At 46.5% G+C, this 266,552-nt stretch overlaps 1 protein-coding gene, 1 long non-coding RNA gene, 1 other non-coding gene and 1 pseudogene across 4 annotated transcripts; 3 read left to right on the top strand and 1 right to left on the bottom strand.

The window, feature by feature from the left end:
• Positions 1–24,268: 24,268 nt before the first annotated feature.
• LOC135920858 (large ribosomal subunit protein eL31-like) lies at positions 24,269–24,717 on the top strand (annotated as a pseudogene).
• Positions 24,718–31,560: 6,843 nt separating this feature from the next.
• TRNAS-AGA (transfer RNA serine (anticodon AGA)) lies at positions 31,561–31,636 on the top strand. Its single transcript has one exon. It is a non-coding gene; the product is annotated as a tRNA-Ser (tRNA).
• Positions 31,637–133,505: 101,869 nt separating this feature from the next.
• Positions 133,506–219,384, top strand: LOC135921673 (uncharacterized). 2 transcript variants are annotated; one of them, XM_065455973.2, is made up of 3 exons: positions 133,506–133,704; positions 212,308–212,695; positions 217,359–219,384. In XM_065455973.2, the coding sequence occupies exons 2-3, from the start codon at positions 212,354–212,356 to the stop codon at positions 217,683–217,685; spliced, it is 669 nt and encodes a 222-aa protein (XP_065312045.1). In that variant the 5' UTR covers positions 133,506–133,704; positions 212,308–212,353; the 3' UTR covers positions 217,686–219,384. The 2 variants fall into 2 exon arrangements, with proteins under 2 accessions (XP_065312045.1, XP_065312051.1); XM_065455979.1 differs by lacking the exon at positions 133,506–133,704 and having other exon boundaries at positions 211,624–212,695.
• LOC135921686 (uncharacterized) lies at positions 212,612–264,041 on the bottom strand. The gene is made up of 3 exons (XR_010570581.1): positions 263,914–264,041; positions 241,760–241,984; positions 212,612–212,749 (listed from the first exon to the last, which is right to left on the bottom strand). It is a non-coding gene; the product is annotated as an uncharacterized lncRNA (long non-coding RNA).
• Positions 264,042–266,552: the final 2,511 nt, after the last annotated feature.

The following is a 266,552-nucleotide window of genomic DNA, read 5'->3' as shown; positions in this document are numbered from 1 at the left end:
ATCCATCCATCCATCCATCCATCCATCCATCCATCCATCCATCCATCCATCCATCCATCCATCCATCCATCCATCCATCCATCCATCCATCCATCCATCCATCCATCCATGAGGCCTATGCAAGAGCCCGCGTGTCGACCAGAAATCCCGCTTTCGTGCATACCATTCGCCGCGAGCGTCTCCCGGTAAACATTAGGTTTACATACGCTGCATTTGCCGGGAAGCGTGAGAAGCAGTCAGGGTTATTTGAATGATATCGCATTCCACTCTTAAAGGCGAAGCTTAAGCGTCCTCCACATTTTTTAGTGACAGTACTGAAGGAAATGTTGGCGCACTAAAATCTAGTCGGCTACTTCTCGTCAGTGATATGTGTTATACTTACTCATATAGTTTTGTAAGGTTATAGCTTGTGTCGAAGAATTAGTATAAGAACAGTTACTGCACACGCCATTGACATTACAACAGAACAGACAAATACACACTGCGACATTACGAAGAAACTGTCGAAGGAACTCCTCGGGCGGGATCGGCCGGAGGAGAAATATGACGGACTGGAAGAGTTGGGACCATGTGAAATATGAATCATCATAGAGCACGGTAGAAAAGAAAACGGAGTCGAAAAAACAGCAAAGGGCAGCTCTGCTTTCTTATTTTAGGTTCGGAAGATCAAAGGAAAATTGCGGGACATTTCTAGAAAGAACTCACGCTTTCACCAGTGGCCGTGTGCGATTAGATATTCAAACGTGTACGTTTAGCTTTAAACGCAAAATATATACAAAGTCGCTTAGCCTTTCTAGGTTTGAGTGCAAATGTGAAGCGACGGCGCCTAGGGATTCGTGGCCCAACACGGCGACGCGAGCGTCGTCACTGGCATTCCCCATGTGCGTGAAGTTGCGTGCAGCGTGTGGCCGTGTACGGCGACATGGCAGACACGCAGAACTTTTCTCACTCGCCGAGTCTTTATATTCATATGTTTTACACGCATCGTGCTGCTTTCGCATAACAAAGAGGCGACTGCGTGTCGTGGAACGCTTTGACGCCACGTCGTGTTGACTGTATGCTGAGAGCCGCGCCTGAAGTAGGAGCGCCTGGCGGCGCGAAAAGGCTTGACGAAAGGGAGGCGACGGAATTATTACAGCCCGAACGGTTTTCTAGGTAAGCTTTAGGAATGAAAGTCTTATGAAAACAAAGGCAGGTTTATGAAAAAAAGAAATATGGCTGGGTGAAACGTCTATATTTGCCTTATTCTACGCAATGGCATTGCCTCCCTTTTTTGTTCCTTGGGGAAACACGAAGCTGGGTAAACATAGTGCGAACGTAAGCAGAGGCGCAAAATGTAGCTGCATAGATTATCCTGTGCGCGGTCTTTCTTTGGCCGGGCAACGGCACTGAAACGAAGGAACAACACAGAAAACACGATGATTCTAACATTTTGAACTGTATTTTTCCATGGCCGCAGCTCTTCCTATTTTCTGTTCGTTTGGCGCCGTTGTCTGCAAACGACGATTCTTTGAATTGCCGTTTACACGCCCTGGCCATAAAGGTCACTTGAAGGGCATAGCAAAAGAGCGCCCGCGAGTGTGATAGCTTTGCCACCTCATGAGAAAGTTTTTGTTTAGCTGCTCGATGGGGCTTGCGAGGGAACATTTCTATCAATTTTAAGTGCCTCGTTCTAAATATTTCCGTGTCAATGAATGAATGAATGAATGAATGAATGAATGAATGAATGAATCAATCAATCATTTAATCAATCAATCAATCAATCAATCAATCAATCAATCAATCAATCAATCAATCAATCAATCAATCAATCAATCAATCAATCATATTCTTCATCTTTTCTCCATGGATTCAAATGAGGAAGGATAAAGGATTATCGTGAAGAAAAAAAAAAACTTCACGTAAGGTGGTTTCAAAACTACATTCCATCGCGAAGGACAACAGTCTGCGAGAACAACCGCAGGCAGTAATAAGGCTCTATCGCGAATATAAGCATTCGAAGCTGCATGCGATCAATCAACGAGTCTGATTCGAAGACTGCAGACGAATAGGGACAAAATAAAGATGTCGGGCCCGTGACGTTTGCTATGAAGACGTCACCGCTGTCATCTCCTAGACGCGCCTGCGGTCAGTGGACCAGGGGGAGGAGGGGCAGTGCGAACCCGTACGCGATCGTTCGTTCGAGACAAAAAACGAAGCCGAAATTCAAACCGGGGCCCACTGGCTCGTCTCTGCGGTGCATTGCTTTTGACGCCGCAGGGATGTGCTCCTGCAGCCGGAACGCTAAAGCGCGAAGAAGCGGCGCTGGGGAAAGAAACGCAATATGGCTGGCCGTGCCCCGAAGGAGGCAGCACCTCCTTTCCCTCCCGCAGTCGCGCACTCTTCGACCTTTTGCGTTCGGCCGCCGCACGTCGAGGCATTCATCGACCCGCGTCCTCGCCCCAACGTTCCTCGGCCCGAGGACGACGATGAAAAGAGGCGAAATGAGCCCGCATTCCGGCACCGAACGACTCGCGGCTGTGTCTTTACTCTCCTTCTTCTTTTGTTTTCTCGTTTCTGCTGCACTCCGTGTTTCATTCCCTCTTGATCGACGTTTGGGTCTCGGCGGTGCACGCCCGTTTGAGAGAGACGGCACATATATCGCCGAGTCGCAGATCCATTTCAGATACTTCAAGTTCGTCGAACGTTGATTAAAGAAATTCTGACGCCGGGAGTCTCTCTTTTTTTGTGTATAGAGAAAGATATAGAACAGTGAAGGAAAGATATGGAGGTCTGTACCATGCGGCCGTCCGTTTCGCTACTCGACGTATTGGAAAGGAGGTTAGGGGAGGAAAAAAAATAAGCTGCCTCAAGCTGTTTGATCAGCGTTTTGAATGATCTCGCGCTACATTGTTGCAAATAAATACAATTCAATTAAGTTCAATAGAAATAAAAGGGAGATAACCTATCCTGTCCTAACCTAACCTATCCTAACCTAACCTATCCTAGCCTAACCTAACCTAACCTAACCTAATGGAACCGAACCGAGCAGAACCAATAAGGTGTGTCGACTAGGAACTGCAGTTATACATGCACGTATCGTGCTGTGTTTCTGTCCTGTATTTAATGGTAATATTTGAGAGGTGTTGCTGCTGCACCATGGAGGTTGAAGAAAAACTGCCGGAGTGGAAGCTCTCGCAGCTTCGTGCCAGGAACGGTGAAGCCAATGCTTGCCCCTCAGTCACCTGAAATAGAGCCTTGTTGGGCGATGTCCACTTACAGGTTAAGTGATTTGGCTATGTTATTGTAATGCTAGGCTAATTAGAAAACAAAGCTGGTTGTTCCCAACGAAAGTAGTATCTTCTTCTGGATATTGATGACGTTCTCCCCAATACAATATTCCATGATATTGAGATTGCACAGTAAAACGAGTAACACAGAGATAAACCTATATAAGTATCTGTCTAGTAAAAAAAGCCATGATTAATCGAGGAGGTTGATTAACTCGTGGGAATTGTGCGAAAAGCGCTTCTTCACCATTTCTTAGTTATATCGTGCCCTTCTTGTATGGTTTCACATTCGGGACATCGTTTCCACTCCAGCAGTCTTTCCTTAACCTCCTTGTGCTACACTTGATTATTCTGGCAACTGTTGCGATGAGTCAGTGGCTACTCGGAGGCCTGCTGCCGAGAACCAGACCACTGGTTTGGTTCCCAGGCGCGGCTCTAACTCTCCAGTGGGGCCGGGACTGGAACATGTGTCATTTAGCACTGTTACTAGACTTGATGGGCTGTAAAGAATGCGGAATAGTGTAAAATAATATGAATCCTTCCATTAGGACGTCCCTCGTAGTGCGAATGAAGCTTTTGCGAGACCGAGAAATAAACTGCGTTCGGTTGCTGCTAGCGTACTTTCATCCTCGAACTATGTATGTTTCTGGCACAGTTGCGGTGTCCTCTCAGTCGCAGTGCGAGGGAGATAAGCAGCCGTAGTTAGATGCCGTGCTCAGAGATTCAAACGTGATAACCAGCCCGCATGGTGGCCAGCTGGCACTTCTTGCGGCACCAGTGAACACTGGGTGATCGCTGGAACGCCGTATGCAAAGGCGCTCACATTTATATGATACTACAACGCATCCAGCTTGGTGTTCTCGGCCGCATCCAGCTTGGTGTTCTCGGCATACACCGGTGATGCAAAAAAAAAAGAAGGCGCGCACCACCATGCAGCCTGGTTATCGCTTTTGAATCGCTGAGCACTGTGCAATGCAAGCATGCACAAAAATAACGGAAATGGCGTCGTCTTTGTGTAGCAGGCATTTTCCATTAAATCCTCCAAACCCTTACTCCACTAACGAGCTTTGGGATAGAGCCTTGGCCAGCTCAGACCTCGAGGATCAGCAACGGCTGATTGCGAAGGCCCAGGACGCGGCCCGAGCTAAAGGCATTCTGGAATGAGGACGCCTCTCCAAAGCTGCATTCACCGAATAAAAATGTTTATTCTCTCTCTCTCCACGAGTTACGTTTTGTTTACTAGTGAGAATTAGCTTGTTTTTCAAAGACCTGCTTTCTCAGTTCGTCATGTCAGGTTGCAAAACACGCAAGTATATTCTGTTATCGAGCACCTGTACGCCGACAAAAGGAAAGAAAAAAACTTGGGCATGCGTGGATAATGCGTGTATTTATTATTTGTTGTAATACCAGGGCATACAATGCACTGGAGAGGGGAGACGCTGTAATCGCACATAAAAGCAAAGAAGAAATATAACGCAGGGCAACACAATCAGAAGATTAGTAACAATGCCATTAAATAGGCTCTTCGCAACTGTAATAGGGCACTACACGTACAAACAAAGCAATAGAAAACGAACGAATACGCAAACTGAACAGATATGAAGTACAAAAATGATGACTATTCAGATTATCCTGGTCAGGGGTTTGCGAAAATGATCGGTTTCTGTAATGCTGACTACAAAGGCAGGAAGGTTGCCCCAGCCATGACGTGTTTTAGGAACGAAGGACTGGGAATAAGTGACAGTGTTGTGACGCGGGATGCTAACCTTGAGCACGTGGTCCAGACACGGTTAAATGAAAGGAGCGGGTCTGATCCAATGTGCGTTGAATATGTGATTATTGTGATACATTTTATGCGACAGATGCGCGACAGTCTTCGTCGAGTAGCGAGTAAGGAAATGTCTTAAGAGGCTTGATTTCATGATGGTTGCCCTGGCAGTGCCATTATAGTTAGAGATAATGAAATGAGCTGAGTGATTCTGCACAGCTTCAAGATTATTGATGAGTGTAACGCGACCAAAGTCTCATACTGATGAAGGGTATTCCAGGTTAGGCCGGACAGAAGTGATGGTAGTTGTTTGTTAGGCGCTGTGGAAGCAAGTGAGGAATTTCGTTTTAGAAAACTAAGCATACGATTGGCGTTATAGATGATTGAGTCAAAATGTAGTTTTGAAGAGTGATTATTAGTTATGTGTACTCTGAGGTACGCATAGGCGATTACAGAAGTTAGTGAAATATCGTTAAGGGAATAAGTAGGAAAACGGGATTGATCTTGAAAAACGGTCATTGATTTGTATTTTGCTGCCATTCACTTTCACGGTCTACATTTTAGACTAGGTAACGACTGTATGAAGGTGAGTTTGTAGATTAGTAGCATCGTAGTCGGAAGGAAGTTTTCGGTGAATCAAGCAGTTATCAGTAAAAAGACAAGGAGAAGGGGTGATTTCAATAGGTAATAATATAGATAGCGCAGTTTCAACCCAGGTAGCATTTAATTACCGTGTTCTTGCATTTCGCGAAAAGCACTCACAGACACAAAAAGGCAGCTAGCGTTTGTTTTGTTCTTATTGTAGCACTGATGAGCCTTAGCGCCTGTAGAACTTGTTCGGTAATTATGGTGTACTTATTTATTTTCATTCAGAGTTTTGCATAAAATTGCCTTGTTCGTCAATTGTGATGGCTCAATGTCCATGGCACGGTGCTGGTCAGTACGAGGTCGAGGGTACGAGTCCGGGTCACGGTGGCGACATTTCGATGACGGCGGAATGCAGAAACACTTTTTTGGCGTGATTTGGGTGCATGGTAAAGAACCAGAGGCAATCAAAATTTATTTGGAGCCCTCCACTATGGCGCCTCCCATGATCAACTGTGTAGTTTCGGGATGTTAAACTTCACAATTAAAAATAATAACTGCATTGTTAAGAGCGTAGAAACACCGTCAGATTTTTCGTATTTCACTGCTCTCTGCGTTTTTTGTCAGTATAAAAAATGTAAATAAACTGAAGCCGAAAGCAAAATTTGTTACCGTTTGCTGTGGGCTGTTAGACATCTCAAAATAAATAAAAACATTCGTGCGAAGAATAGACGGTCATCAGAGTCGCAGATACTTCGGTTGAAGTTAAGGCCTACAAAATGGGTAATCTCTAGCCATGGTCTTCAAAACGGCTCACCAGGGCTGAAAAGTGAGAATACCTTAACAGTAGCATCTTGTGAAATGATGTAGGCTTACCGTGCGTTGCCAGGCTTACTTTCAATTTCTACAGTACTCATCAGTTCGCCCCCCCCCCCCCCCCAATTCTCCCGAACCACTCTTTTGCAACCGCTGGATTCTTTACCATTCCCCCGTAGTAGGCATGCACTGTTATTTGAGGAGCAAGCAATCAAGCAAGATTGTGTTCTCCACTGTTGAAGAATGCTGCTGCCGCAGTAAATGAGTTCGGAGCCGGAGGAATCCGTGAAGTCTGCTGTCTTTTTTTAACGATTCAGCGTAGCCCTCTCTGGCACTGCTCAAATTCTCATAGAGATCATAGCATCGCTTACAGAAATGTTACGACAGTTACGAAAGAATTTGGCGACCAAGCGAAAGCAGCTGGATTCCAGCGTCAGAATTTTGTCGCGAGCCGCAGGGCGTATCCGTTATCAGCGTTCACCTTTTGCAGGAATCTTTTTCTTTTTAAGCAGAGCCCCAAAAATGAAAGAAAGTACCAGGAACGTATAACAGCCGTTAAGAACTTTGTTAGGTATTTCTCTTAAGGTCAAGTTTCGCCCCTTTTTGATGATCGCTATCCTAGTGTATCTCTTCTACCTTCATATGTGCATTCTCTGTGCAAGCGTTTCTTATAAGTTGATGTGACCAAATAGGGCGATGTTGGAGCAAGCAGATGACGCCAGATATTTGTTGATCCGGGAAACAAGTAGAAACATGCCAAGAATCACCGAACACAAAATGGTAAATATAAAACAAGACAAAAAAAAATAATGGGGCTCATAAACCGAACAGATGTTCAAACCAAGAAATGTGGCAATACAGGAAGCAACAAGTTTAAAACGGTGTTAAAGGACCCTACACCACGTCCCATCGTAAATTTCGGGCATGTGCTGCAAGATGTACCGGAATAAATGTTTTACCAGACGAATTTTCTTTATTATTGGAGGAGATAGAAGATATTGACTGTCATGTTGTCGTGCCGCCAAGAGGGCGGCTTCACTGCCAACGGGGTCACTCTACCCCATTGCCTCCGGTAGGCTTCACACGCGGTGTCCTTTCCCTGGCTTCTCCGATACCGGAGCCCGAGGGACCTACAATGACCTGCAACACCGGTGCCCGTGGTCGATGGGGCTCCAAGACTGTACGGCTGCGCAGACACAAGGTAAGTTCCAGACCTAAACACAGCTTCAATTGGTGGTATTTATTAAACCACTATTTCGCATGTACGAGACACTGCGTAGCCCTGGAGCCCCTTCCACCACGAAGAAGGGTGTTGCGAGTCATATTGCACGTGACTACGTACCGTGCTGTCGAGCCCCGCCTCCTTTCTTGCGGCATTGCGCCTTCCGCATTGGATGATTATCATGGTGAGTGACGAAAAATGTATTGTGAAGAAGCATCTGCGCGTAGAGTGAGACCATTACGCTTTGGCTGGGAGTCTGCATCCTCGAGAGGGAAGGAGGGCAACTTTGATTGGAAATTTCAGCTATATACAGGTGGGGTAGGGGGCAGAGGGAGCGCACAGTGCTTTAATAGTTTGCAGACACGATCGTCAGCGCGTCATGTATGCGCCACGCTTGTTTGTTAAGAACGGCCATACCTGGTGAGGGATACTTTAACACGACAAATAGTCACAGCTCAAAATGTCATAAGGAAGGAAAACAGATGGCACACGTCACTGCTGAAAGAAGGACCATCAAAAACAACATAAAATGGCATTCCCATGGGACATGAACGTTACATTCACTTCCTCATACTGGTAGATACAGGACTGGCGAGGAGAAACTCTTTCCCAACGACAACTGCTCGTGTGTGCAGGGTTTTATATTTTGATCACTTCTAACTTTTCCCCCCTCACAGTTGAGCCAACACCTCGCAGATAACGACAGGCTCGCGCGATCAAGCAAGATTGTAACAAGTCAGTTGTTAACCTTTAATGCTGCACGCACGCACGCACGCACGCACGCACGCACGCACGCACGCACGCACGCACGCACGCACACACACACACACACACACACACACACACACACACACACACACGCACACACAACAGTGCAATAAAATTTTCTTTGTATTTAAAACTAGTTGGTAAGTTAAGTCATGTTGTTAATTATTCTCTTCACTTTGTCCTCCTCTTTTTGTGCCTACTCGGGCACATCTTTTTCTTCCTATCGGTTTTCCTAGTTCCATCCTTAATTATACTGACCCAAAGCATCAAAGTAGTTTCGCGAGTCGCCTGCCCAGGAATTTGGAGACCTTGTAGCATCGAATAAAGTCAAGTATATTTTAAGTCATTTGTATAAACAAACAACCACCTTTCCGGACGACGAATACGGCGCCATAATGATCATGACTTAGGAAAGAAAGAATAGATTGACGGGCACGCGGAAATAGCAAACAATTTGAGCTTTTTGACTGTAGTTTACCAAAGCTATCAGCAGAATTTTTTTTACAGAAAGCTGTATATGGCTAGCTGATTCGTTCGTCCGTGCGTCAGTCCGTCTGCCGGTCGCCTGTACTTCGAAAACTCCTCCGGCGAACCCCATGTGCATGCGCGAAAAATAAAGAGACGCATGATTGGCTGCGCCAGTAGTGGCGTCGTTGCTCTGCGTCTCAACCGGGCGCGCGAGCTGCAATTTCTCTCCGGCTCCGAAATGGGTAGGCCACGCGTCATACGTACTCCCGAGGAGCAGGCAGCTTTCGATCAGCAACGCCGCGAGCAGAACCGGCAACGAACTCGTCTACGCCGTGCTGCAGCCCGGGCACGAGAAGAGGCTCGTGCAGCCGAGCTCAAGCAGCAACTGCGTGCCAAGGATCCGGCAGCTCACCAAGCAGTCCTGTAATGAGCCATCGGGATGGACTCAGTGGTAAACACCGGGGCCACACCAGATGGTTAACCACCGCCCGGGGCCACACCGCCGGGGTCACACCACACCAGATGGTTAACCAGCTTCCAATCTGTACGGAGTGGTTGGGTGGTTATTTTTTTAGATGTACGCGTATGGCCTAGAACTGAGATATACATGTAAAGCACGTGGCTCCACTTTGATCAAATGCTTTTGCGCTTCACAATGCTTATTTGTAAGCTGTACGAAGAAACGCAGTGTTTTTTTCGGTCCAGCCGCGGTTTGCTGAACTTTCTGTCACAGGTTTACGTGACTACCAGTGTGCTTGCAGTGCTTCAGTTTTGCAGGAAGTTATGGCTCATGGGTCTCGGGCTCTAATTTTGCACGCCAAACGAAACGAAAATACTAAACTGCTGCAGTCAATACTAATAATTTCGCTAGCAGAGAACTCACATAAACTGCAGTGTTTGTCTTGAAAGATAATGTATTCTTTACATTTTTACGGTGCCAACGAGAAAGAGGGAAATTTGAGGAATCCTTAGGCGGGAATCATTCAGACGGCTCGAATGGCATATAGAAATAATATGATAAGGATAATATGATAAAGCGACAGCAACAGGGCCACGAGAAAAATAACCAACACAACATCGAGTGCAAACTCACGATGTGCGGTGATGGATTTCTGTCTGTAAACAAGCAATAAAGAAAAAAGCAAAAAAAAAGAAGAGCGAGAAAATGAACGTCAATTCTGCCCGCCAGCCGGCGTTTCGTCTCCGCTGCCGTCTAGACGAATGGCATCACACCGTGAGAAGTATGGCTTCTTTTGTTCATGAACACAGACGCGTTTGTTCACTGCGCAGTCTGGAGGATTTGCTGCTTTAGTTAGGGCACGTCTGGGCCATCAGCCTGATCGTGACACGGTTGGCAGACAATGGACAGGAATTGCTCGCGAGTTGTGAGAGGGGCACGTCGGAAGCCATTGAAGAGGATGGCGCTTGACATAACGGCGCTGCGGAGAAACCCACCCATAGGTAGCGTCAAGGAGATTGAATTTGGGGAGAGTATAGAGACGGGAGCACGGAAGAGTAGTCACAGCTGGTAAAGTTGTTGCGTGTTTGAACTGTAAATTGTGAAGCGCTGAACAAAAGCCATGTAAACATTAAAAAAAAAAAGAGGACGGAACATGTGCTAACTCTCAACTCAAACTTTTTTTGATACTAGCTTCTTATGTAGTATAAAAAAAACATCAATATTACTTTGCAAGGCTAGAGTTAAAAAGAAAGCAAAACACAAAAGTTATGCAGGCCCCATGCTCTGTGAAAATCGATGTTATGCGAAAAATCTTGTCGGCAGTTGGCTATCCAGCCCCGTATGGGGTGGCTCAAAGAGTTAGCTGACGGACTAACGTGTTTGTGTGCGTTACGCGAGCCTCTCTATCGGCAGAAGTTAGGGGACAGCGACGTCAGTAAAAACACGGCGATGGCTTGAACCGTGGCGTTTTCTTTGGGCATGGGCATGACTCATGACAACAGTAATGTTTGTATCCCGGCTTAGAAACGCTTACCACCTGCTCCGTTACGACATGGGTCGGTCCCGAAAGTGGTACAATGTCGCACAGCGTCTATGTAGCTTTATCTGCAACGACGAGAAGACTGCCGAATGTGAAGCGACCCCAAGGGCGGTGCGTTCTGCGCGCTCCCACTCGTGACGCACTGGAAAGATGGCAGCTGGCGAGCGCGTATGCGCTCGTGCTATGTCACGTGACGCAAGTAGTCTCAAAGAGCTATATAGTTAGAGTGGACAATTGAGAGATATGCATACGATTTCAACCTAACCTACTGGCGAACCTAATGTACATGATGTCGTTCATTCAAGGTAATTCTTTGTGGTTCACTTCTGATGAGTGTTTGAAAGTGTAATATGCCGAAGACTTGCAATAAAGACAGAAAAAAAAAGAAGTCACGGCCGAGTGTTTACAGCATCGGTATGCTGTGCTGGGAGTCAGAGGTTCGATCTCACCATCGGACAGTTGAAGAGAGAGAGAAATAACTTTATTCAAAACGAAAAAAAAGAAGTCAACGCATGAGGCCGGGGCTCTTGCGCCAGGGAGGGTCCCCCAGTCCAGGGATCCTGCAACCTTGGCCGTCTTCTGGATCCGCCACAGCAGCCCTTGCAAGTCGCGTAGGTCTGAGATGGACAGCAAGGCTTCCCACTTCAAGAAGGAGGGGTCGAGGGGAATGTGAGGTTTGTTGAGGCAGGCCCACGTCGTGTGCAGTAACGACGCATGCTCCCCTCAAGTGAGGGCAGTGACGGAAGTAAAGCACGGGATAGATTAGGTATGGTTTACTGAGGTGCTAATACGTGTTCGTGTGGAGCTGGCGCCAGACCACGGCGTCAGTTCCAGGCGAACACTTACCCACAGAGGCCCGAAACAAAGCGAGACAGGAACCTTCCTCCCTACTTACCGTAAAAGTGCCTGGGATGACCCGAAGAATGGTTCGCATGAATAGTTTCAGCTGAAGACCTGCCCGCTGACAAGATCTTATGAGCTTATTACCTGCTATCAGACAAAAGCACCTCATAAATGTTGGGCTCCGTCCGTCTGCTACCCGTCCTCCTCAAAGTGAGGACACTAGACTGCCTACCATCTCTAGACGTGAGTCGCACCCCGCCGACAGCGGTGAAAGCAAGCTCCCCTTGGAGGCCGCGCAATCCATATCAACTGAAACCCCGAAGAGTGAGCCCTCTCGCAGACGAAATTTACGTTCTGTACTTGAACGCTACGCTTCTCTATTCGCCGAGAGCACAACGTAGCTTCCCTGAAGCCACTTGCTCGTCCACCATATTCGCCCTGACAACCATGCACCAGTGTGTGTTTCATTGCTGCGCTATGCTTAAAGAGAGCTTACTGCTATTGGCAAGCAAGTGCAAGAAATGCTAGCCGCCCGAGTCATCCAACCATCTTCTAGCCCGTGGTCCGCACCTGTAGCCCTCGTTTGCAAAAAGGAATGACAGCACTCGGAATTGCATTGACTAAAGAAAGCTGATTAAGCATACTATACCCGACTCGTACTCACTGCCCCGCACCGATGATGTCGTCGTCATAGTGCAAAATTCAAATATATTTTCCATTTACGTGCGGGGTATTGGTTAACCAAGGTTGCCAAACAAGGCAAGCATAAAACAGCGTTCCGTACTCCTTCGGGATTGTACAAGTTCGGACAAGTATGGGTTGTACAGCGCTGTCCTGTGTCTTTCCTGCTATCTGTTTTTGTCCTCTTGCGCTGCCCATTAAAGATGCTCAACCGCATGCCTTTCGGATTACGTGCGCTGTTGCATGCTGTGGGATTCAGGTGGAACTGAGAGAAGTGTCAGTTCACGCTGTATTCGATCTTTTGCCTCGGTTATACCGTCTCCGAGCGTGCTGTCCAGCCACTTCGCAAGATGATATCAGTGGTAGCCAACTACCTCACGGCAATTTCTTTTAAGCAGGTGCATTCATTTTTAGGCATCGCTTCATAATTGAGAAAGTTGGTAGGAAAGTTTGCAATAACTGCGGCTACTCTTACGGACTGCCTCAAAAAGGGAGCGAAGTTTGAATAGAGCCAATCACAGGAAAACGTTTTTCATGTCCTCAAACGTCACCTGAGTCGTCCAGTGCACAGCCACTTCTATGTAAGATGGGCCAATTAGATTCATACTGACGCCAGCCACCTAGGCTTGGAAGCTGTATTGGTGCATCGCGCCCCTGATAGAGACGAACATACTGTCGCTCATGCTAGCCGCAAACTGTCGGATGCAGAGCAGCATTACCACTCAGACCAGATGATGCACTTGGCTGTGTACTATTGTTCGGAGTATCGAGAACAATTTTAGATACTACATGTCTGAGTGACATATTAAGGTTTTAAAATTTTTTAAACAGGGTTGAAGTACCTCAGACAGGCTGGCCAACGTTTCGATAGGTGGACCGAAGATAGGTCCACCTATCGAAACGTTGGCCAGCCTGTCTGAGGTACTTCAACCCTGTTTAAAAAATTTTATACCACAGTGTGCCATTCCATCTGCCAGCCCCTTTCATATTAAGGTTTTGACAGACGACCCAGCTGTCCCTTGGATGTTTACGAAGCAACACCTAAAACACAAGTTCGCCCGGTGGATCATAAGGCTACGATAATTTAACTTCAACGTGCGACACTGCCATTGGACTCTGAATGAAGTTGCTGCGGCTCTGTAACGAAATTGTACAGGTGATAACACGCCTAGAAAAGGGCTGGATACTGTTTTCTCAGCAGTACGTATCCGAGGCACAACAGGAGGACAACGATTACACAACTATTATTGCTTTGCTTGCAGAGGTAGGTAACAATTCGGAATTCTGCGTGCTAGAAGGCACGTTATACTGCCGTAAATGGAAGTAAAACCATCAAGAACATCAAAGATTAATAGTCATTCCCCTCTCAATGCGGTCGTAAATTTTGCATGCTGTACACGACACGCCAGAGGGAGGACACATTGGGCAGCAAGTCATGTTACAAAAGCTCGAATGATTCGTTTGGTGACCGACAATGTAGGATAGTGTCCGATCGTATGTTGGATCTGCGAAATCAGCCAACAGCACGAGAGGCTTCCAGGGAGCAAACCTGGACTGCTTATTTCTATACCGCTTACTGGGACTACATTCCTTACAGTAGGAATAGATCACATCGGTCTTTTACCAACTACAGCAGCTGGCAACCACTACATCTTGGTCCCCTTTGACTACTTGTCAAAATACGTAGACGTAGCTGCTGTACCGAGTGTTGCAGCCAGACATATGTGTACACCCATGCATAACAGGTTTGAATGGTTCCACGGTGTTCCAAAAAGACTTATATCTCTTTGGTTCAAAAGCAGCGCTGCAAAGCTTAACCACAGAGACGAGAACAACACATACGAAGCGTATTTATCAACCGTTTATTAAAACAAATAGGGGATGTGCATTGAGGCACAAGTGTGATATTCCAACTAGCCCCAACGCAAGCATCAGAGCTCCCATCAGACAGCAGCTTTCTGTATCCGGTCCAAACACACCTCAATCGCCTAGGGCAGAGCATCACCATGCACCCACTTACCACCCGCACAATTTGAGAGGCACGTGCACAAGAACTGAAATACGCTCTTGTACGTTAGAAATACCCACCAAAAGTAGTCGGAAATGCAAATGAGCACGCCCGCAGCATAGATAGAGCACATATAATGGGACAAATGGTGAACAAAACCGATACCCCCTCTGATACGAACTTGGTCCCCACATAAACTACCGGTGCACCATGGGTCAGTGCCATTCTCGACCGCCATTTTAACGTCATCAAGCAAAGCAGTCGGCGTTCCAGCGGCCACCTCATGTAGTAGGTTTAAGAAACAAAAATTTGATAAATTTATTGGCCAGGCTGAGGACCCGGAACCCCAACGTGCCCAGGGGCTGTCAACCGAGCGGAAAGCCTCGCTGCAAGGTTTGCACTCAGGTAACAACAAAAGACACAGCCGAGGCATCGAATGCGGGCTTTTTTATTTAATTAACGAAAATCTTGATTGTTATTCCAGTAACGTCCTGTGAAAAATTCCTTGCGCGCTGTGTAAGCAGGAATATGTTTATTTATTTATTTATTTATTTATTTATTTTTCCCTCAGGGCCGAAGCATTACAGAGGGGAGTGGGTAGAGAATAAACACAGTGCATAGTAACATAAAAATAACAAAATAATAATGAACATAATAAACATAATATCACAAAGCATGCTAAGGTATGGTAAATCCTAATTATACAATGTTAGCTAAGGCATGTTTAAATCGGGTATTATTATTATTGGACACAATGTCGGAAGAAAGGCGATTCCAATCTTGTGAAGTTCGAGGTAAAAAAGAGTAAAGAAAGGTTTTAGTATGACATGGCTCGATACCAACCTTAAAGCGATGGTCAACAGGGTTAGATATATAATGTGGCTGAAGAATGAATTCGTCACGGAGGGTAGGGTGATAGTAAAGCCGATGGAAAAAGTTCAAGCGAAAATTTTTTCGGCGGGATGCTAGGGATGGAAGAGATATATCAGATTTCATAGAAGTTATACTAGCAGTGTGGTTATAACAGGAACAGATGAAGCGAGTAGAGCGATTCTGCACCATTTCTAGTGAGTCAACCAAATTGTTAATGCTGTACAAACAGAGACTGATTTTCGCCTGCGGTTCAACAACCACGGCGCGCACATGAAAAGTCTCCCGAATTTACCGTTCTCCGGGCGCGTTCGACTGCCTGGTCACTAATTTTAAAGCGTCAGTGTCGTGCCTTTGCCATACAGACTCCAACTCACCTAAGTACGCGAACAGGGAAAAATTATCTTTCATTCATAAATTTGGAAACTATGCTCGGGGCGGCCGGCGTTCCTCCGGGATTCCCAGTGAGAGAGGGGGCCGCGGGTACATGCTCTCTATTGCCATTTGTTGGGCGCATTGGTAAACTTATACTGAAAGCATATTTAGCGCCAGCGAACAAGGACAGAAGGGAGACGACACCGCAATGTGCTACGCTGTGGTGTCGTCTCCCTTCTGTCCTTGTTAGCTGGCGCTAAACATGCCCTCTACTTCAAAATTTGCGTCCCTGGCCGCCGCTCGCTGTTTTTTCAGCGTGCACCTCAGGAGGCCAGCACAAAAAGTAATTAATTCAGTTTCCTCCACCCTGCCACTCAAGTAGTCATTCCGAGTTAGGTTTACCTTGTAGCATCGCTCAAGTTTTATATGATATAAAGGTAGCCCGAATAATTTCTCTTTACTTATATATATATATATATATATATATATATATATATATATATATATATATATATATATATATATATATATATATATATATATATATATATATATATATATATATATACATGGTGTCCCACGCAACTTTAGCCAAACTTTAAAAATATGCAAATACCACGTAGCTGGACAGAACCGAGGCAATTTTGTTTGCCCCTGTCAGACATCCGCCCGCGCCTACGTGGTGTCAGCTGTCAAATAAACGCTCGAAAACAGCACTTACATTGAGGCTCCCAAACTCGGCTTCCTAAAACTGTAAGCCCAAGGACGTAGTTGCCTTACAAGCCCCATATATTCTTTTCTTTCGCATCTCAGTTAGGCCACAAAGATTGCCGGAACGGGCCGTGCCTTGGATATGTGTGTTGTGGCACTGTGCTCCTTTCCACAAATTGCTACCTTTCTGCCTCCCTTCCGGGCTCCTTCTCCGTTGTGCTCCCCACCGCTCTATCTCTACGTGGTGCTGGCCCTGTTCGACTTGTCCTGTTTCCCGCTAGAATGGCGACACGCGCATTCGTGCTGCGCAGCAACCGTCTTCTCCTTCCCTGCCTTGTTGCAACCGGCAACTAGCTACCCCAACTCACCGCCCTTCTCCCTCTTCTCCCAATTACGTTTTTCCTCTCCCACTGTCCTCCTTGCCCTGCAAACATGCGACACCACCTTCTTCTTGTACTTTATAGTTGCCGATAGGGCTACCATAAGTATGTCAAAGCGCATAGAAAGAGGCGGCCGCTGTCGCCGCTGTTTATTTTCGGTTTGGCGTATCTCTTGCACGCCTTTCTTTTTTTTCCCTAGGAAGGGCCAAGCACGCCGTCTGCTTTCTTCACTATCAGTGCCGAAATGCCACTTTTTTGCAAACCCTGATGAAGGCCGGTGCACCAGTCGAAACTGCTTAAATTAAACAGTTGCTTGGTTTACCTTGTAGCATCGCTCAAGCTCTAACTGTGTTAAAGGTATGGCATGGTATGGCAATGCAAAACTTTAACGAAGTCCTGCAGATCGTGAGTCTTCACGAAGCGGGCCGCTCCCACGTGAGAACCCGAAGGCCGAGCCTCTCGGCCGCATCGTGGTCCAGCTGGACAGCCCAGAGTTGGTCAGCCAGAAGAGGGCTGCGGAGAACCGCCTCTCATCTGGCCGAGCTGTTATCTATGATAGAGCATGACCGGGTACACCACCAGAGCATGTGGTCTAACGTGGCTATATCTCCACAATCGTGGCAGGTAGCGTTGGTGTAAGTATCCGGATAGATTTTATTTAAGAGCGACGGATTGGGATACGTGTTCGTTTGTAGTAGACGGAGCGTTAATGCTTGAGCTCTATTGAGCTGCGGATGAGGAACAAAGTAGGTTCTACGACTGAGATAGTATTGTTTAGTAATCTCGTTGTAGGCGGAGGGCATGTCCCTGTTCTCTGGGGAGTCGGTTTCCGATTGGTCGAAGGTAGCACGGTGGGCAAGTTCACGCGCCGCCCCGTGTGCCGACTCGTTGAGGTTGGGAGGAGCACCCTTTATCTGACCCTGATGTGCGGGAAACCAATAAATCAAGTGGTGCGTGATTTCCTTGGCCCAAAGAAGTCTGAGGGCCTGTTTGGAAATGGTGCCTTTTTCAAATGCTCTGGCTGCAGATCTTGAATCACTATAGATGACATTCCTTGAGTTATCCAGCAAGGCTAGTGCAATAGCCAATTGTTCAGCTATTTCGGAGTCCCTCGTCCGAACCGAGGCAGCATTAGTGATTCCTTGCCGACCATCGACAGAGACGATGGTGAACGCCCGACGTCCCTTACAAGAAGTGGCATCCACAAAGCTGACCTGTCGCTGATCACTCGCTGATCACGGTCGATCATGGCTATATTGAATAAACAGGGGGAAATGACTGACCCCTGTGGTGTGCCCCTCTCGCCAAGTTCCAGCAGTTGTGATTCGAAATCGGCCACCCGGAGGGTAGCCTTCCTATCCGAGAGGAACGATGTAACATAGTTGTAAAATCACTCAGCCAGATTGAGCGGAGATATCGAGGCTAGGATATGCGTATGTAGAACGTTGTCGAAGGCCTTCTCAAGATCAAGTCCCAAAACGGCCCGAGTGTCGCTAGAGTCATTGTCTATGATTTGATGCTTAATCAGTTTCATGGTATCCTGTGTGGATAGGCCTAGTCGGAATCCTATCATACTATGGGGGTAAATGTCGTTATTCTCCAGGAACCGGGAGAATCGATTCAGGATCGCGTGCTCCGCTACCTTACCCACGCAGGATGAAAGCGAGATGGGCCTCAAGTTGTCAACGCTCGGTGTTTTGCCAGGTTTGGGGATGAGTACTGCGAGAGCAGTCTTCCAAGGTAATGGGGCGGTTCCGTAGCCCGAAGAATTTCTCCTCACTTATATATATGTAAGGTTTTCTAATTAACTTGAGCCAAACTTTAAAAAATATGCAAATGCCACGTAGCTGGTTAGAACCAAGATAATTTTGTTTGCCATCGCTTGGAAATACTCACATTACTTTTGCTTCCCCCTAGGGAAACCGGCTGCTGCATGGCGCGCTTCTCAGCGTTCACTCGCCCCAACGCGCCGCGTATTTCCGAATCCATGCGCAGGCATCGCAGTGAAGCCGCTAGATGGCACCGAGTGTTCTGAAGAAAGTGATAAAGAGGGGCCCCGCTGCAGTACAGGCCTCATAGATACCAGTTTCGACGGTGGCAATACGTTGTGTCGCTATATTGATTCAATGCTAAACGCCCTACCGTCGACAGTCATCGTGAGATGGGTTCTGCCGAATTTCAATGCGAAAGCACCTAACGGCCTATTGAGCGAAAAAGAGGGCGAAAGGGAGCAGCTGCTGGCCTTGCTGGCGCGCCAGGTGTTGCGTGAGGGCAGAGGGCATCGCCGCGAGACTACGTCAGCCTCGTTCTCAGCAGCCTGTGTTATCCGCGCGTTCCTTGACCACGCAAGCCTTCGCCTGCATTCTAAGTTCTCTTAGGTAATCACTACAAAGAAATTAATGTATAAAAACAATCCATTCGAAAAGGAGAACGTTGGCGGTAGGGATATTCGAACCTTCGAGTCCGCGCTCAGATCGACTGTCTTACCCAATGGTCTGAACGAGCGCCTCCAAGATCGCAGGCCTGTGACCTATACCCTATGGCGTGGTGCTACTTGGACTGAAATTTCTATTTCCAAGCCCGGAGGGGCGAAAGCGGGGACGTCAAAATCACCGCGGCTTACTCGAGAGCGTCCTCTTTACATTCTATGGCAGTCGAGCAAGATAGCAAGACGTTACGGGTCGCAGTACACGGGCCTCGCGCTATCTGTGAGGCGTGGGCCAAGCGTCACAACGCGCTCGCTTGCCCGCGAGAAGTTCCTAGCTAGAAATAGCTGTCAGGTGCGTTCATTTGGGCATTAATGCTTTCGCACTCACAGCTCATAAGTACGTAGGTGTCCTCAAATTTTTCTTCCCTTTGCTTCAGTTTCTTTCTTATGGGTTCTGCACCAACTAGCCTAGCAAAGATAATGTTAGGAATAAGGAATGTTCTGCTTGTAATATTAAAAATCTCATAACGCTTGAGTGTTATGCGTTAGAGGCGATTTTACAGTGGCGGTCGAGGTCGGCCCTGAATCGCTTCGCCTGATAGCCGTTTTCGATACCATTAAAGCACTTTATCAGACGAACTACAGAGAGAGCAGAGAGAACTAAGCAGAGAGAGAGAGAGAGAGAGGACATAAGGGAAAGGCAGGGATGCTAACCAGGCTGAGCCCGGTAGGCTGCCCTGCACTGGAGAAGGGTGAAAGGTGACTGAAAGTGGAAGGAAGAGAGAGGTTCACACTTTGCACAGTGACACAGACAAGCGCTTCTCACTGAGTTATTCACAGGTGGCCGTACAGGCTGGTGCATTTCAAAAAACCCAGCAGCGCTTAATGTGCACCAACAGACAAAAAGCAGTGTCACTAAACACCACGAGGATGGTGCACGAAACTCTCGCGAATCATGGCGGATCCTGATGGAAACACCAGTTTTTGCAAACGCGAGTTTTCCTAAGACATTTCTTCTGAATGCTCTCAAGAAACTAGTTTTCTTTAACATACCCCAGTGATGCTTTAATATCATCAATGGAACACGCAAAATAAGCATCGGGTGTACTCACAACTTAATAAGCAGGACAATTGTTACTTCGAAAGAGATTCGTTTGCGCAATCAGTTCATTCGGAGCGCCAGATAACTAGACTTGCCGATTATTCAGCAAGAGCCTTTCTTGAAAGCTTCGTCGGCGAGACCGGGTCTTTCGCGCTAGGTGCAGAAGGAGAATTTGGACGGAAACTGAAAGCGCCTATTGTTTAGCCGCGCGAGAATGTCTGGGCGCTTCTTCAAAGGAATATGCAATTAGCCAGTCTGCAAGCTGGTTATGTGAATCCTGAGCGAATCTTAACTATCGAGCGCTTTGAATTACGATAATGGAAAACTAGGCGAGTTGGTGAACGTTCGTTGTATGGCGACAGCGCTGCTGGAACAAGAACTGAAGATAGTAGGATTAGGGCATGGCGCTTGTCCTGTTCCTACATTATTCGTTCAACGTTCAACTATCAGCGAAATTTATAGCGAACAGCATCACTCGAGCCTATAAAAGGCCTGACGGCAAAATGAATCTTGGCGATAAAAGTGCCGGAAAATGGAGAGGGAGCGAGATCGGGAAAGGTTTCTGAGCCATGAATGTGAAGTGGTTTCTGAGCCATGAGTGGTATCACGGTGAGGAATAAAACTTGAACCATGCGAGTTCAGAGAGAAATGAAGGTATGAGGCATTGCTCAAAACACCAATTTCACTTTTTATGCAGTCTACACCGAGTGAGAAGCGTCCACAAAAATTCCTAGGCAGAGACGATAGCCGTTGTTCAGAACACCGGGTTTGGCTTTTTATGTGACCATCTATTGAGCGATAAGTGCCAACAATAATGATTTGGCAGAGCTAATATACCTTGTTTGTAACACCCCATTTGGCTTACGTGACATCCGCCGAACGAGAAGCGCCAAGAATGCCTGTGCAGAGATAATAATCATTCCTTCATATAATAGGTTTGGCTTATATGCCACATTCACCGAACAAGAAGTCCCAACCATAATGATTTGGCAGGTATGTTGAAGTTTGTTTGAAACACCAGGTTTTGCTTGCATGTGACATCCATTACAAAATAAGTGCCAAAAATAATGATTTGGCAAAGATGTTTAACGTTATTTGAAACATCGGGTTTATGTCATATGGGACATTTGGATGAACGAAAAGTGTGAGCAAGAACGCCTTTGCAGTGATTGATAACCCTTGATTGAAACACCGGGTTAGAATCGCATCTGATATTTCCCGAATGAGACGCGCCAACGAGAATGCCTGTACAGAGAGATTAACTGGTGTTTGATACACGGGGTTTGGTTATATGGGACATCCATAGAAGAAGTGCGAACAATAATGATTTGGCAGAGGTACGAGTAATGGCTCGTAATAGTCGTTGTTTGAAACACTGAGTTTGGTTTATATGCGGCATCCACCGAAAGAGAAGTACCAACAATAATGAATTGGCGGAGATAGTAACCGTTGTATGAAACACCCGGTTCGGGCTTACATATCAGATTCTTCGAACGAGAAGTGCCAACAAGAATGCCTGTGCCGGGATTTAAGAATTGTTTGAAACACTGGGTTTTGCTTATATGTGACATCCATCGAACAAAATGCGCCAATAATAATGGTTTGGCGCATTTGCTAGGCAGGGTGTCGAACCGAAAATTTTGGTGTTCGGTTCGGGCTCGGGTTCAGGCGCCTGAATACTTTCTGGTTTGGTTCAGGTTCCTCTCCGGATCAAAAATATAATGGTTCGAACGGGTTTGGACCAGTTCATGCGGGTTCAAACACTTCGGCATTAGGGAGATTTCTATATTCTAGAACACAACGCCTTACAGCCTTACTCGCGAATTTATTTAAACGTTTATAGTTTATTTCTATCCATATATGATGTGGAACCACGTACGAGGCCTGTCTCAAAAGTTGATGCAGTGAGTCAGCAAAAAAGTGGGAGACTCCAACTTCGGCGCAAACAAGGAAAGAAATAAGCTTGATGATAACAGCCGCAACGAAAGCAAGAAATGTAGGAAACTAAGGAAAGAAGCAACAAGCAGACAAGCAAGCAAGCAAGCAAGCAAGCAAGCAAGCAAGCAAGCAAGCAAGCAAGCAAGCAAGCAAGCAAGCAAGCAAGCAAGCAAGCAAGCAAGCAAGCAAGCAAGCAAGCAAGCAAGCAAGAAATTTTGAGTCTGGCTGTGGCAAGTGATACAGGTCATAGTTTTGACTCCAAATGCAAACTTTTCAAAAAAATCTAATGCGCGTTCCACTGGTTTAGATAAAATACTTACTCTTCAGACCAAATTCTTTCCATACGCTTTCTTTATTGCCAAAGCGGCATGCATGCTGAATGATAAATTGAAAAATATCTGAGAGAAAAGCAGCCTAAGAATGTGTTTTGCTTGAGACAACATGCAGGCATCGAATATGGGAGTTCGGTTCCAATTACAGTAGACGCTGGGTCTGACACTTCGTCTGCACATATATAAATTATGTGTGCTTATAAATACGCAGTGGTTATGCCACAGTATGAGAGTGTTTGTTTCTGAAACATATGTTGTGTTTTTTCGGCTTTCTGTACTAGGTAAGCCTAAATGAACCTTCCTTTTATGCGAAGCATACTAGCCGCACAACCACGCTGTTCCTTGCTGCGCTGCCCGCGGCCGCGTAGCTACCATATGACGCCATAACAGCTGCAAAGCGGACGCTTAAGCTTCGCCTTCAAGAGTGGAACGCGACAGCGTTCCCGTCGACCCGCCAAGGGGTGTAAGACAATGGGCTACGGCGCAGCGACTACGCGCCCCGCATCGGACGCGGTGAGCGTCGAGCAACGCAGCGTTCGGCGCGACAACGAAATGTGCGCCTGAGCAAGCGACGCACGCCTGAGCCTTACAGCTCGTTTCTAAGGCAACACCGCGTTCACTAGAGGCGCTTCTGTACCGCTTTGAAGCATCGAACTCGTGGCTCAGTGGTAACGTCTCCGGTAACACCGGAGACTTTACCGGATACGGTAACGTCTCCGGTAACGCAGAACGTAACGTCTCCGGTGTCCGCAGAAGTAACGTCTCCGGTGTCCGCAGAAGTAACGTCTCCGGTGTCGCAGAAAAGCCTGTAACACCGGCTTTTCTGCGACACGAGCTCCTTAACGCTGTCGCGTTAAAATAAAGGCTAGTATGCTTCGCATCCTGGGCGTAACCTTAGCTAAGCCACAGCCATTTTTAGTGCGACATTCCAGGCGGATTTCTGTCGTCGCCGTGAGGTTCCGTATGAGTGAAAGCATGTGAGGGTGAGCCGGCGAACGTGGTTCAATCTCACGTGCGCGATAGAGCAACGGGGCCCGGATGCATGCCCTCTCCTGTGACGCGCGAGGCAGGGGGGGAGGGGGGAGGAGAAAGAGGATGGGCGGTCTCCGGCGGCTGCTAGGGTTTCTCGATGTCTTCCTCGCCCGCCGCTCCGTACAGAGTGGACGCAACCGCCGCCTCTACTACGGCATTGGCCACGCGAACCGCGGAAGCCGTAGTAGACGCCTTGTAGGGACGCATTGCCGGCGCTCGTGTGTCTTGAAAGCGGTCTGCGACGTGGCTAAAGTGTACGCCCACGCGGGCCTCATCTTCAAAGCGATCTGTGATGTTTGCAGAGTGCGCGTAGCGCCGGTCATAGAGTTTCCTACAAAAATTACCAGAGGGAACTCTGGCGCTGCAGTCGTTGTCCTACCATGGGAATGATGGGAAGTACGTGGATTTGTCTGATCTTCGTGCTTGTGGATTCAGACGTTCTTGTGGCTTTGTATATTACGCTATATAAATCTTATTGTCGTATATTTCAGCGCAATCTATATTCTTCGTAGTGCACAAGACGCAGGGATCGCTTACAATTGCTATTAATTGCAACGGTTGAGCTTGTCCAGGTGGCCAAATCGAAACGCGCCAAGCGTCTCAAGGCACTGGCATGCCCGCTGTAAATTCATAAGGGCGTTTCATTCGCTTGTCGATACATGCGTCCGGCTGACACTTGGAGCCGCAGGAACGATGGCGAAGATTAAGGGCGAAGGGAAGCGCGAGAAGCGCGGGAAGTCCACGCTCAACGAAGTTGTCACGAGAGAGTACACCATCCACCTTCACAAGCGGTTGCACGGTATTGGTTTCAAGAAGCGCGCTCCCCGTGCCATCAAGGAGATTAGAAAGTTCGCAGAGAAGCAGATGGGAAGCTCAGACGTCCGAGTTAATTGACACCAGGTTGAACAAGTTCATCTGGTCCAAGGGAATCAGGAGCGTTCCGTTCCGAGTCCGCGTGAGGCTGGCTCACAGGGCAACGAGGACGAGGACTCCCCCAACCAGCTGTACACACTGGTCACATACGTGCCTGTGGAGACCTTCAAGAAGCTCCAGACAGTCAATGTGGAGTCCAGCGACAACTGATGTGCATTGGGTAAAATAAAAAGGTGTACAGAAAAAAAGCGTCCGTGGCTCAATGGTTTCAATATCAGGCTTCTGTGCTAGAGTCCCTGTGCTCGAATCCTGTCGTCGGGCAATTCATTGATGTTTATTTAATTATTTATTACGCTATACACTGTTGCAATTGACGAGTTTACAAAGCCGCTTGATGCCAAAAGGACGAAGTTTAGGCAAATCCATGTACTTCCCATAATTCCCATGGTGGGACAACCACTCCCATTGCAGCTCCCGTAGACACTTGCGCCAGAGTTCCCTCTAGTAATTTTTGTAGGAAACTCTATGGTGATGGTAGCTTCGTATGCGCTGTGCTTTCGACCTTTCGTACGCTCATTATTCGAAAGACTAGCGCAATAAGCAGGGACAAAGACAGAGAAGACGACAGGACGGCTAGTGCTTATTGCGCAATAAGCAGGGACAAAGACAGAGAAGACGACAGGACGGCCCTGCTTATTGCGCTAGTCTTTCGAATAATGATGATACACCAACTAGCCCAGCTATCTGCTTTGATCGCTTTCGTACGCGTTGAAGCAACCTATATACGGAGGTCAATTCGGTCGTGACTGCTGCCGCGATTCCTAATTCTAGCGTTTTTACAGACAGTCTCCACTGTCATCGAGCGATGAGTGTTCATGTTTACCTGTGCGCGCGTCACACCGTGCTGGTTCGTTTAGTTAAAACACGTTGACGGACTAGTTGGTTTGAATCCATTATATAATGTGTAAGTGCGACTGAGTAGAAAGAAGCAGACACACAAAGACAGCGCTGTTTCCGTGTGTCTGTTTTCTTCTACGTCCTCGTTGAGTCACGCTCGCGCATTCTAGCATTGTTAATTTCATTTCATTTCATTTATTTTTTCCCTTAAAGGCCCGAAGGCATTACATAAGGGGGGAGCAAAATCAAGGTCAAAGAGAAAGAATAAATTGACAAAAGAGAACAATAACAAAAAAAAATAGTATGTAACAGTGACAGTTTTTTAGTAAATTACGAAGTCTGTCCTAGAAGTTTATGCTGTGATTGGGCAAGGAAGTAGGAGAGATTGGAGCGGCGCGGCATTTTGCGTTCAAAAGAACCCCGTTGACGTCTAGTACGGGCTGGCGTGCTTGCTGAAGGCAGAATTGCATGTGTGTACTTTTTGTGCAACACGGCTTTGTATAAAAGGGAGTTCGGTGAACAGGTGGAACGAAAGATCAACAGTTCTTGTCACGCGTATACAATGCAAAGTAAAATTTACGGGATTGAAACACGGGAAAAAAAGTTAGTAAGCGAATGTTTGCAAGTTTATACGGTCGATGAAACTACTATCCTTACATCATACAGCTATTTACTAATTTGCTATCGCAATCGGTGCTTCGAGTTTCCGGGGGAACTGCAAATACTTTTTATAGTCCTGTTGCAAGGACTGGGAATATTTTCTACATATAGGCCTTCACATACCATTTAGTAAATTACGAAGTCTGTCCTAGAAGTTTATGCGGTGATTGGGCAAGGAAGTGGGAGAGATTGGAGCGGCGCGGCATTTTGCGTTCAAAAGAACCCCGTTGACGTCTAGTACGGGCTGGCGTGCTTGCTGAAGGCAGAATTGCATGTGTGTACTTTTTGTGCAACATGGCTTTGTATAGAAAGGAGTTTGGTGAACAGGTGGAACGAAAGATCAACATCAAATTTCGTGTGAAACTGTACAATAATGGTGTAGAAAGTTATCAAACGCAGCCAAATTTCATTGGAAAGGATGTGGAAAGAACTGCGTTCAAGGGCATCCTGCGTGTCTGGGAAAACCGTAGAGACCCCAAGCGCGATGGGAGATCCCGATGCCCATTTACCTCGTGCGAACGTGAGAACAGCGATCGTGTGCGTTTTGTTATGTTCAGTGACCACCAGACGGCCGCTAGAATGACATCAAAAGCTCTCGGTTTGGGAAAGTCGTCTGATGACCGCATTTTTACAGATAATTGGGAAAGGAAAAGTTTTCGTGAAGACGGGGGCCGAGAGAGTTAACTCCTGAACAAATGTTGCGACCAAAAGAATCTTGCACTGATTGAAAAACTTCAGACGACAGCGACAAATTATTGAAAAGTGTCGTTACTGGGTACGAAACCTATTTTATGAATACGACATCTAGCGGAAATCGCAGATCAAAGAGTAGAAAAGTATAGATGAGGCATGGCAAAAAAAAAAAGAATGCGCAGAAGAACGAAGCAAAAATACAAGTGATGTTGATCGTGTTTTCACGTTACATGACATTTTGCCCTAAAAATCCGTGCCTCAATATCAAATTGTCGAGGCAACGTTCTAGGTGGAGGTCCTGAAGCGTGTAGAGATCATATGCACCGCGTGGGACCAAAATTGTCGAGAGAGGGACGCTGGATGCCTTAGCGCACTCTGAATACATACTACGATTGTAGCGCATATAGATGTGGACGCAAGAAGGCACGCGAGAGACACAGAAATCATGTGCCTTCTTGCGTCGTGTTCATCTATGGGCGATGCAATCCTACTCTAAGATGTCATACCAACAAGCCCGCATTGTAGCACTGTATTTATAGCGCGTGAGTTCTCGGCATACAGCTCCATCATTGTGCTCTAACACGCCCCATACTTACCGGATTTAGCCCCCGGCGACATTTTTTTTTCGAAATATAAACTGCTGCTCCGGAAGGGGCATTTCGGAGTTCTAACGACAGTTCAAAAGAAAAGGACACCACTGAAGCACTAAACATGAGAGCAATTCCAAAGGTGTTTCGATCAATGCAGGAAGAGCTGTAACCAGTGCATTTTATCTAATGGGGAGTATTTGAAGGTGGCAACACTGGTGTGCCTAAAACTTCTGCAATGCTTTTTTAAACGCACGTGCACGAACATTTGGAACAGACTCTGTGTTCAATTTCTTGCGTAAGATTAAAGCCACCATAGATACGAGTCTGTAAACCAAGGCGTTGGTAAGTACTGCGATTTGTCTGCGAAAGCCGCAGTACCCTGTACGTTGAAAGCATTTAGTTCAATTGGGTTTAACCTGTGAGCTGCACATGTGCGCACATTGTCCGCTGAGGTTGAGGTACCCGTGAGAGGCTCATATATTAAAATGTGGCAGCGGTACCAGCTTGTGTTAGAAGTGTTGTCCTTACAAGGATGTTATGTTCTGTATAACCTGCAACCGAGTTCTAACGACGCTCCCATGCAAGTTCCATTATTTCAAAGGGCTGCAACTTAGAAGCTGTAACATGTTCATTGCGTAATTTTCTGGATTAACTTGCTTCTTACGCGCTTTGTTGAAACTCTTAAGCGTGCTGTATAGTCGACGTCAGTTAATTACTCCATGGCTGTGCTGTAATGTACCGCTGCCATCAATAACAGCTACCGAGGTTGTGTTTCTCCCCGTTTACATGCCTTATTTCGAATGTATATGAACCTGAGCCAATCACCTGGTATAAATGCAAGTACCTGTACCATGGAGTGAAAAGTTGCAGCACACTGAAAATCGATTAGAAGTTCTAAGTGAAAACATTTATTTCTTTTTGCGGTCGTACATGGTCTGTACATTCAGCGGTCTTTACATTCTCTGTTTCTTTCACCGTCATTGTCATATGAAACACTGTCACGTCACATGTGGCGTCAAGCAGGACCGTAGAGAACATCAGGAGGTTTAACGCATAGCTCCCTCGTGAGTAGTTGGACGGCAGTAGAACCGAACAGAAAGTTGAACAGAATTGTTCCGGTAGCTTCGCTAGAGCAAGATGCTCGATCACATGTAAAGCGCACACAATTATCATCGTGTAATGGGCATCTTTCGTTGCACAAAAATTAAAAACGTAACGAGTGTCACGACTAGCTCGAGGTTACTTGAAGTTATTCCAATATTACTTGTAGTGGGCGGAATCCACTGAAGACAACGGGAAGCCTTGGGCCCTTTTTCCTATGTTTCTCTTTCTTACTTCTCCTGGAAGAGCTTTCACAGTGCCTCTTGAAACGTTTGTGAAACCGATTCGAATGTTTCTTCCAAAACGTTACGGTTCGGGCTCGGCCCGAAGATGGCGGAAAAATAACAGCGTGGTTGAGTTATGGTTCAGCTGAATATAATGGTTTAGCTCCGGTTTCGGTTCAGTTCCGGTTCGGTTCGACACACTGATAATAAGCGTTGTTATAAACACCAGCACGCCGAACTATAAAAACGAACCAGAATGACCGAGCAGGCCGAGAGAGAGGTTACGGTTGATATGTTTTATCTATGGGGTATAGGCTGGACTGGGTTTAGGGGCCCCAGAGTCATTGGACTGTCATTGGAATGTATTCTTGAGGCCACATGAGACTTATGTTTAAGAAGCTGATCTTTTGTTCTTGCTTCTTCATTGCCTGTTTTCTACGTTCGACTCTAAATATTAACATGTACGCCGACCTGGAGGCGCTTTGTTTGAATTAAATACGCATTTTGATGAGCTTGGCATCTCGAATGACATAATTCATCATGATATACATTTAATTTCGACATAATCGCAGAGCTTTTCAACACACTCTGTCCGTCTGTCAACAACTGCTACAAGACGACAAAATCCCAACGAATCCCGTGCAAGCACCGAAGCCATCCAAATAATACTTGTAAGTATCCCTATCACAGTGCCTTAATTATTTACATAATAGTTTTTTATGTGAATCAGGCTTAGTTTCGCTGCCCAGGGAATGTTTGGATCATTACACCATGGCGCAGAAAGTGGTCACGTGGGAGCAGGACATCGTTACGTCCTGGCACTGGCTCCATCTCGCTAGGTCGTCTTCTATGCCATTCATTGTAGCAGCATACGAGACGACTGAGGGAGCCGGAGCAGGTGCTAAAATGTCAAAATGACACACACTGACATCACATTGACATCTGACGTGACCTCCTTCCATGTCGTGACGCCATCATTCATAGATCCCTAGGAAACGAAATCCAAGCAGGTTCACAGAAAAGCTATTAAGTATTTTGGGGGGCTACGAAGCTTGCCGGTATTTTTCTAACGTTTCGAAATCGAGTATCTTCGATTAACGCCAGAAAAAAAATGATAATTCAAAAGTTACCACCCTAGTGTACTTTTTAATGAAACCTAGGTGGCGAAAATTAATTCGGAATCCTCCCCTACATGGCTTTCTTGCAGTTCGTATGTTGTTTTTCGTCGTTAAATCAAAACAGTTAAACGAATAGAGTGAGTGATCCAAAACGGCAAACTTTCACCGCAACCGCTGACCCTCTTCCGAAATCTTTGGTATTCCCAGCGCCTCGCCCGCATTTGGAGAATAAAGTTTGCTGTCCCTTTCTTTTTCTTTTCACCTCTTCCAAGAGCCCTGGGGCTTTGCTGCCATCTATTGTCCGACCGCTTTCGACTCGGAGAAACGGCTCGGAAGCGGTGTTTACTTTTCCCGCTGGCAAGGGCGGGGAAGCTGAAGGGCTTTTCGGCCGGCCCTTTTTTTTATTTTTTCGTTTCCCCTCGAGGCCGCGAGTCGATGCTGCAATATCGCGTCCGTCGCCGAAGGCATCGTTCGCGCTTTTCATAACACGGCTAAGATAAGAAGCGAAGAGGCTCGCAGAGGAAGCCGGGAAGAGACCCGCCGAATTTTTGCTCTGAATGCTAGCACTGCGTCGAACAGGAGCTTGTGAGTTTGTCTTTTTCTTGGCTGGCGTTTGGGCGCGAACAGGTGGTGTTCTATCGCCGATTTAAGGAGGTATGGTAGGGTAAATGGTACATGTTAGTTTTAACGCAATATTTTAGAAACGGCTGCAGATATTCGCATCTAATTTCACGCGCTTACAAAAGGTGCTCATGTTTACAACATGAGAGACTTTGTTTGTGTCTAGATGGTTTGCCTTTCCTGTGGCCCACTCCCAAAATTTTAGGTGTGTTTCATTAATTGATGTACCTTTTCTCTGCAACCACGCAGATCAATGTGATGATATTACAAAGTGTTATTATAAATACCCATTGTTTATATCTGAAATCAATAGATATCGTATCCACTTTGTTGTGCACACCCCAAAAAATAATATCTCTGCACAAAGGCACAAGGGTGGTTTCTTGCAGTGTAAATATTTTCAGTGTTATCATGCATATAGTCAGAAATTCTTTTTTAGTTCAGAATATTTAATACTAGTTGTAGTGTATATGTACAAAGTTTCACTGGAATGGGACGAATACTTTCTGAGAAAAGGTACATTCAATTTTAAAAATTCATAAACACTGCAATTTGAGAAAAATGAAGTTTTATGTTCGAATACTGCTTGTGGATGCTCGAAATACCCCAGGAGAATACATTTCATTGCCGAATTTTTTGCAGGTGTCTCCAGAACCCTTCTTAGCGTTCAATTTTATCCGTCGTCCTTTCTTGCTCTCGGCAGACTCATAGAATTCTGCCCTGTCAACACGCTCTTTGTCCATCCTTGCGAGGGCAATATTACAAAACAGACCTGGAACGGACCAAGTGCTCTTAGAACAGCTTTCCGTGCAGAATTACCGTCATTGTAGTAGGCTACAGCATTGTTAGTTGCTGTCTTCAATGTGTAAGCACTGACAAAGTTTTTTTAGGGCAGCGGTATCATGTGAGTTGGTTGAGTGACTCGTTGGTGTTCTGCGTACGTCCATGAATACATTTGCTCAGAAGACCGATTACCTTTGAAAGTTCTCATTTTGCTCCATTTGCTGGGCAATCGTGCCATGTTCCGGGCAAGTAACAGGCCTGAAACTCGAAACAGAGGCGACCACGACTACGTAAAGAAAAGCGAGAGTTTGACGTAATAGTTCTTTTCTACAAAGGGCTATTACGTCAAACTCTTGCTTACGTTAACGCTAACAAATTCGACTTCGCCCTCCCAGCTTCTAGCTGCCTGGTTAGCTCAGATGGTAGAGCACCTGCCCCAGAAAGGCGGTGCTCCCGGGTTCGATTCCCGGACCAGGGGCAATTTTTCATTAACTGCCATGCTTTTCTTTCGAGGAACCCATATGGGATTCCTTTGTGGCAATTGCTACGATTGGGTGAATATCTCATTTTCTTTTAAATAATAGATACTTTTTATTACAAATCATTTACTTACCACACACGCACCCCCCCCCCCCCCCCCACACACACACAAGAAAAAAAAACCACGCTATAACGAAGCAAACCGCTAATAACAACGATAAACAAAACATAGAGAGTTTCCTACAAAATTACTAGAGGGAACTCTGGCGCTAGTTTCTACGTGAGCTACAATGGGAGCGATTGTCCCAGCATGGGAATTATGGGAAGTACATGGATTTGCCTAAACTTCGGCCTTTTTGGCTTCAAACGGCTTTGTGACTGTGTAAACTCGTCATTTTCAACTGTTTATTGCGTATTAAATAATTAATTAAACATCATTAAAATTGCCCGACGGCAGGATTCGAACACAGGGACTCTAGTTAAGAAGCCTGATATTGAAACCATTAAGCCACGGATGCATGTATCGACAAGCGAATGAAACGCACTTATGAATTTATCGCGGGCATACCAGTGCTTTGAGACGCTTGGTGCGTTTCGTTTTGGGCACATAGACAAGCTCAATCGTTGCAATTAATAGCAATTGTACGCGTTCCCGGCGCCTTCTGCACTTCGAAGAATATAGATTGCGCTGACATATACGACAATAAGATTTATATAGCGTAATATGCACAGCCACAAGAACGCCTGAATCTATAAGCACGAAGATCAGACAAATCCATGTACTTCCCATCATTCCCATGGTAGGACAACGACTGCAGCGCCAGAGTTCCCTCTAGTATTTTTGTACGAAACTCTATGAAACAAACAGCCCTCCGCCCGCCATTTTTAAACTCCAGGGCACGCGGCACACTAAGGCGCGACATTTGAACCGCTTTGAGCGGGCGCTCGAGGTCACGCTTCCACAGGTTTGTTCCTCATATTGCAGTCAATTTTTTTGTGCCAAAATTGCAAATTCGATTTTTTGAGGGTTTACCCTACCTACCCCCTTAACGGAAGTATAGATTTTGTCGCCCATCTGAAATGTGAAATATTATTTACGTAGCTTAGAGAAGCGAGTCCCTTGGAATAAAATATTATTACTCGTACAACAGTATCACAAGTGGAATTTACATGGGCATATTGCACAGGCGTATTTCGCTAGTACAACCAAAGTTATTTTTTTCTGTAATGTCCATTTAAAACCTGCGCTCCATACTGCTATGCCTTGTTGCGTAGTATGACAGCATTTGTGACAATCGAAGTGGAACGCAAACAGACGGCGTCCGCAGCTGGGTTTTATTCCTCGTGCTGCTTCTAGCGAGCCCGCCATTGGTTCGTTTCTTCTTGATCCGACTAGTGCGCCTGTTGCCCTCTTCGTCCGTTACAATGTAAACAATCACAAATAACAAACTAGGGCAAGCAGCCGGGCTCTTGTGTGCCGCGCTATCGTTGCTCTCATCACGTTTCGTACACAGGCTGTTGCCCCACACCGACTACGACGACAATTATCGCGCTGGCAGGAAGCGGGCGCTTGTCGGTATTCCTTCTGGGAAGCGAATTTGCGGCTTCAGATGTGGCCTTGCGCAAGCATTTGGCTGTGCCCCCGCTAGTCGGTACGTTGCATTCAAGACAACGTCCATCGTTGTAAGGTGTCTTCCAGGCTGACTTCTATTCCACGAGAAATGAACCTGATCGGGATTACGTGACCAAACACGCTGTTGGTTACAACGAAGAATGAAGCAGGGGAAAAAAAAAGGTGGGTATGACCTCGGAGTATTTAAACGGACAATAAAGAGTCTAGTTAAGCCCATTTATCAACAGATGGTTGCCACGCAATAACAGAAATGGATTTCGAAGCCTTTGCTTTTGCAGACTGCCTACGCCGGAAATGAATGCGGAGTCGGAAAGACGTCATGGCTGCTATGTTTCGGCCATGACCAATAACGCGAAAGAACGGAGCACAAGCGGAAGAACGGAGAGACAAACGAGTTATGCGGTTCTCCGTTCATCTGTCGCTCCATCTTTCTGGACTACAAGTAATTATGGTCAGCCTTTGCTACTTGCCTGATTTTCTGTTTTAATGCAAAGCATTCTTCACCTCACGGTACTGGCACTTTGGTAGGTTCCTGTCCCGACTCGCTTAATAAAGAGAAAATGATGTGGGACCGATGTTTGAATCGAACCTTTGACACGGAGCATGCAACCCGGTGCACCAGCCACCAGGGTAATTGCACGCATACTGTTCTCGTTCCATAGTTCCAAAGGCAGCCAGGGCTTAGAAGCAGTCACCATGTGCGCCAAGTGCCGCTTTCTATTATTCTTTCCACATGACAGCTCGTGCTTCGAGGCAGCGTGCTTGACTGCACACTCTCTGAGACCACCCCACTTTCTCCAGAACTGTCCTCGTAGCAGTGTACGATACCTTGAAACTGTGCAACGTTGTACCAACTTCATGATCGTCCAAGTTAACCACGTTTTAACATTTCTTCGCTGGCGTACAAATTGCGTCGTCGTTTTTAGGATACACCACATGACAAGCCATATGTACATAAAATTGTGTAACATGTAGTTGTTGGTGGTAGGCGCTGAGCGTAGTGTCACAAGATGGCGGCGCATCACTCCCCCTCCTTCTCGCTCCTCTGAATTGGATTGGCGCAGCTCACTACGTTTTTGAACTCGCATTTACGAGTACGAGAGTACGAGAGTGGCAGCGATGGCGTAGAGGTAGAGCATCCGCCCCGCGTGAAAAAGGACCGTGGTTCAAAGCCCCGTGCCGCGCAATTTTCCACCGGATTAAAAAAAAAAAATCCGCGTGTTGACAAATTTGTATAAACAGACCTGGAGTGCGGCCTGACCCCGGTGACCAGAACCAGTAACGCACTCCTTCACCAGAGCAGGATTGGCCACCCTGGTGCAGTACTTGGCCACAACCTCCTATATGAATACAACAATCAAACCCCGGCCCTCAGTCTCCAGCAGCTGCGAAGCAACTGACCATTGCGGCGGTCAGGCCTGTGACGCAGCAGAGGGTGCTCAGAATCTCAGGATCCGGACAGGCCGCCATTGGAATCTGAACCTAGCAACGTCTAACGTTATCTAGTGAGGCGAGTATAACAGTGCTGTTGGATGAATTAGCGGGCATTAAATGGGATATAACAGGGCTCAGTGAGGTTAGGAGGACAAACGAAGCATATACACTGCTAAAAAGCGGACACGTCCTGTGCTACCGGGGTTTAGCGGAGAGACGAGAACTAGGACTCGGACTATTTATTAATAAGGATATAGCTGGTAACATACAGGGATTATATAGCATTAACGAGGGGGTGGCAGGTATTGTTGTGAAACTTAAGAGGTACAAATTGAAGGACATACAGGTCTATGCGCCTATATCCAGTCATGGTGACCAGGAAGTCGAAAGCTTCTATGAAGACGTGGAATCGACGATCGGTAAAGTCAAAACAAAATACACTACACTGATAGGCGACTTCAGTGCCAGGGTAGGCAAGAAGCAGGCTGGAGACAAGGGAGTGGGGGAATATGGCATAGGTTGTAGGAATAGTAGGGGATAGTTATCAGTAGAGTTTGCAGAACGGAATAATATGCGGATAATGAATACTTTCTTCCGCAAGCGGGATAACCGAAAGTGGACGTCGAGGAGCCCGAATGGCGAGACTAGAAATGAAGTAGACTTCATACTCTGCGCTAACCCTGGCGTCATACAAGATGTAGACGTGCTCGGCAAGGTGCGCTGCAGTGACCATAGGATAGTAAGAACTCGGATTAGCCTAGACTTGAGGAGGGAACGGAAGAAACTGGTACATAAGAAGCCGATCAATGAGTTAGCGGTAAGAGGGAAAATAGAGGAATTCCGGATCAAGTTATAAAACAGGTATACGGCTTTAACTCAGGAAGAGGATCTTAGTGTTGAAGATAGGAACGACAGTCTTGTGGGCATCATTAAGGAGTGTGCAATAGATGTCGAGTGTAACTCCGTTAGATAGCATGCCAGTAAGCTATCACAGGCGACGAACGATCGGATCAAGAAATGCCAATGTATAAAAGCCTCTAAACCTACAGCTAGAATTGAACTGGCAGAACTTTCCAAGTTAATCAAAAAGCGTAAGATAGCAGACATAAGGAAGTATAATATGGATAGAATTGAGCAGGCTCTCAGGCACGGAGGAAGCCTAAAAGCAGTGAAGAAGAAACTAGGAATAGGCAAGAATCATATGTACGCGTTAAGAGATAAGGCCGGCAATATCATTACTAATATGGATAAGACAGTTCAAGGGGCTGAGGAGTTCTATAGAGATTTACACAGTACCAGTGGCACCCACGACGATAATGGAAGAGGGAATAGTCTAGAGGAATTTGACATCCCACGAGTAACGCTGGAGGAAGTAAAGAAAGCCTTGGGAGCTATGCTAAGGGGAAAGGCAGCTGGGGAGGACCAGGTAACAGCAGATTTGTTGAAAGATGGTGGGCAGATTGTTCTAGAGAAACTGGCCACCCTGTATACGCAATGCCTCATGACCTCAAGGGTACCGGAATCTTGGAAGAACGCCAACATAATCTTAATCCATAAAAAAGTGGACGCCAAAGACTTGCAAAATTATCTACCGATCAGCTTACTGTCCGTTGCCTAAAAAGTATTTACTAAGATAATCGAAAATAGAATCAGGAACACCTTAGACTTCTGTCAACCAAAGGACCAGGCAGCATTTCGTAAAAGCTACTCAACAATCGACCATGTTCACACTATCAATCAGGTGATAAAGAAATGTGCGGAATATAACCAACCCTTATGTATAGCTTCCATTGATTACGAGAGAGCGTTTGATTCAGTAGAAACCTCAGCAGTCATGCAGACATTGCGGAATCAGGGTGTAGACGAGCCCTATGTAAAAATACTGAAAAATGGCCATAGCGGCTCCACAGCCACCGTAGCGCTCCATAAAGTAAGCAAAAAATCCCAATGAAGAAAGGCGTGAGGCACGGAGACATGATCTCTCCAATGCTATTCACAGCGTGTTTACAAGAAGTATTCAGAGACCTAGATTGGGTAGTATTGGGGATAAGAGTTAAAGGAGAATACTTTAGTAACTTGCGATTCGCCTTGCTTAGTAACTCAGGGGACCAATTGCAATGCATGCTCATGGACCTGGACAGGCAAAGCAGAAGGGTGGGTCTAAAATTAATCTGCAGAAAACTAAAGTAATGCTTAACAGTTTCGGAAGAGAAAAACAGTTTACGATAGGTAGCGAGGCACTGGAAGTGGTAAGGGAATACATCTACTTAGGGCAGATAGTTACCGCGGATCCGGATCATGAGACTGAAATAATCAGAAGAATAAGAATGGGCTGGGGTGCGCTTGGTAGGCATTCACAGATCATGAACAGCAGGCTGCCATTATCCCTCAAGGTGAAAGTGTATAGCAGCTGTGCCTTACCAGTACTAACCTACGGGGCAGAAGTCTGCAGGCTTACGAAAAGGGTTCTACTTAAATTGAGGACCACACAACGACCTATGGAAAGAAGAATGATGTGTGTAACGTTAAGAGGCGGGGTGGGGGGGTTGAGAAGGGAGCGGATTGGGTGAGGGAACAAACACGAGTTAATGACATCTTAGTTGAAATCAAGAAAAAGAAATGGGCACGACATGTAATGAGGAGGGAAGATAACCAATGGTCATTAATGGTTACGGACTGGATTCCAAGAGAACGGAAGCGTAGCAGGGGGTGGCAGAATGTTAGGTGGGCGGATGAGATTAAGAAGTTTGCAGGGACAACATGGTCACAATTAGCACATGACCAGGGTAGTTGGAAAAGTATGGGAGAGACGTTTGCTCTGCAGTGGGCGTAGCCAGGCTGCTGCTGCTGCTGATGATGATGATTCCGAGTATGGATTGCTATGTGCTTCCTTTTCACACTGGGCTTTCAACAGATCGCACTCTGCTCACGGTAAAGTAAGGCTGCGAGAGGAAGTGAGCGTCGGCTAACGCAGAAGTGGTTTGTGGTGCGCTTACCGTGTAAGCACGCCGGAATGCCGGAAAGCGCTCATACATGCAGAGGGTCAGAAAACTACGCTTTATTTTCTTTTACTTTGCGATGTCCCTTCACAGTGAGTAGCGGCGAGCCATGGCTTCTAACCACCTCAGGAAAGAGTATTTGTAGCGCACGTTGCCGTTAACTGACTGCCACCACATCCACCTCAGGTGGGGCTCGAGCAGTGGTGCAATTACCCTGTACCCGCCGCTGACGAGGTGGCACCTCACATTTTGCCAACAAGTGTCTATTTTGCGGGTGAGCGCCCTTGATGGGGTCCACAAAGTTCACGCTGTGGTTGAGTTGGAGGGAGCATGACGTCAGGCAGCTAGCCTCGGCAAGCGAACCTGTTCTGACTGCAGTTCTCTCCTTCGGTGCCACAGGCGCTTTAGCTCTTGGGAAATAGACCAACTTTTGTACCCGATCCTTTTAACGCTCTGTTTGATTCTTGGTAGCCTTTAGTGACGCCCCCGTCTCGATCGGCTCTTGCCACGCGCTCTATCCTCCCCCATATTCTCTCTCAGCGCACGTCGGCTAGAAATTTGCGCTTTCCTACTCAGGATGAGGGCTTCTTGCCACGAGTTTTTCAAGTATAATTTTTTTTTCAAACTAGACTTCAAAATGTCCACGCGACGCTCGTTGGTACTCGTTTTTCTCTCTTCCATGCTCACTATAACATAGGCCTGCATTCCTTAGGATCTTCAGTACCGCAGACTTAGCGTTTGGCGTGGAGTTCGTATCGTAGCTTGAAACTTTCTGTTCTGATTGGGGACGAATGTCAAGCCTCTTCAAGCACAGCCCACACAATTTGTCTCGCGGCACGTATAGCGTGGGCAGACACAAAGGAGGCGTGCGAATGTCTCGTCACATCTGGACGTGTCACGCGCGGGGCTAACGGCCGTTATAGCGAGGAAGGCATGGGAGTTGGCAAAAGCGACGCCGAGCAATGAACAAAATACACCATGATCTGTTGGCGTCATGCTAATTCAGCCTATGGACGTAGTTGTAGGTCCGGGGACAGGGTCTTACTGCGGCGCGTCGGCATGCTACCGCTTATAGGACCGCGCTCGCCGGGCACGTTTCTGCATGCGACGTCGCAACAGAGCGTCACTCATTGCACGTTCACGCGTGTCGCACTGAGGCAGCAAAGCAGCGCGGTATAGGCTAACAAAAGCTGTTAATGTATTGCGACTTACCGTGTATATGGGGCTTATTGTAGTTGGGCGAGGTCTTTTCAAGTTTCTTTTTTGCTGCAGCACAAAAGAACACGGTCGGCGTTTAATGACAGGGTGGAGCTCAAAGCGTGGATAGTTCGCTAGAAGGTCGCGAGAAGCGTGCATTTCCGTTTCTCTTCGTTGTATAACTTCTTTATTTTTATTATTACAATTGTTGTTTTTGGCATATGACGTCTTTCCCCTTTTGAGCTCTAATTTGTTGTGGTTGTTCTTATTGCCGTAACACATGCTCCCCAACGCCGCAAAACGTTTTTGTAACGGGCATTTGCTTTCCTGCATCTGTCACCACGCTTTTGTTTCACTAGCCCTCGACTTAGAAGGGCAGTATCATGTAATTGTTTCGTGAGTTTCCGTGCTACACAACGCCGGGTAGCCTGTCATTTTAATCAAGCGTGACTCGCTCTCCACCACACGCGAATGCATGCAGGACAGTGCTTGTACAGGGTACCGCTACAGAAAGACACGCGTGGGTTTGTGCTTGACGCGGCACATAGCTGTGCGCCATTGACATTGACTAAGAACGCACTCCTTTTTTCTGCTGCATTTGCCCCAACAAATGTGGCCGCCATTTCGGCTTCTCTTGAACGAGAGCTCTGGATGTGACCTATTCCACGCGTGGCATGTGGCGTAACTTTTTTTGACGACGTTTCGGTTTCCTACAGACGCAAAGCTAGCACGTCGATTCAGTGCGTACGTGCGTTCACCGAGACTGCCGCGCGGAGAAAGCAGGAGAAAGCTTCCGCTCCTCAGAAAAACGAAAACAAAAACAAATAGATACAGACAAATCCGCTTTGACGACCAGCACTTCCCCGGTACAGGAGAAGTGCGTCGCGCAAACGTGATCCACAGCTTCCACGCATTGCTGCGGCCAGCACGGCTTCCGGCAGGCGGAGGACACTACTCGACGCGCTGTCCTCTCCGTGTCGGATCGATGCTGCGTGCGTTTGTTGCCGTCTTCAGCGTGCTTCGACAGGCTGCGGGCAAGTTGGGTGCAATCACGGGGGCGAACGCAAAACACACCCTCTCGGCGCGACGTCATAAAATTACTACCGGCAAGCGATCCGTGAGCCTTTGTTGGATACTTATTTGCGGGGCTGAAACCCCACTGATTGTTGCTGTTGTTGTGGTTTCGAATGTGGAATACAAAGAAATTAATCACAGTCGTTGTAGTGTTCAAGATACAAACTTTATCGTCAGGCCTCTTTACGCTCACTTCAGGACGAAGGTTTATTAATCTCCAATGAACACTACCTTGTGTTAGCTGACTTTATCCTACGCCTGAAAATGTTATAATCTCGTGACAACACCAATAGTCACTTAAAAACTTGCCGTTTTTAGTGCGTTTCAGTTGCCTTTGCAATGGTTCTGTTGCATTAGCATACCAGCAGATGCTTTTGATTTTGGAAGAAGTCAAGAGGAAGTAATGCGCAAATGTGATAACTAGCATTGGGATATCATGTTTAGTTCGAGAAGGTTATCGACCCACCGACACCATGTATTGTCTCTGTCACTTTTATGCAATTCATGCCGACACTTACATAGCCCAACGTCCACTTACACCCCCCCGCATTTGCACTTATGCTCTCGAATACTGGGAGTATTTGTGTTAGAGTTATTACTTGTGAAAATATGAAAAGAAATCTAAAATAACACGCGAGAAACGATGTCCTGCTCTGCCGCCTCTTCCAGCTCTTCAGTTAACTTCGATTTCTGTCTTGATGTTTGAAATGAGTTCGTGAATTTCAATAAACTGTATTCTCCAAACGCCCGGTGGGGTGGCGTAGTGGCTTCAGCGTTGCGCTGCTAAGCCCGAGGTCTCGGGTTCCAATACAGGCCGCGGCAGCCGCATTTCGATGGGCGAGAAATACAAACACGCCCGTGTACTATGCATTGGGTGCACGCTAAAGAAACCCAAGTGGTCAAAATTATTCAGCAGTCCCCCACTACGGCGTGCCTCATAATATAGAGTTTTAGATCAGGGAACGCAAGCAATTTGCGCACGTAGGAACTGGGGGCCGCGGTACTGCGCGTCCGCAGACGCCTACGTCTCGGCCTGCGCATGCGCAGTACCGTCGCCCCTAGTTCTAGCGTATGCAAGTCGCTTGCGTCGTCTAATCGTAACCTCTCTAATATTACTCGGCTTTGGCACGTAAAACACCCGAATGTAATTTTTAACTTTTACTCTCTAAACATTTTCTATTGATTCTAACTATGCTAAATTGATGCTGCAACTATTTCAGATTTATAGATAATATACTTTCTTGTATTTTTCTCATCCGATTCTTGGCCAGCACCCGAGTGCATACGAGCCCTTCACATATGAAGTTACTGCTGCTTGAAAACTGTCTGTTTCCGTGCGTAATTTCCAATCCCCATAAAGTTGATCATGTGCTGAGCTATAGTTTATTCACCACTGTTCTAAACATCTTGTTTATTGAGGGAATGAAAATGAGAAAGTAATTCTCTTCGGGGACGGCTACCCCAGAATATCAAACATTACTCAAGAAATAAAAAAAAAAAGAAGTCGGAAGTAACATGGAAGTAACATGTCAGATACGCTACAATTTAAATAATTGCTAAAGTCACTGGCTCATATGTGAGATGACCCGTTTTGCCTCCACTACATTGTGATATGTTTAACGTATTCATATAGCGGCTGGGTTGTCCTTTTATATTTATTTCATATTTATTTATACATACTGTCAATACCAATAGGGATTATAACTGGAGGGCGAAAAGGGACAGGGATTAAGTGGTGGGCAAAAAATGAAACATTATATAACCAAAGGTCGCCCAACTTACTTATGCCTGTGAGGCATACACCAGACTGAACCGTTACGCCAATTGCACAGACAAAATGACATTGGCACGTGAGTTATATGAGAACAAATGCAAAAGCAGAACATTGTTTTAAAATTGCGAGGCTAGCAAAGCACTTTGAATTAGTGTAGAGAAACGGGCTAAAGATGTACTACTGGTGATGGAGGTGGCCAGGCTATTCCATTGTCTGATCGCCAAGCGAAAAAGAAACGAGAGTTTGAGGGCATCTGTGTGGAATTTGTAAGAAGCACGGGTATGGCAGTGTTTCTGTCGTGTAGTTCTGGCTAGGGATTGCTTAATATAACGGGACTTGTCTATATTTAGGTGTTTGTGTAATGCTTGGTACATTGTTTTTAAGCGTGGGAATTTCACGCGGTTTTAAATTTTTAGCAATCCAGCCTTCTGAAGCAGTTCTGTGGGCGAATCTGTCCAGTTAAATTTGTTAAAGATGTTCCTGAGCGCTTTTCTTTGAACTCCTTCGAGATTCTTGGTTAGTTTGCTTGTGCGTACGGAATTCAAGCAATGTCTGCGTATTCCAGGATGCGTATGATAATTATATTATGGACCAGTAACCTTGTATCTGGTGGTGCTTGCTGTAATCGTCCTTTTTAGAAAAAGCAGTTTTTTTTAGTGCAGATGGTGTGATATGAAATCCCAGAATATGAAAATCCTATCATACCTCTTGTGACACTATGTCACCTAGGTATTCATGCTCCTTAACTTAAGAGAGGGTAGCTGCGTTAATGATATAATCAAATTTCAATGAATGTTTTTTTCTTGCTTATGGATAACAGAGAGGACTTTTTTCGTTGATTGCATTTGCCAATCATTGCACCGCACTGAAACTGCGTCTAATGCGCTATTTAAGGTTATGTGGTCCTCATCAGAATTGATTTTTTTGTACAAAATGCAGTCGTCTGCAAACAACCTGGATCTGGCATTAACGGATAAACGCAGGTCGTTCATCAAAGTAAGAAAAATACCGGCGGCAAAACACTACTCTCCGGTAGATCAGAGGTCACCGGTACGACTAAGAATTTCACATGATTGAGTTCTACGGATAGGAATCTGTCTGTGAGGGAGTTATTGATCCGGTCAAGAATTTGTCCCTTGCTCAAGGTAAATTGAAGTTTCAGAATAAGTTTGCTTTGCGACATCTGATCAAAAGCTTTCGAAAAATCCAGCAGAATGAGATCAATTTGTTTTTGATGATCGATGCGTGAGGAGACGTCACAGACTAGTTCGATAAGTTGGGTTGCCGTAGGCATGCCCTGGCGGAAGCTGTGTTGAAAAGCAGACAAAATTTTCTATTCTTCAAGGTGATTCGTTATGTGGTTTAGGATTATGTGTTCGAGCAGTCTACCAACTGTGCAAGTTAATGAGATTGGCCTATGATTAGAAGGTTCGCTCTTATTTCCGGGCTTATATATAGAAATTACATTTGCTATTTTCAAATCTTTTGGGATGGTGCGCAACGACAGTGATTAGTTAAAGAGCAAGGACAGGTATTTTGATATCCACTCTGTACATTTCTTTAAAAACGCATTAGGTATGTATTCCGATCCGGAGCTTTCTCTCTTCATCCAAGTTCAAAAGTAGATTAAGGACTCCCGTTTCTGAAAAAAGTAATGGTTTTATGCAGTTTTCCTTTCTAATTTCTACTTTAGGCTGCTGTCCGCCATCAATGATGAAAATAGATTGCGAGTAGCCATTTAATGTGTTCGAGGAATTATCACTATTTTCACGCGTTTCTTTGGCTGTTTTTCGGACCTCGAGTTTCATATATTGCCAAAAGTTTGTAGGGAGCTTTTTATGAATTGCGGTACGGTTTTGGTGAAATAAATAGACTTGGCTGCCTTTATTTTAAATCTGATATCAGTTATGCCTGCTGCTCAGGCTCTGTCGGCTACAAATATGTTTTCTTTAGAGATTTCCTCAATGGCTTCACCTTTCGTTTGGCATGTATAATGCCACGTGTGATCAATGGATTCGTCTTTCTGGTCTTCTTTCTTTTTTTTTGGACGGAATGTGGTTTTGCAAGCAATGAAGGACAATTTCTTTAAACCTATGCCGCAACATTTCAATGTTAACACTGGAGTCGGAGGCTATCTCTGGAAATGACAGGAATTCGTGACAGCAACTCGTGAATTGTGTCATCATCAGCTTCATCAAAACCTGGAAATGTTCCTTCTGCATGAGTTGGCGTTATACTGCAATTTATCAGTACTATACTGTAAGCTACATTATGATCTGATATGCCAACCACTATATCTATAATTTGCATAACGTATTGGGAAGTTATCAATGAAAAATATTAAATTAAGCATCTTCGATCTGTGTCTGTGTGTACGTGTAGGCTGCGTCACTATTTGTGTAAGTTAAAGGAAGCCATTAGGTTGAAAATAATTTCTGAGCTGGCGCTGTGGTACTACAGCGATTCCCAGTTAAAATTAGGAAGATTAAAATTCTCTACTAGAATAACTCTGGAACCTGATGCGTGACGCCGTATATGCGTCTACAGTGCATTCACACATTCAGGGGTCGACGGAGGGGCGCGATACGCACACCCAAAAACGATAACGCGAGTTGTGAACTGTAACTTGCAGAATACCGCCTCTACACCGTGTGCGTCAGGTAGTAAAGTGAAAGGGGTTTTAATTTTTTATAAAGATAGCCACACCGCCGCCGCGTATTTGTCTACCCTTGCGTATATCGTACAATTCAGGGGTATTAGCTCAGCATCTTCAATATCGCTTGTTAGCCAAGTTTCGGTAACGGCCAAAAATCCGGTTTAAGGCTGATGAGTAGCGATTTTAAAGCATCTAATTTGTTCATATACTGCGCGAATTCGCGTTTGCAAAAGTTATTTTGTGCGAAGGTTTGGTCGACTATACCTTAACTCCCGAGGTTCGGATTGATAGTTTTCGTGGGATACTTCTGGTGTTAGCGTGAAGAAAAGAAAAAGCATGTTCGTGGTCGTGTACATCAGCTGATAATGCGTCTGATTAAGATGGCTGATATGAAAAAAAAAATACAGGAGGGTGAACGTTTGAGTTGCGTGAAGAGGTGTTGCGCCGTAAAAGTTGCATAGCGCTGTTTGATTCTGTGTCCCACTTGTAAACGTCGGTGTTAATAAACAACTTATTGAAAACGAGTTGAATACGGCCGCCGTCCTCTCTCAACCTCTTAGAAGGTTGCACCTGCTTACGCTTTTTGTCACGTACGGCTTCACATTAGTCCCGTGCGAGGCTTAATACTATGTTCTTCAATTTCTAGGCCGTGTTCAGTGTAGATTCGACTTCTTTTTCGTTAAAAAAATTTAGCAATGATTCGGCGATTCTTATTCGAACAAAAACGGCCCAGACGGTGAGCCCCAGCAACAGAGGAAATAGATCTGCCAATATGGTTGCAACAAAGTTCTTTTACAATTCACTTAGCAACCTCCCCTACTCAGAAGCATTGGTATCGGTAACACTGTAAAACAGTAAGTTGGACCTGTGCGAGCTGTTTTTCGAGTCACGTAATTTGTCCTGAATTTTGGCAAGATCCTTCTCATGCATGAGGACGGCCTCGGAATCGCTCTTTGACACTTTAGACTGTAAGTCATCAATTAACATTCGCCACCTGGAAATGTTCACCGGATTCGCTGAAAAATGCTGTGTAAAAATTGATCCGAGTTTTTGTTCAAACTCGCCCACTCTTTTTCTCAGAGATTCAAGATCTTCGAGGTGGCATGGATGAATAAGACCTGGTTGACGAATTCCAGAAGGCTCACGCTATTAAGTTCAATGCGTTGCACGCTGTCAAAAACTGAATTATGCTTCTCCTCCTGCGCTTTAGTGATAGGACCAGAATTGGGTTCAATGTCACCTCCAAGAAGCAGAAGGCGCCGCAGGTGTTGTAAAGTACACTTGCGAACTGCTTCGGGGCACGGAAGCACAACAAGAAAAGGATCGTCTGATCGGAAGCCGCAGGTTATTTGGAAAGGTAACTAACCTGCAGGACGAAAAGAAAGGAAAAAAAAACAGGTGCATAAGCCTTTGGTTGTTTCATCCATCGTACTTCCGTGCCTACTGAAGCGATACTGCTGAGTGCTTGGTCTTATATTTTCCAAAGTTGATGACGTTGATTCGTAGATGTATACATGAAGTGACTTGCATAGACTCTTGCACTTTTGTGTGATGGGTGACCGTCTTATATGCTCTGCACTATTCTTTTGGTGCCGATGCCGTAGAGAAGCTTTTTGTGGGCTTGTGACGTGTACGTGCGTGTTTAGTGCTTGTTGATGTTTACTTCCTGCTTTTCTTTTTCAAGTGGAGCTTGTATTGGCTCACAAGTATCGGTGGCATTGTCGTGGTCACGCAAAAAACCCTGTTGCTCCCAGAGTAGAGAAGGTGCCGGAAAGGGCGGTTTGATGAGCTGACAGCTGCGCCGGCGCCGGAACGTGAGTTATTAGCAAGGAATTCAGCTGCATGCATAGAATCACGCCACGTGCGCAACCCATCACAGCCATTTCGCTTCCACCGTGCAGGGAAAGGGCATGAAAGGGTGTCGCGCGCGCTGCGCCGGCCTGGTTTCCGTTCAGTCACAACGGCCACGTGTTGTGCGCTCCCTCGAGGAACAGGCAGCCTTCGACGAGCGATGGCGAGAACTTGCCCGTGAAAGGGCTTGCCATCGGCGCGCCGATCCAGCCGTTAGAGCCGTTTCGCGCGCGCTGCGCCGGTTTTGTTTCCGTTCAGTTCAGTCTCGGAAAACGGATGGGACCGCCACGCGTTGTGCGCTCCCCCAAAGAACAGGGAGCCTTCGACGAGCGACAGTGAGAACTCGCCCGTGAAAGGGCTTGCCGTCGGCGCGCCGATCCAGCCGTTAGAGCCGCCCCAGCCCAGGCAACCCAATAGCTATTAGAAGAAAATCCCAAGCTGAGGGAGCGGGAGGCCGAAGCAATCCAGCACCTTCACCTGTTGCTTACTTACCCGTAACGAAGGACAGGTACACGCAGGACAATCTTCGCTTGCCCCCTTTTTATTGTTGCTTGAGCAACAAATGAAGGATTTTAGAATAGCCGGCTGTAACGTAGCCTATCCTTGCATTTTCTACATACATATATGAATTGTATGACCGGAGGAAGAAGAAGAAGTGTATCTGTTCGGTCGCTGTTTTTGTGCGGTGCTCTGAGTTTTCTGGTTTTTGGACATTTACGGCTACCATTGACGGCGATTGACCAACAAGACGTCGGGCGAAGGTTCAACGAGCCAGGCGCCTTACAGGTACATTTCTTTTTTGGGAACCTGGATATTACCCTGCCGCTACGGTGGTTGGAAGCCGAGAACATCGTCACGAGCCTTATGCTCGTCCAAACGTAACAAGCCATATGAATGATGCTACGGGCCGTAATGAAAAGCCTGGGGCCTTGCAAGCGTCACAAAGCTTCATAAAGCCGGCACGTTTGGTTCTCCACAACTTGGAATCAACTTCAGGGAATTCAGGAATAATGGCTGACGGTGAATTCGAGAGCAAGAAGCCTCGCCTAGAAGACAAGTACGATGACACAACATCGAATTATGAGTTAAGTGATGAAGAAGAAATGGGTGAAGACGCACCATTTACTTTGGTCACGTACAAGAAAAAGCGAGCCGAAGGCATTCCGGTTGTCTTTCGCCCAAGTGAAGGTACTACCTTTTGGCAAGTAAATCCAAACCGAGTGTCTGCCGAAACAGTTTCCGCTGCCAAAGAAAAAGTGCAGTCTTTCAGGACGAACAGAGATGGAAGTTTCAGCGTCAGCGTTGCTTCCTTACCGTCGGCGAAACGCCTTTTGATGCTCTCAAGTGTAGGCGGCCTGGAAGTCAAGCCCTTCATCCCAGAGTCATACACGCGAAACGTTGGCAAAGTAAAGCATGTGCCTCTGCAGTATACAGACGAACAACTCCTAGACTTCTTCAAAGACGCAGGAGTTATATCGGCACGCAGACAGATAAGGTATTCCCGCCAAGAAGATGGAGCAGTACAGTCACATTCGCTTCACACGGTAATTCTGACTTTCAGAGACGATCGCCCTATTCCAGGAAGAATTTACTTGGGTTTCACCAGTCACCCTGTCGAGGAATACCTGGGACCAGCACTTCGCTGCTATAATTGCCAGAGATTTGGGCACATGGCGAAAACCTGCCGTAGCACACGTCGATGCAAAATCTGCTCAGAGGATCATGACCACAAGGAGTGCAAGTCAGTTCTTCAACCTAAATGTGCAAACTGTGCGGGGAACCATGCCGCCTCCTTCTCAGGCTGTCCTCAGAAAAAAGCAGCGGCACAAATGCGTCGACATGAGCTCATCCATGGAAGACAACCGCGACGCAATGAACCCGCCCCAAACCTTGAGATTGTTCATCCAGTGCAAGATCACCCACCTCAGCGGGCACCGGAACCACCACAGCCAAGAGCACCAACAAGCTATTCCTCCTCTAGAGAACAACCAACAGGGCAATCAAGAGACCAATCAAGAGGATCACAGTCAATTTCCCAGTCTTATGCATCAGTGCTACGGAAACCCAGACGACAACAGGCAGAAAGTACTACACAAGAAAGCTCCAGTACTCGCACACATTCCTCTCAGCGACCTTACTCATCTACTGCAGAAGTAACACCAGCTAATAGCGAGCATACTACAGCATCGGTGACACAACTGATTTTGCCAATGCTTTTCGCAGCTCTTAAGGCAATCCTATCTGCTCTGCCGGAAGCAAACAACCTACCAGAAGTGAAAGCCTTGTTACCTCTAGAAGCACTATTGTGTCAACAATCCGGGCCCAAACTGCGGCAGGCACTACATGAATAACCACTACAAAAATGTCTCCATATTTCAGTGGAATGCCAACAGTCTTCGAAGGAAGTGTGCTGACTTTCGTAAACTACTTGTGCAATACAACTTCCCAGTACTTTGTATTCAAGAGGCGGGAATCAATGACGACTTTCGGCTCTCAAATTATGTGATATACAAGACTTCTCGTCAAGGTGCTGTGAGCAGAGTGCTCCTGTGCGTCAGAAAGGACCTACCATCTTATCAAATTCAGTCCAGTGATTCAGACTTCCCGGAATTCATCGCATGTAAAGTATCCTTTGGCAAGCTCTGTATAACAGTGATTAATCTATATCTACAACCTTCAAACCGCATTTCAGTAGAAGCGCTAGTGGATATCTTCAAGATAGCTCATTCTAATGTATTTATACGTGGCGACTTCAATGCACACAACATCATCTGGGGCAGTGATCATTGTGATGCACGGGGTAACGTTATAGAGTGCGCCATAGATAAATGCAACTTGACTGTTTTAAACGATGGGTCGCCAACATTCCTTCGTGGATATAATTACTCAAGCTGCATAGATGTTACCCTGTGTTCACATGATCTAGTGAATGGTGTGGGATGGACAACAGATATGGAAACGCGCGGAAGTGATCATTTTCCCATCCTTGTTAACCACCCTAGCATGTACTGTGATATCAGGCGTTACAGCAGACTAACCAACTGGCAAGCTTTTCGGTACCGCCTAACGGATCAAATTAATCAACATGCAACAGTGGAAAAATTTACAGAATTTTTGCAGGACAATATGAACATATGCACAAGGAAGGTCCCAATTCCAAAAGATTATGCTGCAGTTGACGGAGAATATGAACACCTAAGAGCCATCCGACGCCGATCCGAAAGAGCTTACCGACGGAGCGGAAGTTTAGAAGCATACAGAAATGCTCAGAAAATACACAATGTAATGCGCAGACGAATGGAAAATCTAGGCAAACGGCGCTGGCGCGACTTCTGCGGCACGCTGTCTCCTCACACGGCTGTCCCACGAATTTTTCTAGTAATTCGTTCTTTAAGCGGACCTGTAACACAGAGCTTCCCATTTCGTGCTCTCGCTGTAGCACGGGACACGTGTGAAATAATAGTTGCAGATGAATTTTGTGAGCTTATTTCCAGACCTGCTTTCTCATCGCAATGTGCAGAGTTTGATATTTCAGTAGTGTTGGCTAAGCGCAAAATTACTGCTTGCTACTGGGCCCAACATCCTCAATTAGATCATACTTTCACATTAAGCGAGCTTCAATGTGCAATTGCATCATGTCGCCAAAAGTCCGCTGCTGGGCCGGACGGCATTACGTACAATATGCTAAGAAACCTCGGACCGACAGGTACAAATGCTCTCTTAGACATCTATAATAACTTATGGATAGAGGAAACTGTACCTGACTCTTGGAAAGTCGCTCGAATCATACCAATTTTAAAACCTGGTAAGACGCCCTTGTGCCTTGAATCCTTCCGCCCTGTTAGTTTGACAAGTTGTTTATGCAAAGTAATGGAGAAAATGATTGACGCGCGATTTCAATGGTGGTGTAATGAAACGAATGTGCTGTCCAACTACTTAGTAGGTTTTAGAAAACATAGATGCACAATGGATGCAATATTAGATATAGTAACCTGTGTGGAGCACGAGCGTGCACGTGGGGACATGACTATAGCAGTATTCCTAGACATCAAGAGGGCATTTGACACTGTTAGTCACGTTCATGTTTTGCGAAGCATGTTGGAACTTGGACTGTCTGGCAGGTCCTTGCGATGGATTTCTGAATTTCTATCAGGTCGCAAAATCTTTGTTCAGACGGGTGAAGGAAACAGTGCTGAACATGTTGTCAAACAGGGAGTACCACAGGGAAGCGTACTCAGCCCCTTCCTTTTTAACTGCGTCATGGCTGATTTACCAAGAAGGCTGCCATCACAATTAAAATTTTCACTGTATGCAGATGATGTGTGTATTTGGACATCTGGGTCTAATGCTCAACTACTTCAAATGGCATTGCAAGACGGCATAAATATAATCAACAAATTTTTGAGAGAAAGAGGAATGGTACTATCACACGCAAAGACAGCTGTATTGCCCTTCACTCGAAGGCAGTTAAAAAATTTCACTCTTAATCTGGAAGGACACCCTCTAATGATAGTCACACAGCATCGATTTCTAGGCATAATACTTGATAGGCAGCTATCCTGGGCACCCCACATAAAGAAACTCGAAAACGAGGTCAATGCCGTAGTGACTGTACTTCGCAGACTTGCAGGCACATCATGGGGCGGATCAGTATCGTCCATGCTGAGAGTTTACAATGCATTAATACGACAAAAAGTTGCGTATTCCGCGCCCATCTTACACGGACTTTCCCACACGTCAGAAGAGCGACTTCAAAGACTTTTAGCTAGAGGACTACGCCTATGTCTAGGAGTTCCACGAGCGACTTCTAGTTCTCTTGTAATAGCTGAGGCTCGCCAATCACCATTTCCAGTTATGCGAACTACAGAAACATGCCGGCATTATTTCCGTCTTCAAACCCAGCATAAAAACCACCCATTGGCTCTAGACATAATGAAACGAGATAGAAGTTATGTTCATATAGAAATTCAAGAAAATCTTCACATATTGCCAAGAAATGAATTTTGGAACTCAGACATTGAATATCCTCCATGGCTGCTTACAGTTCCAAAAATCGAATTGTCAGTAGATGGGATATTCAGCAAAAGAGACATGTTCATTCGAGCTGCTCAACAACTAGCGCTGTACCAGATATATATGCAGTATTCAGGATACACACACGTCTATACAGATGGCTCCAGTACAGCAACCTCTTCAACTTCATCATTCATTATACCACACCTCAACAAACAAGAATCATTTAAGTTAACTCGTGCGACTTCGTCTACAACGGCTGAACTGTTCGCAATCCTAGGTGCGATAAAATTTATATTGTCAGTAAGAGATGCGCAAAAATGGGTAATTTTCAGTGATTCACAGGCGGCTCTAACATCACTCTGCAACACAAAGGGGAAAACATTCAGTGACAGTATAATATATGAAACACTTAAAAACCTCACAAAGGCAAACGAAGCGAAACATGCAATAGCATTCCAGTGGATACCAGGGCATTGTGACATTCCTGGCAACACAGCAGCCGATGAAGCAGCACGACAAGCACACCTCAAAGATGATACATCTCCGCTCCCAATATCAAAGGATGAATTGCGCTGCATTATAAGGACAACGTCTCTCAAAATGTCTAGAAACACTTGGTTTGACCAGTATTCTAAGAGCTCGGACTTATACCATATTGATCCATTTATTGAATTCAAATTTTCATTGTCATTAGATAGAACTATGGAAACCCTTATTCATCGATTAAGGCTAGGCACTGCCTACACAAAGCATTTCTTACACAGAATTGGCCGTGCGGAAACCCCCGAATGTGATTGTGGATTTGTAGACGAAGATATATATCACCTCCTTCTAGATTGCCCACATCACGACACACCAAGAAGCCGACTTAAATCAGCGCTAATTAAATTAGACCGCAGACCTTTCAGTTTAAGGAAAATTTTGGGCCCTTGGCCAACAACGGCCTTGCAGAAGAGTGCTTTAAAAGCACTAAAGAGTTTTCTTGAAGACAGCGGCATTGCTGGAAATTATTAGCGCTTTCATTGTTCTCTTCATTTCATTGTCACTGTGTATATCCATCTGTTTGTGAATTATGTTATGTTGACTGTTCTGTTGTGACTGTATGTGATAATGAATTTACATGATGTATGTACCACCCGCTGACTAGACAATGTGTTATTAGGCGGAAATATCTTTTGTACTTTTGAGACTTTCATCTACATAAGTGTGGAGACATATACATTGTATTTTGTATGTACCATGTGTTCCTTACGTCATAGTGTTCCTGTGGAAACGCTGCGTGATAAGTCATGGTGCTTGTGTGAAAAGACTATTTGATATGTAACCTTGAACCTTGTACGATGTGTGACGGAACCACTCAAGAGATGAGGAGTAGCCGGCGCCTCAAATTGTGCGCCAACATCTCCTTATATCATATCAATTAAAAAAAAATTGTATGACCAATGTCCCTAGAGATGATCAGCCTCGGAATCACTGTTTAATTGTTCGGTACACTCACCAAATAGCTAGGCCGCACAAATGATATCTAATGTAAGTGACTTCCAAACTTTCACGTAAACCTAACGGGTGGAAAGCGTAACGCAGAAGATATGAGCCAGGATTTTCATAAATACTTGTTGTTTTTCTCTATCGCTCTACCGCTCTACTCGCATTATCTTTATCTTCTTTTCTATTCCACTACCTTCTACATATCTGTGGTTGAGATGTCTATCACCGAATTAGGCAGTTGCAGGGACTTTCCTGTTTCGATTGCCTCCGGGATTTAATCCTTCTTACCCTTTGTCTAGGCCCGCGATACTTTTTACATAAGAAATAAACAATGACAACAACACTTTCTTTTCCTTCATGTTGTTGCTTGATAAAAATGGCACGCACAAACGAATGAAGATTGGCCAGTGTTCACCGCGGAAACATCGGGGAAGAACCTCACCTTCCGGCTAACCAACGCATGCGTTACCACATATCCAGGGACTCCACAAATGCTGATGCTTTAGTATTCAGATGCTTTAGGTAGAGAGGCGTGGCTAAAATCGTTTCAACGACATGGTAGACCAACTAGTTCGATCACCTACCCGATCTGATACACCTGTGTCCCTTCCGTCAGGTACCCGCGCTCTCCACCAACTGAAACCTAACATCGTGCGGAACACACGCACCTAGATTTATTTCCGTGTGTTTGGTTTCTTTCCCGTAACCTTAGCCGGGCACCGAAAGTATCCCTTCGGAGGCTTTGGGCTGGAGTGGCCCTTGCACCATCCGTCACCTGTGCGTGGGGATTGACAAACGACGACCAAGTCCCAAGTGATTGGCTCATGTGATAATGGCGGACGCTCCACACTTTCTCTGTGTGTGTCCTGGAACACGGACGACCAAAATTGAGAATTTAAGAAAGACTGGACTGAAGCTTCACCAGACCTGCCTGAAGACTACGACCGTTGAGTGATATACAAAAAGTTTGCAAAGCCACTGTTGCAGTTCTTGCACGATGCGAAGTTGGAAGCTTTTATTTAACTTTCTTTATTATTTATGCCTGGTCGCAAATCCTCCTAAATAAAAAAAGAAATTACTAAGATATATAAAGAAAAAGAAGGGGAGCCGATGTGCCCGATTTTTGGTAGTCCCAACCACATGAAGTCAAGAGATTCGGAGGCCAAGGAAAGCATAAAGGAAGTTATTCGCAGCTTTAATTGGAGTGTGGAATTGACAAGATAAAAGAAAATGAAAGTGGGGAAAAAAAACAACGTGCCGGCCGGTGAGAGCCGAACTCACAACTTTCGCATTAGGCGTTCGTTGCCCTACCAGTTTTGCTACGGTGGGTGGCTCTTGGCCCGTCCACATTACTCGGTATTTATGTGTGTGTACAAGATCTAACCTGGGAACTATCATCACCGCTCATGGCCATGGCGGTGGACAGGGAACATCTTTTTGACCGATGGTGTCACGTAGTACGTGAGCTTTCCCAAGCTTTTGTAACGTTAGTGAAATTTAATACGGAAACTTTCACAAATAATTTCCCCTCTGCTTTCCTTGGCTTCATTATCTGTTGGCATCGTATGATCAATATATATAAAGCAAAAGAAAGCACTTGAAAAAAACAACACCTAATTTGCGAGGGCGCCGCAAGTGAAGAAATACAGGAACGCAGTGTTCTAGCGGGTCAGCTTCAATGTAGCAAGTATGTATTAGTTTAGTGCAGAATCACAGGCGCACTTTATTCTGGGCACGACCCAGGCTGCTTGCGCGAAAAGATAACAAAACCAGGAAGAAGGGAGCCAAAGACTCAACATCCCCGCCCGTGAAGACTTCTCGTCACAACTTCTCTTTGTGAGGCCTTTTCACGGCCTAGAAGTATCCGCTCACATGTCCCGATGAAAACGCCATCGATTTCTTTTCTTGTGTGTAAGCAGACACTTGGTTCGAAAAATCGCTCGCTTTGATGAGGTGCTCCTAGGAGTTTCGTTGTGTGACAAATACTTATGTTATCAGTTACGAACGTTGCTTCGGTGGCTTACCCTTGTGGCAGACCCGTCGGTCGACACAGATGGGACCCAGGACTTAGCCCTCAGGCAGTGTGTGGTTTCTGCCTCTTCGTCGTGCGACTGATATCGGTTACATTTGACGCAGTACATTTTTGATTAAGATACTTAGGATGGGCTAGTTGGCCAGCTAGTTGGCGTGTCTCCTCTCTGCATTCCTTTTGTGTCCCGTCCTCAAAACTTCCCGTTACAACCATGTTCTATCAATACGTTTTTGAGTCGGGAAGCTTATAGTCAGGAAAGACAACCGGAGCTACAGCTGCAAAATAAAAATAAAATGAAGAGAGACAGAGAGAGATGCTAACAAATGCTCTTAAAAAAATCATGCCAGAATTTTTCATGATTCACTTGCGGCAGATAGCCCAGTTGTATCCAGTCAGCTGGATTATCCAATGAACCAGAGATTACTTATCCAAGAAATCAAAGTGTATACTTGAATAATCACCAAAATTTGACCAGCAAACTTTGTATAGCGGGTGTGAGGATATTCAAAATGTTGAATATAAATGTAACAGATCTTTACATTCGATTCATATTTAATTCGATAATTTAGTATGGCATATTTCCGAGTGCTCATCTGTGCTCCAATAGAAGGTATAACTGCACTTATGGAAGTTGGCAGGGTCAAAGACTTAATGCATGTGGTGATGGCACTGAATGGTTCTGCTGCAGGAAAGCCCTTGTTGCTGCTCACTGCTCCCAGTTCGTGATCCAACGCATGGAGCAGGCAACTATCGCTCAACAATTTCCAAATAATTTCCGTCTTTTGTCTTTGCGCCCTTTCTGGCTTACCAAACCTCTTCTCGCGGTAAGAGTGATTTTTTTTCTTTATTTTTAGGGGAGAGAGAGCAAATGATAAATAAAAGGTAGGGAGGTTAACCAGGCTTGATCCCGGTTGGCTACCGTACGCTGGGGAAAAGGAAAGAAGGCGGACAGATTAAAATAAGAGATTAGATGGGCATATTACTAATAAAGCTCACGCTATGGTAGAAAATGTAGTTTCACGAGTTAACATTTCCGTATCGGGTATGTCCGTTTCTAACGTCTTTCTTGACTCTTTTGTGGACCGATCCCGGAGATAGCTCAGGCAAAAATATCACACAGCTGATGATGAACCACATAATTTATTCTGAGCCCCAGTGATGATGACTATGATGATGATGATGATAACTGATGCCACAATTTGGAAGGCAATTCAACCTCTAGTAGACGTCGATCAAAAGTTGTCTCTCCACCACCGCTCTCACAAAACATTACATGGTTAACACACTCCGTTCGCATCCCCAACTTGCCAAGCAAGGCGTCGCCCTTCATCGACTTCAACTATAGGTTGAGTCGCCTTCCGACTTTTTAATTTGTTCTCTCTTTAGTGTCCCTTCGGCGTCCACCCAAGTCTAAATCTAACTACATGAGCGTTTTAGCACGTGATACCTCTTCGAATGCTATCGCCATTGTAGGCCATGTAACCCGCAGGCATGTGCTCAACAGCAGAATTCCCTAGCGTCTGAACCACCACGGGGGCTTTAAAAAAAAGGCAAGAAAGACGCAATCAATCTAATGAGCGTGCAATGATAAAGAAAATGACAGGAATAATGATTAGAGAGGGATGCACATAAGTGTGGTTTACTAGTCAGGATCTCGTTGATTATATTATAGTAGAGGTTAGAAAGTATAGGTGCGGTTGGGCAGGTCATTTAATGCTTTATCAAACAGCCCTCGTCCTAGGGCAGCGATGGCCAGAGAGCCGATCGAAGAGAAGCGCTGTCAAGCTCTGGAACAAATTAGATGGTATGAGTTCTGAAAACTTGCGCGTGGATTTGGGCTTGGCCGTCCTGACGCTGAGTTAGTCGGTGACTCATTATTATGTCGACAATACGCGCAAACAGGCACACGCACGAAAAAAAAAAACGCGATGAGGCAAGTCATTGCCTAGACTGTTCTCCTGCATATGTGTTTGTCCACAACTATTGTTCGTCTCCTTTATTCCGCAATGAGACATCTGTATCCCGAGCTCCTTCGCACTCCGTTCCAATCAAGATGCAGCAGTCACGGTCGCGAACAGCTTCCTCTTAATACAACGGCAGAGAGAGAGCGAGAGAGAGAGAGAGAGAGAGAGAGACATCTCTTTATTGCTTCGCCGACCTATTAGGATCGATTTCTGCCCACTGCCGTGGTTGTTTGCTGAGCCAGACGTCGGTGTCGTTGCCTTGGCGCAAGAAAGGAATTGGCACTTGAGCAAACATTATGGAGATCTATCGACAAATGGCACGCGCGCACGAACGCTCTTTGAGGCATTACCAGAAACGGAAAAGAACGTGAGGTGGCGTCGAGGAACGTTTACGCGCTGGCATCACGCTCCACAATTTCCGTGCTTTTCGTGTGGCCCAGTTCTTATATCTTGTACCCTACGAAAAGTGCACCTCATCCATTCCGGGAAGTCAAGTAGCACCCAAAGAGGCCAGTACTTTGGCCCTCGGACCGTTTGTCACGGAAATACGACCAAAGAATCGCTACCACCGCAAGTCAGCCAGTGCCTTGCCTCTTTCACTAGACGCCTGCCACATAAGTGAAAAACGAGGTTCCACGCCATTTTCCTTTCCTGCTCTCAAACAGTCAGTCGCGAGCGCCGCATGTGATTGACGAACCACTGGGCGTAACCTCGCGTGGCTTCCGAAATATCCGTCACGCGTGCACGCCGATCTTAAAGGCCATTAACCTTGACCATAGATTAGCGCATGTTTGCCGGCATTACAGGTGACATCTATTCTAAAGCCAGGCAAGCAACCTTTAAAAAGCGCACCCAGAAAGTTATGCCAACCGTGGTTTCACCGCGGTAACGACCACGTAAGCACCGTGCGCTGTGTCACTAGCTGTCGGTACCAGCCGCCGTCCGTGATGATGATGATGATGATTTATTCTCATGCTCTTTAAAACGGGGCGGTGACAAATAGTCACAGTCCCCTAGCCTGCCCGAATGGCTCAGGTATGCTATACATGCTTTCCATTCTAGTATTTAGTATGCATCTGTCTAATCTTTTTTCAGTTCCTCAAAAGTTCTCTATTTACCTTGTGCCGCTGCCTATGCCTGTAACGGATCCGTTCGTATCAATCTCTTCCATGCTTTTTTTTCCACCATTGCCCTAAATGTCACTTGCTTATGTCAACTGCTGTCCGGCTCATGCTTCCGTCCACTTTAAATCGAAGCGCTTCTGGAAGGTGTGCGTTACCTACGGGTCTCGCTGGGTGAATCTCTTCGGATTTCATTAGGATGGGCTGAGTGGTTTCTGAACTTTTGCTGCAGTATACACATGCCTCATCTAGTTGTGAATATTTGCTCCGTTATCTTTTTGTCCTTAGCCAACCGGCTCTAGCCACAAACAGCAAGGCACTGCTCTTTGTGTCATCGCACAGATGTTTCCTTCTAATTTCTTTTTTCAGATTTTTGTAAGTCTCCGTGGTCTCTGTTTCTGTCGCTTTCTTTCTTATGACCCCTGGCTGTCTATTTACAGTTTCAATTATGCTGTACTTGGTTTCCAAATTTCTTGACCTCATCCTCCAATTTGTGTTCACGCTTTTCACGTACAGATAGTTGTGCACCTTAGCCGCCCATTTAGTTTGATCCGTGTTCCTGAGTTTTTTTCCAAACTAATTTTGCTCCGCGCTTTTCTGACTTCGAACGAGGCCCAACCCATGTCACACTGCGCTGCTCATTTGTTGTTTTGCCGTGGGCTCCCAAAGCCAACCGGCCTACCGATCTTTGGTTAAATTCCAGCCCCGTCAGGATATCCTATCTTAAGCACAATGTGGTGGTGATAGCGTCGCTCGCGAACTCCACCTTGCGGCACTTGTTCACAGCTGAGAGCGAACCCATTACGCTGGGAGGGCGAGGCATTCTACAGGCATCTGGCAAAAGGAGACAATGGCCAGCGTAAGTCTACCGACGAGTAGCGAGCGGCGGCTGCCGCGAGGCCGGCTGCTACTCCGCCACTGCCACGACACCAACGCAGGTGACTTCCTACGCTTGGTGGGAAAAACGGCTCAGTGGGGAGAGCCTTGGATAGCCATTATTCCAGCACCACAGAGCGCAAGGACTGCACGGAAATCCGACCACCGCAGACTACGACTACCAAAGCAGAGATAAGTATACCGCCGTCCACCATCTACAACGGCGAGACTACGGCCGACAAATACATTCAGGACGCCCAAGAGCGATGAACCACGGCTGTGTTCGCGAGGGAAAGAAAAAGACAACGGAGAGAACGTGCGCAGGAGCACCGGAAGAACGGCTGTCCGAAGAGCGCAGACAAGCCAAGATTTCGACCAAGACGCAACGGGAAGAAACTACCACCCTTACCAAAGGACGATTTTAAAGTCATTGTGAGACCGCATGAAGGGCTCTCGCTTCGAGTAATGGCAACTCCTGTGATGGCTCGGGCTATTATCGAGGCTTGCGAAGGAAAGATCCAAAGTGAGCAGTTTCTGCTACGTACTGAGCCTTGGTCGAACATTGTAATTGTCTCAACACTAGAAAAGGAAGTCGCAAACGCATTGCGCCGGATCACATCACCCAACATAAATGAAAAACCCCATGCGGTAAAAGCGCATGCTGCTTTGGCCGAAGGAGCAGTTCAGCGGTTAATCCCCTGACTCACCCCACATACGCCCTCAGACGCCCTTTTATCAAAAATGAGTGTGCGCACGCAGAATGTGGAAATCGCTCACGCAGGAATGCTGCAGGAAACTAAGAGTGCCGTCATTGCATTCTTCATACCATTTATAAATAAAAAGAAACGCCTTTACTCTAAAGCTAAGTTGTCCCACTCGGATGGTGATTGGCAGCGATACCGAGACCAATCAAATAAATGTAAAGCTGAAATTGAAGAATCTAAAGACAAGTTTTTTAACGGTGACATCGCCAGCATGATAATGAACAATCCGAAAAAGTTTTGGAAAGTAATTAACCCTAAGCACTCTTCCCAATCCACTATACCAATCGCTAATAACGGTGTGCTACTCTCACCATCTGAAGCTGCGACTGAATTAAACTCGTTTTTCAGCTCTGTCTTCACAAACGAAAATCCAATTCCACCTGACCTTACGTTTCCTTCAATTAACTCATCTATGAATGATCTCATAATTACACCAGAGGGAATAGAATCGGCCATCGATCGACTTTCGAATAACTCAGCGCCAGGTCCAGACGGCATCTGCACAAAGATGCTTAAAATGACTAAACCTATAATATCTCCCGTATTAGCCGCTCTTTTCCAGCAATCAATAGATACAGGAATTGTACCAGATGACTGGAAGGTCGGTCGTATCACTGCCATTTACAAATCAGGTGACCGATCAGTGCCCTCAAACTATAGACCTATATCCTTGACTAGTATTCCATGTAAATTACTTGAGCATATCATATCTTCAGCAGTTATGAAATATTTATCTGAACATAACTTTTTTTCTAACAAGCAACATGGTTTTCAGAAAGGACGCTCATGTGAAACACAGCTTTTTGAACTTATAACTGATCTTCATCAAGCTGTTCACGATTCCATAAAAATCGATGCCATATTTATTGACTTCAAGAAAGCATTCGACAAAGTTCCCCATTCTCGCTTAGTAATGAAACTTAGCCGGCTTAACATACATGGTAAAATTGTTAATTGGATCTCAAGTTTTTTAACCAATCGCTACCAATTTGTTTCCGTAAATGATCACTTTTCCGCTTTAGCACAAGTTAAATCTGGCGTTCCTCAGGGATCCGTACTTCGCCCAATCTTATTCTTAATTTACATTAATGACATCAGTAACAACCTGACCTCAACAGTTCGATTGTTTGCAGATGACTGCGTTCTTTACAGACAAATTATCACCTCTGAAGACACTAATATTTTACAGGCCGACCTAAACAAAATTTCACTTTGGTGCGAGCAATGGCAAATGGAAATTAATGTTTCTAAAACAAAAACAATGACATTTACCAGAGCCAGTAACGTTCACTTAAGTTCATATTTTATGAACAGCATATGCATAGAGAATGTGTCTACATTAAAATATTTGGGAGTCCATTTAACTTCTAACCTTACATGGAATGATCACATTGATGAAATAATTTCGAAAGCAAATAAAACACTTGGATTCATTAGGCGAAATTTGTATTTAGCAAATCAGTCAACTAAATTATTAGCTTACCCAGCTCTAGTTCGCTCAAAGATTGAATACGCTTCCATAATATGGAATCCAAATCAGACTTACCTAATAAACAAGCTGGAATCTTTACAAAATAAAGCAGCACGCTTCATCACTAAAACATACTCTAGAACATCCAGCATCACGGCTATCAAAGAGTCCCTCCAATTACCGTCTCTAGAAACACGACGACTGTTAGCACTACTTTCCCACTTCCACACATTGTATCATACCCCGTCATCCTTTACAGCATCCCATATCAAACCCCCACAAAAGATTTTCGCCCGCCTCGACCATCCCTTCAAAGTGCCTCCCATGTTTGCGCGCACGAATCTCCTACGACAATCACCGCTCTTTCTAGCTATTCATCACTGGAATAAGCTGCCAAAAGAAATTGTTTCTATACGTGATCATGACTCATTTGTAAGTAATTTGAAGCGCAGTTTTACGCATGTTGCGCAAAAGCAAAAATTTATGCCTTTGACGCATTGTTAGTGTATCTACATGCTTTGTACGGAGTGTTGTTGTTGTTGTTGGTTTTTTTTTCATCAATGTATGCAATTCTCTCCTTTTTTTCTTTTTATATTTTCTTGTTTGCATTCGGTGATCTCTCCTACGATGTTCTATATTGCCTTGCCCCCCTAATTGTGTTTGAAATATCCTGTTGTTAACCCCCCCCTATGTAATGCCCACAAGGGCCTTTAGGGTATCTGAATAAAAAAAAAATATATGCGTACTACGAGGGGGGCGAAATGGCCTGCTATCCGTATTGAAGCACAGTGCAAGTCCGCAAAACGTGTCAGAGGGTGGGTCCTACAACTGATTTGTGGCTACATTTGGAACTGTACGTGTGGAGGATTTGCGGCACGGAAGATCCTGCTGACGGACACGAATGTAATCCGAAGTGGGCTTTGTGTGGTGAAGCGCACCTAACGGGGCACCGAAGCTACAAAAAGCACCTAAAGAGGTTCGCCGACCAGAACCGCCGTCGAGACACCAAGCACGGAAGCGAAGGGAACGTTTTCTTCAGAACAAGCCCAGATAGTTCTAGTCGGAGGAAGAAGAGCAACGGCATACCACGAAAGGATATAATCCCTTCAACACAAACTATTTCGCGTAAATACACCCTCAGGAAATATTGTTCAGGCCAGAGATGCCCACGCCGAGGAAACCAACACCCCAACACCCTCAGTCCATGCAAACCATAGGCCAACCTCCGATGAGGCTCTAAAGGTAAACTGGACGCTATTTGCAGCTACAACATACACAACATCATGACAGTCACATATCGGTAGCGGATCAGCAACTCGTACAAGGAAATCGATCTCTAAATACAAGTACGGCAGAATGGAAGAAAGAGTTGGCGGCTCTTAAACAAACAGTACACGACCTCACAAGCAAAACAGGAGAAGCGTCACCAGCACAGGTTAGTAAACCCACACCAACGCCAGCAGAGCCCATGGGCAAGCAGCTGGAAACAACCATAGATCAAATACAGATAATGTTCGCAGAATTTCCTGCTCTTAAGAGACACGTAGATGACTCCGGAAATCCCATGAAAGTAATCGCACGAAAACGGATTACGTAACAGCATGCAATGACACCTTACGTAACAAACATGCAATGGTGCCCTTGCACAATATACAGACTATACAGACTATACTTGCCTGTACTATTGTAGGATACAACTTAAAGAAAAGAGCAGTTGGCAACCGAGGCACACGGACCGCGAGGAGTTGTTACTCTGCCAGCCAATCACAGAAGCAAACAATATCACCGTCATGCGACCATTTCAAAATAGCGTCGTACTTGATACCTCCGGGGCGTCTGCTGTTCTTGAAGAGTCTTTTCATCGGCGGAAGCGATGAGGTGTGCAACAGACATGGACAAAGCGTATGTAGTCCGAGCATTTCACTCTTAAAAAGTACGCCGTAGAGTTCGTTTCACTGCTGACCCCGTTTTACTCACGAATCTTCACTGCAAACTGAACTGAAACTTGACAATGAATAGTTGCAGTGAAGCAAGCATTTTATTTCAGTTCAACCAAGAAATAGGCTTTCACCGTTCCCCTATATTAGACGAACGAAAAGGTACAACATCACGCGCTTATAATTTTATTTTTGCGGTTACCACCTTTATTGGGTAACAGGGAAAGCTTGAAGTACGAACTATTTGCAGCCTCGCCGAGGAACAGTGGCTGGTGGTTATGAAGGCGTGGGCGGGGCTTCACTGAAGACTTGAATTGTATCCGACTATACCTGACATTATATGCGTACAAGAAATCGGGCAAATAATAATAAAAAAAACTAAAATGATATGCGACATATTTCAATCCCGGTTATCCTAGGGTCACCACCTTCGCGAGAGAGGACTTGGCGCTCCGCGTCACGTATGTGCCACAACACAACACGCCACATCAAATACTAGTGGTGTGGCCATGCAAAAAAATTAAAACAAAGGCTGAAATCGCAAATGTGTACAGTCCTCCTCGAGGGCGAGCACCAGACTTCGGTACGCTACCAATTTACGCAGTACCAGACATGCAGCTAGAAGGCAAGCTGCTAGTGCTTGGTGACTTCACTGCGCCACATTCGGACTGGGGTAAACGCAAACATTTCGTGAAGGGCAAATTACTAGCAGAGAAAACCGATCGATACGGCTTAGAACTCATCACAATACCCGGATGTTACACACGCTTAGGCAATAGTGTAGCGGCAAATACAACTCCAGATATAGCTTTTACGAGCCATCCAAGGGAGACCCGGTGAACAAATTTGGAGGGAAATCTGGACAATGACCACAACACTGTCCCGATAGCTCTAAATTCCCACAAAATCCGTCGCTGCCCAGCAAGGGCTAGCATTATAGGCTGGACTGCATAGCGAGATAACCAAAAGCAGCTAATTTTTACAGAAGATATAGAAACTTGGGTGGAACAAATACGCCAGATACGCGAAACGCTCTAAAGAACAACTAGAGAGATCGGTGCGACATCGGAAACAATAGCAGTAGACAGCCAAGTCATACATTTATGGGAAGCACGCAGAAGCCTGACGACACGATGCAAAAAGGCAAATATTAAAGAGAAAGCTCAAAATACGCATAGCACAACTCACACAGGAGGCTGATGTTTACGCGCAACCACTAAAACAATTATCATTAATTCTGTGAGTCACTCCAAAAAACCGTACACACAAGAAAGATATGGGCCATTCTGAAAAGCATTATACATCCTGCAAATACAAAAACAGCGACGAGTGGAGCTCTCCGATTGCTTGATTTCCGACAGCGAATATTGAGACGCTGACACACATACTGTATAAAAAAATCCCCGCCAGCCTGGCCGTACGTTTGCCCGCAGTGTTCTGCAAATAAAAAAAAAATGTCCTACACACTCTAAATGACTTGAATGTAGGGGCAAATTCCACGCAAAATAATACTCCCTGATATTCAGGGGGAACAACGAGGAGATAGCTGCCACTATATCGGTGGCAGAGGTTTTCGCGGCAACGCAATTTTTCATGAAAAGGACGGCGCCGAGACCGGACAAAATAACCAACGTCATGATTCGCAACCTGAGCCTCAGTGTTTTTCCAGGGCTAACATATATCTCCAACAAACATGTATGGAACGAAGAAAGTCAGATCCCACAGGCATGGAGGCATATGCACAGATAACACTAATATCGAAACCAGGAAAACCGAGGGACATAAATAACCTCCGACCCACATCACTTACATCGTGTCTGGGTAAGCCCTTTGAATAGGTTATACAGGTTATACTCACTAGGTACGTGGAAAACTGCAACTTTTTCCCCGAATCTATGTTCGCTTGTCGACAGCATGTGTCGATGCAGGACGTATTTCTCCTACTGAAAGAAGAATTGCTAATTCCAGAGAGAGGAAATGCAGATATATTCACAAGGGCATTAGATATAAAAAAGCTTTCCAGACCACCTCGCATGAAAGCATTTCAACAGAACTATCAAACATGCACTACGGCCAGCGGGCTTATGAATACATTAATGACCTTTCTAGGCGACCGCACAGTCATGGTAGATCTAGTACCCACCCACTCAGGCTTTCTACAGACCCACAAAAGAGGAACACCACAAGGTTCATTTCTTTCACCACTTCTCTTCCATATAGGAATAAAAAACTTAGCAGTAAAACTACAATGAATACCATACCTAGGACATGCGATTTACGCAGACGACCGTAACTCAGATGACGTGTCCCCATTCCACAAAAAAAAACTTGAGTGAAAAATATAACAGACAACGGCACCTTGCACGGACATTCGAATGCGGTTTTGACAGAAATCCGGAGGTTTATTACACGGACGCGTGCAAAGGGCCTTACAAATCTTTCACTCTGGCAGCCACAAACGCCCAAACTATTATTTCCGCAACAGTCAGAACGCAGTCGATGGGTACAGTAGGGGCTACGGCAGTGGCTCTGGCTATAACCGACGCTGAAAACAGAGGACATTCTGCTTTAATACTAACCGACTCGCAGTTGGCATGAAGCCTTTTTGTGACAGGCTCCCTGCTCAATCTCACAATAAAAATCTATGGAAGAATTCTCACGGGACGCGCTAATACATGGTGTCCGGCACACGTTGGAGTGACGGGGAACGAGACGGCGGACTGCCTCATCGGAGAATGTAGGATCCGAACGACGGAACGCACTCTGGTAGGATTACTGATCACACCAAAATACATATTGGAAGCACAGAGACGAGAAAGGTAAAAGTATACTTCTCCAGACCCATCCATATACGAGGCCCAAATGCCTAAATGGCGCAGACTACAATCTCCTGCATGCCCACATTTACTCCTACTGCACCACGTACACCCTGTTACTGCTGGCGTCTAGCACCTCGGGCAGAAAGGACTCTCACCCACCATGCCTCGTCGAAATGAACCGTGACTTCTCCTTTTACGGTTGGCACCTCGAGCAGAAAGGACTTTCTTCCACCATGCCTCGTTGAAATGAAGCGTGACTTCCTAATTCGCCATGGTCATCTCGAGTGTCTGCCGGTCTGGCGGAAGCCCAGACCGGCAGACACAGGCTCCACCCAGTTTGTAGGCCTATTTTGTGTGTGTGTGCAACTTTAGAGGGACCTTTTCCTCGAACTGTCAAGCTCTACAGGGGAACTTCCACGAACCAGCAACGCCCAAAAGAGAAGGACAAGCGTCTGCAATTTCCGGACCTGAGGCTGGTATAACCGGAGGCGGGACGCCCTCCTCCTTGCAGCAGGCTCGGTATAACCAGAGGTTCGGTATAACCGGAGGAGGAAGTGCCCTCTTTCCCGCCAATCAGACTCTGAGCCAGTCACGTGACGTCGACGGAAGCAAGTTCACTCCCGCGATTGTAGAAAGCCTATTTAAGGGGCTCCGAAATGAACTGCTTTAGATCACTTCATTCTCTTCTCATAATCTTTCACGAAATTTTGAATCAACCGTGCAAGTTTCGCACTAGAAATCGTCTCGTCCTCGCTTGGTCGCCATGGTCTACCGGATGCCTGCAGCCTGCCGACAACGCCACGCTACCCAATAGTAACGTCGGTTGAGCTTCGATAGGCAGGTGTCGCTACAACTCGGCAGCAGTATGATACGCTACCCTGGAGTACGCACAACCCCACCCAGTACCCCAACATTAGTCCGTGGTATGGGAGGCGGTCATCTCTTGACCATATCACATGGTCGTGTCAGAGTCGGCCACAAGCAATCCAATCACCCCTTTCGGGGCAAGATTACAACAGTGGGCAGTGGGAGGTGTGGTTCGCCAGAATGGTGTGGGGAAACCAATTGGCCCTTCTCGACCAAGCCCGGTATGCAGCGATCGCCAGTGGGACGCTGGACTGAGGGACCCAACCACTGGAGCTGGATAAAATCTTGAATAAACATTTTCTACTGTTACTACTGCCGGAAACGGAAAGAGAAGCTGCTTTGCTCGTGAGGCACATGTGACGAAGTGTAGGCTGAACTGAGAAATACAAAGGTGGTGTATTAGATCGGTTACACAGAAGGATTTCGATTTATATTTTTGTTATACCGCCCGGTTGCTAGCCTATGTCTCGCATTATTTTTGTACTGTTGTTGAAGCAATAATATTTATAATTATAATCATTTAGCTTTGCATAGCCATGCCGGCAACTGCTCCTCCCAAGCATCTCCCTTGAACAAGTGTGGGCTTAACCGTGATAATACAGTACGTGTTGCGTGATCAAGTCACTTATCACTAACCCTGCCAAGAGGGATAAACAGGCTGACTCGGCGAAGCAAAAGTAGGACGCCTGCATTCTGCCCCCGGGTCCCTTACACCCCCTGTCAGCATTGTTGTAGTACCACATTAAGCGACTGGTGGCGCTTTGTTGATGGCGAACACAGCTCACCATCGCCATTCGCTGAACTCCGTGTTTTCGAGTAACGTTGGCAGGATGCGTAATACCTCCTTCCTGAAAGTCCAGTGTCTCAGCGGGAAAACTTTCGACATCTCCGGCATGTCCGTTCTGTGATGATCACGGTGACTTAAAACAGTATCTGTTACACTGCCCAGAGTCTGCCTCAAAGAAAATGGCTCTCATTGATGGGCTGAAATGCCGAGCGTCTTTATGCGCGTTTGGCTGTGTCGGTTTTGTCATGATCCTACTTGTTTTCTTACCGAAACCGTCTCTGTGTGCGTAAACATATCTGCGAGTGTGACGCTGTGGTTAGGTTGAAGGGCTCGCTTCGTTAATTATCGCGACGGTTGGTCACACTTTCCATTACGGAGCTACGGCTGTCACTCCATGGGTCGCAGACTGCATTGAGTGGCATCGCAGTGAGAGAACTATTTTGATGATACTCTATAGATTTTGTTATAGTGCTCGCAGTGTCTGGCCGTAAGGGAGCCATCGCGTTATAGCACATACTCGTCTATTACTCCGCTTGCATGGTATGTCACTTGACTAGTAGGCGTAGTATAACGTTCACCGAAAACTCGTCAGGCGAGGGTGCTGCATAATCAAAATAAAACGAGCGCTCGTTTAAGGATGAAAGAAACAAACATATTGCTACGGGGTCGTATTCCCACTGACGAAGAGCCGCGCAGGAAGAAGACGAAGACGACGATTGGAAGCTAGCGCGGGCTGTTGCCTCTTGGTCAACTGCGGCGTATTGCCTTGTAAATATACTTGTAAATAGCTTTTCGTCGGTGTCTTCCTACGTAACATATTTGGTGGAGGTGGACGTTCCCTGACCTCGTCACGGAGCTTCGCAGTGGACGGTCCGTCGAGCCTATCTTCATGGCTCCCGGCGACGCAAACCCGACTCCACCGGCTCCGACACCTGCTGCCACTTCGACGACCTACATCACCCTCTCCGCTCCCCGTGATCCTGGCGTATTCTCGGCAAAAGATGGGGAAGACGTCGAGGACTGGATCAGTCTTTACGAACACGTCAGCCGCAATAACCGGTGGGACCCAACTATCATGCTCGCCAACGTCGTCTTTTACCTCGGTGGCACCCCTCGAGTTTGGTATCGGACGCACGAAGATGAGCTGACCAGTTGGGATTCGCTTAAGCAAAAGCTTCGAGACTTGTTCGGCAACCCCTACGGTCACCAACTTGCCGCGCAGAAGGCGCTTTCCGGTCGTGTACAGACGTCAACGGAGCCCTACGTCACGTACATTCAGGACGTCTTGGCTCTATGCCGCAAAGTTGACGCACACATGACTGAGTCCGACAAGGTCTCCCACATCCTCAAAGGCATTGGCGATGACGCCTTCAACTTGCTCGTGTTTAACAACGTCGCGACGGTGGATGCAGTTATAAAAGAGTGCCGCCGCCTGGAATTCGCTAAAAGCCGCCGTATCGACCAACAGTTTGCCCGTCTGCCCAACACCCCAGCGACATCTTCCTCTGCCGACGCTCCTCGTCCCAACAACACTGGCGATGTTACCAGGATTGTCCGGTGTGAGATCGAGGCCGCCTATCTGGCTGCGTTCGACGCCAGCCCCTCCAATGCACCTGCAGTCACTGTTTCCCTGATCCAGGCAGTTGTCCGCCAGGAGTTCGCCAACATGGGTATTCACACCATCTGCTCAGCCCATCGCCCTGATCCCCACCCGGCATCTTCGATTACACCCCGTCCCGCACCTTCTTACCCACCACGTTTCCGCAACCCCTCTGAATGGCGCACTGCAGACGACAAGCCAATTTGTTTTCACTGCCATCGAATCGGGCACATTTCTCGGCACTGCCGCAGTCGCTGGAGTTCCCTGAACCAGTCTACATATACTGCCTACTCTCGCCCCCCAGATGGCCTTTCTCGTCCCTATGCTGCCCGCCCAGATAATGCCGCCACCGATTCTCCTGCGCCGAACCGCCCCTATTCTCGTTCGCCTTCGCCCCAACGACGACAATCTCGCTCTCCCCAGCCCCGTCGTTCCTATTCGCCGACTCCCTTCGGACGCCGCTCCCAGCCGGAAAACTAGACGATGCAGCGCCTCGAGGTGACGCTGCATTGCTCCCTACGCCGCCAAATCCTCTCCTGACGTTGCCCGCTCATCTGAACCTTCTTGACGTGCAAGTCGACGGTGTTCCTGTATCTGCTCTCATAGACACTGGGGCGCATTTGTCGGTAATGAGCGCTGACCTTCGTAACCGGCTGAGGAAAATCATCACGCCCGCCACGACGCTTGTTGTCCGTGTCGCCGATGGCGGAACAGCCCCCGTTATTGGTATGTGTGCCGCCCGCGTCTCCTTCGCCGATCGCTCCACTACCGTGCTATTCACAGTCATCTCCCACTGTCCCCACGACATCATCCTCGGCTTAGACTTCCTCTCCGCACATTCTGCTCTCATCGATTGCTCCGCCAGTACTCTCCGCCTCGACCTGCCTGTTCTGGATCCCGCTGAAGAACACCTTTCTCGCCTCAGTTCCGTCGACTTCGTTCGCTTGCCACCTTCGGCACTGACTTACGTTGACTTCGTGTCATCCCCTCCAGTGCCCGACGGTCACTACATCGCGGCTCCTATGCAAGACGTCCTCCTTACACACGGGATCACACTACCTCATACTATTTTATCTATTACGGCGAATTGCGTCTGCCTGCCAGTGGTCAATTTTGCCTTGACGACACAAGTGCTGCCACGCGGGATGTCTCTGGCCCAACTTTGCTCATTCGCGGATCACTCTGTAGCATCGATTTCAATAGACGACAATTCAACCGATCCTCCTCTACTATCGCAGTCGGCGACTTGTACCATCGCCAACTTACAGAAAATGATTGCACCCGACATGCCGTCCGAGCACGCTCGTGCGCTCTACCGCGTTCTGATTTCCTACCAAGATATTTTTGACTTTAACGATCGTCCTTTGGCCCAAACAACAGCTGTTAAACATCGCATTAATACCGGAGATGCCCCTCCTATTCATCGCCGCCCGTATCGAGTATCACCGGCTGAGCGTCAAGTGATTCACACCGAAGTTCGCAAAATGCTTGCCAAGAACATTATTGAACCGTCATGTAGTCCATGGGCGTCACCGGTTGTGCTGGTAAAAAAGAAGGATGGCTCATGGCGCTTTTGCGTGGATTATCGGCACCTTAACAGGGTTACCAAAAAGGACGTTTATCCCCTACCTCGGATTGATGACGCCCTTGACTGCCTCCACGGTGCTCGCTATTTCTCCTCTATTGACCTTCGCTCCGGCTATTGGCAGATTGCCATGGACGATCTCGACCGCCAGAAGACTGCCTTTGTAACACCCGACGGTCTTTATCAATTCAAGGTGATGCCGTTCGGCCTATGTAACGCTCCTGGCACTTTTGAACGCATGATGGACTCCCTTCTTCACGGTTTCAAATGGTCCACGTGCCTGTGCTACTTAGACGACGTTATAGTATTCTCCCCAACATTCGCTACGCACCTCGAGCGCCTCTCAGCAGTCCTGGACGTTTTTCGGCGAGCCGGTCTGCAACTCAACGCATCGAAGTGCCAATTCGGCCGTCGCCAGATTACCGTCCTTGGACATCTCGTTGACGCGAACGGAGTGCAGCCGGACCCAGGCAAGATCCATGCTGTTACGCACTTCCCTGTTCCGAAGTGTGTCAAGGATGTGCGCAGATTCATCGGCCTTTGCTCGTACTTCCGCCGTTTCGTCCAAAATTTCGCGGCCATAGCACGACCGCTAACCGAGCTTTTGAAAAAAGACGCCCCTTTCCAGTGGGGCGATAACGAGGCCTCTGCGTTCTCGCTTCTCATCGATCTTCTCACAACGCCCCCCGTTCTGGCCCACTTCGATCCTTCTGCGCCTACCGAAGTCCGTACTGATGCCAGCGGTCACGGAATTGGCGCAGTACTGGCACAACGCCAGCGTGGCCACGACCGTGTTATCGCTTACGCCAGCAGGCTCCTCTCGCCCGCGGAGCGCAACTATTCCATCACTGAGCGTGAGTGTCTGGCCCTAGTTTGGGCGGTTGCGAAGTTCCGCCCATACTTATATGGCCGACCCTTTTCCGTTATCACAGACCATCACGCGCTTTGTTGGTTATGCTCATTGAAAGACCCTTCAGGAAGACTTGGTCGCTGGGCCTTACGCCTCCAAGAATATTCGTTCTCTGTCACCTACAAATCTGGCCGACTACACAAGGACGCTGACTGCCTGTCTCGCTACCCGGTAGACGAGCCTGACGACGCCGACAGTAGTACCGCCGACGGCATTTTCTCTGTGTCTGCCTTCGCTAACATCGCCGATGAGCAGTACCGAGACCTATCGCTGCGAGTACTCATCGAGCGCCTGCGCTCTGCACCTACCGACGCATCCGTTCGCCGATATGTCCTCCAGGGCGGCATTCTGTACCGAAGGAGCTTCCTCCCTGACGGCCCTGATCTTCTTGTCGTGCCACAACATCTACGACAGACTGTGCTCTTTCAGATGCATGACGCACCCACTGCAGGACATCTTGGCGTCACCCGCACGTACGACCGCGTCCGCCGCCGCTTCTATTGGCCTGGTCTTGCTCGCTCCGTCCGACGCTATGTTGCTGCCTGTGATCCCTGCCAGCGTCGGAAAACGCCTCAGGTGCTACCTTCCGGTCATCTCCAGCCGATCGCCGTCCCTGTGGAACCGTTTTTTCGTGTTGGATTAGACCTCCTCGGTCCCTTTCCCACGTCATCCTCTGAGAACAAATGGGTAGCCGTCGCAACTGATTACGCCACCCGATACGCTATCACGCGGGCTCTACCTACCAGTTGCGCCACTGACGTAGCGGACTTTCTCTTGCGTGACATTATCTTAGTGCATGGCGCCCCGCGACAGCTGCTTACTGACCGTGGTCGTAACTTCCTCTCGAAAGTTATCGCCGACATTGTGCGTTCCTGCTCTATTCAACACAAGCTGACTACCTCATACCATCCTCAAACCAATGGCCTGACTGAGCGCTTAAACCGTACCCTTACCGACATGCTGTCCAAGTACGTTTCGAAGGACCACCACGACTGGGACGTTGCCCTTCCTTACGTCACCTTTGCTTACAATTCTTCCCGGCACGACACCGCCGGATTTTCTCCATTTTATCTACTCTACGGTCGCGAACCGACTTTGCCCCTTGACACGGTACTTCCTCCTGCTGCGACCTCAACAACCGAGTATGCGCGCGACGCCATCGCCCTCGCCGATCATGCACGCCAGCTTGCCCGTGCTCGACTGACGGACTCGCAAACCACGCAGCAGCGTCAGTACAACGCCCGCCACCGTGACGTACAGTTTTCGCCTGGTGCACTGGTGCTCCTGTGGTCGCCCTGTCGTCACGTTGGACTTTCCGAAAAGCTCCTTTCGCGATACACAGGGCCCTACCGCGTGCTTCGCCAGGTGACGCCTGTGACTTATGAAATTGCTCCTGTGAGCTCAACCTCGTCATCTACTCTGGCGTCCAGTGATGTCGTGCACGTCAGTAGGCTCAAGAGCTACTACACTGCTTCAGAGTCCAGCCTTTAGTCGCTCCGGGACGGCGCTTTTGCCGCCAGGGGTAATGCTACGGGGTCGTATTCCCACTGACGAAGAGCCGCGCAGGAACAAGACGAAGACGACGATTGGAAGCTAGCGCGGGCTGTTGCCTCTTGGTCAACTGCGGCGTATTGCCTTGTAAATATACTTGTAAATAGCTTTTCGTCGGTGTCTTCCTACGTAACAATATATTCGACATTTTGTTGCCGTTACAGTTACCGCATTCACAATAAAGAGCAACGCGTGGGGGTCCACCGTTTCGTATTGTTCTTCAATGTGAACAAGAGACCCGCAGCGGTCGCGAAACGCCTAATGCATGTTTCTTCCTTTCAAACTTATGTGAACGCTCGTTTTATTTTATTCATTATTACGCCTAGTTTGGCTCCGCCGACAGTTGGCACGGACAGCGGAACTCGATTTCGCTTACCAAGCGGGGCCCACCTAGAGTGGTCAATGTCTTTCCACACAGCGAGGCTAATCGCGTACAAGCTTACAATCTGCGAGCATTAATTAGACATGCGCGCCAGCACTCATGGCTGTTGCAGTGACTCTATAGTATTCTCTGGTTATCTTGCTTCTGCTGAAGCACTCGGACGGGCTTTGGTAGCCGCTGCAGTCTCCAGCACGGAGGGATTTCGAGATCAACGTTTCTCTTCCGTGGTGACACTGAGAGCAATCCGAGCTCTGACCCGGTGCTACGCCAGGCGGCCCTAATCCGTGCCCTGAAACTGAAACTAAGATTAGAGTCTCTTTTGCGATGGCAGCGCGCAGCTGTTATCTCGCGGAATGCGCATCGTTGCACACAAGTAAATGCTAAAGTGGGGTGCTGCCCGAGTCCTACGCCAGTGTATTAACTGCCTTTCTCCATGATGGAGTGCCTTACCGCCCTGGGTTCCATTCGGTGTGGTGAAATAATTTTAGGCCATGTATCTGAAGGTGCGGAACATCAAATGACCAACATTTCCGCGTGCTCAAAGTGCTTGCGCTGGCTTTCGTTGACGCTTTCATCGCGTCTGTAAAACCGTTGTGTGTGACTGTCTGAAACAATGCCCCCTGATTAACTTTGAAATTTTTGAGATCCCGATATGCAAGTTTTACAACAGACAGTTGGCACGGCACCGAGACCGGACAGAATAACCAGCGTCATGATTCGCAACCTAAGTGCAAGAACGGCGCCTCGAGTCAAAGCTTTTTCTGGGCTCCACCCAATGTAAGGTTGCATTACCCTTTAACTGAGCTAGTTAGCTGCGCTTAAAGAATTACTCAAGACAAATGGTTCTTGGAGGAATTGACTGGTTGAGAAAATTTTCAAAATTTTAATGCCTTTGAGTCTCATGTAGCTTCTTGATTCCCACGTAAAGGTGAACATGGAGCAACTGTATATGCGAGTTTTTCATTACGAGCATTCTAAACAGAACGGCAATGACAGGTGTGGAATGTTCGTTTAATGTGGCAGCCACATGGATGAGTTGTAGGGAGCGTCTTATGTTGTCTATTGTAGGGCACGGCGTTGTTGTTTTAGTGGTAGTAGTAGTAGTACCAGTCGTAGTAGCAGATATATATATATATATATATATATATATATATATATACACACAACCGGGGCCAGCGTGATTTCCTCAGCCATAACTATATGTATATATATATATATATATATATATATATATATATATATATATATATATATATATATATATATATATATATATATATATATATATATATATATATATATATATATATATATATATATATATATATGTGTGTGTGTGTGTGTGTGTGTGTGTGTGTGTGTGTAGTTATGGCTGAGGAAATCACGCTGGCACCGGTAGTAAACTGAAGAAAAAGAGTACGACGTACGTTGAATAAGCACAGTATATTTGACTGACGTTTCGGCTGGTGGACCAGCCTTTGTCAAAGTAACATGTAAATGGATTTGGGCTTTCTTATAAGCCCGCGATACAACAGATAAAGTTGTGCGCAATAATAACAAGAAAAAACATAAATATAGCGATACCACCGGTGATAGCGATACCACACACGTGGCGCACAGTGCAGAAATGAATCGTTCGTTTACTCAAAATTACAATGTAAACCACTTGAAATGAGCAATAAAACATAATACAATAAAAAGAAACATGGAGATAATAAGGCACCGCGCGACAGTACATTCAGATTGCAGGTGAAGCGCACTGCTTAGTAGTCGTCATAGCGAGCAGGATGAATGACCAGGGCTTTTATTGGCATGCATACGGTGGAATATAGTGTCCTGTGCAGACTATGGACATTATGTGACACAGAATTAACACAATAGCGAAAAAAAGACAATAATAATAGAGGGTTCATGAAAGAAAGCTGCGTCTCATAGCATACAAAAGGCGTCACGGCTAATGTCAAGGATGCTTATTTGGCACGCTGGTTAGTGCGCCTGTGCTTTCGTTAATGCCAGATGACACGGTGTTAAACTTATAGATTAGCTAAGACTCGCAGACTTCGCGATGGTGATGATAATGAAAGCTTGATTCAAGTATAGTGGCCCTGAGTTTTTCGAAAGAATTCCCTGGTAAGCGAATATGCCTTGATAATGGAAGGTTAGGGAGAGTATTGGCATGCGATCTGTGGTTATTAAAGCGTATTGGAAACGAGGTTTCTGTTTGGCCAATATACTGTTTTCTGCAAACTGTGCACTCCAGCATGTATACAACATTCGAGGTATCGCAATTAAAAGAATCGCAAAGTTTTAGGGTAAAGTCTGAGGACACCTTGCAATGCACTTTGTTGCATATGGCGCAGCCAGACGTCTTGTTATGCTAATTTTGAGGATGTTAACATATCGTGGAGGTTCTTACACCGTCGGTAAACGACGCGAGGTGGTTCGGGAAAAATATCGAGAAGATGTTCACCATAGGAAATGATATTGTGAGGGCGCTTCAATATAGAAAAGACTTTTGGCGCTGATGCCGAGAATGTTTGTACGAGATTGGTGCTGTTACCTTTTTCGGGTAACTGGTTTTCGCTAAGAATATCGGCTTTGTTTAATTGATGTGCTCGGCATATGGCGTCGTCAATTAACTTTGACGAATACTGCCGTTTAACGAGAGCACTTTTGAGTGGTTCGCAATTAGGAACGAAATCTTTGCGATCCGAACACAATAGCTTGAAGCGGTGAGCCTGACTGTAGGGGATACCGGTTTTGCAATGTCGCACATGGCTGCTCCGGAAATGTAGAAGCTGGTTTCTATCAGTAGCTTTGCGATAAAGTTTTGTCAATAGTTTACCTTGCGAAAGCGTAACTGTGACGTCCAGAAAGTTGACCGAAGTTGACGAGTAATTGTGCGAAAATTTGATTGAAGGGTGAAAGTGATTGAACCCTTTTATGAACTTTAACAGGCTAGCCTCCCCGTGAGCCCGAATTAAGAAGATATCGTCAATAAACCGCTTATAAAGGAAAGGCTGCAGGTAAGCACTCGATAAAAAATCATTTTCCGGAACGCCCATGAAGATACAACGATCCCAGTGTTTCTTCATCAACAGGTTTCTCGAAATAAGATTCTTCATAAGTCATAAGAAGAAGACGACGGTGCGAGCGGTCGCATGTTGCCTCTGCTCCTGCATTTTTTCTTTTTGTGCCTACCCAATCGCTTCAAGAGCCTGATTTCCTGCCTGGACCTATGTGAGTGTTATCGGCACTTCTTGACAGTTCCTTTAGCAACTCCGACGTCCCTTACGCGAGCCGCAGCCCTTTTTAGGGCTCTCGGCTGACCGTCTCGCTGCTGGGCCTAGCTCCGCCTAGCATGGGCGCAGGAACGGAGCGCGATGGCGCGCGCACCTGGCGCGAGATCCACGACAACCTCTCGAAACAGCGTCAGCATCCTTCGCCACCAGCATACCCCGCAGTGGCTCATAGGACTCAATCAAGAGCAGAACCGAAGCCCCCGCCGCTGCCGCGCAGCGATTATAAAATCATCCTAAGAGTTCGTGGGGGCCTCAACTGCGCTGGAATCCATGCATGCATCCTCAGAAAAGTCATCCTCAAGGCTGCGGGGCTCCCCATCACCGACCGCACCAGTTCTGACCAAATTCGTGTCAACACCATCAACAATACCGTTCTAATCAGCACACCAGACATGGAACGTGCAGATCTCTACCACAACATCCAGAGTCTGCAATTCAATGGTAACCCTTACGAAGTCGCCACACATGTGGCTGATCCCATCGATACCTGCAGAGGATGCATTCACTTGCCCCCAGATTACTCAGAAGATGACATCGCCTCAACCCTCCGCAGATGCAACCCAACATTGATTATTGGGGGTGCACGACGCCTGGGCAATACTGAAACCATCATGGTCATATTCCAAGGCAAAATCATCCCTTTCTACGTCAACTACGACGGCTGTTCACTTCGATGCCGCCCCTTCAGGCAGAAGGTAGAAGCCTGCACCCGATGCCGCGGGATTGGTCATCGCCAGGACGTCTGCACTAGTGCCACCGACACACTCTGCCCCAAGTGTGGAATGAAAGACGCACCCATGGACCATGAATGTGACCCGATATGTGTTGTGTGCAACGGAAACCATCAAACCGGCTCCTCACTGTGCAAACAAAGGTTCAAACCACGCCCTACACGTCCAAGGCATAAACAAGAAACTTCACCCACCAACCGAACTCCCAGTCTCGACCGCACTCGTGACTCAAGCCGGCGAAGAAGTCGCAGCAAAAGCAAGGACCGCGGGCCTGGCTACGCAACCCAAGACGTCGCCTGGCCAGCTCTATCATCAAGCCCTACTCTCGCCAACTCCTCACGCAACCCACCCCAGGTAAGCTGGGCTAAGGTAGCCTCTTCCAGCTGCTCCTCAAACCAGACTGCTAATAATGAATCCCTCCTTGAAGAAAATACAATTCTAAAAGCCGAAATTCAAAGACTTAAATTAGAACTCCAATCTCGTCACCCCTCTACTTCAACCTCTGAAGCCCCTCTCTCTAACACGACCCTTTCGACTGATCATCCATCAGCCCTACCTGAAACCTCTTCCCACCGCCCCATGGACACTAGCCCTTCCACTGAACGGGAACCGCTTCACCCTCCCCCGAGCAAACGTAAAACTCCGAGCACTCCGCGATCAGAGGACACCCTGGACGAGACAATCTTAAATTATAACGACAGGCTAACCGCTTTGGAGACTAAATTTCATAACATACTCACTGCAATTGAAAAAATCAATACAGATTACACATCCAGGAATGAAAAGCTCGACAAATTTATTGAATTCGTACAAGCACACATCCAACAAACTACAAGTTGGATAGCTGGAGTCACCGCGAATCACCCTAACATAGTTGCACCTGCTCGATCCGCCTCCCCACTGGCTCCGCTTAACAATGGCCAATAACCCGACCCGCTCCGAGTTTGAAGTGTGGCAGTGGAACTGTAGGGGGTTTCGAAAAAAGAAAGCACACCTCCAGCAGTTTCTGGCCTCCTCTTCTAATCTCCCAGCTGTCATTGCGCTTCAGGAAACTCACGGACTAATCAGCTTTCCAGGTTATTATGCTTATCAGAACAATAAGGTCTCCCGGCCCGATACGGCAATTCTTATGCAAAAGCACCTCACTGCCAATCACTCCCAATTCGACAGCGTCGATATAGAGCACGATTTTCTAGAAATTATTCCTCGCAAAAATAATGCACCTGGCCTTTACATTCTCAATATCTATAGTCGTCCACAAGACAAACATCACCGCTTTGACTCCCTTTTCGCTCAAGCTATTGCCGCTGCCACCCACCACCCCCTCCTAATCCTTGGAGATTTCAACGCACCCAACCATTTGTGGGGTCACTCCGTTTCTACTCCTAAGGGCAGAGCCCTATGGATCCACATACAAGACCACAGACTCACATTACATAACGACATCGATGCGCCAACCAGGCTAGGCAATAGCGTAGCTAAGGACACCTCCCCCGATCTTACGCTTACACACAGAATACAACACGTCACATGGCACAACTCACAAGTTAACCTCGGTAGCGACCATTACATCATTACCATCACACTACAATTCAAACACAAACCCTTTGCACCCAAACGCCTCAGCCTTACCAATTGGGACAATTTTCGAGAGGCCCGCCAGATATCAGCTCCCACAAACATTCAAGACATTTCAGAATGGGTTCAGCAACTACACTCAGACGCCCAGATGCACACTACCACTCTGCCCCCCGAAACCGCTCTCACTACGGTTGATTCCAAGCTTCTACACATGTGGGAAGCCAAAGAGTCTCTTCTCAAACGGTGGAAGAGGCAACGGTTCAACCGAAAACTAAGACTCAGAATTGCCAAATTAGACCTTCAGATCCAGGAGTACGCCACACAACTGGCCTGCCAGCAGTGGGGCCAGGTATGTGAAAGCATGCATGACAACCTCGATAACAAGCGCACATGGCAACTCTTGCGACACTTATTAGACCCTACCACATCGCGCACACGCCACAACCATAGCATAAACAAACTGCTACATGCACACAAAAACAATCTCAACGGATTCTTCGACGACCTCCGCCATAAACATCTGCCTCCCGCTCAGAAGTATGACATGCCAAAATATACTGGCGAACCCAACGAGCTACTTAGCGCCGCTATCACGGAAGCAGAGGTTCGCCATGCCCTCGCCACCCTGCGCACAATGTCAGCACCAGGCCCCGACCTTATTAACAATAAAATACTCCGCAATTTAGACGACAACTCTGTCACAGCCATCACGGCGTACTTCAATCACTGCTTTGACACAGGCACCCTCCCTAGTTCGTGGAAAGATGCCAGGGTAATCTTTATCCCAAAGCCAAACAAACCACTCAACATTTCTAATCTCAGGCCTATATCACTAACCTCTTGTCTAGGTAAAACACTCGAACACGTCATCCTGAACCGACTTAGTAAATACATGGAGGACAACAATCTTTATCCATCAGAAATGGTAGGTTTTCGAAAATCTCTGTCATGCCAAGATATCATGCTTCGAATGAAGCATGACATCATTACACCTAATAGCAGTCTAGATACGCAAGCAATTCTCAGTCTGGACCTCCACGGAGCTTTCAATAACGTTTCACATTCCGCCATCCTCCGAGAGCTTAATCTCATTGGGGTTGGCGGAAAGACATATGACTACATATCTACCTTCCTATCCAACCGTACCGCAACGATACACATAGGCACAGAGCAATCCCTTTCATACGCTTTAGGTAGCTACGGCACGCCCCAAGGCTCAGTGCTGTCCCCTTTTCTTTTTAATCTTTCTATGATGCCGATGGCGCAAGCATTGCGGTCTATTCCCGATCTCAAGTTTTCACTCTACGCCGATGACATCACTCTTTGGATGACTGGCGGTTCCGATGGAGATATTCAAGACACTCTACAGGGCGCAGCAGACGCCGTCGTGGCTCATGCCGGGGCTATGAATCTCACATGCTCCCCTCAAAAATCCGAGCTGCTACTTCTGCCATCCCACCGGGGGTCCGGAAAACACATGTCTAGTATAGAGGTGATCCTAAACCACATCCCCGTTACTAGAGTGGACAGGCTCCGGGTGCTCGGCTTACACATTCAAAGCAACCGGCTCAACACATATACCCTACATACACTCCACACTACAGTCGATCACACCCTGCGCCTTCTAGGGCGAGTCTCCAATAAACATGGCGGACTAAAGGAGGCCGAACTTCTCCGCTTGATTCAGGCCTTCGTTATCAGTAAGATTACATTCGCAACACCATATCTACATTTCCTTAAATCAGAATCAGATAAGATCGACACTCTTTTACGCAAAATATATAAATTCGCTCTGGGAGTCCCCATACGTACCTCCACTGATAGGCTAATGCTTACTGGAACTTTCAACACACTTACTGAACTCACAGAAGCCCACCTCACATCCCAATATAGCAGACTTTCTAACACCGCAACAGGTCGACACATTCTACAAACCCTTTCTATCACTCCGGCACCCATCATCAAGACTAAATACACCATTCCACATCACATACACGAGAACCTCTGCATCCCCCCACTTCCTAAAAACATGCACCCTGTGCATCACAAACAGCGCAGGAGGCAGCGAGCAAAGGCTCTCCAAAAACAATTCTCCACCTCTAAAGACGTGCTCTATGTCGATGCCGCCGAATATGGGAGCAGAAATCATTACGCAATATCAGTCATTAACTCTCACGGCCAGGTCGCTGCGGCCGCTTCCATTCCTGGCTCTTCCTCGGAGGAGGCGGAGGAAGCGGCCATAGCCCTGGCCCTCACAATTCCAAATTCATCAGTTATCGTTAGCGACTCCAAAGCAGCCATACATAACTTCGGAGCGGGTAGGGTCTCTAAGCCAGCCCTTTCTCTCCTCTTGGTCCATCCTTTCCACCAAACTGTGGCATTAATCTGGACTCCCGCGCATGCGGGCCTTGCCGGAAACGAGGCGGCTCATGCCAGTGCCCGAGGATTTACTGTCCGGGCTCAGGCATCACATGTGTCGGACCTCGCCACGGAGGAGGCGTCGTTTACAGCGCGGGATCGACTTATTACTTATCACGACATCTGCGCACACTACCGATTAGACCGCTTAACCTTTCCGCCACTCATGGGCAAATCCCCGCGTAGGTGTGAAATTCTGTGGCGACAGCTGCAGACTCGCACCTTTCCGTCCCCTTACCTCCTCCACCGCATTCATCCCGCCATTTACCTTTCTCCCTCTTGTAAATTCTGTGTCTCTCCCAAAGCAGACTTAAACCACATCATGTGGGGGTGCCCTAAGCACCCCCTTCCCCCTTTCCTCAAACAATTAATATCTAGTGAGGAGCAGTGGGAGGCTGCCTTGCGCAGCTCCAGGCCCGATCTTCAGGAGGCCATCCTGGAGTGGGCTGAGAGGATAAAGGAGGCCTACTTCAAGTAGTTCCTCCCCCCATCCTCTATTCCATTGCCCCCTTCCCTTTAAAGAGGGATAAATAAAGTTTTTCATCATCATAAGTCTTAAGGTCTGCTGCCATTCCATAGGCGTGCGGTATGTTAGTATAAAGAGAGCTGACGTCGAGTGTTACAAGGATTGCGTTATGTGGAATGGCAAGATTTATTGCATCTTGAAGAAAGTGATTGGTATCTTTTACAAATGACGGAAATGTTTCGGGAATCTGGTTAATAAGAGAGTCTACGTAGAGCGATAGGTTCTCAGTTGTAGTGTTTACGCCGGAAATAATCGGGTGGCCCGGGTTACCTTGTTTGTGAATCTTCGGGAGCAAGCAAAATCTACCAGCCACAGGACTGAGCGGTACAAGAGACCGAGCGGTTTTTTCATCTATCTTTTTCTCTTTTAGTAGTGCCATAAGTGTATCCCTTCAAAATGCCCTTAAAGTTATCGGTTGGGTCGTCCGGAAGTGCTTCGTAGAAGGTGGAATCCGAGAGTTGTCTGGTAGCTCCCGCTATATAATCTTACTTATTAAGGATAGCTATTGCTGCTCCCTTATCTGCAGGTTTAATAACAATGTCATGGTTATTGCGTAATTGTTCTAGCGCTCTTTTTTCTTCCTTCGTCAGATTCGGTCGGTAAGGAACTCGGGTCTTGTAGGCCTCGAGGATATCAAGTTGTACGGCATTGATGTACATATCTAGACATTTATCGCGTTGCGGCGGTGGTGTTTAGTGTTTGCGTGCGGGCACAAGTAGTCTAGTCTCGCAAGCACTTTCACGGTTATGAAAGTACTCTTTGAGGCGCATGTTTCGAGCGAAGTTGTCTTGGTCTTCTAGAAGCTGAAATTCACTAAATCCACCTTAAGATGGGCAAAAAGTAAGACCTTTCGATAAGGTAGTTATATGAGCATCGGAAAGAGTAACCGTGGAAAGGTTTACAACATCGTTGCTCGGTTCAGTGGGCTTACTTAAACGTGATGGTTTAACGAGGACATTTTTTTTGTATTGGCAATACATTCAGAAGGGGCTACACCGTCGCTAAAAAACTTATTGCGTTTGAGCGCGGATAAGTTGTTCTTCTTAGTATGTTTAAAGGCTGCCAAGTATTCAGATTCACGCGTCCCCAACTGCGTAGCGAGGCGCTTTTCTTCGCTATCAAGATGTAACATACACGATTTGTAGTGATCAACAACTACACGCGGTAACTCCAACGAGGCATTGTTTAATATCTGTTGCCACTTTGTTTTGTTAAAAGGCGGAAGTTCGGAGGTGGCCGAACAACAACAACACCAACGAGGACGACGACGACGACGATGACGACGACGACAAAAAACAGTGCAAACTGCCTGTACCGATTCTTATGTCGGGTTTCCATGCATTAGTGGGAAAGAATGTGTCCCTAGTAGGCATGCTTGCGATGTAAATAGGCTTTTTTTTCTTTGAAATGTCTTACACGCGCTGTGGTATGCTATTATAAGGAGGCAACGAGCCCAGCGACGCACGTTTAGACGCATCGTTTCATCTTGCTCATTATGGTGCCTCTCTGTTAGATGCTAAGCTCGCGGCATCTGATTAATGCATCCGATGAAGGGGTAGCATTAGCTCTCAGACAAAGGCCGAGCCAGAACGCGTCATGCGCTTTCTAGGCGCTGTACTGAGACCCTGTGGGAGGCGCTAATTAAGCGCGAGCTGCAACAGCTGCTGCTGGCAGCAGCTGTTGCATCGCTTGGTCGGCGCCCCGTTTGTAGGGACGCTGCCACTGTCAACCGGCTTGCTCATGCAACCTCTGTTTAACCATCTACATCCTTTTTAAGCTCTTCCTTTCCCGCGCCATGCTTACAAGAATGCAGGCAAGGAACAAATGGTGTTTTTTGAAGCATAGACCACAACAGTTTAGGCGATGAAACCACAACGAAGGAATTGAAGCCGGACGCGCAAACAATTTGTTTGTGGGAGATTTCTTCTCTAATCAGCCTCTTTGGAATTACCTCCCGTGGCATCCGCGACTGCATAGCCTTGGTTGTTCTGAACCACGTCTCTGCACGAGTAAGTTTGCACGATCCGAGACTTAAACCCGAATTTTTAAAGCATAGTTTGGGTAAGAACTAGTCATTATTAACAGGAAGTGATCGGTACTATTATGTGAACCAGTGCAAGGGGTTAGTTAGTGCACGTTCATGATTACGCTGCTCCTGAGTTTTACAGTGGCAAAAACTACAAACTTGATAACAAGGACGTAGACGGACGAAGCGCAAACTATGAACTCGTTTTTTCCGGTTAGAGAACACGGTAATATACGCAGTGCTAAGTGGTAAGGGAAGGGGGTAATTGAACTGTGTTGTTCTGGCTATAGCATTGTCACATGACATGTCACTGCCCCGCCTGCCCCTTCCTCCCCTTATCACTTTGTATAGTAACGTATCCCCTAGCCGAAATGAAGAGTCTATAGTCTATGAGACATCCATCCAATCCTAGGCTTTTCTTTAGAGGAACCCGTATGGGTTTTCTTTGTAGCAATTGATACGATTGGGCGGATGGCTCATTTTCCCTTAATTAATAACTTCTCTTCACCCTGCGGGTTTCCGCAAGGTGGAGAGAACTTACGTCATACTCTTGCATTTGCTTCGAGTCGTTGACAAATTAGAGCTCGCCCCGCCATCTGCTAGCCGCCTGATTAGCTCAGATGGTAGAGCGGCTGCCCAGGAAAGGCGGTGGTCCCGCGTTCGAGTCCCGGACCAGGACGAATTTTTCTTCAACTGTGAGGCTTTTCTTTCGAGGAACCCGTGTAGATTTCCTTTGTAGCAATTGCTAAGATTGGGTGGATGTCTCATTTTCCATTAATTGACTCACACGACTACTTCAGGTTACCATCGTCAGACCAACGGCCTGACTGAGCGGTTTCCATCTTACGCTCTCTGATATGATAGCCGCCTATGTTAACCAGATCTCAGAAATTGGGAAGCAATTTTGCCATTCGTCACTTTTGCATGTAACACCGCCGTTCTACGCTCAACCGGTTACTTGCCATTCTACCTTGTTTATGTTCGTTCGCCTAGCTTTTTCTCGACGTTTCTTTCTTCTCTGCCCCTGTCAGTCCATCTCCATCTTCCTGCGAAAAGCATGTTTTTCGCCTTGACCATTGTCGCCAGCGTGCCCACTTCAACACCGAAGCCAGACAACAGGACCGTAAGGATCATTATGACGCATCTCATCGCGTAATTTTCTGCCAGACCAGCGATGAAGTGCTGTTCCGGACACCAGTTCACACTCCTGGGTTGAGTGAGAAGTATCAGTCTCGCCTTATTGGCCCACACACTGTCTTGTAAATGATTTTCTCGTTAATTATCGTGTGACTCCTGTTGTTCCCTCAACTGACAGCCGTTGCAGCTCTAGCGAAGTGGTCCACGTTTCTTGTGTGAAGCCTTTCGCGCGCCGTTCCCCGTACCTTTAGGCTGCGGCCAGGATAGCCGCTCTCGCGCGGGTGAAATTAATGCGGACATTTATTGAGCACTTCATCATCTGTACATTATCATTATCATGTGTGTGCCCTTCTTCATCGTGCGGGTAGTCGCATCATCATAGCGGACTGTGCCGAAGGTCCTACGCCGCGTCTCTCAGGCTCAATAAAAGTCGGCCCTTACTGTGACGTCACACGTGCATTGACTACTACAGTTTCTTCTGCTGTTATTCTGCACTTCTCAGGACGATCTAAGCGACCTAATTAGGACAACAACTTGTCTTCACTTGCCGTGTCGCTGTCGCCCTTGTTCTCTTTCCATCAGAGATGGGACGCCATCCATACACGCTTGTACTTGGGAAATAACGAGACCTCTTGTACAGATATATACACGCTGATATTTGTATTGGAGATGACGCATTAAAATCGGCAGAGCCGAAAGTCTAGCACCGCTTCTGCGCCCAGGACACTCGTGAGTGGTTGGGAGCTCGATTTTAACACATTCATTGCTCCTCCCAAACAACCCTACGACGAATCACAACATACCAGCGACCTGATTGGGTCTACGGTGATGTTACATACACGTGACCGCTTGTCTCATTCCCTCTCCACATTTTCCTGAACCCTAACAGAAAGAAACAAAACTCCCCGTCTCCTCGACCCTGTTAAACCGTCACTGTGAAGAAGCACAGCCCCCCTCGTCGCGCGAGAGCAGGGCCGTTCTCACCGCACACACGGATCATATTACACCGGGGCCGGGGAGTTAGGGAGTGGCCTCCCTGAACCTGAAGTGTATGCATTGACACAGTAACAGCGAAATTCTTCGTGGTTCCTTTCCAGTGAGACGCGAGGCGACGATTTCTCTCGCTTCAGGGCATAAGGTGTTTTCGATCCCGCTTCCTCGCTTCACCGTTCTTTACGCACTGGGCATATCATCTCATCTTTAATCATACCCATCTGGAGTGGTACGCTAGGTCTGTCGTCTGGCAAACCTCCACAAGATAAATTAAAAAGCCTCCATCTCGCTCTCTCCTCCCATTTGCTACATTTTTCTTCCTATTTCCTACGTACAAAAATTGCGAGGGTGCACCACCGATGCGGCATCGTCCGTACGTTGCCCCATGTTGCCGTTGAAAACGGCCAGTTTGCAAAACCTGCCTGGAGATCTAAATGCCAGGTAGCGATTAGGGGCTTCATTTAATGCGACGATCACTAAAATGTGTTTAACGTTTGATCTAATCATGCGGCAGCGACATCGAGCTTTTCACAGCGTGTTGTATATACTTTATTCGCTTGCTATTCAACATCTAATAAAGTTTTAATTAAGGGTATGTTTTGATCGCTTCGGTAGCGCTGCAGTAATCTTTATCAGATATTACGAGTTCCCGGATAATATGTGTCCTTTTCCATGGTCTCCTGGAAAAAGTATCAACAGAGTTTTACAATTAGTATTCACACAAATATATTGGAACACATCATCCGCTTCATGGGAAAAAAATGCTTGATCTGATGCGTTAGGTAAAATATTGGTAAATAATTATTGCTGACACCTCTGTCTCAAGAATGCATCATAATCAGTCCCCAAATGCTAATTTAGTGCTCCCTTTAAAAGAGGACCCTACTGCGCATGTTTCAATGACTGCGGAGTAAATAAGCACTTCCCTGACGCTTGTTAACGCTACGATGCGTGCTCTCCAGGCGACACTAAACTGTATATTCTGCACGGGACGAGAAATCTGCGCGAATGACAAATGACAGCGAATGACACCGCATTGTGTCGTTTTCTATGTGTCCTCAGCTTTGTTCGTCATCCTAGCGCTGTTCCCGCCTGTATACCGTATATACGCGCGTAAAGGCCGCGAATTTTTACCCGACATTTGGGGTGAAAATTCGGGGTGCGGCCGTTACACAGCGCTGGTGGTGTCGTCTTCTCGCCTCATGCCCCCGTCTACGTTTTGCGCTGTTAACGCCAGGATGGAAAACGAACAAACCCAAGCTGCTGTTCTAACGAAAAAAAAAAAGACACAGCATTTTTTCTCGTAAATATTTTCGGTGGTTTTTCCTTTATTGAACAACAGTACTCGCTTGTAATGACCCTGGCTATTTTTGGCTGCTCCCGTAGCGTGTCACCTACCGGCTGGAATAAATGGTGACGCTCACAGACCAGCGCCGGAAACGTCTCGGAGGCAGCCGCTGAATCTCAGAGGCTGTTCTTTTGCTACCCGGAGGCGCCGAAAACTCGGCACGGCTGCCTTGTTTTGCCAGCGATGATAAAAGAAACAAAAAGCTTCGGAATTCTCTCACCACACAACCGATAACAAAGCGAACCTTTTAAAAAAATCAAGGGTGCGGCGTAAACCTGGGCAATTACTAAATATGTATTTTGGGAATTTTTATTACAATGTTTTGGGTGAGACTTGTACACGGATGCGGCCATTACACGCCTATTTACGCTATGAATAACCAACTAGCCGATACTTTCTTATTAATAGACAAAATGAATACGTGCATGAATGCCAACTGGCATGGCCTTCGTATAGTAGACAAAAGCCTTCCAAATGGCTTGCTTGGAATCTGGTATTAGCGCGAGGAATGGCTATTGAAACGAAACTCAAACTTTTCGTGAATTGAAGTGCGAGAATTCTCTTTTTTTTCTTTCCCCGATAGAAGTTGGGAGGTGCGAAAATTCAGACCACCCTGTGACTTCTCCCACCTAATTTTCTACGCAGGCACCGTGAGCATGAACATGGTTGCATCATTCACGCCGTTGTGGTCAAGATGAAGGATCGAGAAACTATCGCCAACCGGCAGCAATACCGGCACTCCATGCTCAATTAGAACCACTTGGAGACGTGGCGCGGTTGTGCCCCCCCCCCCCTCCTCCTCTGTCCCTCCCCAAGGTGGCTCGCTTCCACGTAGCCTAAGTCACGTAGGCTGTCGGCTCCGAGTAGCAGCTCCTCTACTCAGTAGACTTGAGTGACCCGGCCGGCTTTGGCTGCGCTCACTGCGGTGGCAGCAGACCCACAGAGCGAGCGCTGCTATCTTGCTCTTCTTCCCCCGAGCGCTGACATCATAAAATATTCAGCATTCAGCTTCACAAGCGGGAGTAGAACTGCCAACTTCTCGGATGGCCGTTGTTGAGGGAAACCCCTTCCTGAAGGTCAACGTCTTGGCTGTCTCGGCTTGGTTACGGAGCCTGCATACCAAGTGCTTTAGAATGTCTTACTTGCTTTCATCGGATGCTTGCGCCGACTGGCACGACATCGGAAAGCAACAGGTAGCAGATATCAGGAGACACGAACACGCCTACACGCAAGATACGAGTGAATGTTTGTATAAGAAAGGCCTGCGATCGCATTTCCACCGCTGCAATGGCAGAACTGCGAGCGAACAACATTTCATTTGTTCGCTCGTTTACCACTTGACGAAAAAAAAAAATGTTCTCGACAGGGTGTGAACATTTGGACGCATATATATGAAACCTTTGCTCTTCGTTGAAAAGTACGGTTGACTTAGGCGACCTCGAAGAATGTGAAGCTACTTATTGCACTTTCGTTGCCGAACCACCGTTCAAGGGAGCGACAATAAACTGCACGATTGTAGTGTCGCGGACGATGTCGCGCGCATGCTTTTTTGAACGCTGTCATCAATTTCGGCGTGATATCGCAACGGCTTCTCCGACCGTGTTGGATTTACAGGGTTCTATATTTTCGCCATGCCAATGATGCAAGCGAGTGACGGCATTTCGGTGCCTCGCATCGCTGGCGCCTTGCTGCAGCGGCAGACTTGTAAACCTATCCTCTTGCAAAAAATGCAACGAAAATAACGTCCCCAAACCCTGAACGAAAGTTTGAAAGCCCGCTTAACGCACAGAGGTCCGAAGCTATGGTTGTGCAACTTTTTACCTCAAAGTGTGTACGTGTTCTCCTATAGAGACTTTCCAAGATTATCTCGTCATACTTTGTGGGACGTCATGACTCGCAAACCCTGGCTGGAGAGGCTAAGCTTGGATCAGAGCATTCCTTCTTTATATTTCAGCTTCGACGTCACTCAGTATGAGCTGCAAGGCGAAAGCACGTGGCAAAATGGTCGCCTGTTGTAGCTCATACCGAGTGCCATACTACCGTACATCAGGGCTCAATGCTCGACCTCGCTCTTAGAATTGCTTGTAGCATGTAGCTGGTAGGTAGAGCCCACCTACTAACTTTCATGCCACTGCAGTGGTGAGCAACTGCAGGTCGTCGATGGCAGATGCGGTGTGCGCTGACGACTGCAGGTGGGTCAGAAGGAGTCGGGATGCAGGCGTTACCAAATGCGAAAGAGCCCTCGGCGTCTAGTCGGTAGACGAATATGGCGACGAAGATTATCCCAGGAACGGTGTCGACAACGACACCACATTTGATGTGGAAAGCAGAGGCGCTTGCTGCCTTTCGCTGAGGCTCCACCCTCGGCTGAAATCTTTGACAGCAGCATTCACTCGGAAACATAGCTGCTATCGACGGCTTGGTGCTCTGTCGACTCTGTCGCTCCCGATACTCCGTGCTCCTAATCCTGGTTGTGGGCAGCACGAACGACGAGGACAAATCAAGAAACCACGCAGGACGGGCCGTGGTGGCACACATCTCCGTGTTGTATTCCCGCCACAACTGCCGCGCCGTTCTAGTGAGGGCAGACGACAGCAGACGCAGGTGGCAGCAACGGTGGCCATCGTTCGTAATCTTTTTTTCTTTGCGTTACGGATGTTACCCAGCCCAGATATCCCCCGATGGATGGACGTATGGATGGATGGATGGATGCTATGAGCGTCCCCTTTGGAACGGGGGGGAGGGGGTTGCGCCATCAAGCTCTCGTTATTATATTGCCTAATGTCCTACTTACGTTAAAAAAACCACGATGAATTCCCATAACCAAACTTTCGGAACCCCTATTGTATACTTTGTTTTTGCACGCCTCCGTTGTTTGTCGTTTCCCTACTTTTCTGTCACCAATCTTCCAATCACCGCTTACTGACCTCTACTGCGGACGTGTTCACTTTCCTCCTGATCTCGATAAACCGACGGGCTTCAAGGAAGCCAGACATGCCCACTACGAGGCCATGCAGCGCCGGCATCTTGTTTCTTCACTTTACGAACGTTAGCCAGCCCAGGTACACCCTCCGAAATGTGAACTACCAGCGTAGCTGGTAGCTCACATTTACAAAGTGGCATGGCTGCGATTTTTTTTGCGCTGCCATGTCACGCGTTCAAGAATGCACGCATTACCCAAAGCGAATGTTGTTCGAACTCCGAGTGTCCTTGCAGCCGATCATTATGGCAGGGCCACGACGTACCACTTTGTAAAAACTACATATTTTCTCAAGGTATCTACGTAGATTATTATGCAATATATCTCTAAATCGCAACATTATGCAAAAAGGCTTATGTGGTTCTCTGAAGTTGCTCACCTAGCATAAACACTTTATCTAATTTACACGTGAAAAATATGTACCGTCTCGCTAAATACAAAATAAAAATAAAATTCCTAGCCATTCAAATCTGCGAATGCGGGCTACCAGAGGAGCTGTGAAAAAAATCTGGAGGACGCTTAAGTTTCGTCTTTAAAAGTGGAACGCGATAGCATTCATAGACCCCTGATTGCTTCTTACGCTTCGTGGTAACTGCAGCTTATGTAACCGTAGCGGAGAGCCAAGTTTCTATCAGAAAGCTTGCCGTCGTGCACAGCCTTCGCCGGCAGCGTTTTCCGGCAAACATTACGGTTACATAAGCTCCATTGGCCGGGAATCGTGAGAAGCAATCAGGGATCTCTGAATGCTATCGTGTTCCGCTCTTAAAGGTGAAACTTAAGCGTGCTCCATTTTTTTTTTCGTCCGAGTGGTATTGCGCGTCTCTTGCGTGTGGGGAGACCGATACCCGCGACCCGCGAATGTGCCGTCGATACCGTGACAACACGACGTCGGTGGTGAGTACCTGAGGTGTACCTGTGTATACCTGAGGTGTGCGTATTGGTTGCCAAAGCAAAACGTTATTCAGTTTTGCCCGAAGGAGAAGACATTGATTAGGAAAGCTACAGTAAGGTTTAACGTTACGCTGTTTGTAGCTCCTATGGCGGTGCTTTAACAATACGTGGAGGCGAAATGTTGGTACTACTAAGCACACGAGACAATTGCTACTGCGCAGCAGAAACAGTGACCTTGCGGGCAAACAGGAATCTCCATAGGTCGGAAAAATAAACGGAACTCGCTAAGACTCGCTCACAAAGCATACTTGTTAGTTAGGACCTCACTCGGAGTCAGACTCTCCAGAATTTTACTCCGCCGGGCTTACTCAGACGCGAACTGCCTGAAATTACACTCATTTGGGCTCACTCAAACACAGATTGAGCTCAGAGACCCAGCCCGGCTACCTCTAATGCATCGAAGGTGCGGTATGCTGCCCGACGACAACGCCAAAGACCGGCTGCGTAGTCTCATCCTCGATCTTTTTTTTTTACGCACTCGTGTGATGTGCGCGGCGCGTCGAATAGCACTGCCGATGTCGTCGTGATATCACTGATGTTTTTTCACGTCGGCATAACAAACAGGACCCACTCACACTCCCTCACAAAAATCTATTTTTTAAAAATCTTTGGGCTCCCTCACTCATGCATAGATTCACCAGAATTCTACTCAGCCGTGCTCACTCGGACTCAGACTCACCAAAACCCTTCATAGCAGAGCCAGGCTTACTCAGACTCAGACTGGCGCGTCAGTGCCAGCAACGTTGTGCGCCCATGCAAACTTTGCGTTCCCGATGTGATCGTGAAAGTTAGACGCACGTAGAAATTGTTGAGGGGCCGCACACGCTCCTCTCACCGGTCTTATTGAGTTCGCTGCCCATACATATCGTGTTCACCCCGCATGAAAATCATGTGAACGCAAACTTTATTCTCCGCAGCGCGACGAGAGGAATAGCTTGGCATGCGCCTCCTCTTGCAGCACGATCGCGTAGTTGAATTTCATCTCTTGCGTACAGCACGGAGTAACAAATTCAAGGCCACTCCACCCTGCGAACGTGGAGGACCAGTGGAGCTGTAAATGTCGTGGTAAGAAAACTTGTGGCAAAGACTTTATTGCATCACTCATTGCCACTTAGTAACGATGGTCTCAGTGGCTTTGTGGTCGCTACAATATATACAGTGACCGGCATACTCGCAACTGCAGACGCATTCTCTGCGAACAAACGCAAGTGCAGCGGTTCAGCTTGTCGAAGTGGGCAAACCGAAACGCGCAAAGCATCTTGACTTGCTGAGTTGCCCGAAAGAAATTCACAAGGGCGTTCTGTGCCACTTGTCGATGTCGTCAGTGGCGTAATGGTTTCAATGTCGGGCTTCCGCGCTAGATGTCCTGTGCCCAGAATCCTGCCGGTGGATGTCTTAATAATGTATATTTAATTATTTATTACACCGTATACTTTGTTTAGAAGGATGAATTTACAAATTAGAAGGTAGTAGTAGCCGTAGAAGGTAGAAGGTAGAAGTAGTAGCCAGAAGGACGAAGTTTAGGCAAATCCACGCCATTCCCATAATTCTCACGCTGGCTGAAACGGCCCCGATTTCAGCTCTCGTAGACACTATAGCCCCAGATTTAGCTCTAGTATTACTGTATGAACCAATATGGGGTTGGGTGGTTTCTTAGCGTTCGTCCTGCTACGCCAGGTGCCAGCACATGGCTTACTGGTTTGCTTTGTTTCCCCTTAGAAGTCGTGGGATCCCTGAGACACGAACATTGAAAAATCTATGGGAGGGTAGACATATTCAGCTCCGCAGTAAAACATGTGAGTGATGCATTTGGATCCCTAGTTCGAGCCTAGTTGGAATCCATAGCAATATTTTTAGAGGAAGCAAAATAAAGGTAATACAGGTTCACCTACTTACACTAACAATAAGCACCTTTAGACTAGAGAAGGTATAGAACGCAATAAAAATAATCGTCTGATTGCATGCCTTACAAGTAAAGGGAATGAGCCGGAAAGAGCACGTGCTGAATTTAACATTAAACAGAGTGAAGGAGGCCATGCAAACAAATCTTTAATTCTTGTGTTAATGGTTACGGCCAAGAGTTCTTGCCTCTCGGCGGCTTCCTTGGCCCGCTGGGCTGCCTAGAGTTGGTCTTCCAGGTTCGAGCTGAGCAGCGCGGCCTGCCATCGCGCGTGGAGGCTGTCGATGGAGGCTGCGCTCGCATTGTCCTGTGTTAGTTCCTGGCATCCCCATAGCATGTTGTAGCGTGGCTCTGGTGCCACACACTTTGCATCTATTTGTCGTGTATATTTCCGGATAAATTCTTTGTAATTTGCTAGGACGAGCAATCAAAGCCAGGTTAAAGAGCATAGGCGATGGCCCCCAACAATAATTTTGCACGTGTTCGGAGCGATAATATTGGTTGACGAAACACTTGAGCAGTTCGTGGGGAAGACTGGTCGCACTTTTGTCGACGAAACCGACTGCGTGAACTAATCCTCAAGCGATATGCTCAGCGTTTTCGAAAGGCCTCGTCACTTTCGCCATTTATTTTTGAAATGTGGAAAGTAATGAGTGCATCGCACAACTCCCGATTTGGTGCGATATCACATCGAAAGTGTACATTTATTACGTGTTATTTTGTCTTAACAGGCAGAAAAGCAGGAGTGTACAATCATTCGTTCCTCAGAAAAGGACACTACTCAAGAAATAAACAGGCCGAATGGTTTTCGTCAAATGCACGTCCAGTTGAATGTTGATGTTACTGCAAGGTCAATGGATCTCGGAAAGTTATGCTGTTGAAGCTGCAGATTCCAGAGATAATCTTTGCCTTCATAAGCATATTTTTTTGCCGTGGTCGAAGCGTGTGCTTCTGTAAAAAAAATAGATGGGTACATAAAACACAAGAAAACCAATCTTTCCGGCAGAGATAGAGAAGCTTTTTATTAGAAAACAGATGTTTTCAAGCGTGTGTAAAACCGCTGACATGCTACTTTGTACAGGGAAGGGTAAGAGAATTGAAAGGTTTCAGACGAGAGTGGAAAAAGGAATGAGAATAAAAATAAATACAAAATGCGCGAGTACACCCGGTAAGGGTATTTACAGATGAGATGATTGGTGGATTCATGCTTTTTTATGTCATATAGTGAATATTGAAAGCTTTCCCAGAAGTCCAATTTCTGATAGGTATGGGAACAATACATCTAAGAGCCACCGTTGTGTTGAAGGGCTGGGCATAGGACCTGAGATATTAGGTAACGTTAGCGGATCGTGACAAATCATGCCCATTTGGTGCTCAGAAGAATGTCTATCGTCGCTATACGTGGGGCATTGAGTAATATGTATTCTGCACTAAGAATACTTATTAGAGAAGGGAAGCGCAGTCGAGGACGGCAGAGGACTAGCTGGGGTGAGGAAATGAAAAAATTAGCAGGTGCTAGATGGAAGCGGTTGGCGCAGTACAGGGGTAATCGGAAATCACAGGGAGAGGTCTTCGTCCTGCAGTGGACATAAAATAGGCTGATGATGATGATGAGTCTCCACTGCCTCCAAGCCGCCTCATTTATCATTGTAGGGATCGGTGGTACGCCGTCTGTGATAGCGATAATTGTTCGTACGTGCCACCTTCAGTCAAACCCGATGGTACAACGTCTCTAAACCGCGGACAAATGGTCTTGGAACTCTTGATGTTACTGCAAGGTCAATGGATCTCGGAAAGTTATGCTGTTGAAGCTGCAGATTCCAGAGATAATCTTTGCCTTCATAAGCATATTTTTTTGCCGTGGTCGAAGCGTGTGCTTCTGTAAAAAATATTTTTCTAAAATTTCGGTATTCAAGTATATTTTATGCAGCATCATCCGCTTTTTCGTTTCCCGAAATACCAGCGTGGCCAGGTGTCCACTGGAGAGTGATGCAATGCCCAGCAATGTTCATATTGGGGTGAAGAAATAGGCAATGTCACAATGTAGCCACCAGTGTGGTGGCTACATCGCCTGTGCCTGTTGCACAGACCTTGTAGGGCTGCTTTGAAATGCGTGACTGTCCCTCGGCTCCTTGGTGTCGGCTGTCGAAGCACAGACATAAGGTCCTTCTTATCACTTACAGCTCAGCTGACATAGGTCATGCTGCTCACTCAAGAGGAAGTGAGAATCACGGTTTTGGCACAAAAAGAACGCATGATGAGCCATGTTGAGTTGACGAGCCATCCATGAAAACGTGTGTTGTCAGCTGCGTAATATTTGGGCATATATTCAAGAGCAGTCTGGCAGGTCACTGCTTGTGGCATTGTCTTGTTGTTTCAAGATTATATGGCATGGTTTGCAGTGGGGGCAGTGTTCAGGGTGGTATGTTTTGTGGCATAATCGGGGACACCTGAGGAGATACTGAGATATGCTTACGACGGCCTGACCAAAGCTTGACGTAGCAGCGTTTCAAGAAATATCCTTGCACATATTGTCTCCCACAAGCAAGACAAAACTCGCCGCAGCTCGAAACAACTGCCGTACAGTATGTCGTGTCCTTCCCAAGAGCTCGTCTCGCGTAGTGAAGCAGTAGCAAAGTTGGATGCCTGTTTCTTAAACTGCTGTGTTCGCATGAGACACTTCGAATTCAGCTCAGACACACGATACTTTGAGCTTAAGAATCACCTGTAGCGATATGTGTATCCATGTGTATGTACAGTGCATGTGCAGCGTATGCACAATGTACGTACACCGTATGCAAAGCCACGTGGAGTGCACATTGAATACCTAGCCGCGTAAGGATGCACCGCTACGCTGCACCGCGTAGCCGCGGTGCAGCAGTGTCGTAGAGGTAGAACACTCGCCTCACGTGCAAGAGGTCCGTGGTTCGAATCCCGGTGCCGGCAATTTTCCACCGGATTAAAAAATAATCCGCGTGTTGATAAAACTGCATAAACAGGCACGGAGTGTGGCCTGATCCCGGTGCGCTGCAGTGACCACAGGATGGTAAGAACTCGAATTAGCCTAGACCTGAGAAGGGAACGGAAGAAACTGGTACATAAGAAGCCGAATAATGAGTTAGCGCTAAGAGCGAAAATAGAGGAATTCCAGATCAAGCTACAGAACAGGTATTCGGCTTTAACTCAGGAAGATGACCTTAGTGTTGAAGAAATGAACGACAATCTTGTGGGCATCATTAAGGAGTGCGCAATGGAAGTCGGTGGTAACTCCGTTAGGCAGGTTACCAGTAAATTATAGCAGGAGACGAAAGATCTCATCAAGAAATGCCAGTGTATGAAAGCCTCTAACCCTACAGCTAGAATAGAACTGGCAGAACTTTCGAAGTTAATCAACAAGCGTAAGACAGCTGACACAAGGAAGTATAATATGGATAGAATTGAACATGCCCTCAGGAACGGAGGAAGCCTAAAAACAGTGAAGAAGAAACTAGGAATTGGCAAGAATCAGATGTATGCGTTAAGAGACAAAGCCGGCAATATCATTACTAATATGGATGAGACAGTTCAAGTGGCTGAGGAGTTCTATAGAGATTTATACAGTACCAGTGGCACCCACGACGATAATGGAAGAGAAAACAGTCTCGCGCAATTCGAAATCCCACAGGTAACCCCGGAAGAAGTAAAGAAAGCCTTGGGAGATATGCAAAGGGGGAAGGCAGCTGGGGAGGATCAGATAACAGCAGATTTGTTGAAGGATGGTGGGCAGATTGTTCTAGAGAAACTGGCCATCCTGTATACGCAATGCCTCATGACCTCGAGCATACCGGAATCTTGGAAGACCGCTAACATAATCCTAATCCATAAGAAAGGGGACGCCAAAGACTTGAAAAATTATAGACCGATCAGCTTACTGTCCGTTGCCTACAAACTATTTACTAAGGTAATCGCAAATAGAATCAGGAACACCTTAGACTTCTGTCAAGCAAAGGACCAGGCAGGATTCCGTAAAGGTTACTCAACCATAGACCATATGCACACTATCAATCAGGTGATAGAGAAATGTGCGGAATATAACCAACCCTTATATATAGCTTTCATTGATTACGAGAAAGCGTTTGATTCTGTGGAAACCTCAGCAGTCATGGAGGCATTGCGGAACCAGGGTGTAGATGAGCCGTATGTAAAAATACTGAAAGATATCTATAGCGGCTCCGCAGCCACCGTAGTCTTCCATAAAGAAAGCAACAAAATCCCAATAAAGAAAGGCTTCAGGTAGGGAGATACAATCTCTCCAATGCTATTCACAGCCTGTTTACAGGAGGTATTCAGAGACCTGGATTGGGAAGAATTGGGGATAAAAGTTAATGGAGAATACCTTAGTAACTTGCGATTCGCTGATGATGTTGCCTTGCTTAGTAACTCAGGAGACCAATTGCAATGCATGCTCACTGGCCTGGAGAGGCAAAGCAGAAGAGTGGGTCTAAAAATTAATCTGCAGAAAACTAAAGTAATGTTTAACAGTCTCTGAAGGGAACAGCAATTTACAATAGGTAGCGAGGCACTGGAAGTGGTAAGGGAATACATCTACTTAGGGCAGGTAGTGACGGCGGATACGGATCATGAGACGGAAATAATCAGAAGGATAAGAATGGGCTGGGGTGCGTTTGGCAGGCATTCTCAGTTCATGAACAGCAGGTTGCCATTATCCCTCAAGAGAAAAGTGTATAATAGCTGTGTCTTACCAGTACTCACCTACGGGGCAGAAACCTGGAGGCTTACGAAAAGGGTTCTACTCAAATTGAGGACGACGCAACGAGCTATGGAAAGAAGAATGTTAGGTGTAACGTTAAGGGATAAGAAAAGAGCAGATTGGGTGAGGGAACAAACGCGAGTTAATGACATCTTAGTTGAAATCAAGAAAAAGAAATGGGCATGGGCAGGACATGTAATGAGGAGGCAAGATAACCGATGGTCATTAAGGGTTACGGACTAGATTCCAAGGGAAAGGAAGCGTAGCAAGGGGTGGCAGAAAGTTAGGTGGGCGGATGAGATTAAGAAGTTTGCAGGGACGGCATGGCCACAATTACTACATGACCGGGGTTGTTGGAGAAGTATGGGAGAGGCCTTTGCCCTGCAGTGGGCGTAACCAGGCAGATGATGATGATGATGTTGATGTACAGTTGCACCATGGATCGTATTGGCACTCCTCAGGTCTTTCCTGCAAGGAACTTGAACATATGGCAAATTCCTGTCAGGCGTTTTCTCACATAATTCACATGAGGGGTCCAGGAGAGATTTTTGTCAATGACCACCCCCAAAAATTTGTGACTCGTGCTGTAGGACATCAGTTGTCTGTTGACGAATATCACGTATGGAGACATTAATTCCCTGGTAAACTCCACCACTGCCCACTTTTCGTATGATATATGAAGTCCTTGTTCTCGAAGGTAGGATGATGCTAAAGTGGCTGCCTTCTGAAGCCGCTCGCGAAGTTGTAGTCGCGTCACACCCGACGTCCAAATGCAAATGTCGTCGATATAGATGGAGAGTTTAACAGTGCATGGCAGGATGTCGGCAAGGCCAATGAGTGTTAGACTGAAGAGCGTTGTGCTCAGTACTCCACCCTGAGGCACCCCATGGTTACTGTTATGCGGGGAGGTCGGGCCACCCTCGGTAAGTATGAAAAAGAATCCCTTATTTAGATAGCTACTTATCCAAAAAGAGACTTTGCCGCCAAGTCCTACTGCCTATAAGGCGTTGGAAATCGCTTCGTGCGTTACGTTGTCGTACGCTCCTTTAAAATTCAGAAACAGAGCAGCAGATAATCTTTTGCAGGACTTCTGGTGCTCGACGTACGTCACCAAGTCGATAACGTTGTCTATGGAAAAACGGCCACGCCAGTAACCGGCCACTGAATCTAGATATACCTGATAATGTTCGAGTTACCGTTCTAGCCGTGCTAGAATTATGCTCTCCATTAGTTTTCCGATGCAACTGGAAAGCGGAATTGGTCGGTATGACGCAATGTCTACAGGTGACTTGCCAGGCTTGAGCAGTGTAATTAGGCGACTGGTCTTCCATTTCTGGGGAACCATACATGTCTGCCAAGAGCTGTTGAACAAGAGCAGGAGCACTTTCCGAGCCTCTTCGCCAAGATTACATAGGGCACGGTAGGTTATACCGTCGGGTCCTGGTGAAGATGAACGCTTGCACAAGGCCAGTGCAGCTTCGAGTTCCTCCATGGAGAAAGGACTATCCATGCGGGGGTTGCGTGAAATCGGTGAGTGGTGGAGCATCGATGTTCCAGCGGAACTAGTTTCGCCAGCAATCCTCCTGCAGAAAGCTTCCGCTACATCAATCTCGCTGCATTGTCGGTGAAGGGCCAAAGATTTAAAAGGGTGGCGCTGCTGAAGGGTTCCACGGAGACCACGTACAGTCCTCCATGTGTGAGACAAAGGTTTTCGTGGATCCAAAGACTCGCAGAATGACTTCCATCTTTGCGATGGGAGTTTGTACATGCGACGCTGAATTTTCTTTTGAGTTCTTCTGGCCAACCTCGAGTCATGTGCAGACTTCGTGCGCCTGTACCTCCGCTCTGCACGGCGACGAATTGCACGAAGCTTCTCTAGCTCAATGTCGTAATCGGTGCGTGTATACGTTCTCGGAAGCGAATGATTGGCAGCCCCCAGGGCACTCTTTATGACGACCTCTAGGCTGGAGGAGAAGTCATTGCGACAGCCGTCTTCGACAATTGATTTGAACGTCGGCCAGTGTATACATTGTGTGGCGCCAGCCAACTTGGAGTCCGGCAACCCTTCAATCCTAAGATAAGTGGTTAGGTGGTCACTTCCCCGGTGTTTAAATATCCGGAAACCACCTGACCTTTCTAGTGAAGGAGCGTGAAACAAAGGTGAGGTCCAGGCAGCTACAGTAGGTAGTTCCACGCAGAAAGGTGGGGCTTCCATCATTTAACAAGCACAGTTCTTGTTCAGAGGCAAATGACACTGATCTTCTACCTCTCGAAGGGGTGGGAGCGTGCGGGTGTTGTCAGTCTAATCTAGTCGAAGTAGCGGTGGCTGAAGGGGTCGTTTAATCAAGAAACGGTCCATTCATTCAAGCAACTGCAGGAATCGGGGACCTTGTGTAATCCGTGAGAATGCACTTCGATCTATATCACCATGTTCTGCATCCATGTATAGACCACGATCTTTGGCGGTTCATCAGGCCCTCTGAGTGATAAGCCAAACGGGTTCCATTTCTTTATATTTCCATTTAGTGATTCTAACTGGCTAGTAAAAAGCCTATTTACACGTATAAAAGTGTTTCGGTTGCCTCTATTCTTTTTGTGCTGCTTTGAATTACCTTCTGTGGAAAGGCTGCTCAGCATTCGATAACCAAGAACTGCGTTGAGCCGCTGATACTATGGTAGTGTTATACCTTCTTGGACAGCTCGAAGGTCACAAGTCGTATTGACATCTGCTTCGTATCAAGCTACAGTCTCCGAAAAAAAATGTTCGTGCCTGTTACTAACTAAAAGCTAGAAATTGTTTATCATAATGGTAACGGAGATTCTAGTAAGGGTCATTACTAACGACGACGCTAGTTGCATTTGCTACCCAAAGGAGGTGATGTATACGACTAGCACAGGTAGTCAGTTAAGAACCATAGATTGTAATGGGCACTGTTATATAGTGGCAATCTTACCCAAATAAATTGGTGCGGCCTGTTTTGTTTACAAGTGGCATTTCCATTGCCAATAAATAATCAAGTCGCTCCTTTTCTAAAAGCGTAACGAAGTTCACATGGACATACGGTATAGTGATAATTACAACACCATCGACTAATGGCACGTAATGGTCATGACAGGGACAACAGCTGTCGTGTAGCAAGCTGCACTTGCACAGAAAGGAACAAACGACAAAGCAGAACAACGCATCACAGAATACAATTACGACACTATACGCGACATGTTTCTATGGACGGCCTCATAGGTAAATAAGTAAAGCCGTACCCTCAAGGAGCACAAGTTGTAGCGATGGACGCCTATGTATTTTGATAAGCAAACCAATGCTAGAAAACTTTATTACCATAAAGTACAGCGTGCACGTGCGTGCTCCACTACCCAGAATGTGGCTATTATAATTAAACAGAATGATAAAAAGCTATAGCTTGTTTGCGCTTTGCATTAAGACCGCCGCTACCTAGCATAACAGGGCACGGGTGAGACGAGGTATTACCTTTTACTAACTGATCTGTGCAACATAGTGACAGCTAACTAAAGACAGTGCTTACTAAGTTTGAATTATCGAGGGTGGTAAACAGATAGCAATCACGTAATTATGGGTGGTAAGTTTGCTAATTGCACCCGTTACTACCATTTTACCAACTTTTTTTTTTTCTAAGAGAGTGAGTGCACTTCCAAGTGATTTAGTTAGCGCACTGATGTGTAAACAGGGTCAAATTGCCCCTGTCCAATTGTATCAGTTTGTATTACTCAGGTGCGGCAAAAAAAAAAAGAAACAGTACAGATAAGCTCCATTGACTAGGAAGCGTGTACGGAAGCAGTGAATAGAAGAATTACAGCCGCAACCGAGAACGCCAAGCGCTAGCCTATGATAACTTGCCGATTAAAAAAAAAAATTAATCACACCACAAGCAAGCACGAGCATATATTTTCTCATCCTTTCTTCCTCTTTTCTCGCAGTTCTCCTCCTATAGACCTTTTTTGTCCCCAATTTCAGTCCCCACGCAGAGTATAGAATGCAGGCGGCTATGTACACACCAGCAGAAGTTTCTGCATTTCAATAATGAGCGTTCTTTATATATGAACAGCATTGAATGCAATGTCTTCATCGCCATGCCTTCTACGCCCCCCCCCCCGCCCGCCCCCCGCCCCCCCCCGCCCCCCCTTCCCGCCTTCACTTTTCGCTCTCACTCCCCTTGCTCAGCTTAGCAATTGCAATACTGCCCCGCACAACCAAGAACGCCTCCGAAAAGCTTGCCATCCTTCTGTGCCTTCGCTATGCTAGTAGATATCTCCTGATTTACTCAGTGTAATGCGTACCTAACAGCATATGTGACAAACGCTCAATAATCTATTCTCCTTAATCATTGCGCATCAGGATATTTGTATTCAATATCGCGGAGCAGCTAGGTGAGATCATCTTCTTATCCGACACCGGTAGAACATAGGCGCAAGTGCGCAGTTCGAAATGAACTAATTGGAATATGCAAGCTAGCCCCGAAACTGCACGAATAACTCTGGCATATCAAACTGCGTAACAGAATAATTAGACTTCAATCGCGTTATTCTACTGTGTTTTATCAATGACGAAGGTGTCGCCTCAGGCCGTCCCAACTAACTAGGTTTAGAGCGCTGATGAATACGAACTGCTTCTCCTGAGCGAAACAGACTCGTATCACGAAAGAAGCTTGGGGTGTAACCACAATTTTCGTATAGGAACGCATGAAGATTGAATATTGAATGATCCATCGGTCTTCGCCACTTATCGATGTCTTGAACACGCTTGCTGTGTATAAAAATAACTTTAACTTCTTCCATGATACAAAACTGGTATCTCGTTTTTCCTTCTTTGTTTCATTTTTGTTTTTGTTTTTTGTGGTGAGCTCATCCGAGTCAACGAATTGATCGAAACACGGGCCGAAATTGCCTGGCTCCTTTCTTTTTCACTGTAGATGTGTACATTTCGCTGGGAGATGAGATTTAGAGACGGGAAGCATGTGCTGCATGCTACTCAATACCGCTTCTTCAATGGAATACGTGTTCTTGACAAGTCGCCCTATTCAGCGATTCTTCGATATGATTGCTTGCAGTCCAAAACGAAGTGGGTTGTTCGGTTGAGAGATCTGGCTCGTGCGGTTTGAAGAATTGTCGCAGCTTTTTTTTAGCGTCTTTGTAGGCAAGAAAGGAGATGATATGGCGTCTTAGACTGGCGCGTGAGTCGTGTATATTCTATGAATAGTAGACATAGAATAAAATAAATAAATAAATTATAGCATCGCGGCTATAACAGGGCAGTATTTTTTGAGACCATCGCGAGTTGCACAGACGGCCGGTGCTTGTGTCGGCGCCAATGCGCAATATTAATGGTCGCGGAATTTTGAAACATGGACGTCACAGGCACATTTTGGGTTTTAGGGAGCCTACGAAAAGGCACACCGGGTAAGCATTGATGGATAGGTACGAAACTAAAGAACTGACCCGGCACCAAAAAAGAAAAAGGAAAAGTAAACGAAAAGGAACCAAACAAAAGAGAAAACCAACCAGTACGAATTGACATGCGCGAGAACACACTTTTCTGGGTAGTAAATGAACTTTTCTAGAAGAGCAAATGCGCGCAGAAAAACTCGGAGCGGATTAGTTAAGTTGTTGCCGAGGTGCGTTGGGTGTTAAATACCGTTCCATCAACGCGAGTGCAGCCAGCCGTAGCGCATACGAATCTGAACGTGCGCGTGGCGTAGAGCCACGTTCCCCTTCTCGTCAGGGACGCTTAGGCTGAGCGCCGAGGTCGTTCTCGAGCCCGTTCTCGAGCCCGTTCTCGTGTTGCACAGTCAGGCGAGCAATCTGGAGGGTCAAGGCGTGGCTCTTAGTTTTCTTCTTGTGAACGTCTGACCCTGCGATTGGTTAGATCCTAGTCTGGACGAAGTAATCACCGGAGTACAATAATCTTCGCTCAGACGAACCCGAAGGAAAAATAATAAAGAAATAAATAAAATAAAAGCGGCTCTCGTTTCAAAAACTTCTCTCAAGAAAAGTTATTACATAAAAGAAAAACCTTATTTGAGGGTGACCCAAGTATGAGAATCCCCCCTAAAAACACGTAAAATAAAGGTTTATTGTACTTGCGCCGTCGAAAGCATTGGTTTATGCGCGTTTTACCCAGCTCGCTCGAAAGTTCTCGAGTCAGAGTTTTCAAGCAAGCGGCCCAAACATTGTGCCGGCATTATCAACTGCATAACGCTGGGCGCCACTTGGTCTAGCGGCTCCGTGACAATGTCCTCGCCTTTGTTATCAGCCGGCAGGGACGCTTCGGATTCCTCGGTTGATATTTCTACTCTGTAAAAACAATTTACTCTCTTATTCACCTTTAAGTGTGCAGATTATTTTACAGTGTACGGTGTCTGCCTTGCATGTTCTCACATGCACGGCAAACACCGGGAACAGCTTCACGTCATACAGCCATCTTCAAGCCGTCGCCGTCACGTCTTCGTGGTCACGCGGTGGTCATGGTACATTCATCGCTATGCACTCAACATGTTCCATTGTTCTAATGCCGTCGTCGTCTTACCATCTTTGTCACTCTATCGACGTCATCAAATCGTGACTATGACGTCATTGTCATGCCATCGACGTCATACAGCCGTCCCGCAGTAATTCATCGTGAGCATGCCGTTTTCATCACGACATTGTCGTCCCGTCATTGTACTCACACGGTCGTTGTCGTACAGTCGTCTTTATGTTATCGTCATCGTACGCTCAGCGTCGTCCCACTGTCATCATGCCATCAGCCGTCATCGTTGAGCTGTCATCGTTGCAATATTTTAATCATTTCGGACTCGTCATTCCATTGTCGTTGTGGCCTCGTCCTGACAGCACCTTCGGGCACGCCGGGGTGTGGTTAGAAGTAGGGCGAGCGCTCGGGCATCAGAGAGGAGTGCAAGGCCGAAACGAGAACGCTATACAAAACGTCCCTTGAATTTGAATTGACGAAGCGGCCCCTTCACAGCCGCAAGCAGTGCGGTGAGCTCTATGTCGCGAGCGAAAATGCCCAGCCGCACGCCACAACTGACGCTCAAACATTCGCGTTACGCACTCGGAACCATACTGGGATATTTCATCTCCGAACGCGCGGGGTACGTATCTCTCGTTTTCACGTCATGAGTAAATATTGCGTAAAGTTGACCAATAGGACGTGTTGACTGTTGCGTTAAACCGTGTTGGTCTTTGTTACACCGAAACGCTTCGAGTTTCTGGATCAAAAGAGTACCCTGTCAGTAATGTTGCTGGAAAGTAGTACAATGAAAAGTTTGGTGAGCTGGTGACTTGGTTTGTACTTCAGAACGGCGCGAGAGAATTGTGCGTACAGAGAGGCGACAGAGGACACAACTGTGGAAGGGACACATGCTGCTCAGATTTGGCGCCGCAATGACGCAATCTTTTTGATGTACAGGCGGTAAGCAGGGCATCTAACGTTCCAGTGAAGCAAGCAAGAAAAAAAAAAAACAAATCACGCCGAACCACAACTCGTCGTCAAAACAAGCACGAAATTGGTGGAAGTCTGAAAAAAATTGAAATAAAATATTGTTGCGCGCCATACAGTTCCTTCTGCAAGTGTGGTGAAACGTGCTTACCTTGGGCTCAGCCAATAAGAGCGCGAGTGAGTCACATACCTTTACCGTCCGTTCATACCAAATGAAACAATTGGTGGAGCACAAACATTGCGGCTCTGACAGAACGGAATAATTCGACGAGAAAGGGTTCCTTTATTTTGTCAAGTGCACACATCACTGCGAATTCTTCATGTATGGGCCATACCATATATGAAATACAGGAGAGGCGCATTTTAACGTACAAATGTATGAGATTTACTGAGTTACTTAGTCGGATGGTTTTTTTCGCCTTCGTGTTCTTGCCACAGGCATTTATCCCACATTATGCGAACGATATGACATATATAGCCCACTTATACGCCACCGGCTGCTCCTTTTTGTCGTTAAAATGAGAGAATCATGTTCACTACATCGAGGTAGATCACAAATGCTGCCGTTACAACTAAAAATGTGCACCTTTATGAAGATTACCGCGATAACCGCGTATACTTTGTCCTGCTATTCCTGCTACTTGTTAATACAGAAATAAAATTGGCAGATGCGCCGCTGAGGGCATGTTGTTAGGCGACTGAAAGGTAAAAGGAAAAAAAAAGATACCGATGATCATGAGACTCTCTAATGCGAAATTTGAGTGCAGCTCTACACGTGTTTTGATTTCGGGATATATTGAGTCAAATATGCAATCAGATTAAAAATACTATGGCGCCGCTCGTAGCCTCGTGCGGCACCCTGCTTTCCACCTCACCCTTTCGCCAAACTCTGCTCCTCCACTTTCCGCCTCATGCTTTCACTGTAGCCTCCTCCTCCACTTTCCTCCTTTCCTCCACTTTCCTCCACTTTCCTCCTCCTCCCCGCTGCGCTCCGCGTTCGCTTCCACATTTCGCTGTGCCTGTTCGCTCGGTTACGCCGAGGGACGACGCCGAGGGACGACGCCGAGGCACGCCGACGCTCAACGCAGGAACTGGCGCCTAATACCCCTGTCACACGGGAAGATGTAATGTCATTGGAATCGAATGGCATTCGATGCATCGAATGCCATTCGGTCTCTTGCGGTGCTACACAGTAAAATATAACGGAATTCGCAAATGATAGCAATGACGACCTGAAACGAAAATTTTGAAATTCAACGAAATTTTGTGCCCATTAAAGCTGTTTAAGACCTTTTGCGAGTACTTTTAAAACGGACGAAAACATTTTGACGCCAATTATTCACAACTAAAAGCACTTCGATCAACACATCCAATGTGGCCGACCGCCGCGACAGACTCCTGATGCAAAGAACAATAACGGTTGAGCCCAGCCCGCAGGGAAAATATCATCGCGGCAAAAATAATTATGCCTTTTTATAAGTCTAAAAAATATATTCTGACCTTCCTGATGAACGCATTATTTTTTCGCGTTGCGTGTCGCTGTTGTCTATCTGGGATCAAGAGTATTTCGGTTCGAAATCGAATGCGAATGAGTTTCCCTAACTCATTCGATGGCAAATGTCATTCCATTCGAATGACATTAAGTTTTCCCGCGTAAATCCCGATTAGTGGGATTACATGCGAATGCCATTCGATTCGAATGACATTAAATCTTCCCGTGTGACAGGGGTATAAGAACTGCGCTCTAAAAGTATGAGGAACCAAATTCAGTTGCTGTCGAAGTATGCGTTTAGCGTGTGTTTGGAAGTGGTTGTTCGTAGCACCACGTTGCACTATGTGTTACGTGCGGGGCTTCCTTTGCCACCGTTCCTTATGCGTACGCTGGCGCCAATAGGTTCTTCGGGCACCATATCCTCGAGGACTAGTTCAGAATCATCGATGTGTTTGTGACTCCCTCTGGCCGACCACTGCAGAGGTGCAGCGTCTCCAACGACATCGTCTGTGTGTTCGGCGAAACGCACGCCATCTCAGCAACGGCGTCTCAAACACTAGCTGTCCCGGAGAAAGAGCGCGAGAGTCCCCCTCTAACCACTCTACCACTGTGCTGTTTCTTACTACTTTGTTATACTGCACTATCTTCGAGATTGGCCCGCGAAAGCGGTTAGACCCTAGAAAATAGCGGTTAGTTCCCGAACAAAGCTAAACGCTTTAAAACGCAACGACTGAGGAAGAAAAAGGAACGTACAAATTAACGCAGCGCGCCGTGTTTGTTTACGCACTCCTCGCTGTTTTTCCTCACAGTGTTCACGTGTTCGTGTTCGAAGAACCGTTTAGAAGTTCGGAGGAGATCAATGCTGGTCCCGCGCGGCCCACGTGACTTGCCCCTTCTCCTGCCTGTCCCCTCTGTCCCTGCCTAGTTGCTTTTTGTCGCCAGATTATCGTGTTAGGCAACATCCAGCGGCGGGTTTACAAGGCCGTACTTCCATCGACCCTCCCGCTTCCCCTCCTCCCTCTCCACGTCTCTACTGCTGTTTTCTCGCAGCGGGCGATAGACTTTGCCGAAGCGCTAATGGGTCCCGTACTAATTAGGTTAGCTGTGAACGGACTGGGCGCGGAGTCGAGTAATCTGGAAGACGCGCTGTACGTACTGCATGCGTGGAGCAGTGCTGAGTGGGGTCGCGAAGAAAAAAAAAAGAAAAGAAAATGCAGTTTTTTTGTCTACAGGCGACGCGTCATGATGAACAAGGTCCTATCGTTATTTTGTATTTCTTTTCTTCTTTGTCGGAGGTAAACGCACATGCGCATGCCCAAAGTGCTGGCACTGCGTGGCAGGTGGGAAGGACTCCAGGCAGGACGCACTTCTTTTGATTTGGCAAGGTGGTGTTTTCATCCTTTCTTGAAAGTCAAGCTGAGGAGCCTAACTTAATATAGACGGGGCGGTGGCGTAACGTTCTGCGGCGTCAATAAAGAGAAAAAACATCGAAATGACATCAGAAACTCCGCGGGCGTGAATTTCCCTGCAAGGCAAAGCAAACAGACGTAGGCAAGTTGTAAAAAAAAACAAAAACATTGTTGGAGGCGAGAACAGCGTAAAATAAAATTTAAGCGCGCAGTATTATTTGCACAGCGTCCACGCCATTTTCCGTTTGATCGACGTTGCAAAAAAAAAAGGCTATTTTGCACGACAGGGGCAATGTATTGAAAGCAATAGCAAGGTTTAGTTTTTGAGCCGAAGCTCCTCAGGCGGTCTTCTAAGCGTACGCTAGGGCGACGTGTTGGTGGCGAGAGAGCAACTGCTGCTACAGGCCGCCGAAGTAGCGCACCGGCAGCTGTTGGACACCTCACAACGCTGTCGTGACAAGGAGCGCCGCCAACGAAGTTTGCAGCTTGAACGGTACCGTCCGTTCCGCCGCACAAAGAACTTCAGGTAACACGGTGTGCTATACAAGCACGCAGCTGCGACGCACCAACGCTAGTACGTGTTGCACACAGCGCCCACGCCAGCCGTGGGAACGAGAACGTTACTGTGGCTCCGTTGCGGAGTCGATTGAGCGGAGGCGTGAGGATGCGTTCATTTCGCTTCCTCGTTTTATTTTTATACGAAGCATATTAACGTAGGTTTCGGGCCTTCGCGCGACGCCCGGCGGTGGCCACCATTGACCCTGAAGTCGGGTCACGTGACATGACGTCACGTGATGACGTCACACAGGCTGCAGATGGGGCCTCATATCGCGCCGTTGGTCGCCTCCCGGCGGTGGCCACCATTGACCCTGAAGTGAGATCACATGATGTGACGTCACGTGATGACGTCACACCGGCTGCAGATGGGGCCTCATATCGCGCCGTCGGACGTTGCCCGGCGGAGGCCTCCACGCTTCGGTTCGCGCCGTCGCGCGCGACGCGGCGGCGGCGTCACCATCGCTGCATCACGTGATATATGACGTCACGCGAGGGATGAAGCGGCGCGCGCCCGCCGTCGCGTCAGTCTCTGTGCCCGCAACCGCGCCAGCGTCTTTGCGCCGGGCGTGTATGCGGTGTATGCGGCTTAACCTTGATTAGCCTCCCATTTTTTTTTTCAGTCAAAAACGAACGGCGCCTATCTGGCGTCTCTGGAGACCTGCTAACCCATCACGCGCGGGCCGCGCATGCGCGTCGATATCGCGACAGCACGACGGCGACGGCGCGAGTGTGCCTCGAGGTTGTCCAAGTTTCAATGAGGATCGTGCGCCGCGCTGACTCGGTGGCCACTGCGGTTTGGCAGCTGAGCACAAGGCCGCGGTTTGGATTCCCGAAAGTGGCAGAGAGAGAAAACTTTATTAAATGTCCTTGCTGGTGCCAAGCGGGGGCGGGGGCCGGGAGACTAGCCCCACCAAAGTGGCAGGAGCATAAATACGGGAGCAAACCGCAAAAGAGGTTTTGTAAGTGGAGGGCTTCATATGCACGTTGGAGAAGCCCACGGGATCAAAATTAATCTGCACGCCTCTGCTGCGGCGTGCACCTCACAGCCCTAGTGTTCCTTCGGGAGGTTAATCTTCGGGATTCGAATAAAAAATAAGGAATAATAAAATAGTTTCTCGAGCAGCCTTTCCGGAATGCACATGGTAATCCACCGTGGTTTGCATAAATTAAAATGGCTGATGGTAGTTTACGTTCCGAATGGTCAACGATAATATTACTTAAACACAAGGCCGGCCTTTCGAAAAAAAAAATTTGTCAATATACATATCTTTAACGTGCATTATCGTTTTCGCACCCATGCCTTTTGCCGTATTAAGAACTTAATTTCGGGTGGTGTTTCGCTACCCGCTCTTATAACCAGATTCGGTTTTTAGTGTGCCCGGTTAAAGATTAATAAAATTTCTGGAGACCCGATATTTCCTCCCTTGAATGCGCGTTGACGCCCGACAAGAGCTAAATGAAGTCGACTGGCTCGGTCTTGCGCCCGATCGATGCTTACGGCAGCAAGCGAAGTTCGTGTTTGTGGACTGAGCTGCTGGAAACGGGGCTACGCAGGCAAATTTCCTGCCGCCAAAGCATCGTGCTTACTCAAGACGTTATCAGGTCCCATTTACGCCGTACTATGTACACAATGCGCTACACTAGTTTAAGGGAGCCGCTGCGGTCCTCCAACCTTTTATTTTCTTCATAATTGGCTTTTCACCGTGTAATTTTGCGCTTGGTTTATGGTTTTCGCTGGCATGACAATTTTTTACCTTCTAAAATTGCTTTCAAACCTGTGGAAATTTCGCATGCTGTGGGCTTCTCCTAAAATTTAGTTTTATATAATGTTTTCTTCAGTCACACACTCACTGTAAAAATGAATAGAAGCCCTAATGCGGTTGCTGTCCAAATTACGAGAAGGCTGGCAGATTCGCAACTGCAATGTGCGCTTTAAGTACCTTGTGCCTCGTTGCATTCGCTTTATCATGTCAATACTGCTCTTCGAATTCCTGCGGCACACACTCTGCAAACACGTGTGGTTCGTTCCACTGGCAGCCTCGTCACTGTTGCACAGAGTAGGCCCCATTCCGTGCTGTCCTCAACCAACCAAAAAGTCGAGCGTACGTTCGTTACGAGTTTCCGTCATCTGCGCTTGGACGTAGCTCACACGTTTCAGTTTTTGTGTCGCATTAAAGGATAGAAGTCCCCGAACTTTACTTTCTGCCACAGCCCCGATGCTTCAGGGGAGCATATTCTTACTCGCCGTAGTGGCTATGGCATTGCGCTGCTAAGCACAAGGTCGCGGGTTCGAGTCCCCGCCATGGCGGCCGCATTTCGATGGGGGCGAAATGCAAACGAGCCCGCGTACCGGGCATTGGCTGGACGTTGAAGAAACCGAGGTGGTCAAAATTTTTCCGGACCCTCTCACTGCGGCGCGCCTGGTCATGGTTTCGGCCTCTAAAACTTTACAATTTAATTTGCAATTTACACATACCTATAAAATACTCTCGATGAGACTAAAAGCGGCTCTGCATATGGAACCACTGCTTCAACCTTATTGGCGGACGCCTTTTATAAGTCAGCTGAGTGCCTTGAACCGTGCTTGTGCCGCGATAAGCAGAGGAGCACCAGCAGTGCCAACATCTTAGTCGATAGCGATGCCATCGAATGCCTCTGAGTGCCAGTTTCGGGCAGTTCTAGTTCCATTTCAGTGTTAAGCATTTCAATTATCATTGCGATTAGCATTTCTTGCCTACTTCAGCCATTTCGAACCCGTGCGTCCGTTCGTCCGTACGTTCGTCCTCTTACTCAAAGCTAGGGGCCCCATTGTCTGCTATGTTGGGCCACTAGGTGGAGATCTGTGATGCAGTAGTGGTCGTTCCATCTTCATCACTACAGCGCCGTGATGACTCTCGTCAGGGCACGCCGACTCAGTCTCGCGAGTTGTCGACTGCATTAGGCCAATAGGAATGTGCTTGTGATGCCGTCGTCTTCGTTGTATCATCGCCATACTAGCTGTGTCATCCGACTCTCGTCCTGTCGTTGCTATCACGACGTCCTCGTCGTACAGTCATCATGCATTCGCTGTCACACCACCATCCTGATGCCGTCGCGGTCGTTCCCCCATCGTCACTCCAGCTTCGTCAGCAGACTCTCGTCACGATGTCATCGTTACGCATTTACAGTCATACAAACTTCGTGATGCAGTCACCGTCACGTCATTGTCATCATATACTCATCGTCATCTCATTAGGCTCATGCCGTTTCCAAATAATCGTCATCATTGTGTCATCTTCATACAGTCATCGTCACGCATTCCTTGTCATATCATTGTCGCGATGCCGTCATGCCCTAGCCGTCATGCCATCGTAATCACTTCAGTGACGTTATCCCATTGTCCTCATGTCGTCTATACCACAGCGCCTTTGTCGTTACATGGACGTCAATCCTTCTTCGTCATTCTATCGCAACTTTTCTGTCGTCATTCAGCAGTGAGTATTCCGCCCTTGCTATGTCATCGTCGTCATTGCGTCGTCGTCAGGCCGTCGTGCATTCGTTGTGATACAGACGTCATCATGACGTCGTGGGCATACCATCTTCGTTACTCCAGCTCCCACATCCGACTCTCGTCGCGCCGTCTTCATCCCACCATCGTCGTCACACAGGCTTCGTGATGCAGTTGTCGTCACGACATACATTTGTCGCCATAGGGTTGTTTTTATGTCCGCCGTTGCCGGCCCATTGACAACATTACTTCTTGGTCATTCTATTGTCGCCATTCCGTCGGCGGCATACAGTCATCGTCGTGCGGACGTGCTCGCGGCCCTCCTAGGCAAGCGAGTGCCGTAGCAAAGTGGGATGATACTGGAGTACTAGTGGCATACAGCCGAAGCAATGGAAGTCTCGAAATGACTATGCAGATGTGAAATAAACGGGATATCGGGAATACGGTGCATCGATGCATTGCTCGAATGCTAATCGCAGAACCATCGACAGTCATCGTGAGATGACTCCCGGCGTAATTTTTTAAAGTGTTGGGGCACATTTTTACCTAAAGTTCTCTCAATGTAGTCTGGAGGCTGCTCCAAATAACTAGGCCAAGCTTCCTGCGCTAATCTTCGCGACGTGCTACTTGTGTGTTTCTGACTTGTTTCTGATGTTATTGCGTGTGCAGTGTTAATTTCTGTGTTTGTCTCGGTTTCTGCTTTTTTAAACAAATGAATAGCAGTGTTCGAGACTTGGGTATGGCCCGTTCCAAAGAAAAAAAAAGCCTACCTTCAAAATTCCTGCACATAATATTACTGTAATAATAGCAGCAGCAGCAACAACAACGAACACAATAAAAATGAATACCTTGCTCATTTACGTGGTGTCACTTCTCAGTTATGTACTACTATCTTATTCGTAAAACGTGAACAAGGGGAATGCAGGAGCCAACGTTTCGACAAGTGGACTTGCCTTCTTCAAGGCGACATATGCTTTCCTCGCCACAGTATATATAGGGGGGGTTCTTCTAAAGGGGAGGGGGTGTGAGGCGGGAGGACGCGGAAACGAGGGAAAAAGTGTCAGCGTGTCAAATTGAGAGTAAAGGAACGCTGCGTACAACGTCAAGGCCAGACCCCCCTCCCTGGTCTGTCAACACATGCGCGTTAGCCGGCGTGTCCAGGGCGTCTGACACGCCGGCTGACAAAGAAAAAAAAGAAAAGGAAAAGAAAGGTTAGAAAAAAACCGCCTCACACCCTCTCCCCTTTAGAAGAACCCCACTAATACATACTGTGGCGAGGAAAGCATATGTCGCCTTGAAGAAAACAAGTCCACTCGTGGAAACGTTGGCTCCTGCACTCACCTTGTTCACGTTTTGCTCATCGTCTTGAATTTCCATCTCCCGCATTCCCCGTATTTTCTCTATATTATTCGTAGTGTTACCATTTGAATTTCATTTTTCCGACGACGTTAACTGTGCGTGCACCCGCCCGATTCTTTTTAGGCGGGCTCCTTCACACGAAGAGTGGGAGATGAAAACGAAAACTTCCAGCCGGCAAGACCAGATACGGTTGGCGGAATGGGCTGATAGCGTCGCGGCAAAGCAGACGCCACGCTAGCCCACAGCGCTGGGAAAGAAAATTTCTTTCAACCTCGACAATAAAAGTTTCTTCTCTCTCTCTCTCTCTTGGTCTATCTCCCAAAGTGGGTGTGAGCCATGCTTTCAAGGCGCATCATCATCGTCATCATCATCATCATCGTCGTCGTCATCGTCATCAAATCGTCAGCGTAATCATCATCATCATCATCACCGTCATGATCATCGTCGTCGTCGTTTGATGCTCTTTCCTAAAAATAAAGAATGGAGGTAGAGTAGCCCTCAATAACATCGCCATGACCATAAATAAAGCGTCGGAAGTGCGAAATCGGCAGCAGAATCCGTCGCCAAAATGCAGCGAACAACAATGCAGCGTTAGGAGAGAGAAAATAAAGCTGCGTTAAAAAGGAAAAGAACAAAACAAGAATCACAGACACGTGGCAGCTTAATTTCTCTGGTTACGCATTTCCCATGTCAAATCAGTCCAGAACGTACGTCAGCTTGACGTCCTTTCGCGTGCGCTTGCCTAGTCACTCGTTTATTTTTGGACACATTCAGTACGTTTATCTGAAAGACAGTAATAAAAAAAAAACAGCAAACGGAGAATGCGATTTGCCCAGTTCCGGCAGCGTTTCGAAAAGGATGGCGGCCGTCGTCCCAAATTTCAACGGCAGTCGTGAGGCGCTCAGCGAGTGGTCAAAATCGCGGAGCCAATTTTTCGTTTTCGAAGCGACAACCGGCTCGCCCGGCAATCGCATTCCTCGGCGAGCCACAGATGGAGAGAGCGCCATTGACAATTCTTGGCTGTCACGTGCTGTGCAGATTCCTTGTGGTTTAATCTGTTGAGCGCTTACGGCAATGCGGCGCTTTCCTTCACGGCATGCGAAAAGAAAGCAGAAGAAAGGCGAATCATTGCGCAGCGTTGAAATAACAACTGAGGCGTTATTCCGATGCGCTCCTTGTGAAAACAGATAGAGCGATAACGAAATAAAGAGTACGAAAACGAGGCAGTAAGCGAGCGATAAAGACAGAAACAAAGAACTGAACGTAAGACATAGAAGCATACTTATCAAAACACAATAGAGATGAAAAGAGGGGACGGGGTGAAAAACATTGTTTGCTTTGTCACCTTATCAGAAAGTAGTAGGGGGGTAGGCGGGGGGGGGGGGGGGACGAGAGCACTGGCATTTTTTAGAACGTAAAGGAAAAAAAGGGAAAAAGCAGCTTCAGTATGACCGAGGTTTACTTATTCGAAACGTTGCCTTAAGGCGTAACACGGTGTTACCGTCAGAAGTACACCAACATTTGCGGAGCTGGCTCATCATTTGCTAGGCATCCTGCTTCTGATCACGCGGCCGCAGTTTCGATACCCTGCCACGGCTGCCACGTGTAAATGAGGGCAAAGTGACAAAAAAAAGAAAGAACAAGTAGTTAGTTTATGCTTCTGTCTGTGTCCTGTGGTGCTAATGCAGGATGTGCCCAGTTTCCGTTGGCACGAGCTTTACCCGAGTTTGCTCGACGGCAGTCAATGAACGGAGATAGCATGGTACGCGGAAAAAGCAGCAGGCAAAAAAAAAACAATGTTGAGAAAAAGCCGTGTATGACAACACGACCGCACCCTGCGCTGCACACGGCTTCCGCGTTTCAAGCATTGAAGGCTGCGGAACGAAACGCGCCAGAGCCGCGTATTGTTGTCAACGTGCTATCGCAGTTTTGCAATACCGTGACTGTCCAGCTGCCTATCTGCAAGGTTGCCATGAGCCGCTTGCCCTGCCTTTCTCGGCTGCATCGAAAGCGTGCCTCCTCTTTCGGGCATTGTCGTCCTATCCTACGCCGAATGCGCATAGGGAACATGCGGCGAAACTCGAACGAAACTCGAATACGCATCCGCCATCTGGGATCCGCATCAAGCATATATCGCCAATGCCCTCGAGGCAGTGCTAAATCGCGCCACCAGGTATATTCATTCCACATACTCTTACAACGTCAGCATATCATATTTAAAAAAAAAAAACAATCTTCCTTATCGCTTCTATCCCTTCGTCGCCGCAATGCCACCCTTTCCCTCTTCCACAGGTTCTACTATTCGACGCTTAATCGACCGCCATACATTGTTCCCCCAACGCGCAGGTCACGACGCATTGGCCATCCCCAGCAGGTAGCACAAGCACATTCATGCACAAATACATTTTCAGCCTCATTTTTCTACCGAGCATCTAAAGACTGGAATGGCCTTCCACATCAAATCGCTGCCATCACCTGCTCCTCACAATTTGTTCAAGATGTAACAACTTTTTATCTACAGAATTGAATGCATTATAACACTTGTTTGTATATGTTGTATTCCCACCCCTTATGTAATACCCCTACTACGTGGTCTTTAAGGAAATAAAATGAAATGCGGCGCATTTTTGCACCTACACTTTCCCCCAATCGAACCCTTCAATATACGACAAATGAAATAGCAAACATTTTCTTTCCTAACGTATCTGCTTTTAGCTTTGAATGCTATAAATTTCTGATGACACGCAGATATCGAGCGAATAATTGAAATTTGCACTCTTTGCCGCGAGTGGTGAGAGTGAGGCGGAAGCTTACGAGGGGATACATTCTGGAGGGCCGCACGCACGAGGGAGTTCATTCGGTGAACAGTCGTCAGGGGTGCTGCAGTGCTATCCTCGATAAATGGTCTGACCATTCTGAGGAGGTTTAAGAAAAACTGTTAGAGTGAAAGCTATGCCCCGAAGGTGAAGCCGCACTGGAGGGGCACGGTAAAACTATAAATAAACGTTAAACATGATGAAGAAGCTCTTTTAGCACACTTCCCACGAGTTAGTCAACCTCTTCGATTATTCACGGCTTACTTTACCAGGCAAATACTTATCTGCGTGTTTCTCTGTATTACTGGTTTTAGAGGGAAATCTGAATATCCTGGCATATTGCATTGGGGTGAACGTACGTCATCAATGTTCCGAAGAAATTACTCTTCTCGTTGGGAAGAACCAGCTTTTATTTCCTGATTAGCCTATAGCATTACAATTACAGAGCCAAACCACTTAATATGTAAGCGGACAGCACCCGACAAGGCTCTATTTCGGGGGAAGGAGGGGCAAGCATTGGCTTCACATTTCCTTTTAAGAAGCTGCGTAACCTTCCCCTCCAGCGGTTTTTCTTTGGCCTCCTTGGACCAACCGAGACGTTCGTTTGACGGATCGCCAGTCGTTTGTGCGCAGGCGCGAGTAAGAGCGGGCGCGAGAGAGGAAATCTCGGGGCTTTTGCTCCTCGAATATATGACTCTGCCTAGGCACTACGGAGAAGGTTTCTGAGCGCGTGTTGTACGTGTTTGTCCATATAGACATGCCGGCATTGCGGAGTGGGGTCGAGTTTGTTTACGTTCCCATGCTGGCTGCCCGCGCGGTGATGCACGTGGGCACAGACGCCCCATTTATATATCATTGTGTTCGAAGGTACTTCATGGATATTTTCTCGCGCCTTCGGCGCTGGTGCTAAGTCAGTGATGCCGAATAAACCTATCTGCCCCTTTACGGTGCTCTACCTAAAACAAAATCACTGATTTTTACGGGGGAGCAGTAGGGGCTGTAGTTGAGGCCCGGCCTGCTCTCCTGGTGCAGTATCTTCGCTCGTGGCAGGATTTTCGTATACTGCTGTCCGCGACTATTCAGGAGCATTATTGAGTGGTCCCCTTTGAGTGAAATTAACGCACAGCACCTTAGCTACCACGGTTCAACGCCACTTCCTGATGCCTCACCGTGAGGAATATTGGTTTTTTGTCTCGCCCACGTTAAGTTAGGTTGGCTTAGGCTTTAGTTAGGTTTAGTTTACCTTAGGTTAGGTTACGTTAGCTTAAAAGGCGTTAAGGTGGCGCGGCGTATTAAGGCGGAAGCCTTTGATGGCTCATTGTCAAGGTCATCTGCCGTTAGCAGATACTGTCACAGCTTTCCGGCCTACTGATTGGTCTCCTCTGTGTCATGACGTCCTGTGTTAGGGTGGTGCGGCGTATTCTTACAGCGCTGAGGCCTACAGGATTATTATTTTTCGTCTCGGCCACGTTTAATTAGGTTAACGTTAGGTTACGTTAGCGTAAAAGGCGTTAGGGTGGCGCGGCGCATTCTCACTGCGGTTACGCCGAGAGGATTATTGTCCTTTCGTCTCGGCCACGTTTGATTAGGTTAACGTTAGGTTAGGTTAACGTTAGGTTAGCGTAAGAGGAGGTATGGGGTAGGGCGACGTATTCTCAGGGCAGTTGCAGGGGCGTCGAGCGTCACAGGCAGCCTATCAGCCACTTGCGTTCAAACGTGGTTGCTAAGGCGGTCTGACTTCTAGAGTTTCAATATATGTGGCATGGCCTCTACTACGGTCCCTAGTGCTTTCACGGACATCAAAAAGGCCTTCGACAGCATCCACCACCACACTATTCTGGAGCGACTGGAAGCGGTGAACTGCGGAACGCGAATTTATAACTACGTGCGCTCCTTCCTCAGCGACCGCACGGCCACAATCGGATTAGGCTCCGCGAGGTCCGACATCTTCAGTTGTCCCGACAGAGGTACCCCTCAGGGAGCTATACTCTCTCCACTGCTATTTAATGTAGGGATGAGAAAACCCGAATCTCGGTTCTGCGATATATAGCGATGACATCACGTTCTGGGCTCACCAGGGGTCCTACGCGGACAAGCAAGAAACCCTTCAAAAGGCCATTGACGCAGTCGTGGAATACGCGAGGGTGGCGGGCATGGCATGCGCACCCGAAAAATCGAAATTCATTCGGGTGCGTGCGAAATACGCAAGAAAGAAAGACTAGGTGCCGCTCACTCTGACTCTCGACGGGGCGCCAATTCGTGAAGTAGTTGACACTCAGAATATTGGGGATGTGGATACAGCAGAACGCTGGAACATCTCACACCCTACAAAAACTAAAGGCGGTCACAGGAAGCGTGGCCAGAATGATACGGAGAGTGGCAAGAAGCAGAGACGGCCTAACTGAGGGAGAGACCATCAGCCTGGTTCACGCATTCGTAATTAGCCGAATCACATACGCAGGCTTACAAACCAAGAGATTAAACAGGCAAACGCAATAATAAGAAAAGCCTTCAAAGCCACCCTTGGTCTTCCCGAATGCGCTAGCACAGAGAGATCCGAGGGACCGGGCCTGCACAATACTTTTGACGAGTGCGCAGTCGCGACGTTGTATGCTCAGAAAGAACGACTTTGTTCTTCAGCTCAGGGCAGGGAAGTATTGGCGAGGTTAGGCTTTCCCCTGAGACCCCAGTATTGCGGAGAGGAAACGGCACAGATAGACCGCAATGTTCGATCGCACATCGCGGTGGCCCCAATTCCCAAAAACATGCACCCCACGTACCATCCCGGACGACGCAGAGCAAGGGCAAAGACCTTTCACAAGCGCTTTGGCATGGGACCAGGGGTGTGTTATACGGATGCCAGTCGAGCCAGCTCAGACACTTTCACCATAGTCTCTACATGCAACAACATAACAACGGCATCCTTCAAAACCACCTCGGCAAGCGTGGCAGAGGCTGCAGCCGTCGCCTTGGCCATTCAGGACGCCGAGCGCCAAACCAATTCGACTGTCATATTATCCGACTCACAGGCGGCTTGCCGCCTGTTTTTACAAGGAACGGCACCCAAATCAATAATCAAAATTTTAGGCACTCAGCTAGAGGGGCACCGCACTATCGTATGGTGTCCAGCACACGAACGACTGGCAGGAAACGCTAGGGCAGACCGTATTGCTCGAGGTTTGAACGTCCGAGCAACGGCATGGCCTAGCGACGACCTTCCACCGAATTCTCGTGACATCCTCCTACAGCAAAGGCAGGAGCGGAGACGTTTTCGGCATTCTCACTCCGATTTAAACAGCCAACAGGAGACGGACTGGCGTCGTATTCAGACGAATACGTACCCCAACCTGCGCCACCTACACAGAATACACCCCACGAGGTTCACTGACGGCCGTGGTGCACAGACACACCCACAGTAAAACACTTCACATGGGAGTGCCCCAGGAGGCCTCCGCACATAGACAGTCCCATATTACACAACATCCACTAATGAGGAATAGGCAGTGGGAGGCATGGCTTGCGGACGAGGGTCGGGAGAGCCAGTTCGCTCTTCTGGACCAAGCCCAGCGAGCCGCTCGTGCCAGTGGGGCCCTGGAATAGGGGCTGCAACAATCGTGCCTTATTTTATTTCCATTGAATAAAGCTTTACTCTCTCTTTCTCTCAGCCGGCTGTTTCGGTAATCGCTTGTTGTGCTCTCGATTGTTCATTTATACACTTGCTGTTTCATATTTATCTTGTATAACCATAGCTATCAGAGATATATTTATTTTAAGGTCTGGTTTTTTTGCGTACTATTTTGATGCATTCAAGCGTTCATATAGCATTCAAAATTTCTGTATATTGTGATATTATATGTGCAAGTTCATGGAATGTGTATATTACACTTTTATATTATTGTACATGTATTACCTGTAGGGTGTGCCAGCTAAAGTTAGACAAGCTGTTCAAGGAAACAAAATAATTAAACAACACGGTGCAACGTACGTTTTTAAGACTCGGTCGACAAAGCTTTGACGACAGAACAGTCAGCAGCATAAGTGTTTCTTGCACTGTGGTTTCTTAATAACTTTTTTACTAGTTGAATAGCTTGGCTATCTTTAGCTGCGACATGCGGTACATTGTAGGCTCTCGACCCAAGCTGCGCACAAAGCCTAAGGTGACGCCCTACCCCTCCCCCCTTTACCCCGTGACTTGCACGGGGCTCTGTGAGGTATTGAATATAAACAACCAAATATGATGATTATCGCATCACGCCATCGGGCAGTTATCTTCGTGAGAATAGTCGTGAGACTGATAGGCATACCACTAGACAAAGGCATCTGTAGGCGAGTTCTAATTGCACGCGTGAGCCGAAACAACTTAATGGTGCAAAACTCTGCAATCCCTTAAGTCCATCTAGTTTTACTCTAATCTAGAGCGTGTTTCCCTTCTTGTCGGACGTATTTTGTTGTCGTACTAGACATATTCTCTGTTGGCTGCATTTGTCACCTGGCCTCGCTCCAGCACCAAATCCTAAGTATAGTATCTCATCTGCTCGCGTTTCTTCTCTGAACGAAAGTGCTATATTTCTACGTGCGTCCGCCGTTTTCCTTCCCGTCGTTAATTCGTGCGGTGCGAGCTTGCTTTCAAGCTTCGTTCTCAGCCAAAACATTCCGGCTTCGCCTGTTGACGCTGGCTATACTGAAAACTTCCAGTTCATTGGAGCGACAGATTGGATATAAAGGAAGCCAAGCCGAAGGCTGGTCGAGAATCAGGAGCAGTAATGAGATTACGCTCATCACGGACACATGTAAGGCAAGGTATAGCGAATAGAAGGCTGAGTGGGGAGCTTCGGCGGATGCTTTTATCTTGTAGTGGATATAATTGGGATCTTTGTTGATCGTAATGAAATTTTAGTGGCAGGTGTACATGCAGCTGGCGTGCTCTCGTACGACACTGTCAAGACCATCTAGCATCAACTTTGACAGCCGTGGCGGGCGTATGCGTCGCCTAGCCTTCACTTCTAGATGGAAGCTTTTGGTTTTACCATGATCGTCGATGCGCACGGCTTCTTGTAGAACACTTCATTCACAGCGTAAATATATAATCCGTTGAATGAGCTCGTGGAAAAATGATTCTCAAAGGGACACTACAGAGTAACAGCAAATTAGTTGAGATGTTGTGAGCGCTGAGTCAACGCTCCGGAAAGTTTAAGATGTCCCGAGCATCGAGTGACACTCTTGTTTCTTGCGGAGCACTTCGGGTTTAACTCCTTAGACGACCGGGGACGAAAATCTAAATAAATGTGAATATTAAACCAAAAATAGTGCAGTAGCAAATTCATGAGTTTCATTATAGATATGATATCAGGGCATCACTTTACTTAAAAGTTGAGTTACTCATGTGTCTGGAATAATTAGAAATAATTAAATGTCGCTGAGACATTACGCCGCCGCCACGACATTAAAATCGTCGTGGCGGCGGCGTAATGATGCTGCTGAAGGAAAAGACAAAATATGAACCGCTTTCTCGTTTCTGTGTTTCTTGCTGTGATTACGACGTTCTGACTGCGAAAGTGAAAACTTTTGTTTTCTGTGTATGTTATCACCCGCCCGATGGAAATGTTGAAAACTTTTTTGCGTTCTACGAAGAGTGCTTGTCGTTTATTTCTGAGCCTGGTTACGTTGTTCTATCTGCTGGCGACATTATTATTGATTTCTTAGGAGATTCGGCTGCGGAAACCACTATGAATATGCTCATTACTTCAAACGGATGCTCAAACCAAATCAGTTTGCCTATTAGGATCACAGAACATAGCGAAACTTTGTTAGACCTAATTATTACTGACTCGGTGAGTGAAATTAATATTGCGGGTGTGATGACCTGCGACTTGAGGGACCACCTTCCTATCTTTGTTATATTAGATAGACACAATCATCATAGCAAAAAACAATTTATAAACGTTCAAATAATAAATCCTACTCGCCTGATGCCTTCAGGAATGACGTGCTAAATTCTGACTTCGAATATCTTCTTGCGATTAATTGCGTTGACAAGGCGTATAACATGTTGGTTGATCACATCGCTGAAATATATAAGCGGCACTTTGCGCTTAAGCGATTCAAACATGGTAGGAAAATACGTGAGCCTTGAATCACGCCAGAGTTCATTAAAAGGATCAACGAGAAGAATACTATGTACCACCAATTCATAAAAACTAAAATTCCCCCACAACTCAAGGAGTTTAAGATGCAGCGAAATCAGCTAAATAAACAAATAAAGCTAAGCAGCCAGAACTATTTTCATGCTGACATTGACGTCTGCTTTCGTAAGCCTGATCTTTTGTGGAAAAGACTGAACACTGTTTTAAGTCGCAGTAACTCGTCCCCAAAAACAGATAAACTTAAGATCGGTGAAGTCGAGATATCTGGTAGTGTCCTTGCGAATATATTTCATAACTATTTTGTGGAGTGTGGCGTTTATTTTCCTGTGTCTGAATTTTCAAGATTCCTGCCCCCTAGTAACCAATCTACCTTCTTTCTTGAGGCCGTTAGCGAAGAACGAGTTCGGTCTGTTTTTATGTCTCTTCAAAACAGCTCTAGTTGTGACGCTGAAGGTATGCAAATTCGACCTCTTAAATATATTATGGAGCTCATCTCACCTATTCTTACCCATATATTTAACCTTTGTTTATCAAGTGCCGTTTTTCCACAAAGAATGCAGGTGGCTAAGGTTACAGTATTGCTCAAGAAAGGTGATCCAAATGACATCAAGAATTATCGCCCCATCTCAGTGTTGCCAATATTTTGAAAGAATTTAGAAAAGATTATTCATGATCGGCTCTCAATTTTTATTTCCCGAAATATGACCTAATCCCACCTCAATTTGGGTTTAGAAAGCATAGGTCTATGAAACTAGCCTTGATGGAACAAAAATAGTTTATTTTATCACTTTTCAAGTAAGGTGGTTGTACTGGGCCTGTACATTGACTTCACGAAAGCATTTGACTGCATTACTCATTCCATTGTAGTAAAAAAACTTGAATTGTATGGAGTGCGTGGCCATTGCTGGAATCTCATAAAATCTTACCTTGGCTATCGGCGGCAGTATGTTCAAACAGGTGAGCACTGCTCCGACCTAAAACCGATTGCAAGAGGTGTGCCTCAAGGTAGCGTTCTTGGACCTTTTCTTTTAAATACCTGTAGAAATGATCTCGTAAATACATGCGCTGGAGCCAAATATCATTGTATGCCGACGATGCCAGCATATTTTTTTTTTCCGCTACAGACTTTGAGCAAATCAGCTACATAGCTACCAGAGTCCGCGCTTGTAAAACTTCGGGAATGGTCTGTAGCAAATCAGTTAGGGATTAACACCAACAAAACTAAGGCTGTGCTATTTGCACAGCCTTAGTTAACACCAACAAACTAAGGTTGTTTGCGTTGTCTTTTGTTAGATTCCTGTATGCTTCATGTATGCCCCTGTATTGCCTTGACGAGGGCACCGTGGGTCTAGTCAAGCTGTTCAGCAGCTTTTACCCACGGCCCTCCATTACCTTGATGAAAATAAAGATTATTATTATTATTATTATTATTATTATTATTATTATTATTATTATTATTATTATTATTATTATTATTATTATTATCACACACCAAACCAGATAATCGTAGACTTTAGAGATAAAACACGTGAGCACGACTTTTGCGAAATTCCTGGAAAACCAGAAGTAGAAAGCGGAAGCACTGGCGTCCCTAGCGACGTCACAAGTAAAAAGGTGGCATGATATTTAACCGGCTAATTAATGGAAAACAGTTGCCTGGCACATACTGAACATCTGCCTAACAGAGCGGACGTGACGTCGCTCCCTTCTCTCTGGCTTCTCCGCTCCTGGTGCGCATCTGCTCGCTCGCTCGCCACAGCTGCACGCGTACCCTTGTTACATGCTATGACGTCAGCACTGGAGAGGGCGCATAAGGTGCGCTTCGTGCGCCGCTCGCCAGGAGGTTGTGCCCCGCCAGCTGGCGCGCGCTGCTCTTCCTCCTTGCCCTCCCTTGGTCCTCGTCCGCAAATCGTGCCAGGGAAAAGCTGTTTGCTCGCTTAACCTAATGGACGCAAACGCCGAGGTGCGAGTGCCACTAAGAGACACCTATGTCAAAGACTAGGGTCGCCTACCACTTTTTTTCGCTCACTTTGAATAAAATAAAATACCAGGTGTTCTTGAGTTGTAAAATTTAATGCTAAAACCTCACAGCCGCTACGTGATTGTAACCTCACTGTTTTCAGTACATCTTGGTTTCGGTCCCTTTAGCATGGGAGACGCTAACGGAACTTTTCACATTGTGCGCGTTATTTGTTTAGAAGGATGAATTGCGTAGTCGCCGTATTTTGATGGCGGGAATGAAAAGAGAAACGCTTGTGTACCGTGCTTTGAAACGGAGAGAGAGAAAGGAGAAAAAGGAGAGAGGTTACAGGGGAAGGTTAAGCGAATGCACCTCCGGTTGGCTAACCTGCCCTATATAGGAAGGATATACAGCCAGAAAAAGAAAGAAGGAAAGGGAGGGGGGGGAAGAGCATTAGTTGCGCGTGCACCTGAAGGTGCGCGCCGGGTTTACAAACGGCCAGAGACACCTATTGACTCGGTGTACAGGAGTAACGCAATCGTCGCTTTCCGCACCATCGATGCACACGGTCATTGTACAAGAACCTTTGTTCTCGAAAATGGTCTAGAGTCCAGCCTGTTTATTGCCATCCGGAGAGGTTCAAACATCAACTGCTACAAAGGCACACTTTATATTGAATAGTTTCTGCGCTTCCGCGACAGTCACACATGGGTGTATATACCCGTTTTGGCGACGAACGAGAAAGTGTTTGTAAAAGGTACTGAATAATACCGCGATTTAGGTACCGATTAGAGAACTTGGAGGGTAAACAACAAGGCAGTAGTACCAATAGGATGTCATTATAATAATATTAATTATACGAGGTCTCTGAGAGCTCGAGATTTACATTGAAAGACTAATATTTGAAACTTGCTCAATTTTATTTGAGCTTGACCCTGCGTGGAGCTCGCCCTGGTGAAATAACCTACCGATGAATGCGAAGCACCTGCAATCGTACTCGTTTCTCGTTGCAACTAAGTTGGCACCAAAGTGATAAAATAGCGCTGTACGATCAACGATGATGATCGGGTGATATAATTGTTTTTTTTTTCGCTTGCGAAATGCGTACGTTACTTGCAAATCTAATTGATTGGTTAGTGTGGGTCAATAAAATCAGTTGATTTCTCTTCAACACGTTTCGCAGTAGCTCGCTTCGAATGAAGCGTGCTAACATGACGCCAATGAAACCCATGGAAATGTGTGTCAAAGAAATTCGTAAAGTCGAAGTAAAGAGTGTGCGGACTGAACGCACGTGTTGGGACATACGCGAAGCGAAGCCTCAGTAAAGTGGGTAAGATTAGACAAGCAACGGCGATGCGTAAGATTGCGTTTATATCCACCAATACGGAACGTTTAATCTCAAGTAACGTTTATGTTTGTGCACCGCAATGATAACAAGCTTATTTTATGGAAATTTTATATTTCTGCACTACGCCACACACAAGTTGTGCCAACGGCAAAAGGCACATCAAGCGGATGCACCATGTTACAAGTCTACACAGCGATGTCAGGGGGACAAAGGCGACGTGTGACGCTTGTCGAGGAAAGCATGGTGATGGCAAATGTGTTTGCACAGAGCAGCCGAGGTTAGGATTAGCGGGTTGACGTGTTGTTGCTGCGGAGGTAAGGGAGGTGGTTAGCCAAGTATGCTTCACTTTAAAATGAAGAGGGTTTTGCTTAAAGGGCTTCTTGAAATAGCGTTAGCTTACGCGTGACACGTTGATAACCATAACAAAGACAGCGGAAAGGACGAAGAAACGAGTTTACAACGGAAGCATTGCGTGCTTTGCCAGAATGCGCGGTTCGCTGTTTGCTTGGACATTTTGCGCATATTTTATGAATTAAGCAACGTGGTCTCCTTGCCGACGTGACAGGTCTAGCTTTTTAAACAATCTTTTCAGGGATGCCGGAAGAACCGTAAAAGCCCGCGATTCTTGCGGCTGCAAAAGCAGAGGGACATTCCAAAAGCCGGGAGACGTCACGTCACACAGCGAGTGAATGCTGTCGCCGAAAGCCCTGTGAAAGTCACGCCAGGCCAGTCTTTATGCTTGGGTGACTTCAGCATATATAGAGTTTTCTGAAATCGCTAGGCGAACAATGTTGCGCTGCAGTCTTTCAGACACCGTGGAAATGATTCGCAGTACATTATACTATCTATGATATTGAAGCACTTCCTGCGGAAAAAAAACCGAGAAGGAAGCGGATTTATTTAGCAGTTTATTTTGATGTTCCTTGAGTTGCATTTGTGTTGCGGGTCTAGCAGAACATCTCTTCAGGACAGTGGAGTGCTTTACGTTCACTGTAAGTTAGCATTATTATGCAGTTTCGATGTCAGAAGTCTCGGCATTTCAAGTCATCCACTCTTAAACAAAGGTACACCCTTTAGGGCGTATATCTGCCACACAAAAATAATCGTCATCTGCCTTGCTTGCGTTTTCTTTCTTGAAAACTCTGCGCTCGATACTTTCCTGTCGAGAATGACCGTCATGCTCATAACGCGCGTGCCGTTCTTGACTTGGAAGTACCGGGCTCGCAGCGTTAAAGAAAGGAAATGCAGACAAGACGGATGACGATTATCGTTGTGTGGCAAGATACGACCTTAGGGGATGTTATTTTGCTTAAGAGTATACAGGGTATTTCCCGTAACTTCTACCAAGGATTAAAAAAAAGTGATTACCCACAGGTGAATAAAACCAACGACATATGGTTCTTTGCCGTCATGTGGCACTCTTAGGATATTCTTTATATTGCGCTTAATTAGTAAATTAACTAAGATTAATTATGCAAAATATTTAATCTTCTTTTTAGGGCCTAGTGCGTTTTGTTACGTTGTGGAGGGCATTTAAAAACGACCGATCCAATTTCTTATGGCAACGTAAATGCTGCATGGTGATTTTTCCTGGTGTTTAAAGAGAGCCCGCGAAATATGACATAAGACTACGTGACTGCGCTCATGCGCTATCGTATTGCTGCGCGCTCAACCGTGCGTCCAGTCTATCGCTTATCAGGGACGATGGTGCTTCCTTTCCGTATGCCACCGTCAAAGATTCTGACGCACTGCGAAGCTGATGCCTAGAGCCGCGGCAGCTCACGTCGCCATGGTCCGTGCGCGCGGTTCCTTCGCCCGAAGCGCGGTTGAGAGCGCAGCAGTATATGGTAGCGCATAATCGCAGTCACGTGCTTTTATTTCATATTTTGCGGGGCTTTCTTTAAACTCCAGGAAAAATCGCCACGCAGGACGTACGTTGCCACAAAAAATTGAATCGGTCATAATCGAATGGCCTCTACAACATAACGAAGCTCACTTAACCCTGAAGTGAATATTAAAAAAAATTGCATAATCGATCCTAATTAATTAACTAATTAAGCGAAATATAAAAAAAATACCACAAGGAGCACCACACGACGGCTAACTATATGTCGTTGGTTTCATTCAGTTGCACTTAACCAATTCTTTGAAATGGTTGGTTCAAGTTACGTGAAACACCCAGTATATACGTTGTAGGAAATCGAGCCTCCCGATGCATTCAAAAAGGGGTTTATTAAGTGTAAACCATAGCCCCACTCAGTGGGTAGCTGCTGCTGCATGTAGTTCGAAGCGCGAGAGTGCTTTGTCTCCTTCTCCGTTGTTCTTGTTCCAATCAAGTGCCCCGCGCGGAGAAGTTCACAAAAAGTTTCCCACGCTGCAAGAAGCGCTGCGCTGGCGGCGCGCGTGGACGCAAGCTTTTCGGAAGTCTAGTTTAAAAAAAAAAATAATTTTGCCATAATGTGCGTACAAAGCGTGGCAACAAGACATCAGCACTGCGGATTTAACTATGTAGTTATACAGTCATATTCATGACTATCATCATGTTCATCATCATCATCATCACCATCGACATCTTCTTTTTCTTCTTCCACTTCATGTCCACTTCAGGACGAAATAATCTCCCAGATATACCTAATTACCATTCTTTTGTGCCAGCTGACATCATCTTACGAAGGCAAATGTGCTAATTTAACCTCCGCAACTAATTTTCTGCTGTCGTCAACTGAGCTTTCCTCCTCTTGGCAGGCATTTAGTAACTATAATAATCCGCCCGGGACCTGTACTACGCATTATATGAACTGCCAAACTTCATTTTTTTTTCTTCTTATTATCAACTAGAACATCGGCTACCCCCGATTCCCCTTAATCTGCACGGCTTTATTTTCCTTTCTCTTAAGGTTACGCCTAACGCCCTTCGTTCCATCCCTCATTGCGTGGTCCTTAACCTCTTCTCAAGCTTCTCTGTTACGCTAAAATTATCTGCCCCTTATGTCAGTACCAGTAGAATGCAACATATGTGCTGTTTTCTTCTCAAGGGTAGCGGTAAGCTGCAAGTCATGACTTCGTAGTGCCTGTCGTATGCGCCCCAAGTAATGTTTATCCTTCTGCAAGTTTTCTTCCGACGATCAGTGTCCCGTGCGAGTAATTAGGCTAAGTACACTCACTCTCCAGAGACTCACAGCAACTTAGAATTTATCCTTTTTTCGTCAGGCTGTTGAAGATTACCTAGTGCACCATTATTCTTCAACGCTACTCTTCCAATTTCTCGGCTTTGCTCGTCAGTCATTTGTTGAAAGCCATGTCCATCATTGCCGACGAGGAGAATGTCATTTCCAAACCTCAGGTATCTTAGATATCCGCCATTGATCTTCACTAATGATCCTTCTCCCTTTAATAGCTTGCACACTTCTTATAGGCATTAGAAACATAGCTGTGAAGAAGCTATTTATTTGTTACGATATTCATGCAAGCTTCCTGTGCTCCATGACTACGCAGTGCCTCCATGACTACTGTTATGTCTGCTGAATCGAACACCATTTCTTAGTCTGCGAATACCACATATATAGGAAGGCTGATATAGAACATATATATTAAATTAAATTATTTAAATTATGGGGTTTTACGCGCCAAAACCACTTTCTGATTATGAGGCACGCCATAGTGGAGGACTCCGGAAATTTCGACCACCTGGAGTCCTTTAACGTGCACCTAAATCTAAGCACACGGGTGATTTCGCATTTCGCCCCCATCGAAATGCGGCCGCCGTGGCCGGGATGCGATCCCGCGACCTCGTGCTCAGCAGCCCAACACGATAGCCACTGAGCAACCACGATGGGTATATATATATATATATATATATATATATATATATATGTATATATATATATATATATATATATATATATATATATATATATATATATATATATATATATATATATATATATATATATATATATATATATATATATATATATATATATATATAGTCATATAATGAGAAGCCAACAAACACTGACACCAAGTACAACATAGGGGAAATTGCATGTGCTTAATAAATGAAATAAAGTAATGATAAATTACTGGAAATTAAAGTGGATGAAAAAACAACTTGCCGCAGGTGGGAACCGAACCCACAACCTTCGCATGTCGCGTGCGATGCTCTACCAATTGAGCTACCGCGGCGCCGTTTCCCCATCCACTTTCTTGGGTATTTATGTGTACTAGTAGAACCCTGGGAATGTGACTAATAAATATCGGGTCCCTCGGTTAACCCCCTTTCTTCTCGTTTATATATATATATATATATATATATATATATATATATATATATATATATATATATGTTGCATGCAGCGAACAAAGACCCTCTAAAAGACAATGCTCGTCAAGCTGACGCATCGGTAGAAATGAACAGCAGCTATTTTGACTGGCGATCTAATGACATACGGGGTAATTAAACGCGACGAGAGTTTCATTGCACGCGTATGAAGTCTTCGCGGTCGCTTCGAGCCGGACCCTCGGTGAAATTACCCCGAATGAGACATCTGTAGACCGGAGGGAAACATGTGCGTGTGAGGGCTGATGTCCAGATCGTGCCCGCTTCCAGCAAAACTGAAGAATAAGAATCAAAGTTATGAGATGCATGCCTCGATAGGAAGAGAAAAGAAGTTGACACTCACTTTAGCATCCGCTAAAGAGAATGAAGTGGAAAGCCTGCGCTCACGAGGCATCCATTAAATTGCTTCTCATTCTCATTCGAATGCGTTGTTACTTCCTATTACTTCTTTTCTCCCACCAAAAATAGTTGGTTGAAGTGCCTTAATTCACCTGCATTAACACTAAAGGTAGTGGCTTTGACTTCCACCAATGGACGTGGATTCGACTCGCATCAGTTTTGGCGACATTGAATTTTTCGTGCCATCACACCGGACGGTCAATTTTTCAATTACACCGGACAACGATTTTTTTGAACAATAAGCGACACTAAGCTTTCGCCTTAAAAGTGTAGAAAGGGTAAAGAGGTCAACTGGGCAGGTACGCCTGGTTTGTTAACCTTACAAAGGAGGGAGGAGGGGGAATGGCGAAAGTAGAGAAAGATAGAAGAGACATACAGATCGCGAGAGAGAGAGAGAGAAAGAGAGAGAGATACCACTGGCTGTACGCACATGTCGTCTTGAAAATGTCGTGGAGCTCTTCCAACAGCCATTTAAAAAATGAGCGTGGAAAGAAATGGCCCCAAATTAGACCTGATATGTCAGAATATTAAAAAAGAAGCCTACGCCCGGGCTTGGCACCACGAATTCTCTAAGTGTGCGGTAAGGTACCTATGTTTCGACAGCTGCACGCGGGTGCGTCCCGGACGGCCTTGCAAACTACTATTTATTCAAAGCGATGTTTACACCTACAGAGTCAGCACACTCTCTCACGTGTCCATTGACTGATACTCGGTCAAGGCTCAAGTCACAGCAGTGAGATTTGTGCACGCGAGTATGTATGCGAATGAGTGTCGGTGAGTGGGGGTGCGCATGCGTGTGAGTACGTGGCGCACAATGATATTAGTAAGTGTCAGCACATTCTGCCGTCGTTGGCGCTTTGATTCCCGGCATATTTGTTTGCGTTTTAGCGCGCAGTGACACGTTCGCGTATGCTCAACGCAGCTCAAGTTTCCTGTTACACACACACACACACACACACACACACACACACACGCACACGCACACGCACACACACACGCACACACACACACACACACACACACACGCGCGCGCGCGCGCGCGCGAACACAAACACACACACACACACACACACACACGCGCGCGCGCAAACACAAACACAAACACACACACACGCGCGCAAACGCAAACACAAACACAAACACACACGCAAACACAAACACAAACACACACACACACGCGCAAACACAAACACACACACACACACACACACACACACACACACACACACACACACACACACACACACACACACACACACACACACACACACACACACATGCACGCACCTTCCGGCCCATCTATAAGCGTCAAACCGCTCGATAGAACGCAGCATGGCAGTGGAAAGAAGAGACGGCGGCACGAGAACCCTCGCCTACCAGGCTCATTTCGCGCAGCGGCCCTTTTCCAGCACCTGATCTGTCGCTGTTGCGCTTCCCGCAGAAAAGACGGCCGGCCGCAGGATCTCCATCAATCTCCCATGGGACATGAAAGGCGGGTATCAGCATTGGCTAAACGGGCAGCGGAAGCGGTTAGCTGCGCCATGCGGTCCGCGCTGTTGGGCACAAAAGAGCGGGAAACCGGATCGCTGTTCAGCAATATTACGGGCCATACCTTGTCGCAAAGCGCGGCCGTCTGCTGTTACAGATTCATTTCGGGGAGTCGTAGTGACGCACGTGCCTCCCAAGCGGAAACGGAATTTCGTAATCGACGTCAATAAACGTGTGGTTAGCAGTTCGAGCTTTGCTTTTCCATCAGCGGTGATATTATTACCTCGATTGAATTAATGCGTCGGGTACCTGAAACCCGGTGTCTGCGCATTTGTGTCTTCGACCGATACGGTTCGAAGGCGCGCTCGCCTACCACCTGCGGCGTGATGCATTTTCGCCCACTGTCGATAATTTTTCATTTCTTCATTATTTATACACCGCTCCGTTAAATAATAGTTATTTTCCCCTATGCTTTCCTTAGCCTCATCGTGTGCTGGCTTCAAAAGAATATTGGCGCAATCGTCTTACGGTGGAGTTTGTGCTCACAAGGTTCACTCCCCTAAAAATTGGGTGGAAACTATGGGCATAACAAAGGCAACATTTAGAAAAGGAAAACGAAACCCAGCGACATCACCTCTAAAGTTCACGTACACGAAATATAAGCTTCAACCAAATAAAAAGGTACTCGGGCAGTGACCAATGAAGTCCCTCTCGGGTTCCAAGCACAGCATTCGCCAACGCGGACACGACAGCAACATAAACAGGGAGACACAAAGAGAGACAGAGATAGGTGAAAGCAAAGGAAATACAGAGAGGGTTAACCACAGAATGTATGCGGATGGCTGCTGTGTTCTGTGGAAGAGGAAATGGGTCGCGGAAGGCTGGAGAAAAAAGAAAGAATGGACACTACAAATCCGTCAATGTGTGCGCCATCATAGTCAGTTATGACTCCACATAGTCACCCACAGTGTCAATATCCCACATTCCTGGTGAAGGCGAGGATGCTTCATTTTTTTTTATGGGTTTACGTGTAGAAAAATAAAGACAAGAAGAAAGAAAGAGCCCCTCGGTTTCCCATGTTCTAACGGCTTTCAAGTGTAGGAGGTGCGCGTGCACTAGTGGTTGCAGAATGAGCCAGGCGGTGGCGCCGCGGTCGCTATCCCGGCAGGCCACGGGGCGGGTCGATAGATCGCGCGGGCTCCTCCGCACGGGAGAAGTGCGCGCCCGCGCGGATGCGAGCAGCGCAGCTTCGGGAGACGACGACGACAGCCAGCATGGCGGCCGCCGTCGCTGCATCTTCCCTCAGGCACCGACGGTGAAGGGTGCAGGAGGCGGAGGGGGCCGCAGCGCCACGCTCGACGCAGCAAGGCAAGTGTGCTACTGTGCCCGCCGCGGTCTCCGGATGTATTCCGTAAGAGCACCGCCACACGGATACCCGAACTCCACGAGGCACTTGCTTTCTCGACAGACGTCTTGTCACTCGCGCGCTATTGGTGTGTGCACCTGCATCGGCCATGTAGGCGCGCGAAAACGAACCAGTCGCACCGGATGCACATCATTGGCCGTCGGCTTCGCCGTAACCTGTCACGGTGGGTGGGTAGAAGGAGCGCGACCTTTTCTGCTTAACCAGCCTTGTCCAGAGGTGACTGGCCGTTATGTGGCTGTGCCCGGTGATCTGTGTGTGAACCATACTAGTTTAGTTTGTTAGAGATGAGGTTGGCCGTATGGACATATAAGGTCTTTGATGGTGGGAGAAGTAGACAGCACGGACGCATTACGTCAACTGGGATGCTGTTGCGGGTCACAAAGGCGGGAGAAATTCCGCAGCATCGGCGTCATTGCCAACAGGAGGCGTTTTTGGCTTTGAGGTAGCTGCGAACGATCGCTTTACGTTTCCGTGCCCCCATGACTTACGACGTCGTTCGATTGACCTACGGTGGAATTGCCCATTCGAGCGCCAGATGGAAGCGGAAGCCTGCCGTAAATTTCGCGCAATATGCGTGCTTCTGGCGCAATAAACGCTTTTTTTTCGCCGTTGTTGCGCGTATCCTATGGCAAGGCCCCACGCTTTGTTTACAAGAAGTATCGTTAGAGGGGCGTCAGCTGTCGCCGTTCGATCCGAGTGGGCTGAGATGCATGGCGCGCACGGAGCTTGGCAGGTTTCCCGTGTTGTTCACGAAAGCTTTCGTTGCATTGGCGGCATCCAATAAGTGACGAGCGCGTCACGTGAGCTGACGCGATGGCGACGATGCAGTTTCTGCTGAAACGTCAGCTACCACGCAGAAGTAGAGGAAGCTGGAGAGCTTCAAGCTTTTGCTTGTTGGCACAAGACGTAACCAAGAATTAGTATTTAAAGCTTGCCGTTTCCTTATGCTACTGCTTGGAGGTGTTTATTATATTTTATGACATTATCAGGCGAACATTTGGGCGAATCGCTGCGAAACATGTCAAAGTGTAAGTGGATTATGCGAGATCGTGAAAGCCCTAACATGGAAATCGGAAAACGTACAGAGATCTACTAACTTTGTAGGGTGAAGGGTGGAGGCTATAGCTCGATATCTTCGCAATCACGCATAGAATGAGCTGAGTTGACGCTGGAAAGCCGAAATTGATGATCTCCGGTGAAGGCTTTTGTCGTGCAACAACAATAATAAGGCAGATCATGGTTACAATGCTTATCTCAATGCTTTTGCTGGCAGGCGTTGCCGCGGCATAGTGGGAAGGTTCAAAGTTGAGCGGCGGTGGTGGTCGAGGATCTGAATTATATGTCGACACTGAATGTTCAGCGCCTGTTGTTACCCCATTGACGTAGGCGGCACACGTTGGCATCTCCTTATAGAATCCGCGTGCGTACATCGCGCGGTGCACAGAGGCCATTAGCGTGAATAAATTACACTGGCACGTCCTGTCTCGTGCAATAGCCGCGACAGAATGCTCGCGATTATGCGCCCAGCACCCTGACTGGCGACGTGGCGAGCTCCCAGTATGGACTAGTTTTTGTATGGACTTATTGTTGGGAAAAGTTCATTTTGCCTCGTTTCTTTCTCTCTGACGGTTGAAGTTGCGAAGGAGGATGTTTATATACAATCGCGGAAACTATTTATCTAGAATTACCAAAATAACTTAATTACTTAATTATTCGCTCAATTAATCACTTAACTAAATTACCAAATTAACTAAGTTGTTAAAGCTAACCTAAAGGATTGAAAAAGAAATTTCTTCGAGAAGGAGATAAACAACGCGCATTGAGCGATGGAGCGAAACGTAATAGGCGTACCGTTAAAAGTCAGAAAGATGTAGGTATGAATGAACAATCAAGCGGGAGTATAGTTGAGATAGAGAGAGAGTCGAAACAAAAGCAAAAATAAGAGTGGGTTTAACAAAACAAATAATACGGCTTGCTACATTACACAAGGGGGAGGAGGGGGGAATTGTACTTCAGGCTATTACGAATAATTGAAGCGGCCCAGCTCATGCAATGCTTAGTGAAAGTAATCACTCGTCTATTAGAGTAATAAATTTGATTCCAAGGTAAGAGAAACGTTTTGCATGACGGCAGAGAATTGGGAGGAGTGACATGAAATTTGCAAGCACAGGATTGACGCAGGAAATGGACAATTGGAGATCACAGGGAGCGGCTTTCGCTCTGCCATTGGGCATGAAAAGGCTGACTGAAAAGGATCAATGTCAATGAGAGGCTGGAGACATGGAAGCGCCCTTGCGGACATCGTGACTTACTCCTTGGAGACGCATAAACTTCCGATATAGAAGGATAGCCCTGTGTAAACGGCGTTTCCGGTTGGTCTCACTGCCAAGAACTGAAGGAGCTCCATGCCGCGTAGCTTTGACTATCCTGACGAGCATCGACGCATTCAGCTTAACATGGCCGATGCCCATGGTATTCATCAAGCCCTCGATGCAGTGGGAAGATGAAGGGGGACTTTTCAAATTGGCTACGCAATGATACCTCCGACATTCGTCTCCCTTCGACTATGGGCTTGCACACTCTTATCCGCGACATCATCCGTGAAGAGCTTCATGGGCGGTGCCCTCCCTGCACTCGGCAAAGTACCGTCCCTTGTCCACCGACAGGCTTCCACTACATCATTCGGTCACGTCCGCATCGCATTTACCGTGCTCCGACTGCCCCTGCACTCACCAGGTACCAACGTATGCCGACGTTGCGGCGCTCTCTCCAGCCATTACCGCCCCTCTGCCTACATTAGGAGCTTACACCCCAGTGGGTTCGTTGTCACCGCCAGTGCGTGTACAGCGTCACTACTCGGCTCCGCTTCCTGCCAGACCCATTTGCTACTACTGTGGCTATCGAGGGCACATCTCCCGATTTTGTCGATGGCGTCAACGGTATGAGCAGGGTAATAGTGTTGTTGCTGTTGAGTTTGATGGTACAGAAGCTACTAAGGCTATCATGCGCCAAACAGAAGGTATAAATTATATAGAAGATAACATCACGGAAACGAAGGCATTAGATATTTTTGAGCCCGTTTTGCAACTTTTTATTTTTGACTTATGCCACCTAGAATGAATAGAAGTATATAGTTTGATAAGTATTCGGTCATTAAATAGTAGTTTAAGTAGCTGAATACGGCTACAAACAACTTACTGTTGCTATCATTCGTTAAAACTGTACCGCTCTATCTTTAAGGCTTGGTTCTAGCTACTTAAAACACATGGTAGAAATGAAAGAGAAAGCGAGAGCAAGGAGCAGGCTGGCAAGTGTCACCGGAAGGGCAATTTCAACGCCTTCCTACCCTTCTGGAAGGAGGAGTCGAGAACATAGAAATGGAAGATGGGAAGGAAAGGTGAATAAAAGAACCGCATGATGCAGCAACGACTGAACTAAAACGCACAAGCACAACAAAAGACAAGCACGCCAAACACCTTGACCAGCGTGGTTGGAAGCGGTGTACCACGAACGGACGGACAATCACTCTTCGAGCCGTGGTATGACAGGACTTGTCTTCCCGCACGATTTATGTCTCGGTTCAGGTATTAATCAGAAGAGAACCGATTTGATGTTGGTTTAGACTTCACAATAATGCCGCAAGACGTGTATGTGCGCAGCACATTTCGTGCGACAATTGTCTTGCAGGCATACTGCATATGTTTACAGTCAAACGCCGTTATAACGAAGTAAGAAAGAAAGATGCTTATTTTTTTCCAGATTATTATGCACAAGTAACAACCACTTGTGGGACCTGTAGCCGAAGGCTAGTTGAAGGTCCGATAAATATATATAATGAAATCCTAGCACAGCAGGAATAAAATAAGAGCAACAGTAATTGAATATACAAAGTTGTTGATTGTCAATTAACGAGTCAACTAAACGTAAGCGAATACACCAGAGCACCAAAGAACAGTCTAAGGGGCACAGTTCAACTACAGGAGAATCCATATCCCAATGTAACGGTGTGTACTATGACGTCGATTTCTTTTACGTATCCCACAAAAAGTGCAAACAATATCGATTAGTACTGAACTGGCTGATAAAGCGTATAATTTTTGAAATTCAATACGTACATAATGAGCAAAAAGGAGAGCAATATGAGATTTAAATGCATAACAAAAGAACACAGTCGCGTGATACTAATTACATAGAATAAGCAGAAGTTAGTCTAAAAATATAATTATTCTCGCTTTGTACAGATCTATCATGAAATTGATGATTTACTCTGCCTTTACCAAGGAAAGAAAATATTGTTTCAGGGCACTAGGGAAGTTCGAGGAATTAATGACTCCCGCTGGGAGTCCGCTGGGAGTGCTTGGTTCATGCAGAATTATTCGTTGTGCAGGCCACTTCGTTATAAAGATCGCGCACCGTACCGCTCCTAATAGAACAGGCTAAGCATTCTCAATAGTAGAAGACATTTGCTTAGCATGAATCCAAGAGCGACTTAGTAAAATGAGTGGCAATATACTTTTTTCGATTCACAATTCGTCTGACGGAACGTGCAGGTAGAGCCGACCTTACTGCACCGAAGTTTACGGCACGCTCCGCGGCAGACCACGGGAGCGACGCAGTATGAAGCTTACAGATCGTCGAATGCCGCTATCGCCTCCCTTGCCGTTAAAATTCATGATTCGTTTAGAAGCTCTTTATCCCTGTTGCTTTCATTTAGATTCGGGCCCGTTCCGCTTTTTTTTTTCGTTTGCACATGCGTCCGTTTCGTTCGTTCCGGTCGTCAATTACGATTACACGTAACACGTCGTAATCAGCTGCGACGCGTTCGTCAGCCGTCGCTTCTACTGCGCTTCTACTTCTACAAAATCCATCCATCCTTCTTTGTACAGGCTATTTCATTGCAGAAGCGTTCATTGTAGGGGCATTCGACTGACTGCATTCAACTTCGTGTTTTTTCATTCTCCTCGTTATCTGTTTCCTGGCATCTCCCTGCCCAGCATACTGTGTGCACCCTAGAGCCATAACCTTGAACCTCTTCGCTAGCCTAAATCTAAGGGCACCGGTTGCTATAAGGTCTGTGGAAGGAGGCACGATGGAATACAAGTGTCTGTCTACGCCTAGGGGCACGCTTTCGAAATAATTACCGTGAGGGCTGTGGCGATTGTTCTTGGCCGTAATTGCGAGCCGACTGCAGGTAATTACGTCACCATGGCGACAGTTGTTTCCCAAACGCTCCTTTATGAGCGTCATTGCTGCGCATCGATTAACTCTTCATCACGCAGGAATGCGGAGAGGAGCCGAGGCGCGTCTCATGGCTAAGGGCATCGCCCTCGCTCGAAGATTGCACCATCGCCGCAGGCGGAATCCGGTGACACATTGCTTCTTGGGCCGAGATGGAGATCCTTATGAGCGAGGCTCGGCAATCTAATCTGCCGCGTAGGCATTAGCAGCAGGAAAGGACGCGGGTAATCTCTAGCCAACGTGGGACATGCGAGGCTCTGAACAACGGCCCTTTGTCGCCGAAGTTTCTTATAAGGCACACTGCCGGCAGTGGATTCTCATGCGAATTGTTCTAAGTGTATGGTTATTTGATCTTACGCCATGGTAGAAAACACGTCTCTCGTTGAACCCTTCGGCAACTACACTGCATAATAAGTTACACCCTTAAAAGTGAAAAAAGGGTGTAAATGTGCCTATAACATACACCCTTAGGGTGTCAGTTATATAAATCACACCATAAGGGTATGAAAGCAGGAGCCTGCTTTCGCCTTGTTCTAGTTTTGCTCATCATAAGGGTGCGAGTTATAGACACATTTGCACCCTTTTTCACTTTTAAGGGTGTGTAAATTATTTTACCGTGTACTTGATAAAGATGCATAAACAAACTGAGTCCGAAAAAAAAAAGCCGTCAAAGTTGCCTCCACTGAGCTGCTGAGATGATAGGTGACACGGCCGTCCGCCAAGTTCAGTGGTTGCATTTCTGAGATTCTGGGCAGCTTACACTTTCCTTGAACACTCGCTTTGTATATGGCACTAAATGGGCCGTGTAAACCTGCCTTCGGCCCGCTTTTTTTCTTTTTTTTTTCTTTTGGTATGTGCACACAGTGAATGCTTGAACGATTCTTCGAGACACCTGCCGATGACATATTCTGGAATGCCGTCTTTGAGCCCAGCATTTTCCTGCGTCATGTCCTCGATAACGGCTTTCATTCCTCTTGAAATGCGTCGTGCTAAGCTGGCTATTAAGCAACTTGCATGGTAGCGGCAGCGAGTGGTTCACACACTTTCGTTTGCTCTTCAATTAACCGGGATTTCATGCCGGAGTGAGGATGCATGACACCTCGCAGGTGAGAGAACGCACCTCTGACGTCACACGGAGAGGACGACGAGAAGCCATAAATGCTGGCGACGCGTGGGGTGACGTTTTTTTTTCGATGTGCTTACGGTATTTGTATTATTTTCAGGTTTTTTCTTGTTTAATAGGTTGCAAGAATTGCCGTTTCGCATTGCCATAATGGTATCTGGCGCTGCAGAAAGGTGTCTCTTCATATATTTTTTTCATTCTCTAACTCTGTGCACCTACTGGCAGTGGCGTTTCTTCAAATTCGGAAATAAAATAAAAGGCACTCGGGGCCAGGTCGGGACTCTAGGGTGGGTGGTACAGTTGTGCGAAACCACTCTCAAATGGCAGCAGCCTGGGCAACACGAGACATGTGAACCTGGGCGTAGTCGTGCAGGGGGAGGAAGTTTCTTGTCATTAATCTTCGGCGTTTTTCCACGACGGCTTTACGCACTTCTTGAAGAACGTTGGCGTAGTATTTGCTTCTAACTGCCCTAGTATTTTCAAGATACTCATAGGGCAGGATACCCTTTGCACCCCGAAAAGTGTCGCACTCACTTTCCTCCCTGAGCGTTGGGTATTGAATTTTTTCGAGGGAGGGGACCCCCAATGCCTCCACCGCATATACTGTTGTTTTGTTTCTGGGTCCCACTGATACAGCCACATCTCATCACCAGTCGCAAGGCGGGGGCGAAAATCTTCTGGGTGACTTGGATGGAAGTGCAAAAGTTCCCTAGATGAATGCAAGCGGTCTTGTCGATCTTGCGCTGAGAGGTTCGGTGGCACCCTTCGTACCGAGACCTTCGACATACCCAAAACATCGTGGATGATAGTGAAAGAAGTTTCATAAGAAATGTTCAATTCTTCGGCAACTTCGTATGCATTGATTCGGCGATTATTCATGATAAGGCTCTGTGCTGAAGCTGAATGGTCGAAACCGCTTGAAGGGGTCGGCTGCACTGACCTTGGGTAATCTTCCACTTGCACACGGCCAGATTTGAACTCATTGAACAATCGAGTCACTGTGGCATATGAAAGACATTCACTGCCACACACGTTCACCATACTACTGTGGATTTCCTTGGCGGAACTTCCTTCTTTGCACAAAAAGTTGATAACGCTCCGGTACTCCAGCTTGGAATCGTCGGAGGGCGCCATATTTGACTGACTGATGCAGACCAAGTAATGAACTGGAAGGTTTCATATTAAGAGCTTGCTAGGCTGCAGGGATGACCTAAACGAAAGGTAGAGAAATATCTCTGTTAGATGTTTGGCTATAGCGAAGTTGCAAGACTTTTTGATCTCCTCTCGTATACTTGCCGTAAAGAGATGAGCAATTACATAGATTACACATAGATAGGCATTCAAGTATGTTACCACGCATACGCATGCTGCAGTGTATGTAGTAGCGCTCTTAGTGAAGCGATGCGTCTTTATATTGGAGGTAGTAGTAGCCAGAGTGGCGGTGGCAACTTTTCCTTCAATGACAAAGAAACAACGTTCAGCGCGAGTCCAACAAAAAAGAAGTATCTTACCAGCCTTCTGCCATTTGTCTTTTGTAGGCGACAGTCTGTACATGCGAACCTATGAAGCAAGCGGTAAGCGTTCGCTATCCAACTGAGATGTCGCTTGTCACTTCCGAACAGCAGCCTCTTCCTAAAATGACTTTAATTTAATAAAATTGAAAATTTTAGGGGACACTTCTGCACGTTTGCAACGGACTGTACTTGGATGTAAGTAGCTTCACGGGCCCTTAGTTATAGTCTTGCCAGGCACACACAACATTATAGTTTGAAAAATCAGTGAAAAAGCGCACGAGGAATTTTACGAATTTAAAAGCAGAAAATAAACTTCAATCCGACGTAGCTGGGTCACCAGACGAAAAGGTATCGTTGTCACCACGCGGTACACTCGCCTATCCGCGGACAAGCGGGCCGTCCAGTCGCGCGAATATCCCTCGAAGGATGGGGCAAGATCTTGCAGCAGGAGACGTGCTACGCAGACGCGCTTATAGCCGCCGCAACGTATGTTAGGAAAACGACGGGTGTGGTCGCTCTTGCAGCACATTGCATCATGACTGGAGTTCTGGTGACGCAAGATTCACGAAGTAAACGTTAGTCAGAAGATTAGTGGAAAAAAAAACGCACAACTTCAGTGAGGTTTACGCAGTCGCCTGCAATCTACTAGGATTTCAAATTGAACAAGTTGGTGATGGTCGATGCTTAACAGCTCGGTTTACGACAGGAGCGCAATGAAGAATAGCCCATGGTCGTTTGTTCTTTTGCGTGCTGCTGTCTTAAGTGTAGCTGTTGAAGATAGGCTGACCATTGGGCCTATAGCCCGGGAAAAAGCCCAAGAGCTTTCTTTTTCTTTTAATGGCGATAACATTGTACAAAGCAATCACCGGCTCTTGTTTGTGTTCTGATAATGTAACTTTCGGCGGGCTGGCAGCTGAAACCGTAATTATAGGCGTGGTCTACTGATTCCGATGGGAATGAGTTGTGCCTACTCGAAGTGGCTAAAGGTGATCAAATAAGGGTGGTGTTTATTCAAGCGTTTCGCATGTCATACTGAAGTAGTTGTGCTCTACTGCTATTGATACACCCGACAAAGGCGTCGTAATCGCCACTGGAGCAGAGAAGGTATGCATCATAAGTAGACACAATAAGTAAGTCCTACATTCGTCAGGGATAGGCGGGCAGTGTCCCTAGATCTAGGGCGCAATGTGCTGGTAAGTAGCGCGAACCGACCATCAAGTTGCAATAGTTACAGGTTGACCGTGGGAGAAAAAAAAAAAGGTTGGTGTGAAGGCCAACAAATAACTGCCGAAATGATATGGCGCGATAACGCTATTGCGTTAGAGTCGCTCACCATGAGGACCGGTGGCATGCAATTCTTACCTACGGGGAGGTGAAAATGCACGAGTGGTGGACGAAAACGCACTGACCTTCCTAACAGCGGCAGGTGTATTCAAGGAGACATAGCTATTAGGTTGCAGCAATCAATTCGCACTGCAACAGAGACGGCTCTGTCAGACGCTTTAAGTGGGAGGGAAACTGGGCTTATTAGGGTGAAAAAAAAAATGTATTACCTACTAACTCCTCAGGTCTCATTCTTCTCTCAAAATTGCATTTTTTTTCTTCTGGTGCTTATAGGTAATCTTAAATTGACAGCCTTTGAAGATGCTTGAAGGAACGTGTTTTGGGTCCCTTTTTAGAGCTTATGGTTCTTGTAGTATACTGCAATAAAAAGGCTAAGCTTTGCTTAGCCCAGGCTGCTGTACCAGTGAACTACAGTGGTTCATTTTTCATCGCTCTTAGTGATATTTACGTTGAAATAGAGTGTACGTATAGAGTAGCTGTCGCAGTATAATAAAGGCAAGGACATTCCGTGGCCGCAAAAAGCAAGATAATACGAGCAACATTACTTGATGCGGTAGCTCCCACGCCTGCTTGAATAGCTAGAGAAATAGTGATTACATTTTCGGTTTTCTATTACAGCACCCTGTGCAAGTGTGTGGCTGACTCCTGCGCAAAATGTACGGATACGGCATAAATATTTCGGTGGCACTCAAGTCGAAGTGCTTTTAAGGTTGTACCACCGCTTTTCATCATGTCGTCGATCATTTCGTGACGTTCGCTCCAACTTTGCGGCAAAAATGGAGTAAGCGTTATCATGTTCGACGAAGACACTGAAGTTTTATCCCCCCCCCCTCGCGACCCCTCCCCTCCTCCACACACACACACAAAAAAAAAAAGCCTTGGTGGATTCGAACAGCTCAAAATGACCCAATGGATATTTACTGTGATGCAACGGATACGCTTTGAAAATTTAAGAGGGAAGTGATGACACGAAATAACAGCTACAAAATTTACAAGCAGTATACATTTTCTGTGGAAAATTTGTCCGCCGTTCTGAAGATATGCAGTAAAGCATGCATGAAACGTGTTTGAAACATACGGCTAGCTTTGCACACAAATTACTCTGAATGTAAATTTAACCAAGTTAGCGGAATCAGGAATAATATATTATGGGTGAAAAAATTATGACGAGAGTTCTTTTTATGAATAGTGCCCGCTGTATATGCATACATATTAAGAGTAAATGGAACGTTGAGGAGTCGTGCATAATTAAATGCAAAAGTTTAATGCATGGTGGTCGCTGAACTGACGAAACTCTCGGGCACGAGCGAGTTCCATCGACGGAGGCAAAAGAGAAAATCTGGCCGGAGAAACCCAAAATTCCATCATCAAAATTGACTTCATTTCGTCCTCAAGCAAAAAGAAAACCAAGAAAAGAAAGCTTGCTTGAAGAAAAATAGAAGTCCAGCTAATAGGCAATGAAATTATATGCCGGGCTTGGAAGCGTGGCCGCTGATCAATAATTCCGGCATGTCTTTTGCTTTGCGATTGGCACTGCGAACGTTTCGCAGGCAATATTGCATGCGTGTTATTTTATGGGCATTCTACGTGTGCTGGTATGTGCATAGAGCTTGTTATTTTCTTCTTACTTTTCCTTTTCCACTTTCTCTATTCTGAGTGTCGTGTTCGGAACATTGAAATATCAGGCCCTAAAAGGTGTGCCTTCCCGTATTTCTTTATTAAAAAAAACGGAAACTACTTTTATACGTGCTTGTGCCTGGCTTTGACCCCTGTGCCCAAAAGACCCCCTAATCTCTCGTTCCCTACTGCAAATGCGTCACTACGGTGAAAAATCTTTTGTTTTTTTTTCTTCTTGCCATGTATTTCGTGGTCAGTATAGCATGAGAAAGCGACAGCAGCGCCATAATTTGGGGTGCAACAGCAGCTTTATAAGTAGTGCACCTATGCCGTGCATATATATATATATATATATATATATATATATATATATATATATATATATATATATATATATATATATATATATATATATATATATATATATATATATATATACACGTATAGATTACGCCGACATTGCAAGAAGGAAATGGGGTGTAATGACGTAATGACGGAATCTGGAGCTTGGCAATAATGTTCAGTCCGTCAATTTGTCTAAACTCTTCGCACCTAGTGCTTCGAACATATCAAAAGATTTTCGTACGAACTTTCCTGAAATTAATTTATAATCGCGAACGATTCGCATCAAGTGGTCCCCCGTTTATCCGCGAACTACTACACTGCTTTCAGGACATTACACAGAAAAATAAAAGGTATGTGAAAGAACATACACATTGTGGGTGTCCTTTACAGACATCGTATAGATATAGAGACACATGTACCGGAAGTGTAAGGGCATTTTTTAGTCGCTAAAAGTTAAGTGATAACGCGTCGCTCTCGTTACGAAGAGTGCAGCAAAATTTCATTCCATGTTTTACGATTTGCATTCATATAATACTACTTCTAGGTCTTGTTATGCAGGAAAGCGGTATTTGTAAATTAACAAACAACAAATTGCTAAACTTCTAACGGTAAACACATAAAGGGCGCAAAAATACTTATTTCGTGGCAATACACAACAAAGCTAAGCTATAACGAATAATAAAGCACGGAATGTAACTTCGTAGCGTAGATTCGCCGCATCAGAATAACCAACGTGCTGTCCGTGGCGTGTGCAGGGATAGGACGATGTCAGCGCCAGTTCTCTTCCGCAGTGACCTTTATATGAAAGTCAATGATGGCTTTGCTGCATCTCAATATGTAGTGAAGCGCATAAAAAACAACAATAAATGCAAGCAGCCAGTCGCGTTTTGCGCTACATTTGAATCCGAAAGCGATGCACACCATGGAAGACGGAGGATCGGCGGACTTCGGAACAACCGAGAGCACTTTACCGCGCTCCCTACAAACATCGTACACGAGCATTCGCGCATTCAGCGTTCCGCTGTGTTTAGTCCACCGAGGCTTGAAATCGAACTCACTTACTTTGCGTGTGGGGCAGGAGAAAGCCAGCCGCTGACGCACGCGGTGGTTGAACGGTACTTCAATGCGGTCCGTTGATTAGGTCCAACATTTTATATTGTTCTGCATGACGCTACACCTTGCGGATTTCGGGCCCCGTATTCACGAAAAGCTCGTACTCTAGAATTATTCGCAAGATCGAGTGAATTCCAGCCAATCGTGATGCTGAGCACATAATTAACAAATGCTGCCGTCCAATAGCAAAACAGCTCCTGTGAGTGAAAAACGTTGAGGGAATTCGGCCCCCGACGTTTAACCTGCTCGCCGCGCGCATGGGTGACTGGCACGGACGCGAGCAATTAGTGACTTCCCGAACGTTGCCATGACGACGCTTTATTTCCACCAGCTCGTACGCGAACGCTGTGGCATAGTTGTAGTAAATGAAGTTCGGGCTCGCGTAGAGTTGCGTCACATTTTGTATTTCGTTTCGCAGGCCGCCAACGAGGAAATATTTCCGTTCCGGAAGCACGACTGGTTCCGTCTCATTTAGGATGACACATTGTTGTGGGTGGCTGCAGAAGGCTCTGAAATACACGCGATAACCACCGGTCCACCGGAACAAAAGAAAAGAAAAGCGAACGGCGTTCTATGGATGAGAACCGGATTTGCGCCCCATTGCCGTTCGCCACTGCTCTTTCCACAGTAGCCGTGGCAATCGCTGCTGCGTGAGAAGTTTGCTTGTTTTTCTTTTTCTTTTCGACCGACAGAATGGGCTCGTCAGTTGCAACATTGAAACGGGAACGTTAGGAAGCGGCAGTGACGGTGGAGTTTGCTTGAATTTTTTGCGGAGCACGAACATACGATTTCTGTCGCAAAACACTGTTTGTGGTGCATCCTCACTACATAGAACGCAAGTCAAATGAACTTCTTCTTGTAGTATAGTTCAATCGCTCACGCTGGTGGATAATCCTCCGCTCTTGCGTTTGTTTAAAGTTCATATGTATATTAAAAAAAATATTACACCTACACAGCTAATCCTAGCAATGTATGAAATAAAAATACAAAGAAAATGAAGTATTGATTTTGACAAGAATGCCAAGCAACGAAACAGTACGTGTCGAAAAAATTATGCGCTGTAAGCCTTGCATTGTTTAGTCCAGCACCGTATGGATTGAACCATTTACACACGTACTCGGAGACTCAGCTTACCAATAGAACAAAATATTCTTTTACAGATTTATAGAATAAGGCCACAAACGTTTAACAGCCACAAAGAAATAGCGTGGTCACCATTGCGCATGCATCATACGCGAAAGGCGCTTGGCGTTTGAAAGGCAATTTGGGCTGTTGAAATGACTGATTACCTTTTGCCTCTGTCCCACAAACCGGGCCCCACTCTCCAATGACAAGCGTCGGCAAAACGTGTCTGTTTGACGCTTCCACAGGCGACGCACGAGACGCTGGAGTGGGCCTAACAAATTTGTTTAGTTCAACGGTAAAAGGATCCGCGCGGGGTGTCACGTGGTAATGTTGTGGACGAACGAAACTCAAAGGAGACAGGCATTCACCTAGGCTTCAACAACAACAACAACAACAACAACAACAACAACAACAACAACAACAACAACAACAACAACAACAACAACAACAACAACAACAACAACAACAACAACAACGACGACGACGACGACGACGACGACGACGACGACGACGACGACGACGACGACGACGACGACGACGACGACGACGAAAACGACGACAACGACAACGACGAAAACGACGACAACGACAACGACAACAACAACAAAGAAACAAACCAATGGCTGAGAGGTAAAACCTCCGACTGCTACTGTGTTAGACCGTAGTTTGAATCGCTCGGGGCAGTGCGCCTTTTGTTCCTGATTTATTTTTATTCTTTATTTCGAAGCACTTTGGCACTTCGTCGACGATGTGCGCCGTACATCACAACGACTGCAGGGCAGTCAGCCCATAACAACCATTGTTGTAAAATGACCACAGTCACTAGATGTTCCCTTGACTCTATTGCGCTACCTGCTCAGCTACATTGCGTACCATCTATCACGTCATGACGTAATCTACGCAGCGACGACGTCATGCGCCTCCCGTCGTTACATGTACGTAGTATTCTATTATTCAGAACGACGGAGCCAGTACTGCATTTGACGACATCCTATGAAGGAGCCGGCGAGATGACGCGATCGAAGGTTTGAGGGTGGAGAAAAAAAGAAAAGAAAGTAACCACCTCGCAGGGTGAGGTCAAGAGGCGATTTTAGAGCTACTCGGCCCTCCATTTTCTCGCAGGATCGTGTGTAAGCGTGCGATGTAGCGGAGAATCTCACGGTTCCTTGTAAACCTCGACCCCACCACCCTTCGTTTTTTTTCGGAGGCAACGGCAAATTTATGGAGGGTACGACCGCGACCATTTATAGCACTTCCGGACCCCTTCCTTTAAAGGGACGCTGGCCCGACCTCACGCAATCGATTTTTTGTTTCCCCGAATTTTTTATTAGTTCTCTCCTCCGCTCTTCGGAGACGGCGACCGCGCGTACCCGTTGGGGTCAACACGTACCAGGCATTGGTGGTTAAGCTCTTCGGCCCAACCGCGGGAAAACTGCGAAACGGTGACTTCATTCGGCTGGCCCTCTCCCCGAAGCGCCACGATAAACGATGGCACAAGCGTAGGCGCAGCTAGAAACGAAGGCGACACACACGCGACGTAAGATTGTTCGAGCGCCCCTGCGACCCGTTTCGAAATCTCTCGGTGTCGGTTTGGGACGGTGAGGGGCTACCGGCTTTATTGAGCGCTCCTTGCGTTATGCGAACACCGTGCATGATGAAAGAAAGAAACACGTTTCTTCTTAGTTGGGGAAGGGCTGCTTTGAAGAAAAAGAGCTTCTCGAGAAATGGAGGAGAAAATCCCGCCGCCTGCGGTTTTATGCGGTTTCACTGAAGCAGAAACAAAAGTAAAAGGGTGGTATTACGGACGTCGCTCTGCCGGAATGACCCTTCCTCGAGCGGAATCTGAGATGACGTATTGAGTTCTTTAAGGCCGCAGTTTTAAGGGGAAGTTTTGCGCGTTTGTCTTTTGGCAAAGAGAAGAGTGTCGAGACGTTCGAACTCCGCCAAGAGAAATAGCTCTAAATGAAATTTTTTTCGAGGCCATTTCTGAAGTGCTTGGAAAAGCGTCGCTCGCAGCAAGACCGGAATCGCAGACAAAAGAAAAGCCCTTCCTTCGGGACCGTATAATTTGCAAAGATTTCTCTTTCTGTCTCGTGGGCGTCTTGATAGAGGCTCTTATCCATCGTGGCACATGATCTTTGAGACGTGGTAGCACGAACCGATTCTTGAGAGAGAGTCGACGTGTATGTCCTATGGTTATAGAGTTCTTAGTTCGCCCCCTATAGTCTCTCCCACCGAAATGTTTGTGGTATGGAATGTGACGCTCGGAAGGCTTTCTGTCGTGGTGGTCCGTTCACAGGTAAATGCGGTCGCGTGATCGAAATATTAAGCCGCGTTTGACCCGTCGTTGACTTCATGTCGTAGACCATGCTTAGAGCTTTTCCTCAACCAACGTGCCCTGCAGGTTGAGAGCACTCACTCACTCACTCACTCACTCACTCACTCACTCACTCACTCACTCACTCACTCACTCACTCACTCACTCACTCACTCACTCACTCACTCACTCACTCACTCGCTCGCTCGCTCGCTCGCTCGCTCGCTCGCTCACTCACTCACTCACTCACTCACTCACTCACTCACTCACTCACTCACTCACTCACTCACTCACTCACTCACTCACTCACTCACTCACTCACTCACTCACTCACTCACTCACTCACTCACTCACTCACTCACTCACTCACTCACTCACTCACTCACTCACTCACTCACTCACTCACTCACTCACTCACTCACTCACTCACTCACTCACTCACTCACTCACTCACTCACTCACTCACTCACTCACTCACTCACTCACTCACTCACTCACTCACTCACTCACTCACTCATCTATCTGATTGGATATAATGCTTTTTGCTCTTCGTGATATAAAACACACATTAGAGAAATGATAAGCAGAGAAATTGCAGTGATATGTATCTGTATATCCACCTTGGAGTTATTTGCATCACAATGTCGAAGTTTTCCGTGGCAATCCACGTCTTCGGAGACGCTATCCTAGAAAGATCCATTTACAGGGTACCTAATTGTGCCTGAAGAGTACACCAAAGTTCGAACAACAAAATAAGCAATAGTGGCACAGGCGTAGTTTGATTTTATCAGATGTCAAACGCGGGTGTTGTGGGAGGAAGGCAAGCATGAAAATACGTGGCACTATAGCCATCAGGGCCGCTATTTTGTAACGATGCCTTATGCCTTATTCTATGCTATTCTTATCATCCAACACACACGGCCGCCAGATCCCGTTGATAATGTGAGCAGACCGTGGCTCTGACCACTGGCCAAGCGCGAAAAGCCTGAAAAAGCATAGAATCGGAAATGGCATCGCTACAAAATACCGGCCCTGAACTTCAGTCGGGGAGTAGCTTTAAAGAGTGCATAAAACAACCGCGGCACCGCTTTCAACCTGAACTAACCTGATTATGTGAGTACGCAGGCACCCACGCCGCCTAATGGAGGAGTTCTGGGATAGTTGCATAGGTTCATAACTTCTGAAGATGTAAAAATAGACGAATAAAAACGGTATACTTAAACTTCTCGACTCGCATTTCTCCGATGTCAACAGCAGTAATAATGTTAGCTATACACTGCTGTAATGAAGAGGAATAGGGAGTCTAAGGAATTTGTTTCGGAATGAGGAGTACGCAACCGTCGGCGACGTCCAGTACATATATATATATATATATATATATATATATATATATATATATATATATATATATATATATATATATATATATATGGCATGTTAGTGAGATAATCGCTTTGGTAACAACCGATCGCGAATAAAACTTCCGTAACACAGACTCTGTAACTGCAGGTTGTAGCAAGTTTTGTAGAATGTAGCCCGGTCAGCAAGAGCAGGCAACCGTCCATTGGGATAGCATACATATCAACAACGAAAGCAATGTGACACTGATAAGTAAGTCTCGCTATGCGTTCCCATGTGTATTCGATGCCTGGCTGATGGCGAACAGTGAGCTCAGATTTGTATGCCGAGCGAAGGACTCTATCCAGCTTAAGTAAAAAAATACTGGCTTCACAGAAAACCATCAGCAAACTAAAAAATCGAGAGCATAGAAACGAGATTCCAATAGGCGAGTAGGCCTCGTACGTGCAGACACACGCACGAGGAAACCAATCCCAGAGGATACCTCGGTAAAGAACTACGTTCGAAAAGGATGGTGATGTTCTTATACGCGATGAGATTGGCATAAAGAGAAATATGCGGAAAGGCAGGGAAGTTAGCCTGGCTGTGCCCCTTAGACTGGCCTGCACTGCGACAGGGGCAAATGTGACTGAAACAAAAGTAAAAGTTACGTGATGAAGTTTGCGAAGAAAGCAGTGCAGCTCATGAAATATTTAATGTTTAGTCTGGCGATACGTAGTAAGTCGGTGAACAGGGGAAATGAAAGCGAATCGTTAGTTCGCCGTTCTTGCAAAAAATAAAATGAAAAAATAATAAAGGGACGAACGTGCTGCACTTCGAGAGTAGACTTAAGCTGCACTAAACCAAGTTTCGCTGATGATGCTTGAATGGCCAGGATAGTAATCGGGGTTTTAATGCTAATTGGACGTATCTTAAGCGGTAATGCTCATCCGGGCTACGGGGAACGTGGATTAAAGAGGGATTGAAGCTAATCCGCACTCACTGAGCGCCGGCAATGCCTGCGTGATCCATCCGACGAATTTTAATCCTCGGCTCCACTGTAAACGAGAATTTATTCCGTTGTACGGTAGAGTCAGTGGCGAAATTAAAAACAAAAAATACTTATAAAGAAGAAACACGTTTTCAGTACTCCGGCCACAGTAGATCTATAGAAGACATTTTGTGAGAAACGCATCGCAAAAAATTTTACATCGACGGGACATACTTAAACCATCGCGCAAAGGAAGAAGCTCGTCCATGCATATCTAATTATTTCCGGTCCTGCATCAAGAGAATTTTTCCCTGCACCTTTCGCGTATTAACATGTCTGCACCAAACTGCAAGAGACCGAAGGAAGACGTGATTACACGACGTTGAAACCTTTGTTGAACGTCGCCTTAACAATATCAAATTTGGCCGTGGTGTAGATGTCGCAAAAAACACGACATGTTTTTGCCAGTTCTGTTCATTTCTGGCCTAGAAGAAACCACGTACATTAAATTCCAGGTTTATTTAGCACTCTGGATACCCACTATGACCCCTTGTCACTCTATTGTGCCACATGCGACTGCTTCACCGAAAACACTCCCGTGTTGGATAGGATGACCGACATGCCACGCTGCGTCACTGATAGTGAAATTATATCTTTTTTTAAATTCACGTAACTCTTGCAGCCAATTATTAAGGTGTACATGTTTTTTGAGCAAGTGATTCAATATTTTATGAAAATAAAAAGACTTGGCGTGTCTCCATGCTTTCTAAACTGGTCTCTAATTTCTCTATTCATGAGAAATACAACCAAAAGTTCAAGAGAGACTTAAGTCTCCTTAGGTGCATTGAATGAGAAAGCATTCTGACTCTTCCTCGCGATACTGTTCACTAGGTCATGCGCTCGAATTGGGCAAAGTAATTTTTAGGGTGGGCCACCTGAATTTTGGGGGTGGGCCGACTCGATCTTTGGAGTGGGCCAGGTGGGTCTTGAACATGGGTTAACTAAATTTTAGAATTGGGCGGAGTGAATTTTTGGGTGTGGGCTACCCAAAGTTCAGTGGGTGGGCCAAGTCAATTTTGGTAGTGGGCCCGGTCGGTTTTGAACGTGGTTGAACTCCCTTTTCGTAGCGGGCAAAGTAAATTTTTTGTGTGTGGGCCACGGATCCGTTCGAAGCCGTGGCTGTTGACCGTGGGACTTCGCCGTGCGAGCAGCAGCAGGTACAACACCGAGAACGTGACGTCGTCACTTGGTCACGTGGGTTTTTGGTATCATCGGATGTTAACGTCGGACGATAGCCGAATTTTTCGGTTCACGGGGCACATAATGCTTTCGCAATAAAACTTCATCCTACCACCTGGACTTTCTGTCACTGAAGTCTGCAGTGCCTTGCGATAACAGCGTGTAACCTTGTCACATTTATCGGCTGTCGATCATAGTTTGCAACTGAGTGGTATACCCTTGAAGCGCGTAGTGTGATCAAGGTATACTACTAGTATCGAATAAGAGGGTAGGAAACTGGAGGACAACAAAGCTGCTACCAAATTAGAAATGGCGCAGCAAACGATGGGATATTTGCAGGCACCGGACGGTCTGGGCTGACGCAAAAAAAAAAGAATGCTGGCAGACTCCTCGGGGAAGCCGTTGTCTTGCAGCCGCAATTAGCCTTTTCGTTGCTGATGATAATGAAATGAAGGAACTATCAATTCCGGGTTGTCTGGGAACCTTCTCGCAAACATTTGCAACAGAACTAAAGGCGCCGGTGGCACACAGTCGAATCAATAAGTGGGATGAAAAGAAGTATACTCTTTGTAATTTGTCATCTCCTAGATTGGCCCTTGTTGCGGAATCACCACTTCTCGCGTGCCGCAGTGTGGCACAATAAATCTCTAAGAATTTCTGTTGTACGTTACTTAAGCCTGTTATTTTTATGTAATGCTCGATTCCTTTGGTTACATACATCCTCATACGCCTAGTCTCCACGGAGCATCTTCACGTAAAAAAAAATCAAAATTACTTCTTATCTTGTATGGCGAGTGCCCACGTCCTGGCGTGGTCTTGAGAGGCAAAAAAATTAAGCCTAAAAAGCTGTTTTCCTTAGTAAAGCCGACATTTTTTATTTTTTTTTTTGGCTTGCAAAAGTTCATGCAACTGTAGTGCTTTGCATGAAAAGTTGAGCCGCTCGTCAGCGTATAGGAATAATTAAAGGATATACTTTAGAAGAGTTAACTGCTGGGCGAGTTGGTGATCTTGCATCTTTTCAGTATCAAAATAAAGGATACTTTGTGCCTGTGTAAGCTTGCCAGAGACGGGAAATATGTTCGTGGACGTACCTTTTTTGGAGCAGGCATGAACAAATAAGCTTTCGGAGGCAAGTTTAACTCGTACAAGTTCAGTAGAAGGCTGATGTCTGATGCTATACTCTGTCTTCTTTTCTAATGCAGAAGCAGTTTATGGCTACTTGAGCGCATATTTGGTTACTGTCTCTTTCGAACGTAGGAAAATAAATATGAAATGAAAAAAAAAGAGCTGGTCCGTTGTTACAGCCACGGAATTGCGCAAGACACTGCCTCCGGTTTTGGTGCATGGCTTACAAGTACTTTGTATTTGCTGTTCAAGTTATCTCGGTGGCATGACACTTACAGTGGTTAGGGTATGTAGACCGCGAACGGTGGCGTCCATCGTCCTGGTGCAGTTTAAATCGGGAAATGCCTATAAGAGCTGTTACCGCGAAGAAGTACTACTGTATTCAGGACGGGCACCAATGGTTCTGTCTCTCTGTGGGGCTCTGTGTAGCTGATGAAAGTTTTGCTCAATGGCGTCGTCTTGGCTTTCTCGCCTTGTCTTTTGCTTTCTGACACTTTCTCGGGCACCGCTTGGATTCCCCATTTTTACTGGCGATTATTGCCGGATCTCGCGCGTCGTTCTTGACTTTAGGAGAGCAGTATTTCGTGTTAGGTCGTCCACCAACACACTGTCAAATTGTTGGAAAGGAAGTCACGTTCGAAGTTGAACGCGAATGCATTTTTGTCTTCACACTATACTATTTCTTCGAAAAGTAGATTTCTTTATTTCTAACTTCTCTCAACGTAATGGGCTATCACAACTGTGATGGTGACAGCGGAAGAGGGAGGGAAATATGGCATCATTTTGCGCTATTTTACACGCTGTCTTTCATTTTTTTCTCGTTTCGTTTAAAAATGTTTGGTTTTGCTATTTCATTTGAACGAGGTGACTGCAACATCACTGGCTTCTGCTCAGGACGCCTGGAGGGGCTTTTAGTGTGCCAAGGTAAAGGGCATGGCGAACCCTGTGCATAAAGTACTGTGATACCAGTCCAGTCCCATAATTTTAACAGGAAGTTGCTAAAGATCTAAGCGTAATACGGTTCAGCGTTAAGTGAGTTAGTGAGTAAAAACTTTTGAGTCTTTCAACAGCTTCGCGGTTACGAGGTCTCTGTCGTCTTCATCTTCTTGGCGCTGGCGACTTGAGACTTCTCTTCAGCAAGGGTGGGCCCCTATTCCAAGGCTGTACTGAGTAGCGCTGCATCGCTCGCGTGCTGCACTAGGGCACTTTGGGCCGTGAGCTCGCTGCTGGTGAGCCGACTCTCGCATTGCTCCGCACTCGGGTGTTCGTGTTTGTGGAATGCTTTGTTGCGTTCGCACTCCCAGGTGATGTGGTAGAATGTAGGTTTGACACCGCACCAAGGGCAGGTAGCTCTGCATTGTGTTGGAAACATCTTATTGAGCACGTGTAAGTTGGGGAAGGAGTTTGTTTGTAGTGTGCGCCAGCTGGTCGCTTCCTCCTTTGAGAGGTCTTTGTGTGGTTGCGCATATCTAATTCTAGTTCCTCTGTGTAAGTTCAGGGTCTCTGCGTATCTCCCCTCGCAAGCCTGTAGGTGGGTCTCCGGGGCATTCGACCGCCAAGCTCGGAACGCTTCGCCTCGAGCTAGGCTGTCTGCCCTTTCGTTAAAAATAAATGGAACATAGCATACGTCCATAAAAGGAAGTTCCACTGCGTCGGAGAGTCTAAGGTCATGCCTGCATGGCGTACATGCACTATCCTCGGTTATGGCTAGCTCCGCGTGGGTCGCTAAAGCGGGCCAAATTACGGCACCGTCATTAGCAGCTCTCGGCGGACCGTGTTGGGACCGTTCTGCTGCTTTGCGCCACTAAGTGCAAGCAGAAGTAGACGCGAAAGGCCGACGTTCGGGTGTGGCCTACGATGTCGTTACGAGGCTCTTACTTGGTACAGGAAGCGTCGACACACACTCCGCCTCGGTAATTGCGTGCAGTGCTGCGGGATTAGGATTAGATGTTCATGCAACCACCAGAGAGGGAAAAGCAAATACAAGCTGCAGAGTCTTGTGAATACTTAGTGACCTTTCCTTCGAATTAAGTGCTGTTTTTTTGCTCCTTCTTAGAGCGGTGACGCTGGCCTGAATTCATTACTAAAGTTCGAAAAAAGCATGAACGCAACCGCTTATCGTACCTTGCGTGGGGGTAGTCTTCGCCTGACAGTAACAACGTACAGGGTGAAGCAAGCTCTACCGGGCGTAACGCAAGCACGTACGAAAGCCCATGGGTTGAAGGGGGACACTCGAGTGTGCCCATTATAGTCCGTTTGCTACAGATTAACGATCTATGCTTGAAGTGACCTGAATGTATCTGATGCTATCAAGCATATGCAATATGTTATTTAGGCTTTGCTGATTATACATTTTGTACCACATGCGCTTTTCTTTATCTATGCCTTCGTGAATGTCGGTTATGAATATCAACCTGAAGGTAAAATGCGAGAAAAGCGGCCGGATCGATGGAGTACACGACACATACATTAACTTCAACAAATTGTTTTATTTGACACAGGGCGCGACTGTATATATATGTAACAAACAACGCTAAAAAACTTAGATGCCATGGACACACTAATGTACAATAAAGAAAAAAAAGAACTATAAACATTTTTTTTACAGTGATAGGCAAAGGATGCTTACACACTGATGGCCGAGACTGTCAATTTTTGCTGTTTCGACCATCATCGTAGTAAGGGCTCCTTCATATTTTGTCAATACGGGGTAACTCAGAAAGGGCAGCCGACGCCCACACATGCCGAAGTCCAATGCTAGCCACCCTTCACTGTCATTTATTACACCGTTATCATGCTCTGTGAACCTGTCCCACAGGCAGCGACCTGTCTGCCCTTCATAGTGATTACCACAAGTGAAGTGGATTTGATATAATACGCGTTATCTACAGGCTACAGGCCACATTGTTATAGTGGACCTAATCTCGGTCCCTATGAGGTGGTGACCCGGACGTGATTCGAGCGCACAATCTTCTTATGATATCTGGTAGTGTTTTGCGTCAGAAAAATAGTTATCATTTTTGAGTGTTAATTAGTGTGAGCATGTAATCTAAATTACTTGAGTGTTATTAGTATGTGTATACTCGTGCCTCGTTTCAAATAAATTCATTTGCCGAGGTTAGCGTACGAATCGTGTACTCCCTCTGCTCAGGTGCTTTTTCTGATTTAAATTCGGCATGTCGTGCAAACAAGACCAAATTTCTAGCCTTCTTGGATATCAAGATTACTTACGCAACATCTTTCCGAAGTGGTGGAATTAGAATGAACAGTGCCACGCTGAGCAGCACTTTTAATGTGAGTATAGAAACAAAACAGCTTAGGCTACGCATTACATTTTAGAATGTATGGGCTGGATTGGCCTCTGGTGTATTTGGGTTACGACACAGGACCAAAATAAGTTGTAGAGCCCACAGTATCATCTGACAAGTGTGAAGTTCTTTTTTTTCTTCTGAGAACGTGTTTGTACTTTAATAGAATAAATAATCGGAGCTGCTAACTTACATTCACTTCCTGCAAGAACAAAACACCCCAAACAACAGTTCACCATTGCCCGTCCATTCAGGTTAGCGGATTTCTTTTCCTTGTTTATCTTGGAATAACTGTAATGATAATCAACGGCACCGTACGTCTAACAGGTCTACTTGGGCTATCAATAAAAACATAGAGCAAGGCTAAGGCGCAAACAATGAAATGTTCCTTTCGTTCGACCGCTTCCTAACCTTACGTGAGGCCTCCTTACAGCAAAGGACCGATGGAGGGAGCAAGCGTACTCTGAAAGCTCCCTTCACCCGTCCTTACGTAAGGAATGGTTGCCGCATGTCTGGGTTCGAGATTATCTCTTAAGAGCTTTACGCGAACACCATTATTCAATAAAAAGATGTTTTATCGTCGCATAATTTTTAAATTGAAGTGATGATGTAGAGACGCGTGCACGCTTTCTTCTACTTTTCTTTAATAAACGTAAAAAAGTACCACATTATAGCGCAGAACTTGATAGGCTCCAGCAACGCTGGTACCGCCGGCGTCGTGCAACACCTAGCAACGCTCTAGCAACGCCTACGAACGCTACTCATGCTGAACGTGCGACTGAAACGAACAGGCCTGGCAAGACGTACCGTGCTCGCGCTTCTCCGCAGGCGGGCGACAGTGCACATGTGCAAGCAAACATCACGTGGCTAAGCAGTGAGGTGAAGCCCTCGTTCAGGGCCAGGAGCTGCGTAAGGATGCATGAAGGTAGCTTCGCAGCCACTTTACGCTGAGGAAGCACCAAGGAAGCCTTCGCTAAGGGTGCCTCAGTAAGGAAGCTTTCAAAGTGACATAAGGTGGCCTCACCGCAATGATGGCTTCCTTACTGAGGTAAGGAGGGTTTCATTGTTTGGCCCTAAGCATCGATCGCAACTACTTGAGGCTATAACACGCAGTACTCAATAAACCAGCTGTTCTTTTTTAATCGAAACACAAATAGAAATAGCGACATTATGATTTACAGGAAAGTGAAATACATAATGTGAGCCATCATGCCGAGCGCCTTGTTGTATCGTGACTAGTTCATGAAAACGCAAATGGCGCGTACATCCAAGGGCCGCGCAAAATAGACTAAAGCTATCCAAAATATCTCATTGGCACATGCAGCTTTCAGGAACGCTATGACGACATCAGCCATGCGCGAAGTGTTGGCGACGCTTATGCAAAGCTAGACAGAGAGACCATTTCTCACTCCACACCTGGAGCAGCAAGACAGTATTTCAGAAAACATTACCACCTTTTTATTGAAGTAATAGCCACGACCATCACTGTATCTCTCCTGGTTAGCTATTTGTGCCCCTTGCTATTTTTTGAAGAATGCTTCTCTTTGATTAAAATCTTATTGCAAGGACGATGCCATGTTTTGAGAAGGCTTAATTAAAATGAACGCAAGTCCGGACGGCTTGTCTACCAACCTAAAACCATATCTAACGTTCGAATTGTTCTACTACAGCGTCTGCAGCGGATGCGCAGAACCTTCTTTAGCCATGCCCTGAGACAAATAATGTCCACAAAAAGGTTATGAGCAAAACTATGACAAGGTGAAAGCAGGCGCCTGCTTTCACCATATTCTCGTTTTGCTCATCGTCTTCAATTTCCATCTCCCCCCTTCCCCTTGTTTTCCCAACAACAAGGTTGTACGGTACGAACTAGCTAATCTCGCAACTATGAGCAACGGCTAATGAACAGCACATCTCATAAGTAACTCCTGCAGTATCTCTATGAAGCACGCCTACATGCTTTTCTTTAACTTCGTTCTCACATTAGGCCACGTAGAAAGCCCCAGGATGTAAAAAAAATGAAGTCGGAATGAAAACAAAAAAAACTTCTAATAAATTACGCCTCAAGGGAACAACTCTGAAGACGTTTCTGATGTTCGCTCTCTCTTCATTCTAACAGACACCAAGAACTCCTTAAATTAAGGTAATGAAAAAAGAAAGAATTGCCTCGCTTAATTCGTATTCCAAAACGCAGTGCCTTTAGACTCGACTACGGTGGGCTACTGCACTAGGCCTCTAAGGAATTCCGCTTTGCTTTGCTAACCTTCGGCATTGCGGCTTCCTGCACATCAGCTTTCTGTTTCGGCAGGCGCGGATCTAACATAAGGTATTCCCGCTTTCACTAAAGACACTGGAGTGGCTTCAGTTGCAGGCGGCGGAGAACTTGTGCAAAGTAAAACTAAGTCTTCAAAAAAGACCCGGAGCCTCTCTCGAGACTGCTCAGGAAGGACCCGGAAAACGCCTTTCCCACACCATCCGTTCGTGTTGAACGTTTCTCTGCTTAGTACACCCGCTTCGTGCGCTAAACCCGCGAAAAAAGAAGAGAAAAAGAAATAAGAAATCATAGAAAAGAATAGGTGAACGCGGTAAGCAATCTAGCGTGAACAAGTAGGTGCAGATTGCGAGGAGAAGTGGAGAACAAAGGCCACCGGCACCGGCTGCCCCCTTTGAAGAATGAAGTGCTCACTGCTGAAGAATTGCTCGAACTCCTTTTGCTTCTGTAATAACACTTCTAGCTGCGGCGTTGGATGGGACAACTGTTGGTCAACTTAAGGTTCCTGTCTGTGAAACTTGGAACATTGGGTAATTCTTTATGTCGCTGTCGCGAGAAGAAGTTCTAAAACATCTGCGATTGTTTCATTAATTCTGTATAGACTTCATACGAGACGAAGTTTTCTACGCAACTTTGCCTATGAGGCAAGGACTCATAATAAGTATAAGGATTTCTTTCTACTTGATGCTTCATGTATTCAACTGTAATGTCTTGTGAAGCGATTTTATGCCTGAAGAAGTTACCACAACTGTGGATATCGTATCAACTTCAACACTATATCAGTGCGCGAGCACACTAGGATTTGTACTTTTTTTTTTGAGGAGGTTTCATTATGGTGAGATGTTACGGACACCTTGCTGGTCGGTAAAAATCAATCAATCAATCAATCAATCAATCAACCAATCAATCAATCAATCAATCAATCAATCAATCAATCAATCAATCAATCAATCAATCAATCAATCAATCAATCAATCAATCAATCAATCGAATAAAAAATTGTAGTACCCAGTACTCAAAGACGGCGTCAAAGAGTTTCTTCGAACAGCCGTACCTGCCCGGTCCCGCATCCACAGTGACACATGTCGACGTGAAGGAGGCTCGTTGAAGAGTGGGCACGTATGCACACATCGCCACATGCCCAGCGACTAAAGTTGATCCCATGGTTCATTTAAAACGCTATTACCTCAGCACAGCAGCCCGATGTGCTACACATTCTGCAACTGACTACTCAGCGGCCCTGGTAGGCGGAAAAATGGTTGGATACAAACGTATATAGATACCTAGACACGAACATGCATTAACATATACAAACATACATATATGGAGAGCTGTGACAGCCACCACCCAGAAGCAGTTGGCGAGCATGTTTACGCTGATAGCACGCTTGTATGCTCGCTGGAAAACAAAAGACAGCGAGCAAACTAACCTTAAGACCAGTGCCGCTGGGGCCAGAACCCTCACTGGCTGCCGCCTTTGCCACATGCGAGCACTGGGAGAAGAGCTCTGTATGGATGTCCCGTGTCCGAAGGGTGTCCCTTACCCGTCCTCGCAGCCTCTCTGAGCTTTGCGATCGGCTATCGATGCCTTCTTTGGCGAGTCGCTCATCGGCCCGCGTCCTCATTCCAAGCGTAGCAGCGCTTCTGCTCTGCTCCCCCACGAGAGGAGAGGAGGCGAAATAGGTGCGCATTCCATGCTTGTGCTTTGGACGCGCTTTTTTCGTCTTCGCCTGTCCTTTCTAGGCAATTGTTGCTCGGCCTTCTTTTAGGGATGGCACTTTCGCATGTCTTGGAACGTACGGAATACGACGGGACGTCGTAATGGCGGGTTCGCAGCAAGTTCGGCCACCTGCGCATTATTGACGTCGAGCGTCGAAATGTCAGGGTGCGGGTGTTTACGGCCTTGCCCAACTGCACAACTGCGGTTGATGCCCCGGCGGGTTGTCGCGTTGGTCTTCGTGCGATGTTCATAGTTTCGATCTCAGTGTATCCGAACTGCCTCAGTATCCTAACACACACACACACACACACACACACACACACACACACACACACACACACACAAACACACACACACACACACACACAAACATATATATATATATATATATATATATATATATATATATATATATATATACTTGTTTAGTGTCTGGCTCAGACATACTTTCCACATAACTCTCTCAATACACCAGATTGATGTGCTGCGTAAACTTCAAGCATGAACTACGACAACCCATAGTGGCCGCTGCTTTCTCTCCCTGCATGCGACGTCTCCATCGCAGCGGGACACTATTGTGAAACGCTTAAACTTGGCCATCAAGGGTGTTAAGTAGACACTGTGGCTGCTGTTTTATAGAACGCAATGATTTCTTGTTGATGTGGGAAATGTGGGCAACTTTCGTCGCAGGACTTTCCGCAACATTTTATTGTCAACTGAGTATGGAGAAAAGACTTCAGCAAGCGAATAAATAAATATATACAGACAAACATACACAACGACAAGCGCTTAGCGTTCGCCCACTTAAATCGATGAGCAGCGCAGTGGGTGCAAGGAGACACTCGGTAAACGTTTCACGTAACTGTCCACGCAAAGAAAATAAGCAATTGGCGCACTCTATGGTGTATGCAAAATAATTGTCATTGTCAAATGAAAAATCCAGACAAGTCTTGACACACAGGTACAATGCAATTCAAATTAAAAGACATATATCGAGAAATGAAGACTAATGAAGAATTGAGCGAGAATATGTGAAACCTTTATTGCCTGCGCACCACTTGTAGGCATTCTCTTTTTTCCTTTCGCGGAACAGCTATGCCAATTTCTCTTGACGAGGTGGATGCAAGCTTTAGTGATATGCTGGAGCTGACTTTCTCCTGTAGGAGAGAGAGAGATAAAAGCTTTAATGATATGCTGGTGTTACTACGAGAAACTCTATGCGGTTCATCGTGGCTTCTAAGATCACAAAAGCGCAGGATTATCTAGGAGGCCATCGATCAAGCATACTATTCGCGAGACTCACTGAAGCGAGAACAGTCCACTGATTGCCTGCTAGCGCAGTAGAGTGGCTGACAAGGAAAATCCATGAAGTTAGAGGGCCCAGAAAGAAGAAATTACGCGTTTACGTTCGGGCTTGGTTTACGAAGAGTCGAGTAATGTGAGATACGTGCGAGAATGAATCATTTTCCAATGGACTCTAATGCAGACCGATGGCGGCGATCACGAGTATGGTGACAGCTTCTGCAGCGAACACTTTGAGGTGGGGGGGGGGGGGGGCATTCAATGGCCACTGACTCTATTTAGCCACATTAAAAAAAAAAAGGAAAACGCTTATGTGACTTATGCATTACGCGGCTGTCCTCTTTGCCTTCCGTCGTTGTTTGAGTGCAGTATTACTCCTGTTTATAGGCCTGCAATTATAACCTGCCATGCAATCCTTCATTAGGACGTGATTATGAGATTGAGAAACTACAGTTACTTCATTTACTGATGACGGCTCCACGGGATGGAGCACTTTCACCAGTGGAAGTTTATAATAGAGAAAGAACAAAATGAAAGTTTTCGAGAAAAATTGACACCATCGGCGCAATTTGCGCGCACGTACGCTACGCTCAAGTATCGACGGTTTCACTTACCGCGCCTCATCGCTAACCGTCAGGAAGAGCGTTGGAAGCAAAGGAGAGTACCGTGGAACTAAACGGACTCATGGGAAGACCACACGACCGAGCCAATTTCAATCGACGTGAGCTGATTTCTAAGCCACACGCTGAGCGTACTGAAAAACGATCAAAATATGCCTGACCAGTTTGAAAGACTCAAGTCATGAAACGTAGTAGGAACCCGATTGGCGCAGTCACTGTCCAGAGTTGGTGTGGCTACACTGTGTCTCGGCGCTCAACACAAACCAACACCGTTGGAATATGTTTGTCAGTCACATACGTTGACCGTGATGTTGGCTTGGTGGATGTTCGTAAGAAGCAATACTTCAGTGGGTGCTAATAAATTGAGTTGGCATTTTTGAGGTTTGGCGTGACCTGTTTTACTATTTGTTTTTGTCACCGACGTACTTTGAGAGAGAGACTTTATTAGAGAAGAGGTAAGTAGGTCGGCGTGAGCTTGTATGCTCTGGTCTGCCACTCTGCACCGGGGACGTGCTTTGAATGTGCCATATTCTTCAGCAGAAAAAAAAAGAGCAACGGCTGTCTGATGGGGAGTTCGTTCTTAAAAATTTGGGCTCAAGATATTCTTTCTCGCAGATAAAAAGTATTGCGATAGGCAAATACACAGGAAAGAGTGTACCATAGTGTTTCCTTTAGGAAACGTGTCGCTGGTGTCCGGCGAAATCACGGATACCAGGAGAGAAAAAAATGAGCAGTGCGTGAAGCGCCCCCTCGACGAATGCAGACATTTAAAAAAGATGGCTGATGGTCGCACTGGCAGCAGGGGATATTTGGAATTGGCGTCATACCATTGGCGACACGGGCATTTCAGCTATCATAACCGTCGACGTCGTTCAGTGCTTAACAATAGCAAGAGTAATAAAGAAGATATACTAAAGTTGAAAATGTCACCTGAGCTTTTTCCCGCAAGCTGCAGCATTCCATTACAAAGACGGACGTAAAGCATCGGAACCAAAAGCTGGGGTTACACATTGTGTGGGCACACTGGCTAGCAAAAAAGAATAGCATAAAACCGGGAACGAAAAACTTCGCTGCATGCAATAGCCATTCCAAGCTTCGTGGCTGAGCTTTCTTTGTTATGTTCACTTCCGAATACACTTATATTTTTAAACATACACTCCGCGCTTTGTTCTCTCATGCTGAAGCTGGGACTTTCATTGTGCGAATTTTACCAACGTTTTGTTATGACACCGTGAGAGAACGATGTCATGGTCGCAGCGCTTTGTGAGGCGACGTGAACAAAGGCTTCCGGATAGCTTTGTGGGGACAGGTTCGGGTTCGACTGAAAACAGCTTTACTTTTTTCCTGGCTTTATCGGTTTTGTTAGACGTGACGACAAAGGAAGTCTGTGTTCCCCTGTAGGCTTCCCTCGCAAAGCAAAACACTATGAGCATCAGTGCGAGGCAATACGCTTGCAATATCGGCAACTTCATGTTGGAGACAGTGGTCTGTTACGGTGTCTGGACAGAAAATTTTAATGCCAAGCTTTTTTTTCTACGTCGCCTGGGTTCGGTACGGGTCGTTCAGTTGCAGGGTGCTGATTTGCTCGCCTGGACGACTCTGCAGGGGGGGGGGGGTTGTAGATAACTGTTTAATGAATAGTGAAGAAGTTTTTCTGGCTGAATGCCTTTAGCAAGATGCTCTAATGTATATGATGAAAATGAGCTCATACGCACAGAGCATGACATACATGCACAACATACACAGAACCCACCCCAACACTTAACAAACCAATGTTTGAGAACAATGCGGCTGAGAAAGCTTAAAGGTGCCTTCGTTCAGCGAGACGCACAGGTATAGCGTTCTTCCATGGGCGGAGTACGTAGTGCGGAAATTCAGTGGCGTGATTCCATGCTAAAAAAATGAGCTTTTCTTTTTCAAAGTAAGTAGCACGCAAGTACATATTAATTGGGTTTGAGAAATTGGCTTCGCCCTCAGCCTGCACTCTGCTAGCCCAGAATGGCGTTTTGCTGCTGAAAAATAAGCACACGCAGCCGTGCTATCACCTATTCCCAAACGTCGTTTTGAAGCTCAATACTACAGTTTCTGGGGGACAAAACCGTCTGTGGCTGGGAGGTCGTGTTTAGTGAAGCTTTCTTTGCGGCACCCAAAAGTTTGGATGCTGTGTCCCTGTGTCCCGTCTTTCGACAAATTTGTACAAGCGCTTCTTTCGATCATGGAATGACGCATTGCAAATGAGCATCCGGCCCTTCGAACGCGGACACATCATTAAAGAGTGAGAATTTACACAGACTCAAACTAAATGCACAAGAGCTTTATCGAACCGCAGATAAACCATGGGAGTTGAAACTACACTACACTACACATGAATGTGGTTGATTTGATGCTGGTATGAACTGATGATGTGACGATAAGATACTGGGATTTGATGATGAAATGAATGTGAACATTGTTATGTTATCATGCAATTTATCTGTGTGTGTTCTAATAAACTTACATTGATCTGCGTCTCTTATATTTTTATAATCTTGCAGGCTACAACGCGCTAAACCGGCCTTATTCTTGCCGTGAGCGATGGAACAGAAAATTGTAGATGGGAAGCTAGAAGGTAAGGGGTGGCAGGACGGACGATGGAGGAAACGCGGTTAGATGGCGCAGTTGACATTAAGTGGAAGGAAGAGAGATGGATAGGTCATATTACGCGTAGAACAGATAACCGGCCATCCATCAGAGTGACCGAATGATGGGCAATGAAAGAAAAATCTTGGTTCGTGGCGGTGCAGAATTGCATGGAATTTTGTAGGCATTGGATAAGTTTCGCTGATGTATGATAGGAGTAACTGAAAATCGCTGGATGCGGTCTTTGTCCAGCAGTACACTCAAAATAGTATGTGGATGAACTTGGCGACGAGCGCCAATTTTCTGGCGTTCGTTCTCTAGGATGGTCCAGAGGTTACATTTGACGTTTATACTCGTTCGCAGTTTACAACGTAGTGGCAATTGCTCTTAATCGATGCCCTTCATCGGCAGTAATTTTTTAATAGCCACTTTTACCAAAAGCGCTAAGAAGCTTTTGTGGTCAAAGATAAAAAAGAAAGGAAACCGTGCAGTAAACAACAGTGAGTAAACTGCATAAATAATTCATGACGTGGCGCAAGACTGCATTACGTCATGAATGCTCACGCAGCGATAAATTTCACAGAAGACTGCGTGCTGTAATCTCATTTTTTACTTTTTAATAATGAACGGACAGATAGGAAGAAATTCAAAACAGCAACAATTCATGATCGCCCGCGAGTAAACACTATCTTCAGCTGACTTTAGGAGAAAGAACTTAGGCCCCACACACCGCGTAATGCTCGTGACATGTTATGTGATTTACCATACTGGTACAACATTGGTTCGGCACATTACGGTTCAATACATCGACATAAAGTTTCGATACACGTAGGGGAACATCAGTGTACCAGAGGGAGGCACACCACGAGGAACGATAATATATGTAAATTTGAATCGACGCGGGTGGCTTAGGATGATGCCGGACATGAAAATAGGGATATATTCTGAGGTCCTGCTACTGCAAACAGCATTCTTAGGCTCACGTTGGTGACGATGACACAGTAAATGTAAAAGCATAAGGTGCCAACGGAACACAAGAAAGATTGCACGTATGCGAAGAACGAACGAAGAAAGCCAACGCACACGAGCGCACGCCGCAGTGGTAGGTGGCTGAATATTTGAAGCAGAACTTTTCCCAAGAGAACTGTCGATTTTCCAAGGGTTGCGAAAGCGTTTTCCAAACTCATCAAATAATATCGAAGTCGAGAACTTTCGTGTACGTTGGAAAAAGAGCTTGCAGCCACAGTGTTTCACAATGTGCTGACAGATGAGATGAAGGCCCGGTCTTCAAATTATTCTTGCGCCAGAGATGGCGACGCTTTCCAAAGTAACAGGTTGCGAGCGCGATGGGTGGATTTTTTTTTTTCGCAGGGCGGCAAAGACCTCTGTTAGAAGCGGCAGGTTTAGAGCGGTGGCTTCAATTAAATTGCGTCGTCGGCGTTTTCCCAATTGAGCTACCTGCCGTTAAATGATTGCGCGAGGTTTCCCAACTGCTCATGTAACGACGTGTCTACACAGCCAAAAGACAAGCACAGAAGAAAGAACACAACACAGGCGCTGTGTCTTTCTGTCCTTGTTTTTTGCACCGTGCAGACATGCCGATGTTGAAGCACCGACTCCTCCGAGCTTCCACTTTATCATGCTCATATCAGACCCTTTAAAATAAAGAAAACACTGGTGATCTTTAAGAAATGTTGCGCAAAACCATGTACGTAAAGGATTACGCTTCTAAGTTCTAACATTCTCCGTGGTGACGCACGATGCCTGGAGCAACAACACACACACACACAAAATACAGAGTATAACAGAAAAAAGGCAAAACGATGGATTCAAATTTCTTAACAGCTAATTGGAAGGGAAGAAGCTTTCATCAGAATGCACGTAACAGGCGCTCGTTAGGGGAGTACACTGTCTGAGGCAAAGGTGTCCCATGTTCTTGAAGCAAGGCATCATCATAGCAATTCGAACAGTTCCAACTTCAAGATTACTTATGAACAAAATTGTAACTTGGTAGTCGCAACATTTAACTTTATTACGGCGAGCAAAGGCACTACAGTGGCCGACAAGCCCTGTAACGAGCATTGGACACCAGCAGAGAGGATAGGGAGAGCGCCATACAATGTTGAAGTACGACGATACGTGACTTCCTTCTAAGTTCATGTACTTACGTGACGCCGGCGGTTTGATGGATGCTTCACGTTTGCCACCATCGCTGGGCGTGACGCTGCATAACACTCGCAAGGATACATCTAACAGCCATACACAGATACCCCAGAAAGTGGGTCGGAGAACGGCCGCCCCGATAGCTTTTTCTTTAAAGCATCGTTCACCCAAAGCAGAAGTTGTGGGTTCTGCTCTCACCTGCGGCGAGCTGTCTTTTCGTCCACTTTCGTTTCCTCTTTCCTTATTATTTCTTTTAATTAAACGCAACAGTTAATGTCCCGTATACGTTCCGTGGCTTCATTGTCTATTTACTTGATATCACTGTAACTAACAGAAATCAAGCTGCTCGTTTCGCTTGATTCCTCTTGCTCATGAAATGAGCACGCGGGGACAGAAAATAATATCACTACTCAACAACTGTGCTTGGGCTGAATAGTTAACTACCCAGGAGGAGTCACACCGGTTACTTGCCCATCGAGTACTAACGGACGCCACAACGCAACTTAGTATATATGACCAGCACATACTACGACTATGAACTATGACCAGCACATAGCGCTTACCGAAGGGTAAAAGAAAAAAAAAAGGCAATTCTCGTTACAATGGCATTTCGAAACACTGGTGCGTTGCTATAAAATAACGCCGCCATTTATTCTCTCATACAAGATTTCCAGATAGTTACATCGCTGCTTCTCATGAGCGATCTCGCGTATATAGCGAGTCCCAGAAATTGGAGTTTTTTGTATCTTCCGCGCTAAACTCAATTGTGTATTTCCTGGCTCTGCTGGTAGTGAGTTGAAGTTGCGTTCAATTAACAGGCAACAGCGTCAGCCAAAAAGCAACTGGTTAAACCACAACACATAAATAAGCCATTTTTCCGCGAAGATTACATGTATATAGATATTTTTCGCGGATCGGCGCACCCTGCTGCGCTCGCACTTTATCAGGAACTGCTGTACGCTGCCCATTCTTGCCAGGCACAGCAGAAGTAGGGCTTCTGCCAATGGCGGGCTCCGCATGCACGATTCCCTCGCATGACAATCCGGGTCGTCCCATGGCACAGTTATTGAAGCTAGATTTCACTTTAATTCCTTCGTCAACAGACAGAGATCGACGCGAGGCCTGAGCCTATCACAGCAGTTCGAAGGCCTTCTCACTCTATATCAAGTCCCCCCCTTTATCGAAAATAGAAATAAGAAAAGAAGAGTTAACGAGGACGCGTTTACCAAGGCCTAATGGAGGTGAAAGGACGAGGCGGGATGTACGGTTTCCATTACAGATGGGGTTAGAGGACTAGTTAGGAGTCGTCCGCGCATACGAATATGTGTATAACGCTGCCTTTGCTTTCTTTTTGCCACAGCGAAATTAATATTCCCTCACGCTTCAAGCGATGCTTAAACGGCAAACTGCAATGTTAGCACGATTTGCATCGAGGCCGAAAGTATGAAAAGAAAACGGTTTTCTGCGACTGGGACTGCACGACAACGATGACTGAACTACAATAAGTGGGGCTGCGCAGTTATGTACGAAGTGTGGACTAAATTTGGAGTGAGCTGTGTGTTTGGACCTATTGTCCATATTAGTATCCGTAGGATAGTCACCAAGTGGATGGATAACTTTGAAGTAGTGGTGCGGCCAGGCGTTACAATTGGAAAGTAGCTCCCGCTTGCAGGATCCTTAAATTTATTACGATTGTGTTCATCGATATTTTAGTTTCATTTCTCATTTTTGTAGTATTGATAATTTATTTCTTTATTGGGTGCTGTCAAAAAATATGGACGTTGAGAATACGAGCTGGTCTTCCTCAATCTTTCCCCGATATTATATTTAGAACAGAATAGACAACAACAACAAGAAGGCCAGCGATGGCCTGATGACAACCACAATTAGACAACGGCGATGATAGCTCGACGGCAAGGTTGACAACGCCTGGAGAAATAGCTCCCCGTTGTTGGTGAGCAGTCTGCATTTGCGTAGACCTCAAGTGTCAGTCAGAGTGCGTGATTAAGGTTTATGTGTTACACGTGTCGCTTAGTCGACGTGCGTGACATATTAGACGCATGCGCTAACTATCAATAAGTGTGGCGAGCTGGACCGCGTCAACGATCGTTCCGCCTCGCAACCTGGTTAATCATTTAGAGCCACCAGAATGCATATTTAAGAGTGGTACGGTACACTATATAGTCCTTAAGAGGCCGCCGTGCGAAAAAAAAAAAAACTTTTGGTCTTTGCGCCAATAAACTCCAATCATCATCGCCGTTCGAAAAAAAAAGAAAGCTATTGAGGCGCGTAACGAATCAAAGAGCAAATAAAGGGCAATCGCTGGATCTACAGAGTTGCGCGGACAATCAGCGGCATTTCTTCTCACGTTGGTTGTTTTTCGAACTTAGCTCTGCATTTTTCGATGGGCATGCAAGGTTGATTGGCTCAATTTTTCTGACGAAACCACCTGTGACAGATTTATTATGCAGTGACGTCACAGCGTTCATCTTGACGAAATGAAGACGGGAAAACAGACTGAAAAAAAACTGGCTGAAACAGAGAAAGGAGCCAAGAGGAATACAGCCGCTAGACGTACGATAGAGCATAAGCTATATTATTGTAGTTTCTTTCGGCAGCGAGCTAGAGACATAGGGGGTCCGAAGTTTAACCCTGTGGCTGCCGCAGCGTTACGCTTTAGCCCTTTCCAAACATAAGTCTCCGTCAGTCTTCAGCCGGATTCGAAGTGACATCTACACACAGATCTTTACAAAGGAAACTGGCGTGTCTCAACTTGGGTTTTCCAATACCAGTCTCGCACGCATTTATCCGAGGCGTTCTTGCGCGTCCTGCTGTCGCCTTCCCTATATAGCCAATGCAAAAGCTGTCACGCGGGCGGAGCGACAGTCTGACACGCTTTCATTCGTGTCGCGCGGGGAAGTCGGGTCGATTTCGAGTCTCTCGGACGCGTGCTTTCAAACGCACAGTGCACCGAAAAAAAAAAATAAACATGGCTCGGGAGCGGTGCATGTAATTCTAGGCCAGGCTTCATTTCCATCGAAACTCTGTCGCTATCCGCTGAATCAGTCGATGGGGCTCGTCGTTCAGACGCACTCGCACTCTGGCATTCACATCGGGCTCCTGTCCTGCTGGGCTGATGAGCTCCAAATACGCCCGGACGTTTTCACGATCACTCCTACTCGGTCGGGCGCCCAGGTCATTGTGCACCTGCGCACCCAAAGTTCTGGGCCGACGGGATTCTTTAAAAGTAAAATTGGTGTGATGGCGTTTCACAAATAACGGAGGAGGTCTTCTTTGCATGGCTCGCTTCGGTAGGACGAGCGTCACCGGCCGGAAAGATAGCTTTGAAAAACGCAAGCAAAAACGTGTTGATTTACTCTCCGCCTGATGAAATAAAACCAGAAACGACTTGTGTGCATGAATACATGCTAATTGCGAAAAGGACATTCATATATAGTAAGTTGTATTAAGTAGTCGTATTCTTGCGCCGCGTAAGAGATGTACAGAAGTGAGAACAACAATCATTTGTCGAATAGCCGAGAAATTGTGGCACGGGCCTCTACACATGTCTCACAGCGCTGCTGACAACTTCCTGTGACAGAGAGTGTGTCATGTTTTCAGATTGTTCAATGAAAAGAGAAGCAGAAAAAATGCAAATGGTTTCTGAAAATATTGTGCGATTAGATATGGGTTTTCATTTCTTTTTCTGCAGGTAACTAGAACTTTGTGTCTTCAAATGGGAATGACTCTGAGCTTTTTTTGTTGTTTACGATAGACAGTCCTAAACAAAACAGATATTGTGGACCTAACATGGTTCCACACATCCCTGTGTTACTTCCTCTATGTAATTAATACATTCGTGGTCTTTAAATACTCAACGACTGCAACGCAAACAATTTCACTTCACGAAAGTGGGCAGACGGATTCTTCAAGTTTCTTCCGCCCTGTAACGAGCTGTGAAATGAGTTATACCTTTCAGCGCAAACGGGATGCTTAGCTCACTGCGTCGCTTTGACGTGAGCCTTCCTTAGGTGACCATTCTTAGTTAAATGTGCTTTCCCCTGCGCGAATAGGTGGATTCATAAATAATGTTCGGCGTCTGAGTACTCTTCGTTAACTTGTGCCTAAACAGAGTACTCGAGGGTGTTTGCGGGTCGCCCCCATCAGGATGCGACCAACCCGGCTGTGAATTGAGGCCACGACTTCGGGCTGTGAAGCCGATCGCCATAGCCACTGAGGCACGGCGGCGCGTCTGAGAAACCTGTATGTGACGGAGTGTTTGCTTCTGATTAAGCCAGGCTAAAAAAATTGATTGCGTTACAATAAAGAGTACGTGGTAAGATTACTTCAAACGAATCTATACACAGCAATAATCAACCCGACATGGCTACACGAAACAGCTTCTGCGAAACAACTTTCTCTGTCCATTTCATCTCCAACCCGGAAGCTGAGAGAGTGTCATTAAATTACAAACAGGCATTTTGTCGTCACCCTAACTTTCTTTTTCTCGTTGGGCACCTAACAATACACGTTGTTTTAGGTTCGGCAAAAAAATGCTAAATTATGCGCGTTTCAAGCTTAAGCCGAGCAAAGATATAGCCAAGGACAGACCTGCAAGGGCACCGTGCAATCTGTCGGCGCGAGCAGGTATCGCGGTTATGAGATGCGATCGCAGCGCTGACTGATAAGGTGATTCGTTTTACCGCTTGAAGGGATTGCTGCAGTGGACGTGTCATAGCCTGCAGACTTCGGGGAATCTTCTGGAGCTTTCAGGCAATAGTGTTTAGCCCTCCTGCAAGTGGCGAGGGGCGTGCGGTCCACGTTGCAAACGCTGTAAGAGGGCGTCTGTAAGGTTGCCGTAGTGTTTTCCATTATCCTGTGTTAACGCGCACTTTGCCAGGGTGAAACTCCCCCGAAAAGACACATTTGGCTCTCCCGATAGCTGATCAGCGCAAGAGAGACCTGGCACAGTGCACCACAGATGCGTAATGACGTTGCGCTCGCCATGTAACGGTCTCGTGGTGGGCTGTAGGTGACAGTGGCGATTGATCAGCTATGAAAGGAAAGGAAGCCTCAAAAGGGAGATTGCACGTCGAAACCATAGTGCCAACAAAAGACATGTTCAAAAAACGCACGATAATGGTTTGTGAGGCGCGCAAGGACAAGAAAAAAATGGCATAAAAAGAAAAGTCTTGCGTTGGGTTAGAGGAACCTCAACACAGGTAAGTGCTCAGGGCACCGGGACATAATGCGTCGAAACCACGCTAAAACAGCTTGTGAGGTAATCCACGATCAAAAGAAATAACCCTTAAGAAAGATGTTGAGGAATTATTTCTGGGAAATTGACGAATGTACGAATATGATAATATATATTAATAAATAATTATTCATAGAAGGTCAAAAGTGTAACTCCACAAAGCACACAAACGATATCAAGGTCACCGGAGCGCGGTTGCCGAGTGCCATGCGCATTAGCGCGTCCTCAAAAAAAATTTATTACAGTCAACTGAATACTGTAAAAAATGCGCTACGAAATGGGCAGGGAAGATATTACGTAGCGATCGACACTCAATTTTCCCATTGCTTTTCTGGTTAATAATTATGTCAACTACATGTGTGGGGCTGTACAGTAGATGCGATGGCTCTGCTTTTATACCGAAATGGCCCTCGCACATTATGCGGTTGCCATCTAATTTTGAAGAAACCAATGTTGTACATTATAAAAGCCCTCGTAGAGCTGAATGATACGTACGAACAGGTGCCGGCCAACTTTCGTAGATGATATACGAAAAGAAAACGCCGGCAAGCTAGCAAAAAACACGTTTAAGATGAAGCTTTCTTTGCGAAGGACCCCGCCTTCTTTTTTTATCTCTCTCTCTCTCTCGCACTTCACGATTATACGTGTCAACGTCGTCTTCGTCGTGACCCCCGTAGGTTGTTTCTGTACAGAAGGTATGGCCGCTTGCGTTCGTGGAAGCGAATTTGGTAACGTGACAATAAGCTCGGGTCTCTAAACAACACCAGATGGTGCTGTCCTCCGGGCGCCCCGTTCCAATGGCGACACTCATAGCAACCATCCATCCACCCATCCATGGGTGGCGATACTCACCGAATGCCCACGCAGTATCGTGGAAGTTCTGCTGCGGCGTAGCCACACCTCGCCGCTTCCTTCGTCACGGTTGGTCTGAAGTAGATCCTCTAGCGTAGGCCGGCCATGCCCTCTTGCCCCTAGGCTGGTGGGGCACGGGCGTTTGCCGCGGCGTCGCGCTCTCGCTCGCTAAATGCGCGCTTTGCGATTCCAGCTGGCGGAGTTTCTCGCAGTGAGTCAAGCTGGTTATCTTTCAAAGTGCCAGGGGGCGTTTCTGTCCGGCTGCTTCGACGGGTACGGTGTAAAGAAACGCGATATCTCGCGTGTCCTGGTGATAGCGTCACCGGAAGTGATCGCTCGAGAATATCGTCCCCGAATAAAAGTTACCTTTGCTCTGCAAGGCCCTTTGTCGCGGCTGATGACCGTTGCGGCTGGGTTACAGGGCGTGGTCGTCACCCAGAATCACTGCGCGTTTATTGTTGCGACAGCAATGACACGGACACTCCAGGTGCACTTCGGTTGTAGCCGTCGCCGTGAGGTTGCGTATAAAGCCCAAGGGTGATAAAATCGTCGCCGCGCGCCGTATGCTGAATGCGCGAGTGAAAGCGTGCGTAGGTGAGCCGGGGATCGCGGCTCAATCTCGCGCAGGCAACGGACGAAAGCGCGGAGGAAGCGCGCCGCCTTCCGTCGCGCGCAGAGCTTCGGGGGGAGGGTAGGGAAGGGGGCACGTTCTACTCCGGGTGGCCCGTGTGGCCACGAGCGCCCGGCGGGGCCGCTGTATCTGGAGAGACATCTTCGAGAGGTGCAGAATCCGCGTTGCGCTGTATTTCGCGATTTATATCGGGTCGATACGAGCGGCTTCACGAAGTTCAATCCACTCGCTGCTGCTGCCGCATTTCCTCAATGCAGCGTTTTGACGTCGAGTTTCCGCGGTCACCGAGTGAGATGCATTCATGTTTGTTAATTGAGTTATTATGCCGAGGAGGAAGACGAAGTGTTTCTCTTGCGGAACACATCTCGCCCGTCTCTGTGTTTTTCTGGACTTCTTACTGCACCTGTGGGGTCTACCGCCCCCTCCATCGCGGTGATGGATGTACAACACCCCGAGGATCCTCCCGGTTCCCGTTCACCCGCGGACATCGGTTCGAGGAAGCGAGGAAATACGTCGAGTGGTAGCGAGGACACAGAGCTGTACTGCGCATCAGGTGACGAGTCCTCGGAAGACAGCTTTCGACTTGTCCAGTACCGCAAGGCCAAACGAAGATTTATCAACTCCTCTTCGGCGTCCAGCTCGAACACTGTGAAAACGGCTGCTCAGCGATGGCCGCACTCCATCCTGTTTGTGCCACAGAACGCTACCGACAACCTGCGCGTCCTCAACAGGCAAGCACTCTCCGTGTATCTAGAAAACACCGTGCCAAATGAGATCAAGGATGTTAGGATAAATACTAGGCGAAACATCCTGGCAATCGATGTGATGAACCCGAGTGCACTGACCATACTGCAACATGTGACGCAGCTGGGAAACATCAAGGTCCGATCCATCGTGCCAACGAATGGTGCCACAATAGCAGGAGTCATCTATGACCATGACAATGAAATATCTAATGCAGACCTGCCAATTCTCATAAAACCAGCAAGCGAACACAACGTGATTGCGCATGTTGGTCGCCTCGGCAACACACGTTGTGTGAGGATAACCTTCAAAGGCGACTGCCTTCCACCCTACGTGAAGGTCGGCCACTTTCGCCACCAGGTTCGACCATTCATTCCAAGACCAATGCAACGCTTCAATTGTCAGAAGATTGGATATGTGAAGGGTGTTTGCAGAAATTCGGCCGTGTGCCCTCGATGTGCCGAACCCCACTCAGAAGACAACTGCAGCGCAACCACGTTCAAGTGTCCTAACTGCCAAGGTGATCACTGCGCCTCTTCCAAAGACTGTCTCCAGATCAAGAAAGACATCACCATTCGTAAACAAATGGTCAGAGACAACTCTACCCACAAAGAGGCTGCTGTGAAAGTACGGCGAAGACGACGTCACCGACGAAGGTCTTCACGGCGGAAAACATCAATCTTTCAGGAAAAGTCCCCTCGTCAAGCATCATCATCAGCGGACGTTTCCAGCACTCTGAACACCAATGTTGGAAGGGAGCAAACTGCCAGATCTCTCTCCACAAAGGAATGGCCGCCACTTCCGCGTACACGACCGCCAGAAGAGCCGCAGAAGAAGCCGCCCCCAGTACAGCAAGGTGCTGTATCCGAGGAGTCGCGGAAAACAGACGAGCAAGTGATAGCACTTATTAGGACTTTAATGAATGCCATTCGCGTGCTGCTAAGCAACATGCACACACCGTCTGCCAGAAGTGCGCTTCAAGTACTGGACGCTCTGAGTCCGGTGCTTGCAACCCTTGAGTAGATCATGGCTCCACAGCCGCGGTCTTTTAGGGAAGAGGTCCGACAAGCAGCTATTTTTCAGTGGAATGCCCGCGGACTCAGAGCGCGCCTTTCGGATTTCCGTCGCTTCGTGTTCGCCAATATGTTTCCCATTATCGTCATTTGCGAGCCGAACTTATCGAACAAAATCAGGCTTTCCGGATATGAATCATTTATGTCGTCAGCTGTTTATGAAAACAGTAAGGTTTTGGTGTTTATTCGCCGTGACCTCACCTACACTCATCAGCCTGTACCACCTAATGACAGTAATCAATATATATGCTTAAACGTAAGGAAAAAGAATCTGGCCTTCACTTTTGTAGGCGCCTACCTATCTCCGTCAAGTCGATTTGATTACAAAAGACTACGAGACATCCTTTCCTCAACTCCCAATCCCTGGGTCATCACTGGAGATTTCAACGCCCATCATACACTCTGGGGAAGTCCGATCATCAACGCAAGAGGCAGAGCTCTGGTATCTTTCGCCTCCAGTAATGAACTTTGGCTGCTGAATGATGGAAGTCCTACGTTCTTACGTGGCTCCACGTACAGCAGCTGTCTTGACTTGGCTTTCGTCTCACGAAGCCTAGTCAGACGTGCAGGGTGGTTTGCGGACATAGAGACGCACGGAAGCGACCATATCCCCACGTACATCAAGATCAGAGGATTGGCCGCTTCCAAAATACGGGATACGATCCAAAGAGTGGACTGGCGTAAATTTCAGTCTATTATGGAAGAACACTGCGACGCCAATCCATATTTCGACTTGGAAGAGGCAATCAAGAGCGTGGTGCAAGACACTATGCGTACTCTAACATGCTCCTCGAAACTTAATGATTTTGATGTGGAACTAGAATGACTTCGAGCAATCCGACGACGTGCTGAACGAAGATACCGACGTACGAAAACAATGGACGATCTACGGACCGCCAGGTGCACGCAAAAGAAGATACAGCGCCGGTTAGACAAGCTCGAATCGCAACGTTGGGCTGCCTTCTGTGAGTCGCTAGATCCACGCAAGCCTTTATCGCAACTATGGAGAACGGTGCGCGGACTGCGGACACTTCCCGTACAGCGATTCCCATTCAAGGGACTTGCCCTCTCTCAAAAGAGGTCGGAGATCGATGTGGCAGAGGATTTCTGCGCCAGATTATCCGGCCAACTCACAGCTACCAACATTCCATCGCCTTCGAGCAGCTGTCCGCCACCACGTGATCACCGGTTGGATCTACCATTCTCGATCCACGAACTTAAGGCAGCATTAGCTTTGTGTAGCCGCACATCAGCGCCAGGCCCTGACGGAATTTCCTACCGAGCTCTGTGTCACCTGGGGGAGCGAGCGAGAGGGGTTCTTCTTGAGGTGTAAAATGAATCTTGCAGGAATGGCACGCTACCAACAACCTGGAAGACAAGTCGCCCTGTTCCACTGCTGACGCCTGGCAAGTCGCCGTTGGAGCTCTCATCATATAGCCCGATCGCTTTGGCGAGCTGTGTGGGCAAAGTAATGGAGAGGATGGTCCTAGGACGCCTGGAGTGGTACCTGGAGTACCACAACACCTACCCAGATGCCATAACGGGCTTCCGACGCGGTCGATCATCGATCGATAACGTCGTCGACCTGGTGACCTACATTCAACATGAGAAACGCCGTAAGCGTCTCTGCGCATCCTTATTCCTCGACGTTAAAGGGGCGTATGACAACGTTACGCATGAAGCCATCCTCTCTGCTCTCGCAGAGGTAGGAGTGGGTGGTCGGATGTTTCATTGGATACGGAGCTATCTTATCCATGCCATCCTCCTTTGTAAGCACCGAGGAAGGCCATACTTCTCTACATTATAGCTACCGCGGCGTCCCCCAGGGCGGTGTACTTAGCCCCGTGTTATTTAATCTAACACTAATTGCTCTCCTTGAGCACGTGCCAGCCACAGTCAGGCTACCAATGTACGCGGATGACATCTGCATATGGACATCTGCAGTAACACGCCTACAGCTGCGAGCGAGAATCCAGAAAGCCGCGACACAAACTGCTATCTACCTCCGTAATCGAGGCCCGGAAATTTCTTCCGAGAAATGCGCACTAGGGCCATTTACGCGCAATCCCATGGCAAACTACAGTGTAACGATAAATGGCGAAATAATACGACGGGTCCGATCGTACAAGTTTCTAGGTGTCATAATCGACAGGGACTTGTCATGGAGCCCACAAATATCTTACGTGAAAAAACGGTTGACAGGCATCTGCCACCTGTTCAAGTTTTTCGCTGGCAAGACCTGGGGAATGTCGCCTAGTGCCATGTTACAACTGTACAGGCAGCTTTTTCTGGGATTTCTGCTATACAGCTTGCCAGCAATAAACAACACAGGCAAAACGAATCTACGCACAATACAAAGTCTTGAGGGTCAAGTGCTCCGGATCTGTCTAGGCCTGCCTCAGAGTGCTTCAACAGTGGCTACGATAGCAATCGCTAGACACCACCTTGTCAAGACCCACATTGAAATTGAAGTACTCAGGACCCATATAAGGCATCTAGCCAGGGCTCCTCGTCCCCATTTAGCCTCTCTACCAGCGGATAGGCCACACACATCTTTCAGCCAAACGATAACTGCATATGATGAATCATTGCCAGCTTGTTTCACTCCGGCTGCGAGACCTTCGATCCCTCCATGGTGCCTCGCTCAGCCAAAAATCAACCTCGCAATACCTGGTATCTCGAAAAAAGCTGATCTGTCATCACCAGCCCTTAGACAGCTAATGCTACTATTATTGTACGAGAACTACCGTGACTCTACGCATATTTACACTGATGGATCTGTCCTTCCAAGCAGCTCCACGGCGGCAATCGCCATGCCAGCGAAAGCTACAACAATCAAATTTAAGACGACCCACGCGACAACATCGACGGCAGCAGAGCTCGCAGCGCTCTTTACTGCTCTTCATCACATTGGTGATGAAGCGCCACACAAATGGACAATATTCTGCGATTCGAAGGCGGCACTGCAGTCTCTACTGTCACCTTTACGACGCGGACCGCACGAACAACTAATTTTCCATATTACAGAGACATTACACCATATAAGTGATGCAGGCCACGAAATAACCTTTCAGTGGCTTCCAAGTCACTGCGGGATTATCGGCAATGAACGGGCGGATCACGCTGCCCGCTCAGCCCATACTGAGGAGCGCCACGTCCCAATTCCTCTTTCTAGAACTGACGCGGCACGGAAGCTCCGCCTACTTGCTCGGCAGTGCACCGCGTCGCAATGGAATGAGCCACATTTAAGAAATCAGCGACTGTACTCACTTGATCCAACATTAAGTCTTCTAGCGCCATCACAGCTTCGCCGTAGAGACGCCACGCTTTTATATCGACTTTGGTTGGGCGTTGCCTTTACTAAAGCCTATGCCTTCCGCATAGGGATGACCGACACCCCAACCTGTGACCACTGCGGCCATGAAGAATCAATTGGCCATATTTTGTGCACCTGCCCGCAGTACAGTCCACAGAGGGCATGCCTTAGCCACGAACTTGATCAACTGGACGACCAACCGCTGTCCGAAAAAAGAATTCTGCAACATCGAAAGGACCTACCGTCACAGAAGAAGGCCGTGCAAGCGCTTTTGCGCTTCTTGCGATCTACCGGCCTGTGTGAACGACTTTAACTGGAACGCCTTTTGTGTGTGTGTCTCCATGTGTGCGCGTTCGTTTTTTTTTTGCGTTTCCCTCTCTGTCATCTTTCTAACCCCTATCCCCCATCCCCAGTGTAGGGTAGCAAACCGGAGACTCATATCTGGTTAACCTCCCTGCCTTTCCTCTTCATTCTCTCTCTCTCTAGTTATTATGCCTATGTTCACAAGTTTTTACGGTCGATGTAACTACTATCCTTAGTTCGTATAGCTGTCTACTAATTTGATACCGCAATCGGTGCTTCGCCTGTCGGGCAAATTTTTTTTTTATCGTGATGCGCCGTTTTACCTTTCCGGCGTACCAAAGCTTCGCTTACACCGATTCCCACAGTACGTGGGAACTCCAACGATTCCACTATCAAAAACACTTCGCAAATTTGTATTTTGGATTTTGTAAGTTTTCAGTCACTACCGTGTTAAAAAAATAGCGAGCCGGTTTAGTTAGCTGCTATGTGTATTTGCTTACTTGAAAGTTTTAATTAGGACGACTGATTATCCATCTGTGTTGTTTTGACGGGACTTTTGTCCTGGGCAAGGGGTGGCTTGCTGGCGGCCTTGCCTAATTTCTGCGAACCTTCCCAACAAATTTACATTAGAAGCGCAAAAAATAAAAAATGCGACTACGAACTTGTCCTGGGTCGTTTTAGAGACGCTAATCAGCCAGCCACTCAGCACTGGGAATTGAGCATCGCAGAGTAGAAAAAAAAAAACAGCTCCCGCCTCTGCCACCCCCCCCCCCCGCCCCCTCCGTTTCACGCTGCCGCACATTCCCTCTGATAGGTAACACACAATCAGAAGTTTAGAACGACAGAAAGCTGAGCTAGTTGATCAGGATTCAATATGCAAAAAAGGTGAGGCGTGCAGACAGGACACAAGAGAAGTGGACAACACAGCGTTCGTGTTGTCTACTTCTCTTCTCTTGTGTCCTATCTGCACGCCTCACCTTTTTTGCATAATTAATCAGAAGCTTCCTGCCGCTTACGCAATCAGACGTGGTCCTTCGAGGAGTGCGATGTCTGAAAACTAGGAGCTAACGCAAAAAAATATACATATATAATCAGACTTTAGCGATTTCCCCACCTCCGAAATGATTTCTACTGCAGCAGCTCTCGAAAAAAAAGAAACACACAGAAAAAGAAGAAAGAAAGCCATTTTGCTTGCTTTCTCTTTAAAAAATTACTTTGTTTTGTTCGTATTCTTGTAGCCAAGCAATGGTGCTTGCCCACTACTGGACATTGTCGAAAAAAGCATCATTTTTATGATGACAAATACCTTAATCAAATTTAAACTTACAATATCCTCAAAAGCAACTTCTTTCTCCTACGAGGAGTGATTTCATCGGAACGGGCTTAAGATGCACATTGTGCGAAAAAAATGTTTATCAGTATTTTATTGATTCTTGAGATGCAGTATGTTTTTGTTTTGCTCTACAGCTAATATAAAGAAAAGGTACTTCAAAATTATTTCAGTCAGTAGGCACGTCGCTGCAGCAATAATATAAAACATTCTAAACTTTCCCTTACAACCTCATTTTTCTTGTTAGATGACGCAGTATCTAGAAGGCAAGATAGGAGTAATAATAATAACGAACAACCGCAAGCATGCAAGAGCGCCTTGCAGGAAGATATAGTTCACATAAATATGCAAACGCTCAATGAATGTTCTTGATCGTTTCTTTTTCGCTTTGATTTGTGTTCCAATTTGCCTAACAGTTGGCTTAGCTGTGCCTTTTTATGCTTTTGTAAGTGCTGCGACTTTGCTTCCCCTGAGAAAGAGAAAGAAAAAAAAAAACACCACCACCTCCCCCCTCCCCCCAAAAAAAAGAAAGCTGCCTGCTATCTCACGGGGCGTCGACGCTAGGATACTACAATACGAACGTATGTTATGACCTGCTTAATTTTGTAAGTGAAACAAGAGACTGTCATGATAATGTTATCTTTATTTTCGGCAACAATAAAACGAAAATATTAACTTAAAATTCTAAATAAACAGTGAAACTTCATGCTAATGATTAGCATTCACTTATCAGCTCGTTTTTGATTTACAAAATCCCATTTAGGTTTTCTTACCTTTTTACCTTGTGCCGCCTGATTCACGCCCGATCCCCCGCAGTGGGTTGAGCCGTACCCATAGGCACGAAACCAAACCTCACCAAACTGCAGAGCACGTTGTTAGCACACCCGGCTCCCAACAGCACGTTGTCGCAGCGGCAAGAGTTCAATCCGGAATGGCGATGGATTTTGGGCAATGTTTCGTTCCTCGCGTTGTCGTGGAAGCGATGGGGTGGTGGCCTGGTGAGGCTATAACTACCGCGCGGCGGGTATGGCACGATGACGGAAGGCAAAACAACAACAACAACAACAACAACAACAACAACAACAACAACAACAACAACAACAACAAAAAACAGTTTTGTGTGCCTAACTGCGGCCGCAGCAGCGACGTAAATATTCTTTTATTCAAAGTACATATTTGTACATCAGAATCAGAATCAGAATCAGAATCCACTTTATTTCCAACACACTAGTTGGGTATTTTCAGGTACATATCAAGAGGAAGCTGAAAGACAAAGCGCGTCCTGACGGTTCCCATCCCCGTAATACTGCAGCTGGAGCATCCTCGTGTCACGATCAGCACCACTTTGCACCAGAGAGGTCATAATTTTGCCATTGCTCCGTTCGGAAACTTTCTGACGACATTGATTCAGCGCCACCACCATCGAGCGCCGCTTATACTGAGCGGATTTGGTGTACTGCGTGTAGTTGTGCAGGTAATGCGGTAACCGCTGGCCGAATATAGTTACTCCCGCACGAAGAGAGTTGCGAGCACTGCTGTACGAGTGTCGGAGGCTGCGCAGAAATCAGTTGGCCTTTGTAAACTGCGCGGAGGTATCAGATCCGTGAAGAGGAGCACCTTGCGCGGCCGCCCCCCCCCCCCCCCCCCCGCCCACGAAAAAGATTAAAAAAAAAACGCTGACAATACAGACGGCGGAACGGGGCACACATCGCTGACGGGAAATCGAAGAATCCTACTGAAGCGGCAATTTCCCAATGACAACAGGCGCGCTGGGTTTCCGCCGTTGCAGGTATGCCGCGCGCTGCTGAGGGTCAGGGCGAACGGCGCCGAATCTCTTTGTTCCGCTGTCGGTCCCAAGAGATGGGCTGCTCCTCGCAGCCCATTGTCCGGCCGTTTTCGGCGAGCGAGCGAGGTATAGAAATTGAGTTTTCTCTACGCTCTAGCTGAAGTGTTTGTCGTTCGTTCGCTTTTACGCTTCTGCGATGCTGCGTCGAAAACTTACGGGAAGGCATCTGTCGCCGCACCAACGCTCCTTGCTTTCAGCTTAGACGTCCGTACGGTGCCCCGTAGGTGCAGCCCGGGGCACAGGTGAACCCTGTCTCAATAAGACGATGACGAAAGTGCCTGTGCATGAATTTTGTCTTTATTTCGGCTCTGTCTTTTTTTCAAATTTCATTACTGGCAATGCTGTACGTGTTTGTTGTGACGTACAATGGCGCTTACTTAAACTTGCTGTATTTACATGCTCTGTTGAATGTGTTTTTTTTCTTTGGGGGGGGGGGGCATTCAATATGCTCATTTGAACCTTGTCATAAAGGCGCGTGATCATGGTCCGAGGTTCATCGAGGTTTTATTTGTTATTATACCTCTTTTGTTTTTGAGTCCGTTCAACATTGATGGGTACAGTTTAACATGCGAGCATCATAACATGTGGCATCATACATTATGCAAAACTGTGCTGCCGATGTACATAAAACACATATAAGGCAAGGAAAGGCTGTGTGTAGCCAAAGAAATATACACAGATATCTACTGAAACAGAAGTGGACAGATGGGCCGAAGTCTGCCTTGCTGCTTCGCTTAGAACGAAGGAGTGTGACAAGACAAACATACCCGGAAGTGAGTCGATGCAGAGGATGAAAAGCATGGACATTCCTGTAGGGTGCTCAGCGAACTGAGCATTGAATGGCCACAGACGTTTTTCCTGCCGCCAGTGAACACTGGGGCCGTCGAGCTCATCCATCGACATAAACAATGAGAGAGAGAGAGTGTGTGAGAGAGACGAAGACGTTCAAGAGTTAGAATTATCTACATATATTAAAAGGCAAAGCCAATTGTATTTTCGGTGGGGTGCCTAGATTAGAATAATTGTTTCGCGCCCTAATAGGCATACCCTAATTGCGACACGGAGTATACAATGAAAGCGAGAGCTTTTTGTGGTGCACTTCTACTGCATTTGACCCCCCAGCGCTCACCCGTGCCATAAAAAGAGTGGACCGCCATGTGGTCTGATCATCGCGTTTCAATCGCTGAGCATTGCACAGTATTTCTTTTATGAAAGTCACATCGTATCTATCCTATCACCGGTTAGTGCGTTTTTGTGTGTGCTTTTACCGAAGGACCTATTTTTCTCCAAATCATTGCCCTAGGTCGTCGCTGATCAAGCGCGCAGGCTCTTCCTGCCGGCTTCAGGCCAAGCGTGCAGCTATTTCTGACCCGCGTAACCATTTTACGGGAAGTGAATAGCTTCGCAGACTATCGCTACCCTTCATTCTCGCGTGGCAGCCAAGTTTTGGCGTTATCTGTGCGGTATTCTTGATAGTGGTTCTCCCTATTGAGGTTTAAAACTCTAGTTTATGTTGAAAAGGAAACCCAGCACCTACCCGATTACCGTGCCACTGGCACTGATTAGCATGACTCCAGGCAGCATACTACGCTTTATTCGTTTGTGGTATAGCTCGCACCTTGAATCCACTGAAAAACTCGTTGAATTACACATACCCGCGAACGTGTCAAGAGGCTATGGTGCAAAAATAAGTTTCAGAAACAATCGAAGATGATTTGAAAGGTAAGCTAATAGCTAGTGCGGACCGCAGAAATGAATAGGACATACTGGATATACTTTTCAACTGTGCTGCTTACGTCGATAACGGTTTTTGAGTATGGCAGCACGAGTTATCATCTACGTGTTCTGGGAAACGGCACGCAAGTTTGGCGCCAGGACTGTATATATTTATTTAAAGACCTTATCTCTTTAGATGGCGCTAGCGTTTGGTAAGGCTTATATCGTAGCGCTTCCTGCAGGAGATTGTTGTTTTAAAATGTAACGACGTACTCGTATGTTTGTTATAGCGGGCTTGTGCCGAGTAATGCAAGTGGCCATTGGATTTAGCGCTTGCGCGGAGCTTCGTGGCATAGTTGACACACTTGAAGGGCTAGGACTACTACTCGTCCTGGAGCGGCGAACATCCGTTGCCTTCTACGCATCACACTCATCTGAAAAAAGAGCCCAGACTTCTTAACTGTAAAGTTGAGAATTGCTTGAGGCAGGTTTAAATCACATCAGCCCCAAAACTATATTTGAGGCATTTGCATATCTTCACGTCAAATTTTTTCCCTCGTAAACCTTTAAAGACGTGCAAACGGTGTTTGCGCAACTATCACACGCCATAAACCGCAGCGAACGCTGTTTATGACGCAGTAACCACGGCAGCGCAACAACGACCGCGATGTGGCCGATGGCACTACTTTGCCTTCGCGAATCACTCGCCCCGATCGACACAAGGACAAGTTAATATTGAAAACGAGAGCCGTAAAATAAAAAAAAACACATTACGCCAGTCACTTGATGTCGCAGTTGCCGCTGACACTGCAGCGATCAGCATAACGCTGACGCTGTTAAAACAATGCATTGTATGCAGCATTAGAAAAAGATGGGCTGGAAACAAAGCGAGTCTGAAGCTAATCAGTGGCTGCCTGTATTAAGACACTGGTAGGGATTGGTGTCTTGTTTGCTGCGCGGTGAAGAGATTGTTATTGAAAGCTTGGTCGACTGCGCATGAACGGATATTTGAGCTGTTTGAGTAGTTCATGACGCAAAGGACCATCATCCTTTGTTGCTAAGTCTAGATGATAAGCGATGTGAGAACAGATAGAAGTCAGACACTGCAGATCATGCTGTAGGTGATGTACAGAAAATACCAAAGTTATCCTAACTTTTTTGTTAATAAATGGGTATGGGCATTAGGGGGCGGTGATGTTCCCGTCTATTGTCAAGTCACGGCTGATGGGCACTCCTTCTCTGTGAGTCTTTTCACTGATCACGAATTGGGCTTGATAGGGGCTGGTGTGAATTTTGGTTGTCTTGGGAATAATGGAGATTTGATAGTTGCGACAGCTATTTTAGCCCTTATCATGATAACAAATTCGAGGACAACGTCACGAATATCCAATAATAGGGGTTCAATGCAAGCAAATACACTTCGCCAGAAAGGCGAGTGAAAACAATGTATTTATTTATTTATTCAGTAGCTGCAGCGCCTTTGAAGGCATAACAGCAGGGGAGTACATACATATCTGCATCAATTTTCACTAATTTCAACACACAAAGCGAAGTAAATGCTTTCATTGCATTGTGTACCTACAATATTTGACGGAAGAGCATTCCAGTCCCTCGTGGTTTTCTAAAAAAACCCATAACGCAAGGTGTCAGCCTTAAAAGGAAATTCATGAAGTTTCAAGGCATGGTCCCTTCTACGCGAGAGATATGATGGTAATGTAAAATTCCTGTTTTAGAATGGCATACGCAGTGAAAAAATTTAAGTCTGAGGCCCTTTTTTTTTGTCCTTTAGATCCTGCCAACGAAGTGCGCGCTTGCATTCGGTGATACTGAGGCTTTTGTCGTAATTTCACAAAACGAATGGAACCGGCCTATTCTTAACTTTTTCAAGTAAATCGACTAGCTGACTCGTATAAGGATCCCGGCAAATACACGCGTATTGAAGTACCGAACGTACGTGAGTGAAATACAGCCGTTCACTCAATTTACTAGGTGGTTGGCCAAAATTTTGACTTAGGGAGCCCAATTGTCGCGCCGCTTTCCTTTTACCTCCTGCACATGCCTGTTCCACCTTACATCCGAGGTAAATAAAACTCCTAAGTATTTGCGTTCCGCCACCCTGCGTAGAGTAGAGTTATCCTTGTAAAAGTAATGTTTAAATATTTCGATACGTTTAGTGACATTTCCCATTTGACACACAAATTTGAAACTTTATCTAAATCATCCTGAAGGGCATAAAATCACAATCATTATCAGTAACCCTATATACTACGCACTCGTTTGCAAACATCCTGATAGCTTGCGTAATACATCTAGTGATATCAATTACATACAATAAACATTAGAGAGGCCCCAAGACAGCGCCTTGAGGTACTCCATAGGTCACTATCTCGGGTTATTCTTTTTCTTCTGGAGCTAAAACAGTATTATTAACTACCATAGGCATAAACCCGTCGAGCAGGCCGTATCTCTGACAATATGGGACACCACTCGGTTTACATCAGGTGTTCTTAAGGTGAACAGCTCAATTTACCTTTCTCGCAATTATTTTGGTAGGCCGTCGGTAATTGGTGGTCTGTAGTTACTAGTTAGTAAGTCAGTGGTGGTTCGATATTCGATGCGGATACAAGGGTGAGTCGTGGTACGGGAGGAAGTCTCCTTGAGACACGCTTGCGGTAGCGTGTAGCGAGAGAGCTTTGTTGCGCCTGAAGGTTTATATGCTGTGGTTAAGCGCTCCGGAAGGACAGCCCTCCTCTCATCCAACCACCCGATCTCCCTGTGCTTCTGCCGCGGGAGAGGGCTCTGGCGATAGAGGAGACCGAAACTACCTTCCACGCAGCGACTCACGCCACTGGACACAACACATCGGCTTATTTGCATAGCCCCGTATGCTACAGCTACAGATTAACTGGTTAAGAAATCTAGTCTCTTCGTAACTGCACAGTGAAACAGCAAGCGCTACCGAAATATCTTCAGTCTACGACATACACGCCTTCAAGCGCGTCATTCTCTGAGCAAAGCGAAAAACGAAAAATCTTTCTCGAAGCATTTCGCTATTCACTTTGAGAATCGTCTTCGACGGTTGTCTTTTTTACAGCCTTTGAATGGATGCTATTTTTTTTGCACCAGAAATTGGCTCCAGCAGGCAGCCGTGATAGAAATAAAAAGTGTCTCTGATTGCTGCCAGTAGTGAAGTGGTGATTCCTGCTGGTCTTCATTTCTAGTCTCAGTGGGGCAATAAATTCGTGCAGTCACACGTGTCTTCTGTATATCGACGAAATCCTTTTTTCTGCCAGAACTTGGTCGTCGAAAACATAGGGCATCATCAACTTGTACTATTCGGTTTTCCTTTAGGAACAGGAGTTGTTTCTGGCTTAGAAATTGCTACACTGATGCACCTTGTATGTACCGTTGTGACACTCGCATATGGTAATCTGCTGCTGTAGACGAATTTCCTACGAACGGAATGCAGAAACGCTCGTGGGACATGCAATTTGTGCACGTTAATAACCCCATGCGCCATTACACGGCGTCGCTATTACCCGCCGTGGTTGCTCAGTGGCTATGGTGTTGGGCTGCTGAGCACGAGGTCGCGGGATCGAATCCCGGTCACGGCGGCCGCATTTCGATGGGGGCGAAATGCGAAAACACCCGTGTACTTAGATTTAGGTGCACGTTAAAGAACCCCAGGTGGTCGAAATTTCCGGAGTCCTCCACTACGGCGTGCCTCATAATCAGAAAGTGGTTTTGGCACGTAAAACCCCAAATATTATTATTATTATTACGGCGTCGCTATTGTGTAGCTTCAGCGTGGCAAAGCCACCAATCAATCTTAGTTGGCCCGCCATCGTTGCAAGGTTATATGATCAATACGTGCCGTCCTGAAAGACCGTATAACGACGATAAGCAATGGCAAATACCACTCCTGATGTGGGAAGGGAAGAGGAACACACAGACACACAGGCATGCACACCGGCACGAACAAACCTTCGCGTTGATAACCACTGCTCGCTAGGCACAGGGAGCGCGTACTGAAGATGTGATCCACAACTTCCGCATGGCGCTGCGGCAAAGACTGGCTTCCGTCACGACGACAACACCGCGACTTATTGCTTTCCAGTGTGCCCGCTTGCAAGCCGTCTGCCTCCAGAGCCGTAGCAACTCACAAAAGGCCGCGGGGCATACAACAAACACCGCCCACGAGACGTGGAATTATGACCGGCGCGCAATTAGTGCGAGCATCGACTTCCTGCAGCGGATGGAGCAGAACTTTGTTGGCTTATGCTCGAGGGAAGAGCGGTATAGTAATGAGCTCGAACAAAAGCGGTCGTGGTGTGGCGAATTCTCTGCCACCGGCTTGAGATGCAGAAACTCACGTTGCTGTTAGGGTTGAAGATGTAGTTTACTTTGGCTTTCAGTAACATGCCGTGGGCTCCCTCAACTGTTTTGTCCTAGCGCCGTCTTTTAGATTTAATTGCTGGATCAACCTACGTATTCACGCACGTCCTCACTAGTGCGGCGTACAAACAGACAGCGACAAAGTGGGCCGCACACTGTGCTAAGTTTCACTCTGTAATTTAACTGACATTGTCTGCTGTCACCGTGTTTTACCTACGCGAGTTCGTCTGTTCACCGCCCTTGCCATCTGTCGCTACTGTATGACCGATTTTTTTTCTTAACTTCCAGGCATGCTAGACCGTAGCACGTCCCATAGTGCCGTGCCATTGATCGCTTCTGTAAACGGAAGGTTTCAAGACACCGCCATTCCGAGGCCTTGTCAATAGACGTGCAGCTAAAGGGTCAATGTAATGTAACTGTGCAAACTTCTCAGTGGTTGTTAAGCAGAGAGACTGTTGGTAACAGGCTACTTGCGCCTCATGCAATATTTTTTGCATGCGTTATTTGTAAAGCCGCCGTCGGCACAGCGCTGGCAGGAATGGTCGTCGCTTGCGATAAGCGGAGCAAAGCGTTAAATATAGACACTGTGAAGGTGCCTTTATAAGAACGTGAGCGCTTGATCGTGTTTAAATTTATGCAGGAACGTTTTGATCGAGCATTTGTTAAACGCATTGAAGACCAGATCAGGCGTGCTCAGATTTATGCATAGCAGGCAATGCAACGTCGCACTTTCGATGGAGGCGAAATGCGACCAGAACTGGTGAAGAAATGGGGGCGACATGCGACCGAAACATAGTACGCTGCACACTTGAAGTACAAATGTCCACAGATACATTATTCTATGCGCGATTACGTCTACAAGTTGCAGTTGTAATGTACGAGGTAGTTTTTTTCCGTCGAAAGCGCAGCAGATAAAACAAAGATGCACTGCTGAACGCGCGGAGTAACACGTGTATGACTGCACTACTTGCGTAAATAGTCTCCGCAGCGTTGCCCCCTACGTGTGAAACGCAGTACATTTGTATGTATACGCGGTATATAGCAGTATTACAGCAAAAACAAGGGTCAGTATTTATTTGTGAACTCCAGGGATTGGGTGGGTATTCAATGCGTTGGTGCGAAATATTTCAAGTGGTGGACGTGAGTGCCATTTTAGTCACGGTTCAAGCTGTTTGCAATATGCGATAGGAATAAGATAAAAGAGCCGAGTTTCATAACAGCGTTAGCAGCAACACCAACAAAACTAAAGGAATGTGACTGCAATGAGAGACGGTGTACTTTGTTCTCGTCTAAGAGGCACTACTACGTTGACAAGGACGTGGTCCCGAAACCATCCAATTAACACATTGCGTTAAAGTGGTGCCTGGAAGACGCCGAGTTCATTAGTGAGATCCTTAGTAGCGCGCCAGCAAATGATTAAGTGCCGCTTCCAATTTCAGCGCGTGGCCGTTGAACGCCGCAAGCATTTGTGTAGCGGGAAATCGATATTGTTTTTCCATGGAAAGGAATTACCTGCTTGCAGAACTTCAGCTGCAGCGATCTTCCAAAAGAGGAGTGAGTGAGTGAGTGAGTGAGTGAGTGAGTGAGTGAGTGAGTGAGTGAGTGAGTGAGTGAGTGAGTGAGTGAGTGAGTGAGTGAGTGAGTGAGTGAGTGAGCTTTTATTGGGTCCAGCCAAACGTGATACAACACGCACCCTGCTAATCCCACGACGGGAGTGACAAGTCTAGCCTGCCGGCCTGATTGTGGGCGCGCTGGACGGCCAGGAAGAGGGGACTGCTTGCGTATTTCTACATATGTATGAAGGAAACTTTGCACTGGACTCACGCATGTGGCCGGTCACACACAGGAGAAAGTAAATATTTGTGCCATCTTGGTGACATTTTGCTTTTTTAAAATGACAAAAGCGCGTGCCTAGACCACAGTATAGGCAGATGACGCCAGAACATGTGAATGGGATTCTCAAAACGCGCCGATGTAAGTAGAACAATAGGACAGTCTAATGGAAACCGGAACTTTAAGGATTGTAATAAAAACTGCATTCATTTATACTGCATTCATTTTGTACATCTGACCATATATCAGATTGGTTTCAAAATGAACATATATTATTTGGCTAAAATGTCGGTGTTGCGTTCGAAACTGGTCCGGTCAGTTCAATTTTAGTTAACCGCCACTGTCCTTAGATGCCCTCCAATGGGCTAGTACGAATGTTAGGCCTTAAGTGAGACCTAAACGAGTCTGCCCTTCGACGACAGGTATTGACACAGAATGTTTACCAAGTGGATAGCACGCGTATAGTTGCCGTTTGCGGAATGACTGAAATAGGGAACTTCACAAAGCGGTCTTTCCCGCTATCACGTCTCCCCTCCCCACAGCTGACTTAACCTCCTTCCACTACTTCAGAAAAAAACCCCAACAAAATAACTATTGGAAAGCACTGGGAAGTCGTCTAAGCAGGAGTTCAGATTGGCTCTCCAGTTGGAGCTGCGGCGCGTCTCCGGTGACAGTATTGACTCTCGATACCGGCGCTGAGTCACGAGGCGAATTCATTATTATACCCAGAGCACTCGAGCGTTGAGGGTGATAGCAGAGTCGAGTCATTGTATGGCGGTTGATACCGTGAAAGTTCGCTCTACCGTCCATAAAGAAGTGTATGGACAGCGAGATTCTTACCTGCGAAGCAATACCGCTGTGTACTGGGAGGTTCGTTTAGGAAGGTATGCTATTTGCGTATAGAAATGGCCGAGAGGCCGACCTATGATTGCAGTGGATGACCTTCTACGCTGCTGTCACCGATATGACACGCATCACCTCTGGCTCGACTGTGCACACTATTGGGGGCGAGCTCCACCACTGGAAAAGCTGGCGCCACCATCGGCGTGATGTGGCATGAGGGATCACGTGGACACAGCGGCCACGTCGGCTGCTTCGGGAGCGCCGAAGCGAACTGAAAAAGAAAGCTTAAAGTCCCACCTGCGCTGCGGTTTTGATTAAGTGGTGAGGTTTTCCCGCCTTGGGTATCTGCTTAACAGCATTTGAAAGCACTATAATAGGTAGCGGCGGCTTTTGGAGGCGTGTAGCCTGATAGGCTACTGCTCGGTGCCGCAGTGCCAGACGTACGCAACGGAGCTTGGTGCCAGCCTTATTCACACGTAGCCGCAGGACAAGAATCTGCGTGAAGCTTGGTTCGCGAAACTTAGAGCCCGCAAACAGCCATCGGCTACAACTTGGTTACGGAGAATGCAAGACGCGAGGAAGATTGCTGCTACGGCCTCGGGACTGCGATGTTCCGTGAGTAGCAGAAAACGCACACTGAGACGCTCGCCCATGCTTGCTGCCCGGCTAATGTCATGACGCTTTATTTGGTCTGTGAACTTGTTGATGCTAGATTCTGGCAAGTTCGCTGGACTGGAAAGGGAGTGGTAAGAAGCACATTAAAGAAAGGCATGGCACATGGTCAAGTTTGTATTATGAATTAATGTACTGGGTTACGAAAAAGAAGCAGTGGCAAATCGCACCCTGACAAGACAGTTAAACATAGATTGCGACGCAACTTAAAAAATAATATTCAAGCATCCAAAAATTTAGAAAAGAAAAGATTGCATCATGGCGACGGGACATCACAATCGCCGTAGGCATCGCATTCTCTATAACGAAATTATTTTTGAACAACTCTGATAACGTCTATGCAACAATGGCTGCTTGCGTACTGTCAAATGCTGATATTCTGCGCCCTAGAGTTCACGGCACGGTGCGAAAACGCGCACGCAGCGAAAGCAAAAGATTGTATGCACACATGCATGCAGACGCGCAGTCGGTCGCTGCGAACCCGTGCGATCGCCTCATTGAGGCTTCAGTTTATGTTCCATTCGTTTGTGCAGATAACCCACTAGAAGAACATATTTCACATAGCTTGCTTTTAGCGTTTGCGTACCTTTCACGCAAGCAGCCGGTTCGGGAGACACCATCGCAGCGACGGTGCGCAGTGGAGTTCACTCTACGTATTCGGTAAAAAGACAGCGTCTGTAAGCCATTTCATGCTTCCAGTTTGCCCAAGTATATTATTTTTACAGTAAAGCAAATTCCATCCTTTTGAGAGTACTTACAGAAATTGTCAGGGGGGGCTGTCGCGTGGTGTTCTTATTTAGCGCCGTGAGCCAAACCTATGAGGTGAGCGCTGCGTTATCCCTCATACTACGCAAGAGAGGCGCTTCCGACAGGTGGCGACTCCGTAACTCCTCACCCCCAATAGCGCTATAGCCGTAGGCTGCACGCAGAACACACCGAGAGACGCTGAAAGTTTAATGCTATCTGAAAGCCAAATCATGAACTGTCGGTGCGAACGAAGTGAAAAGTTCGTAGCCTGTGTGATACTGTCTGTAGAATATTTGACAAACTTGGCCCGAACTTGCTATATCTTCGTTTTGAAATGAGCAGGAATAGAAATACACCTTTCAGAGCTTATTAAAATGTGTACAGCCTTTTATCAAAAGCGTACAGCCATAGAAACACAGTCTACAGGCTACAGACGCTATAAATTTAAAGTACAACTAAGGTCAGCTGTTGCTTTACAATTTCATTGGCGATTTGCCTATCGGTTGTGTAAAAAATACCTGATGGCAAAATGACAAAGATCTACAGCGTTGTAACACATTCTATGAGAAACGTACAAAACTTCTTGGATTACGTATATATTAGGCCTGAAGATGAAAAACTAGACAAAAAGTCATACTAGTGGCTATTCACTTTTTATGGTTCTTTTCTTCTTAGGAGTTCTCCATTACAGGTGATGCCGGGATAGCCAGCCGAAGGCACCCATCTTGGTTCAGTGGATCCCACTTTCGTCACTTGCTGAACAAGAACGATAGAAATCATAGATCGGTCGGATAGATGTCACGTTACAGAGTCCAGCTTTCGCAGTCGTCGCAGCACCGTTTAACCCACATTTCTCACAGTGCTTTAAGCCAGCCACTGAGTCTCCCGTTGCGTCATCTCCTTCAGATGCACAGGCTCACACAGCAAACGAGTTCTGGTGCCATGGTTGGACAGGAAAACAGGGCTCAAGCTCGTATTTGGTATCACGCGTGCTCAGCTGCAATCGGTGCGCTAAGCCCGTTGAGCGAGCGCCATATTTAACCCTGTCCCTGCTGCTACATTAGCGTCGAGATTGGTTGCGATTTGGCGCCGGTTCACAGAGGGCTTTCCGAGTAAGCTCGCTCTGTGCGGCCGTGACGCTAACCGTTTTCCGCGCATTAAACCACAGAATTGTCAAGCTGTCTTCATCCGGACATGAAAGCTAAAATAGATTGTTTTCCTCGGTGTGTGGATGGCTGCTAACTCACGGAGTATACGGCTCGCTGAACACAGACGAGTGCTAACATTCAGCCTTCTCAGTGACTTTAAAACCCCAGGCTCAATCGCGAACACATTGTTTGGTCTCGCCGAATGCAACTTTCTTTTTAGGTCGTGTTTTTAGAAGCCACCGAAATATTTGCGCCCAGGGCAAGATGCAAATTGGTAATGCTGCTGTTTTGAGGCAGCGATTGGTTAAGTCAGATCGGTCGTGGCAAAGTAAACGTTCGCGCAACTCAAACTTGCAGACCACTGAAGTTGTTTATGAAATTTAGCCCGCTCAAATAGAAACGGCAAAGCATAAGGTGTAACCCCTACCTTGTTTAAATCACGTACAACTACGAAGTAACGTATGAATTTAAAACCCGAGAAAGAGTCTTTTGCATTATTTCAGTCCTTATAAAGTTAAGTAACTCCGACTTTCATTGTGCTTTATAGTCTTGTTATAATAAATAATACAATTATTTGATATTGAGTGCTATTGTGTATTCTTCGTCCTTTCTACTTGAATGGAATGGTGCGGTGTAAGATGAAGTCATAAAAGTTTGATCAACAAGGCAAAGCAAAGCCGTAACTCCCTCACCGTCACATTTTAGTTTATTTCGTGCGAGAAATTCTTGTATACAGAATTTGGCCTAGTTACTATAGCTTTTTGTCTGTAATAACGATGTGTCATTCGCCGACTACCTGGGCTACTATGCTGCCACGGCTGTTGTTATGAACTGGTTCAGTGGACAACGCACAACCTATTGCGTAAGTTTTACTTTATATTTTACATAAGCATGGAAACGCAGTCTGAAACCAAGAAGTCTCAATCGTGGCGACTGCATAGATGCGTGGATAATTTACGTGCTTGTTTATTGCTGAAGACTCCAGATGTCAGGCAGTTCACTTTCCTGCTGTCTCCATTCTTACGTATGTGGCATTTACATCATTGGGCGGTCGTTCTTTGTCTACAGGGAAGGCATTGGAACATTGAACTCGGCTTTCATAAACGCACAAGACTTTGAAGGCTCTATCCCACTATTTAAAAGCTGACTTGTTGTGGTCGCCTATGACTCGGCAACTTTTTTCTCACGCGCACGTGTCTTTTCACTTATATATTTACAAGTATACTTTTGGTTTACCCAGGACTACGTGGATGGCAATGAAATACAATGATGGTAGAAGAGAATACAAACAATATAAGTTTTTCTTTGTGCGAACTTATGAAAAAATTGCCAGTGGTTTAGCTCGGCTATGCCAGGATATACGTAGCGAAAGCTAAGGCATAGCATGGTTAGCTTTGGTTAATCTTGATTGCAAGTACAGGTTAGTCTGGTTGTCTAGCTATGATGCGGCGTTTAGCCAGTCGTTCGGCGCGCTGTTTGTCTGTTTCTTGGGCGATTCGTTTCCTGTTCATCTCGTTCCGAGGTCGATTCCAGGCCTCCTCCTGCTTATCAGAATTGTCGCAGTCCACACTGCCGCCTCAACTATGGTTGCGGCGCATGCGGGCTCTCCTTTTCAATCCTCCGACATCAGGCATGCGACGCAGCTGACGAAGCGAGGGGAGGCGAACGCAACGACGAGGAACGTGGTGCGACGAGGAACGCGGTGTGATATCATGTGCCTCCTTGAAGCACGGTCACGGCGAAATCGCAAGTTCGCGGCCAATAAAGCTTTCGCTTTAAAGGAAAATGATACTGTCTGTAACAGAAGTATATGATCACATGATCATAACAATGTGGAACAGATCCGACACTGTATTCAGAGGGCGGACACAGCCCTGCTGAAATGCGGCGACCATATCACGTAAGAATACACCAGGAATCAAAGCATTCGACTTTGGATTGTACGGAAAAAGTGAAACGTCCCAAGGTGCAGCGTTTCTTAGTAGTGTCCAAAGTTCCAGACGCTGTTGCCCGCTGAAGGCATCGATACAATGCTCGCCGTGGTTGGGAAACGCCGCTTAGTGAAACTTTGTGAAATCTTAAGGTTTACCCACTGTGGGCCTGTAGTGGCGCTACATGTGGCGCATGCGTGAGTTAATGCAATTAACGTTCTAAGCCTACTTCCCGATTTAATGATTGTAAATAAAGTTGCTTCAGCAATACGATTTGTCCCTACAATGCTTCAATATTAATCGCATTAACATTGACATTCATCGTGAGGTTGGTTCTGCCGATACTTTAAAGTCACTTTTTGGATTAATTTCTGGCCTTCCTGCCACCGACTTGTTAAATCACTTACACTACGCTCTGCTGCTGCCCCTTTTTCTCGAATATCAAAAAGTTCCGTTCAAATTTGCGATAGGCCTTTCGGGGCAGACTTGCAGACATTTTCACAACAGTCGGCTCCGGATTTCACTCTGCACCCCGCAAACGAGTAATTTACATGTAGTGTCGTTGAGCAGAAATACGGGCGGGCAGAAACGGAGTGCACAGGAGAGACGCTCCGTACAGAGCGTCTTTCCTGTCCGCTCCTTTTCTCCCCGCTCATGTTTCCGCCCAACGGCACTACATGATGCACCAACTGGCCCAACAGTCTACGCTTCAGTAATTTGCAGGCACATGAAGTTTAAGCAGCAAGGGGTCACACTAATGGGCATTCCAGAATCAACAACATCGGCTTGTCAGTGTGGCACGTTGAAGTGGAACTACTCTGTGTAACAACAAACAAATTGTTGGTCAGCGTTATGACCCCTGCGATTGCGCCATGTCCACTGGCGCAAAAGATATTGCGGAAAGCTTTTTAAGGCTAGGCCTTGGGATTCCGCCATAGAGCGGTGGGTAACATGGGCAATGTCGAGCACGCGTAGCTGGAGAACCGAGCGCAAGTGGGGAATTTATCGATAGCAAAAGCCATGGTCCCCGTTATCTTCGCTTGCTGCTTGATAAAGTCTTGCATCGATGATCACTGCGGCGGTCGGAAACAGGAAAGCCTTTGCAAACAACCAGAATTTGTTGGTCAGTGGCATGATTTCTGCTGTTCTGTAATTTTCCGCTACGGTTGCCCTGCGGCTGTGTATGATTACTCAACCGAACGTTCTCTCGATTATTGCTTGGTTACGATTGCTAACTTACTATTCTCCTTCTCTCTGTGTTGCTCCTACGATGCGTAGAACTGTCTGCAAGGTTTGTGCTCTTCATTATAAAAAAACGAACAAAAAAAACGACTGCAAGACTTCCTTAGCAGATTCGCTGTAAAATGGGGGGATCCCACGCGCGTTGGGTATTGGCTTCAGCACGGCTTTCATTGGGGTCCACGAAGAACGCGATTCTTGCTTAGCGACCACTTGCGAGCGCGTAGTACGCCAACACGCTGAAAGATTTTCCCCGAAAACCACCTCATTCTACATACTTGGGATGTGTGGTTTACTTCTCTCGTACTACTTCTTCTCTCCATTACTTCTCTCCACGTTGCGGGTTTCCGCAGAACTACTACGTCAAACGGGTGGATGTCTAATTTTCCCTTTATTCATACTTGGGATGTGTTCAATCAGGTGCATACAATGTGTGACTACGAAGGAATAACGATGAAGGAGTGACGACGATGGCATGGCGACAACTGTATGGCGATGACTGAACGACGACAACAGCATGCCGGCCCTTGAATCATTATGACAAAATCACTATGGAAGTATTACGACGGCCCAGTGACAACAGTATGATGACGACACAATAACGACAGTTGCATGAAGACGAAGGTATGACGACGACTGCGTGAAGACAATAGGAGGACGAAGCTGGAATGAGTACGATGGTATGAAGACGATGTGAAGATAGTGCTAAGATGACGTAGATTGTAGGACGACAGTGGCATGGCTACAACCGCATGACGAAAACAGTATGATGACGTTGCATTGACGACGACTGAGTGAAGACAAGGACACGGCTACAACAGGATACCGAAGCTGGGATGACAACGATGGTGCGACAACAATGGTGGGACAGCAAAGGCCTGGTGGTAACGCAACGGCGACAACAGAAGCCGCGCGACAGAATGATGACGCTGGAACGACCATGACAGCTTGACGGTGACTGTGTGAAAAAACCGTAAGATGATAGGATGATAACGATGGAATGACGATGACGCAGTGATGACGATAATATAACAACTATGGTTCGACGATGGCGGTATAGTGAAGGTGATGTGACAACCAAGTGACGACGACGCAGTGATGACAGCGCAAGTGTGGATACGACATGGTATTGAAGCAATGATAACAATGACATAAAGGCAATGACGATGACGAAATGAAGAAAACGGCGTGTTGGTGTCGGAGTTACGTGTATCACCTGCCAGCCCGGGTCACCTTGGCGTAAGCTATATCCATGCTTATTTACAATAGGGCCAGTTCCGGCGATGTGTGCGTGGAAGCAGCCAGCAGCCAGTAGCGAGAACTGGAAAAGGGGGGGGGGGAGAGGCAAAGAAAAGCTTCGCTGTAAAACTCACTCGGTGTGTCAACAATGATTTTGTCTGAGGTAGCTGGTTCATGATTCCTTTTTCCAGCCACTAAATTTAGAGTGTGCGCTACAAATTGCAGCCAGTTTGGACTTGCACACTATTTTGAGTGCTAATATGTAAGCGAATGTGATGTCATCAGTCTAGCATATCCCAGCGTTAGTCACCGCTGCATTGAATGGCCGTACAGGGATAACGGAAACGTACTCGCGAGTAGCCTTAATTACGGCGTACTAAGTGGAACATCAGTGGAAAGAAGTAATACAACAGTTCGGTTCTATGTATAATTGCCGTCTTGCGCTGCCCAAATGGCAGCATTCACATTTACGTTTGAATGACCACATATGTATCGCCATAAGGCTGCGAAGCTTACTTGCACTGAGCTTATTTTTGCACGAATATTGATTGTTTATTTACAGAACGTAAAGTGCTGACCTGGATGCCAACAGGAGTTGCTTAATTGCGTGCCCCACATTGCCCTGCTTACACGAAGGCTCTCGAAAGGAAGCCGCGCTTTTGTCGAGACCATTATCTGCAGACTTGGCATGCAGCCAGAAATAGTAAATTGTTGTCGTTGTGAAGGAGGAAGTCCATTGTACGGTGAGGTCCGGGAACCAATTTCGAAATACGTAGGCACGAAAAGCTCGTATGTCTTGCAAGAAAAACAAACAAACAAACAAACAAACAAACAAACAAACAAACAAACAAACAAACAAACAAGCAAGCAAGCAAGCAAGCAAGCAAGCAAGCAAACAAACAAACAAACAAACAAACAAACAAACAAACAAACAAACAAGCAAGCAAGTAAACGAACCATGAAAGAAAGAAAGCAGTAAGCAAGCAGTAAGCAAGCAAGCAATCAAGCAAGGAAGCAGATAACAAACATAACGCAAACAACGTTTCGATTTTCATAGTGTCACAATTTTGAGAGCCAGCAGTAGGGGGGAGAACTACGAAGGAACCCCACAAAGCACTTCCTTTTCGTACGTAATCTTTCAGAGCCACTCTACAAATCTATAAATTATTATCAATCATATGAATACACCTTCCAGAACGCTGTATTTATTTGCATTACTGCGGCTTTGTTTAAATCTTAAGCTTCTGCAATTCAAGAGCGCTATTGCTTGAGCAGTGGTGCGAAAGGAACAGTCTCAAAAATTGCCGGAGGCCGTTTCAGTCAGACAAGGTGATAGCCCGCATGGAAGAAAAAAAAATTTGAACAGGGGCACTTTGCGAGCACTGAATTTGCATTACGCCACAGTTTCTTGTTAGCTGTTCCTGGCTTTTCACGCATACCGTTACGCCGAAATTTGAAAGAGGACCCACTTTTCGGTGGGCATGAATTCGTGAAACTGTTAGCCGACATAAAATGTGACCTGATATTTTTGAAAAGGAAAAGGGCCTTCATAGTCGAAATAATTGTCTGCATGGGCTTGATTATTCGTTGCTTTGATTTTAGCAACAATGAACTTGAAATAATTTTACATTTTGACTGTCAAGTGCTTATCACATGTGCCAGTTACCTTGTTTACAATGTTTGTCTAAGAACATATTGCTTAGAAGCTTCTCATAAATTAAATGTTCGACATAATAACAAAAGGGCCTGAACTATACTTAGAGCATCGTTTCAATTATTCTGCTCTAAAATAAATGTTATACGCTGTTCTTGAGTATTACAATAATGTTATGTGATTGTACCCAGATCGACCAGATTATAGATAAATCCTTCGCGAAATAAGGATTAAAGGGAGATAACAAGAAAGGAGCAATGACAGTGTAGAAGAGATCTTCATCGAATATAGGCAACGTGACCAACATGTGTGGGACAACCTCATGGTTGTCTTGACGTCATAGGTATAGGCATAAATTATCGGGTAATAAATGGATCAGTCCGTGGTCTTGTACTTAAAACAAAAAATTGACAGCCACTTAAGTTTCTTTACGTGATTTCACTGCGAAGGCATTTGACTGTTGCAAATAATTGGTTACGTCCATGATACACGACGTCATACATTTTCACGTGTACTTTACAGCTCTACTTTTACCGTCTAAATCCACCTTGCTCTAATTGAACGGATGTTAACCCACCTTAATCAACGTTAATCCATTTTACTCGAATTTGTACGAACTTGAATACACCATAACCCACCTTAATCCACTTAAATCAACCACCAACCAATTTATTTCACCTTCCTTCAATTTATTCGCCTTAATTCACTTTACTTCACTTTAAGGCGCATCATTCTAACGTCACAGCCAAATGGCTGCGACGTGACATGTGCAATTACGCGCGCACTAGGCACATATTTAGTCAGCCGGAACCGCGGAGTCACCGTGGCGCCTGGAAGATTCCTCGGCTCTCACTCGGAAGCCCGGGTCTGATTCCTACCCAAACCCAAATGTACCAATTTTCGATTTCAGAGCCATTATATTACTTTGCTTACAGGAACCTCCTTGAGAAATTTGACGTGAATCCGAGCATTTTTGACGTGTTTTTACTCTTTGCGCTGTCGGCCATGTTTTTCCAATAATCGCTTTATCACGCAGGATATTCGGTCTCATGCTACATATTATGCTTTCATACTATAGAAAACGGCAACAGCCTGGCATGATTTTGTTGTAGCCCTTTGTCAATAGTGCTATATAATTGGTGCTACGTCATCTTGTGTTAGTGGCATTGTACGTGCTTTTGCGTGACATTCGCCTTTTTCGTCTGAATTTGTAGCAATGACAGCTTGACCACGTTAGTGACATCTATGCGCTTTGTTGTAAACCAAACGGAACTTCATGCTCGACTAGTGTTTATTCTTTTATGGCAAATAAGTTTTGTTTTGCTCTTGTGATACATCGTGTATCGGCAACACCCAGCGCTGTTTTTATTGACCCCTGACGACTCTTGCTTTGCTGGGTGGCCCTCCCTTGAAAGCTTGCAGTAGAAGAGACGGTGGCGGATCTGTCAGGTGGCAAGGACAGGCCGCCCATTGCTCGGAAGTGGCTAACTTCTTCAGTAGCATGAGATACTGCCGTTGCAAACTTTCTGCTACTAGGTGAGACGACTATATACTATCGTACCTGCTAAGCACCGCCATTCAAGACAGACCTCTGAGACACAGTCGTCACGGGAAGTGACCATGCTATACAGCAACACTGTGACTACGGAACTAGCCTTCACAGTCAGCGATGTGATGGTGAGCCTCAGTACCATCTCCAAAGCAAAACTGGATTACTTTTTCTTCAAACTATCCCCTGGTATCATTCAAGAAATTTGCGTAAACCGATGGAAAAATGTCATTGCCTTTGACACAACAGATGACAAGACAGTGCAAACTCTGCTTTGTTTGTCTGAGGTCGTTGAAGTCCACACGCAGGCCTACATATGCCCCGGGGGCAGCTGTAACAGCTGGTGTCGTATCTGTCGTTGACCAAGAACTGATGGATGGAGTTTTTAAAAACATGATCGTTTTGCACGCCAACATGAAATAATTCTTAGTGTTCAAAGGCTGGGCTCATCGAAGTGGTTAAAGACTGTAGTTGCTTGTAGAAAGTTGTCTGGTCATATAAAGGCCGGATTACTGCGATACCCGGCCTGTTCAACTTTTCGTATCAAGGGACTTACAGCAAAAAGATTGGTCACGTGCAGGGTTTCTGGCAAAGCGTTGTGATCTGTGCCAAATGTGGCGGCAGGCACAATGCTAATTGCTGCAAAAGTGAGATATCTTGGTGCCCTAGCTATAATGGTGAACACTTCACAAAATAAAAGGATTTTCCTCATTTAAAAATAAACTAAAAGTTGCGAAAGCCAAAGCCAGAAAGAAGGCAGATGGAGAGGAGAGAACGAGCCGCTCTAGGGCTCATCCAGCAGTTGCAAATGCCTCAGGTAAGAATATCACTATATGTACAAAGGATGGAACCGACAGCATGCATGGGACGGAAGGAGAAATACGGGATTTCTGCCACTGTGAGACGTCGTGGTCAGCACACCACCGAAAGTGTGGGAACCATGCTCTTCAAATGTCATGGCCCCAGTGGAGAACATTGTAAAGAAGATACAGATTGATGTATCATGCTACTGACAGTGTAATAACCCAACCATCACGTATGTCCTCGGGAACTTCAGCAATAAATAAATAAATAAATAAATAAATAAATAAATACGGCGAAAAACGCTTAAGCCAACGAAGGCGCCCAACGTGTAAGATGCTTGTCAACATTATCAGACCTGTGATCGTCGGTCGCCACACACCACCAACATAAGCAGCGGAGAAACTTTTGTAGGCTCTCCTTACAGTCCTCGATTGTCTTCACTAGACGTCCTAATGGAAGTATTTTGAACACTTGCCGACAGCGACGTCTCTTTGTGCTGTAACGGAATATCTTGTTACTGAGACCATGCCATAATTATCGAGTTATTAGGCTTCTCGCAATGAAGACTCCACCACATGTTACAGCGCTTTAAGAATCTAATGCAAAGAAAAACAAATTCAGCCTGCTTGGCTTCACAGTAACTGGTCCACAGTAACTCTCTATGCGCAGCCCTAACAAGTGACGCTTTTCAATGCAAGGACACCATGCATTCACTCAATGTTTCGAGAGCATCAACATATTTATGCGCTGACTTGGATATCACAGTTATTGAGAAAGAAAATATCTTTGACACCACATGCCAGTGTGAAGCTGTAACTGCAAGTCTCAAGGTTACGATGCGGACAGTGACAAGTATATACAAGCAACCCACACGTCCTCCAGACACCACACTACAGAAGTGCTTAGTGTCTCGATGTAGCCTATCAGTTTTGCGATGGAGGCTAACGAGCTAACTGTCAAACATATTCTGCAAACAAACAATGATCCACTATTGGTTGTTTGCAGATCATGCTTGACAATAAGCTCATGGGCAAAGGAAAGAATCATTCCGTCATCCATCTTATGATATCAACGAGAGGTGCGTGCCTGGCCTGGTTATGTGAATTCGGCCCATCGGGCTGAAGTTGTCTACCGATTTGGTTGTCGCGAGAACGTATTTTGAGCCGCTAGACTGCCATGTACACAATGACAAAGTGGAACGATTTCCATCACTTCAGTTCAGAGGAGTCATCGCCTGACAACCGGTTCAGACTTGTGAGTGAGTGCGTGCACAAAGCTACGGTACGATGACGGCGTAGTACAGATAAAGCCAACCCTGATCTTACGTCCTTGAGGCTCTGCTCGCGTCGATGCTGCGCTCACAGGGGCCAGAGTTCTCAAAGTGATGCACAGACTGGCATTGTATATATACTTTGACGCAGCCAAACGGTGGCACACGAAACAACTGCGTGGCTTGGATGGGGCAGCTCTATGTTGTTTGTTGCAGTTTCAAAGCAGTTTTAGAAGAGTGTGACGCATTCTCAGGGCTCTTCGCAATCCTGAAATCTGTAGGAATCCTGCTACTGCATTGTGTGCCCAGAAAATTCTTGCGGAAGTATTCGCAGACTTTTTCGTCTTTTCTATGCCAAGTGACATCACAAACGGCAACCTCTATTCTCTGACAAGTCAGTGTATTAAATTCTTGTTAACAGACCTGCGTGCCAGATCAACGAGGGAGACTTCAGTCTCGAGGAGTTGCACCTCGCGCTCAGGGCCGCCGAATGCCGCACTGCGTAAAGATGGTGTCACGTACCAAGCCTTGAAAAATATCGATAAAGATTTTCATCAGCGTATTCAGGAAAATATAATGAAGTGTGGCAAATTCGCCACATTCTTGCTGATTGAAAATTCTCCATGGTGATACCGATTTAAAACCTGGGCACCCAGTAAAACACCTGGTGTCTTAGCGCCGAATATCACTGACGTCAAATGTGATCAAGCTGATAGAAGGAATGATGCTGTCTCGTGTAGATGTAGATGTCAGTCTGCAGGAGCTGAATTTCTTTACTGATGGCTTGAGCGGCTTTTCTTGAAGTTGTTGAGACCTGAAAAGCATTACAGACCCTGTATCATCGCTTTAACTTGATCGGTGAAACATGTGCTCCGTGTATATAATATTTCTGATCATAGAGCAAGCTTTCGACTTGGTTCCGCATAATGTGATTATTTCTTTCTTACGTCCGTTGGAATTTCGAGTTGTCTGGTTCATTTTGTGTGCTATTTCTTTTTATCGAAGAACAGAATGAAAGTTCACGTTGAAGGAGCAACCAGTGCATATCGTACTATGAGGCGGGGTGCCCTTCAAGGCAGCGTCTTATTCCTATTTTTAAACGGCGTTCTTGCTCAGTGTCCAGGCCATTTGCATTGAGAATATGTGTTATTAATAGGCATATCTATGTATGCTGATGAGAGCGCTCCGTGGAACAGCGGCCCTTTGATCCTTGGTCCGCACATTCGTGCAAACTTGCAGAGAGCTCTGAATGCCACTTTGTGATACTTGGGCGAAGTTGCCTTGGCAAATTTCACTTGCAAAGTGGGCTGCAATTCATGGTATCCTAGAGAACATGCTCGTAGAACCAGAAGCTGACTACCTCGACGATACACCACTACAATGCGTGCGAATACACCATTACTTAGATGTCATCGTCGATGATCGCCTCTCATATCGCCTTGCCGGTAAATTTGCACGGCCCAAATGGGACTCCCTCCTGAAGTATGTGGCCACGTTGACTCCTAGGAGTACCGGCTGCCACCAGCCGACAGCACTGTGGTTGTATAGATCATTTGCTGTCTTTGTCGAGATGCATGCGTTGCCAGTCCCGAGTGAGCTGTCTAGTTTGACTGCCGAATCTTAACGTGACCATCAGGTTGCACTCAGACTCACGCCTAGCTTACTTCTTGAAGCACTGTCTTTTCCATTACTTGCTGACGCACTTCAGTTGCCACTCAGGTTGCAAGCAGACCAGGACGTTCTATATCACGTTGACCATCTCCACCACGCGTGGGATGGCCAAGCGCTTCCTAATTGGCCAGGGCACGTTCTCTGACTTGGAAAACATGGTGGCTTCGTTTATACGCGTCACTGGCAGTTTTAAAGACGCTACTTCAGTTACATTTCTAATAGAATCCAGCAAGTATCTATTCCCCGTTCATCTTTCAATATCTAAAATAGGGAAGAACTCTGATCTGCCTATTTTAGTGGTATACCAGTTGGCCCTTACTCGCTTATTCGAAAAGTTTAGAATTTATCTTGTACTTACGGACGAATCTGTACGCAGTGATGGTCAATACAACTCTGCAGATTTCTTCGGCCTTTCGGCTGAAATCTCACGGTCAGTTCACATAGCATGTCATGCCTAATCAACAACTGCTGAGTTATTAGCGATTGATGTTGTTCTGAAGCACGTGCAAAAGACGATAAGAACGATGAATGATGGCATGCTTATAGAGTCCCGCTATGTCCTTAGCAGACCATGGAGAAGTGAGGCTTAGCGCCCAGTAGTGCGTCTGCCAGCAACACTACACATCGCTGGGTATTTATTGTTGTCCAGCGGACAACTTCGCATGTGGGTATCGCACGAAAGGAAGAGGCTGATCGATTGGCTCCCACTTGTGCTCGCAACGAATGTAACCACTCGGAAATGTCATTCGTGCTTAACGAGAGTCGTCTATTGATTCGTCGCTACCTCCTCAAGCAACGCTCAGAGCAGCGGGTGGCAAATTGATCATTTACTCTCTGTGTTCGTCATCGACGCTTGCCTCATGGTGCTATAGCAACTAACTCTACTTATCGGCTGGTTATATTTTGGTGCATGAACGATTATAACTGACAAAACGTGTGGACAGCTCGTAGTCAGCGTCTTGATGTTCCTGTAGGACCCTAGGACACCTTATATTAGAGTACACTGCTTGCCTTGCAATATGCACGTCACTACTAAGGGTCGATATTCTAGTTGGCTTGTGGTGTAGGACCCTCGACAATTGCCTTTATCCGAGTGGTTGTGCTTCTCAACGTGACCAGGCTCCCGTCGTGCCCCGCTTATTTCCGTGCAAGAAACTTGGCTTGCCGCTTGCAAAGTTTTTGCGAGGGACGGAATTTTGTCTTTTTATATGTTTTAGTATTGTTTACATTTTTTACGAATCAGTTCAAGCTGCGTGTTAGAAGCATAAAATGCTTTTAGCTCCTATTGTCGGCGACCTTCGGATGGCCTTGAGCCAAAAGCCAGTGCCATTATCCGGGCACTCGAACGGGAACATCGGGGCAAGTTGCGAGAACAAAACGCGATCATTCGGGCAACCAGTCAAGACCCACATTACATGCGCTAGTTACTTCCCAAACAAGTTACAAAAAGAATATTGCTTCCGAGTTCTTCCTAATGTTTGTTCACAATATCACTCAACCTGTAACTTCTTGTACGATGAAGTTTTGTTTGGCATTTTCAACAGCGACGTTCAAAAGGCGGATATAGGGCACTCTACACTTGATTGTCATCTTTTGGTCCTGAGTGCTCTTTTCAACGCCAGCGGCCCGCACGCGCCGGCAGCGACGGCAACGTCCGGCAGCGTCCAAGCCGGCAGCATCCGGCACGCCGCTAATGACCGTTTGACCGCGACGATACTTGCAATGAGGTTTTGTCTGTGACAGGAAACTATTGCGTCAATATGGACCAGAGCACCCTATGGCGTGAATCAGTGTGATGTGGTGGGGCGTGCGAATATGCACTACACCTATTTTAATATTGTGGCTAGTAACATCGCCCACCAATCTGCTTTGCCGGAAGCCATTTCATGCTTCCATCTGCTCTCGATTACCGGAGAGCCAGCATTTTTTGTGCTGTTCCTGCATACTTGTTCTGTTCCTACTGGCGGACCGTATTCTTTGTCGCTGCTTCGCTTTAGTCATTGGGACTTCTCATGTTATTCTTTCTGTCTTCTTTGGTTCTTTCTTGTCTATCTTCAAATACGGTTTCTATCCCCTCTTTCCTAAATAGTAGGCAGGCATAGTATCCCTCTCGGTGGCAGTGGCTAGCCTGCTTCCACTTTGAGTCCCTCTGTGTCCATTGATGAAGCTGCGCGGTCGGCTCACTAAAAAGTCAGCGGCTCAAAGCAAAGGCGCCGAGTTGCTTCGAGTTGTTGATTAATTCGACTTCGCCTTGCCATCCGCTAGCCGACTGGTTAGCTCAGATGGTAGAGCAGCTGCACCGGAAAGGCGGTGGTCCCGGATTCGAGTCCCAGACCAGGACGAATTTTTCTTCAACTCTGAGGCTTTGCTTCCGAGGAACCCGTTTGGGTTTCCTTTGTAGCAGTTGCAATGAATGGGTGGATGTCTGATTTTTCCTTAATTAATTACCTGTCTTTACCTTGCGGGTCACTGCAGAAGTGTTACGTGTCTCTTCGTCCATTGCACATGTTTCCAGATCTAACACCAACAATAATAAATGAACTATTTCAGCATGAGTAGATGCTGCTTATAATTTTCATTGGCCATACGCGGACTCAGCACCACGCGTGATTTTTTCTATGTAATTGCCACTTCATATCGAGCTTTTATGCAGCGTCGCTTTCATTTACTTCAAGCGGTTCTGAGAGGTTTTAATTATCTATATTGTTTCTATCTCTATTTCATCTCGTTCCTTGTTTTTAGTTCGTTTTCATTTAATATTTATGAACAGCCGGCTTCTCAGTAGCCAAACCTTATATAATGTTGCTGTTAAACAACACTAGCGACGATGTCGTCGGTGTTAATACAGCATTCAGACTTGTGTCCGAGTATTAGTTTTTAGATTGGAAGGCGGACGTCAGATAAGGTGGCCGGCTAATCGAGCTATCAAACGAGCTTAGGGAAAGCACTTCGACCCACCGTTACAGACGTCTAGATTGTTCCCGCATAGCGAGTGACCCGGAAAAGCTTATGAAGCGCGTGGACAGTTTCCATACATGACAGTAACCTTCATAACGTAAGAGGACCAAGATGACATGCAGAAAAAAAATTGCATACATGACATTTCTGTGTGAGTGCGTGGATTCTGTGCACAAAGTCCTTATATGGGACAAGCATGCACAACAGATCTGTATGTGTCACAAATAGTTTTTGTTATACAACGTCCCCGCCCTGTGGCAAGTGTTTTACATTGAAATGTCGAGTCAGGCATGAAGTAAGAAGCCCGCACAGGGATTCTCTGTATACTTGTTTTGCAGAGTATCCATAGTTTAATACAATATGCTCTATCGCACTCAGTATGAGCTACAACGCGCTAGTGCTTCACCACGATCATTGGCCTTGTAGGTCATGCTGAGTGCTAAACTAAGTTTATTTTAGTGTTGTTTGAGACATTATCTGTAAAAGGCGTCTTTTTCATTGCCTAAATATTTATTAAAACGTTAGCGGTAAGCATTTCAACTTCGTCATATCAGCTAGATTCCAGCTTGAGGGAATCCGGTTCGCGTGACCTAAAATTTGGGCCGGCTTGTGTGACAAAAAAAAAGAAAAAAGAAGATTGAAAACACGTATAGCGAAGAAGGGCAGGAAGGCAGTAACGGTGACCTATGAATCGACATTGTTGTTGTATTTGAGGCTCCTCGGCTGTTTCGCGTTCTCGTTTGAAAATTCGTGAAATGACTGCTCTACTCTATACAAAAATACAGGTTTGAGAACCAGGAACGTAGAATGAACAGCGACGGCGACCGGCAGGTTGAAAAGCACACCCAGGCGGTCGCGTTAAAGTTTAAAGACGGAATCGATTTTCGAAATCACCAGTCGTCGGCCCGCCGCACACGCGCGCGATGCTGGAAGAACCAGACAATATATAAACGGCAAGTACTTCGTATATGTGTGGAGCATAAACGGCCCTGTAGTTGCACAGTGCTTTTTGTATTTCACTATTGTTCTTTTTTCCTGTAATCACAGGCCCAGCAGGGTTTGATGGAAGCGGTCGCAGTGCCACCTAGTAGCAAGTCAGAAAAGCATTGTGCGAGCCCAAAAAAGGCAGGCGCGGTACAATCGATGGCCCCGCCGTGACCCGATTGCGAGTGACTGGTCACATGGCTCGCTAATGGAGCCGCAAAGTGACCACCCACGTGTACAGACGAAGAGAGCTGTACAGGCAATCCAGTGTAAAGGACACTGCAGCTGGCCTTTTCGTCCGCTAGGAATGGCAGGTGGCGGGAGTGGGTGGATTGCGAGATGTCGCATTTTTTATTATGGCTACCTCTGAACGGTGTGCCGGGACCGCAGGCAGATGTACGGAAAAAGAGGCACATCGTAGAAAATAGAACGGTAAAGTAAGTGCTCCTTACAAAGACACGTCGTTCTGTGTGTTATTCTAGTTCATTCCTAAGAGTACACGGCGGAACCGCTGCATCTGACCAAAGTGACTTGCAGTGTGACTGAAATTCAAGCGGAAAGTACAAGGAATGGAGACGCTGTATACGAGAAGTTGTGCAAAGTCGTCTTGACTCTTGGGCATCAGCATGGTCAACCGGTTTCCTACGCCTTTCGTATAAGCTTGTTTTCTGTGATGTAACCGTGTGGGGCTGCACGGATGCTAGGTAATATGCAATGCATCAGAAAAGGCGGACAGACTGGTGCAGCCACTACAGCAGGAAGGCTTCTTTTTAAACAATAGATTTCTTTCTCGCCCTGCCTTCATGTGCCTTCATCTGGTCTGACTCTATAGTTTCTGTATTTGAGTTCATGTCATGTTATTGCGTTTGTTTGTGATGTGTTTATTCATGCGGCCTTCTGTTTCTTGAGTCGAACCTGGTTCTTGAATTTTTTGTCTTGTAGATATTTTCTGCTTGCAGACAAAAATAGTTGTTCCCACCAAAAGGCGCTAATGTCCCTAGGTATTGTTAATTAAAAGGAGCTTCTTTTAGTCTCAAGTTGGAGTCGACCTCACTTTTCCTAATGTTGATGCAAGAAGACGCATGCATGTTCATTTTTATTCTTGCGTCGCACGTGCCAGGGTATTTTCAATTGAGTTAACTCTAATATATTTGCTCCTATTCTCTCGGTGTCTTGCTAGAGGTGCCGACTGAACCTGTATGCCATCAAACTTTCCTGCAGATCAAACATACCCATGATTCCAAAAAACAAGTCTATAACTTCATGAGCCACAGGATTTCTCAAGAAAATATCAGCGACATCGGTATTCTTGGCACTGTGTTCATGAGAACTGCCACAATGTTGCTTTTTGCCGGAAGGTTGACACCTGCCTCTGAAAAAGGAGTTCACTGCACTTCGGCGGCCTCAGTGTGGCTTCTTTTTGTTCCAGTAGCGGAAACACTCACTCAAATACTGACGCTATTTCAAATATAAAAAAAAATCGTGATGAGACAGATGTTAAGCCACGTTCATTTTCTAACTCAAATTTGACATGCGATTTCGGCAGACTCAATTTATTTTGATGGGAATCACATTCGTCATGCGGTTCACGAACCAAACGGGTTGATATGAAGGTAATTTGAAAAACAGCGAGAGCAGAGTTATCTACGAAAATGATGGGAATGCAGCCATTTGTTATATTCATTATTAAGGCGGGATAAAAAAGTGGAGGTTCAATTAATAAATGCTCAAACAGCCGGTCTCTACAGGACCGGCTGTCCCTTAGTCTCAAACACTACTCAAGAAAGAACGAAGCAGAAAATAACTGTAAAACAAGCACTGCATACACTGTACTGCAAGTCTCCCGCACGTAAGCAGTGACACCGGGGGTATTGGCTGCGGAAGCGGTGCTTAGGTATTAGACACAGTCACCACATTACATTCCGAGAATTCCATACAAAAATTTGAACATAATATTATTAATTGAAGTTCATAACACCAAACTGGCACACACTAACTTCCCCTCCTCATCTCTCAGTCCTTTCACACCTGAAGTTGATCGAAAAGAAAAGATGGAGCTTGGCTTCACTGTCCACTTCGCAAACATTATTTTCTGGTTTTCCTCTCCGCAGACACAAGTAGGGGCCCAAGCACCGGGGCGACCGGCCCACCGCCGCCATGATATCGGCGATGCCAGCGGTTGCCGTGCGCCGGGAGCGGCGGCGCAGCAAGAGCGGCCGGGGTCTGGGCTCGCGCCAGGGCAGCGTCGCCTCGCTGCCGAACCGGCCCGACAGCCTGTCGACGCTCAACTCTCAGCCCAACGGGGCGGCGGCGCGGCGGTGGCGGGAGCGCGGTGGCACCATCCAGGACCAGCGAGCCCGCGTGCTCATATACTTGGCCACCTTGCTCCTGGTGGCCGGACTGGTGCTGCTCTTTATCGGCGTGGGGGGCGGCATGACACACACACGCACCGTGGGACTGCTCTTCATCGCCGTCGGCGCGCTCCTGTGTCTCGTCAAGGTCGGTGTCGATCGCGCGATGCACTGCCGATGGCCATCGGGCCTGCACGGCTAGCTGATGAGCGATAGGAAACAAAGCGACCCGTTAAACTCTTCTCAGAAAAAAAAAAAAAACTTGGAGGACGCTTCAGCTTCGCTTGAGCGCTATGGCGTTATCGAGCCCTGCTGACGCTGACACCGACACCATATATTCTGCGACACGGCGCCTGATAGAAAACAATAATGGATCAATCTCGGCAGCAGAGCAGGGTAGAGCAATGACTCATACCCCCATAAGGCACAGGCTACAAGCAGTGGCTCATCGATGGCTCATAGCCCCGTAAGCAAGGGAAAAGGTATTTGTGCTTAAGTTTGCGCGTAGCAAAATTTTGTTTTCTCATATATTCAAAACAGACTAATGCTATCATGTCTGCAGCTTGTAAGTCGGACTTTACAAATTTTCTGACGCATTTTACTTTGAGAAATTGAATTAGTACAATAACGCCGCTGTGCCACGCAGATGGCCTGCGTTATTGTGGTTCGGGATGATTTTTACAGCAAAGCTGTATATGATTAGGATTCCACGCATTTTTGTTCTCAGGGAACAAAAACTATCATGATCAATGGCTCATACTCCCGTAAGAAAGCAAAAGATGCAATGCTTCATAGCCCCGTAAGGCAGAGGCTACGATCACTCAGCAAAGTGAAGTGACTAGTGTTTAAATTCTTTCTAATCACGCATACAACATACAGAACAGCATGTCACCAACAATTATCACCAATGGCTCATACCGCAGTGAGCAATGGCTCATACCCCACAATCAAGCAAAATAGGCAGGGCTCATATTCACGTAAGGTTCATGGCTACTCACTTTGCGTGAAATAGCTGCGATGACACTGCCCCTGTTGTCGTGTCAGTGATTTCATTGCCTATGTGTCGGTGCCGAAAAGGGAGCCGTTTACGCGCTCCGTGTTGCAGACCCTTGCGGCGCAACGCTGATCAGGCCCAACTGACCACCCAGCGGCGTACGTGCATTGATTTGGCATTATCAAAGAACGTGGTTTCAGTTGCGAGTGAAATAATGACCACCGGTAAAGACAAATGAGTGTGCGTACTTTTCTTCACGATGACCACCTATCAAGAGAATAAATGAGTTCGTGCTTTTGTTGAATGTTCAAAATTATATGTCGTTTCCGTGTCGCATGCTAAGCAGCTTTTCTGGTCAGCTACCGTACACAGTGGAATGGCTCATGATTTTGGCCTGACGGACAAAGCTGCTGACGGTGAACGCCGACGCCGACATCCGATTTTCTGTGACACGGGACCCTCAAAGCTGTCGCCTTAAAAATGATTGCAATTCTCAGGTTTTATGCACCAAACCTACCATGTCATTATGAGGCACGCCGTAGTGGAGAGTTCTAGATTAACTTGTACCACATGGCGTTTTCTTTGACGTGCACCGATATCAAAGTACACGAGTCTTATCGAATTTTGGGCCCGTCGGAATGCGGCCACCATGCTCGAGAGCTAAACTTGTGACCTCGTGCTCAGCAGCGCAATGCCATTGCTATTGAGCTACTGCCCCGGGTAATTGCTAGAAAGACTGAGCGAAGAATATAGGGAATACCATGAAGATTATCTGAATGGGAGCATCTTGTTTTCTTCCCTGCGTTGGAGAAGGAGAAAGAAAAGGGAGAACGAGAGGTAAAGGAAGAGTAAATGTACACCATCGTGTGAGCACAACACAGGCGCGAACTGAAAAAAAAAAGAATTGTTGCTGTTTGAAGGAAGGGTACAATATTCTGTGCTGAGCCACTTTTGTGACGCTTTTCTTGCGTATACGAAATGATGATGGCTTGTTGAGCATTCCCCTATGGAGGGGTGCATGCACTGCACTCAGTGTACCGAGCACATGAGTAGCCCTTGGAGACAAAGTAGTGCGCTAATAATAATCATATGAAGGAACAGACAGTGAAGATAATGAAAGCATAGTGGGTGGCACTTGAGTTTGGCATAATTACATAAAGGCAATCTTTTAATACGCAATAAAGACAATGTTGCTGGTGCATGGAAGCTCAATCTGCAACCTTCGCATAACTCGTGCAATGACCTATCAAATGAGCTATGGCGGTGGCTGTGAGTCCGTATGACATATTGAGTCTGACTGTGTATTCAAGTACATGTATTCATGAGCTAAACCTGGTGCTGTTAGCCAGCGCTATCTCTAGCCAAACGTAAGGCTTCCCATCTGGATGATCCACAGGAGTCTCTGGGACTTGTAAATGTATCCAGTTTTTCACTGTTCGCATAAAGCCGCGTGAATGCACCAATTCTTACAAAAAGAAGTAAACATTGACACTCACTTGAGTACCCTTCCATGATTTGAATGCAAGAGCATTACGGCGTCTTTAATTAATTGGTTACGTCCATGATAATTGACATCATGCACTGTCACCTGTCCTTCCCAACTCTACCTTCATCTATCTTACTCCATCTTAATCTCATTTTCAATAACCTTAATCCACCTGAAACAACTTAATTCCAACTTAATTGACTTTTCTCTATCTTTTGCCAACCTTAATCTAATTTAATTCGCCTTAATCCACTCTGGACCTTGATTCACAATAGTGTACCTTTATTAACTTTATTTCACCTTAATTCAGTTTACTCCTAGTTAAGTCACCTTACTGTTATTCTATGTTTAACTCACTTTACTCTAGTCGACCTTAATTGATGTTAAGTCACATCCGTCACCCATAATTACTAATATTTTGCCTAGATATGTAATTTACTATCTTCTGTATTACTACTGACATCATACAATACGATGATGACGTCACTCATTGAGGATAACAACGCCGGCTTTTCTACCTCGCGGGACATACAGGGTATTTTTAGGTTTTATGGCATTTAAATACATAGCCTGTTGTAGATAACACAATTCTAGTCCTTGAGATGGAATACTTAAAGAGGTGGACAGTACTTGCCCGAGAACTGAAAACACATATCTAACTAATTAACAAAAGGCCGCTAATTATCTTTTGAGTTAATTACCTTACGGGACATATCACATTTTAGGAATTTTAGCTGGTGAGTTTGCAAGGTGTATGTCCTTTGACTGAATATTCAGAATGGCGCCAATTTCGAGATATGCGAGATGAAACTTGATCTAAATATGCGCTGTTGTTACACTTTTTAATGAAACGTCCTTTTAGGCATTGAAGCCCATAAGTAACTTTAACGCCTATGTATTTCGCTCTACATATTGAGAAATAGTATCTCGCAACTGGTGTCATCCTAGAGATTAACTTCAAGTGCATACGTCTCGAAAGCTCACCGTACAATTCGTAAATTATAGCTACAGCTGCAATTCATAAATTGCAATATTTGCCATGAAGTATTTAATTAAGTAGTTCATTAGTGGTGTATCACAATTAGTTGCATATGTTTTTCGGTGTGTCATTCTAATGAATTACGGCTCTTCGAATAATCGAGCTGAACGACAAGAATTATGGTTCATGTCACAGGCGGTTTTCAAAACTTACCTATAACTTTATTATGATCACCCCGTATACTGTTTTCGCATTAAAAAAATAATAGAGCATGTTCACGACATTGCATAGAATTAGAAGCAGACGTCTATCAAGTAAATTTAGAGACAACAATTTCAGAAACCTGCAATGCAGCAGGCTCCTGAATAAGGACAAGAATCTCAATTCGCAAAGCATGTTGTTAAGTGAGCACCTTCCGCCATTTGGCGATCTCTTTCGATAATGACATGCCCAGCATCAGGCTCCGGTAAAAGCTCCTCGTATGAACAATCATATCGTAACATCTTTTCGTGGTTATAGGTTCAAATTTATACCACACGCTCAGCAAGGACACAGTGTTCATTCGGGGGCCGCGTTGTCGATGCATGTATGAAATTTGAATATGTCCTTGCTGAATGAGAAAGAAAAATTATTCAAGTGTGTCCGGGCGAACGTATTCGGCGAGTGCTATCGCGCACACTACTGGGGATAATAGAACGTTAGTTTTCTTGCTGGCAATACGAGCTATGCCATGAATTCTGAAATCCACATCTTGAGTCCCCGAGATGCCTGTGTGCCTAGGGTGTACCAGGTCTCAAGTGAATTTAACAGCCTTGAGGATTGTAGTGTTTCCAGTCGTATTTATGTTTGCACTAAATTCCTCCACAGGACAGTTTTGCGCAGATGAAAAGCATGATTTTTGTTCGCCTCATATTATTTTCCACAGCGCCTTGATATGGCAAGCTGCTGACATTTGGATGAGGTCCCCCAATTAGAGGAAAGAAACCCTGTAGTGTCCCGCTAAACGAATCCTGTTGTTTTTTGAAGCACAATCGTTAATTCTACGTCACTAATTTAAATCTGTAATCGTATGACCGCATGTCGACGAACAGCAACGCAAAAAACAGTGTTTTCACAGGGCATCACCAGACAAAATGAAACTAAAATATTTACTATAAAAAGTTAAGTGATTAAGTGACTAGGCCCACAAATATATGTTGTTCGTCACGGACGCACGATTGAAAGAGCTACTTGCCAGTCGTTCACGTGGCAGGGCTCATTCCGCAACTGCGAGTGATTCTGGATTACAAGCAAATTTGATGTTCGCTCTCGTGTCGCCGAGCCGATCCACTGATTGCCTTTCCCGTGCGCAGCTGTTCATCACTCCGGAGCACCACCAAACCATCGTGCGCAAAGCACGACTGGTGTCTTCGCGTGAATCCCTGTACGTGGCGCCGGCCGTCAAGAGCGTGCCCGAGGAGACCCTAGAGCAGATGCGCCGAGAGACACAGGAGCCGCCGGCCGTCGGAGCCAGTGCGGCGACGACGACGACGACCAGCCCCGGGACGGACGCGCGGCACCCGCCCCTGCAGCCGCACAACAGCAACAGTGGAAGCAGTCCCGCACACAGCCTGCACGCGGCCGAGACGCAAGGACTCATATCCGAACGGGGCGTGCCGCTGGCTGACGGCCGCTTTTGAGTGCCGCCCGCGCATGGTAACGCTGGCTCGCGCGCTGCGGGCATCGCGGACGTACTGCCCGAGCCCCACCGATGCGCACGCACGCGTGCGTGCGCAGACCACCTCTCGCCCAACTTTCGACACCGGAAAATTTCAAGCCGACACCTTTTGGTGAACCGTGACACACGAGAATTATTGTCCCGGGAAGGAACTCCACCCGTGGGGGCGTTCGACAGTGTCGCGATGTTCGACAAGCATCGATAGGGCAATGTTTTGGTGTTCGCCAGATGTCGTGCCGTCGAGTCCTGGAGCAGTGCGACTGGCGCATGGTCAGTCTCTCGACCTTGTTCGGTGCGCGTGCCCTCCTTGTGAGCTTGAAGATAAAATCTAGGATCAAAGTGCGTGGGAGAAATGCTTACTACGAGTTACATATGGTACTGATAGCAAGATTTCTCCAGCTTTGAACCACGTATCAACATGACCTGGTGAACTTGAAGGTTGCACACGTTATCCTCGGGCTGGTATTCGGTAAGTGTCCACCTAGTGGACATGTCCATTTCGTCTGCTGCTGAAGTTCTAATTGGCTGGACTGGGGTACGCGTCAAAAAGACACAGGTACCCCTGGCCAATCAGCGCTTCAACAGCAGAGGAAATGGACATGTCCACTAGGTGAACACTTAAGAATAGACCCGCTGGATCGGTCAGTTGGTTTCATCCAGGGTCGAATGTCGCAGGAGAGCTGTCGATTGCGAGTGAGATGAGAGAGGAAATGGTGAAGCATGTGGGCTGCTTTATGTAACGCGGGAAGTAGAGAATGCGACGAAAGTATGTGCGAGTGATCGCATATCAATGTGTTTCCGTGGGGCTTCTCTCATACAGTGGCCGGTTGTAAGTTTCCAGTGCTTCGGCTCTGGAAGCGGTGAGGCAGCATGTTCACTGAGACATGGCAGCGTTGTCATTTTGCATTTTGTATATATGTAAAGAGCTTTGCGAAGCACCAGTGCGAACGCAGTAAACATGGCGGCTGCATTGAGTGACAACTGATTACGGAACTAGAGCAGCTTGAACACTTATCGAGTAACAGGAGGAAATGGGTATAATAAAGCGTGTGATTTGTGCAGGAAGGAGGTGCTTTTGGCAATTGAAGAGCTATCCAAATCGGCGTGCACGACTAGGTGATTACATAAAGCAGTTGGCGCGGGAGGTTCGCTAGTCGAAGACCTGTGAATTATCCACCGTCTTGATGCGTATTGTGATCAATCAGTGCATACGATTTAGCCAGTCGCGATGGGTTATCACATGCGAGGTACTCTAAATCTAGGTGGTTTAAGCTGCATTCAGAGTGCCGTGAATTGCTATGTCCGAAGGCTATCAGCGGTAGCTAAATTACGCCAACATAGAGTGTACTATTGCCGTTTTATAGTCACCAGAAAAAAAATCATTCTGGGGTGTCAGTGTTTTGCTGAATGCACCAAAGTCTTCTGATGTACTTATGAATATATATATTGGTAGAGCATAATGAGCAAGGTTGCACTTTGAAGTGAACGAGGCCACTGCACATGCTTCGTCAAAGTAACGTGGTAAGTGGTCCTGCTTGGTGAACATCACGCGTGAGCGAGGCGCTGAGAAAGCACTTGAAACTTCTTCGGGAGGAATGCCGTTTATTTTTTCTGGTCAGATTTCTTAATGTGGGTTAATGTACGGTGCCCATACTGGATTGTTGTGCCAGGAATATCACCGACATTAAGTGAATGACGCGTGGAGAAAGCACCACGTGGCAGTTTTCGGCTTCTAATATTTAAAGGTCTTTTCGTTATTATTATAAGCATTTCAGCAACCTTCTACGTGTATTGGTGACATGAGCCCTTTTGGGATGCATGTCGGAATGACAGGAGTGGGCTGGATTAGGCTGTTTGGTTAATGGTAAAGGGAGTAAAAACAGCGCGAACGACAAGCAGAGAGCAGAGACGACGTACATATAGCTGTGTTCGATATGTGCAACACGCAGACATTCGCGTAGAATTGCACTTGTCCCCAAGCTTGAGAGGGCAGGATACGAGGCATCCTGCTTGCTTGTCCGACGGACGGGGATAGCCCTCCAAAGAAGCGTAAGACCGTAGGAGACAGGCAAGTATTCTCGAGGGAATTCGCGTAAAGACGTGTTTTGCAGGAAGCATCTCAGGGGTGTGTACGTCGTCTCTGATTTCGTTCTGTCCTTCGCGCTGTTTTTACCCCCTTTATCGGAACGAATATTGAATGCATATAATTTTGACGGCTAGTCAAAGGAAGGCGCTTCATCTTCGGTGACACTAATGCTACAGAGCACCATGCAGCTGGGGTTTATCTTATTTCGGTAGCTTTTGCTCGGCTAGCTCAGTACGTACTGGAAATCAAAAAGTGAGAAACCATGAGATCACTAGCACTGCATGGTAAGAGTTGGCAACAATTGTCCCCATTCACCAAAATTCGCTTGCACGACAGCCTTCGCTTACAAGCTGATACTCTGACTCTTTTGGCGAATGATAACATTCAGTGGGATGAGAGGACATACACATAAAAATGCAAGTTAGCGCTGAAGACGTTAGGAGAGCCACAAGGCTTACATGCTGAGCGAGATGTTGAGCGTGAAGAAATTGCAGAAAATAATAACAATGTATTGTAGAAATACGAAAGTAAGTAGAGTAAACAAGTTGAATGCAAAAGACTATTCAAGCAAAGTGACATGCGAGCACACGAAAATTTACAGGTCAAGGATAAAGCCTATGTCGCGTTAAAAAGCCGGAGCCACTTCTGTCGCGCACAAATCTGTCGCAGCGCCCAGAATCTCTATCATCATCTTGCCGTGGAATGCGTGCATAGAGACGCAAGCTCAACAAACTCTTGAATTCAGTTTGTGAAACTGTGAATGAAGCTACTACCCCAGTGATGGTCAATATTTGACTGCACTGAAGTAAGAAAATTTTTGTGTATACTAGTGCAGGTATTCTTGCTACTGTTTTTCAGTTCTGTTCTTAGGCAATCAGCTGAGTAGGACTTATGACTAACTAAAAGTCGTTGCTACTTGCTTTCCTGCATGTAGCACGACTGCCCTAGGTGTGCAAAAAAATGGTCTTTGGGTCTGTGCAGGCGCACAATTGAAGCATAAATAAAATGTGGCGAAGCTTATGGTAATCAAATTCTTGTCTGTGCCGAATGAAGGTCGTTTTCATTCCACAATCCTTCACTTATAACGCCCATATAAGGCAGATTTGATGGCTTACGGTTTTGGTCTGGAAAAAGCGCAGCGTTAGCTTTGATGATGCTTTCACAGAAACTTCGATGTGTAATCACTGTGGTATAACTTACGTGCTCGCATTTTCTCCAAATACGAAATGGTGCTGTTCATTGTTTCACTGAAATGACCAAGTTGCTAGGCGAAGGCACTTTTGCCAAGTTTTTTTAAAAATATTACTCTGACATTAGAAAGGTTTTATTTGTAAAATACTTCCCGAGAACAAAAATTCATACTTTGGTTAGTGCTCGAGATGTTAGCTAGAATGTACAGATACTTGCTACGAGTCCTTTTGCGGACAATTTACAGTCTCCCAAAAAAAATATCCGCTTTTGGGAACAAAATTGAGTAATTTTAGGAGGTCCGTCAGGAGCAGCATTGCCGCGTCATGCAATCTGTTCGCTACGGGCCAGCAGACTATCCTGCTAATTAAACAGCTTATTTCCGCAAAACTTACGCATAAGCAGTACAAGTCTTCTCAGGCAAGGCTTTTCAATGATGCTTGAGTGATCAGTTGACGCTCAAATGATGGTTGCCACGGAAGGGTAACCGAACGCTCGCCTTATTTTGTTTAGCCATCCTTATGGAAGCTGGTAATTTAGGCGTTTAGCGAATAAATAATTTTTGCTACGACTGCTAATTAAACCGCAGCAGCTTTTCTGCGAAGTATCAGTCGTAGAAAGGGCTTCAACGTCTTTGTAATCTCCATGTACACAGGGTTATTGTGCTTTCTGAATGCCCCCTGTTAACAGTTGAAGCTCGTTCTTTTCAGACAAAGTGTACGTTTGTAAGTTTCCTATTGCTTTCCATTACTTGCCACTGCGCGTGCAGCTGAATTTAGTAAAACGACGCAGGAATGATAAAGTCCACTAAACGAGCTTCCAATGTGACTGCGCACGTGGAACGCTTTTACAGAAGCATCTAATGCTCAACACGTGTTACGCACCTGCAGCTAGCTGCTAGCTTGCAGTAAAGTGCTACTCTTCCGCTAAGACAAAAGCATTGTCCGCGTTAACTTGGCAACGATGACAGCCGCATTATCTTCAAGTCTTGTGCCCCACACGCAAACGTGCGAACGTCCGGAACATTCCAGGGAGTACCTTGATATCTTGGGGCGTGCGATGCGCATAGGAGCTATACTAGGCAAAGTAGGCATAACTTCTACAGATTTAGGCACTCAGCGAAAGACCATCGCTAATTGCAGCCCCAGTGACACACCGATCACACCCACACGAAGTTACTCTAGGTGAAAGTGGCGGTATAACAGGGCGTAGGCACACATGGAACAATGTAGCACCTACGTGTCATTCCATCATATAATGATTGGTTCGGGGCTTCTTGGCGCTGCATAATTCATTCTTAGGTGCAAGTAAAAAGGTACAATGATACAGATTGACAAATACAAGTGGGAACATAGTGCAGTTGTTTCTTTCTGGTACATGAAATTTGGTGGTGCGCTGCCGTGGTGCCGGTACTGCCTCCCACGTGCTTAACTTTCTTGTCGCGGGAAGTGAACTTTAGTTCTGAGACAGCGCGTATGGGTGTATGTGCTTTTACACTTCTTTCGTTTGCAGTAAGTATCAAGTACCATTTTGCTACAGCACTATTGTGTTGTAGCAAAAGGCGCGGCAACAAAGCTCATTGATGCTGTGGTTCAAAGCAACCCATTTCTCATCAGTCAAAGCCACGGTAGCGTGTTTTTACAACTTGATGCTGGAAGAAAATCATGAAGCTAAGCAATGCATTAAATTTAAATACAGGAAGAACCAAAGGGCCACTCGGACGAGCTTTTCGAACATAATGAGGCGGTCATGAAGTTTGACTTCTCTCTCCCTAAATCCTTCTCCGGCCCTGATGGCACAGCATACACAGTATTCTGTGCTATTGAAGCAAACGTAAAACATACGTGTATATAGTGCTGCTATGTTGAAGATCTTGAAATAACGTGTGTGATAATTTTTTTTCAGCATGGAGCTACGGAAGATATTCAATTTATTGTTCAACCACAAATTGATTGTTATAATCTGGTGATGATAAGAGCACTGTAACCGAAACCATATCTAGCTGTTAAGGCCTTGTCGGTTCGTTATACAGGGTCATCATCCTTAGATGTTGTGGAATTTTAAAAAATTGCCTCTTGCAGACAGTTCGAGGCCTTGAGCTGGAATGTTCAGAGAGATGGTTGAACACAAAATAGAGACACATATCAAGTAATTAAGAGACATTGACTAATTAACTTCCTAATTAATTACGTTAGAGCATATACTGCAATTTAGTAACGGTAGCCGGTGTGTTTGCAAGGCTAATTCCGCTTGAAATGAATCTCCAGGATGACACCAGTTTCCCGATAATCTTTCCCAAAGTGTGGGACCAAATACATGGGTGTTCCAGTTGCTTTTATGCTTCAATGCATAAACGAGGGTTGTGTTAAAACGTAAGTGGACCAACTGTGTATTTTTAAGTTGAGTTTGATGGTGCACATCTCCAAACTGCTGTCATTCTCAAAATTCATTCCAAGTGGATACGCCTTACAATCTCACGCACTGGCTACAATTTGTAAATTGCAATATGTGCCATAAAGGAATTAATTACGAAGGTAATTATCGCACTTTTGTGAATAAGTTGAATATGTATTTAAATTTTTCGTGCCAGTAAAGTCCGCGTCTCATTACAATCCAGCTCACGGACTGGAATTATGTTATTTGCAACAAGCAATTTAAAAAAAAATTCTATCAAGCTTACAATTGATCGCCTCCCCCCCCCCCCTAAGCCGCGAATGCTATTGAAAAAAATCCAAGCGACAGCGAATTTGACAAGTTGACGGCAGATAGATTTCTCGTACACGCTATGTATGCCGAAACAAACACCTTCACGAACACACACAGGTTGAATAGTTAAGGTTTTCACTTCTCACATCATGAAAAAATAATTTTCGGTGCAGCCCATGCACAGTGACGCATAAAGCGATATTATTCAGCCACTTCTTAAAATACCGCTTCCAGCACACCTACATTGCAGGAACGGGTTCGTCGGGTGCTGTGTGTTAGGCGTGGAGTAAATATTACGAGCTCAGGCATGCTCGCCAAGTGAGATAGAAGGCCTTGTCGACCCTGGCACGTTCCGCATAGTGTATTCGCCATGAATTACTTTGGATGTGGGAATGCACAGCAGACGACAAATCTTAAAGGCGATGGTTTTTGTGACAAGAACGGGCAAACACTTCTCGCTACGGCTGATTGAACTACAATAGATTAAGGTATCATTGTTGATTTGGAAATGGACTCAGAGCTCGGTCTATGAAGTATACTCATACGCTAATGTCTGCTAACCAGCCGTGCAACTACCAACTTCGCTTGTACGTGGAATACCTTGCCTATAATAAGCTAAAGAAGATGCCCTCTAATTAGACACCTTGCTTTAAGATTTGCCGAGCACATATGTTATATTTGGCTCTTGGCATGCTAGGTTACGGAAACATATTCGTTGCCGTGTCTCTTTGTTGAAGCGTCTCAATTTTATGAGTTAGTTTGGCAGAATAAACATACACTACAGAGGACAAATGCTGTAATGCATGATACACTCACAGAAAGAGCCTAGCAAGTATGAAACTCCAGCAATGTCCGATATCCAGCTGGTGTTTTTGCAAGAGTAGCAGATGCGTTAATTTAGGTGCACCTCTTTTACGAAAAACAATGCGAGGTTGAAACTCAGAGACATTTTTCTCTGAATTTTAATTTTAACGCAACAGCGACATGTTCTGTTCCTTTAAGGCCCGTTTATAGTCCGACATTATCGGCGCGCAGGCGAGCGTCATTCGCGGTCAGTCACGCTATGTCGGTTGCGCTGCGCCAGCCGAGATGCCATCCCCTCTAGACTTCAACGCGCGCGCCGTCGGCTGCTATCTTCGGAGCATGCGCAGAACGTTCGCCAAGTCGCGCGCCGTCCGCAAACGCCGTCTGCGGAGTTTTGTTGGCACCTTTTTCTTCGCGCGCAATGCATTGTGGTGCGAGAGTTCCGCCGACTCCGAAGCGTGAATGGCTCAGGAGCCATATCGGCACCGAGCCCGTCGGGGCGCGTCGGAAGCCGCCGGTTACGTTGGCTGCGCCTGTGTGCCCGACTATAGAGGGGTCGTTTTCGCCGACGTGACGTAGCGTGCGCGCGCGCGGGCGTTACGTTGGACTATAAACGGCCCTTTAGTCTGCCAGTCCAAATACAGCCAGCGTATGTGTTTTATGCAGCACGTTCAGGTGTAGCTGGACGCGAGAAACACGTTTGCTCTTATAACAACGCTCATCTAAGTAATTGCAAAACCTTGCACCTCATTGCAGTGAGATTTTGAAAAGTTAACGTCACACCTCAACGCTTGTGAGTAACAGAATAAACAGAATATTCATGACTCGCCAAGTTTTGCCCGTTCTTGAGGGAGAAAGTTTGAGAAGGAATGTACTGTTCGTGCCTGCGCTGCGCATTTATTGTTGCTGCGGCTGTGTTTTGTTTGGTGCCATTTAAGTGTCTATGTGACGCGCTCTTGTACACAACTGCAACATTATCGCCGTCTTGCAAGCCGTGGCCAATCGGTCAGTTTTCAGCTCGTTCGTGTACCTTTCACCGTTGTGCTGTGCAAAGCTGTTGTTGATGTTGAGTTCCAAACTTCTGTCAAGTTTATGTGTGTCCTTGTCTGTACGCGCTTGTAGACGCTTGCTTTGTAGCTAGTTACAGACATTTACCCCAGGGTGTGCTTGCACGAGGTTCGGTTCTTGCAGCTTCCACTGCTGATGCTCATGTAGGTTGTTCAAGAGCTTTGCTGAGCTGCTCTGGAAGTTATTAATTTCTTTTGTTATTTTCGAACTATTTCAGCGAAGTTCGCATTCTGCATGTGAGCTTCAGACGATGGTACCGTGACGCCGCCATGTTGAAAGTACTGTTGATATTCAGGCATATGACTAATACTTGGTTAGCTAGCTGGTAAGGATAGTAAAGCAGTATAGAAAGGTTGCGGAAAGAAAATGGTGGAAAGCTGTTCGATCGAAGTTAAGCGACAGTGACGCAGATCAAGAATTTAGGGTGGAGTAAGGTGCCTACTTTAATTTTTTTTACTGTGTGTAGTTTTTATAACTTATCAACTCTTCCATTATATTCTGAGTCCGTAGACGCGCTGCCGGGTTGTAAAACAATGAAGTTACAAAGCAACGAGGACATTAAGGTCACCGTTAACGTTGCCGGTATAGCTTGCACTGTTGTATGGTAGTACAATCTGCCTGCGTAGTTCTACAGGCAAGTCTGCTACTAGAACACTTTATTGCGCCGTATATTTGCAGCCATGACTTTTTTCACTCGCTCTCACCAGTACACTGCCCATACTGCGTGAGGACAAATTTGCTGCAAACAGGATTTTGGGTGGTAGAAATTGTGCAAGATGAAACGAAGGATATTCATTTTGTTTTATTGCTTTTGAGCATGTACAAGGTACAGAATATGAGCAGATATTTATTAGGGGCAGAATTTAGTAGCAGGAGACCACACTCGGGAGCAATATACACATGAATATATGACAAAACTGATCATGTGAAAAAAGACGATAATAAAATAATGTTGATTATAGGTAGTAACACCATTCAACCTAGACTTTCTATTGAAAGACACTTGTTAAAAGCAAGTGTCGCACCTTGAAGATATTTTTATCGTTGGTCATTAAGAAAGGTCCATGCAACCTCCTGTAGTTTTACGGAGTACCAATGTTACCGATATACCCCAGCAGAAAATATTGTGTGTGGGTAATTGTTCTTCATCTTAAGAGCCTGTGAGCTTGAAAAGCCTGTGAGCTGGATATACTCACTTGAGGCAACCTTAATAATGCCATAGTGCCGTGGTGTGCTCTGGCGTTAATCCACGAAAGAAATTAAGCCATTAGTTTAAAAGTAAACGACAGAGCAGCAAAAGCAAATCGAGGCAAGCCCTTCTTAGAGAAATACAAATATCACAAAAAAGGTATTTAGCCCATCAATAAACATGCTGAAATTTGAGTCGTCGCTACTGTTAGTCGCTACAGACAAGTAACAGCTCATGCCCAGGAAGCACCTTTACTGGAAAGACACAGATCGTGTGCCTTTTTTCTGTGTAAATGGAAAACGATACCCAAATACAGCCCCGACAAAAATTGCTTACCTATCTTGGTCACAACGAAGACTGTCGCGAAAGAACCAGAACATTTGTGCGTTCCAGTAAAGACAGGGTTGAAACATTAGATGACTATAACTATGTGTGAATGTTCCGTAACGTGACCAGAAAAGAATGTTCATGCAAGCCATTATGCCCATACAAATTTCAATTAGATCTATTAAATGAAGCAAAAATCATTATTTACATCCAAATTAGCCCAAGGATGTCTAGCACTCTGGCTTTGTCTTTTTTATGGCTTCAGTGATGTGCAAACGTATAGGCCTGCCGCTACGAAACTTGGCTTGCCATATTTTTAAGCAATGAACATTCCTTCGTTTACTCAGCCTGCGCATACAACGTTTTTCTCGAAACCTGTTATTTTCGAGTGCAGGGCCGTTAAGCCGGTGCAAGCATGTCCCGATTCATGTACACAGCCGGAGGAAGTGACACAAATTTTTATATATACCAGTTTGCGTGTACAGTTTCCAGTGCCAATGAACCATTGTGTTCTACGATGACTGTCCGAGTGTATACTCAAAGAATGTCGTGAAACATGATTTTGTCCTATTGTGCCTGAACAGTGTTAAACCGTGTTTTTAAGAGTGAACAAAGGGACGACGTGTAAATATCAGTCAATAAAATCTATCCACTGCGTAGTTACTGTCGCTCATATTCACTTGTGTAATTGCTTGAGACTCTCGAATAGGGCTGGCGGCACTGCCATATATTTTTACAGGAAACTGCAGAAGACGTGAGTGTACAAGGAAAGCCACAGTTCAATTTAGCAGCTTTAAAGAAGTGTCGACGGTTGCTGAAAAAGGTGACGGACACGCGCTAGCGTGCATAAAGCGCAATACTTCTCGAAGCAAATGTTGCTTTCCGAGTTTTGATTACTAAACGGCGTCTTCCTGTTTTTTTATGTTTATATTCCGTCTAAGAAATTTCTAGTATTCATGAATAAACCTGATGATAAAAAGTTCCAAGTCAGATTTCCACAGTGAAGAACAGCAAGAGCTCCAAGAGAAGGCAGTTCGCAAAATGGAAAGTTTCATAATACGCTGTACTCGTATTGCGCAATACTCATTTAACCACGTTTTATAAAGCGGTACAAAATGCGGTTCACGAACATCTACTCTTTAAAGCAGTTGATCACAAATTTCGCATAGACTTAACTAAAGTATCACTAAGAAAAAAATATGGGATTACCGTGGCCTGGTGGTTGAATGCCCGCCTCAGCTGGGTGTGGACGTCGGTTCGAAACCACGCTGCCACCGCACATACCCGCCGGTTATCTAAATAGGCAAAGGCGTCCCCTAGCGAGATACTCGGCTTTCGTGAGGGGGTGAACTGCCCTGGGGAAGACGCTCGCACCATGCAAATCCCGTTGATCCCTGTGGGTTCAATTAAACCCACAAAAAAAGGGGGGTCTGGGCCGCTCCCACAGTGGCACTTTTCCATGTGGTATTCCAAAGCACCTATTAGTAGGGAGGCCCTCGGGCTGGGGAGATACGCCCTGTTGCAAGCGTTGATGCATAATTAATGACTGAGCACTTGGCGAGAAGAGCGCTTGTACCTAACCTTCAGGCAGGTACCAAGTGACAGCTCTTGTCTGCTCATGCATCCACGTAGTAGACCACACAACGAATCCGTGTGTGATTGGACAAACGACGCCGATAGAGGAGATCTATAAATCTATAAATAGAGATGAGCACCCTCACAACCAGCGGAGCACTAGGCCAGGGGAAATCTCAAGCCATCGAAAAATCCGAGAACACCTAAGGTCTTGAGTTGTGAATGCGAAAGCATTATTGTCCAAATGAACGCCTTTGAGTGGTCCCTCGAGTTATGAACCCCTCGTGGACAAGCGAGCGCGTTCAGATGCTTGGCGCTTTTTGACTTGTCCTACCGAGGCGTACCTAGAACGCGGGCGAGAGCTTGTGCGGACCAGGAACGCGTGGATAACACAGCTTTCCGTGAGCGCGAGAGTGTGGGTGACAAGAAATCGCGGCGATGCCCTTTCCCCTCGAGTTATGAACTCCTCGTGGACAAGCGAGCGCGTACAGATGCCTGGCGCTTTTTGCCTTGTCCTACCGAGGCGTAGTTAAAATGCAGGCGAGAGCTTGTGCGGACCAGGAACGCGTGGATAACACAGCTTTCCGTGAGCGCGAGAGTGTGGGTGACAAGAAATCGCGGCGATGCCCTCTCCCCTCACGCAGTACCGTGGCAGCAGGTATACACTTTCGGCCGTTATGCTCCGCCGAGGGCCGAGCCAGCAAGCGCTCGCGCGCTCCTGACGTAGGGTCGCTGCCAATGAGAAGCTATAGGTGCAGCTCCGCTGCTACAGGCGCCACCGGCTTTTCGCTCATTGGGCCATTCGATGCTTTCCGAAAAAAAAAAGAGAACGATGGGTTTCCGGTGTCACCTAGCTTCCAAACCGATACTTTCCACAAACGAGGTGGATGCTCAAACACCGGGCCACCGCTGCCGTGTGGGGGTTAAGTTGCGGTGCTCATTAAAGGGGTACTGACGCAATATGTTCAAGTACCCTTTGTTTTGCTTTAAATGAAGGTCCGGTACCGCAAACACCAGAAAACTACTGTCAAATCTCGCAGTGCCCTAAACAATTTAATGTATTAGCTTCTATACAGCCAGCTTCGGTTTTCTTTTACCGGTGTTCCGACGTCATGACTCAGTGCGTGGTGACGTGCAAGTAGGACGTTGCGGGGTTTTGTCACTCGCGTCGGCTCGCTTGGTCGTCCGCATTGCTGCTACGTTGACAATCGCAGCGGGTTGCAATATACCAGGCGACCGACCGAGCCGGAGCGAGTTTCAATATGGAGCAACGTCCTACTAGCACGTCACGACACACGGATTTATGACGCCACGACACCGGTTAAGGAAATTCGAAAATTAGAAATACATAATTGGCTAAATAACGACGTTTCACTAATTAACTTTATCACTAATTCCATTGGAGAACATATTGAGATATACAAAATGTAGCTGGTTAGTTCGCAAGGCACATCCAGGAGCAAATGTTCAAAAGGACTCCATTTTCGAGAAGTTAATTCCCAAACTGTACAATCAAATACGTTGGCGCTCCAGTTCCTTTTGTGCATGAATGTATAAAATGGCGGTTTGTTAACATAGTAAATGCAACTACAGTGTACTAGAGTAGAGTATGGTGGAACAATAGTGCATTCGCGGTGAATATATCAAAAACCTTGCGATCTTTAGGAGTCAATTCAAGTGGATGTGCCTTGAAAACTCATTGGCTGCAATTCATAAACTTATATTACTTAGTCGACTATGCACTTTGATTTCTCGAACAATCAATATGCACTGCTTCGTGTATTCCAGGTTAAGGACAACCATAGGGTTGGTAATATTGCTTAGTGATTAATCGATTGACCGATTAAATGTATCCCGCAAAACGATTCATCATCATTCATGCCCACCTTTGGCTAATCGACTTAATCGATTAGACCTCTTCGATTAACCGCTTTGAAGATTTTTCGACAGGAATAACGCGAAAGTTTTGAAATCGTACTGGATTGACGGTGTGCGAGCAGTGACTGTGTGGCTGTCGACTGTTTTTCCGAGTCCCGAGCGATGCCGAACCGAGCGCTTCCCTTCTATTTCCCGCACATCGCATCCGCCACCACGCCGACCGAAGCTGGAGGCTTGAAATGCCCTCGCACTTCAATGCTTACTATAGCAACCCAGCGGTTGACTGTGGGGCCACTCCCAGTCCACTAAACACGTGGCACAGCATGGGCACCCGTTTGGAGCATGCGATTAAAAAAATATTGGAGGACGCTTAAGCTTCGCCTTCAAGAGTGGAACGCGATAGCATTATCGCACCCAGTTCGCACCGCCCACTCATTCGCTCGGCATGCTCTTGAGTCACGCAAAGACATAGTTTTCATGTGCAACACTTCTAAGTGCACAGCACAGCTTTTTACTATTTGTCCCAGGAGTAGCACGCAGACGCATGACTCGCCAGCAGCACGGCACATATCGCAGGGGACGCTTTCCCATCAGACACGCTACGGCGCAGCGATCACGTCACAGGCGTCCCGCATCGGACGCTGCACCTATAGGAATCGCGCTGTGAGCGGAAAGAGGAGCCACATCGCCTAAACACGGGGGTTCGAGTGACGCGAGCTGGAAGTTGGAAGGGGAGAGACCAAGAAAACTTATAAAACGCAAGTGCATTGGGGCATCCTCGCACCGGTCCCCGCACGGCCCCAATGCGTTCAAACGAGACGAAGGGGAGAAGCGGGCGAGGGGCGCGCCACCTGTCGGGGCAGCGCCGCACATTGCGAGGAGGGGGTCTTCTATGTTTGCCGCAAGATGACTCTGCGTGTGCTCCAAGCGCAGAAGAAATGTAGCGGAAACGTACTTCGCTACTAATTTACCTGCGCCTTTTGTAATTTACATGCTCATAATTACCGATATGCCCCGCAGTATGACTTTCTACGCCACGTTTCTAAGGCAACACCGAATTCACTGGAGGCGCTTTTGTCCCACTTTGAACGATCGAACTCATGACTCAGTGGTAGCGTCTCTGTCTGACACTCCGGACACCCTGGTTTGATTCCCACCCAGCCCATCTTGCAAGTTGTTTTTATTTATAAATTACCTTCCGAAATTTTTCGCTCATGGCTTACGCCGCCGACATGGCTTTTCTGCGACACTAGCTCTTTAACGCTGTCGCGTTAAAATAAAATTGTAGGACGCATAAGCTTCGCCTTTAAGAGTGGGACACGATAGCATTCAAAGGTCCCTGATCCCTTCTCACGATTCCTGGCAACTGGAGCGTACAGCCGTCAGCACGCTTAACACGAACGCTCGGCAGCGTGGCCTAGACCGGCTTGGACTGACACCAGCGCCGCGAAGTGTTGCGCTCTGCTATCTCGGTATGTATTCAGCGGCTTACGATAGCTGGAGCTCAGCTCGATTTGATTGATTGTCTTGTCTTTCGCCTGTGCCTGACCGGCGGCGAGAGTGCGCTCACTAGGTATGTCCATTCCGCCACGTTTTGCTCGTTGCTGCGGTCTCACGCGCGTCCAGAAAACGCGTTGCGGTTTGCTTATCTCGGCAAGGCGAAATGGCGGGCGGCAGCTCGCGCGCCTTTCGGGTATGGCCTCAAAGTTGGCGCTTGAAGGAAATGATAAATACAAAAGGAGAGCAAAATGCAAGTTTGTGGCGTTTGTAACAGTAGGGCCATAAATAAATGAGCAAATGCTGTGGCATAGTTGTTCACGTTCTTCATTTCTTATATTCTCTGACAGCGCGCATCGGAACGCTCTCGCGCAGTGCTCCCGAAGGTGCCATTCGCACCGATATTGTGACGCAACCGTTCGTCGTACAACGTTCCGGGTGATCTATACACGCCTGCCTGTGTGTGTGCGTAGTGCTTAATATTTGAAAAAGACTGACCACCTGAAAAAGCAGGCAGTTCCCATGCCCTGTGGGAACCAATGTTATGAGAAGCAGTGTGCGGGGACCCTACCAAGTTAACGAAACGAGCATGAGAGCACCAAGACGTAGGTGGCTAGATAGATAGACAGATACTGTCAAAGTGGCAAATGTTCGCGAAGAAATGCATCCCATTGAATAAACTCAATTCCCAAGCCGCAACCAAACCTCTATGTCTTCCCTAAATGAGATGGCTTCCCTAAATGACGTAAGCAGCCTTAAATGTCTCTGCCGGATCTTTCTCCATAGGAACATACAGCCATTTACAATGTTAATTGCAGTTTTACTTTTTGAAAACTAGCGAAAAGGGAAATGCACATTGCAATGTGTCAAGCATGACACTGTGAATAAGATCGGGAAACCACTGTTTAAGTCACCAAGATGCGGCGGGGGCGTCGAGTTACCTTATGTGCACTTATACTAATATGCTACCTTGCGATACATTGCATCTATGGGCAGAGTCTTTCTAGTTACCTAAAAACCAGTTTATTATCCGACAAGATGCCACTTAGCGCTTTTCGCCAATAACTAGACATTAAAAGTGTAGTTTGAATTGCATGCACGCGTCTTTATTGTTCAGAACAAGTGCAGCTCTTACGCCCTGACCGTGGATCTTCAGTACATCGGGGACTAAACGGGAAGCCAGACACTAACCTGCGAGAGCACTCCAATGCGCGCTGTCAGAGAATATAAGAAATCAGGAACATGAACAACTATGCCACTGGATTTGCAGATTTGTTTATTGTCCTACCTTTACGAACGCCACAAACCTGCATTTGCTCTCCTTTTTCTATTTATCATTTGCTTAAAGCGCCAGCTTTGAGGCCAAGCCCGAAAGGCGCTAGCTGTCGCCCGCCACTTCGCTTTGCCGAGGTAAGCAAACCGCAACGTGTTTTCTGGACGCGCGTGAGACCGCAGCCACGAGCGAAACGTGGCGGAACGGACATGTCAAGTGAGCGCACTCTCGCCGCCGGTCAGGCACAAGCGGAAGACAAGAGTAGTCACATGGAGCTGCGCTCCAGCTATCGTAAACCGCTGCAAACTGCCGAGATAACAGAGCAGAAAATTTCGCGCCGCTGGTGTCAGTTCAAGCAGGTCCAAGCCACGTGCGCTACGGAGCGTTCGTGTTAAGCGTGCTGACGGCTGTACGTAACCGTAATGTTTACCGGGAAACGCTGGCCGCGAACGCTATGCACGAAAGCGGACTTTCCGGTAACGCGGCCTCTTGCGTGGGCCGCGCCAGCTGGAGGTATTGCATGGAACCGAGAGCGCCCCTCCGTGGCCCCCGAGACACCAGCGCGCCGGCACGCCCAAATGGCGGACGCCGAGGCTGGTTTGTGAATTGTAGAAACGCTGGGGCTTTCGGGTAACAGAATTATGTTTTTTTCGTATAGTTAAATTACTTTCCGAGAGCTATCATGTCTGCAGGTCGCGTGTAAATCTTTTCGTCGAAACGACGTGCGACGCCGACGCCAGATTTTCTGCGGCACGAGCTCCTTACCACTATCGCGTTAAAAAAAATTGTGGTGTTTTATGTGCCAAAACCGCGATATGATTCTGAGGCACGTCGTAGTGAGGGACTCCGGAAATTTTGACCACCAAGGGTTGTTTAACATGCGCCTAAAGCTAAGTACACGGGTGTTCTCACATTTAGCCCCCTTCGAAATGCGGCCGCCATGACCGGCATTCGATCCCGCGAGACATATCGATGGAGTTCACGTCGATTTCAGCCAATCTATAGCGTCCGAGCATCTATTCTGGCTTGCTGGGCAAAGGTCATTCAAAAAAGGTGTCCGTTTTGCCCAAACCTCCCAGCCAATCGACATTTATTCGCTCTGTAGGAAAGAACATGTGGTTTAGACTTCTAAACCAGTAAATTTTCCACCAGTGCATATTGCACTTTATTGCCTGTTTCAGTTGGACTTCACCTTTTACTTTAACATTTTTTCTTATTTTTAGTTTAACTGTGTTGTACAGGAATTCATGAGTGGCATGTATGTTATTTATACTGTACACAGTTCCAATATATAACATAAATTGTTTATCTTTTCGAAACCCACTAGCGCCACTTGCGTTTCAAACTTTGCTCCACTTCTCAAACATTAAAGTAGGGTCCTGCAAAAGTAGGTAACTGTGTTTGAATGTTTTGAAAGTGCGCTGCAATATTTTAAATTAATCGAAGAAAAGCCCTACCTTGAAAGCGATGAATCGCTTAAATGCTGAAATGATGAAAGTTTAATCGATAATCGAATCATAAAGTTCATCGACCATCCCTAGGCTTGCACTGTCAGCCATATGTGAGACTAGAAAATTCCGTGTGATGTAAAAAAAAAAAAGAAACACGCTCCGTATATATGTATGCACGCGCGTCACTTCCGGTTCGTTGCATAGGCGTATCCGCCATTTCACGCTGCGAGCGGCGTACCCGGCTGCTCGCGTCCCTGCGTAGTTGTTCATCCGAGGGTTCCTTCTCGCATCGTAATGACACGGATCTGTTCAACTTTTCGACGGCGCGCATAAAATAACACGGGCAAGGAGTCTAAATACGCCGAACCAGACTTGCATAGGTCTGCGCCGTGTTTACCGACAGTGATAAGAGGAGGGCACATGACACCGTGCTATCGGTAAAAAATAAATGTTCGCGAGTAGTCCGGAAACCTGCATAAATCGGAATTATTTCCTGAGCACGAATGGCTTCTCTCGATATTAAAGCAATGGATTCATGGTTCGAGTCAGTGCAAGAAATGAAAAAAAAAAGTCGAAGCGAACTTTACTCGAGCGCCGCGTTTATTTTCTCGGAGGAGAGTGGATGGCCGGGCCATTTGATGTAGATTCATGGTTGTGTGGAACGCACGAAGAACGAGAACGGGCTATCCACTCTCCTTTAATTTGTCATTTCGACTGCAGGGCGTGTCGCATGTTTTACTTTTTATCTCTCCAACCCTTCTGCGCTGACGAAAAAAAAAGAAAGGAACCGCGTTCGTAGGGGTCTCGTTCTACTTCGTTGTGGGCGTTTGCTCTTCCAAACAGTCATGAATTCATTGTCTCGTTTTCTTCGTCCTTCGCGCTGGTTCTGAAGCCGAATCGAAACCAATGCGCAAATTGTCGGCTCATCTGAGCACATAGGACGTTAAACCAAAGCTCATCTGGATCACATGGCAGCCGCTGCATTTACGCTCGAACAAATGGTAAGTGCGGAAGATCGCCGCATGCCCAGCTTGTTGGGGCTGCCCTGTACTTCAAGAATCGGAATAGAGGATGTTTTCTTTTTTTGGCTGCACAAACCTTTTTAAAATTGGCTATGGCAGATAGCACAATTCTAACCCTTGGTCTAAAGCCACTGCATGAAATCAAAGTGGTCAATTGAAAAATTAACATAATTACGCTAATTATTTTGAATTATTTTACGGCAAAATTTCTAATCTACAAATTTTAATTAGAAAATTCGCAAGGTGTGTTTCTTTGGAACAAATTATCAGAACTGCACCAGTTTTGTTAAATTCATTTTCAGTGTGTCCAACGAGATGCACTGGTTAATAATAGCAAAATGTGACAACCACCCAATGGGTGGATTTTTAAAAATTTGCTGCAGCTAAAAAAAAGCATCCTATATATTCGCCTATGGACTGGGAGCACCTGCCAACTAGGGAAAGGAAACGTAGGCAAAGAATTGAACTGGTCATTCTTGCTTCACGTTTATCAGCTTGTTTCACCCCCCCCCCCCCGCACGCAAGCACACACACGCACGCAAACACACACGCAAACACACACACACACACACACACACACACACACACACACACACACACACACACACACGCACACGCACACGCACACGCACACGCACACGCACACGCACACGCACACGCACACACACACACACACACACACACACACAAATTGAGCACACATAGGTGAAGGTGTGTGACAAGCAGGCCGTCTGTGAACAGCGAAACTAACAAAAAAAACGACGAGGCAAGAAAGTTTTCACTGCCACACGGAAGAAACTCACTTTTATTGATTTCACTGAAGACGGCGATAAGACTTGGTGGCAGGCGCTTTGCTTCTATGTTTCATACCCAAAATAATTGTTAGTGTACAGCCATTTGCATGCTTTCCTTTTTTGTAGAGTGACGTATTTCGCTCACAACACCAGCTAATTACAGTCATATCCCAATGCGTCATGGCTGGCAGCACATCGGGGCGTGAAGTCGTACAGTTTGTAGGGGTTCAAGGCGTCGCACATTTCGACATGTTGTTTATAGCGAGCAAATTTGGCCTCCAAAGCTCATGCATGTATGAAGGGCGAAATTCAGAGCTTCTAGTTTTGCCATCGCGCCGCTTCTAGGACCATAAACGTGCGGTGCGAATGCGTCGGTTGGAACGGCGAACACACAGAGGCTTACAAGCGAGGAACCCAGGAATGGTGGACGGCCAGGACAGGCGATGGTTGTGGCGTCACCTGCCAAGCTACGTATGCTTTCAATGCCTTCACTAGACCTGAGCCTATTCAAGTGCTTCATTATATTGGAGCTCTGTACCCATAAACTATCCATGATATCCGACGCATGTTCCTGCATGTGGTGCCGGCTGTGACTACCCGGCATTGGGCTGCACGAGTTCCAACGCCTTAGTAGGGCTGCACTGCTGCGTATTCTCAGTGACACGGCTGCGTTGAAAGCATCAGCAACGCTGAATGCTGCCTTCGAGCATCGCCATATTAGTGATAATTCGTCAGTGACGCCGGTTGCTTGCTGCGTGTTCTTTCTATTACCGCGGATCTAGCCGCCCTACCCTGGACCTATGACCTGGACCTGTGTCCTGGACCCATGATTTGGACCTATGCTCTGAACCCGTGCCCTGGACACTGGTCGCGTTGCTGGCTAATTTTAATTTTAATTTTAAGTAATAATTAATTTATTGGTAAATTAATGATCATATACACAGAGAACTATAGAACGATTAACGAACTAGCAGCGGAGAAGTTCCAGAGGTGGACCATTATTGCCGAAGTGCTCCAGCTTTTTGAATAAAATGCAGTAACTTACTGTGTCAAATGCCTTTGTAAGATCAATCAATATAGCCCCCGATGAATGGCTTACTTAATTTTGTCAGTTAAGTAAACTAGAGCTAACTCAGCTGAAAACCCATGTCTAAACCCAATATGGAGGGAAATGATAAGCCTACACTTATTGAGGTAGTTCATGAGCCGAGTATAGATAAGTGTTGCAACAACCTTGCTAAAAAATTGCAAGATACAAATGGGCCAATAATTGTTGATATTTTCACGATTGCCTTTTTTGAATGCAGGAAATATTTTATCAACTTTAAGTGTGATTTAGGAAATACACCAGCATGGAACATTTTGTTAACAATATCAGCAAGGATAGGTGAGATGTTAGCAGAAACAAGTTTCATATGAGCTGGTTTGATGGAATCAAGGCCAGGTCCACTTGATCTTAAGGAAGAAATAACATTGCAGACTTCACGTGGCGAAACAAGACCGAGATGAAATGAGCATGAGCTACGCAAAATGCTAGGCACTGCACTAGCTCAAGGACCGTTATCAGAAGGAACACAGCGTTCACTAAATGTGTTAGCCACATCAGTATGTCTGGTGTACTCAGGATAATTCAAGATAATTTGACTGACGGCCGGATCAGACGCTATCATATTAAGAAACTGTCGAATTAGTTTACAGTGAAGCCTGGTATCATTTTCATTTTCAAGTATTTTGTTTTCATAGCAGTCTAGTTTTGCCCGCCTGAGGACGGCAGAAAGAACGTTTGAATATAGACCGTTTTTTCGTAGGCGCCGCCATATTGTGAGCTCAGTGGCGCCGCCTATGAGCAGCGCCATACTGGCTTGGGTGAAAGCGGTATTTTGCATGGCCGGTATACGCTCGGCGGTCGGTTCTGTCGTTTGTTTTCGCCGTCGTGCGCTCTGTTTAGTACGACGTGCGTATCCTACGTGGTAAACTGTCTGTGAGACGTGCTGAAGTGGTTTAAGGCGTTATGGCCGGAATTCCTGCTGGCGTTGAGGTGGACGGAACACGCAGTGCGATGTGTGCGCGCATATTTGAGCCTACAATCAGCCTCGGAGGTCAATTGTGTATTTCTAAATGTTCTAGTCATTAATGTGACCTTATTGCAGTATTATTCTCTTATTCTAAGCTGCGGTTTAGGAGCCATGAAACATACGCGACGATCGTTACAGCGTGGGTACCGTTCTGCTACGATAGGAGCTGTGATGTTATACTTTGACAAGCGTTCAAACTGTTTGCCGCAGGTTACATTGCGTGACTACTTGGTTCGATGGATGAGGTTTTTGCCCCTGAATAACATAGTTTTGGCAAGTAATAGCAGCATACCTTACAGTCTGAATTAGGCTTGTTTACGAACTGCGCGAGCGTCCTAAGCAGTGGTAGGTGCTGGATTACATATATCTTTGTTCTATATACCGCATGGTCCAAGCATACGGCATCAGCGGTTATATATTTATAAACGTTGTGCGGCGTGATTATTCGAGGTCCTCGTTAGCCCGTTTTCTCTTGCTCTTGAAAGATGATGATAACCGAATTTTTTTTTCGGTTGTGTTCGTTCCGTTCTCTGCGACGCACTCACACGTATTACGGAAATTTTGTCCTCAAAAATAGGCATCGCATTCTTTCTATGCGATGCCTCTCATATTATGGCTGTATGCAGGCCAACAAGGCAATGCCGAAGCGCACAGCTTACATATGTATCGTGCTGGTTCACCAACCGCAGTGATCGCTGTGCTGAGCAGCGCCATCAGGCTCATGCAGGAAGGCTAGCGTAGACATATGGTAATTTGAAGCCTACTAGACTTGAAATGCGCGAGAACGATACCGGCGCATCACAAATTTTTGATAGCGCCTGCAGCTTAGATGTTTCGAGGTTGCCTTAGGTTGGCCGTGCACGAGCATGCGCTCTTATGCTTTGTTTTACTCCCTACGCCAAGCGATCAGATAGTGAGCAGATTTACCATTTCATGCTGCTAATACAGAGACACCACTTTGTTGAATTAAAAGCGATATAAGCAAAATAACTAACAACACATACACACACCGCGACTGATAATGTGCGTACACCGCGGCTGATAAAGCTCGTCATATTTTTGCGCCCCCAAGAGATATTTCCGCCTACTGTAGTTACCAATGCACAGAAAGGCTTCCCTGACGGCCTTATATGAACGGACATGGCGTAAATTTCACAAAGTACCATCTAAAACAACTCGAAATCGTTCCGCAGCACGCGACAGCAATACTTCCAAGCAGCGCCGCGCCAGATCGCCCAAGCCAGAGAGGAGGAAAGGCTCTCCGCGCGCCCTATCCTCCTCGCCCGCTGAAACGGTCTCTATACGCAAGCGATTTTTGAAATTTACGTAAAGTGCTGTGATTTTGATTTCTTGTGAAGATAATGTTTTCTTGTTATGAAACGCAACATGGCGTCTGTGATCCAAGGATTTCTTGGAGTAGACTACCAATGTGTTAGTGCTGAATAAGCAGTACACTGATCAATGGATTTCGTAATTCTGGAATGGAACATAGAAAAGGCCTTCTCAGGGCAACCTTCCATATATACGTCATCCCAGTTTGTGGTATGAACAAGATGAATAAACTGCGTTTTGTGGAATGAAGATTTAACATATCTTTTAGATTTTCTGTTTCTGAACCTAGACAAAAAAACAAGGGGTAACGATCAGTGATTGAATAATAAATTACTCCAGATGAAAAATAAAAATAAGAACTAAATGAAGAAAATATGTGATCATTCGGCATTCTGGTACCTGAAAGATCACGCCTAGTTGGAGTCTGAAATAGGGAAGAAAAGCCATAGCTGAATAGACAAGTTACATAGTCGGACCTGGACTGACAGTTGAAATCGAGAATAATAATGTTTATATCGGCCGAATTATTATATTTTATTTTAATTCGTTAACAAATGTAATATATCTTCCAGCTGAGAACAGAGTTCCGCATATGGGGTTGATGGCGAGCGAAGCGTAGGACCTACTAATGTATAGCTATATTGACTGGGAGTTAATTGCGGCCAGATGGATCCATCCAACAAGCCCCGAAAAGCAAGATCGTAACTTCTAATGAAGGGCAATGATAATCTGACGAAAACAGCCGACCCGCCGCTGCGGTGGGCAGTACGATTATTTATTTAAGATTTGTAGCCAACCGGACCGTACAAATTTCCGTCAGCTGATGCTAGCGAGGTTTCCAATAAAGATATCAAGGCAAAATAGTGGTCATGCATGGAAAGAAAGCTCAATAAATTGTCATGATGCTTTAGTAAACAACGAATGCTGCAGTGGAGGAAAGAGGACGCATGTGATTTATCTTGCAGCAAAGATTTCACTTGGTCACAAGAAAACATAACGAAAAAAAGACAAAACAGGAACTGTGGCTAATGTAAAGATTGCTTGAACGATCACTGAATGATCGCCAGATCCATCACACCATTGCTGCGATAGACACTGCTGCTGTCTGACTTCATAGCGTTATTGTTGTCAATCCAAAAGCACTCCCAACCTAAATCCATTTCTAGCCCAAGAGCGTGCACGAACAGCTGTTTATTGTCAGGCGTGAGGTGATTATTCACGACAAGTGGCTTGTTGTTACTCGAAGAAAACCCCATGGCAGATGTGGTCAGCATGGCCTTTCTTGCCTTTGCTGCAAACTTGGCGCTCTGAGCTCTTGAAGAAAAGTGTGCAATAATATTCGGGCCCTTTTTAGCAGGAACACGATGCACGGCGTCAATGTCGGATTCAGTGATAGGACAAGAAATCTAATCACCAATGGCCTGCACCACCAGAAGGCAGTTTTCGCTCTGCGTAGCGGTAACGCTCTTTATCTCGGCGTTATTTAGACGAGAGCACGGTCACAGAGCTGAAATACCGCTTTGAGAGCCGTTCATTTTCATCCTTTCGTGATTTGTTCTCATTAGTGAGATATTCCTTTTGAGTTTTCATGGTCTCGTATAGAGCGTTAATCTTGCTTATACTTTCTTTCATAGAAGAAATCTCTGTGCGGAGGGCTGCAATATATTTAGCTAGACCAGCACATTGTGAAAAAGCATATAAGGGTTGCCTAACGGCTGCAGTGGTAGCGGAATAGGCTTATAAATAATTGCAGAAGTGTCGAGCCACCCACCTGTACAGAATACGGCGAATAGTTAGGCACGTTGTCGTAGCCGCACCCTCTGCTGCCGAATGGAAGTCATGAAGTCCGCCTACTCCTTAAGTAGAACTGTCCCTCAGGCAGGTGTCGCTTGAGCTGTTCCTAGTCGATGACGTCAGACACGACAATCAGCGTCGTATCTACCACGCGCGCTGGTCAGCAAACTGTGCAACTTGACATGCGTACACCAGCTGCTACCTGCACAGAGTACGGTGAAGACGTTAGACACGTTGTCGTAGCCACACCCTCTGCTGCCAAAATGGCCGGTGGCTGAATTGACAAAGCACCGCAAGCATAAAGCGATGTGAGTTCGACTCAAACTTGCCGGAAGTTGTCTTCTCGTCCACTTTCATTTACTTTTCCCTAATAATTTTACATTTCAAGTAAGCGCAGCAATTATTTATCGTATGATTTCTATGGCTTCATTGTCGGTTTTCTTCATATGGCTGTACAGCTGTAAATAAAAAAAAATCGGGTAGGCTGTACCGGAGACGCCTAGCAGTGGGCTACATGAAGCGTCTTGTGCTTGGTGCTGAGGGTGCATGGCCACTAGGGTATAAAAATGAGGCTACAAAATTCACAAATAACATTTACTGACGCACAACAAAGCTAACATGCCTAACTTTTGACACCGTTAGAGGCGTTCTACCATCTAATCTTGCAAACGTGCTCGCTGCCTAATCCTAGTGGGGGTGAGCGCGGCTTGGCATTCCTCTGTTATGGTGCCTGTGCCATAGTCGAGCGATTGTCAATTTATGCCGCAACTTGCACACTTGTAGCCCCTACTACCCCTGATGGGCGCAGGTTTGAGCTTGATGATACAACGCCGGAGGGAGCTTTGACCGCCACGACCACTCCCGCTCTTATTGACAAACGTGCTGCCGAGCTAGGCGTCTTTGAACGCCGATCGAAGGACAAAATATAGCTCCGATTACGTTATGCGTGGCGCAGCAACAACGCAATCTCTGTGCACAGCACATTCGTGATCAAGTAATGGCTGTTTTTCCTCTACTTAACGATACTAAAATGAGGCGCGTCGGAGGCGTGGGTGCAAATATATAAGCGACATAAATATTAGAACATTTAATTGCATTTAGTTACATAGATGTAACGTTACATGTGGTTTTAGCTAGTGCCCCCTCCACCCCCCCCCCCTTCCCCATTATGACCGAATGGAACGTTTCAGGCTAGAACAGTTAACGCCTGGGATCCCCTTAATTGTCTTGCTCAACTCGTATACCGGTTAGAAAAATGGCCAGGCTTAGCTTGGTTAAGCCAAGAATGCGTTGCATATTGCGCAAGTAGGGGCCCAGCTTTTCCTCCGGCTGTCGTGACGTCACGTCACGTGGTTGCGCTAAAGGTCAATGGTGGCTGCCCGGCCACGCCCAAGGGCTGAACTGAGCGATTGCAATATGCAACGCATAAAAATAGAAGCAACTTAATAACAAACATAGCAAACTTAAAAAAGAATAGACCCACATATGAGACGCGCAGCAATGAACAATGGCTCATACCCTCAATGGTGGCTGCCCGGCCGCGCCCAAGGGCTGAACTGAGTGATTGCAATATGCAACGCATAAAATACACAAAGGCAGCACACTGTTATACTGTTTGCAGGCTTTACACTGAAAACATTGTAGAAATTAAGCTCGATGCGCTTTTATACCTTATTGTATTTGTACTGTCACAATGTAGGCTTCTGACTTCGATCGCAATAAGTGTTTACCCCTCTCTTTCCTACCTGCTTGGCTCCTTTGCGGCGCGAAAGCTACGGCATTGGAAAGTCTCTTCTCCACTTAAAGAACGTAAGGCTGCAGTCATTGCACCCACATATATTCTCGGGCTGATGAGCACAGCCAAACGCTCATTTCTAGCTCGCAATCAGTGTAGTGTGGTGCAATGTGAATAATGTATCTGTGCTGTGAAAAAGAAACTGGTGCGCCTCAAATTTTATCTCGAAACCGCCACAACAGCGCATTCCATAGCAGACGAGCAGTTCTGGGATCTTAAGCCGTCATGAATATATCATTCCTGTGGAGCCGTAAAGCCGTCAGAAATTTGCATCAGGAGCGGCGCACGGACGTATTTATGCATTTAAGTCTTTTTATTTAGCGTATTTTTTTCTTCTGCGAGTAGTTTCAAAAGAGCGCCGTGATTTACGATACACGAAGAAGGCGCGGCAGCTGTTGCTTATGCAAGAATATCGAATACATGAACATCTTGTTTTATGTAAGGCTGCAGGAAATAACATTCATGGAGGCATTCCGCAAGCGACGCACACTGAACGAAGTGAATTTTTTTTTGCACTTGACGTGATGTGCTGTTGAGCATCAGGGCCTTTTTTGATTTACGAAATTCGAGTCCCTGCACACGTATCGACGTTGCCTCGCAATTCCGGGCGTATACGGTTGCTCGTCGTCTCAGGCCGTCAAATGTTGTTACATGTTGTTCAAAGTGACGCTACCGGTTCGAACGTTTGCAGGGTGGCGACCATGGTTTTTGACGATAGCCAAAAAGTTAAAGAAGACTTGTGCCACCTTTGCAGAATTGCAACCCTATTTCTAGCGAAGCTGTTTATTTTGAGTCGTGGTAATGAGTTTCAGTTGCTTGCCAGCATATGACTGCTGCTTTTGAAACCTTGTTCGCAGATAACACTTTCAAGCACTTGTTAAGGAATTTGTAGAGACCATGGTCTCTGCAGTAATTACTGCAGTAATTGATCTACACAAAATTTACTTCACCACAATATTGCCCATAGTTTTCCTGGACTCCCCCTACCACTCTCCTCCCCCACCCCCCTTGGATATTCCTAACTTTGATTTTGGTTCTGTTCGCAATTCTCCCAGGGTGGCGGCATAAAATCCGCGTTGTTCGTGAACATTACACTCATGAAGATGGTTCGGAGGGAGCACTTTTCTTTCCGGCAGCCCACCGTTCCATTGTCAAGAAAGTGCTTCCTGCCCTACTTGACTTTTGTTTTGACACGCAGCTGAGAGCGCGGCTGTAAGCCCCGCATTGCTTCTTCAACCTTGTTATTTTTTTTCCGCCCTCATTTCCTCCTCTCCCTTATCTTTTTCTCCCCACTCCCCTCTCCCTGTGCAGTGCTGCTGAGGTGTCCTCCTCTGAGAGACAGTTACGGCACTGCACTTCTCTCTTCCTCTCCTTCAAAAATCACTACACACACACACAAGATGGTTATCGGTCGCTTACGTAATTTACTGCGAAAGCAATAATAAGTAAGCCAAGTTTGAACTTTGCCTACAGATTACACATAACGGTTTTTCTAATTTCCGCCAAATTTAGACTAGTTTTATTTTGTGTAGTCCACCGCGGAAACCAACGACACCAGTGAAACCAACTTGAAAAGTCGTATGATCACATTGATGTAGGAAAAAAAAAAAACAAGACACCAAGAATTATTAGTCACGCCTCTAATTAGGCTATGAATGTTATTTTTTTTGTCCCAAATTGCACTTAAGATGGCCCTCATTTCTGATAAGTAGAAATATGCTGAACCTTACAGCTACGTCAGGACATCTGAAAATATAGGTGATAGTGGTCGTACGACACTTTCTAACACTTGGACGCTCATTTTTTTTTCAAAGCTGTATATTACTTATAACAGTTTAACTTCGCACATAGATTTGACATATCCTTCAAACGATTTGAACTGAACTTGATCTCGGGGGCAATAATTAACGCTCGAGAGCGTTGGAATGCATAATTTCTTGCCAAGGCTCTATTCAACCCACCCACTTTCGCCATTCCCTACACATCCCCCATTACCTGGGCCTCATTGTAACCGAACATAAAAAAAAAGTTTCACGTTTATTTCGCGCAGGACACCAGGTGAACGTCCTGTCACGCTTAAAAGACAGGTGAGACATCGAGGGTGTAATAGGTATTTTTAACGCTGATAATTAGGCCAGGGACAGGAAAAAATTCGTAAACACTGCAGTTAACGCCCCGCATTTCTACCAAATACAATTTCTTTTGAACGCACAGTTCTGTAGGTACAAAGGGAAAGGTAGCTGTAAACGGCGGTCTTACACTGTCAAGAACTTGGTAAAGGAAATCTTTTGCACATGTTCCCATGCCCTGTCAATGATGCCCATACGTTTAACTTGGCCCAGAAATTTTCCATAGCTTTCCTTCACAGCTCACTAAACTTGGTTTTGATGGCATTGGTTCGTTCGCCAGGATGCCGGCAAAATATTGCACTGCTCTAAAACAAACTCGCAAAGTTGCTAAGCACTTGTGCACCTAATTTATTGCAAGGACCGTAATTAAACTACAAACTTTTATTTTAATCAACACTTAGCATAAACAAATTGGCTCGCATAGTTCATCGAGCACATCAGAAAAAACAACATAAATTCCTCGTTATCACTCATAGAAACCCCGGAAAAACGAGGGTTGAATAATTATTTGTGACACTTCTACTTAAGCCTCCAATTTCAAATTTCGCAGTCAACATTCCCCAAGTTCCTACAAGATATAATTTATTTTCTAACGCACATCTTTATTGGGACACACAAAAACGCAGCTCAATATGATAGCGTGATATTTTCGAGGAATTGTTAAAGGAATTTTTTCAAAGGGGGTACTTGACGCAAATGTGTGTGCAACTTGCTACAGGGATTCGCAATAATGTTCCCTCTAGGTTGCCTGGATTTGGTCTTGCTTGCACTTATAGTTACGCCAGGAGAGCAGGCCAAATTTTGCGCTGCTCGTATCACGTACTCGTAAAACTCCGGAGCACTTGCATCGGTAATATATTGCAAATGCCCTAAGTCAACGCATATCTAGAATTTTACGTACACATTAGCTAGTACCTGCCCATAAATTTCGGTAAATATCGACAAAGTGGCTTGTATTATAGTTCATAGAAGACACTGGATATACGAAGTATATTCCTCATATCGCGCATAAGGCGAACATACGAGAGTTCTGTGATGATTTACAAGGCTTCTGTGGCCAGCAGTACGAAATGTTCTCCACTCTGTACACGTGACATTTCCCCTGTTTTCAATTAATCTGAAGGTTGTGTCTTTTGTCGTTGTTTTATGACCTTGGAAAATATCGCGGATAATGGCAGTGTGATATTCTGGAACGCATGTATAAGTAACTTCCTACCAAGGCCCTATATAATCAACACAGATTAAAAATTTATCGATGACTTCTGAGAACATGCTTCCTACTTGATCAAATTATAAGCACCGTACATCACATAGTTACCTGAGAAGACCGGGAAAAGTGAACTGTATGAATTTCCAAACGCAAGATAGTTTGTGAGCGACGTGTACTCGGTAATTATTTTAAAAGCACCTGAAAGACTTTGTTTCGTATCACCCATATACTGATCCCCATTGCCTGAAAATATGAAATCTCTGCTGCTTTTAGTCCTTTCAGGCAGGCGAAAAAGCTTTTGAAGCATGTATTGTAACGCCTCTAAACGTCCCGAAAACGAGGGTGTAGCTATATTCATTTAACGCCAAATAGACGAAAGAACTTTAAAATCTACTTGCATATTTCCCCTATGTATTTTTCCGCCATTTTCTCAAGGTAAACATTTCGTGAGTTACTTAGTTTCAGTAAAAAAAAAAAAATCGTACAAACTGGCCCCCAGCGTTCCTCAGCGCTTCTGTAGTCGCAAGACAGCTTCGCTGTAGAAACACACCACGAAGCTTTGGCGATTCGTCTCGTGTTGAATCTATTTAGCGCTTCAGCAGCAGGCTTTGCGAGCTGAACCCACGATTTTCTCAGGAAAAACTTCCTTTGTGCTGGCCACAACTGCGCCTTCGAAGCTATAGATACATTTCCTGCTGTGGCCTGCAGAAAACGTTCGCGAATGCCTTCACTTTCGGAATGTGCGAAGTGCGCAAAATACGTTGGAATAAATATGGAGGCCCCACCGCTCTGGCATTCAGCATGAAACATGCAAGAAATTCTCAGCGGAGAATGCGATATGGCCGCCTCCTTTTCGAAGGGCTTGGGAATCAACGTAGGCAGTCTCACAGTGCGATTTCGTCGCACAATGGGGAATCGAACTGGGCAGTCTCGCTTTTACTCGCCCTATGACGAGGTTTAGGCTAAAGAATATGAGTTGGCCTAACGACTTGACGACAATGGTTGAATGGAAAGAAAGGACATAAAGAGCAAACCCCGTTTCTATATTTGAATTGCCGTGGCAGTAAATATGTGAAATGACAACGTACGTGTAGGCAATTACGCGCCATCTGAATGACCACATGTTCATTTCTGATTGCGGGAACAAGATTGATTCTTCGATATTTAAAGCGAGGCTATTTTTTTAACTACCTTAAACAGTTTGCAATTATGAACACCCTCTTTCGGAAGCGTCAACTTGTTACGTTGTTTTTGGTCCTGATCAAGACTACTTTTAACGCAGCAGAGGAGTTACGACCACGAGCAGTCACTGTGTACGTTAAGTGAAGTGCGTGACCTACGACGTTCTTAACGGAAAGTAGTTGAAACTCGAAACATGTTTCGAAATATTTTTTTAAACTGGCTACTGAGTTATACTGGTGCATTGCATTGTATTGAAATTCGACAGCTGGCCGAATGGGCAATGCTGAAGTTTCCTGGAAACCAGGGTGGACTGCGTTGTAGCATAGCTAGCGTCATTTCCAAGTGACGAAGAACACTCTTTTTGCTTCTCTTTCAGTCGCTTTGCTCGTCCAGTGAAGTTATATTTTCGACGGCAAGTTCAATTGAAAAAATTCTAATTGTGAAATTGTAAAAAAAAATTGAAGGCTGTGTAAGTGCTTGGAAGATTGCGTGAGGTTTGCATAATTCGTGCTGAATGTCATCCCTGTAAGAAACGCTTTTAGTTATCTGACCCTGATGTTTGTTAACAATTTTTAAAGAAATAGTCAAATGTCTTTTATAAAACAAATTAATGGAACATCTTCAACACACTACGGTAAACTCGACAGCGGAAAAGCTACGAGTACCAAAAGTAGGAGAAAAAAAATCGTTGGCTCTTATCTTTAGCAAAGGGCACGCCATGGAACAGGTTTCAGACTGATATGATTTCAATGAAATTCACCTTTTATAAAGCTACACTTTCGGTTCTTCATTTTGGTTTTGTTGTGCTTGTTTTGTAGGTTTAAAACATCTGTTTTTTATCAGTGCCTGTGATTAAATGCTACAACTGTATAAATGATCCATCTATTTTTAAATGAGTTATCTAGAAACCACTGTTGATAATGATAACTTAGTAATGGAATCCACGTTTATATACTTCTGGTATATGCTTCGGTTAAATATTGCTATATTTTATCGTACTGGACTGGACTGAATTTTAATGTGCAAAAGATAATCACAAAAAAATTCAAATATCGGGCGCTAGGAATCGCCCGATACCCAACTTTCAACGTAAGGCAAGTTTTTCGCCGTTTTCTGGAACTTGTTCGCCGTCGTCGGTGCGGTGGTGTGCTAAGCCTAGGCTTGCTTCGTGGCCGCCGGGATTGGGCCTGACCCCGGCGTGGAACCATACGACATGGCGTCCGAGATGGAGACGGCCACGTCTCCGACGACATCGAGCCCTGGCTCCGGCCAGATGTCCGTCGAGGTGCAAGGGCAAGAGATTTATCCTGAGGAGTTCCACACTGGGATCGGCTGGTGGCAAGTGGGCCAGCGCATAACAGCCCCGGCGAGCGAGGGCTCCGCCGCTCGCCAGTCGAGGCCTAAAACAAGAGACCACGTCAACAGAAAAGTGATCGCAACGACAACAAGGGCAGCGAGAATGCCAGACGTGCTGCCGAGAGAGGACACCAAAGTGATCGTGAGGCCGCGGGGAGGCCTAAACATCGCAAGAACGCAGACTGGGATCGTTGCCTCGGCCATCATGGCTGCGGCGAGGGTTTCGAGAGAAGACGGTGCGGCGGATACCTTCTGCCCCAACCTACACCAGAATATCATGGTGGTGAGTACCCCCGATAAGGGGCGTGCTTTGACCTATGCCAAGATTCAGGCCATCCGAATCGGGGACAAGATACACGAAGTAGGCGCGTACCAAACCACACCATATGGCACGGTCAAGGGGATCATTCGAGGCATTCCCATTGAAGATACTCCGGCGGATATTGACCGGAACGTTGTTAACTCAAGAAATCCATTAGCAAGAGGGGCGCAAAGAATTGGCAATACGACTACCGTAATTGTAGCTTTTGAAGGCCAAAAGGTTCCAAATTATGTATGTTATGGCCCTGTGTTAACGAGGTGCAGTCTGTACCGCAAGCATTTCGATGTCTGCAAACAGTGCGGCAAAATAGGCCACAGAAGAGACGTTTGTCCTAACCCCCATATGAAAGTGTGCTTCGATTGTGGGGCCAATAACCCTGTCGATGGCCACGAGTGTACGCCTAAATGCAAACTATGTGGGGGACAACACCCAACGGCCGATAGAGAATGCAAGAACAAATACAAAACTCCCTACGTAGTAACGAAAAGGCAGTGGGAGCGCAAGATGGCGGAAGAGCGCGTACAGCAACAACTAGCATCCGGAGAGTTTCCACCGTTGTTGACGTCAGCAGGAGTGAGCGGCACAGCTGGTCGCCACGAGTCACGCTCGCGCGGGAACAACAGCGAAAGTCAAAACCGAAGCATGAGCCGCCACCGCCGATCCCAATCCAAAGACAGAGTAGCCTGGGCAGACGTAGTAAAGTCGGGGGTAGCCAAGAAAGAGCAGCAGCAACAGCAGCAGCAGCAGCGACAGCAGCAGCAGTCACCGCCATTTCGAGGTGGTGGAGGGAAATTTAAAGACGAAAGTGAGGCAATGAAGGCGCTAAGAGAAGCAAACGAGGCGTTGCGGAAGAAGAACACTGAACTAGAGGCGACAGTCAATAAGCTCAGCAAGGAAATGGCAGAGATCAAGAGAATGATGACGGTCCAGCTACAACAGCAGCACGCACAGCCTTTATCGCCACAACCACAGCAGATGGCAATGACCGAGGATGAACCCGAAGTAGCGGTGAACCCGAGGACAGAGAACGCGGCCTCGGCGGGTCCGGCACCCAAGAGAAGAGCAATTGAAAATCTTAAAGAGCGGAGACTCAGCGATAGGGTAGACAACCTTGAAGATAGGCTCACCCACTTTGAAGAGTATATTCGCACGACATTCACCAAGACAATTACCGACCGTTTCATAGCAATTGAACAGACGTGCCAGCAATTAACGACGACAGTACAGAATTTGGCAACGCAAATGGCTAACTTTCAGCAAACATGGATAGGACATCAACCACCGCAACCACAACAGCAGTGAAAGGCCTCCTGGTCTGGCATTGGAATTGCAACGGTTTTGCTGGGAAAAAGGCTGCACTTCAGCAACACTTAGAACAAGTATCAAGAAAGCCAGATATTATCATGTTGCAAGAGACCCTCATTGAGGAAGTAAAGCTCTCAGGTTACCGGTCCCACGCCAGCCCACCAAGCTTCCGGACCGCGGCCGGCAGTAGCGGCAGGGGAGTTTGCACCTTGGTGAGGAAAGGCATCACGTACGTCGAGCACGAGTTATTGAGCAAAAGCCCAATCGAGCACACCATGGTAGAGGTGGTTACCGGGAAAAAGCAGAAGGAAAGCTCTTTTCTGGTAAACGTGTACAGTAGCCCCTCACACGGAAAGCAGAAATTCAAAGCACTGTTACACAAAGCGTGCAACGTCGCGGGGCCCGACAACACGCTGGTAATCTGCGGGGACTTCAACGCGCCGAATCAAGCCTGGGGTTACCCGAAAACATTGGCAAAGGGCAGGGACCTAATGCAAGATGCTACCGACTTGGGACTAAATCTAATTACCGACCCAGCATACCCTACAAGAATCGGCAACTCGATCACCCGAGACACAATGCCCGATCTCACTTTCGTCAGGAGTAATGGCGGTGGTATGGCGGACTTCGAATGGCGCAACACGGGCCACGAATTGGGAAGTGACCATTACATTGTGGAGGTCGCTGTCCCGCTCGGTGGTACCGACGAAGTTGGCAGAAGCCTTCGGAAACATAGAATTACTGACTGGGACGTGTTTCGAGGATTGTTACCCGAGAAGCAAACCGAAATTACGGACATTGAGAAGTGGTCCACCGAGATTGTAAACAAGGTAGAAAAGGCCACCAAGGAAGTCGAGACGGACGAGCGTGTCCACAGGGTCGACAGCCGCTTCGCCCACCTCATCGAAGCCAAGCAGTCCATCCTGTCAAGGTGGAAGACGCAGAGGACAAACAGAAAGCTACGCAAGAAGGTCGCCGAACTCAACCGCGAGATCGAGTCCCACAGCCGAGTGCTATGCACACAGCAATGGAATGAGGTTTGTAACGCAGCGGACGGCCAGATGCACTGCGGCAAGACGTAGAGTATGCTGAGGCATCTTTTGGATGCGACCACGACCAAGTCTCACCAGCACCACAACTTGGCCAAGATCATCCACAGGGCGCTGACCGAGCACGGGGAAGACGAAGTGAAGAAACGCCTCGACGACAAGTACCTCCCGGTCACTCCCACAGACACGCACCCGGACTACCTAGGCGAAGCAAACGAGTGGCTAGATCGAGACATTGAAGTATGGGAAGTACGGGTTGCCCTGCACGATCTCAACAGCAACTCCGCCGCTGGTCCCGACCGCGTTACGAACAGAGCGCTGAAAAATCTAAACGAAGCGGCGATAGAGAACCTCACGGCATACTTCAACACTTGCTGGCGAGCCGGATCATTACCTCGGCAGTGGAAAGCAGCCAAGACCATCTTGATTCCCAAGCCGGGCAAGCCACCCAACATTGAGAACCTCCGGCCGATCTCGCTTACGTCCTGTGTGGGCAAAGCGTTGGAGCATGTACTCATGGACAGGTGGCAGAGGTACCTGGAAGATTCGGGGCTCTACCCAAACACCATCATCGGGTTCCGCAAGAAGCTCGGAACTCAGGACGCCATGATACAACTGAAAAATGACATCCTCGATGACACTACCAACACGAAAGACAAGCGAGCCATCTTGGGTTTGGACCTGCAGAGCGCTTTTGACAAAGTAAGACACTCTGCGATTCTGGCCCAGGTGTCACGGCTAAACATGGGCAAGAGAACTTATGCGTACATCAAGGATTTTTTGACGGAGCGGACTACTGAAATCATCGCCGGTGACCTGCGGCTCCAAAAGAAGAAGCTCGGCAGTGTCGGGACCCCCCAGGGCTCAGTCATCTCGCCATTGCTTTTCAACCTTGTAATGATAGGGGTGGCCGAGCGCCTCTCACGAGTCGCGCGGGTCCGACACACCATCTATGCCGACGACATAACGCTCTGGGTCCCAGGAGGAAGCGACGGACACATCGAGAATACATTGCAAGAGGCGGTTGACGCTATCGAGGAGCAGCTGGACGGGTCTGGGCTCCTCTGCTCCCCAAGCAAGTCTGAGCTGTTGGTGGTTCCTCCGAAAAGGACAGCTAGGAAGACGAAAGGCAACGAGCCTGCGAGAGAGCAAGACACAATAAAGATCAAGACGAGCGGTGGTCACATGATCCCGGCTGTCGAGAAGATCCGAGTGCTGGGGATGCTGATTGAGCGCAAACGAGTCAACGGCGAGACGGTCAACCGTCTGGCGGCCAAAGTCACCACGGCCATCCGCCTCATTAAGAGGGTGTCGCACAGAACAGCAGGCATGAAGGAAGAAAGCCTCACCCGGCTAGTGGAATCCTTCGCTATAAGCCACATTAGATACGTTGCTGCTTTCCACAACTGGAGGCAGTGCGAACGCAATAAGATAAATGCGCTCTTACGCAAAGCGTACAAGGCTGCACTCGGACTTCTCGACTGCACAAGCACCGACAAGTTCCTGGCCTTGGGAGTGCATAACACCCTGGAGGAAATCGCCGAGGCGCAGAGGACCGCTCAGCTCGCGCGGCTATCAGAAACAAGAACGGGCAGACAAGTGCTGCGTGACCTAGGCCTGGGACCAAAGGAAATGGGACCCGAAAATACAGAGGTGCCTGTACCGGACGCAATTAGTAGACGGCTACGGGTATGTCCGGTGCCAAGAAATATGAACCCTGAGTTCCACAAAGAGCGGCGGGCGGCGAGGGCCAAGGCGCTCATCGATCTCCATGCCAAAGACAGGGGTGCCGTGTTTGTGGACGCGGCAGAGTATCCCCATGACAGAAGGCATTCGCCGCTGCAGTCGTCGGGGCATCGACCGGTGCAACTAGAACAGCGGCGAGTGTGCGGACTCGAGGGGCGCATCAAGCCGAGGAGGTGGCCATTGCTTTGGCCATCGCCGACCCCGAGTGCACGACTGTGCTCTGTGATTCTAGGACGGCAGTGAAAAATGACGCCAGAGCAAGGGTGTGTGGTGAAGCCGCGCGTGTGCTGCGTGTGGTCGATCTCGCGAGTGAAAGTCGGTGTGTGGTGATAAAGTGGTTTCCGGCCCACATGGGCAGTGATGTGTCGGATCGCGGCAACGCTAACCACAACGAGACGGCGAACGCGGCGGCGCGAGGACTAACCAACCGTGCCGCTGCTACTACAGCCGACCCGTCGTGGTGGTGGGAAACCAAGGACAAAATGACTTCGTACAATGAAATTGTGAAATGGTACCGACTAGAGCGCAGGACTGTGCCGCCACCTCATCCGGGCTTGACCCGTAAGGAGGCGGTTTTATACCGACAACTTCAAACGGGGTCGTTATTCACCCCGGTGCTGATGAGGCACGTGTGTCCAAGTGTTTATGAAAGTGATCTGTGTTGTGTGTGCCGAAAGGAAAGAGCCACTGCAGCTCACATCCTTTGGGACTGTGCTAAGAATCCGCATGAAGCTGCAACACTAACAACGATCCCGCCGCGGCTCGAGGCCGCAACGAGATGCTATGACCAAGATGTTCAAACTCAGGCCGTCCAGCAGATCTCGGCGGCCCTCGAAAGGCAACGACCGAGCGAAACCGGAGGGAGGCTGCCACCCCAAAGGAGGGGCAGGCGCGGTCGACCAAAGGGAATAGTGCGGCCGCGGCCGAAGTAGAGGCGCCACACGCCGCGAAGACGTCATGGCCGCGTCACGGTAACGCCTCCCTAACAGGGGAAGGCTAACCGTTCTGCAGGCGTTCAGAACAAAGTTTCGTCACTCACTCACTCACTCGATAACATCTCACACGCATTTTATAAGCTCATTCTTTGCCTCCTGATGTGAAATTTGCGTAACCGCCGACGTAAACATTGGATTGTGACCCACGGAGTTTTCTAAACAGACCAATCGAACGCTATCCTCCTTTATCGGAGGTCACTTTTGTTTGCTTTAAAAACGAATAATGCTGCCTACACTGAGTGGCTTGTCTTATCTAATTGGCTGATAAGAGGTTAGGAGCACGCTCAAAGGGAGAAGGATTCGATGGGGCCGAGTCGTTGCACCGAAAATCGATAACCAGATGAAGAGGGTGGTGCCGGCGTCTGCGACTGGTCCGCTTTCCTTACTTAGCTTGCTGTGGCTGTTCGAAAATCGCGGCGGCATCCAACGAAAGGTTAAGAATGCCATTAAAAAGGGTCCTCAGCAAAGAAGAGTTGGCAGAGCAAGGTCGTAAACGTGCCGAAAGTGCTTGAAAACGTAACACGGCCACACAAAAAGATTTATTGTGCGCAAAGAAACCCGTGCTACCCGGCAGGTGCGAGTAGCCAGTGCCTGAGCGATCGTCGACAGCCATCTTTTATTCCTTTCGGAATCGGGCAGCCTGTGGCTATTAAAAAAAAATCAGTTTTATTCGGCATATTAATGCATCTTTACCGCGTACACGTCACTTTGACTAGGTGAGTTCTTTGCGGTTTTGTGAGGTTGCTTGACAGGCAGGTGAAGTGGGTATGACCAAAAAAGTTCTTGTCCAATTGCGGAGGGCTGATTGAAAAATTGGAATAAAAAAGTTTGGAATAGCTTTACGTTATAGCGCCCCTGAGTGCAGGCTGCACGAAGGTGATAGTTATTACAAGTCATCCCTATTGTAGCCGACAATAAGGTAGGCTAACACGATGTCGATGTTCTCAGTGAGCAACCATATATTTTTGGGAAGTTAATAAAGAAAGTATAAAATAAGATGTAAGCTATGCAATCGGTTACCGTTGTTTTTCTTTGCAACGTTTTAGATGCTGTCCTTTTTGTCTTAAAAAAGTTCCTGCAAATAAAACAACACCACACAGTTGTTGCGTCCCCCTATTTATGTTGCGCTTCAGCTCAGAGCAATAACCTTGGTTGTTATTTCCCTATAAGTGATATTTGGCGAAGCATAACGCACAACCTGGTCGCGCCTTGGCGCGAAGTCAGTGAAAGCGACATCTGCTGGGGCACTTCGGCGGTGTTAGCACTTGGCTGCCAGAGGCAAACATCGCAGAAGAAGGCAAACAGAGCTAAGAAGGAAACCTAGCAGGTTCCAGTGCTCAGGGCAGAGCTGTACAATGCAGCCGCGCGAAAAGATGAACACTGCCGAGAGAAGGGCCGCTATCCAACACCTCGTTGAGGCTCAGAGGCAGTGAACTGGAGAAAGGGCAGGCAAGCATGAGAGGAGAGACGCTCTGCTTGAGACGTGCCATCATTAGGGATGCAAGAATACTCTCCGCAATTTCGTGCAGTGCCGTTAGAAGCTGCAGCTAGTTTTCATCACGAGTAGCCCTGGTAGACAGGCCTGCCCGGGTTAGCACTGAAAAGCGGGATAATAGGTGCTTCGGCTAAGAATTTATTACGCTCACAGCGCAAGTGAAAAAACGATGAATAGAAAGTAAACTGCGAGCGCTGTGCTGCGGTGGTAGTCTGTTTCCGAGTACCTTGACGCTTTTCCTGTGAGTTTCGGATTCGCCTTTGGCTATTTGCGTTACACGTGTAATGCACAGTGAATAACGGCAGCAGTGAACTAACTGAGATGAAGCTAGAGCTGTGGCATTTGAAGCACTGCAACGCCTCTCGAATTATGGTGGACCTCTACTGTTGACTCGAGCTCAGTGCTAGACGCACAACGCCACGTTTCAGACTTGCTGTTGACCATACACTCTGCTAGTTTTTATAAACATCGTTACTTTGGCCAAAATTAGAACCTCAGTGTTCATGGGAATGAAATGCGCAAGAAAATAGGAGCTGCTGGGATGAAACAAAATATGTGCCTCAGACATGACACCGTCGGGGCTTTGGTATGACGTTTTCCGTATTTAGGCCTGATGGAACGCAGTAAGCAGGCAGAAAGGAACTACACGTTGTTTTGTTGTCGTGTGCGCTTCCGTATCACATGCTCCGGTTGCGTGACGGATCACTGGTTTGTTTTCAGGGCTGAAATACCGCGCACACGCCAATTTTATCTCTTCCAGCGGTATCTCAGCATTTAGGCATGCCACAATAAAGCTGTTGATGACAAGCCAGAACACTGCGCTGTAAAGTTAATCATTATGCTACTTTTGTTATCATTTGAACAACAACAAAGACAAATTTACTCATAGAAAACATATGACCCGTTTTCCGAGAACGACTGTTGCGATGTTATTTCTCAGAAAACGTCATCGTACCGATGACGGCTGTAGCGCTGCAGCACACATTGTAGTATCCCTTAGAGAATGATCATGATAAGGTAGCCATTGGAATGATGTAGCGCCCTGTTTATAAGAGCTTGTAGGAAAGAACGGTGAGTCAGCTGGTTGCAAATATAGGATCTCCACATCGGCGAAATAAAGCAACAGCTAAAGGCATCGTCCGACAATATATGAAGGGCGAGCCTTGGGGAGCTTTGTCTGACGTCGCAGTAGCGGCTGTTTGTGTCGAGGTGCAAAAGACATTAGTGAACTAACACTAAGGTGACGAAGTTGAGTGAAGTCAGCAGAAAAAAGCAAAGCGCGTGATAGGAAAGTGAAACGAAGGGAGTAAACGCTGGCGGGGCTCGAAAGTAGGTGGTGCAGTCCTGCGAACGGTTTCTGCAACAAATACTGCGGCTTAATAGTGCGGATGTTGCTCCTTGTACTGATGTTCTAGGGCTGGCTGCCATTGTTTGGTGAAAATAAAACACTGACTGATTGACTGACTGATTGCTTCGGAGTTATCGTAGCGCAAAACTGCTAGATTAAAAAAAAAGACGTTCTGTGCACCATTTTTTTTATGGTTGGGTAAACATCGATGCATTATAGATACGTGTATACCTATGGATAAAAAATTCAAAAGCACGTGGACCTCATGACGTGGCGGTGTGAGTGCGCCTATCCGCGGGCTCTCGGCTATCTCACTACTGCGTGCAGCTATTGGGAAATAATGCGGTGTGAAGACGCGTAGGAAAAGGAACGACGGCCTGTCGGAATGCCGATATAGCGGTGAAAAAGCAGCATGGGGAACAGGAAGCACGAAGGGTACCATTGCGGGGCCACGAGAGACGCATAAACCTGGCCAAAACAGGATAGATGACTCCTGGCAGATCGCACGCGCTGCTTTATTGACATGTAGATTACGCACGCGAAGGTCTGTGTTTCTGCGGAGAACGGGACCGTAGAACAGGAGCCTTGCAGGTGGCAGAACGCGTTCGGACCCAGAGGAACGATGTTTAGACGAAACTGCAAGGAAAGCGACCAGCTAAGCACGATGATCGTGACCGAATTTTGTGTCTACCCGTTAAGTGCAAGGCGCGAGTGCTCGTTCAAGAAGGCATAGATTTTGTATAGCACGAACTCTGTTTATATGTAGCTCCTCCACGGCGTGGGTGGATTCTAGGCATGCAGGCTTGCACATGTAAACTTAAGGTTTAGCGATACGTTTTCTCCTGCAGCAAGAAGGGTCCAATTCTGCATAGGCTCGCCATCCACTGTCTTCTATTCATCGCTTCCGATTATCCTTTCATTGCGATATCAGTTATATGGACGCTCCAGGCGTATTTCTGCCGCCACCGTCACCGTGATGTTCTTTATAATGTTCATGGGCGATAACATCGTCACTGCGTTGAGCCGACGATTATGGCTCAATCTCATGCACGAAAGGGAGGAAAGCGAGGAGGAAGCGCGCTGTCTTTCGTCGCGCGCAAGGCACCGAAGGGAGGGAAGGGAGCGGGGTGAGGCGGGCGTCCTAGTCCAGCGGCTTCTGCGTATGGCGCGGCCGCGCGGGCGCCATCTTGAAAGCGATCTGCGATGGGATAGAGTGTGTTGAGTGGCGGTGGTAACGTGTGCGCTGTGTTTTCGCCGCTTAGTTCGCGTTGAAGTGAGATGAATCACGATGGTAAATTAACTCGCTGTTGCTGACGCGCTTCCTCATTGCACCGTTTTGACAACGAGTTTCCGCGTTCATCGAGTGTGGTGTGTTCATGTCTGCCTCTGCGCGTTGAAGCCATGCTTGTTAGGTTGGATGGTAAGGGAATGTTTTCAAGTTTATTAGCCCCGAGAAAGAGGAATGGCGCCCTCTCGCGAGTGACGTCACGGCCAGGACGCCGCTCGCTCCGGCTCCCTCGGCTGCCGCGCGCGCTCGTTCCCTTCGTGTATGCTTGGGGTATAGGTGGCTCGAGCCATACGTATTGAAGAATAAGTCGGCTTCTTTCAGCTGCAATACCTTAACCACAGTTTCTTCTTCAAAAGCGTGTGAGTCGAGAAACTTTGCGACTTGGATATCGCAAGCTAAGTAGCGTTAAAGGGGTCTACAAGTTTTTGCAATGCATATATGCGCCGTGTCTATCGGTAAATTTTGACTAAAAAAAGAATATCTGCAAATTCAACGCGCGAAGTTGTGTATGATGCTTCGCTTAACACTTAACATTCCTTTAGTATTTAGCTATGAGAGGTATTGCATTTTACGTGGAAGAAAAATTTGGTAATTGGCGTCAACATGTTATCCGATGTTAGAAAGACACTGCCCAGCGAAGCTGTCATCATGATTCCTATTACTCTGGTGTGTTGTTCTATTCAAATATGGCCATTCATTAATGCGTAAAAAAATAGGCGCGCATTTCTTATGAAAATGTTTGCTGCTACTTTCATCCCCCTCTGAAACAGGCCTCCAAAAAACGAATTGCTCATGGCTGCTAACACGACGGCGTGTCATGTAGAGTATTTACATAGTTAATTCACAAACACCATAGTAGCAATCACCTGAGAGAAAAGTTTCGTTGTTTAGATCGACAGCCACTCAATTGAAAGTGATGAAATGTATCATAGTGGCCCTCAGTAGCCTTTATCGACAATATGGCACACCCCTGATCACGTAACGGTAGCAATCGACTGTCCGTATGGCGAGGCACGCTATGTTCGCGAAACCCATCTGTTCACTTCAACTTCGAATTAAAACCATAAAGCATTTTTTTACAGCGCCAACTGGAATGGCTAAAGTATTCTCGAGCTACTACTACGCAGCTTAGATTGCCTACAAAAGGAAAATTCAAGCACCTTTTGTCTCACCATGTCTCGATCCAGCGTTATTTAATTATACAAACGGATAACTATTCGCTTCGTCGGTACATAAAAGCGAACCTTGCAGGCTAATTTAAGTTTGCTCCAATCCAATCGCAAACATTCATAAAGAAAGCACCGCAAGCGTTGCATATACTTTCACTTGATTTCTGACCCTCCACAGGGGGAATTTCGATATCTTCAATATGTCCCATACTACTAGTCATTGACGCTTCGACTGCTTTCTGGCTGCAGCTATGCGGTCCAGCAGGCATACTTCACTAAAAAAATTGGGCCGAGCAGCCTGTGTCAGTTTGCCAAACAGATTCGTCATGTATATTCCTCAAGCAACAAGCACCAGTAAATTTCTCAAGTGAGTTTGATTTGATTTGATTTATTAATTTCCATTTACGCACACACATGTACAGAGGAGTGGTAAATGGTGGTGGATGAGGGAAAAAAGCCGCACAGACGCGGCTTGAGGTAATCTCACCCTCTTAGGTACAATATGGCTGCATGGGGTAACACATCAAGCGCCATATAAATTACATTTATATAGTGGCCATAAAACATTGCAGTTATACAATATATGAAAGCACAGTGAAATATTTCCACGATAACAATGCAAAACACACTGCGGCATTGAAATAAATAAATGATATACACTTGGTAACATAGACAAAAAAAGAGGAACATAACATGCATTATTAATCATTAACAAACGCTCTCTAAAGAGGTGAGTTGAACGTGTAGCACGGAAAAGGGAATATATATTGGTACATTCCTATTTGTACTCTGGAAATAGCTGTAAGCCTTCATTAACTTTACTTCAAATTTCCGCCGCTTAAAAAAAAAATAAACACGTGAAGAACCGCCTAATGTTGACAAGCAGTTGAAGAAGCAAGTGAGGCGTGTAGAATCTAAGCTCCAGTATTAGTTAAGTCACCGTGCTACTGCCGAGCGTTTCTGTGAGGAAATGCAAAAATTCGATATTATACCATGAACTACTCGTCGTGAGCAAACCTGTTTTAGCGGAATAAAATCAACGTAACTGCTGTAGAAGTCATATATAGCCAGCTTTGTGACGTACTTGTTGCACCGCGGCAGGTATGGTATCATAACTGGATTCCTATAGGCTATGCTTTTGCGATTGTCTATCCGCGTATGAAAAGCCACAATGGGCTGGTCTGCGTCGCTTCGGCTGGCACTGTAGCGTTGCCTTCGAGAGCTGCATTGTTGTCTAAGAAATTAGCTCTTTGAATAAATGTTCGCAAAGGAAGACGTCATAAAAATATATTTGAGACGACCACCACAAGTATACAAGCAGAGAGAACGAGGGCGAACAAACGAAAACACCGCAGAAAGCGCCCGTACAACGCACGAACTGTAGCAGACGACAGGCGCGAGTCCGTGCCCTGACGTCACGCGAGCGGCGCTCGCAGCGCCGCTCGCGTTCGTTCTCGGGGCTAATAGGGCCAGCAAAGATAGTATCCTTATTCATATAGCTGTCTACAAATTCGCTGTAGCAATCGGTGCTTTACCTTCAGGGCGAAACTGCAACTTATTTCGTACTTCAATTTTTGTCTTGATTACTTTTGTGTAAATCGAGTGCCTTGACTTGCTCCGACGTACTGGGTTTTGTTTCCTTACCGCAGTCGACTTGACATGAAAGCTCCTTCGCGTTTATTCTTTTGGAAACTGACTGCAAAGCGCGAGCGCTGAATATAACAGCAGTGGCTTTTATTCATTGTTCACGTCGTCACGGCTAAGTTAGTGCAAGAAAGAGTCATTGCACAATTAATGATAAGAAATTTAGAGATGCTGGTTTGGGTGGTAGCCCCTGAAGCTGTTGCGACATTACTTTAGAGCCTTGTTTCTCAAGTCCTAAAGTTTTCACTGAGGCATATAACGTGTGAAGCAGACAAGTTATATGCACATGTATGTTTTGGTATGTTCGATCAAGTGCAACAGGAGTTATGGTACGGACCATAGATATACCCATGGCAGTCAGTTTCGAGGCTTCAATGAAGTTCGATTTTTGTACTTTGCGATAACCTAGCCAAATGCTCCGGTGTCGAAGGAGGTGAACTCTTTACGCGTGCAAACATTTAGATGCAGGAAATCTGCATATTTATTTATCTTGTTTATGGATTTAATTTGTCTCTATATTTTTGAAGCATTAAATAACGCACGAACAACTCGGTAGTGTAAAATACCAAGAGTGTTTTTTCGCCGCAACCATACTTCGTATTATGCCTGAATATATTGCATTCAGTCTTTTTTCCGTTGATTTCTACCTCTACCTCTCCTCCTTCGTGAAGAAGTTCTATAAGTGGCTAGTGGAACTTATTCATAACTAACAGGCCACGGTCTGTGAACTGGTCTGTCCATATTCCGGCACCTGTAAACACTTCCATTCTTGTGGTCTTTGTCCTTGCACGCAGTTATAGCAGATGGTGAGCATTCGCTGCAGAAACGGAGGAAAACTGCTTTGGGCAACTCACAACGTCTTAAAATGCACGACGACAGGCCCAGTTAACGAAAGGTGTAAGGACCGCTCCCCCACCTTCCTAGATATAGGGACTTGCGCTAAGGGACTCCCCTTAGCGCAAATATCTGTGTGCCCTATGGGCGCCGGGATGTGTAGGTTGGAGGATGTGGTGCAAGCGGGAACAAGGCTAAGCAGAATAATGTACTCCTGTAGGCACATCAAATGGATGATGCAGCGGCAATGAGTGCCATATTAAGTCGAGACATGCAGGAAAAACAAAAGAAAAAATCTGAGGAGAGGCCTTACCCAGTCCGCGCGCTAAGAGAAAAGTGCGGAGGAAGTCACGTGGTAGTTCTCGCTGTAGGGGCTATGTTGTCGGGGCTCACTGAAGGCTTTCGTAAGGTGTTCTGCGCTCAAGCGTGCGCGCGATGCCCCTCGCCACCTTGTCCCCATGCGTGCGCGAGATCGAGCCATCATCCTCGGCTCATCCTCGTAAGGTTCCACTGGGAAGCACAACACGCAGCTCGCGGCCACGATGGTGTCAACTTGGACTTCATACGGAACATTGCGGAGACGCCGATGGCGGAAATGCGCCTGGAGAGTCCATATAGTCGCTTTTGCAATAATATAACGCAGGCTACCGTCCGGGTGTCTAAACGCGTAAGGACGTTCTCTTCTGTGAGCGCCGTCGGCGCGCTGTGGCTTGTCGCATTTCCGTGGTGCGCGGTCGCCAAAAACTCGTTTAATAAAACAAAACGATCCCTAAAGCCACAACTAACATAGCTGCTCCTTCTCGTAAACGGGACAGGGGCTAGCTATAGGTTGATGTGCCGTGATGGACGTCAGGTATGCTGTCGGTTGTCGCCTGTGCATTCTCGCGGGGCAGTGAGAATACACAGATTTATTTTCAGAAAATCCGAAAAAAGTTACGGCGACAGGCCTGACGTTTTAATTTGCGGACTTCATTATGAACTCCTTCAAACGCTAAAGCGCAATGCTCGGACGCAATGACTTCGGCAACGGTATCGCGATGGTACATCGCGATATGATTAATTGATCTGATGACTACGGCGCACGAACGTCCGCGCAGCACGGCGGGGTTGCACGTCGAAGGTGGTTAAGGCAAACAAGAGAGCCGAATCTGCCCCGACAAGATGGCGGAGTAACCCCAACTTCCGGCCTCACCATGGTGGAAGGGAACCTAAGGAGAGGCAGTACCCAGTCCGCGCACTAGACTAAACGTGTGGAAGCACTTACCGGGTATTTCTCGCTGATGCGGTCATGTTGTCGGAGCCAATGGCGGTTTTGTTATGGTGCAGTGATCAAGGTGCATCTAAATAGGCTGCGAAGCTTGGAATGCAAAGCGTGCCCAAACCTAATGCCAGAGGTATCAGCTAGTGGTGCACGATTGAAGCGCGACTAGGTGAGAGGGGGACAAACACTAAAGCTAGGAAACCTATAGGGAAAAATATGTTTGAAAATTTTATTCAGAGTACTGTCACACGAGTAAATATTCTGTTTAAAACATTTTTGCTGTACTAAAACAGCAAATGTTAATTTTTTCCATTTCACAATTCATTTGTGCGTTCTTGGTGACCTCTACCAACCAGTGATTCGTGCGCTAGACTTGGCAGAACTGCGCAAACCACCTATTATGTCGTGCGGAATGGTGTTGCTCACTTGAACGTGGTGGTTTCATCCGAGTTTATTTATTTCCTTGCGTGCTTGTTCAAAGTGTGGCGTGCGCTTCACTTGAAGTTTTCTGTGACCTAGCGCACAGCAGGTAATGGGAAAAGGTGTGGCTGCAGCTTTTTGTTATCATGCAAGTTCACATTGCATCGTCCGGCACGCTGTGTCTCGTCGTGACGATAACTGCGGAACGCTTCGCGTCGAAACATTGCAGTATTTTCATTCACTCTCAGTAACAAAGGGTCTGAGCGTCCGACGAGCCATAAAACTAGTAAGTGGAAGGTTTTGTAAGTGATGATATGGGACAATGTTGTCTTGTCTGGTAACTGTTAGATATGATAACATGTTGTCGCACGTAATTGCGTATGTTTCTGTGAAAAGGTTTCTCATATGTTGCTATACATTACGAGTGTGCGCTGGACATAGTAGTTTTTATTCATTGAAACATGTTTTCTTTGCTCTTTTAATTGGCTGCATTATTCTAGACGAATAAAAGTGAAGTTGCTTTTGATACCTATGTTACACTGGCACTTATTTCCATCCTATTCGCCCACCTTGCTGACAATCCCATTGGAGCAATTACCGGTATTAACAGCATAATTATGTTCGCATTGAGACATAAGTCATTCTTATAGTTTAATGACCTGCTGGCGCTTCCGCTGAGGCGAGTCACAAGCTCGCCTCAGCCTCAATAGAAAAATAACTGCATGCGTAGGTGTCGAAATGCCGGACGCTAAAGAAACTCAAACAATCGCAACAGGCAGCATAAGATTTTGACGTCACGGCAATTTCCGGTTGTGATGTCACTTCTTTATTTTTCATTTTTTTGCTTATTGTTAGTTGTCCCCCCAATACGTTGATGGTGACGGTGGCAACGAGCCGCCATTTTGGTGACATGTGGGCTTTTATGGAAGCGTCGCTACCAGTTTACCTTTACCTTGCTGCCCAGTAGGTCTTGTACCATGGCAAATGCGTCTTGTGTGCAGGTTTGTGTTGTCTCCGTGCTTTGTTCCGCAGTGTTATCTAGACTACGCTGGAAGAAGAGAGAACATTTCTGACGGAGGCTGTCACACCGACGTTTTTTTTCAGTCGTTGTTTACATCTTTCTTGGAAGATGGGGCGGATCAATGGGGGGTCAACCACAGCAGCTGGCGCAGAGCGTGGGGCCAGAACAATGTGTAAACGTATGCATAAACTCCACTGGAGATGTCATACCCCCAAATGTCAGTTGCCTCTTCAAATTTCCTCAATAGAATCACTAGTAAATTGTCCTATATGTGCCTCTGTGCCAGTCTAAGCATCTGGCGAGCCTCAGAAGCAGGCTTAGGTATATCCTCCTAAATATCTAAGCCTAGTAGAGCTATCCAGACTTTACTGTGCTTCGATGTTCGTGAAAGTCAACTGTAGAGAGAGTGTGTTTACAAGTGGTCAACTTTGGTAAAAACTCAAAACCGGCTGACTATTGTAAAGTACAAAGTTTTTCAAGTTGCGGAGAAACCACGACCTGCCAATTGCAGCTACCTTCGTGCTCACTAGCATGCAAGCCAAGCACGGCATGCTGAAGTAACTTTTTATATTCGTAATTTTCTTCTAGAGTATCTAAGAACGTTGCTCTATTCAAACCATATATTTACGCCGAGTAGTGTCCGACTAGTCTATAGAATGCTAAGACGAAAATTTAAGAAACACAAATGCACGACTGTACAGATATTTCCCAAAACGATCTATATTAATGTAATAATGATGCACGCGATAGCTAGAATAATGTAATAACGATTGTTCATGGCCAAAACAATGTTTAAAAGTATGCATAAACTCTACTGCAGATGTCTAAGTATGCATAAGCATACCCTGAAATTTCATTTGGCCCTTCCCCAAATTTCGTGTTGGCCCACTTCCAAATTTAGGTTGGCCTACCCCGATATTTAAAGTTGGGACCACCCCAAAATTTTATATTTGCCGACTGCCAAGTATAAGTCGGCGCGCAACCTTACTGAAGCTTGCCATGCATATTATATGCAGCCGTAATGTCCGTATGGGTATTAACTCCGATATAATTTTCTTTTTGTTTCAGTTGTTGTCGCTATAGAGCTGCATTTACATTATTATAATGATTGAATGTATTAGCTATGTAAGTTATTAGCTCTGAAAGCTCTGTAAGTCGCCCGGCCGGCTGCCAACATTAGGTGGTCATTTGGCCAGGAACT

The sequence above is a fragment of the Dermacentor albipictus genome, chromosome 8, assembly GCF_038994185.2.
Source record: "Dermacentor albipictus isolate Rhodes 1998 colony chromosome 8, USDA_Dalb.pri_finalv2, whole genome shotgun sequence".
NCBI classification, from domain to species: Eukaryota; Metazoa; Arthropoda; class Arachnida; order Ixodida; family Ixodidae; genus Dermacentor; species Dermacentor albipictus.
The sequence above is the reverse complement of the archived record's forward strand: the minus strand, read 5'-3'. Positions and strand labels throughout refer to the sequence as shown.

Coding starts and splice junctions, on each gene's coding strand:
- LOC135921673 (XM_065455973.2), top strand. CDS start 212,354: ATGATATCGGCGATGCCAGCGGTTGCCGTGCGCCGGGAGCGGCGGCGC. Junction 212,696..217,358: donor CGCTCCTGTGTCTCGTCAAG/GTCGGTGTCGAT, acceptor TCCCGTGCGCAG/CTGTTCATCACTCCGGAGCA.